At 45.9% G+C, this 256582-nt stretch overlaps 1 protein-coding gene across 1 annotated transcript; it reads right to left on the bottom strand.

Annotated features, from left to right (window-relative positions):
* Positions 1 to 68295: 68295 nt before the first annotated feature.
* Positions 68296 to 233631, bottom strand: TEKTL1 (tektin like 1). The gene is made up of 8 exons (XM_069634786.1): positions 232438 to 233631; positions 181971 to 182602; positions 181217 to 181321; positions 148202 to 148418; positions 114177 to 114343; positions 88823 to 88918; positions 79489 to 79602; positions 68296 to 68630 (listed from the first exon to the last, which is right to left on the bottom strand). Exons 2-8 carry the CDS (start codon positions 182562 to 182564, stop codon positions 68430 to 68432), a joined length of 1494 nt encoding a protein of 497 aa, XP_069490887.1. The 5' UTR covers positions 182565 to 182602; positions 232438 to 233631; the 3' UTR covers positions 68296 to 68429.
* Positions 233632 to 256582: the final 22951 nt, after the last annotated feature.

The following is a 256582-nucleotide window of genomic DNA, read 5'->3' as shown; positions in this document are numbered from 1 at the left end:
CTATGAAGATCGGGGGGGGGGTTAAAGGACCCTTAACTCAAAAGGAAAGAGAAAAGAGACGGCAGATGCAATTGTGTCTGTATTGTGGAACTGCAGGATATTTTCTACGGGATTGCCCTATAGAACCACCCAAGAAAGTAGTAGGAGTTGCTGACAAAAGTCAAATAGAGCCTGATTCGGGAAACGACCACGCCCGACAAGCGTAGAGGTCCGCTTGCCGAGCTTAAAGAAGGACACTCAGACCTCCCACCTAATTATACCAATGGTCCTAATTGATCCAAGGCAGCCATCACATATGCACGTAGTAAGGGCATACATTGATAGCGGGGCCGTAGGAAACTACATGGACCACGAATTGGCCTCAAGGATGAATCTACCCCTTTGCAAAAAGACCGCTTCAGATGTCATCACCACAGTCGATGGAACTGAAATTGCCTCTGGGCCTGTAACTCATTACACTACTGAGCTGACACTATTGGGTCAAGATGGGCATCGAGAAACTATTGTGTTTGATTTAATCAAGGCCCCGCAATTCCAAATAATTCTAGGAATGCCATGGTTGGAAACAAATAATCCTTGTATTGATTGGTGAGAGAGGAGAGTGACCTTCCCAGATTGTGCACACACCTGTTACCCGGAAAAAACCTTCTACAAAAGCCTGGCCACCGTTACTAATCCAGTTGTGCAGTTACCTCAGGAATATCAAGAATTTCAGGATGTTTTTCAAAAAGAACAGGCAAATACCTTACCACCTCACAGATCATACGATTGTCAAATTGACCTAGTACCCGGTGCACAACCTCCATGCAGTAGAATCTACGCCCTTATGGAACCTGAAAATCTTCACCTACGACAATACTTGGACCAATACCTTGCTAATGGATTTATTCATCCATCCAAATCTCCTGCATCCTCAGCTCTATTCTTCGTGCCTAAAAAGGAAGGTGACCTTAGAACGTGCATAGACAACCACGCATTTAATCAGATTACGGTAAAAAAAACGATACCCATTGCCTCTGATCCCCGAATTACTAGACCAAGTAAAGGATGCTTGTATCTACACTAAGTTAGACCTCCGAGGGGCATATCATCTGATACGTGTAAAGAAAGGCGATGAATGGAAGACTGCCTTTCGCACCAAGTACGGGTTATTCGAATACCAGGTGATGCCCTTCAGGTTGTGCAATGCACCAGCAGCCTTCCAGTATTTTATGAACGATGTCCTTCGTGAACTAATTGATGTCTGTGTTGTCGTGTACATAGACGATATTCTAGTGTACTCCTCCTCAGAATCAGACCATGTGAAGCACGTTTGTGCAGTCCTAGAGAAACTACGCCAGCACAAGTTATACACAAAATTGGAGAAATGTGTTTTTTATTCTACAGAAGTTGAATTCTTGGGATTTAACCTGACTCCAAAAGGAGTTTGAATGGACTCTCGAAAGGTGGGTGCAATCCTCAAGTGGCCATCACCCAGTTCTGTTAAAGGGGTACAAAGCATGCTTGGATTTGCTAATTTCTATCGCAGATTTATTCCTGAATTCTCACATATTGTACACCCAATCACAGCACTTTTGCGAAAAAACAAACGTTTTTTGTGGACTGAAGAGGCTGAAAGAGCCTTCCACGAGCTAAAATCGAAATTCACGTCTGCACCTGTCTTAAAGCACCCACGCCCTGAGCTTCCATACATAGTTGAAACCGATGCATCCAGTTTAGCCATGGGAGCTGTCCTGTCCCAGAAGGATCCCGAAACCGGTCAACTTCATCCAGTAGCATTCTGGTCAAGAAAGTTCTCAGCACCCGAATTAAACTATGCAGTTACTGATAAGGAGTTATTAGCCATCAAGTCCGCCTTCAAGGCTTGGCAGCATTGTCTTCTCGGTGCCAGGCATACCATCACTGTAATCACTGATCACAGGAATCTGCAGTATTTGAAAACAGCCAAGGCCCAATCATCGCGTCATCTTTGGTGGGCATTATTCTTTGCCGAATTCGATTTTGTGATCACTTATCGACCAGGTTGTAAAAACGGCAAGGCAGATGCCCTATCCCGAATAGGGATGGGAGAAGTATATTCAAACCCGGAACCGGTGCCTATAATTTCAGAACAAATAATTCTTGGCATAACTACTCTACAGACTCTAGAAGACATTCATTTAAAAATCCAACAACTTTTCGATCCAGCAGCCCTGCAGGACTGGGTAAAGAAAGGTCAAGATTATTCAGTCATCAATGACCTGCCTTACTATCAAGGACGTCTATTTCTACCAAACAAGGAACTACAAGAACTAGTCATCTCCAATTATCATGACGCCCTTATGGAAGGACACCCAGGTATCGCAAAAACTGAAGCTAAAATTAAAAGACAATTCTGGTGGCCCACCTGGCGAAAGGACATAAAGTAATTTGTGATGTGTTGTGATATCTGCACCCAAAACAAAAGTCAGAAGAAAAAAACAGCTGGCCTTTTACAAACTTTGGATATTCCACCTACACCATGGCACACCTTGTATTTAGACTTCATTACAGATCTACCTCCGTGTAATGGATTTAACACCATTCTAGTTATTGTGGATCTTTTTTCCAAAATGGCCCTCTTTATTCCTTTAAAAGGATTACCTTCCGCTTCGATTTTGGCCAAGGAATTTCTCGAAAACATTGTTCGAATCCATGGATTTCCTTCCGTATTGGTCTCTGACCGAGGTAGTCAATTCATTTCGCAATTTTGGAAGAAATGCTGTCAATTGGCGCAAATCGACATAAGGCTATCAACCAGTCACCACCCCCAAACTGATGGTCAGACAGAGAGGACCAACCAGACTCTTGAACAATACCTACGTTGTATGCTACACCAAACTGAAAGCAATTGGAAAGATATTTTATGGATTTCCAAATACACATACAATAACTCCGTACATTCAGGAACCGGACAAAGCCCCTTTTATACCATATATGGACATCATTCTCGAACCTCAGAACTCGATTCGCCTCAACACTTAGAAATGCCTGCAGTGACTCATCTGCACTCTACTATTGCACAAGCCTTTAAGGAAGCAATAGAACACTTGAAACAAGCAAAGGAGAAATATAAGAAAAATGCTGATCGACATAGAAGTGAAACTCCACAATACCAGATTGGAGATCAAGTTTGGCTGGCTACAAAACACATACCTCTAAAGGGAACTCGAACTTTCAATCCTAGATATTTGGGACCTTACACCATTAAGGCCATTGTCAACCCGGTGGCCAACAAATTGGAATTACCCTCTAATTTGCGGATTCATCCTGTCTTTCATGTTTCACTTCTAAAATCAGTTCAACCTGGGACAAGGTTAACCAAACCACCTGACCCCATCCTAATAGATGGAGAACCTGAATTCGAGGTAAAGAATATCCTGGACTCTAAGATGGTTAAATCAAGACTTTTTTATTTAATCGACTGGAAGGGTTACGGACCAGAAGAAAGGTCATGGGAACCTAGTGACCACGTTCATGCACCTCGGTTGGTGAAGAAATTCCATCGGAACTTCCCAGACAAACCAGGACCAAGGGGAAGAGCAATTTTAGGAGGGGCCTTGGGGGTGAGTGCTGCCATGATGCCTACCCCCAGGCATCCGGATCTAGCCCATCAGCCCCGGGAGCAGGCATCCAGGTATTTAATAAAACCCCAGCAGCCCCGGCTGGGGGCTGTCTGGGTTCAGTCCTGGTCGCCTTAGGCGCCAGGCTCATAATAGAAATCGGTCCTGGCGCCACAGGCGACAGGCTCATAGACTTTACTTACCTCATGCAGACCATGCTGTAAATGAATCCAAGCCAACGTGAGGCCTGGATGGGACTATTTTACTACAGGGACTATTTTTTACTCGGGTGTGGTTCTAGGGACTTCTTACCTGGAACTACTTTGGAGGCTATTTAAACCACGCCCGAACAGCAGCACATGCTTCGTGTTATTCTGCATCCAGCAGCGTAACGCTCTCCGTGCCTGCAGTCAGCATCCAATCTTCAGCCACGCCCGTCTCGAATCCAGAGCTCCTAGCAATAGAAGAAAGAAGAAGGAAAGGTTAGAAAACAGATATTATTTCAATCCTTACCTGAATTCCGGATCCATCACGTCTTCGAACTTGAAAAGGACATTATTCTACACGCGTCGCATTGCCAGCAGCAGCGCCGCGCCATACTGACCAGTCCTCACAGCATTTTTCGATCCGGCGCAGCCTCCATCATTTTCTCCGCCGAATTCCACCATCCTGGGGACAAAAGAAACATAAGGTGAGCCAAGAAAGCCAACAAATACAACCTCTCCACCATAGATTTACCTGATTAACAACCGGAGGCATTATTCTGTAACAAACTGCAACTTCTAGCCGCACTTGAAAGGAGAGAGAAACCAGCAATTTAAACACACGCATCTTTTGCCAGACAGTGTTGGGTAATACAGACTCTTACCTGAACACCATCAGCTGCCGCAAGACAATCTTGCCTTGGATCCAGCTGCAACACAAAAAAGGAATGCACAAGAGTGAACATCGGACATATTGAACTCTTTGAACTTTGTACTTACGGGTTCTCGCCTGGAACCTCGGAGTCAATACTCATCCGGAACTCTTCCAACACCCTCAAACCAGTGAAGTAACTGGTATCTACGCGCCCCTTCATTCCACGCAGGATGGAGAGCTCATCATTTACAAACATAAGGTGAGCTTACTGAAAGTGAATATCGGTGGTGATTAGTGGGGAGAACAGTGGGGTGCCATTACTAAAATCCACGAGTGGCTAAATCCCTTTCTCCACTTGCAGGAGAATATTTCTACGGGTCAAGCAGACGAGATTAGGCCGTCCAGTCCAGTCTGTCATCCCTGCACTATGCTTAACGTTGAAGGAGGTTGCAGCTGTCCGGGTCCGATCGACGTCCCTGTGGGAGCCAGGTGAGCGTAACACCAGGTCTATCGTTTGTCAAAGAAACAAGCTGGGGGTAGATCTCTATATTCGGCTGGGGCCTCCGTCTGGAACAGCCTCTCTGCCAATCTAAAACTAGAGGAGAACCATCTCTGTTTCCGGAAGAACCGCAAGAACTTCCTCTTTGCTTCTGCCTTCGCTCCCCGTCTGCCCTACTGATCTGCTCTCTCTTGGCAAATTGCGATACCGTTATTAGCTACTTCCCCATTCCCATTGAGCCCTATGGGGGCTCAAATGGGAATGGGGAATGGTTCTCAGAATGGGGAATTACCGGGTCCTCCAAGGTTGGAATGACCCGGTAAGTACCCATTCTTAGAACCCGGACCCGGTATGCGGTAAGGGGTTAGCCATGGTGCTAATAGCTCCATGGCTACCTCCTACCTCGTAATGAGGCCCATTTTATTTTGCTGAGGTCCAGACAGAAAGTGTGTCACTCATCAAACTCTATGTGCTCGAATAATGCAGGGAATGCTCACATCCCGAACAAATGTAAACAAACAACCTCCATTTTGTCTTACTTTGCTCTCCAAACCACCACACCACTTCAATGTGGCGCAGCACCAAGCACTTCTTAGCCACCACGCTTGAACGTGCTCTGCCGCTGTTGTTCATGTGAACACGTAGTTCCTCTAAAACCAAGACCACCTCTTGCTTGATTGCACACGCTTAAGACAGGCCACCAACCTTTTGCAGACAATCATTTGTTATTTATATAGTGCTTTTGTCAAAGTGCTGTAAAAAGAACATATTTACATACAATTATCACCAACCCGAAGTTGGTACTCATTTATCAATCTTGAAAGGATGTGGTGGCCTTGCCGGGATTTGAACTTGCGACTTGCATATCACACACCGATCAGTGAATGCTTAAACCAATGAGTTCTCTTACCAGCTGTATGAATGGCTTCTGACTTATTTCTTATCAACCCTGGCATCAAAAGTGTGAAGGAGTCTCAAAGGATCTATGTGAATACTTAAAATATAAAAATAAAAATATCAATTTCTTTTTCACACATCACTGCAATTATATGCATGGTGAGACCCCCTCAGCCTGCCCCCCATACTGCCACTTATATTTGTCATTATCCTATCCCACCCACCCATATATAATTGCGGTGACATGCGCAGTGACAACTTGAACATTTTCGTCCCCAGAATTTTCAGCTGCGCAGTATTGGGGTGATACTGTCCCCAAATACAATCCATATCACAGGGGGTTCCTCATTCACTGTGGGATACGGCTGTACGTTGGGTGATAGGGAGGGGGGCATGTCCTGCACTGCAGGTTAGGGTATAAATGAATGGTGCACTATGGGTGATTATGAGACATAAATTGTGCTGTGGGTTATGGTGAGCCTGGGGTATGGCAGGACACATAGTGCACAATGGTTATAGCGGGCCAGGCACAGCAGGCTGTGGTAGACCGGTTCCTGCACTGGAGATTAGCAGATTGGCGCCTTGAAGCGGTTCCCAAGCCACTCTGAAGGGTGGACTGGGAACCAAAAGATGCCCTGGAAATGTTTTTGAAAATGGCCCCATTTTAGGCAGTGTGAGCAAGCTCAACCCCTCCTCCTACGAGAGAGCATTAGGAAATAAAATAGGTAACCACACAACAAAGGCCCATGATATAGAGGGCTACAGGGAAATCTCCAGTGTTCCCTGTTGGTCAGTCCATCCTGGCCGCTCAATGCCTAAAACCTCCCAGATGACCACCGGACAAAAACCTTTACTGTCAAACGACAAAAAGCAGGAAACTCCAGCTTCCCTGTTATTGCAGCCTATTATTGGAATGCCACGCCTCTGGAGATTTTTGTGCGTTGAACTTTCCGTCCTGCGTCTCTGTGCAGGGGCACGTGGTTGGTGCAGGTGCTTCGACCTAGTTGCTTCACCGGTCCGTGTGCCCTTATGTCGGGTCCAGACCGGCTGTGACTCTGACTCTGCTTGCTGTTTTCCAGGTGAGTTATAATGTCTTTTCCGTCTTTATTCTGTCTCTTTCTTTCCCTCCATTTTCTCTGCCTTCTCGGCGTATTGCTCCATTATGCTGTTCCCTAACAATGTCTCTTTTTGTTTTCACACGGATGGTTGCGATCTCGGAGTTGCTGCACCGATGACTAAGACCACAGTATGATATTGTTCTGTGGAGCGCTGCGCTGTTTATTGGTGTGAATTGCTAACCTTTGTTTTCTTCCCTTCTTTGTACAGGTTGCGGTGATTTTCCGGAGTGGTGAGCGATCAAAGCACTGCTTGCCCAGGTAAGTGCTTTGTTAATGCTGACACTGTTCCTTCTCCCTTGCAGGTTGCAGTGAAACCCGGAGATGGGTGAGGCAAGAGAAGCTCAGGATGCTGCTAGGACTCGCCGCTTGCCCAGGTAAGAATTGTTATTAATGCTGTCCTTGTTTCTTTACCTTTGCAGGTTGCGGCAAACTCCAAAGATGAGTGAGGTAAGCGAAGCGCAGGGTGGATTCAAGACCGGTTACTTCACAGGTAAGTGTTCTTTCTCACTAATGTTGTTCTTGTTCTTCCAGGTTATGAATGGAATCCAGATCTAGGGCTTCAGGATCGGCCCGCCGGAGAAGCACATGAGCAGGAGCTGGACACGGTGAGCGTTACGCTGCAGGAGTGCAGAATAACGTGAAGCGTGTTCTGCTGTTTGGGTGTGGTTTAAATAGCCCAGGTGAAGTAGTTCCAGACTAAGTAGTTCCAGGCCCAGCCACACCCAAAACACTAGACCGCATGACTTGGTTCTAAAGAACTGAGCTGTGTAATAGGCCTCCATGTTGGATTAAGGTCCAAAACTCGTATTGCTTTATTCCTGATAATGAGCCTGGCGCCAAAGGCGCCAGGCATGACTCCATTTATGTTTCCGATGGAGTTTTAAGGCCCTTAGGGCCAGTGTGAAGGGCTTTAGCCCCACTGCTGCCAGGGGGCTGTTATACCTGAGGGGCATGGATCGTGACACCGTCTTCGTAAGCATAAGCACCCAGATGCCTAAGGGTTTGGTGCGCTATATAAATGTAAAAACTAAATAAATAAATAAATAGCCTAACAGGCCTTAGCTATAAAAGCACAGCAACATAAACACACCCTTTCCGGGCACACAGCACAGATTTAGAGTAAGGTAACACACTGCAAAATACTCCAATGATTTAACAGCACCGGCAGTCATTGATAATTGCAGGAACAGCTACTTCATGATGGGCGACTTGCCCCCCACTATGGAGGAGTCAGTAGGCAGGCCCATTGAAACCACCTGTGGAATCCCCGTGCTGCAGGTGGCAACTGAGGGAGCACCCCTGGGCATGCCTGTGTTGTGAGGGAAACCCAGTTTCCCTTTGTGTTCAATACTTCAGCCAGCGCATGAGCAGTGCACAGCCGCCTGCGGAATACAGGTGGAACGAACAGTGCATCTGCACCACTAGAGGCAGTGGTCTGTGGGCCCCCAGATCCTGAAAGGCTGAACATACCAGAGAGTGCCAGTACAGACAGTCTACAACTGCTGTCAGGCAATGCCCGCCCTAAGAGCAGGTGACAAAGGAAATGTTTAAGTGGACGGATATCGCCAATTTCCTTCTTGGGATGCCCTTATCTGCCTTTGGATGGCTCTTGGTGAGAAGGAGAGGTAGGGTCGATCCCTTTTGGTAGCAGCAGTAGTCCCAACTGGGAGTCACTGGATCTCTAAGGAGAGGACCAAAGATGCAGAGGGAAAAGACACACCAGGAGAAAAAGAACTCTCTGCTGCTGTCAAGCTGGAGCCAGGCCCACCAGGAGGTCCCTTGTCTGGTGTGGAACCGAAAGGGTGACACAACTGAGCTGTGAGTATTATCCGGACGAGGTAGTGTGGCAACTCCAGATGCCCAGAGGACCAGGAGGATGACAAGCACCAGGAAACAATGGAAGTGTAAGGCACACAGAGGGTAAGCATGGGGGAAATGAAGAGGGAGGAACTTGCGGAATACAGAGGGAACAGAGCATCATGCAGCTTAAACATCAACTGATGCGTTGTGGTGCAAATGGTAGGTGTGTCGTGCTGAGAAAAAGCAAGCTGCCAGAAGACTCAGAAGTCCCACCACTATATTGGGTAAGGACTACAGTGGACAATCCAGAAACCGGTGCAGCTGATCTCTCTCTGGATTTTGCTGCCAGGATCTGATTACCTTTTCTTTCTCCCAGAAAGCCAATGCCCCCACACAGATCACCTGGTCAGAATGGGCTCAGGGGGACGTGTGGAGGGGTCTGAGACCAGACATTTCACGTTAGATGACTGATGGGAAATGGTGTGCTTTAAATGTACATTGAACTATATGGACAGCCATGTCTTTGAGTGGACAGCAAATGTGTTTCAGTCAACAATGACTAAACAGAGCTGGAACTTTGCTCAGCTCAGAACCCTGAAACCCCTCTGACACACCAAGTCCCCTCAGACCCCATCTTGGGCCGGTGTTCACTTGTTTGTCAGCTCAAATGGTACCCTCATGTTGCAAACCATTCTTCCTGTCGCCCAATCTTCTCCTATACTTAACACTGAGTTGTTTTTCAGACTTCCTGGCACCTTGAAGAGGAGGAGGAAGCCGCCTCCTGTGACCTTGTGCTGTCTTGGAGGTGCACCTGGCATGTGTGGATGTTTTTAATACATTCAATAAATGTATTATTATTTTTTATTATTATTGAATATAGCTGAAATTACATCAACTTTTTCAATGTATACATAGTAAGGATTTCATAAGCATTAAAACAAGAAAAAGTAATACATATTCACAGTAGAAAAGACATTCATATAGATTCACGGGTTGACAAAATATATATATTTTTTCACGATAGGATAAAATGATTACAAACAAATTTATCATTGTGAAGATAAACAATATGACACAATTTTCATTCCAAGTTCAAAGCCTTTAAAAAATTAATGGTGGCAATTCTTATGCTCATGCATTCAGTTGCTGCTAAGGCGGCCCATCTATTTCTAGGGTCAATTTGTTCAAAATACGCAAAATGATTAACAAAATGAGAACTTCTCAAGCTCGTGAGGGCTGGACAATCCAATATTATGTGTTGAAGACTTTCGACAATCGCTGTATTTTTACAAGACCTACACCAATTGATGTCCGAGGGGATTTGCTTTCTTCTTATTTTAACCTCACGAGTGGGCCAAAATTTGAACCGCAACCGTAGGATAGCAGTTCTAATAGCAGCAGATGGAGCCAAACGTAGGTAGGAAGCAGTATCTCTATAACTTTTAGGTCCAAATATTGCAGAGTCAAAATCTTTGTAAGTTAAGCATTGAGCTCTAGTGTCAATCCAGTCCATCATATAAACTTTCTTATTTGCTTGCTCCGGGTTAAACGCGAGAAGATCAAGTGATATATCAGCATTCACCATAATTGTTAGAATATTTGTGGAGCAGTATTTTGGAAATACTTCTGATGAGTTAAGTAAATAACTAGAAATGGAAGATGATGTAGAGTTATCACGTGTAGATAGCAAGCATTTACGAAATAAGGCACATAATCGCCAATTGTGTAAGGCAATTAATGAAATTAAACCCAATTTATAGGGCATCAACACACCAGGAATACACTGTGGTAGATGTAGAGTAGCACGCCAGAACTTGGCTTCTAATAAATTGAGGAAGCCTGGGGGAATGATTTGCGTTTCAAGACCATAAAGGATAGTTGCTACAACATTCTGGTTCCAATATGTAATGGCGGCTTTGATCGAAAATGTGCCATATTTGGAAACAATCAATCGTGTTTGACTGATCGCCATAGTTAGCTTCTGTTTGATTTTATTCAGATGCGAATGTAATGTAAGGCAACCATCAAAAATAAGGCCCAAATAAACATAATTTGGAACCATCTTTATGGGGATTCCCTCAATTTGCCATTCTAGCAAGTGCTTGCGTAAACCTTTAGGAACAGACGTGACAATCTGTGTTTTACCAGTATTTACTACCAATTCATTTTCTTTAAAGTAGCAACAAAGTGCTGATAGAAGATTGCGTAAGCCACTAGGTGTTTTTGATACTAAGACAAGATCATCCGCGTACCACAAAGCACTAATTTTCACACCATTCAGTTTGGGCGCGTCAGCCATTATTTTGCTAAAGATCCAGCGTACATCATTAATAGAAAAATTAAACAAGGCTGACGCTAAAATACACCCCTGTTTCAGCCCTCTGAACGTGAGAACTGGGGATGATAAAAGGCCCTCTGCATTTAATCTTATGAAGACCTTAGTTTTTGAATGGAGAGCAAAAATGTTGTCAATAAGAGTGGAAGGACACTCCGCCTTGATTAACTTATCTATGAGTTTTGGTCTTGAAACCGAATCAAAGGCAGAGTGAAGATACACAAACGCAAAATATCTGGGTTGTCTCTTATTCTGTGCTTGTTGTTTTATGGCATTTAAAGCAATTAAATTGACGCCAGTGCCCAAACCAGCCACAAAACCAGTTTGTGCCGGATCACGTTGACTTGCTGTAGATGACCAGACATTGAAGTCTCTGAGCACCAACCTAGAGAAAATGTTTCCTGGAGCGTCCAATAACACTATTGGACGATAACTTTTAGCACCCATACGGTCACCTTTTTTATAGATCGGAATAATCACAGATGAACGCCATGATTCTGGAATATTTTTAGTTTGCAAAATGTGGTGAAAAGCATTGTTCAAGATTAATGCCCATTCTTTTATTTTTGTTTGAACATCAAATTCGTGAGCCCGTCAAGGCCTGCCGCTCTTGACGAGGATGATGTTTTAATAAAATCTTGAATGATGGATTGTGTACAATGCAAGTCCCAACATTTCACAGAGCTGCTGTTATAATTGTAACAGCTCATCTTAGAATCATCATATAGTGTTGAAAAATGAGTAACCCACACAGATTCAGATACTCCATTAAGTTGCGAGTGAACTTGAGGTGCTGTGTTACATTTGTTCAGCAGCTCCCAGACCAAGGCAGAATTTTTATTACGACAAGCTGCTAAAATAAATTCACTATCTAATTGATATAATGCAGCTTTTCTTGACCGTACCCAATTTCGATATCTCGAACTAGCAATATTGACAGCTTTTATCTGGACATTTATGGGTAGTTTCCGAAGATTTCTAATCTCTCTTCTATAAGCTTTTTTTCTCTCACAGAGAGCTAGATCAAACCCATGAACATGTCTCTTAAATGGCTTGTTGTGAACGGGATAAAGATTCGCAAAGGTGCTTAAAACATCTATGTAAGAATCAGCCTTGTGTAACCGCTGACTGCATAGAATGGCATCATTCAGTGCTAGTAATGTATTAATAGACCACTTGAATCGGTTTTTGCCATTACTGACTGATAAAGTCTGTTTATAACAAAGTGCAGTTTTTGGCCGATTTTCAATTTCGGCCGACCAAAATAGCGCTAGGAGATGGTGATCACTAGCTGTCTGTTTTACACAACAAATTTGCTGGTATTCATAAAGATGCTGTTAGACATGAAGATATAATCAATTGTGGATTTTGAAATGCCTCTCTCCCAGGTGTTCATTGGAGGGATGTCACCTGTAATCGCACCATTTGCCATTTTTAAGTCAAGATCTTCCATGAAAGACATCCATCTCGCTCCCTCACGATTCTTACTCCTTATATTCGACTCAAAGCAAGAAAAGTTCAAATCCCCCATTACTAAAATTCCAGAAATATTGCCTTGAGCAGAAATAAGTTCAAAGAGAAGCGAGAGAGCAGCATAAAAGCTATCATCGATGATGCCCACCGGATTTCGATAGAGGTTAATGAGTGCGTATATCTGAGAATTAAAGGAGATCTTAACCAATTGCATAAATTTGTTTGGTGCTTGCCAGGGAGAGATTTTAAAACTCTTGCTCGCTTTCACCGCAACTATCAGACCAGCAGTAGGTCTACCTTTACCACCATTTTCTGCTGGAAGAAGTATAAGCTCATGATCATCCCATATGGGAGGATTTACTAGCCACATTTCTTGTAAGGCCACTATATCATATGTATTCAACTGATTATTTAGTGTCCAATGCAGGTGAGAAGAGCCTCGAGTATTCCAACTAGCAAGTGAAATTTCAATAGGGGGAGTACTTGTTCGTGGTTATGAGCGAGAGTTAGCAGAAAACAAGGAGTCTGGAAATGATTCTTTGGTACAAAACTGCAGGCACACAAGGGTTCAGGAGTGGTACCTACAATTGATTCATTGACATCAAACTTCTTAGATTGATGACGTGCTGGATCTTGTGCTAATAGAAAACCAAGATTGAATAAGTCCATTCTAGCGTTCCATAAATTCCAGACTTTATCCATAGTCTAACAATGGAAAGATTCTTGTCACAAAGAAACTCAATTTGATCCAAATCAGTGGAAGATATGGCATCCAATCCCTCTATGTCCCCAAAGATATTAAGGACACTAGCACGACATAGGTCGTACTTTGGAAAGGGCCCATCTCGACACTTCAAAATTAAAGTGTGGAACAGATTGAATTTCTTTGACAATGCAGCACTGGTGTCATTTGTATGAGGCTTGGTGCCAACATTACGAGATTCCGAATTCTTCCTGATGTTTTGTTTTGCAAGATCTTGATTGCGACGACTATTACAAAGAGGTGGTTTGGGATTCGTACAGGTGTCAGTTTGAGTTTTAAGAGATGGAGCTTCATTTTCAGTGTTGGTATAGGAGTTATATATATGAGAAGGCTGGTCAATAACATTTGAAGCTTCAGGCAATACCTCTGAAATTCTATTCAGTAGATAAGAGTCTACGGCTGCTCTTAATGAACTTAATCGATCATCAACGCCTGGTGTAGAAACGACAGAAGGAGGTAACTTGACAGCACCTGTAGAGATTACACCACAATGTGCGGTCAATGTCGTTTGTACAGCAGGAGAGGGTTGTCTTATTCGCACATTATCAGGCTTGAATGTTAACAGATGTACCAGCTCATTCAAAGGGTCATAATTAAATGAGGAATTAGGAGCCTCCTTTGGAGCAACTTGGGGAGGTGGAAGGTTGCACGACAAAACTTTATTTAAAGGAGGCTCACTGGCCGTAGCGGCCATATCATTATTTGTGATTTCATCGCAAATGTCTATAGAAGCAACAAGCAGAAGTTTTTATGGTACTTGAAGGGGGATTCATTTGGGATTGTTTTTTGTAGCACCCAGATCTTTATTATTCCTTTGTGTGGCCTTAGTTGACACAGATTTTGTTTTTCTATTGTTTATAGATGTACGACCAGTTTTTTGTGGATTTTGTTTGGAGCAACCACGCAAATTGAAATTAGCAACAGATTGATCAGCACTCTTCACAGGAGAGTCAACACTGATCCGGGACTCATTATTTTTTGTGGCCAGAGCATCTTCCACACATTCGATCGGACGAATGATTTTGGAAAAATGCTGGTAACACTGGATAGATAGTGAGAGGGACTTTGTTTAACGCTTCTAGTTTCAAGAGACGTTGCATGACGGATGCACCAGAATGTTCATTCAAGCCCTGATGAGGTGACCAATGAGATTCAAGGAAAGATACTCTTTGCTCCAGGTTTTCTAAGGAGAGGCTTTTAATGCATTTAAGCGAGTGATCGCTCATACAGTCACTTATATGATCTAACTTAATAGTTTGAGTGGCTATTTTCTGGTCCAAAGATTCAAAAAGCTTAAATAGACTTACTATGGTGGTATTGATGGCCCCCAAGGTGATTTCTAATAGGGTAGGATTAGCTGAGGATGGAAGAGCTTGTTTTTTCTTGTCAGTGGTTAGACAACGACGGGGTGTAGGTTGTAAAAAGGACACCTCATCATCCTGTCTTGTTGAATCCATGGAGCATGGTTGTTCATAGTCAGTCATGATTGAAGCTCTTGAACTTTCTAAGTCCCTACACTCGGGGGGAATAGGACGAGGAGATGATAGAGACTTGTTTAGGCTAACATGACCCACATCTTCAATAAGTACTGAGGCCACCGAGACATTCATAATAGGCATATCTCGCGCTGATTTAGGGCTATCATTTGATATCTCTTCAATCTCATGAGTGGATTCTTCTAAAACTGTAGCAAATGTTTGGACAGGTTAAGTGATTTTAATGGGAGAATGAGGTACGGTTAATAAAGTTTGATCTGAAATGGTGGTGCTCAAGGAGGGAATATGAAGCTCATTGCTAGAAGTAAAGTGTTTTGGTGGACGCAGAACACTTGGAGGACCCTTAGGCAAAGGCAAATCGGTAGCAGCACTCGCAAGAGATGCCAAATCGATCGGATCAGTCATCGCTCTACCACTTGACGTTTTCTCATAAAATTTACGAATATCATGTTGAATAGGAGTTTTAATAATTGGTGTTAAAATGATATTTTTCTTAGAAATACGAGTACGGCTTTTAGACTTATCCTGTATTTTGGAAATATTCTGGTTCATAGGAGTTTGTGGGAGACGATCACCATCCGATAGATTTGGCAATGTGCATGGAGGGATAACCATAGGATCTCTAGTAATATCCGATGGCATACCTGTTTTCAAGGAGAACATGGAATGGTTCGCAAAAAATTATTAACAATACGTGCAGCTTTCTCCTTTAAGAAATATACAAAACAACGCACTAAATTATTTGAAAGCGATAAAAGGTGAAATAGTTTCAAGCAAACAAAGTCTCTTGGCTGAATATCTAGATTAACGGTTGCAGCAAGATTTGGCAGTACGTGAAGCGGTGTGGGTAAATCACTACCATCCGCCTAACAGCCGCACAACAGCCAGTGGGCTTGACTCCACCGGGCTTCACGCCTCAAGGGTGCCTGCAGGCGAGTTAAATGCAGTTCCTGACACGTGATGTGTCACGTGAGCGCTAGCGGGCTCCGCCTCCTCCTGAAGGCGAGCGTGCGCGTAAACCCAGCAAGAGTCCCCAGTGACTCGCAGTGCTGGAAGGTGAAAAATAAAGCAGATGGGCAAACGTTCGAAATTGGACATACTCCTGGAAGGCTATGTCATCATAAAATATTGTGTAACTCCGTTACTCATGTTCAGATTTACATCATTTTAGTTAGTTGCACTGTTTTTTCCACTAGCTATCCAGTCATGTACTTTGTGTTGAATATGTATAGTTACCGTCTCCTTACCCCGGACATGTTACATCCTCCCTAAACGCTCCCTGCACTTGACCTTGGTATGTTTTCTAACCCTTGCAAAGCAGAGCATGTCCTGGTTTGCCATGCCTATCTTTCCCCTTCCATAGGAGACTCTTGCTGCGTTATCCTGTGCTTTCCAGACCCGCTACCATGGAGCCTGTTCCTGCATCCAGTTGTGCTCTGGGCTATATCTTGCCTTGCCGTTGGGTGTTTTGGGAATGTGTCCTCTTCTATCCTGCACCCAGGCTTGATTGCTGTTCTGGGGGCTCAGCCGGGGTAGCTGCATCCCCTGCTGAGCCGGAGACCATCTCAGACTGTGAGAGAGATGTTCCGCTCCAAAGGCCGAGAACCAGAGAGGAGCGAGGGAGAAGCTCTGTGACACTGATGCTACTGCTGCCTGTGCTGTGAACTGGAGCCCTCCAGTGCTGGAAACTGCGAGGAGAAGAAAGGTTGCTGAGGCTGTCCTTCACAGCACCTTACCAGCTGCAGTGTCCGAAGACCAGAGAAGAAAGACAGTCTCCTGATCACTGGGGGCCTAGTAAGCTCCTCCCCTGCTCTGCAGGAAGGACACGTGATAGAGGTCTGTTCATGCCTTCCCTGCACCACCCGGGCTAACTCCTGGCTAAAACTGCATTGAGTTCCTTAGTCCTTGACAGTATCCCCCACTAACTACTGTTCATAGAACCCCATGTGTCTCTAAAAGACAGTGCAAATAACTGCATAATGTACTCTATTTCATTTGTCAGTTTCAGTTTCAATTGCCTCTGTATACAGAATATCCTCTGTTTATTATGAACTATCTGCATGCAGAAAGGGAGAGAGAGAGAGAGAGAGAGAGAGAGAGAGCAAAAGAGAGAGAGAGAGAGAGAGAGAGAGAGAGAGAGAGCCTTTAGTAGTGTGACGTAATGGAAAGCTGGAATGCTGACTTGCGTTGCTATGTGGTCAGCATTCCAGTCGACATTCTTGACGGTTGGAAGGAGGCTGAGTGGTGGTGCAGCCACAGGCTCTGTATCAGGAATAAATTACCTGCACCACACCTCACCTCCACCATGACTTCACTGGCAACGCGGGTTGTGACGGCAAGGTACAGACCCCGTTACACCCACATGTGTGAAGGTTAGCACACCGAGATGGCAGGGTCAACTTTGCTGTTCTTCTGCCTCCTGGTGACGCCGGCGGCAAGAAGAGGAAGCACTCCGTCCCACTTGTGAATAACCACGGGCGTCCGCCGCCCATAATTCAGGCCACATCAAGCCCCCAGCATCAGAGGGCTGGGAGGCTCTGGTGCCGACGACACTATGCTAGAGGAAAGGACCTAGCGGCATCGACGCACCGGGTGGCCATTTTTGGTTGCCTAGAAATGTCCAGGATAGTATTGCTACGGTGGTTGCACAGCAGTAATAAGCAAAGTGAAGCTGGCAGTGTAGCCGAGGAGCATTGCAGGAGAAAATTAAGCATAAGGTTACTGGAATCCTTATGTAACCAGCGTTGGAGTTTGCCAGACTGGAAGTGGCAAGTGAAGGTACTGTGCAAAGGGAATCCACAGTAAGGTATTGTTTTTGTGTAATCAGCATTGCAGTTTGCCAGATTAGAAGTGGCAAGTAAAGGTAGTGTGCAAAAGGAATCCACAGTAAGGTATTGTGTCACCCATGTGGATATGGTGACACATCATTCTGATACCCAATAAGCTGTATTGTGAGGGGGCAGAAGAAGTGAAGGGGCATAAACGCCAGCTATTCAGGAAGACATGCAGTGCACTTTTGTGCAAGTTGCACACGCATAGTGACTGGAGCGACCCCACCCAATCATGCAGCACAGCAATGCTAGGCCTCTCCCAGCATTTCTTATGTCCTCGGGCGAACCTCCAGTTTTGTGGGATCTATGTGTGGATGCATTCAAAGTGTACATGAGAGCGGCTGGAGGAGTGAGGTACAGTGAGGACGAAAAGGAGGTGGCATTATTGAACTGCCTTGAGACTGAAGGACTTAGAGTGTTCAGGCATCTTCCAGGTGAAGAAGTGTACATCCCAGGCGGTGGAGAGGGGGAGAGAGTAGTGAGTGCATATTAAACAGCTCTCAAGAAATTAGAAGGATGATTTGGGAAGAGACCCAACGTGGTACTTGAACAATACCATTTTTTCTCCAGGGCACAAGGGGTTGGGGAATGTATCGATGTCTATGTTACGGCTCTACGTACTCTGATGGCCACATGCAAGTTTTTACAGGTGTACAGGAGGAATACATCAGAGACCAGATCATGATGAAGACGATCAATTCCAAGGTCAGAGAAAGGTTATGGATAGACAAAGGCCCAGCTGCAGTGTTGCCACCATCCAGGAAGGGCAGCAGCGATGTCAGGAAAAAGTCTGAGAGGTTAGAGGGGCAGTCTAAGGATGAAAGAGGCATGCAAAAAGTGTAGTTGGTCGAGTCATCCTATGGGGCAAAGGAGTGCCCGCATGGGCGGTGGAATGTAGGCGTTGTAAAACTAAAGGGCATTATGCCAAGATGTGCAGGTTGAATGGTGAGGATGGTGGGGTCCAAGGGAGACAAAATGTCAGGATGATTGAGGCTGACAGTGTTGCAGGGAGCGCTGGGATTCTTGACAGCAGTCTGATGAGGGAAGGGGTGATACTGCACGTCGAGGGAGGGTCAAGAGGGGGCCATGGGACACGTTGACTGTGAATTGTGTGCGACTGAAAATGTTGGCAGACTCAGGTTCCCCTTATACTATGATCTCTCCAGAAGGATACAGAGAGAACTTTGGGAAGGAGGTGTCTGCTCTCAAATCCCAAGACATTAATCCCAGTGCATATGGTCAGGTGCCGATAAAAGTATTGGGGTATGAATGGGCTCGAATCGAATTCAAGGGATGCAGCATGGAAGGAAAATTGTATGTGGCACATAAAGGTCTGAGCGTTTTGGCGTGGGATCAGCAAGCAGCCCTTGACATAGAGATACGTCCTGGAAAGAGTGTGCCCATACTGAGTGTGGAGGAAGAGTCTGGGGACGACATGTCTGCACACATTTATGAAACAAGTACCCTACAGTGTTTGCAGAGCGACTAGGTATGTTGCAGGGATTCTCACACAAGATTGTCCTCAAAAGGGGAGCGATGCCCAAGGTAAACAAGGTCAGAATTGTTCCTGTGTTGGCCAGTGAAGGGTAGAAGTTGGAATTGGAAAAATTGAAGGAGGCAGGGATAATGAGGAAAGTGAGCTTTCTGAGTGGTTGTCTCCTGGGGCGTTGGCGTGGAAACAGGACGGAGGGTTAAGGATGTCTATGGACCTTAGGGAGCTGAACTCCGACATTTGGGTTGATCGCCATCCTCTCCCCAATATCAATGAATTATTGTTGACAATGGGACATGCAGAGTGGTTTTCCACCTTTGATCTCTCATCAGCGTATCTCCAGATTAATCTGCATGAGGAGTTGCAGCCTTTGACCTCGTTTGTGACACCTTTTGGTGCATACAGGTTTTGTCGTATGCCATTTGGTTTGGCATCTGCATCTGCAGTTTTCCAGCCTTTGATGCAGGAATTGTTTGGGGGTGTGCCGGGAGTGAGATACTTTCAGGATGATATTTTAGTGTGGGGTAAAATCAAAAGGGAACATGACGAGAGGGTACAACGGGTCATGCAGATTTTATGGTGGAGTGGTTTGACGTTTAAGTCCTCGAAGGGAAAGGTGGGGGTGCCCAGCGTGACGTTTATAGGGCACACCCTTGATGCTAGCGTCATAAAACCTAGCGAAGGGTTGGTTAGAGTAATGAGGGACGCCCCTTCCCCAGTGAATAAGGACCAACTCAGGTCGTTCTTGGGCAAGGCAGAGTATTACGTCAAGTTCGTACCTTTGTATGCAGAGAAGACTGTATGCATGAGTGCTGTATTGACGAAGAATGCTAGGTTTGAGTGGTCTCAGGAGTGCTAGGTGGAATTTGTACAATTGAAAGAGGACATGTATAGGGCGCCATCTTTGAGTTCGTTTGACCCAAAGAATAAAACAGTGCTCATGGTGGATGCTAGTGAGGTCGGTCTAGGGGCAGTTTTCAGGCAGTGGCAAGATGGGGTGTGCTGGCCAATTGCATGTGTGTCTAGGGCCCTTAGGGATGCTGAGAGGCAGTATGCAGTTATTGAGAGGGAGGCGTTTGCTGCTTCTTGGGTTTCAAAGCATTTTAGGACATTTATGCGGGGAATTCCGTATGTCATGAGGATAGACCACAAACCACTTGTATATGTACTCACCACCAAGGGTGTGGGATCAGTGTCCCCTACGATTGCGATGTGGATGGTGGATTTGCAGGAATTCAATTTCAGGGTGGCAGATTGTTTATCGTGACTGCTGGTGGTGGCACCAGAGGTGCAGGGGGAGTGTGATGTGAGCACACCGGTGGAGTGTGTGCTTTGTGCTTCCCGCTGTGGATAAGAACGAGTGGAAAAAGGAATCATTCAAGGTTTCAGAATTAGAATGGATCAGAGATGGTCTGCCAGTTGGCTGGGAGGCGGTCAATGGCAGGGAGGAAGGAAGGGGGTACATGCATATTTTGAGTGAACTGGCAGAGTGAACGTGGGGTGTCGAGAGAAGGGATAGGCTTGTGTCTCCTGTGGGTTTGAGAGCAAGGCTTGTCAAGCTGGCATACAAGGGGCATTTGGCTAGGTCCCTAATGAAAAGGAGGTTGCAGAAGTCCTATTGGTGGCCGGGTATGGATGATGAGGTGGAGGTGGTGGTGAAGAAGTGTGTGGCATGTGCCAGGAATGATAAGAGCAGAGTTGTGCACCCGCAAACAGTGTACCCAGTTGATGTTCCCAATGATGTAGGGTCTAAGGTGGCGTTAGACATCACGGCTTCCCATGGAGTGCCTCGAAGGTGGTTTGAAATTTGTGGTGGTTTTGGTCGACCATACATTGAGGTGGGTCAAGGCTGCTGCTTTCGAAACGGTAACCACAGATAATGTCATTGGTTTTCTCAAAAGAGCATTTGACAGGGAAGCTGTGCCCACGAGTATGGTCACCGACAATGGGGTGCAATTTGTGTCCCATCGTATGCAGGAGTTTTTGAGACACAATGGCATCAGGCATCATAGGACTGCTTTATATCATCTGTGTGCCAACGGTTTGGTGGAAAGGATGAATGGATTTGTGAAGGAGGCCATTCAATTGGCCATCGCCAACGGTATGTGTTGGCAGGTGGTTTCAGAGGCTTTGACTGCGTATAGGAGGACACCTTCAACGTTTACTGGCAAATCACCATTTGAGCTCGTGAGGGGTAGGAAAGTCGGGTCAAGGTTGAGAATGGCTGCTCTTGGTGAGGGAGTTATCATGGAAGTGAACATTTCAGAGGTGTTGGAAAGGGTGCATATACACCAGGATCGCCTGAGGGCACAGCAGAGTGAGAGGAAACCCATTGAAGTCGAGGTTGGGGATCGTGTATTAGTAAAGAAACCTTAGGTATGTCCCAAAGGGGAGGAGTACATTCATGTCTACCCAAGTTGTAGTGAGGGTGGGGACAGGGTATGTGGTTCTGGATGATGGATCAAGGTGGAACAAGAGAAGAATAGTTGTGTTGAGGGGTGCTACAGTGGTGCCATCAGTTCAGAGTGGCTCTGCTTTGAAACTTCATTTAAGCATTTTTTTCTGTGGGACAGTGAGTGGGTTGGTCCGCTGGAGAGTTGGAACCGGGGTGCAGTGAAGTGCCCACTGGTGACGGTCGTGGGGATGGTGTGAGTGTGGCGTCTGAGGAGTGTGTTCTTCGTGCACCGGGTGGTAGTGATGGTCGGTGCCCAGTGAGGGTTCAGGTACCTCCAGTTAGGATGGAAGATTATGTTTGGAAGGGTGGGTGTGAGTTGTGTGTGTGTGTGTGTGAGCTCACGCAATTGCAGTGTGTTCTCAAGGTACATTGCATGGTATATTGTTTTTATGCATTTTGTTTGTTTTCATTTTGTGGGTGTTTCCACAGTATTTTACATGTGATGTGTTTTCATGATTCTGTGGCGTTTCCTGCCACCAGGAAGCATTTCTAGTTCTATTCAACTTTTCACAAACGGTTGCGCTTATTTTGGTCCAGTTGTTGTGTTCCTTCTCCTTCGGTTATTGGCCATTCTTTGGTATGTTGCTAAGGGGGGCAGGGGGAGTGTCGTAATGGAAAGCTGGAATGCTGGCTTGCGATGCTGCGCAGTCAGCATTCCAGTTGACATTCCTGACGGTTGGAAGTGGCGGTGTGGCCATGGGGTCTGTATCAGGAATAAAGGATTTACCTGCAGCGCACCTCGCCTCCACCATTACGTCATAGTTTATCAGAATGCGTAATAAGACAAGACAGAGAGCTATCCTTTCAGAATAAACATGTTTTCATGAATTCAAAGCCTAAAAATGTAGATGAAGAGAGCGTGATGGACAAAATATAAGATAATAGACATGGAACGAGCAGAGAAAGAGGGAGACAAGACCGGGAATGGGGGTCTGAGGGAAAGTGAAGAGCACAAGAAAAAGGGGGGAAACAAGTGAAAGAAATACTAAGGGCTAAAATCGATGGCAAAAGAGAAACCGTCGCATTACCGCAACACACAACTATGGTTTGGGCGGTGGGGTGGAGGAAAAACAACCCGCAAAATTCTGGAGGTAATTCTGCCACCTTACTGCCAAAACGTGCCAATTTCGGCAGAATTACCATCAGCAGTGATTCCAACAAAATCCCCATGGAGTCCCTTAGACTCCACAAGTGGGGACTAACACCACCATACCACCACTTGTAATCCGGCGGTAATTCCACCTGACCAAGCGGCGGTACTGGTAAACGAGGCCCTAAGACCCCCTGCTTCTTTTGCCACCCAGTACATGTACGCAGCAGCAGCACATAGTCACGTGTGTTATTTGCACATACACCGCCTTTACCCAGGCGTCCTCCTCTGTGTGCGGCAGCACTCTGTGAAGACAGGCCTGAGCATTATACCAATTGCAAGCCCTGGACAGTACCAGAGATCAAACCATCAGTGACAAGTGACATTACTTTGCATTCTGGTACCTGTAGTCTTCTAGGAGGGGGAAAATAAAACTATAATCATACTCTTATTGCTTACCTTAGGCATTTATAAATTTGTCAGACTAATTTATAATGTATTTTTGTACTTTTCAAGTAATCGCTGCAAAAGAGTATTATGTTTACTTTTTAAAGCTATTCATTAACTCAAGTGTGTATCAGATAGAGCTGGGACGATAGAACAGGGTTCTAATCCTGGTTTCACCTGCAAAGCCTGTGATCCTGGCAAATAGTTCCATGTTACTGTGCATAAATACGGCATCATTGAGATTCCAGGCTTTATTTTGTGGCAGTGTTGGGAGGCAGAACGCCAGGTACGGGTTTTGTGTTGCCGGACGCACAACATCAGGTATGGGTCTTGTGTTGTCGGGGTGCAGAGGCAGGACAGCAGGTACGCATACATGGCAAAAGGCCTGGTTCCATGCCGGAGATGCTTATCCAGTAATATATTTCCCTTGCATTCTGGGACCTCTAGAACTAGATTCACAATGCATAATGTGAAATCCAAGACTACAGGTCCCAGAATGCAAAGAAATGCAATGGACTGGAAGAGCATTTCCGAAATGGAGTGGGGCATATTGTAAGGTATGGTTCATTTGCTGGCTTGGCTCATGTTTGGCTCTCCTGGTTTGGCTCTACTAAACATGAATTCTATGGCTTCTCCACCTTGCAGCATTATTGAGCATAGCCAACGTGAGTGTATTCTTACACTGACAATACTGGCATATATTGTAGGCACAGGCATCATGAAATGTGTTGGACATTTCTCCTGTGTACTCTTGGTGACCTGGAGTCTGTTGGAATTTTTTCATGTACCCTTATGAACCAATTGTATGTCAATTATATTGCTTTTTACCCATTTCTTCTACAAGAGTATGCTGAAAAATGCACTGTTTTCCCATTGTTTTGAAAAAAGGTGTTGGAGGGATAACAACCCCCTTGCCCACTCTCTGAAAGCCCTTGGTTAGACTGTGCTCCCTTGCTATGCTCAGTCGCTCATGCATATTACTGCCAAATATGTAGGCCCCTCCTAATAAAAAAAAACAAGCATTGGCAAAGCCATCAGTTTTGGATTTTGTTTAGCTAGGGGATAGGCATTTTGCTACGCATTGCTGTAAAAGTGCTACCTGGATTAAGATCACAACAGCTGGAAAATGGAGTGACTACATGAGCATACCTTTTAGGAAAATTGAATCCGGTTGTTTTTGCAGTGTGCTTTCCCCCACTGTCTTCCGTCCACACAGCTCCGGTGTTCCCCTGTGGTGTGCTGCTTGCTTGTTGACTCCTGTGGGCCTCCTTCTGTGTGAACCCTCCCCCTCTGGGGCTTCCTTGGGTGTGTGGCTGTGAGCTGTGCTTCTCTTCCTCCCTCGCTCTCCTTTCTTGCCCCCTTGCACCCTCTACGGTGCTCTCAATCTCTCCCATCTTCTCTGCTGCTCTATCTCCTATCCTATCCCTCTCACTAAGTCTGGAAGGAGAACGTTCAAGGGAGATATCCTGGCCTCCAACCCAGGCCTTCCCATCACTGATACCCACATCAGTGCTTCCTCTAGACAGACTCTAACCAACATCCTCTTTGTCGCTCCCCCTCAAGACCTCTGGACCCCTCATATGGTCTCTCTTCTCTCTCCTTTCTCCTCCTCTCCCATTAATGGTGGCACCCGGTGAGAGGTCCTCGTGGCCCGCTTCCAATCCTCCAAGACCATCATAAATGTCTATCTAAACGGTACTGTATTGGTCCAGGGCTCTCAGTCCAATCTCCTCCTTCTTGATAGGCGTCTCCCGCATATCTTCAATGTCCTCCCTTCTCCTGCCACTCCGTCTAACACCAATCTGGCCCCTCTGCCACCTCTTTCCTCCTCCACCACCTCTCTGGCACCCACCTCCTCCCCCGCTCTGTCACCTCTGTCTACTGCCTCTACCCACTCTCTGGCCCTTCTACTGCCTCCAGTGGGTGTACCTCACTCCTACACCCCACCCCAGAAGTCTTTCAAATGTGGCAACCTACTCTGCATAGCTACTCTCAACTCTTGCTCTGCTGTCAAACACTCCTCAGCCATCTGCCACCTCCTCGAAGATCTTGACCTGGATATCCTCGGTCTCACTGAGACATGGTTCACTGCCAGCTCTGTCACAAGTTTTGACTCTCTCTTCCCTGAGGGCTACAAGATCCTCTGCAAGCCCAGAACCAACCAGCTCAGAGGTGGAGTAGCTCTGATCTTTCCAGAATGGGTCCCTGCTTCTGTCATTCTTACGCAGGCCGACTCCTCCTTTGAATGCCTAGTCTTCAGGCTCTCTATCTCTCCTGGCCTCTCTCTGACGATGGCCACCATCTGCAGGCCATCTGGACAGGCCACTCTCTTCCTCACAGAATGGGCTGACCTCTTTTCTTCCCTCCTTGCCTCAACCTCTCAATTTCTCCTCCTCTGAGAAATTAACATCCACCTGGATGCTTCTAATACTTCCTCTGGGCTTTTCTGCAACCTATGCGACTCCCTCTCCCTTTACATTCTACTCTCTGGCAGGACACACTGTGCTGGACACACCTTGGATGTTCTCATCACCTCAGACCTCCCTCTCGATAACCCCATCACCACTCCTCTCTCTTGGATTGACTACATTCTGCTCTCCTCTCACCTGAACCTTCTTGCCCCTCAAGCAAAGTCTACCCCAGCACTGCCACCTTCCTTCATGGTCATTCGGCCCATGAAGCGAATGTCTGTGCATGCCTTTGCCTCTACTTCCTCAGCTCCTCCTACTCCTGCGACTGACTCACACTCTGACACAGCCCTCTCTAACCACAATCTTTCAATCTCCAACACTATTGCCCCTGTCATCAGAATCTGTCTGAAGCCTACCTCCAAGTGCAACTCTTGGTACGATTCCGACCTCGCCGTCCTGATACATAAGTGCAAGCTTGCCTGCTGCCTGCTCCAAAGGCAATACAGACTCTCTGTCCTCTCCAAGAAGAGGGTCTATATCCAAGCCTGCACCACTGCCAAACTCGTTAGAATCTGCAAGAGGCTGGCCAATCCTACTGCAGTCTTCACCTTTTCTATTCCATCCCAGGCCCTCCGTATGGCTCTGGCCTCTCATTTTACCACTAAAACTCAGAACATCCTGTCCTCGCTTTCCTCTTCCGCCCCCTCTACCTTTCTCAGGTTCCCTTTGGCCTCCTCTACTCTTCCTTTTTCCTCCTTCGCCCATGTCTCTAGACAAGTCCGAACTATGAAAGCGTCATCCCAACAGGTGCTCCCCTGCTCCTCCAGAACCATCAAGGACCACAATGACACCCTCGCTCCTGCCTTGGGCGATTTCTGCAATCATTCTTCCACCACTGGATCATTCCCCTCTCCCCTCAAGTACCCCCTTGTGCACTCCCTGCTAAAAAAGCCTTCACGGTTCACTCTTGCCCAGTTGGCAGAGATGGTACATGGGGTGGCGATGCTCCTGCCACTGCCATAACAGGATTGGCTCCAGCCTGGGGGAGGCGGCCACAGTACTCTGACTAACTCCTGTCCAGGATAGGAGAGCGTGGTGCAGCCTCTGCTGCCGTGACAGGATAGTTACCTGACTCCCGCCTGGGGAGATGGGACGCAGCATGGCTTCCACAGCAGTTATGGCATAAGCTCCCACTTGGGGGAGAGGAGGAAGTGGCACGGCCTCTGTCGCTACCTTGTTCAGCCCATACCTCCTGCCTGGGGGAGAGGAGGAGTGTTGGCGCGACCTATGCCACTGCCTGGTTCAACGCATAGCTCCTGCCTGGGGAGGAGGAGGAGGAGAAGGGGCGAGACCTCCAACAGAGCCTTGGTAGTCGCACAACTCCTGCCTGGAGGAGAAGTGGCACAGCCTCCGCCACTGCCTCTGCAAGCAACCTGCTCCTGCTTTGGGTGAGGAGGTAGTGGGGTGGCTCCCACTGCTGCCTCATCAAATATCCAACTCCTTCCTGGGGGAGAAAGAGTTCTGGGCAGGGGTCCACACTGGGCCCACTACATTGTTACACCCCTGACTGGGGAAGAGAGTAGGTGGCGCGGCCCACACCATTGCCATGCCAGTTCCCAGTAACTCCTGCCAGGGGGAGAGAATGCGGGCACTTACCCAGCAACACCATATCCCAGTAGACCCCTGATCGCAGCTCTTGCCGCAGAGAGTGCTTGTGCGGTCAGGGAGAAGCCACCCGAGGGAAACCCCAACAGCTCGAAGATACATCATGATCTCAGGTTCAGGGGAAACAGAGGCACGGACGACATCCTAAGGGCCATGTTCACCATGCCAGGGCCAAACACTGGCCAAACACCACCCCTCGATCTGATAGGGGCTTCACAGTTTCATAAAAACACAGTCCCCAATGTTTGCCAATGAGGGTACTCTGCGTCGCTAAGCCTGGACCTGGGCCCACTGGCTTGAGAGACTCTAAATGTTTTTCGAGGCAGCGGAGGTGAAGGATGATCAGAAGAAGAAGACTTGCTGCTGTTTGATGTGGGGAGGGACGTCCACAAGCTTTATAAAAGCCTGCCCCCGGGGATGGGTGCTATCAGGATGCTGGGAGAGCGCTCATGGAGTATTTCATCTGAATGGTGAATACTGACTATGAAAGATTTCAACTTCGGCAGGAGGCCCAGGGGCTGGAAGAGAGCAGGGTGTTTCACCCGGCACCGGGAACGCTGGCAGCCACATGTGCTTTCATTGATGAGGAGGGTGAGCTCCTGGGCCTGGTGATACAGTGGTGTCGTTTGAGCAAACATTCTAAAAGAGCCTGGGATCCTGCTGGTGAAGATCTCAGATCTGGGAAGGGCTCATGAGCTTGAGGAAGCATGGTCTGCGCACATGGAGGGGGCCATGAAGGGGATGCAAGGGTTGCAAATTGAGCCGGTGTAGGCGATACGCACACAGAGCAGGAGAAGATCCGAGGGGAAGAAAGAGGAAGTCAGCGCGTCACAAAGGTCGGCGAAGAACGAAGGGCCCCGTCGTCAGTGTGACCAGTGCCGAGGGATGTTGCTGCTCCCAGGCGGATGTCCAGCCTTGGAAAGGCACTGTGGGAGGTGCCACCGCATGGACACTTCCCTGTATGATACAGGACCCCGTGGCCGGTAGTAGAGGAGGCATGGTCGCAAGGCCAGTGGGGAAAGAAGAACAACAGCGCTTCCGTGAAGATAGCAGCGCTCACCGAAGAAGTAGCAAGAGAGGAATGTGAGGAAAGGTATAAGGATCACCAGGGTTTCACTGATATAAATCCTTGGGACTATGACACAGAAGATGTCTTCTTCCTAGGAGAATGGGTCAAGACCAGCCCGAGGCAGGCCGGGAGATGGCCAGAAGAGCTGCTGGAAAAAGGAGAGCGAGAGGATCACGGTGAAAGCGAAGGGGGCGAGCGAGCGATGACGGCTAGCCGGTCGCGTACTAGAATGCTAACATGCCTGTTGGGGCACATTTACAGTTTTGTTGTTGTTGGTTGTTTCCTTTGGTTTGAGATGTTGCATACATGCCAACACTCCCGATTTAGGCCGGAGACTCTTGTGGCCCAAATGCATTCCTATGGCAAAATGTATGTCTCCCGATTTCCCTGACGAAATCTCCCTCGCAGGTGTTTCGGAATGTAGGCATTTATGATGTAATTTAAGCACCTTCTGGGCTTTTGCAGTGTCACATGTGAGACACACGTGGAAGACACCACGTGATGCCTCCAATAAAAGGGGCCTACAGCTTTCCGTCCCGCTGTAAATCCAGTACCAATTGGTGTGGGCGAAGATTGTATCTCGCGTTTGACTGTGTGGATGATCCTAGGCTCCAGAGGTCACGCAGCCCATAAAATACAAGTATGCTTTTAAGTGGATAATTCCCACCCAGGCTCACACGCACACTTGTGTGACGCCTCGCTTCTCGCACTGATGGCTTGGCCTTTGCGAACAAGCAGTAGTCTTCCTGCTGTGTGAGTCTTCAACGTAAACAAGTGACATGGCGTGCGTCCCTCACGCAGTACGCAAAGACTGCTGACGCCAGAGCCAGGATGCTGCCGCTGGCAACGTTTGCACTGGGCCCCTAATAGCTCCCAGAGATTACGAAACCATTGTTTATAATCTGGTGTTCATAAAATGGAGCTGCCTGAGGTGGGCAATCTTAGCCTGGATTTACCAGAAGAAATTAAATTAAATGATTTGGAAATCACCAGTCCTTCAAAACCGAGTTTACAGAGCTGGAAGGGATTGGATGCCACTGAGGAACTACAGACAGGGGCGGGTATATGTAAGAGAGGTTTCGCTAACACATCAAGAAGGCAGATAGGAAGTAACCCCAACAAAGTCAATTTAAACAAATAGCGCAAACTGCTAGTCTTCTGGAAGCTTCCATGTGCTATACTTAATTCGCTGCAGCCCGAGCTGCACGCTCACAGGGAAGCCTGACACACAGTCACATTGCAGGATGGCTGCCGTGCGTCGTCTCTAGGTACTTTCTGTGAGCCGGGCCCATACAATCCTCCTGCATCTACGAGGACTCTGCACACATAGGCTATGTTAGGCCTAGGCAAAGGGCAAAGGACAAAGAACATGGGACAACGTCTCACTTCATTCACGTGCCTTTATCATCTAACTGCCTCTTCCTCCCTGAGGCTCCTCCTCATCCTCCTCTTGCATCAGTGCCTCTTTAACCGTATAGGGGTGGCGCTTCCCTCACAACACATCCCCCTCACATATCTCCTTACATCCAAGTCACGCTTCTTCAATGAGTCTACATGGCCTTTTGACGATCCGTCAAGGCAGCCCTTCTGGGTCCACCTCTTCAGGCCGCTCTGCTGGTGTGTTGCTATTAGCCGTGCCTTCTCCTTTGTTTCCTTCGGGCTCCCTTGATCCTTGGTCTTGGCCATTCACCTCTGCAGGATCTCGTCTGGCACAGGATGTTTGAAGAATGACACTTTCCTGGTGACCACCCTGTAGGCATTAGCGGCTGTCACCATTGTCCACGTCGGTCACTCTAAGGGGCGTGCTGTCGTACCTTGTTTTCCACTGTATCCATTGTTTCACAAGTAGTTCTTCTCCCTCCTCAAACTCTTTGGGTCTCGCTTTCTGGGCACAGTCGGTTCTTTCTTTGGCTGATTCTTTTACTCTTACGTCTCTCACTCTCACCTCATCTTCTAGGATATTTCGGTCTCCTGGCTGCCACTGAGTTCCTTGACTGCCTTGGGGAAGGTGCGTCTTGGCTTGGTATGCCCTCATAAGGTCACACAATGGTACCCCTGTTACTGAGTGTGGTGTATTCCTGTAGTGCCGTAACATTCGGCACAGAGCTTGCTGGATTGGCATGCCCTCCATATTCGCTTTCTGAATGGTCCTTTTTATGGACAACATGAATATTTCCGCCATGCCGTTCGCTTGTGGCCATAGTGGTGTTACCTTGTGGTGCGTGAATCCCATGTGCTTCGCAAAACGGTGAAAGTCCTGGCCGCTGAATGGCAGACCATTGTTGGTCTTCACTGTGGCATGTGGCAGGAATGCCCCACTTGCTGAAGAATTTGTCTATAAGCATGACTACCTGGGTGAATGCCACGGATGGTGTGTACTTGACGATGGGAGACCTGGAGAACTCGCCCACCATCACCAGAAGAGGATCCCCTGACTCTAATGGCCCATAGAAGTCCATTGTGACCCCTTTCATACCTTCTCAGGTAGGTGCGGTGGTTGCAACGGGAGAGGTGGCTCACTTCCAGCTGTGCACTGGCATGGTAGGCAGCTCCTGACTACTTCCCCCACCATGGCATCCATGAGCGGGACCCATGCTGTTTGTCGCAGCAGTTCCTTGGTTGCTTCCACTCCCCGGTGTCCTTCATGTGTCTGCTTCACCAGCCCACTCTGTAGGGATGATGGAATAACAATGCGGGAGCCCCTCAACAGAACTCCTTGTTCTGACACTGAGTTTTGTGCTGATCTTTGCCATCGTTCAAGTTTCTGTCTGTTGACTCCCTCCTGGCGGTGTATCATTCTCTTGCAGTCCCTCCATTTGGTGGAGGACAGGATCTCCTTGGCCCACCTGGTGGAGGGGTCATCTTGCGTTACTCTGGCCAGATCCTGGACAGTGAGAGCGGGTGGCAAGGCCTGTTCTGTGACATAGCATAGGTTTTCTGCATCCACTTCCCCAGGTGGCATGAGATGTAGTCTGCAGGGTTGTTGTCTGTGTGTAATGTCGTAGTCATATTCTTGTAGGCGGATGCCCCACCTTTCTATCCTAGGTGGCATCTTTGTCCATGGGTTGCTGAAAAATGATAGGAGTGCCTGATGGTTTGTTATAAGGGTGAACCTCTTCCCTATCATGAAGCGGTGGAAGTATTCGCAGGTCCACACTGCTGCCAAGCTTTCCTTCTCCTCCTGTGAGTATGCGCTCCCTGTGGGGGACAAGGACTTGCTTGCGTACGCCACCATGACGCTTGCAGAGGCATCCAGCCACTCTTATTGCACCAGGATGTCACCTAGACTGACTGGGCTGGCGTCGACCACCAGTTCTGCGATCCATTGGGGATTGCAGTAGGTGAGATGGGTAGCATTTGGTAGTTTGGATTTTATGGTGTCAAATGCCTTCTGACATTCATGGGACCGAGGTGAACGGTTTGTCTTTCCGCAGTAGGAATCTGAGTGGTTCGGTGTTAACAGCATATTGCTGTAGGTATTGGGCACAGTAGCCAGCCCTCCCCAGGAGTGACCTAACTTCACCCACGTGAGTGGGTATCTGTAGTTTAATGATTGCGCACACCTTCTCCGGGTCAGGCTGCATCCCTTTTTCTGAGAAAATGTGGCCATAGAACCTGAGTCTGTCCTTGCTGATGTTTCATTTCTCATAGTTCATTGTGAGTTCTGCCTCTTTCAGGATGTTGAATACATCTATGAGGGCTTGGTCATGCTCTTCCTGGGAGGTACCGTATATGAGAATGCCATCAGGATAGTTAAAGGCCGAAATGACTGGGAGCAGCAGATGTCTAATGGTCTCCTGGAAGATCTCTGCAGCGGAGGAGTTTCCAAAGTTCAAACGCTTGTAGCAGAATAAGCCATCATGGGTGGCGAACGTGGTGATTTCTCTGGAGTCAGGGTGTAGTTCCAGGTGATTGTACCCCTGGTTGAGGTCCAGCTTGGAGAATTGTGTTGCACAATTTAGCTGCATGATCATGTCCTCTATCTTTGGATCCAGATGCCGTTCCCTCTCAATGGCGGTGTTTGCCATTCTCATGTCGATGCATAGTCGAAGTCCATCTTTAGGCACCACTGCCAGTGGTGAGATCAATGGCGTGGGACCCATTGCGGCCTCTATGATATCGTACTCCAAGAGCTTTGTAGCTCTCGTGAGATGGCTTCCTGCAGGTGCAACCCCACCCTTCTAGGGTGTTATGGGACTGGCTTTCTGTTGTTGTTGATGTGTAGGCTGATAACATTGCCATTCAGCTTTCCCAGGCCCTTGAAAAGTTCAGGGAACATGGTCCTGATCATCTCTTTATAAACTTGGGCCCCCATCATGTGGCATAGGGCTTAGTTTCTATTTCTGTTCCTATCCCCTCTGCATACCACAACGTCATTATCTTGAAAATTAATGTCTATGAGGCCAGGTTCCTTCGCAGTGCGGTAGCTCAGCAGGCATTTCCCGTTGACTGGGCTTCTGAGCACATGAATGATGGGGTTGCTTGCTTTTGTAAGTGTTTTTCTAAATTGCCCCAGCGATGGTAGTGGCGTGCTGGCTCCCCAGTGGAATATTCTTTCTCTTGACGGTACCAGATCCCGTCTCTTCCCAGATAGTAGGAACTCCTGTTCCCCCAAGATGTTGACGGTGGCTCCCGTGTCAATTAGGAACAGGTGGGTGACTGTGTCTATGTCCGCCATTACTTTCGGTGCTTCGCTGCCATCTTGCTCTCTGTGTACTAGGTTCACAACCTCGTCGAGCACTTCTGGGTCCTGGCTATATGCAAATTCATCCCAGTTTGCTTACGGATCGCCCGGGTAGCAGTAGTGGTCCGTCTAGTAATCTAGTTGTGGCAGCTGATTAACACCCAGGGGTTACTCATAGTCTAGGCCCTGGTCAATCGCTCTCACCATTGGCCTTGGCTGCTGTGGGTAGAACTGTGGCTGTCTCCACTGTGTGGTTGTCGAGTTTGGCCTGTGTGGCTGTCTTCAGTTGCTTTGAGTTTCCAGATTCTGTCGGGCTGGCGGGAACGGTCTCCTTTCTCGGCACAACGGCAGGGAAATGGTCTTCTCTTCCGCACCTGGAGCATCATTGGCTCATCGCTGGGTATTACCACACGTGAGGAAAAATCTGGCCACATTGGTAGCAAAGCCTCTGTGGGCACAGCCCTGGTCTCGTCTGTGTGTATCCTTCTCCTGTCGGTCCCCTAGGCAGGGCATGGTAGTTGAGTGCCCCTCTCCTTGCATCCCTACTGCTGGTGAGGGCTGCTACCGAATCGCCTCTGTCAGTCATTTTCTTGGGCATCTCCATGGCAGATGTTTGGATCTCCACCCTCTCATGGACTCTTGCGTTCTCAATGACTTTGTCGATCGTCAAAGGCTTCTTCAGGAGCTGTTTACGCAGTACGAATGACATGCACCCTTCAATAACACAGAGTCTAACCGCTTTGTCATCTGAAAAAGCTGAGAATTTGCAGTGGACCAGCTTTTGGCACAGATATGTGATGAATTCCTCCGCTGTCTCATGGGACGCCGTTGGCACTAGTTGAACACATACCGTTCAAACTCCCTGTTCGGCTGTATGACTGGTTTCTTGTCCAGAGCAGCCACCAGGGCATCATAGGTGGTTCTGTCTCCTGCCGAGATGGTATTGATGATGCCATTGATTTCTGTCTCTGCCAGATTTGTGAAGGTGTCCTTGAGCCGGGTGACTTTTCTTCCCCTGCGGCCGTGATGAATCCCGTGAAATCTTCAACCCATGCGGTCCATCTGGGCCCTCTGTCCAGCTGGGGTTGGAGGTTGAATGGCATGGCTTCCTAAAAAAAGCCACGTTGCTGGCAGTATGCTGAGCTACACCCTGTTCACCTGCTGGATCTGACATGGTGGTCAGTGAGTTGGGCACTGGTGCCTGGTAGTGTTGTTTGTTTTATGGGGTTGTGCCTTCCCCCCTTTCTGGTATCCTAGATGAACTGCATCTGTGTGGTTAATGGTGTGGGAGCGGGTGCTTATTTAAATTATTTTTCTGTGTGTGTTAACCATGCTGTACGTGGGGCTATGCACACTGTCTGTTGTCCACTGGGCCTTATGGCGTCAAGCGGTGGGGGCTGGGTCGTCTCATCTTGGTGGTGTTCTCAGTCGGTGTCCTGGTCCTTGCATGTTTTATTCTGCTTGTCTGCAGCGGTGTTTCCTGGTCCTCGCCATGTAATATTTCATTTTTTTCTTTTTTTTGTGGAGCGGGTGAGCTGGACGACGTGTGAGTGCCTAGGGGGGCCACTTCTCAAGTTTGGGGTGGGCAGAGGACGACACAGCTCCTGTGCCGATATGGGTGAGCTAACCACTCATGTGCAGGTGCCGACTCACCGGCTGCAGGTTTGCTGTGGCACGGTATGCGCTGCACAAGGACACTAGCCTCCCTGGCGGCGGCAAAGATGGGCAGACTCTCAGAACGCTGGCCACTCCGGCGACAAGGACAGGCAGACAGCCTGAAAGGACGCCAGGACCTCGGAGGTGGAGCCTCCACGTGGCTTGCAGCAGGACGGCTGCTAGGGCACACTGGGCAGGATGGTGGTTCGTTTGATCCTTGTCGCCAGTTGTTAGGCCTAGGCGAAGGACAAAGAACACGGGACAATGTCTCACTTCATTCGCGTTCCTTTATTATCTAACTGCCTCTTCCTCCCTGAGGCTCCTCCTCTTCCTCCCCATGCATCAGCCCCTCTTTAACCCTGACAAGCGTGACGCTTCTCTCACAACATGTTACTCCTTGGTTTGGGTTAAAGAAGGAGAACATTGCTCTTTATCTGCAGAGGATTCCTGTGACATTCAGGGAAACCATTGCATCGATGGGTGAACGAGTTGTACTGGTAAATTCAGATTAGTCAGATACTCTTGGGGGACAACCTTATGGATATGTCCTTTTTGCCAATGGCCACGAGTCATAACCACCCCCTTCTCTGTAGGAGAAAAGCTTGCCATTCAAAGTAGATGACCCCTGCCCCCTTTCATTCCTCTCATTCATCAGTTCCTTTTTTATCATGTATTTGTAATCTCTTCCTTTCTTTTATTCTCTTCCGGACTATCATTGCTGCTATAAGCGGGGTGGGGGGATCATGGGCCTCATTACAACCCGGGCGTTAAGGGGTTAACGGCGCCGTAAAAGGTATCGGCGCCGTTAAACCCTTAATGCCTGATTACGAGGTCCTTTTGCGGGTTGCACTTTAACGCCTGCTTTTAGCAGGCGTTAAAAAACCAACCCGCAAAGGGACCTAGGAGATCATTACGGCACCGTAATTTACGGTGCCGTAATTAGCGCCTTCCACATTCCCATTGAGCCCTATGGGCCAAAAATGGGAATGGGGAAGGGGCCATGGTGAATGGGGAATTACCGCCCTGCCAACCTTGGAATGGGGCGGTAATTCTGCCATTCACTATGGCGGACCCCGGCATGGACCATGGTGCTAATAGCACCATGGTTGAGGCCCCATATATCGGATTACTGTACCCGTCGCTGCTTTCAATTCCTTTAAAGGATACACTCCTATCTCTTCCATAGCAACACTCTTTGCTTCAGGCAAGATAAGGGGGGCTGAGGGCTCAACACCTTCCTCATTATGCTCATTAAGCATCCACTCCTCAGGTGGCGGGTCTTCTCTTTCCTCTTGATACATTTTCCAAAGCTCTAAAATCGCTAATCTTTTCTCCGATTTCTTCCCTGGGTACGCAACATGCAAGTATATGGTCATATGTTGCAATACCGCTCTTGACAATGATCCCCCTTGTGGCCACAGCATGAACATTTGATCTGCTGTGCCCTTTATCCATTCTGCACTGTACTGTTTGAGCTTAGGCATATGTTTTGGCGCTGTCTTGCATAAGGGCATGAGAGGAGTATCCCCCATAATAACAAGTATCAATTGACTGTCGATCCTTACCAGACTTTTAAATAAACATTTGCCCTTGCTTAAATCGACACTTTTCAACATTTTTTAAAACAACAAATATGAGCAAGCACCATCAATCGCTGCTCAAACCTCTTGTTTCAATGGCCTATCTATTCTTTTGATTGGGGCCAATCATTTTACTACACTTTGGGCCTCATTACGACCCAGGCGCTAATGGGTTAACGGCGCCGTAAAAGGCTGCAGCGCCGTTAACCTATTAGCGCCTAATTACGAGGTCCCTTTGCGGGACCTGACCTTAATGGCTGGTGTAGACAAGCCATTGAAGTAGGGACCCGCAAAGGGACCTTGGTGCTAATTACGGTGCCACAATTTGCAGCACTGTACTTAGCGCCTTCCCCATTCCCATAGAGCCCAATGGGGCAAAAATGGGAATGGGGAAGGGCCATGGAGGAAGGGGGAATTACCGCCCGCCAACCTTGTAATGGGGTGGTAATTCCCCCTTTCTCCATGGCGGAGTCGGTAACTTACCGGCATGGACCATGGTGCTAATAGCATCATGGTCTTCCGCCAGGGTCGTAATGAGGCCCTTTATCTTTACTCACTGTTACTTTTTTAAGTCTTCACAATTTCTATCGCTCCTCGATACGTTATTCAACAACATTTATAGTAGCCAGACATTTACACTTTCTAAAACACTGTGATCACCTCTTCACTCCCCTTTACTTGTTACCATATACAGGGGTTACCTTTACGCAGTCCTGACTGCATGTTTTATATTTCACCCTACTCCAATGGAGTTTGAAATGTCTCCTTCTAATTCCCTTGAATTAGGAATTCTAGGCAGTTTCTCTTTATGTTTACAATATTTCCCTGTTACTCAAAGTTATCACAATCCTGTCTCTTTATTTGCCATTGCCCTTAGTCTACTCACCATTCGTTAATCGACTCGAGGCCTTCAGTATCGATTCCTCCTCCAATCTGACCACTTTGCCTTCCATCCACAGTGCACCCGTGGAAACCGAGCAGGGATTTCTTCAAAGGGGGACCTGCCCACCGTCTCAGTTCTCCTTGCAAGGTCATTGCTATTCGGCGGCTATCCAGAGGAAACTCTGTGATCTTCCAGCTAATGGCGGAGGATGCCCAAGCATCCAAAAATCTGGAGCTGAACTAGTTTGGATCTTTTGAACCATCCGCACTGCTACCACGTGAGCTAAAGGCCCTTTAGGAACGTGCATATAATGGATGGGATCACACAGATTAACTCAGAGTCCAAATAATCGAAGCAACTCAGGAAGATGACAAAGTACTGTTTTATTAACAATTATCTGAAACAGGGAGTTACAACGAACATCAATGGACGTACGCTCGATTTCTCTCAGCAATCTTTTCATAAAACAGAGGTTAAATATCAAAAATATGCCATAGGTGACATCATACTACGTGGCAAATGATGAAAAACCTACTAAAGGTCGGGATTGGCTTAAGGGGAACATCTAAGTATATTATCTGTGAGAACTAGGAGTGTCATTGGCTGCACACTGTCAGGTGGACAATATATGCCTATCTCTAAAACATGTCATCTTCAGAAACATTAGATACACGGTTTCTCATTGGTTTTCAAACGCTAGTGCACACAGAACACAGACTGCAGCTCACTCTGCTGCCTCACTCTGATTTTCAAACTATAAGGTCCTTCATTATAAGGACTACTACAATTGGTTGACACGCTTGTGCCATTCTGGAACATTCGTTTCACTTAGCAGCATGTAAGCCCAGACGCAGGTGTAAGGAGATGGGGCATGACACTACCTCCCCACCCAATTAGCCCAGCATCTCTCATCGCCCATGTCTTCTGCCATGAAAATTGTCTTTGAACTTGGCCTCGCAAAAGTATCCTTGTCTTCAGAATACACGGGAGTGAGGGAACTCGCTATCGTGTTATAGGACTCCAAGTTCGAACTCTATATTCATCCTTGGCTCACGTGTCAGGAGACCACAATTTGGTCCATTTTGCAGGTTTTAAATGTCTTAAATGAATTAAACTTGGCACACTTGGTATTCTTTCTTTGCACCCACCTTACCAAGGGATGATTCACCCTTCCAACATTCGCTCCTTTCCAGAATAGATAGCTGACCTTGGCTGCTTCAGTTTTGATTTCAGGCCAGACAACTTCGCCATGCAGCTCCACTATTCAGCGTATTCCTGCTGCAACATAGTTTTCCCTTCCTTCCTCATGGGTCCTGGCTTACAAAATGTATGATACTGATGTCCAGCTTCTATACAATGGCGGCTCTGTCGGCATTCTATTCACTACATATAGCCAGCTTCCATGATGACTTAGTTTATTTGCATTTCAGCGTCTGTACAATTATTGAATGGTTGATTCTCTGCAGCACTTTTTGTACTTGTAATCTTCTTTTTCGTATTTAAAAGTTCACTTGATTCTTTACTTCTCCATTAGTTTCTGTAGGATCCATACATCCTCTTCAGCCAGTAGTGTGGGACGTCGTATGTCTCTTGTGACGTCACAAGCTTCTTTTCTTCACTCCTTCTCATATTCCTTCGGGGAGTTCCTCCCTTAGGTTATCATCCCTTCGGGCATACATTCGGTACAGTTGTCTCAATGAGTATCTTCTTTCGAACACACGCTGTGGTATTGGCACAACTGCTGGTGTCAAACACGGCACGATCTCAGGTCTCTAGCATATGGGAGGAAGGGGGGCAGGGTTTCCTGCAGAGGCATGCAGCTGCGCCATTACAGAATCCAGGTGGGTTTCCTGTGCTGCATGACCCCTGGTCTGTAACAATACATAACAGCCGCCGAGCATTTGTTAGGCGATGGATGGATGGACTGTCTAAGCTCAAGATAACCTTCAGCAGCTGGAAAATCTGAAATACATGGCTTGTGCTGCTGTAGGGATTGAAGGTAAAAATATCTATAAGTGTTTTGTTCAATGCCACTTGCAAGCCTATTCCTTGAAACTTGGCTCATAGGCCTTAAATAGGTTCCGTATGGTTACATTCCTTTTTGGTGTTGCATTGGATCGAACAGGACAGCAACCATAGTGTGCCCTCCCTCCCCCTCGGCATTGGCAAGAAAGCAGAGAGGCAATCTGAAATGGTTTCAACAAGCCTGAAATCAAGTCCTGGGCCCCAAGAGCACCCACGGGTTGTAGAGTTCTACTTTATTGTGCTCCATACAGCAACATTTACACAGAAATAATGCAGTGCGGTGTAAAGCTGGATCGCCTCATTGGTCAGAAAAGGATACCCCAATATAGAAAAGATCAAACAATAGAAAACAAATGCAGTCAAGAACAAGCTGCAGCAACTGACTAGGGGTTTGCAGGTACCTGGGGTTGCTGGACTAACATGTGAGTCAATTCTCTTGATCCTTTGCAAGCCACGGGAAAGGGAGAGCAGAATCCATTATTATCAGAATGAACGGCTTGAAACGAGGATGATTGAGGTGGCGTAGAGGCGGACCGAAGCAGAAAACCACTTATCATCACGTAAGCACACATGGTCACAACAATGAAAGAAAACAGTGTAGACACTGGACAAATGAAGTCAAACCCAAACGGCAAAAACCGATGCCCAGGAGGACCACTCCAGAAGGAACAACATCTGTATGAGTGGATGAGAGAGGGGGCTGAGAAGTTGGATGGAAGATTTTGTGAAGCTGTGAACCTGAAAGGTTCTGGTCGTCCCTCAGTTCTCCCAATATTATGGAAAAGTGAGGGAGAATATACACTGAGCTCTGGGCAGGCCAGGAGAGTGAGCGTGCACAGACTGATTACAGTTACAGTTCTTGAATTGCAAAGCATGGGATATGTTTCTAGGGTGAGTAGAAAAAGTGTGAGAGGTGAGGTGACAATGTCAGTCTTGTTGATGGTTATGGACTTCTCTGATCTAGGGCACCCCTCAGATTTGTATTACAGTGCTTACCTATGTGTCACAAAGAGGAGGGGGCACGTCTCATGGCCACCAGAGTGTGTTTTACATCTACCTGTACCAACTAGCCTGAGGGCACCTAAACAGCGTTCATCACATCTGCGAGCAAAGCAGAAGGCGCTCTTTCTCTTGACCCTCTCACCAGGGCCTGAGACCAATGGAACTCAGTTTTGTTGAGTCATGGATGGCGTGAGTCATGATTTCTCAAGCTTTATCAGGAATACCAAGAATCAAGGAAAACCAGATTCATAAAATCTTGCTGGGTGCTTTGGGTCTGTAACGCTGCTGATGCACCTGTGAGCCAGTAGTCAAGGTGCAGATAAACATGGTGACCCCCCCTCTGCAGGGATGGGTGCTGTTGGGGCAGGTACTTTGTGAAGGTTCTGGCCACTGTCTTCAGCCAGAACATAAGAACCTTCAACTGGGAGTATCTGTCTCTAACATGGGACCTCCACAATCTCATATGTTTGCCATCTACAAGGATGTGAAAATATTCATCTTGCAGCTCTTCGGACAATAGAAACCCTCCTTTCTGCAGAAGCGGTTCAGTGCCCTGTAAATTAACCATCCTAAAGGGTTGCTTTTGCAGGACATATCTGAGATCCAGTATCTACCTCAATTTTCTTTTTATTTACACCAAAAAAACCAGTTAGTCCACTCCCTGGGTTCTTTGGAATGATGACCTTTTGATGACACCCTTGCTTAAAAGGCCTTTGACTTCTATGTTGTTAGCACAGGCAATGCTTTGACACATGTACTGGGGGATTTGTTGTAAGATTGGCAATGAACTATAGCATGTGACCGTGTTCCAGAATAGAGAGGATGCATTTGTTAGACACAGTGGCAGCATGTTATCATTGGAATGTGGCAGCGCAACCTCCCCCCAGGGTGGCAAATGGCAAGATGGGGTGGGGCACCTAGAGACAGACCTGCTTGGTTTTGTGCAACTCAGAGGTGGTTGCTGCCTTTGCTTGGTCAAGGAATGGTGGTCCAGCCCCTTGAGGCAGCCTAATTGCGCTGATATCCATGAGAGTGGTAGGGATGGAATGTTTGCCTAGAAGCCGTGGTGCCCCTTCCCTTGGAACCTCAAAAAGGCTGAAGCGGACTCCTATGTTGAAGGGTGCCCAGGGACTGTTCTGTCTCTCAGTCTGTTGTTAATGCCCTATACGTCCTTGCTTTTCCTACTGGAGCAGTCCTCACATTCAAAAAGCACATCAGGTCTGAACAAGGTTGTGGCCTGAGGGACGCAACCTTTATTAATTTGCTTAAAGCCAGTTTACAATATGTCCCATGCTATATATTTAGCATGGTTCAACGTCACCTTCTCTTCATTCAGAATACGCTACACCTCCTGTTTGTCACCCGGCAAAAAAATCAAACAGTTGGGAGAGCCTCTTTCCCTTTTCCATTTCACATGGGAAGCAGATCGCTGGGGAGCCTGCTAGCTCTACGGAAGTTGCCCCTGTGCCGAGATCCAGTTCCCCCCCCAAGGGATCCAATTTTCTCCCTTCACTGTGCAGAGAGATGGCATATTGCTCAGAATGATTGAAGGAGCAGTGTTTGGCTGCAGTATGGATGATCAACTCTTGGCCTGGCTGACATGTAAGCTACTTTGTGCATTCTTAAGGAGTTTAAAGTTCTTTTCCGCCGGCCCTTTAAACAGCGCCATAGTGAAAGAAGACCTTCTCATCAGAAGCAGGTCTTCCTAGATGTGCTCCAGGATATGGATGGTCATAACAGCCTTCACGTGTTTGCCGGATGTGATACAGCATATGGGTGGCCATACTAGTCTTCCTGGGTTTCACCACAGGGTCAGAAAGGAAGCAGTGTTTTCCTGTTGTGTGTGACACTTAAGCAAGAGTGATTTGAAGCCCTGTTCATCACAGAGAGAGCCGTCCCAATTCTTGCCCCGGCATAGAATCCTTTATTGGGCGCTCAGCTGGCTCCTCCTTTGTGGATGTCATAACACTCCCGTTCATCTTCCATCTCCTTCGGGGTATGAGAGTTCACCTTTGACCGTGAGTGGACACACCGCAGGCTTCCTGGCTGGACTTCATACATGGTCCCTCATTAGAGACCTGTGACCGTGTCATTTCAGGGTGCATCGGCTGCGCTGGTGTAATACATGGAGGATCTGGTCGTGGGGATGGAGCAGATGGCTCACCAAATGATCGTTGTGCTTGTGGGCGCTGCCTGAGACGTCAGGGGAGAAAAACTGTTGCCGAACTATGCTGCCAGTGTCCGCAGCAATTGTACGATTTACAAGGATTATGAATGCACCTGAGACTGTGAACCCAGCTGAAGTTGAGATTGGGGTTGCAACTTGTCCTTCTCGTTGAGGTGAAACCTCGAAAACTCTTGTAGGATTTCATTTCAGTGTTCTACGATCTTGTAAGGAGAACCTCCAGAGTTTTCAGCAGGGATTCATGTCATAAGGACCACATTCCAATCCTTCCTTAGGCCTTTTCTCCAGAGAAAGCTAATTTTATTATCAATGGTGATCTCATCCATAGAGCCACTGTCATTGCTGCAGTCAACTATGCTGTCATTGACAGAGGCATTGCGGTTGTCGTCACTGACGATAGCACTTACGGGGTAGTAGGCTACAATCTTTTTGTAAGCATTGAAGTAATTGGGGCTTTCATTGCCAAAGCCTCTTTTGGTGGGTGCTTCGACAACACCTGTCTTCTCTTGGCGTTGTGAGTTAATGGTCACATAATGGTTGAGGAGTGGGCTTTATGGGAGATAACTGTGGATTGAGTTTTAGATTTATGAGCCCCGTGTGTGAACAATGTCTTCACAGCTCAGTGGTCCACTTGACAAAACATGGTCAACGTCAACAACTTATTTATTGACATATTACTCAGTGAAGGCAATGACTTTAATGATGGACGATTTAATGACAATGGCCTCATTGGTGGGGAGGACTTCGACCAGTGTCCTGAAAAGAAGGGAGGTTCGATAAGAGCAGCAATATGGGCCAGGGCTTTTACACTCTATCCTTTCCTCATCGTTCTCTCTAGGAGCCTCTTCATCTTAATGAAAGCCGAGATGGATTTGGCTTCTGAGCCCAAATATGCACCACCATTCAGGCAACAGATAAGGTCCTGTGGGTATCTCTCTGCCACATATTTAGCCGGTGTCCCTAATATGGTGAGGGTGGATGCAGTAGATACATTCTACATGGCTGTCTTACATGTAATCGTTCCTCAGACCATGCGTCTGACCGAACATAAAAAGGCCGATTTTGGGTTTCCCATGATCGTCAGGTTCAGATATGGCAAGGGACAAAGATAGGCTTCAACTGGGTCACTGCCCATTGGGCTACCAAAGAAGTCAAGGAACCCTGACAGGATCCCTGACCAGGCTTTCTGACCTCCTGTAAGACACTGGCCCTGGGAGTAAACAGCCCAGAAAGTCTTATCTGCAGCCTTCAAAAATAGAACAAAAGCTTCTGAAGCTGTGAAATGGATGGTACATTCTTGCATGAGTTAGGACAGTGTCCAAAAGATTCATTTCACAGGGTGTAAAGTAAGGAATCTGAAGATAGCCCCTGTGGGCAGAACTAAGGCCTACCCACCTAATTGGTTCCAGCAAAAGAGGCCCAAAATGAGTTGGATGGGCTATACATAGTGCAGAATTTTTCTTTTAACTACTGTGTTAAATCTAAACTGAGGATTCCCCCAGGGGCGGACTGGCAAGGGGGGGAGGGGGAATTGCCCCCTAGACTGGCTGGGCTCTTGCCCCATGGGCCAGAGCTCCAAAATGTAAAACAAAAAATTGAAAAAGACGAAATCCTTCAGAATCTAGCCTGCCACGACGGAACAAGTGCTGCAAAGCCTACTCAGGGGCTAGTCCTTTCGTCTTGATTTCAGCAATGCTGTAGATGTGTCAGGGTGGCCCCCACTTATTGATCCTCTCAGTGAGTGAGAGAGAGAGAGGAGTGTAGACTGCAGGGGCTTGTTCATACCACCCAGTGGCAATGTATGCATTTAAATATATTATGTGACCCTGAATCGTAATGTTGGCACCACTGCTCGCCATACACCATTGGTCTGTTACAATCCATAGCAGCTTATCACATGCTTACTTGCCAAGGAAGTTAGGGTGCATATGTCAGAGTTTGCCCTCGATTTGATTCTGTACGTATGCTTCCTCTATGTTCTGGTGAATTTCTTGATCATCAGTACGTTCATACAAAGAGTTTGATAGCATCCTGAATAGCACACACAGATGTTACTTATATAGTGGTTATGGAAATGGCTCTTGTACTGTTTGTGTCATGGGTACCAGGCATGTAGTCGGGGCAAGCTGGGTGGAGGCTTGGCAGGCCTGGAATAGGCACACAAAAAACCTGTAGCAGATACCTTCTTTTAATTCCTTCCTGGTGTTTGTAGTAACATCCTGGTTACCACTTCCTGTTGCCAAACAGGAAGTGCATGAAAGTCCATGAGCTCTCTAGTGTTCGGGTGTGGCTGGCTATATAAGCCACACCCAAGATTCTTCCAGTGCTTTGTGTTGCTTTCTGTAAACTGCATCAGCAACACACTCACCATGCTCCTGCTTACCTGCTCTGAATCATCCTGCTTCTGCTTACCTGCTCTAGATCATCCTGATTCTGCTTACCTGCTATCGATCATCCTGCTTCTGCTTACCTGCTCCGGATCAACCTGCTTCTGCTTACCGGCTCCGGATCATCCTGCTTGTGCTTACCTGCTCCGGATCAACCTCCGTGCTTTCTCCACGCCGCAGCTTTCCCCGGACACTAGGTGAAACTTACACCGGCACCTGTAAGCACAAAGAAGAACTTTCATTAGTGCGCTCGCTCCAGTAACGCTGCGCATATTCACCGAATCTTCATGCTACACTGGAATCCAGGTTCGTAGTCCGAGCGCCCAAATTCCTGCAAAAGAAAGGAGAGACATTACTTACTGCGCTCGTTCCAGTAACGCTGTGCATACTTACCGAAATTCCTGCAAAAGAAAGGAGAGACATTACTTACTGCGCTCACTCCAGTAACTCTGTGCATACTTACTGGACCTCCGAGGCTCTCCAGTAGCGCTGAACCCAGACTCGTGGCGCAAGCACTCCATAATACACTCCTGCAAGGGAAAGGAGAGACATTACTGGGTGCGCTCCAACCTAAAATGCTGCGCATACCTACCGGCGGTTCTGAGTTCTACACGCAGCGCTACTCACCAAAGATAACTTTGGCAAAATAAAGACAATTCGGACAATACTGGACTCTCAAAATCCACCGCGCAACGTTCGCCTTGTGGAAAGGAGTTTCTTGATAGTGAAGAAACTACCACATTGAACACTCTGCCTCGCTGTGAAGGCATATAACAGCGTGTGGCATCAGAACTCGGCAAACAGACATTGGCATCATCCTTACAAGTGTAGGGCTGTGAATCTCCCATAGAATCGCGCCCCTGTGAATGCAAGATGGAGTGCACACTCCACTAAAAACCAAGGAAAGCCCTTAGGGGACATCAGAGCACATAGTAGAGAGAAGGGAAGGGGCCCAGGGGAATTAGGTGAACCCAGGGCTCTGGGTGAAACAGGGGAAGTGAGAACTCAGGGTCAAAGGAGGCTCATCAATCGCTCCTGGAGAGACACTGGTGAGTGTGACAGAACATGAAGCCGTCCTCAACAACTCTGCCCGAGCAATGGAAACCTCTGAGGTAGACCAGCTTTCCCTATTGTTAGGTGAACTACGCGCCGAGGTGCATGCAGCCTGCTCAGAGACTAACGCCTTAAGGCGCGAACTGGTAGTCAACAGGGACAAAACAGAAGACTCGGCAAGACAGCTCTTATAGACCCAAGCCGGTCTAGCACCCCTACCAGGTGGAGCCCCTCAGGGGCAGTCTACCATGGCACCTGTAGTCACACCCGTTCAGGTATTGCTTCCAGGCAAAATCCCTTTAGCACCCCAGAATGTTTCTCGGGGAATCCCAAGAAATTTGGAGCGTTCATGAATCAATGCCGCCTACTGTTCATATGCAAACCGGACTCTTTTCTGAAAGACCAGGCTAAAGTAGCCTTCGCCCTCTCCTATTTAGGAGGACACGCGGTGGACTGGCATGTCCCGTTAGTGCTTAGGGACGACCCCTTGTTGAGAAATTACCCAGGTTTTCAATGTGAACTGGAAAAACTATTTGCCCATTGGACTCGTGGTCAGGCCTGGGATGATGAGCTGCTCTCTCTGCGACAGGGTGGTCAGGATCTTATTTCGTATGTCGTCAAATTCAATCGTCTAATAGCTGAATCAGGTTGGCCAGAGGAGGAACGGATAACATTATTTTATCGAGGACTGAGAGGAGAATTAAAAGATGTCTTGCCACAAGTAGTTAATCCTCCTGACGATTGTAGTGAATACATCGATATGACTATGCAACTAGACCACCGGTTACAGGATCGCAAGGCCGACCAAACCAGATCAGAACACAGACCAGTGTGTGTCAGACCGAAAGAAGCTTCCAATCGACAAGCCTCCGAAACACGCTCAGAATCCATGCAATTGGGTGTCCTCAGAGGACCACTCACCAAAGCAGAGAGAGAACGGAGGCGTCAGGAAAAACTTTGTTTATATTGCGCCCAATCTCGTCACTTCCTCCGGAACTGCATGGTTAAACCCCCACGGAAGACAATGGGGGTCCTGGATAACACAAGGGAAGACACAGAAGTGGAAAACTCCAACGCACGGCAGATGTAGAGGTCGGTCTGTCGAGCCAAGAATGGAGCACTCAGATCTCACATTTCAGTATTCCTATGGTTCTGGTAGGTCCTTCACAACCCACCCGAATGCATGCCCTCTACGCTTTCATAGACAGTGAAGCTGTTGGGAACTTCTTGGATGTAAACACCGCAAAGACCTTGGGATTGGCATTCCACCGTAAGGACAACATTGGAAATGTGACAGCTGTGGATGGCACACAACTCCTTTCGGGACCAGTAACACAGTGTACTTCCACTCTCACCTTAATCTGCCAAGATAGTCATAGGGAAGGTATTGGATTCGAACTTTTTGCAGCACCCCAATTCCAGCTGATTCTTGGGATACCATGGCTAGAGACGCACAACCCAGGGATAGATTGGCGAGCGAGAACCTTGCGCTTTCCCACGGAATGCGTCTCTTGCTATGACAACAAAGGGACCCAGAGAAGCCCATTGTTAGCTTCACAGGAAAAGATAGCAGGTTTAGGTTTGGTGGGGACCTTACCAGCAGAATACCAGGAGTTCCAGGACGTGTTCGCGAAGGAGCAAGCTAATACGTTACCACCACATCGAGTTTATGACTGCCAGATCGATCTGCTACCAGGGGCACAAGTACCATGCAGCCGCATTTATGTGTTAACCGAGGAAGAAAACACTCATCTACGGATTTACTTAGACCAATACCTGGCCAACGGTTTCATTAGACCATCTAAGTCACCAGCCGCCTCCCCACTTTTCTTCGTACCTAAGAAAGAGGGGGATTTAATAATGTGTATCGATTATTGGGCCCTAAATCAAGTCACCATAAAGAACAAGTACCCATTGCCTCTGATACCAGTACTCATAGACCGGGTGAGACAAGCAAAGATTTTCACAAAACTAGACTTACGTGGCACATATCACCTGGTATGCATGAAGAAAGGGGACGAGTGGAAGACTGCGTTCCTTACCCGCTATGGTCTGTACGAATGCCGGGTCATGCCCTTTGGGCTTTGCAATGCCCGGCTGCGTTTCAGCATTTTATGAACGATGTGTTACGGGAACTCCTCGCTGTCTGCGCTGTCGTCTACATAAATGACATTCTGATTTAATCCACCACTCCCCAAGAACACGTAAATCATGTGCGAGCAGTACTCCACAAACTGCGTGAAAACCAACTGTATGCAAAACTTGAAAAATGTTCCTTCCATGTCACCAAGTGGAGTTTCTGGGATATGTACTGACACCGCAGGGAATCAAGATCGAAAATAGAAATGTGGAGGCAATCCTCACTTGGTCCTCACCCACGTCTGTAAAGGGAGTACAGAGCTTCTTAGGTTTTGCGAATTTCTATCGACGCTTCATACCAGGATTCTCACATTTAGTACACCCAATTACGTTCCTGCTGCATAAACACCAAAAATTCGAATGGACACCAGCGGTGGAAGAAGCCTTTCCGAGCCCTCAAGGAAAAATTCACCTCAGCCCCAATACTACAACACCCGCAGCCCGATTTACCGTACATCGTGGAAACGGACGCTTCAAGCATTGCCATGGGGGCTGTATTGTCCCAACAGAATCCCAAAACCGGATGCCTTCATCCCATTGCCTTTTGGTTGAGAAAATTTCCCCCAGCAGAATTGAACTATGCGATTTCTGAGAAAGAACTCCTAGCAATCAAGAGTGCACTGTGCGAATGGCGACATTACTTATTTGGAGCAAAACACACCATCACAATAATAACAGATCATCAGAACTTGCAATACTTATGTTCGGCGAAAGCTCAGTCTCCAAGACCGCTCCGTTGGGCCCTATCCTTAATGGAATATGACTTTGTGATCACCTACCGCCCCAGAGTTAAGAACGGGAAAGCGGATGTGTTATCCCGCATTGGCACAGGAGAGGAAGTCTATAATGCCCCTAACCCAGTGGAGATCATATCTAGCCATAAAATTATCAGCTTCCGCATTGGCCCATCTCTGTTAAACACACTACAGGAAGCAATAAAAAAAGGTATGTCTGAAAGAGACCTACTGGCTTGGGACAAGAAGGGAGAACAGGTCACCATTCAAGACAAACTACCATATTACCAAAGACGTCTCTACTTTCCAACTAAGGCTCTGCAACAAGCAATTATGTCTGACTACCATGGCTCGCTGTTGGAAGCCCATCCAGGTATAGCTAAAAGCATTAAGAAAGTAAGCAAATCATATTGGTGGCCAACTTGGCGAGAGAATATTGCTACCTACATAGGCACCTGTGAGGTGTGTGCACAATACAAGACATCCAGGCAAAAACCAGCCGGCCTGCTTCAGCCAATCACCATTCCACCAGCGCCCTGGCACACAGTATCAATGGACTTTGACACTGACTTACCTCCCAGCTCAGGTTATAATACCATCCTCGTAGTAGTGGACCTCTTCTCTAAAATGGCCCATTTCATAGCTCTGAAAGGTATTCCTTTAGCTCTGACTCCGGCGCAGGTTTTTCTAGACCAAATTGTCAAGTTACACGGATTCCCACCGTAATAGTCTCTGACAGAGGCAGCCAATTTGTATCTCGTTTTTTGGAAGAAATGTTGTGCCCTGGAAAGAGTAGGAATCCGTCTGTCCTCTAGTCACCATCCTCAAACAGACGGTCAAACCGAGCGCACAAACCAGACCATGGAACAGTATTTCGCTGTCTATTGCACCAAACAAGTCAAAGCTGGACAGAAACACTATGGATGGCAGAATATACCTACAACAATTCAACACACACATCAACCCAAGCAACACCTTTTTTTACTATATATGGTTGAAACCCCAGAACATCTGTCTACAACCCGCCAGAAAACATTGAGATGCCCCCGGTAAAGAATCTGCATGCCAGCATCATTAAAGCAGCCAGGGAGGCCAGCAAGAACCTACAGCAAGCCAAAGAAACACAAAAAAGACACGCTGATCACCATCGACGAAAAGCCCCAGATTATCAAGTGGGAGACTCAAGTCTGGCTGGCATCTAGACACATTGCTTTAAAAAGTCCCAAAATATTTCAGCCTAGATACATCGGCCCATATACGATTGAGACAGTGATTAATCCAGCATCCATGAGACTGGCGTTACCTCAACATATGCGTATACATCCCGTATTTCATGTGTCACTATTTAAACTAGTACACCCAGGAACCCGATCCTCCACACCTCCCGTGTCCATGCAAGTTGGTAAAGAAGCACCAGAATATGAGGTAAAGAACATATTAGATTCCAAACTAGTATGAAATACCCTGTATTACTTGATTGACTGGAAGGGGTATGGACCACAGGAAAGATCATGGCAACCCAGCACACACGTGCATGCCCCCCGATTGGTGTGAAGATTCCATCGGGACAATCCTGATAAGCCAAAACCCACACTCACACCATTGGGAGGGGTCTTGAGAGGGAAGACTGTCATGGGTACCAGGCATGTAGTCGGGGCAAGCTGGGTGGAGGCTTGGCAGGCCTGGCATAGGCACACAAAAAACCCATAGCAGATACCTTCTTTTAATTCCTTCCTGGTGTTTGTAGTAACTTCCTGGCTACCACTTTCTGTTGCCAAACAGGAAGTGCATGAAAGTCCATGAGCTCTCTAGTGTTCGGGTGTGGCTGGCTATGTAAGCCACACCCAAGATTCTTCCAGTGCTCCGTGTTGCTTTCTGTAAGCTGTATCAGCAACACACTCACCGTGCTCCTGCTTACCTGCTTGGGATCATCCTGCTTCTGCTTACCTTCTCGGGATCATCCTGCTTCTGCTTACCTGGTCCGGATCAACCTGCTTCTGCTTACCTGCTCCGGATCATCCTGCTTCTGCTTACCTGCTCCGGATCAACCTCTGTGCTTTCTCCATGCCGCAGCTTTCTCCGGACACGAGGTGAAACCTACACCGGCACCTGTAAGCACAAAGAAGAACTTTCATTAGTGCGCTCGCTCCAGTAACGCTACGCATACTCACCAAATCTTCCCGCTACGCTGGAATCCAGGTTCGTAGTCCGAGCACCCAAATTCCTGCAAAAGAAAGGAGAGACATTACTTACTGCGCTCGCTCCAGTAACGCAAAAGAAAGGAGAAACATTACTTACTGCGCTCACTACAGTAACCCTGTGCATCTTTACCGAAGCCTCTGTGCATACTTACCAGACCTCTGAGGTTCTCCAGTAGCGCTGAACCCAGACTTGTGGCGCAAGCACTCCATAATCCACTCCTGCTAGGGAAAGGAGAGACATTACTAGGTGCGCTCGAACCTGTAACACTGTGCATACCTACCAGCGGTTCAGTAGCGCTGAACCCAGACTTGTGGCGCAAGCACTCCATAATCCACTCCTGCTAGGGAAAGGAGAGACATTACTAGGTGCGCTCGAACCTGTAACACTGTGCATACCTACCAGCGGTTCTGAATTCTACACGCAGCGCTACTCAACCAAGATAACTTTGGCAAAATAAAGACAATTCCGACAATACCGGACTCTCAAAATCCAATGCGCGACGTTCACCTTGTGGAAAGGATTTTCTTGCTAGTGAAGAAACTAGCACACTGAACACTCTGCCTCGCTGTGAAGGCATATAACAGCGTGTGGCATCAGAACTCGGCAAATAGACATTGGCATCATCCCTACGAGTGTAGGGCTGTGAATCTCTCATCGAATCGCGACCCTGCGAATGCAGGATGGAGTGCACACCCCACTAAAAACCAAGGTAAGCCCTTAGGGGACATCACAGCACATAGTAGAGAGAAGGGAAGGGGGCCAGGGGAATCAGGTGAACCCAGGTCTGAGTGTGCATCTTATATTTGACAGGTGTTCCTCTGGGTGAAACAGGGAAGTGAGAACTCGGGGTCAAAGGAGGCTCATCCATCGCTACTGCAGAGACACAGGTGAGTCTGACAGTTTGTGTCACTTACATTTGGACACAGCTGAAAGACACATAAAGATGAAATATTCAGGTATTAACTATTAGAAGACTACAAACTAAGGGGTCATTCAGAGTTGGGCAGATTTTCCAATACCACTAAAGAAAGTTACCGGCTCTGCCGATCATATTTCTGAAAATCCACCCTTCTCAAGATTTGCCACCAGCAGAGGTGGTATTCTTAGGATACCTCCAGTGCTATTTCAGAAATACCACCTCAATGGCTGTAATGTAAAAAGGTTTTTTAACATTAGCTTTCTGCCATTTTCAGCATCAATGTGAAGGAAGAATTGGATTATGTACAATAGTGGCCCATATCACCACTGTTAATTTTTTGTATGCACAAAAGGGTGAATTCTGGGCCCATTATGGATTATATGGGTATGGCGGTGAGAGGAGGCAATCAGAGATGCCCACCTTTTTACCCCTCAACAAGGCCCTTTGTAAACCTTGTTTCACTCTATTAAAGGGAAGCACCCGTGCTTCGGTTTTGTACAGTAAAAAGTAAGATTTTAAAAAATGTGGGTCCAGTTTGGCTTTTTTACCTCTACCTTAAAGGTTGTGTTAAAAATAGGTTCATTTACTGCAAAGGTCAACATAAGATACCACTGCAGGTATTCCAATCGAATACCACTGATGGTATTTGAGTAAACACTGAGTTGGGAGGACAGTAAAATCAAAGTATTTGCCAAATATCGAAAGGTTTACTGTTACCTCCCAACTCTGAATGACCCCCTCAGTATGTGATTGTTTTTCCTTGTCTTGTCCAGAATACCCTTCTCTTATGGGATCAAGAAAAAACACACATGCAAATCAACGCCACATTCAGATATTTAGATACAGAGTCACACTTTCACCTATACATTACACTGTCCCAAATACACTCAGAAACATTACCCCAGTTACAGAAACTGAAACACACACTTCACATTAATATAATAGGACGCTCTAGCTCCCTCTCCATCACCAGGCCCAAGGCATATTCCCCTTTCAGTGCTCTCTGCTTCCGTGAGTTGAAATATGCAGCCGACTTTCCAAGAAAGTACAACTTGGGAGCAACTTGGGAGCACAAAAAAAGCCACTTCCCATTGCCATCTTTCGCTCTGCATTGTCCTTCTGCAAACCCTATAGGCACAGTTACCAGCCAAACCACAACCCCGACTTCTTATTGTGAAGTGCAGAGGGAGACTGGCAAAGCATGGTACTGTCCATCTGTAAACCAGGGCAATGGATGGTGGTGAAGGGCAAGGAACAGGCTTGGTGTGATGGGCAATTAAAGGGCACAATTTGTGACGGAGCAATTTGGTCAAGGGAAGGAAGTGTGTGCAAGGTAAGGGAAGGGGAATGAGTTAATATTTAAAGGATGGAGCAAAAGGAGAGCGGAGGTATGAAAGTTAATTGTAAGAAACGGGGCCATTGAGAATGTGGTGCAAGGGAAGGAAGCTGGAGGATAATGGGCAAGGAAAACAGGGTAAATGAGATGAAGGTACACGTCTGGAATAGGAGGTCAGCAGGCTGACTGTTGCTAAAATCTATGTCTGACCTGATTGTGGGACTGGCTTTGCCCACTTTCTTTTTTTTGACTAAGTGATGCATATTTGCTTTATAAACATATATTTCAATTGCTACTTCTCTCATGTCTTCAGGTTGCTCTATCATGTGCTTTGAAAGGACACACAATTGCATGGACTAAGACTATAAATATACTATGTTTTCATTATAATTGCAACCATAGTCTGTTTCTCCGATGTATTTGCCTCAGGATACAGATGATTAACAGGATTCCTCCTTGTAAATACATTGGTGCTTTAAAAACCAAATGCATTAAACAGTATACTAGTTTAGCCCTTGAATAACAACTTTGCAGAAAGCATTTTTTTAGTTTCTAACATTAAAGATGGAATAAAAGAAGAGGAAGTCTCCCCTGCTTTCTGAATTTGAAACTATGGAACCAGGAAGACGGGGATCAAATCCCCACTTTCCACACTTCATACATTACGTGATCCTGAGCAAATCACTTTTCATCACTGTGCCTTATTTTCCTTAACTATATTCAGTGAAAACCACACTCATATGGGTTTATACTCTATAAATAATAATATTTTTAAAACTCTATGTTACCGGGTAAGTTTGCTCTGAAATCTTATTGGCCCAATCGATCATTCATATATTTTTGAGCATACATCGATCGATCGTAAAAATATTTCCAATGCATCTTACCTTAGTTATTCTCACATTTACACATGCGAAACTGACGGGTCGGGTACCGCAATCTTGTGCTAAATTTAGCCATTGATTTATTGCATTCAAGTGCCCTTGCGGCAGTAATTCAGATCACCCTCCCCTCAAGCTGAAATCACTAGACGCTTACTCCTCTTTTCACAGCACCAATGCACGTCTCTTGTCAACATCCTCTGTGCTCAATCTATTGACATGTCTCCATAGAAATGTCAAGACGCCTCTTTACTTGATAAGTATAAACAAACCCTTTCTGATCAGATAACATTGGAGTTTCTTCTTCCTTTGTGTCAATCTATTTAATTGCGAGCCTTCCTGACTTATTTTTGCTCTGTGCAGCTAGCGACCAAGCACAACGAACCAAGAACAGGTACTTATACTACGTAAAGCAAATTTACTCTGTAATCACTTTCTATTTCAGCATTTTTTATATTATGCGCAAATGTCTTTACCAAACCATATTCAAATTCTATATTTACATGGCTTCTTTTTTACATTTGCCAATGCAAAGTTTGTGCCTATTATTCTTGTCTTTCCACTATGGGTTTTTGTAAAATGGCTGTTTCTTCTCTTATTTTTCTTTTACATTGCATTTTAAGGTAAAACCTCATTTCATTACATTATACAAACAAACACTTATTTTATTTTTCTCTCTGTTGATTTTATACTTCTTCAATATTCAGGAATTCTGGCAACAATTTAGGCCTATCTGTAGGAGCCTGAATATTCAGAAGAGGAAATGGTTGAAAGAGAAAGAAGCCGAACTTATGGGGAATCATATGAAAGTCGTGACGATCAATCACTGGAGACTGATCCCAGTCACATGGAAGACGTTTCCACCCGGTATACCTGCTATCATTGTGTGGTTTTGAAGGAACCCATGGTGGCAACAGTAAAGACAGACACAAATGATCACAGTTCAAGGCTGTTTATTAAACTGTATGAAGGTTGGAAAAACACCTAATCTAAACCTAAATCTAAGATGGGAACAAGCTTCGACCATCAAATGAAAATAAGGCAATCCTTGTGGCATCTTAATAAATGGCCTATACTAAAAAAAAATCTATTGCCAAATCCTTACAACTAAATGTAGAAAGAGAGTGGGATAGGGTTTTCAAAAGAAAGAAGTGTTCACAAATAATATGTCAGGATATGATTGCCAGGGGTCTTCCTTCCCCACGTTTTAAGCAAGGGATAATGTGGGACTCCAGAGCACAGCACTCACTCGAGCTTTCCCAGCATGAGCCGACAGTTCTGTTTCAGTGTCTACAGAACCTCGATGGCCAAGTCTCTTTTCTCAGGAAAGTCTCTTGCCTTCGAGGGTCGGAAAATAACAAACAAAATAAGTACTGTTCCAAATGTACGTTGGGTGATGGTTTCAACCCTAGGTCTCCCCTCTTCCGGGGTCTGATCCACCACGAATAGTATTCACCAAAACAAATAAACTGTTCCTTTCTCAGTGGACTTTGGGTGATGACTTTTGCCCCGGGATCCCCCTCTTCCGGGCGCATATCCCTCTCGTACTTTAGCCTCCTTCTGCCGGGTTCGCTATGGCTTTTCTTCTTGTTCACAAATCTTAATGTCTTGTTAAACAGTTTTCTGCAGACAACCCTCGGCCGGGTTCACGTTTTTCAACACACTGTTTCTTGGGACTCCAGACTTTGCCCCTCCTTAGTGGCATCGCTCCGCCGTGTTCACTCTTGCCACTTCACAATTCCCTTTTACTTTCAATGATTGCAGGATTCACTTCCCTTGCTTTCTGTACAGTTCTTTGGTCAAAGACTTTCGACTGTATGGGGATTTTGCTCAACCTCTGTATGACACTATCTTGGCGCTCTCCTACGGCCTTCTGGTATCAATAGTTTCCATTAACCTGGGGTCAACCAGAGTTTCTCGAGTCAGCATCCACGTGGTGCCGGACCCCTCTGCAGCTGGTCTTCCCCTTACAATTCACAGTTCTTTGCACTCTTCTCAATCTGCCACTTTGCCGGTTTCATTCAACACAGTTCCGTTTCTTATCGGTTTTCCCTTCAACTCACCGGCTGTGATGAATCGCTTGGCTTTCCTTGCCTCTGGAGTGAAGTCCAGTACCACGGTAGCAGGAGTCTCCCTCGGTCCTGCTTATCAGCGTAGGCGCGATCTGTGTATCGTTGACATCTGCTGCAACACACTGGATTTATTGTCTACAGGCTTACATTCTCCTACAAGAAGGTTTGCGGGTGTGGGTCAGAAAGGGCAAGGTCGCTTCTCTCCTTGTCACCCTCTCAATGATTCTCGCCGCCTTTCTCCTTCTCTTGAACTGCCGAGGTAGATTAACTTTCTCGTCGTGCGGTCTGCTTGCTCGTAATGTGCTTTCGTGCTCCACCTTTTATCCCTGTAGGGAAGGGAAAGGGCCGGCAGGTGTGTGTGATTCTGGTCGATTGCCTGCCTTAGCCTGAGCCTTGTATTGGGACATGTCAGGTAAACGGCTCTAGTGTTAGTCCATTGTCTTTCGTGTTGTGCGAAAGTGTTTGTGTAGGAAAAGGGGGGGCAGGGTATTTGAATGTCCTACGTGGTAGGATGGGGAAAAGGTATTGCAAGAAGGGGGATACCACGTGTCACCCGTCAGTGTCCACTCCTACTCATCAACAACGACCCCCCATCCAGGTGATCCTCCCTCACTGGTCCACCCCCAGGACCTGGATACAATAGCGATGGCCGGGTCCTGGCCACCTGGATGACAGATCCCCTGGGACTTGCTAGGGAGACACCTCAAGGTTTCTCACAGGTTATGCCAACTTCGGTGGAGAACTGCTGTTGTAGAGAACACTCTGGCTGCTTGGCCTACATAGCTGAAGAAGACACATATGTGTTACCCAACAGCATGACTTCAGGGCAGCCTGCCCTACAGGATCAGTGTTGCAAATAATGATGGTCCTTATGCACAAACTTCAAGCAACAGTTTGCTCTTGTAATCGAGGTAATCCGTATCTTTCCTCTTCATACGTTGTATGTATGACCACCGAGACCACTAACATTTTATGTTGTTCTTCATCATTATAACTTTGACGGATCACTGCCGAAATAATTTTTTGGTATTTGAAAAAATCTCAAACCAAAGCATTCAACATTATATTTAACGACCAAACAATTACATATCTTTCACTTTAAATTTAAAAACGATATTTCCCTATGTACCATACTGTTTTTGCTGGAATGGGCGTTCACATTTCGAGTTCATCCCTGCTTGAAAACAAAAGTACACTTTTCTCGAATAGGTACTGTTTTTAAGCATAACAATGCCTTATATTCGAGAATACAGTGCAAGCAAAATAAATGCAATTATTGGATTTATTCAAGTAAACTATTTGTGTGTCTCTTACACAGATGGTACAGGCTTGTGGCCTATTGAGCGTTTACATGTTTTCCAAAAGAATATGACGTTAATAAGAACATGGTTCTTGAACTGTGGATTTCCAGTGTAATCAAGATTGAAAGCAGAGCCAAGGAGGTCTTGGAGGACGTGAGGGGCAATTGATTCCACGTCTGCAGCATGCACTTCTCGGCCGATATGTACAAACCATCAACGTTCACTACAAAGCATTGCGCCGACTCCTTCGCAAATTACTTCCCAATGCAGTTCCAACTGAATTCTTGCACATGCGGACCCAGGTGAGTAGTGAACGTTGAAATATTTAGGTATGTTCTTATGAACGCAATTGGTTTGTATACATATGTCATCTAAATTATCACATAATCGATTGAAATAATGTGTCAAAATGTAACATGATGAAAGGTTGGGGGTTTTTGGGGAATATTTGTATCAATATTTTATTACACAATTTTCCATTGTAACACAATGTGCAGTCATTTTTAAATGCTTCACTTCAGATTACTTTGTGTATCCCTACTTTAGGGGTACAAAAACAGTTCAGGGCAATGTGAGCCTTTCTAAAATCCTTAATAGCTTTGTGTGAAAATTAGTTATTTTGGTAAATGTGTTACCATGTCTGTCTGTACGTAGAACACACTAATGAAAGAACAGACCGTTACCATGGAGGAAACAACAGACATGTGAAATAGCCAAACTGTGAGACCAACAGACATGCACATGAACTTATTTTAGAGTGTATGAAATGGTCTACATTTTAATACTAATGTACATTTTCTATTGAACACTGTTATGAATATATATATTGAAAAAAGGAGAATCAACTTCGACAACTATACCGGGATCAACCTCACTCCCCTTTCAAGTACATTTTTGTATACTGATCATTCAGATGCAACTGCACAATACATTTATAAGGTCAAGTTCAACTTTAAATATATTGATCATTGTTATTTATAATATTAGCTATTGATGTAAACTGACATGTAGAATCCTATCACAATTTCAACTATCTTTGTCATTACATTTTCTTGCTATATTTCTCTTACATCACTATTACAACAACAATTATTTTGATACAGGGGATTAAAGACCTTCTACAACAATCTATTCTTCTATTGCAAATGGTCAGGAGGATGAGGTATGAGATGTGAAAATGTATTGAATGATATTATTAATTGTTGATTCATACTATTTTGCTTAAAATGAATAAGAAAAGTGATAACTTATTTAGAATGTATAATAATTTTGACAAATAGCAAAGCATTCAGTCAACAACATTGTTGTGTCAATCACCCACACACATGAAACAATGACAGTAATCCATCACAAAAACATAGATTGTAAATGAATTGCATGGAATCTTTCACTCTCTGAATTGTCTATATCTATGTTAATAAACTGTTGCCGCCTACCTAAGGCTCGATAGGTACAAAAAAAAAAGAATAACTGGGTGGATGGACCTCTAATCACCTTAACTCAAAGTAGGCCCACCACTTAAGAAGCGAGTACCCATTTGTCTGTAAAGCAAGTTTATTGTACAAATGGCCAGGGGGGGGAGGGGGGCTAGATGACGCTGTAGAGTCAAACTAACCTGAGTCTCCTTGAACCACACAAGTTGACACATTACATACATTTTTGCAACAGTTAAAACACTACCACATATTTTATTACAGGTCATCATCCCACACATGATTGTTCAAAAAAGAAATCCAATCTTCTCCAATTCCCACATTTTCATTGGAGACATTTATTTAACTACCATCATCCGCTCATATTCGTAACATTCCCCTTTCCTGGCATCTTCCATGGTAGGTCATGGCATCATTACATAGTTACATGTTCAAATACAAACATAATTCATTACAAGTTCCAGCTGGCCTGGGACCTTCTAACCCCGGATGTGATGCACATGTTTTGCAAGAACACTTCAAACAAGATGAAGAGGGGGAGAATAAACAAGTTCCCTTTGAACTGGTGATAACTATCTCACCCGCCCAGACTCGGTGGCATCCTTGTTTCACTCTAATCTAAATGACTACCAATTCAACATGCATTGCCTCCAGACAAAATAATCAAAACCCATAAAATATTGGTCAACTCTTCCCTTAGGTGTCCCTTCACCCCAGGTCTATTGCTTGGTCAAAAGCAGATGGCCGGACAACACTGAACAATGAGTAACACACTCCCATGTACTTAAGAAGATTGCATCCCCTTTCTGCAATAGTATCAAGTCGATAAAACCCTGGGCCTGCCCGGAACTGACCATTTGATATTATTTCAGCTGCTCATTGCCTTCCTCAGCCTCAACCAACAAAACCTGTTTTTCCAGTCACACAAAGTTCACCTCGCAAACCCTGGCTGCAGGGCCTGGTAAAAAACTGTAAAAAAGCACATGGCATACACATTTGTACTTTCCCCATATACCCCCAAACTTTCCTAAACGTATGTCCCTTAAAACCCCCATGTATGTATGTCGGTGCATGCATGTTTAAAACTACCTCGTCCTCTTTACAGTGGATTCTTCATTGCAAATCTCCTTTTTCATATGCGCATTATAAAGCTCCGTGTTGCCCAGTTCCTAGGTGCTATGTGGCTATGTGTTGCTAGGTCTTGAAAAAATATGGGGCTACGCTAATGTCGGGACTGTCGGACACGAGGCAGCTCGCCTATTGGTTGTAGCCCCTCAGATTCTATCCGGAGCTACAACCAAAACACCGGGGTTATAGCCCCCTCATCCTTCCTAGCGGCGCCTCTGAGGCACACCAAACCTATATTGCAGTTATATTTCATCAGCGGTTTTGACATTTATCTTCGTGCAAATTCTAAAATGTATCAACTTAAACACAACACTAAATACATGCTAAATTGCCACATCACCCCCAACTTCGCCATTACCCCAGTCACCAATATGGCGCACGCAATGTGAACCCTTCTTTCTCAGTGGGACCTTTATCTACCAACCCAACATCGCGCAACACACTTTTTGCGGAAATAATGTATTCACTTTTTTTTTGCAGGATGATCTCACAGCAAGTCTCTGTGACATTTTGGAACTCACCAGGTAGAATTTCAAATACTTTAAAAACGTTACATCTACACAGTGTTTCACTTTATCTTATTAAAAATGTAAATTTTATAAAAGGTTTCACTAAAATGTTTCTTCCAACAATTTACCATCTCTCTTTTCAATGTATAACTGATGTTGCAAAGTCTACAATCATAAATACTAATATTCTCAAGATGTACTTTTTGAGATAAAAGATTTAAACATTAAATTGTTCAACTTTTAAACTATTTTTGTTGAATTTGTTATGTACAAGGAGTCTACTACTGAAGAGGTTGAGATTGAAGAGACACATGGAGCCGAGATATACATATGATATTGTAAAAGATCAGTTATCATCCATTTCTCTTTCATGTGATTTTTATTATGTGATAATGGTTTTTCATACAAAAATTAGGTTCTATTTGTAATTGTACATATGTATCTTGAAATGGAAGAGTACATTGTTTGGTTTCTACATTTTCAAAATGCTCTTTCTCAGCTGGGGGATAAAATCAGCAAATCAAGATTGACTGTATGAAGGAAGACTAGGAAAACAAGGGTAAATAACAAAAAGGATTTTGGCTTTTTAAAGGTTTTGTTTTAGAATTTGTTTAATTGATATTACATTTTGAGCATGAAATTCATATATTCTGTAAGCGGCCTATAAATTAAGCATGTTTTTTGTAATTGATTAGAGACCTAGGAAGAAGTGGAACAGAAAGACTCAAAGCACACGACAAACTTATGATGTCACTTGACAAGCCAGTGTCACTTGGGAGCAACTACATGTTGAGGCTCAGCATGCTCGTCTTAAGATTCAGAGTTGGGATGCAGATGTCCAGTGGCCAGAATTTGAACTGAATGTCACCAGTAACCCATTGAAAGTAACCATGGATCACTGTTACAGCACACGTCCCCCATAAGAGACACGCAACACAGAAGATGTTTCAGAATTACATGCAGACACTCTCACACAGTCCATACCCTTTAAAAAATGTCAAAGAAAGACACAATGGTCCCTGTTTCCCCAATACATGCTGCAAATCCAGAAATATCACAGATTGAAATAACAGAAGCATCTTCGGAATTGATCGACAAATGTGTTCATGATCTCGACTTCACTCTTTCTAGTGTGGAGGACTTGTCTACCACCATCAAATCACATACCACTGTACTGCAGAACAATTGGCTATTAAGGGAGCCAAAATACCTTGTATTCGATTGCTGCCTGCTATAGATTATCAAAATGATTAAATACAATCATGCTTTATGTAGGAGGATTCATGGGCAGTCATTGGTGAAGTTTACTTGTGTAGTCAAAGGCACTACCGTGAAAGTAGGTAGCTATGTCCACCAACATGACACATTTTCATCGTCCGCTCAACCTATCCTTGGAAAAGTGCCTGCTGGAAATGTACTTTGCTCATCTGCTTTGTTTTGTAGTGGATCAACGTTCAGTAAAATTTCAAGTTTCTGTAGGTCTTTGGGACTTTGTTCCTTGCTAAAACCCCATTTTACAAATATCAGAGACATTTCTTGTTCCCTGCTATTAGCCAACCCTGGAATTTCAAAAAGATATCAATGGACAATGCTCTCGCGGTCAAAAGGCTCAGGGTTGCTGGTGATGGAGAGTATGACAGTCGTGGTTTTCTGATAAATACTGCACTTACCACTTCTAAGACATGGAAAGCAGAAAACTAGTGAGTTCAGTCGTTGTGCAAGTGTCTGAATGTACATCTTCTGTTGCCATGGAGAAATGTTTCATTAAGTCCATTGAACGTCTGCAATCAAGAGGAATGAAAATAGAACTGATAGCCACTGACAGGCACATCGGAAAAGCAGAGCCCATGTGAGTGCAGTTCCCACACATAAAGCATCAGTTTGGTATATGGCATGTCGCAAATCAATATCGAAAAGCTGGTAAAAACAAAAGGGTACAAAAAACATTTTAAATTGGTCACAGTCTCTCAGCAACCATCCTTGGTGGAGCTCCAAAACTTGTGATGGATCTGTAGATATTCTTCTTGAAAAGTGGCATTCAATGCTTTACCATTGTTTCAATCATGCACACTGGGGGAAAAACCAAACATTTTCACAAATGTGTTCATGGATCTTTGAGTAAGGAGCAGGAACGTAAGAAAAAGTGGTTGGTGCCACGCTCCCGTACTCACACAGCACTCGAGAAGATTGTGTGTGACAAAATGTTTTCAAGAGACATGAAGGGACTGACAGAATTCTGCCACACTGGAGATTTGGAGGTGTTCAATAATATGTGCCTAAAGAACAGGCCTAAAAGGTTGCATTTTGACATAGACGATATGGAGGCCAGAACAAGATTAGCTGTACTTGCACACAATGAGAACATTGGTAAGGATACAAGCCAAAACTGCAGGAACTTTCGGGATGCTTTGTTAAAACATGGCATTTATAAAAAAAAGAAGCAAACAGTGGGTGGCAAAGCCAATATTTCAGCAGATGGATTTGGAATATGTTACAGATCTGACATTGACTGTGCTGACCATGCATAAGCACAGAATGGCACCAGATTAGGTTCCTAGGGCCTAGTCTAAGCCACAGAACATTGCCAAAGTGGTTTGTCCTCCAAAACTTGTACTTGTTGAAAGGTTTACTTCAAGATTTAAATGATGTGTTGCAGTCTTTACAATTTTATCCAAAGCAAGTTTCAATTGTTTGTCTAATATTTGGAAACTGTATTGGTCACACAATAAAATGTAATTGTTGAAGAATTTGTTTTTATTTAATTATTGTTTGTGATGTAATCTTAGTAGATATGCATTGATAGTTCTATTTTACTTGTCCTTTTATTTAATTTTTTCCCGCAATATCATTGATTGATATTATAACAATACACAAGAATGTGATTATTTTAATTATGTGCCTTTATTGAAAAATCATGGAAAAGTCTTTTATGATTAACATTCTATATACATGTTTTTTTAATTTTAAGAAAATGTATAAAAGGTGATGGTAAAAGGTTCATTATGAGAAATAGAACATCGATAGAAAGGAATGCATTGACAAAATTGAATCTTTACAGTAAAACAAATGCCAGATGTAATATTAAATTTGCTACAATATATCTTGCACACAGAACATGGATTGACAGGAAAAGAACGATTAGTTGTGTGGTTGCTAGTAATCAAGCATTCTGACAGGGCTGAAGTTGAGGGGACACAAGTGTGGACGGAGAAGCCCCACTGTTTACAAGAGTCTCTCGCTTTTTTCAGAGGGCATCTTCACATGCTACTTTCTGGTGAAACAACATTCAATTGGTATATTAATGAGTCCACCCACTTTTCCTTTCGGAACTTGAGCATTGGATTATGGTCTGGCCGTGCACAACGCCAAGTAAATAGGCTAACAATGTATGGACTTGAACATGCAACAAAGAGGCATTTAATTGTAAAGTTTGAAGACCGTTAATTCTCATTGCATTAAGATGAGTCATTAAGACGAGTCTTAATTGAAGCATATGTTATTTATGCAAGTATCCATCACCTTATTAGAATATGAAAGGGGTCGGACCAGTTTCACAGGGAGTTGCACTGGCTTGCAAGGCAGGCATAGATCATTTGCAACGGTCTTTTGACCTACTTTTCATGATTTATACCTCTGTCTAATTGTTTTTGTAATTGTATAATGTTTTTGTACACATCACCCTGTGGTGTTCTTCCACTGCACCACATGCTTGATGCCCCCTCATCCTCCGCTTCCTTACAAATAATGTTCATAACTCTATTAGCCTTTTGTGCCATCCCTTTACTCTTTACTCAATTCCCTTTCCGTACCTGGCACGCAACCCCTTTCCTTTGCCCACATTGCTCATTGACTAATTGCATGTAACACACCCCTTTCCATTCCCCTGGTTCACAGGTGCATAGCAGATCACATGTATTTGCCATTCATCCTCTGCAAGACACGACAAGAGGTTGTGCTTGGGTACTTGATGGTAATTGTAACTATGGAGTCTGCACATGGACAACACAGTGAAAGAGACTGAGTGGACCTGGCATTTGTTGTGCTGACATGTTGCCCTTTTTTGTAAAAAGGTTTGCTGCATATTTCAGTTCATGGAGGCAAAGGGAACTGCGAGGGGTGTCATCCTGGGCTATGGTGATGGAGAGGGAGTAGAGTGACCTATAATATGTATTTGTGTTTTCAAGTAAGCAGAGGCGCTTTCCTTCAAAACACTTAGGCCCTCATTAGGACCCTGGCGCTAAGTGTTTAATGGCGCCGTAAAAGGCTGTGGCACCGTTAAACACTTAGCGCCTTACTACGAGGTCCCTTTGAAGGACCCGACCTGAACGGCTGGTCTATACCAGCCGTTAAAGTAGGGACCTGCAAAGGAACCTTGGTGCTAAGTACGGTACCGCAATTTGCAGTACCGTACTTAGCGCCTTCCCCGGTCCCATTGAGCCCTATGGGGCAAAAATGGGAATGGGGAAGGGCCAATGTTCCTTGGGGAATTACCGCCCCGCCAACCTTGGAATGGGGTGGTAATTCCCCATTGAACATTGGCGGACTTGTTATGATACCGGCACCAACCATTGTGCTAATAGCGCCATGGTTTAGCGCCAGTATCGTAATGAGGGCCTTAAAGTTTTAAAAAAGGGCCATGGAAATGGTTGAAAAGGATGGCATCTCAGATGCCCACATTCTCACTGCCTTTCACAGGAAATGCTTTAAAGGACCATTATTGACTACTATGTGCATAAAATATGGCCAGTAATGGTATTATTCTACTTATAAGCTGCATGTGTTGAAGCGGGTTGAGGCCGTTAAAATGGATGTAAATATTTTGTTTTGTGGAATTGTTGGAATATTTCATTAGTTTCACTGCACAGCTTGCAATTGCAAATAGAAAATAAAATCGTTTATTTTTGTGGCATTTGTTCCCAAAAGCAAAACCTTTCTTTGGCAGGCAGAGAATACACAATAAAGCAACTCTTTATTATTTGAATCATCCAAACTAACAATTTGAAGAACACAATGGGCCTCATTACGACCCAGGCGGTAAGTTACCGCCTGGGCCGTGACTTTACCACCATGGCGTAAACTACGTTTACGCCATGGTGGTTGGCGGACTTACCGCCCCATTCCGAGGTCGGCGGGGCGGTAAGTCCCCAATCCCCATTTACCCTTCCCCATTCCCATTTTTGCCCCATAGGGCATAATGGGAGTGGGGAAGGCGTTAATTACGCCACCGTAAATTACGGTGGCGTAATTAACTCCATGGTCCCTTAGCGCCATGGATTTTAACACCTGCTAAAAGCAGGTGTTAAAAGCGCCATGGCGCTAAGGGACCTCGTAGTTGGCGGTAAGGGGTCGGCGCAGCTAACGCTGGCGTTAACCCCTTACCGCCAGGGTCGTAATGAGGCCCAATGTGTTGAATATCCACAAAGAAGAATTGATAAGATTCACTATAATGAAACTAAACATATGAAAGTTAAGTTTCTATTACTGAGATCTGTCATTCGAGACGGTTGCTCATCTTTACATAGAAACAATGGAAAATCAGCAAATAAAGTTAGCATAGTTTTACATAATGTTTATGCAACTAAAGTTGGCGTGTGTGCTGTATGCTTGATGATTAACGATGTGCCAGATCAACGTTCAATTTGACGCAAAGACTAGACGTTGCATGTGTACATTTTACTGTAAATAGTTAATTAACATATTTATGTACTGTGTATATTATTTTTGAAAATGGGTACCGTAATATATTTTTGCACTCCCAAATTTACAAAGCCATGTCCTGGGGATATGCGTTTGTCATGGATAAAATCTTCCCATGGACGTGTTGTTCAACCTGAATTGGACAATAACCATAAACAACACATCTGTAATATTAATGTTCTGGACAATCATCAGGCACCATTTTGTCCATATGCGGTGGCAGTAATACGGAGCACCATGCCTGTTTTCATGATATGAATACATGCAGATCGAAAAGTGTTGCATTTCAAAGTGAAACAAGTCCTTTCTCCCCACTAATGGAACAACATGTGCGTCGAACAAACATCGTAGATGGAACTAAGCGTGTTCGAGTTAACCACACAGAACTTTGACTACACAATGCAAATACAGGGATTAATCTATCGATCAAGGCAATCAGCATTATTTGATGGACGTTGACAGTTATAGAGAAAATGTGACGCATACAATGCTTTCTAGCTATCAATTCTATTGGCCAAAGTTCTCAATGTTTACATGGATGTAGTCTTCTATTTTGCGCCTTATGTTAAAAATGTAACTCAAAATATGTTATGTTATCCTTTTTATGAAAAGAAAGAGAACATGCTGTGTGTGGATGTGTGTGTTGATCTTCCTGGTTTTGCGTTAGGTAACGTTATGACGTAGGTGGTGCTAGGGTACGTTTGGCTATGCTGTCCACGAATGTCATAAGAGGAAGTGGAGCATATCGTTTTGACTAGTGATGTCAGCTTGAGGGGCGGGTGATCTGAATTACTGACGTGTGGACACTTGAACTTAGGGTGATGGATCAAAAGCTAAGTTTAGCACAAGATGGTGATACCAGACACGTCAGGTTCGCATGTGTAAATTTGAGAAAAACGAAGGTAAGATGCATTGGAATTTTTTTTAATGATTGATCGATGTATGCTCAAAAATACATGCCCGATCGATTGGGCCAATACAATTTCTGACTGAACCTTCCCTTTAAGCATACTGGTGAGGATGCAGGAAGACGGGTATGGGTCTTTTTCAATGCCAGGCCATGTTTGTCTCTGAGAACAAACCCGACTCCCAGTTCAGAAATGTCTCTGCTCTATAAATGAATTCTCTTGCTTCACCATCTCTTTACATTGTTCTACAACTAAATAAGGGATGCAATGGGATGGGAGGAGATGTAGCCTGTTGTCAAATTACAAACTGTAACACATTGAAAACTGGACTCAGATCCCAGCTTTCCCATTTCACCAATTATATTACACTGGTGAAATAGTGTTTGGTAAGTGGGAGAGATTTTCAGAAGTCCAAGGGCCTCATTACGACCCAGGCGTTAAGGGGTTAACGACGCCGTAAAAGGTTGCGGCGCCGTTAACCCTTTAACGCCTTAGGACGAGGTCCCTTTGCGGCTCCCGACCTTAACGACTGGTCTGTACCAGCCGTTAAGGTAGGGACCCGCAAAGGGACCTTGAAGGTAATTACGGTACCACAATTTGCGGTACCGTAATTACCGCCTTCCCCATTCCCATTGAGCGCTATGGGGCAAAAATGGGAGTGGGGAAGGGCCAATGGTAAATGGGGAATCACCGCCCCGCCAACCTTGGAATGGGGTAGTAATTCCCCATTTCACCATGGCGGATTCGGTAAGTTACCGGCATTAACCATTTCGCTAATAGCGCCATTGGTTAACGCCAGGGTCGTAATCAGGCCCCTCTCTTAAGAAAATACAAACATAACTTAAAAATATGTTGCATGAAAGGAAAGGAATGTCAATAATGTCTTATATACATACTTGAGGAAGTGTGGAAGGGGGAGAGGTTGGTATTGAGTTTACTTGTTCTGGAAGTTGGGGCCGCTGTACTGTGTGCTTGGGCCATTGCACTATGGGCCAGAAAAGTAAACCTGCCCCCAGGCTAAATGTTGCCAGTCCTCCCCAAAGCGTGTACATTCATAAAAGATCAAACACTGGAGGACATCATGTTCCCTTTTAACCTTTACCCTTCTTCCGTTTTCCTCCCATTTCAAGTTAATTTCAGTCGTATGTCTTCTTCTTGCCTATCCTGTTCCCTTTACAATTCTGTGAAGTGACCTAAAAGTGGCAAAGGCACTATACAAAAAACTAACATGGCATGACAAAGTGACTACATTAACCCTTTCGGTGCTCCCTGATTAAAATCACCTGACATACGCTGGATGCTACTTTGGTTTAATACTTTATTCATGGTTAAATTCTAGGGTTAGTGTAATATCTGGTTTGCGAAAGATCTTCTCCTGGTAAGTTCATTCCTCTGGTGGGTTCCCTGGCCATCCTGGAGTCCCCTAGGCTGATCATTAATCTGGGATCAGCTGCTTGCCCTCATCCATGGTCCAACGGTGAGGGGCGCGGCGGCGGCGGAGGCGCAGCGTATTTGAATCTGCTCGGAAGGCCATGTTCTTGTCCCGGAGGTTGTCTTCCAAGTGCAGTCGGGTGACGTGGAGAAGGCTGATGTCATCACTGGCCGTCTTCATGGCATCCTTCAGCACCCTGCAGCCCTACAGTGCGGGAGAGAGAGATTGTCAGACACTTACAACCCCGTAACAGTTCACAGAAGCTACGTTTTATGCTAGATCTCATCCGATCCCATTGCTTTATATGTGCCGAAATATTTGCAAGATCGTTCATGTGTAATGAACTAACCCGTTCATTTCTCTGCAGCCTTCACTAGCTCCAGAATCACAGCTTTCTTTAGAGAACCTTGAATACAATTATTCGTTCAGAAAGTCCCTTTTTACCGGTTCACTTCAAAATCACTAATTCACACCTTCCGCCCTTAACTAATTCCATGGATTTATGGTCATTGACTCCTCTGATAAAAGGCACTCTGGGCCTGATTCACATAGCGCTTTCCTATGGGATTGTGCCATTATAAAACACTGAGTGAATCAGGCACTATATAGGGCCTCATTAAGAGTTTGGCGCTATGATCTCCAGTAATTACCGCATGCAGTAGTGCAAAGGACACACATGCCTCAGACTCATGCAAACTCTTCAGTTACTCCCCATCTTGGAATCCCTTAGGTCTCCATGGATTGGTTATTACGGCATGTGGTACTTACCGCATGCGGTAATGCTTTTGGGGGGAGTAAAGCTTTTGGGGGAAGTAGCCGGTCCGATAGCACAGCGAGTTGAGCGCTCGCTTTGACATCTGTGCAGAGCCTGCTGACTCAAGTTCTAATCCCGGCCGTGGGTAATAATAAGCAGCGCTCACATACCTGAGGGTTCATAGCGCTATATAAATGCTAAATTATTATTATTTATTTTATATTATTAATGGAAGCAATAATCCTTTTACCACCACTTTCCTACTGCTCCGCCAAACTCTTATTCAGAATCCTATATTTAGTGTGTGGTTCATAAAATGCATGCAGGAAGTACTTGTCGGGCAAGGCCAGGTGATACATAATGAGACATAGGACTCACAAAATAGGTGAAATTCGAAAGACAAAGGACCCCTCACCAAGGTCTATTGCATAAACCTATTGTTTCCCACTGTCTGGGCCACCGCGCCAATGCAATATACTATGTAAGGAAAACAAACCTAATTATTTCCAACCATTCTGACAGTGTCGCACAATAACTAATTTATAAGTCCAACCATATCAAATACAAAATTTAGAATACATTAGGCCTCATTACACGGAAGGCGGTAATGGTTAACGGCCACCGTTAATGGTAACGGTGACCGTTAACCATTACCGCCTTACTACGAGGTCCCTTAGCGGGTTGGTGCTTTAACGCCTGCTTTTTGCAGGCGTTAAAAACCAACCCGCTAAGGGACCTCGGAGCTAATTACGGCACCGCAAAATTGCGGTGCCGTAATTAGCGCCTTCCCCATTCCCATAGAGCCCTATGGGGCAGAAATGGGAATGGGGAAGGGCAATGGCGGAAGGGGGATTTACCGCCCCACCAACCCTGGAATGGGGCGGTAAATCCCCTTTCCGCCAAGGCGGTGCCGGTAATTTACCGGCATGAGCCATGGCGCTAATAGCGCCCTGGATCACCGCCTTCCGTGTAATGAGGCCCATTGATGGGTCAATCTATAAGAACACAACAAATGAATTTTTAATGATTGTTTATGTTAAATGTTGTTGTTTTTTTTCCAATTCTAAATGTGTAATATATGTTTTTTGTATTTCACATTTATATGTGTTGTGTAATTGTTTGTCATAACCTGGTTTTAGGTTTGCGAGGGCTGTGCATTTCAACACAGGAACCTTGTAATGAAATCATGTATATTCTAAATAAAATATGTACATTTTGTATTTAATATGGTTGGACTTATAAATTAGTTATTGTGCGACACTGTCAGAATTGTTAGAAATAATTAGGTATGTTTTCCTTGCAGGTGGGTCTGCTCGTAAGGTTAAAATCCCATGAAGACAATAAGCTTTTGATCAAAAAAGGACTCGGGGCAAAGACATAATAGTGCAAAGCATTTAAGGTTCATTTATTCTGTTTCTGTATGGGCCTCCTTGGTTGCGCACTCCAGTCATCTTCAGTTCTGATAGTATTATTGACGCGCGATATTACCAAAGAGGTACAGCGATATTAAAATTCTAGGTTCTAATGGAGCTTCAATGATGTGATTGAGAGTCGATTAGACCTGGCGATTTAAAAGTCGTCCCTGACAAACCAGGCAAAGTGACCAACAGATAAGAGTCACCTCGGGGTTCCAAATCCAACCAAAAAACTAATTGGAGCTCAATTTGAAAAAAATGAATTACTTGCGGTGGGGACCCATTGTGTTTACACTTTAGCGGAAGCGTGTCCACGCCACCAAATTTTGTTAATTTGCAGTTCGCAGTGCAAATGTAAAGGGCAAAATTCTGCGTACAAGCATGTGCGCAGCCTTTTGTCATCCACATATGTACTCCGCAGTGCAAAGTGAGTAAATGCAAGCAGCGCTCACAATTGCAATTATTCGCTCTCTGACATGCTTGCATGTCGGACTGCATTTAATTATAATTGTAAACACTGTACACAGTTAAAAATAAACGCTATCTGACATGCCAGCAGGTCGGGCAGCATTCAATTGTAATTGTAAATGCTGCCTGCCATGCGAGCATGGCAGGCAATGTTTACAAAAGATCCCTATGGGGAATGCCTGCTTTATGCTGGAAAATAAAGCTGGAGGATGCATAGGGATCGCCAGTATGAAAATCCATACCGGAGCAAATGCTGGAGAATTTGTATGGCGCAGAGGAAGTGGCAGAAAGTTCCTCAGTGGGAGGTTGACAATCTGGGGGAATCTGGCCCCCAATTAGATATACGAATTCTGGGCACCCGCTGAAAATTTAACCAGAGGGTATTGTTGTGGCCTCTAGGGACGACAGGACGGTTAGGTGTGTCTTAAATGTTTTTATTAATAAGACAAACTGGTGGGCATAACTTGTACTTGAGTAGGGTAGGGGAGTTACTCACATTTCCAGTCTGGGCCTTCCAGTTGCTTCACTGGAGGCAAGGTGTGCTCATGGATGGCACACTGTGAGCTTCCAGGGCCCCCAGGTGGCCTCCTGTGGCCTTGGACTTATGCCCTGGAAGCTGGCACTCAGAGGATTCTTTGTACCTCCTTTATAACGGCTCCTTAATAGGAGCAGCGCTGTGAGCCGACCTCTTGGTCTGGCGCTCTGCCAGGATCTGGCGGCAATGCTCTCCGACGTTTTCTTGGGAGCACGGGCTCGCGAGATCCTGTTGCATCGAGATCTCGCGAGATCGCGCTCCCGCGATCACGTGATGTCCCCACACACCTCCTTTGCTGGGAAAAGGATAGGATGTCATTCCATGACAAAGTCTGCAAACTTGCTGGGTTTCCTTTTCTCTCTCTGAGGTCTGCCTTGATCCGGAAACGGGGCAGCGCTGTGGGACTCCCTGAGTGGAGTTGGGGAGTGTACACTTGAGAACTCGTCGCCGTAGGGTGACTCCAAGGCATCTCTTCCTGACTGGTGAGGGTTTTCGGATGGCTCTTGTTGGTCTGGGTCTTCTCCGGTTTCCCAGTGTGGCTGCTCAACGGATTCTTTTCTGCGGTACATGGCCACCGTTTCTAGATTCCATTTCCTTCCGTCTCTGGTGCAGATGTGGTTTGACCCTTTCTCAATGACTTCTATGGGACTGCTTTATCTGGAGCCGGTGGAAGTGTCTTTGTGAGGGAGACGTATCTTTACCAGGTCGCCTTTGCTGACTGCTGTCTGGCGAGCAGCTCGACGCATGTCCCCTTGGGCCTTCATGGCTTCTTTGTTACGCTGCATGCGGAAAACCACATCTTCCATGTCCACATCTTCGTCAGCCCTCACTTGATGGAGCCGAGGTGGTACCAGTGTGGATGCTGCCCTTCTCGCCCTTAGCAGATGGAAAGGTGAAATGCTGGTGATGGCGTTGGGGGTGATGCGGTGGGCTGTGACAGCCTCTTTGACTGTCTTGTACGGGCTTAGGCCTGAGGCATTCACTAGTTGCAGCACCCCTTTGATGAAGCGGTTCGCCCGCTCGACCAGGCCATTGGCCTGTGGGTGGTAGAGACTTGCTCTCCGCTGCCGAATGTTGTTGAGGTTGAGGAACTTCTCCATCTCTCGAGAGACCAACTGGACTCCATTGTCCATCACAATTTCCTCGGGGAGGTCTTTGCGCTGGAATATGGTGGTGAGTGCTTCAATGACTGTGCTTGTGGTGATGTCCGAGGTGAAGTCGACTTCGACCCATTTGGAGAAATAGTCGACCGTGAATATCCCATATTTATGTTCTTTGGGGACTTCGGTGGGCAGCATAGGGGCTTGTCTCACAGCCAGACGCTTGTCACTGTTGGTGCACTCATGGCACCTTTCGACCATTTGTCATATGTCCTGATCCATGCCTGGCCACCAATAGGCGTCGCGTATCCTGCGTCGGGTCATGTTGCATCCCAGATGGCCTGATTGTGCTCTGCACAGGATCACTTTGCGAATACCGCTGGGCGGGATCACTTGGTCGCCTCTCAGAATGTGACCATTCATGGTGGTGATTTCATCATTCACCTTCCAGTATGGACGTAGGCCTTCAGGGATTGCTCTTTCGTCAGGCCACCCTTCGCAGGCCAGGCTGCTACACGCCTTACACGCCTTACAGCATCGTCCTGCTCGAACTCTTCCTGCCAATGGCGCTCACTTAGGTCCATGTACTCGCCGTTCCTCAAATTACCTATGGAGGCTACGACACATTCATCTTCCAAGAACGTGGTCCCAGGGGCGTTTTGGTTGAGGAGCCTGGATATGCAGTCCACTTGCGCATTTCTCCAACCAGCAATGTGGGCTATCTCGTATGTGTACTCTTGCAGTTTTGCAGCGATCCTGGCCAGTCTCGGGGTGGCAGTCTTGGTTCCACCCGGGCTCAACATGTGGATGAGGGGTTTGTGGTCGGTGACCAGTCTAAATTTCGTGCCCCAAACATAAGATCTGAAGTAAACGACGGCCCAGGCACATGCCAACATTTCTTTCTCAACGGTGGAGTAATTCTTCTCTGCTGATGATAGGGCTTTTGACGCAAACGCCACAATGTTTTCAGTGTCGCCCTTCTTCTGGGTCAGGGTGGCCCCTAGCCCGTACGCGGTGGCATCAGTTGTGATACAGGTGTCCCATTCAGGGTTGAACTGTTTCAGGCATGGTGCGTGCAGAATTCTCCTTTTGATTTCGTGAAAGCTTCATTTTGTTCTGGCCCCAATGAGTAGGCTGCCCCCTTCTTCAGAAGCTCCCTCATGGGGGACGTAGTTTCGGAGAACCTTGGGACGAATTTTGCATAGTACTCGGCTAGGCCCAGGAACGAGCATAGTTCTTCTCTGGACATCGGGGCTGGGGCGTCTGTAATGGCCTCCATCAGATTCTTCTTGGGGCTCACCCCTTTGCTTGAGATGCAGTACCCAAGGTATTCTACCTTGCTCACTCCAAAAACGCATTTCTCGTGGGCAAGATGGACGCCTGCCTCTTGAAGCTTGCTCAGGACTGCCCTGAGCGCTTTGTCATGGGTTTTGTTGTCCTTGGCATACACAAGGATGTCGTCCTGAAAGAATGAAACATTTGTTAGTCCTTTAAGTAGAGAATTCATCATCCTCTGGAATGGGGACGCTGCCAAAGACAACCCAAAAAGCATGCGGGTATATTGAAAGGTGCTGAACGGAGTGATGAACGCTGTCAGGGGGCGTGAAGACTTGTGTAGAGGAATCTGGTGATAGGCGTCACGCATGTCCTGCTTCGAAAAGATTGCCGCCTCTTTCATCATGAGGACAATTTCACTGATGCTGGGGAGCGGAAAGCTATCGGTGACCACCTCTAGATTCAGGCTTCTCAAGTCGATCCATATTCTGAGGTCGTTGCTGGATTTCTTTTTAACTAGAACCACTGGACTCAACTATTCAGAGGATTCCACAGTCTCTATGGTTCCTTCTTCGACCATTTTCCAGAGGTGGGCCTCTAATGCAGGTCTCGCCGTGGCAGGTACTGCTCTAACTTTGTGTTTCACAGGGACCGCGTTGGGTTTCAAACAAATCTTGTGGACAAAGTCTCTCACTTTCCCCAGGTTCCCAGAAAACAGGCTAGGAAACATCTCCTTGAAATTTTGCGCTGCTCCCGAGGAGACCATGAGTACCTGTTCCGGAGTGCTGGGATCCAGTTTAATGCTGAGTCTGTGTTGATCGTCCCATCCAAGCACGGCTGGACCTTTGGGCGAGAAGTGCACTTTGGTGGTAGTAGACCTCCCTTTGAAATCAATCCGGGCTCGGATGTAGCCCAGCAGGTTGACAGTTGCACCTCCGAAGACCCTCGGTTTTTGCCTTGTCGTTCTGATTTCTACTTGTGCTTGGCCCATCATCTCCTTATACGTGTCGATGGGGAGGATGGTGAGGTCTGATCCCAAATCTGCCATGGCACGTGTTTACATTCCGTCCACTTTAATGTTGCAGTGGGTCTTTTCTCTCCTGGCTTGGAGGGCGTTGACCATGATGACCATGGGTCTGTCCTGTAGCTTGTCATCATCGCTTGAGGCGTGGTCGCCATCGACGTGGGAAACGGTTTTCTCCCGCCACGTACATGCCGGAGCCACATGACCAATGCGTCCGCACTTGGAGCACTCCTTATTCCTGGCGGGACAGTCACGATCATTCACCATGTGCTTGGTACTGGCACATCTATAACATTTCGGCAGATCCTTTTGTCTGGTGCCTTTGTCTCTGGGGCTGTCACAGGATTGCTTGTCTCTGCGCCCTATAAGTTCTGGTGTGGGCAGGTGGCTTCCCGCCTCTTTGCGCCTGCTGGAGGTTTCTTCCTCTGCCCTGGCAATTTGAATGGCCGTGTCGAGGGTCACATCTTTTTCTTGGATGAACTTGTCCTGCACTTTCCTGGAGTTAGTGTGAACGACCAGCATGTCGCAGATAACTTGTTCTGCGTTTTCACCGAACGCGCAAAGAGAAGCCAGCTCCCTCATCCTGGTGATATAGTTGTCCACGGGTTCGCTCCCTTCCTGTTTACGGGTGTAGAACCTCAGTCTGTGTAGCACCACGTTCTCCTTATTGGTGAACCTCTTCATAATGCGACGGATCACCTCCTTGTAGACGTCGTCATCGACTACTGGTATGGCTGTTAGGCTGGCAAAAATGCGCTGACCTTCAACCCCCATTGCGTTCAGCAGCATCGCCTTCTTCCTGGCGGGGGCATATCCTGTGCCGCCCACAGCCTCCAGATCCGTGGTGAAAAGGGGCTCCCATTGCATCCACGGAATTGCCGGGGTTCCAGGTCAAGGGAGAAATGCAGGGGGCGGTGTGGCGCCTTGCATGGTGGGCCCGTGGGTCTTTTGGTATCCTCGTCGCCAATTATGTTGTGGCCTCTAGCGACGACAGGACGCTTAAGTGGGTCTTAAATGTCTTTATTAATAAGACAAACTGGTGGGCATAACTTGTACTGTAGTAGGGCAGGGGAGTTACTCACAGTTCCAGTCTGGGCCTTCCAGTTGCTTCACTGGAGGCAAGGTGTGCTCATGGATGGCACGCTGTGAGCTTCTAGGGCCCCCAGGTGGCCTCCTGTGGCCTTGGACGTATGGCTTGGAAGCTGGCACTCAGAGAGTTCTTTGTGCCTCCTTTATAACGGCTCCTTAATAGGAACAGCGCTGTGAGCCGACCTCTTGGTCTGGCGCTCTGCCAGGATCTGGCAGCAACGCTCTCCGACGTTTTCTTGGGAGCACAGGCTCATGGGATCCCATTGCATCGAGATCTCTCGAAATCGCGCTCCCGCGATCACGTGACGTCCCCACGGGTGTCCATCTGTGCAGAGAGAAGTAGCCAATACAAATTGGACAAACTAAGAGTGGGCCGGCCATTGGCATCGAAGGTCTGGTGTGTAACACACTGAACATTTAAATGGATGTGGGGCATCGGAGGGAGCCAGTGAGAGGTCTGCAGCACGGGCAGACAGGCGCTCTGCATTGCTAGCCCAGCTGAAGTCAGGTCTCGGCAGCTGCCTCAGTAAGAGGCTTGGGAGGCCCAAGTAAGCTCCACTTGCTAAATCAATCTAGAGCGATCCGAATGATCCATCTACGCTCAAAGGCCATGTAAAGCGAAGACTTTCCCAAGACATTTCAGATAAGAGAAATCACTCTCCACTGTTATTGGGCGCACGATCCAGTGTCAAATTATGATCAATAATGTTTGCAGGTATTTTCAATGGAGTACTTAAAAAAAAGGTAATCAACAAGTTCCAAGAGCCATAATAAAGAGTGTCACAGGCTCGGTTTAGGACCCAAACTAAACACCCCACTTTTAGAGGGATTGAACTTAGGCTTGTTGATGCCCGTCCAAGCAACGCCAGCACTCTATGAGTTGGACGAGAAATCAGACCAGAGTAGCGTCGGCATAATCATTCAACAGTAAAAGATATAATGAGCAGGTGGAAAAAAGAGGGGGGACCGTGCACTGCGCTGATGGGCCAAGCATGTGGCAAGAAGGAGGGCTGACGTTAAAGGGTTCACTTGAGGCAAACTCCAAAGTCTGGCCCGAGTTCTATTAGACTCAGTCGATTGATCAGAATTGTGCAGTTGGCGGCACTGAAGGCCATGCAAAGGTCTAACAGGTTCTGGGTAGAGGTCATGCCCTGATCCCTTCTGCTGAGATTGCCCCACACTGACCCAATGACTGATTTAGTCCTCTTTCCAGGCCTAAGGCCTACTTGAAAAGGATAGAGCAGTCAGTGTTCTTCAACACATGTTACCTTGGCTCATCCTCAACTTCTCCAGAAGCTTGGCCAGAAGTCGGTCTATCATTGCTCAGATTATCCTGCTGATTGATCCTGATGATCGTTACATTGACTCATACCCACCTTCTCTGGGAGCTTGGCCAGAAGTCGGTCTATCATTGCACAGATCATCCTGCTGCTTGATCCTGATGTAATGAGTCAACGTAATGACTCATACCCAAATTCTGTAGGAGTTTGGCCAGAAGTTGGTCTATCATTGCGCAGATTATCCTGCTGCTTGATCCTGATGATCATTACTTTGGCTCATACCCAACTTCTCTAGGAGCTTGGCCAGAAGTCGGTCTATCATTGTGCAGATGATCCCGCTGCTTGTTCCTGATGATCGTTACATTGACTCATACCCAACTTCTCTGGGAGCTTGGCCAGAAGTCAGTCTATCATTGCGCAGATTATCCTGCTGCTTGATCCTGATGATCGTTACATTGACTCAGACCCAACTTCTCTGGGAGCTTGGCCAGAAGTCGGTCTATCATTGCGCAGATTATCCTGCTGCTTGATCCAGATGATCGTTACATTGACTCATACCCAACTTCTCTGGGAGCTTGGCCAGAAGTCGGTCTATCATTGCGCAGATTATCCTGCTGCTTGATCCTGATGATCGTTACTTTGGCTCATACCCAACTTCTCTAGGAGCTTGGCCAGAGGTCGGTCTATCATTGTGCAGATGATCCCGCTGCTTGATCCTGATGACCAATGCTTTCTCAGGGGTGTCTGGAACCAAAGCTGTAAATATGAGATAATAGCAGCGAACAAGTCAAGGGAACACGTCAGAGAACTGCATCTGCCCATTTTCTTCAGAGGATGGACGACACCCCCACCCCGGTGAGTTTTCAAAGAATAAAAAAAAAACAATAGTTTGCTGACGCCACTTGGGGTAAATGGTACAGCAGCTGGAATTCAAACCCAAGTGTCGCAGCTGGGAGGGCCACAAGACCACACTACTCTCTCATGATGAAGCCATGCAATGTCTCATAGTGACATTCTGCTAGACAGGACATGTTTTGTTACAGATGCATAGTCATAAAAGTCGCGCACCTTTTATACTTCAACAGCAACGTTATGGGGAAATCTGTTCTCTTGGCAAGTGCGTATTTGTCCTGTGCACTTTCTTCAGTTTGGAAAGAAAACATGAATGAAATGTGCATATTTCACTTTAGGATATGTTGCCTTGCTGTGACGTCACTTCCCATTGTGTACATCAGTATCCCCAAACATTGTTTTTTAATACTCGAGTCCTGGGATGTAAGTTGTATAATGTAAGGGATTCAAGGGTTGTTCTCCACCCCCACAGGACCCTAAAACGTCTTTCTACAGTTTTTTTGTAAGAACCTTCCTGGATCCCAAATAAATCTGTTTCCATGGGAGCTTTGACAGGTCCAGGGTGCGTTTTCTTTTAAAACTATTTCCAACCCACGCTACAAATCGGTGAGGTGGAGATGGTTTGAAAAATCCTGGTTGAATATTTTTCAGTCCGTCCCCCAAAAAGTCTGAATGCTTAAGCAAGTGCATACATATCACCCAACCTTGATTTGATTCAAGTTAGACCCAAAAAGGTTCACCCAGGACTGCAAAAGGGGTTTGATCCCGGTTCTGTATCATAATTGAGATTCTATAATATTATCAAGCCTCTGAGAAATGTTCAGTTTTCTCAGATCTTGTGTTGTTTCCATGATATCATTGAGGTTCTGTGGTATTGTTGCGGTGGGATGTATACTAATTGACATTTTCACAATTTACCTCAGGAGAAGTGACCTCAGGAGAACTGACCTAATTTAAAAGGTCAATTAGGACATGTATACGGTGGGGAAACCCCCCGCAACCACCCATCCAATCCAAAACGGCCCACAACCCCCCACCCAATCCCTTTATATTATGTATAATCCAAAAGCAACCCAATACATATATAAAATAACTAAAATAATATAAAGGTCAATTGTGCAAAAGGTCAATTAGGACCACTATAATTAGGTAAATTAGGACAAAATGTCAATTGTAAAAGATACATTTGGGTAATACTGTTGCGATGCAATGGCATCATGTAGCTTTTGTGCCCTTGTCAAGTTTTTGTTGCTCCCAATCAGTCCTTTACCTTTGTTAGCGTGATGGTTTCAGGAAGCTGAGATCCGGGGTGACGCTGGTGTATTTGAACCTGTGGACGCTCTAAACGTTGTGTAACCAGCATGTCTCCACTTGCCTCCGGACCCTGAAACATGCATGCGATCCAGAAAGGGTTAAGAAGTGCTGACATTTCATGTAACAAAGTCCTCATTCGCGCATCACCATTCATAATCATCACGTTGATGGAAGTGGTGGTGACATCTCAGAACAATAACAATGGTGGAAACCTCTGCAAGAGCCACATGCACATATTTGGAAAATGCAACACCTTGGTTCCAGGTTGTTATGCATAGTTAAGGGACATAAAACCCTAAAGAAAACATATTTCTGTAAAAATCAGGCATCTCTTATGCAAAGACTAACAAGGTCATACTAAAAACAGGCATCTCTTTTGCATATCCTCACCAGGTCATATTAAAAAACAGGCGTCTCGTATGCATATCCTAACAAGGTCATAGTAAAAACAGGAGGCATCTATGCATATCCTAACTAGGTCATACTAAAAAAACAGGCATCTCGTATGCATATCCTAACAAGGTCATACAAAAAAACAGGCATCTCTTATGCATATCCTGACAAGGTCATACTAAAACAAATAGGCATCTATGCATATCCTAACCAGGTCATATTAAAAAACGGGCATCTCTTATGCATATCCTAACAAGGTCATACTAAAAGAAATAGGCATCTATGCATATCCTAACCAGGTCATACTAAAAAACAGGCATCTCGTATGCATATCCTAACAAGATCATACTAAAAAATGGGCATCTCTTATGGATATCCTTACAGGGTCATACTAAAATAAAGAAAACAGGCATCTATGCCTATCCTAACCAAGTCAGACTAAAAATCAGGCATCTCGTATTCATATCCTAACAAGGTCATGCTAAATAAAACAGGCATCTCTTATGCATATCCTAACATGGTAATGCTAAAAAACAGGCATCTCGTATGCATATCCTAACAAAGTCATAATAAAAAAAACGGGCATCTCTTATGCATATCCTAACAAGGCCATACTAAAAAAAATAGGCATCTATGCATATCCTAACAAGGTCAAACTAAAAGAAATAGGCATCTATGCATATCATAACCAGGTCAAACTAAAAACAGGCATCTCGTATGCAAAGACTAACAAGATCATACTAAAAACAGGCATCTCTTTTGCATATCATAACCAGGTCATATTAAAAAACAGGCATCTCTTATGCATATCCTAACAAGGTCAAACTAAAAAACTGGCATCTCTTATGCATATCTTAACAAGGTCATGCTAAAAAACAGGTATCTCCTATGCATATCTTAACCAGGTCATATTAAAAAACAGGCATATCTTATGCATAGCCTAACAATGTCATACTAAAAAACGGGCATCTCTCATGCATATCCTAACAAGGTCATACTAAAAAAAACAGGCATCTCTTATGCATATCCTAACCAGGTTATACTAAAAACAAGCATTTCGTATGCATATAATAACCAGGTCATACTAAAAAACAGGCATCTTGTATGCATACCGTAACCAGGTCAGACTAAAAAAACAGGCATCTCGTATGCATATCCTAACCAGGCCATACAAAAAACATGTATCTCTTGTGCATATCCTAACAAGGTCATACTAAAAAAAACAGGCATCTCGTATGCATATCCTAACCAGATCATACTAAAAAAAACAGGCATCTCGTATGCATATCCTAACCAGGTCATACTAAAAAACAGGCATCTCTTATGCATATCCCAACCAGTTCATACTAAACAAAACAAGCATCTCTTATGCATATCATAACCAGGTCATACTAAAAAACAGGCATCTCATATGCATATCCTAATAAGGTCATACTAAAAAACGTGCATCTCTTAAGCATATTCTAACCAGATCATACCAAAAAACAGCCATCTCTTATGCATAACCTAACAAGGTCATACTAAAAAAAACAGGCATCTCTTATGCATATCCTAACAGGGTCATACTAAAAAAAAGGTATCTCTTATGCATAGCCTAACCAGGTCATACTAAAAAAATAGGTATCTCTTAGGCATATCCTAACAAGGTCATACTAAAAAAACAGTCATCCCTTATGCATAGCCTAACCAAGGCATACTAAAAAAACAGGCTTCTTTTATGCATATCCTAACAAGGTCATACTAAAAAAAAACAGGCATCTCTTATGCATATCCTAACAATGTCATACTAAAAAAACAGGTATCTCTTATGCATATCCTAACCAGGTCATACTAAAACAACAGGCATCTCTTATGCATTTCCTAACAAGGTCATACTAAAAAAACAGGTATCTGTTATGCATATCCTAACAAGGGCATTCTAAAAATAACAGGCATCTCTTATGCATATCCTAACCAGGTTATACTAAAAACAAGCATTTCGTATGCATATAATAACCAGGTCATACTAAAAAACAGGCATCTTGTATGCATACCGTAACCAGGTCAGACTAAAAAAAGAGGCATCTCGTATGCATATCCTAACCAGGCCATACAAAAAACATGCATCTCTTATACATATCCTAACAAGGTCATACTAAAAAAACAGGCATCTCGTATGCATATCCTAACCAGGTCATACTTAAAATAACAAGCATCTCGTATGCATATCCTAACCAGGTCATACTAAAAAACAGGCATCTCTTATGCATATCCCAACCAGTTCATACTAAACAAAACAAGCATCTCTCATGCATATCATAACCAGGTCATACTAAAAAACAGGCATCTCGTATGCATATCCTAATAAGGTCATACTAAAAAACGTGCATCTCTTAAGCATATTCTAACCAGATCATACCAAAAAACAGCCATCTCTTATGCATAACCTAACAAGGTCATACTAAAAAAAACAGGCATCTCTTATGCATATCCTAACAGGGTCATACTAAAAAAAAAGGTATCTCTTATGCGTAGCCTAACCAGGTCATACTAAAAAACAGGCATCTCTTATGCATATCCTAACAAGGTCATACTAAAAAAATAGGTATCTCTTATGCATATCCTAACAAGGTCATACTAAAAAAACAGCCATCCCTTATGCATAGCCTAACCAAGACATACTAAAAAAACAGGCTTCTTGTATGCATATCCTAACAAGGTCATACTAAAAAAAAACAGGCATCTCTTATGCATATCCTAACAAGGTCATACTAAAAAAACAGGTATCTCTTATGCATATCCTAACCAGGTAATACTAAAACAACAGGCATCTCTTATGCATTTCCTAACAAGGTCATACTAAAAAAACAGGTATCTGTTATGCATACCCTAACCAGGTCATACTAAAACAACAGGCATCTCTTATGCATTTCCTAACAAGGTCATACTAAAAAAACAGGTATCTGTTATGCATATCCTAACAAGGGCATTCTAAAAATAACAGGCATCTCTTATGCATATCCTAACCAGGTTATACTAAAAACAAGCATTTCGTATGCATATAATAACCAGGTCATACTAAAAAACAGGCATCTTGTATGCATACCGTAACCAGGTCAGACTAAAAAAACAGGCATCTCGTATGCATATCCTAACCAGGTCATACTAAATAAAACAGGTATCTCTTATGCATATACTAACAACGTCATACTAAAGAAACAGGCCTCTCCTATGCATATCCTAACACGTGCATATTAAAAAACAGGCATCTCCTATGCACTTCTTAACCAGGTCATTAAAAAAAAAAACATGCATCTCGTATGCATAGCCTAAGAATGTCATACTAAAAAACGGGCATCTCTCATGCATATCCTAACAAGGTCATACAAAAAAAACAGGCATCTCTTATGCATATCTTAACCAGGTCATGCAAAAAAGCAGGCATCTATGCATATCCTAACCAGGTCATGCTAAAAAACAGGCATCTTGTATCCATATCCGAACCAGGTCATACTAAAAAACGGGCATCTCTTATGCATATCCTAACAAGGTCATACTAAAAAAAATAGGCATCTATGCATATCCTAACAGGGTCATACTAAAAAAAAGGTATCTCTTATGCATAGCCTAACCAGGTCATACTAAAAAAATAGGTATCTCTTAGGCATATCCTAACAAGGTCATACTAAAAAAACAGTCATCCCTTATGCATAGCCTAACCAAGGCATACTAAAAAAACAGGCTTCTTGTATGCATATCCTAACAAGGTCATACTAAAAAAAAAACAGGCATCTCTTATGCATATCCTAACAATGTCATACTAAAAAAACAGGTATCTCTTATGCATATCCTAACCAGGTCATACTAAAACAACAGGCATCTCTTATGCATTTCCTAACAAGGTCATACTAAAAAAACAGGTATCTGTTATGCATATCCTAACAAGGGCATTCTAAAAATAACAGGCATCTCTTATGCATATCCTAACCAGGTTATACTAAAAACAAGCATTTCGTATGCATATAATAACCAGGTCATACTAAAAAACAGGCATCTTGTATGCATACCGTAACCAGGTCAGACTAAAAAAAGAGGCATCTCGTATGCATATCCTAACCAGGCCATACAAAAAACATGCATCTCTTATACATATCCTAACAAGGTCATACTAAAAAAACAGGCATCTCGTATGCATATCCTAACCAGGTCATACTCAAAATAACAGGCATCTCGTATGCATATCCTAACCAGGTCATACTAAAAAACAGGCATCTCTTATGCATATCCCAACCAGTTCATACTAAACAAAACAAGCATCTCTCATGCATATCATAACCAGGTCATACTAAAAAACAGGCATCTCGTATGCATATCCTAATAAGGTCATACTAAAAAACGTGCATCTCTTAAGCATATTCTAACCAGATCATACCAAAAAACAGCCATCTCTTATGCATAACCTAACAAGGTCATACTAAAAAAAACAGGCATCTCTTATGCATATCCTAACAGGGTCATACTAAAAAAAAAGGTATCTCTTATGCGTAGCCTAACCAGGTCATACTAAAAAACAGGCATCTCTTATGCATATCCTAACAAGGTCATACTAAAAAAATAGGTATCTCTTATGCATATCCTAACAAGGTCATACTAAAAAAACAGCCATCCCTTATGCATAGCCTAACCAAGACATACTAAAAAAACAGGCTTCTTGTATGCATATCCTAACAAGGTCATACTAAAAGAAAACAGGCATCTCTTATGCATATCCTAACAAGGTCATACTAAAAAAACAGGTATCTCTTATGCATATCCTAACCAGGTCATACTAAAACAACAGGCATCTCTTATGCATTTCCTAACAAGGTCATACTAAAAAAACAGGTATCTGTTATGCATACCCTAACCAGGTCATACTAAAACAACAGGCATCTCTTATGCATTTCCTAACAAGGTCATACTAAAAAAACAGGTATCTGTTATGCATATCCTAACAAGGGCATTCTAAAAATAACAGGCATCTCTTATGCATATCCTAACCAGGTTATACTAAAAACAAGCATTTCGTATGCATATAATAACCAGGTCATACTAAAAAACAGGCATCTTGTATGCATACCGTAACCAGGTCAGACTAAAAAAACAGGCATCTCGTATGCATATCCTAACCAGGTCATACTAAATAAAACAGGTATCTCTTATGCATATACTAACAACGTCATACTAAAGAAACAGGCCTCTCCTATGCATATCCTAACACGTGCATATTAAAAAACAGGCATCTCCTATGCACTTCTTAACCAGGTCATTAAAAAAAAAACATGCATCTCGTATGCATAGCCTAAGAATGTCATACTAAAAAACGGGCATCTCTCATGCATATCCTAACAAGGTCATACAAAAAAAAACAGGCATCTCTTATGCATATCTTAACCAGGTCATGCAAAAAAGCAGGCATCTATGCATATCCTAACCAGGTCATGCTAAAAAACAGGCATCTTGTATCCATATCCGAACCAGGTCATACTAAAAAACGGGCATCTCTTATGCATATCCTAACAAGGTCATACTAAAAAGAATAGGCATCTATGCATATCCTAACAAGGTCATACTAAAAGAAATAGGCATCTATGCATATCAGAACCAGGTCATACTAAAAACAGGCATCTCGTATGCATATCCTAACAAGGTCATGCTAAATAAAACAGGCAGCTCTTATGCAAAGACTAACAAGATCATACTAAAAACAGGCATCTCTTTTGTATATCATAACCAGGTCATATTAAAAAATAGGCATCTCGTATGCATGTCCTAACAAGGTGATACTAAATAAAACAGGCATCTCTTATGCATATCCTAACAAGGTCATACCAAAAAACTGGCATCTCTTATGCATATCCTAACAGGGTCATACTAAAGAAAAGGTATCTCTTATGTATAGCCTAACCAGGTCATACTAAAAAAACAGGCATCTCTTATGCATTTCCTAACAGGGTCATACTAAAAAACAGGCATCTCTTATGCATATCCTAACAAGGTCATACTAATAAAACAGTCATCTCTTATGCATACCCTAACCAAAACATACTAAAAAAACCAGGCTTCTTGTATGCATATCCTAACAAGGTCATACTAAAATAACAGGTATCTGTTATGTATATCCTAACAAGGGCATTCTAAAAATAACAGGCATCTCTTATGCATATCCTGACCAAGTCATACTAAAAAAAAACAGGCCTCTCGTATGCATATCCTAACGAGGTCATACTAAACATTAGGCATCTCATATGCATATCCTAGTCAGGTCATACTAAAAAACAGGCACCTCTTATGCATATTCTAAACAGATCATACTAAAAGACAGGCATCTCTTATGCTTATCCTAACCAGGTCATACTAAATAAAACAGGTATCTCTTATGCATATACTAACAAGGTCATACTAAAGAAACAGGCCTCTCCTATGCATATCCTAACACGTGCATATTAAAAAACAGGCATCTCCTATGCATATCTTAACCAGGTCTTGCAAAAAAAATGCATCTCGTATGCATAGCCTAACAATGTCATACTAAAAAACGGGCATCTCTCATGCATATCCTAACAAGGTCATACTAAAAAAAAACATGCATCTCGTATGCATAGCCTAACAATGTCATACTAAAAAACGGGCATCTCTCATGCATATCCTAACAAGGTCATACTAAAAAAAACATGCATCTCGTATGCATAGCCTAACAATGTCATACTAAAAAACGGGCATCTCTCATGCATATCCTAACAAGGTCATACTAAAAAAAAAACAGGCATCTTATATGCATATCATAACCAGGTAATACTAAAAAACAGGCATCTCTTAAGCATATCCTAACCAGGCTATACTAAAAAATGTGTATCTCTTATGCATATCCTAACAAGGTCATACTAAAAAAAAACAGGCATCTCGTATGCATATCCCAACCAGGTCATACTAAAAAACAGGCATCTCGAATGTGTATCCTAACCAAGTCATACTAAGAAAACAGGCATCTTGTATGCATATCCTAACAAGGTCATACTAAAAAAATGTGCATCTCTTATGCATATTCTAACCAGATCATACCAAAAAACAGGCATCTCTTATGCATATCCTAACAAGGTCATACTAAAGAAACAGGTATCTCTTATGAATATCCTAACAAGGAAGGTCATACAAAAAAACAGGCATCTCTTATGCATATCCCAACCAGGCCATACTAAAAACCAGCATCTCTTATGCATTTTCTAACCAGGTAATACTAGAGAGTCAAAGTGCAAGTCGTCAATAACAAGCATTTATGCATACGTTAAAGAAAAAGTGTTACCGGGAATTGAGGTATTTTTGAGGCTCCTACGTTGCTCTGTGGATGTGGGGTAGATGGTAGATAGACATGCACCACCAGATAGGGGTGCCACTGAGACCTCAGGAGGCAATGAAGTCTCATAACAAGTCAAATGGGCAGGTTCTGAGTGGGAGATTGCTAAAGCAGGTCAGAGTGTAGGCTTCCAGTACACATTCCGTTTAAGATGTAGGGTCTTCAGCTGGGACTCAGTGGCCAACACCATTCCCTAGGGAAATTTGGATTTGAATATCCCACTGTTAATCAGAGCTAATTGATATTCTCATCCATAGAGCATTATACAGTAGGGCTAGTGGGAGGGCTCGAGTTGGTTGATTCTGCTCTTTGGTGGCAGTGGGGGACTAGTGGAAGGACTCAGTGTGGTTGATATTGGCTCATTGAGCTGTGCTAAATGTCAGCAATGCATTAGTCGAATGAGCTGGGCTTGTTCATACTAGTCTGTGGACTTTGGGTTTCTGGCAGTAGTGCTACTGTGGAATAAGTTCAGGTTTGTTGATCCTGGTCTGTAAGTGCTTTGGTTGGTGGCAGTAGTGGGACTGTGGAATAAGCTCAGGTTAGTTGATCCTGGTCTGTAAGTGCTTTGGTTGGTGGCAGCAGTGGGATTGTGGAATAAGCTCAAATTAGTAGATCCTGGTCTGTAAGTGTTTTGTTTGGTGGCAGCAGTGGGATTGTGGAATAAGCTCAGGTTAGTAGATCCTGGTCTGTAAGTGCTTCGGTTGGTGGCAGAAGTGGGACTGTGGAATAAGCTCAGGTTAGTTGATACTGGTCTGTAACTGCTTTGGTTGGTGGCAGCAGTGGGATTGTGGAATAAGCTCAGGTTAGTAGATCCTCGCCTGTAAGTGCTTTGGTTGGTGGCAGCAATGGGACTGTGGAATAAGCTCAGGTTAGTTGATCCTGGTCTGTAAGTGCTTTGGGTGTTGGAAGCAGATGCATCTTGATGGACAATGGGTAGATTGATGTTGTTCTGTGGATATTTTGTTCATATCTGTGGGAGTTAGGATGGTTGACACTGGTTAGTAGTGGTCTGGTTTGTGCCAGTGGTGGGAACTTCAAGAGTTGGCTCATACTATTATGTAGGAAATTGCTGGGTAATTACTAAAATGTAAGAGACGTTTGGTTTGGGTTTATGTATGGGTAGTGCTCTAGTTGCTGGTGGCGATGAGGTCATGGATCGACTTGTGATCGTTTGCGATGGTCTGTGGATCTCTGGTTGGTAGCAGGGAAAGCATTGTTGGTTGATATTGGTCTGTAAAGGTCAAGGTGGTGGCAGCCTGGGGATAGGGAGGGGTCAGGTTGGTTTATAAAGGTCTGTAGAACACTAGCAGGATCAGGGGGAGGAAGTGGCTTGGTTGGTGCTGACCTGCAGCGTTGTGGCTGGTGGCAGCAATGGCCTTCTGCCCGGGAATCTGTTTGGTGTCGGGGTCAAGAGCTCTGTTTGGTGTTAGAGAGGAGGTAATCTGTAATACTGAGGTTATTTGATACTCGATCGTAGTGCTCTAGCTGATGAAAGGTAGGCTTCGCACATTCCACCCCTACATACCAAAGCGAGTCCATAGGTTCTCTCCATCTCATCATAGAGGCGCTGGCAACGGTGGATGGATGTCCTCAGATCACCTTTTGTCAAATGCATCAGGCCCTGAAAATAGAAAAAGAAAACGACCTAGGTAAAGAGGCATAAGTGAGGGTGCAGTAACGAGTGGGGCAAACGGAGGGGCCAGCGATGCCAGGCATCACGAATACAAAGGCCAATGCACCTGGCTCCCTCCATGCCGTCTTTCCAGAGAGAGCTTTAAACGTTTAATTTCCCAAATAGATTGGTTTTGTTCCAGTCTTTAATTATGGCCAACAGGACTGTGGGGGAGGGGCTCAGCTGTGAGTTTATGGTGTGAACTTTCTTTTCCCTGCCGTCCTGCGCCCCGACGCCCTTGGGTCGGATCTACGCACTATAACACGTATCAATAAATAAATGCTAATTAAGGGGTACTCGTAATTAGCATGAATGGAGGGGGGACGTCCGCTGTGAGAATAAGAATGGCGGGATTGAGGATTGGGGTAACAAAGGAGGGAATGAGGACTGGCAGGGCAGTGAGGGCAATGTAAGAGAAGCCAGGAGCAGGTGTAATGGATGACAGCCCCACTCACAAAATAAGGGCACAGAGGGTCTCTGAACTTGGCTATACCATTGGGGCCTAGTTTCAGGGGTTTCCCCCACAGTGAGTGGGACATCATGCTCTCTTGCCTTCCGAGGGCGAGGACGGGTGGGTTTGGCAAGCTTACCAGAACACTGAGGTGGGTTGTGGCCAGGAAGCTAAAATAAAGCATCTAGACTCCCTCAGACACCCAGTCCCAACCTTTAAATTAGCCCTAATACCTTTTTGGTAAACTACAACCTCTTTTGTCTGCCTCGTGTTGATCCAGCTCTGCTTCGTGACACGTCACAACTATCCCTGAACTGGAGGAGTCCAGAAGAGCAGGGAACACAGACATTCCTTGGGATAGCAGCGAACGAGCTAAGTGGGAAGTGTATGCTGCAGGCTCCATTTGAGAAGTCTGGGGTCAAGGAAATGGTGGGTGGCACAGACCACGACAATCCAACGGTTAGCAGGCGAGGAAGCGCAGGAGCAAGAGAAGCCAGCGTTACGTGAGGCCGGGGAAATGTAAGAAAATTGAGTTTGAGAAACAGGAGAGCTTGGAGGGTGGCAGGAGAAATGGTAGAGTTGGGGTGGGTGAGAAATTGGGAGAGCTGAGAAGGGTAGGCAACATGAGAAAGCTGAAAAGGATGCGAGAGATGGGGGAGCTGGAGAGTGTGGTAGAACTGGGAGTCCTAGAGAGGGTGGGAGAAGGAGGAGAGGTGGATCGTTGGGGGAAGTGGGAGAGGGGAGGAGAATTAAATCCCCAAGAGAGTAGACTTGGTCTAAGTAAATTGGATTATTTGTTGACTCTCCTTCCAAGCTAGCGCTGATCACAGGCACTTGCCAAAAGTGCTTTTAAAGTGCACCATTAGCCATTAACCGTCTTTAAAATTCCCTGTCATCTTATAAATCCTGTGGCAAAGTCACATTGGACACCTCTTCTTCTGGCCTTAGAGGATATCTGAAGACCGGGGATGCCTGGCCGCTAAGCGCAAACTAGAGGTTATACATGCCAACATTCAGAGCCACCTGGGAGGGAGATTTTCACAGGGAAATCGGGAGAACTACATCTCCCCATAGGAATGCATTGGGGCTAACTTAATTTTAGGCGGGAGAATGTGAAAAATAGCTATATTTTTCACTGAAAAATCGGGAGTCTCCCGCCTAAATCGGGAGGGTTGGCATGTATGAAGGTGGTAAACAGGAATTCTGCAGCGCCCCTTATCCTGTTCTAGTTAGCCTTGTGTAAGGTTTAATAAAGTAGATACAGTTCACACCCTCCATCAAAGACATGGTCCCTTCATAGAAAGTGAATCATATCACGGCACCAGTCTGATTTCCACTTCATTGGCTTGTTATTTGCAACCATTCCTTCATAAAGACAGATGTTTGTGAGCTGCCCCTGCTGCTGATAAAAGCGTTCCTGTTTCCACTCACAGGCAGGGCCGCTCCCACTGCTTGTGCTCGTGATTCCGGAATGATCAAACTCCCCTTGCTCCCGAATCCCTTCAGTACTGTGCAGAGCCCCTGAGGAGATGCACCCTGATGTTGCAGAGCCACAACGCTGCAATCCACTTCCGCCTGACTCCAAGATGGCCGACAGTTAAGTCTCATTAAGCCCAACTGCCCACAGGAAACCAATGAGAGACACTCTGTATTCTTTGGGTTGTCTAGAAAATAGATCCAGCAGCGTGTACGTGCAGCTTGCTCTGATTTATTGCTAAATGCAGTGCCTTACATTTCAGAGGGCTGTATGATCAGAAATAATATCCAGGCCTTGAAACAGCACAAGCAAACATCTGAAACACGATTTTTTGGAAAAAGATTGACACCCAAAACGTTTGAAAAGCAAAACTATGTGCATTGTAATTTCGTGCGCGATGTGATTGTAGCAGAACTTCCTGCATTAAGCAATAGTTCAGGGGAAACTTCGTGCTGTACCCCAGCAACATTATGGCTGGTCAACCCAATGGACCCAGAGCACCCCATTGGCATAGGCAGGCTGCGGGATTCAGCATATGACCAACTTTGCCACAGCTGGAGCCACGCAGAGCAAGACATCAGTACACCCGTCGCTCTTTTTACAACCCCCAATAAGCTGGTAAGACTGATTAGAAACACTCAGAGAGCATAGCTCTCAAATCACACGCTTTTGGCGGGTGTCACCCGCCTTCTAAACAGCTGACTCACCCGCCAAGCCTCCTACACACCCATTCATTTCTATGGGCCTCTCACCCGCCAAAAATAAAATCGGGTGTTTTCACCCACCTTTGCAACATAAATGGTTGAGAGCTATGCAGAGAGATAAAAGTGAAAAGGGGAAATAACCAGTCAGGCTCAGCTAAAAGAGAAACACCCTGGGATGAGCCATCAAAACCTTCACTAAACAATCAAGGCAATCAGGAGAGAGAACTATAAAAGAGCTCAGAATCCACACACACACACTCACTCACTCACTCTACCTGAGAACCTGGAGCAAGGAAGAGGCGACACTGACGCGGGAGTTGTTGCTTGGAACACCCAGACCACAGCGGCCTCCATCTGTGGCTGCAAGTGGTTTCGCGCAGGGTCAAATAATCTGTTTTATTGGCCCCTGAGGGTGACCTGAACACAAAGTGTGAATCTCTGGCTACTGTAAGGATTTGAAGTGAGATCAAAGGCCAGGAGGGAGACCCGTGGCTGGAGGGTGATAATATCATTACAAGACAAAGACCTTAAGCAGCAGGGAGGAAATGCTTACTAGTAGGAGTTTGCTAAAGGATTGACTGTGCCCAGAGAGGTGACACCAGCTAGAGTGTGAGACTATTTAGGACTGATTATTACGCTAAGCAGGTTATACAAACGACTTCATGGTAGGAGATTGTTAAGAGGAAAGTAGGGCATCAGGGTCAAGAAACAAGCTGGGTGAGATAACCCAGAGACTGTGAGTTGGACCAAAGCAGAGGCGTTGCTGGGGGGGAGGGCACTGTACCCCTGGGTCTTTTGGTTGTAGCCCTTGATAGAAGCTCAGGGGCTACAACCAAAAGGCTAGCTAGCCCCGAATCCTGACAGTCCCAACATAAGCGTAGCCCCGGATCTTTTCCAGACCTTGCAACACCCCTGGACCCAAGAAGCATGCTGGGCGATGTATCCATGAGACTGTATGATAGTTTCAGCAACTCTCTGAAGATCAGTATTCGTGTGTACAGTATATTGATAGACTGTGCATTAACCCCCTGGACACCTTTGCCCTAATATACTTTATTATTGCTCGTGTGGATCCCCCAGGCTCTATAGAAGCTCTTTCCGCCCATCCTGACGAAGTTACTGAAGGTTGTAACTCCATACATGACTCGCATATTTTGCAACTCCTTCGACACTCCTAATAAATGCCTAATAATATGACCGCCCAGAGTGCTGCAACATTATACTCTTGTCTTGATTCTGACCTAGCTTCAGGAAGCAATGGAGAGCTTTACAAGTCATAAGGGGAAGAACACAGCGAGAGAAGCTGTATTAGCATAATTGACCTAAAAACATTTGACCTAAAACATTTGATCGAATTCTTTTGACCTTTTTTTCAGTCAAATGTAATCAAAAATATATATAGGGGTGGGTAAGGGTATATATTAGGTTGAGGGGAAGTTTGGTGGGGGTGTTGCAGGGGGTCTCCCCTCGCATTTTAGACCAAATAAAAAAATTCAGATAAATTTGATCAAATGTGATTAGGACAAATGTTTTAGGTCAAATAGACACAAACCAGAGGAGCAGATCACAAGGGATCAATAAAAGCAAGCGGGGAGCTAACAACGGGGGAGGGGGAGGCTGGGCGATTTGCCAGCTGTGGATCAACAAGCAACCAGAAAAAGAATATTGTGTAATGTGTTGTCATTTGTTACAGACACCAATTATTGAAACATTTGTTCTCAGGTGGGCGGCACCTGGGGGTTATTTAGAGATGTGGGACATGCACATGTAGGCAGCTCCAGGCTGCACTGATATGCCAGGGGGCGTGAGGAGATTTGACCAGCACACAGAACACCAGGGCACAATTTCTCAGTGGCGGTCAGATCTCTAGGGGTGTATGGGGCTTCCTAGCACCTCTTCTCCGGAAACTCCCTGGCTAAGATTATTTCCCTTGGTGTGCGTGCCAACCCAGCAAGACTCTGTACTGTGGCTACCGGCTTGCCTGTCTTTTCCTGTTTGCTTTGTGTCTTTACACCCTACCAGTCTGTGGGCCCAGGTCCGCAAGGCTTTCCACTTCACTAGCCCATGTGCCCCGGCTACATCCCAGCTCTGGCTCCAGCCGTCTACCCCTCAGATTTAGGATCTACTTGAAGAACCACTGCAGAAGCTGCAATTGCCCCATCCCTCCTCACTCAGTGTCATGAGTCCCACTGGGTAAGACCCTTCGCAGTGGACCGACAGAACAATAACCGGGCTCAGCCTCCTCCTCGACATCTTCGGAGTCCGTGGCTGAGAAAGCTAAGACCTTAGATAGGAGAGGTGAAAGCGTGCATCGCTTGTGCCTGACACTCCCTGTGGTTTCCCCATGTTAAATCCTGGCAGAGGCCCTCAATTGCTATTATTAAGACTTGGAAACCCAAACCTAACTGGTTGTTCTGCAATTCCTTGTTATTCCTTTGCCGGAAGAATTCCTGAAAGGACAAGCTCAGGCCTATGGAAACGGTCTGTTGAAGAAGTGCATCAAATGGGACTTAGTTGGAGGTCTGTGACCATAGGAGATTTGGGTTTGGGTAATATGGGTTTTTAAAGACATCTTTTGAAGTACTACTCTCCGTGATATCCTCTGAGGATATCCCTGGTCTCTGCTCTGAACTACCATCATTGCGAACACCGTCTCTAGGAAGCGCTACCACTGTGGTCTTGGAAGAGAGTTGTGGCACGCCCCTTGCGCTTGTGCACCAACCCCTGTAGATGGTGCAGAACTCCCATAATGGCCTAAGCTCTTCTGGAAGCTTGGGAAGTGCAGGGAGAAGTACCAAACTGTTTATATTCACAAAGAGTTGACGAAATGGGCCTACAAACACAGACTTCAGCAAGGGTTCTGCAGACTTGGATTACGAAAGGCAAGTTCAAGCATGCTTTCAAGAAACCTTTCAAAGCCTGCAATTTAAACGTGTTTGACAGTTCATTGAATGTTCTTTTTTTGGGGGGGGTCCCCCTCCCAATCCCCCCATCCTGTACCTATTGTTACCTATACCCAACCCCCCAACCACTTATCTGCCCTAGAACACCCCCTCCCCAAATAATTTAATGAACTGTGAAACACGTTTAAACTGCAGGCATTGAAATACCTGACAATGAAAGAACGTCGTACCACCACCTTAACATAGAGTGTCAAAAAAGTTAAGCATGTCTATAAACTCCAAATGCTCTCTTCAACCCACAAATTGCTCTCTTCCCTTGCCCTGAAAGATGCATACTGTCTGAGCACAACCCTTGACCCGTAACACATGTCTAACCTTCAGCTCCCTGACACACACTTCCAGCCTTGGACCTGCTTAGCTTGCCCAATACTGTTTTCTCTACTGGACCTCTGCCCACTTACCCCACCTTCCTCCTTTTCTCTGCCTCCAAAGGCCTCCTCTTTCATCTCTCCCCTATTCTTTGACAACCTTCTCCTCTCCAAATTATGCTCTGTCTTCCAATTCAGTCCTTTCCCCGTTCCTCCATCCGGATCGTGCCCTTCTCTGAGTCTGTGTTTTCTATCCTCCTCCTTCCTTCTCTCTGCTGGCCTTGACATTGTCCAGCACTTTATTTATCTTTGCCTTCCTCCAACTACACCCTTAGCCTTCTTGCTTCCTTCTTTCTCCTTGCTTTCTCCAGGTATCTCCTTAATGTTCACCTGTCGCCAAACTCCCTCACACTGGACTGGCACTTGCTTACTTTAATATCCGAGATTTGCCTCCAAACGTGACCCCCGAAGGCTCAATTGGGGACAACTGGATTTGTTCACTAGCATTGACTCAGGATTAGAAGGCAGACAGATGTCCGACCATCGACCAATGTGTCACTACTGCTATCTGAACTACATTCTGCCGGCCAACAGCTTTGCCTACCAAGACCTAATGGGGGCACCATCTGGGAATCAGGCATCCATGTCATGGCAGCTACCTAATTACAGCATGGTTCCATCGGCGGGCATGTGAGTCACTTGTTCTCACTAAACTTGCTGCTCACAGTTGTTTGCGGTTCCCAGTGGGTATTTGTGTTAAGCTGTTGTCAATAATGTAGATTAATCTTTAATTGTTCATTGGAATACTTGGGATAAAGCAGAGGACTCTAATCATGATATTGTCCCACTAGCAGTGTGGGATTTTAAGCAATGTAGAAATCTCTACAAATACCAATTCCTCCATTTTCCTTACTAATGAGAATAATGTGAGAGGTCCACTTGGCCTTGCCCACCTTACTGAAGGTTCATCCATCAGAAGCAGCACTTTGAATCCCCACAAATGACAATACTCTGTTTTTGAAAAATGCAGGCCTTCCAGCCGCTCGTGAATCTAAGCACCTCGTTTTATCTTTCCAAGCTTTAATGGGAAGTAGCTCTTTGTCATGAGCCGCCCATCCTTCCCATGTGAGGGAGCAGTAACATCCTTGCCCCTGGACTGCTGAGGACTGAATGCACAACTGGTGACAAGTAGGTTTAGGAGGCTCAAAGTGGGGGCGTCAGCCAGTGTCATACGCTGCATCCATGAATGATCCACACAACTGCACACGTGATGTAGTCAAGTGCAAAGGCATGGATTAATAACTGTCTCAGAGACAATGGAGGTCATTTTCTATGAACTAATTTGGCGACCGTGAGCCGTTATGTTAGCACTGCATTGCAAATTGCTCCCCGCCGCCAGACTTTTGTGATTCGCAAAGCGTAGTGCAAAAGTGCAGGGCAAAAGGCGGTGTACATGTGCACACCGCATTTTATTTACGTTACGTGCTCATTGAACCCGAGCTCCCATGAAAGATTGACATTTTTAAAAGACTATATTACCGAGAAAGGCGAGAGATAATTTTTTAATCACCATGTAGATAAGGGAATACACTCAGATTTCTGTGCTACACAAGTAGAATCTTCATTAGAGGACATGGTGCTTGCTGGCAGGGCTGGACTGGCCTCTAGGTAATGCGGAGTACCCTGGGCCTCTTTTGTGTAGTATTTCCAAATTCTCGCATAGGAAAAGGGTTGTGATTGCTGAAAATGTGTAATATGGGGCCACTTTTGGTTCTCAGTCCAGCCCTGCTTGCTGGCTAGCATTGGAGGCTGCCAGGATTTACTAGACTCCGGCAAGAGTTTCAGACTGCTTTGGGGTATTTTTAACAATGTGAAAACAAAGGCAAAAGTGACTGCATCCATTATGTATGGTCTGGAGGTCTGTTCACTGTCGGGCGACATCAACTTTGCACGTTTAGAGGGGAAACTTTGGGACAAAGCACTGTCATACCTAATTGTGTGCCAATTACAATTTTAAGGTACGTATTGGGGTTGATCTGCCTCTATGCTGTTTATTTACAGAGGGTGCTATCTCTTCTGAGAAATATCATAACCTCTTTTAAAAACACACTGTACCATGATCTTCAGCGGCGGACAGAGGATCTCAATTCTGGTATTATGAAAGTTTTTTTAGGAAAAGTGTGGAAGCATTTGGAGTCCCCGGATCTATTTTCTTTTTAACTATGCCGATGACTTCCAACTTGTCTTGGAGATCAGAGGGGATTACAAGAAAGACCAAGCAGTTCTAGACTCAGTGTACCAGACTATTAAGTGCTGGATGTCAACCAGCTGGCTCTGTCTAAATGCGTCCAAAACCAAGCTCATGTTGTTCAGTTCTCGGCACAATAGAGACAACCTAGATCAAGTATATGCCAGCTTTGAGATCGATGGCGTCAAGATTATGGTTGTTCATAAAGTTAAGACCTTGGGCACTTACTTGGAAGACAGTCTGGCTAGTGAGGCCCATGTAGCTGCCATCACTAAAAGCACTAACTACCATCTGAGAGTACTACGGCAAGTGGCTCCACTGGTCTCCGTTGAGAACCGCACTAAACTTGTCAGAGCAGTTATCCTCCCCGGGTAGACTACTGTAACACCCTGATGGGAGGTGCCAGTAGAGCCGATATTCAAGGACTACAAAAGATACAGAATGCTGCTATTTGTGTTATCTTTCAGATGAAACCCTTTGAGCCTACCTCCGCGGCACGTAAAACACTGCACTGGTTGCCTGTTGCAACACGGATTCAGTTCAAACTGTTGTCTATCTGCCACAAATGTGTTTTCGGCAGTGCTCCAGACTATCTCAAGGACAGGGTAAGTACCTATCAACCCACTAGAAATTTGCGATCATCTAACGACTGTCTCTTAAAAGTTCACCACGTCAGGCGATCCCGTGGCCTTGGCCGTGCCTTTCACATCCAGGGCGTTTGCGCCTGGAACTCTCTACCTGTACATCTGCGAAAAATGGAGAACTATCGGACTTTTAGAAAGCAGCTAAAAACCGCTCTCTTTCATCTTAAAGAATAATTAGTCTTGGCTTCTTCTTCGGGTTCTCTCCCATCTGCTTGCGCCTGGATGCCTTCGGGCTTTGGCGCGGTACAAATGCAATAACATAACATAACATAACAAAGATACTGCACGGTAAAATAAGAAATGCAGCGTTCTTCCAACTTACTTGGAGTTATTTCCTGAGGCACGATACAGGAATATTTTCCTAAAATTTAGATTCAATCTCATTGTGATCAGAGTAATAGATTATATTGGGAAGAATGTGGAAGAGAACACCCGCAGATTCTGTGCTACGAAGCATGAACTAGAGACCCTTTATCACATTATGATAAATGTCCCGAGCTGCTAACTATCAGATTGGCAACGTACACAAGATTTGTCTATGAAAATACTTGGTTCCACACAGATTTTTCATACATATAGAGTGGCCATTAGATTCTGGGGATAGTACCTTCTTCATGTGAGGCTAACTCACAATGAACCTGGGCTCTACCTTGACACTTCTGGATTAGCATGAGGCCAGATGCCATTGTCCATGAGAGGTTGGGGTGATCCTCTAGAGCGGCTGTGAGGCAGCCACCCATCATGCCATTAATATAACCTCTTTTGTTCATCATTATTTTATCTTTTTGTTTATTTTTAGGTCTTGTGACTGAAAATGTATTATTTTTAGTCTCTCAACATGATCATATGCACCTGATGAAGAGTCACAAAAATGCAAAGCAAATTTCTTCGTCACGAGTGGGCAATTACGCCAAGCCCCAGAACAGAAGGCAAAAAGCAGCAAAGAATGGCAACGAGGGCCGGCAGTCATAAACATAAGCGGGTAAGAAGCTAAAAACATCACTCGCCCTTGTAGAATGGGATAGGTGAATCCGACAGTGGTCTGAACATAAAGTAACAGACAACCACAGAAGAGATAGCCACCGTTTAATACAAAAGAAAATACAAAAACACCTGAAGGCCTAACATGCACAAGATAGTAAGGTCATCCAACACATAGACTGGGAAGGCAACTTCAAACTGAAATTCCAGTAAACCAAGAGATCCGACTACACCTTGAATTAATCAGGTTCTGCAAAGTCATCCACAGTGCTGAGTCAGATCGCCCTGAGGAAAGCCCAGCATGACGAGAAGGCGCAGAAACATGTCAGAGTGAGGTTCTGCAGCAAAGAAGGAAAACTAAAGCGTGCTATTTGATTATCAAACTGATCTAAAGGCCTTGGAAATATGGATTGTTAGGTGCAGAAACCAGTGCTAGAATTAGGGTGAGCCAGCAGAATGTTAAAAAAGCAAAATTGTGTTGAATAGAAGATTTTATGTATTTGCACATTAAACATATATATGTTGAGCTAGAGTCGTGTATTAGGATTGTAGCATGGGAGAGGAGGTAGCATGTTTCGATTTTTTCATATTTGTGTAGTCTGTGACTAGAAAAAAGGTTGTGCTATTGCAAGACATCAAATGAATTCATAGGTATGAAGGCTGTCACCTGAAGGTTACACTTTGAATTAATAAATAACCATCTGTTTGGAACAGGATTTCCGTTTGAGATTTGTGGATCATTTTCTAAACCTGGAGGAAAATTGCAGCACATGTAATTGAGTTGGGAGAACCCAGGAACAATGTTCTTCCAGGAGCCAAACCACACCACATTCTATATTGTCAGCAAGTGGGAGAAAAGGTTTATGGTTCGAAAAACAGAGGTTACTGTTTTTCAGGTATAACTGGTGAACATTTGGGCCACTGTTTCAACATTAAGATGGAGTCTTTTCTGGAATGTTCTATAGAATAAAGCATCCAAGAGGGCTGACAGTGCCAGGTTTTCAAATAATGGGGCAAACGAAAGTAGCACAGAGAATGCGTTTGTTTCATTTGCGCTGCTTTCAGAAATGCTCAGGTCACTTCATTCACAAAGATGCGCCGGCCAGTAGTCTCCTTGCGTTCAGTAGCGTCGGACGCGCGGTACCGACACTAACGTATGGCAAGCCCCCCGCAAACACGTGGTTGCTGGGAGTGGATTTCAGCTAGACGGGCCGTCAAAGGGTCTGTCTCAGCGAATTGCCCAGAAAAAAATAATAATCATTTCCATCCCCATCTGAGGGATGGAAGCGCAAGTTAGACAGCCTTGGTTGATCCCGCGAGTGTCCGAAAGGATCCTGTAGTGATTTGCACCTCTCACTGTGCCTGTTCTTAACAGACGAAGGGGGATGACCCTCGTATGGGCACTTTGAACTGCATCCTTATTTGTGCAAAGGGGAAAAAAGGGGGAAAGGGGGCATCTGGAGGAGCACATCTAAGATTGAAAACTGAATTGCGACTTTTTTGGTGCATATGAAGCTAGCATATTCTCCTCAGTGGTGTGGCGCCAAAACAATTGTCAGAATCTGCCCCATATTACCCTCCAAAATGGTGAGCATTAAAATAGCCTTAGCTTGGCAAGTCCAAAAAGGATAGTGCATTGCAAAGTGAACAGGGGATAGCACAGGGGCAATGCGCTGGTCGCAGCAAGATCATGCAGAGCAACAGGGGTTCGAATCCCCGGTCCGCACTTAGAAACTGAACTCAGGTATGGTATTAGGCGTGTTATAAAAATACAAAATAAAATAAAGGTTTTGAGTTAGGACGTGTTATAAAAATACAAAATAAAATAAAGGTTTTGAGTTAGGACGTCTTCAAAAAGGATTCAAAAATGAAACTGTGTGACAAAACATGCTGCTTCCAAGGGACCCAAATCAGCAGAGAAGATGTCCTTTTTCAGGAATATTTTATAGAAAACGAAGCTCACAGGAAGTCCTTGGAACATGAAGAACATTTTAAAAAACATTCCTCGGCACGTGGCAAATACCAGAGGCTGTCAAAGAAGACTACGCATAGACCTTAAAACTTCCAGGACATCTCAAGGTGGCAGCTTCAACCCCTCTTACCTGTTCCAACACAGCTGGTCAGATAGCACAGCGGGTTGAGCGCTCACATTGACATTTGCAGGTTCAAATCACGGCAGGGCCAATCTCAGCCTTCCATCCTTCTGAGATCGATAAATGAGCACCACACACCGTGGGTAACAATAAGCAGTGCTCAGATACCTGAGGTTTCCAAGCGCTATATAAATGCTAAATTATTATTATTGACATTAGATAAGTGCTATTGGGGCAGGGTGGGGGCATATCATAGCACGCAGCCAGAGCCATCATAATGTGTGCAGAAGGCCTGCGAGTCCAGCGTTGCTAGCAGCTTTTGCGGGGTGACACTGGCCTTGCTTCTGATAGCTGGTAGGGGTGGTTAGGACATGTGTAGCACAGTACTTTTTCTGTGCATGTAATCTCAGCTTCCTAGGCCCACCACACTATGTACTAACCTTCACATGGCACATGTCTGATATTCCCAGGGAAGATCTGACCTGCATATGGTGTAGTTGTGCAGGCCTTTTGTAACCCTTTGTTATATTGCGCTGCGGATATCACTAATACTGCAGATCCAGCAGCCACCTCCATAATAATAATAGTGATGTATCTCTTATATAGCGCTAGACCACGCATAGGTCTCAGAGCGCTCAAATAACAGAAGAAATGATTATCCCGCAGGTGGTACTCATTTTATCAACCTCGGACGGATGAAAAGGCTGAGTTGCCCCTGGCGGGATTCGAACCTGCCACAGCAGGCTGCACACAGATATCAGGGTCCTGTGCTATCTGACCGGCAAGCCTTCTCCCATTTCCTTCTCCAGGTTGTGCATCCAGACATGGATTTCCCTCCACTTCCGCATCTCGCGCTGTTCTGTACCAATGCAGAAGTGGAAGGATGTCCACGCTGGCGGCAGTCACGGCACACCTCTTTCTTGAACCATCACAAAAGTGAAGTGTGAGTGATGGATGCACAGCAATAAGGCATGCTTCCTACGAATGGTTCAAAGGGAAGGCATTGGGGTCTTTGTGTACTGCACAGTACAGGGATCGGGACATCCGAACCCCGTTACAGTTTAGGAACCTCTGATGAACATCACAGTGGGAATAGATTTTTGATATTGGGTGAGAGTTCAGACTGAGCACCAAGCGAGTGTCTGGACGAGTCCACTGATAGGAGGATGGACAACAGGTGCAGAACTGTTGCGTGCTCATGAGTGGGTGATTTCTCCTTGTATTTCTCTCCCTGGCCGAAGTCTTTTTTCTATTTCCATCACGCGCTGGGAACGGGGGATACGTGGAAGATGAGATGGTGATTCTCTCATGAGATTCTAGTGCCTACATGGGACTCCCCAAGTTTAACAGTCAGAAACCTGGGTAACCTATTTTATGTCACGTGATATGTCCCTATGTCTTATGAGTGCTTTATGCTTCGCTTGGGATAAAAATAACATGTATTTACTAAACTCTATTTACTGTGACTTTTCAGGTGTTGATGATTGTTCTACTGGCTTCATCGAGAGCAAATGAATAGAAATTGTTTGATATTTGGAGGGCTATGTCGTTGTCAATAGTACATGTGATATTTGGGTGTGTCGTTGTGCTTCCAAATGTGCAGACCCACCCTCTTAAATTAACAGATGATTCCGACCTTGATGGCAGTCCCCAGACAAACAGTTTGTTTGTAACTGAGGGTGACACTTTATTACATTTATACCGCGTTCAATGGACCCGTAGGCATGATGACGCAACATAACAATCACAAACAATATATAACATGAAACAGAATCAACAGGGCAAACTACATGATATACAAAAATAGCACAATAGCCAAAAAACAAAAAAGGAGTCTAACTCGCCACTAAATAGGTTACCAAGGAAGGATCCATAAAGGACATAACAGGACACCCTGTTAAGTCACCCACCACCCATCCCTTGCTACCCGTGCGGTTAAAACTATTGAAACGTTGTGACGGAATGCCATCTCTGAGGGTGAAACAGCCCGCCCTTTTGCAATTATTTGCAATAGAATGTTGCAGGTATTTCTGTTTCTGAATGTGAGATCTGCTAATACGACTCAGGTCCATAATGCACTCATGTATCTTGCTGCGGCCCTCTCCTGACATCCCCAGCAGCTGCCCTGCAGAGGCAGAAAGGCAGGCTCAAAGGTCACATGTGCATTCATGAAACCCAAAGTTCTGCGGCTTTCAAGCCTTATAGATGCCTTAAAGATGTGCAGTGGCAGTTGCTAAAATGCAAATAATAGCCATATCTGGTTTTGACACAGGTGCTGCTGAGAGCACACAGTTATACAGCCAAAAGCATTTGATATAATTTTATTATCAATTTAGTGGACATTGGCTAATTCCGGACAGGGTCTGGTGTGTATTGTGCTATCTGGGCTGGGTGTACAAACAACCTTGTTGGGCCCAGCCCCCATCAGTGGAACCTCTGGGAACCAGTGCTTCAAAATGCCTTGTCACATAAATGGCCACCTCGCACAGGGGTGCTGCTAACGGGTGTACTTTTCATTCAGTTCACAGAAGGGTCTCGTCGTCTTGAATTTGCTAGGACTCCCAAACTTCCTGTCCACCTCCCCACATCTCGCAGACAGGGCACTGGCTATAACCTCAGATGGCAAAGGGCACTTGTTACAGTAGCCAGGGTTGGACCCCTAAGAACAGGCTTGCTGTGGACCAATCCACTGGGGCATTTTGCCTGTACAAGTTGGAGGGGAGTTCCCTTTATAGCCGATTCATCTTTGGACTCTACTTGAAGAAGAATTCAGTGGAACCTAATTGGGCATACTGTCTACACCAGTGTCCTCTGCGGGGGAAGGCCAGGCACTCCAAGGAAGAAGAGGAAAGCTCCTCTCCCTAAACTTCCCAAGGGATTATCAGCTGGCTGCTGGACAAGGCCTAATGCATTGAAGATACTAGTACCTTGGACCCTGCTCACTGGAGGGGACAGAACCTTGCAAGTGTTCTCCACAGACCTTCCTGGTTCAGAAGGAGAAAAGAGAAAGGATTCACCTTCTCCCTGAGACCATGGACTGGGTCCATCAATAAACAAAGAACCAAGGAAGCAACCCTTGGCTCTCCCTGCATCTCCGAACCACATCACTGCCGGTTTGGGCACCTTCGACACCATCCAAGCTGCTGCCAAAGGAGGGCCAGAGTCATCTTCGATTTGAACACACGACCTCCCCACGCATCTCAGAGTTCTGCTGGATGCTGAGGTTCTGCTGTCTCTGCATCCATGGACTCCAAGAATTCTAGCATCCCCAACTTGGCACCCGCTGTCTGGTTACCAGCCTTTTTGAGCTCCAAGCTGTGACTGCTGCAGTAACACACCTCTGTGTTGCCCGCTCACTACTCGAGGCCTCCGAGTCTTCCAGCACCACCTGCTGTTTTCCAGTGTTTTCAACCGTAAGCCGTTGCTACCTCCCGTAAGCCGTTGCTACCTCCTGTAAGCCGTTGCTACCTCCCGTAAGCCGTTGCTACTTCCGAACAACACTGAATCATTGGAAGCCTCCTCGGGCAACCCTCTGATTGACCCCAGCTCGACGTCAGAAGGTCCCAGACTGCCGGCTTCATGCAGTTGAGTCCCAAGAACAAGAACGGATGGCATTTGAAGTGATTCTACGCCCCTGGTCTGTCGTAAAGGGCCCTAATGACTTCCAAGTCCCCTTCTCTGTCATTTGTAAGACATATTCAATAACTTTGACATTTTGCTGCGTATGTCTTTGCCGAGTATCCCTAAACACAAACCCAGAGTGCCCCCTTTATCCTAAAGTCTGCTTTCTCTGTGTTTTCCTTTACAGCAGTGGGCCAGTGGTGTTTTTATTAGTTGTGTGCATTTGTTAAATGTAGTTAAAGATTCTATTTTTTATTGCACCTTCATCAGACATTCTTTTATTTTGATATCACTATATATTGTTCTTGGGATTGCTTCTGCACCAGCTCACACTCCTCCTGAAGAGAATAGCCTGCCCTCAGCCCATATTACCAAGACAGGTGAAGGGTGCACACCTGTCGGGCCGTGCCTGTTTCACCTTCATGATTGCGAACCCTACGGGTTTAGTAGTAGTGTGGGGCTGAGCAGGTGCTTTAGTCACTACTCATCCTGTACTCCTGCGGAGCAGTGGTCATTTCATCAAAGGGTAGTCGCGGACTCTTAAAGGCACATTTTCGTGCTGTTAATGCTCGCAAAATGTGTAGCAATAAAGAAATCTCTGGTGGGAATGTTGAACATGTTTTTTAAATGTGTCCAAGGTCTTGTCAGCTCTTTCGCGGATAATAAAACGACCCTTAAAATAGCATACAATCTTAGGAGTAATAGCGTAATGTCGGTATCACCAAAACCTCCACTAGCCAATCACCACCAGCACCTCACCCCGCACGCCCAATGGGCCTTGGCGCTTACACTTCGGTCCTGCTTTCTGTTGAGTGCTTTTTGTAACGTCCTCTGAATAACCTTGTCTTTTAATTTCAGAAAAGGGGAATTATTGAAACCTCTACGATATATTCCCAAATATCCACCTCAAGGGTAATTGACACGCGGTCCTGTAAGTAAAGTAGCCTTGTACAGCGCACATCTGCCATTTTTGTTGGCCTTGCTGCACATGGCTCTGTGAGAAAAGAGGGAGGAAGTTGTTAGTGGGAGAGGTACTTGTGTAACCCATGGTGTTGATGGGGGCAAGTCCCCAGGTACTGTGTACTGATCTGCTTTTAGGGGTTTGGCAGATATACTTGGGGGTATGTTAAACGAAAGGGTGTCAGGGTCCAATGGGGAAAATACATCAGGAGACTGACTAGAGTCAGGCATAGAGTGGGAGGATGTTTCACTCACAGGACAGTTTATGTGTAATAGGAGCGAGGCGGAGTGTGAATGACAATTGGTAATACAGTCTGCTTCCTTAACTGCAGTGTATTGAGGGTGGAACCTTCCCATGCCAAGATTGTGAACACTCTTCTAGAAACTGATTGGAGGAAAGGCAGTGTGAGCTAGTTTTGAGTTTTAAGGAAGATTCTAAACTGCCTTTCATCCGGGATCTAGTCACAAGTGGTTGCAGTAATCACAGCTCCTGAAGGAACATTGTATAGAAGAAAACCGGAACAGTTTTGGCCAGGAGATACCAGTTGCGAAAAGCAGCAATGTAAGCTAAGTGAACGTTTATAGAAAATTAAGTGATTTGATAAGACTGTAAATTTAGCTCTCGAAAGGAAGAGTAGGAAAACGTTAGCACATTATATTTGTTCCCCTTTAGAGTTCTAAAGAAATCTAGTTGAGCAATTGCATATGTATTGGATGCCGTAAGGCGTTACATGGAAAGCGTTTGAGGAGTTCCTTGCAGTGCGCTCGAAGGCGTTGATAACTCCGTCATCTGGAAGCACGCAATCGCAGGTTAGGAGAGAACCTCTTGCGGGCACGTGTGTGCTTCATGGAGGAGACTCTTAGCTCGGTGGTGCCTCCCAGGCAACCAGAAGGCATCGGGGTTGCTCTTGGTGACTTCAACTCTGAGGAATTAGATTAGTAATAAGCAAGGGCAGGGCATTTACCACAAAAACGGAGAAATTACATTAGTAGTAAGTGCAGTGACTTCAAAACGGAGAAATTACATTTGTATTAAGCGCGGGCAATGCAGTGGCATTCCAACCTGGAGAACAGCATCTTATGAAGACACCAACAAGCAAATCTTCTTGCTAGTAGCACGGTGAATACTTTAGAGAATATTTAAGCAGCAGTCTGCAGGAGGCAGAATTAAGAGTTAACTTTTGGGCACTCCATGCTACTGTGGAAGAGTAGTATTCACCACTTTGCCTTCAAGTCTGTCTTCAGAGAAGACAACCAGGTACAATTAGAGCAAGGGTCAGCAGACGCTTCTTCGAAGAAGATCAAATAGTTATGTATTATTATTATTTTTACATTTGTAAATCGCCTGAGCGTGGGGGAATCAGGGGTGCACTAAAGGGGTCCTATGTTGTGTTGTAGTTCCTGGTAATTAACAACACTGAAGACTGTAGTAGCAGCAGAGGCAGAGCAAAGCCCTAGAATCAGAGGGCTGGAATCAGAAGATCTGGAAGTTTATTATTTTGTTCCATTTCCCTTTTCCCCCAGGGCTGTTCATCCTGCAGTGTATTTATTTATTTATTTATTCGCATTTGTTTAGCGCACATGCAGCCCAGGGGGCATCGTGGCGCTTGTTACAGATATGATTTGTTGTACATACATTGAAGTCATTAATTAGTTGCAGGAGAAGATTGCAGCTATGAGAAATGGCTAGATGTGCATACATTGAAATCGTTACTTAGTTGCAAGAGAACGAGAAATAGCTTACTTAGTTGCAAGAGAATGAGAAATAGCTACAGGAGAGGAAGAGAGGAGAGGGGATAGATGAGGAGAGCGTAGCGAACTAGAAGAAGAGGAATTAGTTAAACAAGGTGGTTTTCAGCTGTTTTCGGAAGGCAATGAGAGAAGTTTCTGCTCTGAGCGTGCTAGGTAGAGCATTCCATAGCTTAGGGGCAATGTAAGGGAAGCTTATTTCCCCTGCTCTAGCTCGTTTGATGCGTGGGACCCTGAGCTGGTTGGAGTGGCATTGCCTAGTTGGTCTGGAGGAGCGAGATCTGACTAGGGTGTCAGACAGGTATGAGGGTGCAGATAGGTTGATACATTTGTGCGCAGTGGTAAGTATTTTAAATGTAATGCGATCTTTGACAGGTAGCCAGTGTGCTGCCTTTCTGGCTTGTGCAATGTGGTCCCTTTTTGGTATATTGAGAGCTGCTCTTAGAGCATTATTTTGTGTTGTTTGGAGTTTAATGAGATTGGAATTGGAGGTGCCAGCCAGTAACGCATTACAATAATCTAGTTTGGCTCCAATGGTGGCTCTGGCGATAGAGAGGCAATTATCTTTGGTTAGGAAAGGTTTGATGGCATTGATGAGCTTAGTGCTCAAAGCGGAGGCAGAAACAATGGAGTTGACTTGTTTGTCCATGGAGAGTGAGGCGTCAATGTGTACTCCTAGTGTTTTTACAGAAGGTAGAACTGGGATGATGCAATTGTCTATGGAGAAGTTGGAGTAGAGTGGGTCGAGGTTAGTGAGGGTGGATTTTTGACCAAGGATGAGAATTTCGGTCTTGTCTCCGTTAAGACATAAGCCGTTTGTGGCCATCCAAGCTTGGATGGTGGCGTATATGTTCTGGAGGGTGGCTGCGTCCTGATGGTAGAGTCCTGTGAGCGGGAGGAGTACTTGGGTATCGTCGGCGTAATTGGTGTATGTGATCCCAAGTGCATCCAGTTTATCAAAGAGAGGTTTGGTAAACACGTTATAGAGGATAGGCGCCGTGCATGAGCCCTGCAGGACTCCATGCTTGATGGTAGTAGGCTCTGCATTAGCTATATTGGAGAACACTTTCATTACTCTTCCTTCGAGGAAGGAGGTGATCCGTTTGTGGCTTGTATGGAGAAATGTGCGGCCTGGGTGAGATGGTTCGTGAGGATGGCATGATCAACTAGATCAAATGCCGCCGAGAGGTCTAGGAGGAGCAGAAGGGCCAATTTCCCTTTGTCTAGTATTAGGGTAATTTGGTTCTTCAGATCTAGTAGGGCGGTTTCAGTGCCATGACCTTTGCGAAATCCGGACTGCCTTTTACCTAGGACAAAGTTATTTTCCAGGTAGGACTGTATCTGCATGTGTGCCGCTTTATCTAAGATTTTCAGAAGAAATGGGACCGTTGTGATGGGTCGGTAATTGTTAGGTTGGGCAGGATCCAGGGTTGGTTTCTTTAAGAGCGGCCGCACCCAAGCCTCTTTAAGGCTGTCAGGGACTATGCCCGTCTTGAATGAGGCGTTGATGAATGCTGTGATGATCGGTGTGAGGGGTGCTGCGCATTCTTTAATGATGTTAGGGGGGCATATATCGCCTTTGCATTGAGATGGTTTAAGCTGTTTAAGGATTTGGAGAACATCTGCTTCGCTGATTGGAGAAAAATTCAATTTGGAGGCATGCTGGTCGTTAGCGGTATTGGCGACAGGGGTCTGTTGGGGTGCAGAGCCTTGAAGTGTTCTGCTATTTTATTTTGAAGAAGGTCTATTTCATTTAACATCGCTGTTTGGATGCTATTGCACCAGGCTTCATCCTTAACAATCTCATCTGTACAGATTGGGGGGATAGTGAGCTCTTTAAAGATGGTGAAAAGCTCTTTTGAGTGGGAGTTGGCTTCCAGAATACGTTTATTGTATGTTTCAGACTTAGCCTGAAATATAGCACTTTTGTACTTTTTAGAAATATGCAGAAAGTCTATTTTGGTGGCATCACAGGGATTGGCCTGCCATGTTTTGAGGGCTTGGCGCTTGCCCTGGCGTAGGTTTAATAGGTCCTCTGTGAACCATGAGTTGGAATGAAACGATTTTTTTTCTTTTTTGCTTTCAAGAGGAGCTGCGGTGTTGATGGCATGAGTGAGTGTATCTTTGAAGATCTCTGCTAGAATGTTGGGGTTAGAGGAGAAGGGAGGTGCTAGGCACGGGTTGTTGAGAAAGGGACGTATATTGTCTGCTGTAAGTTTTTTGGCACTTCTGGCCATCTTAGCTGGTGCAGGTATGAGTGGTTTGGAGTATGAGGATATGGGGATGTAGAATTGGAGGCAGTTGTGGTCGGACCATGGGAGGGCTGTGTTGGAGTTGATGGTGGAGCCACAGTTGTGATCTGCCACCCAGTCTAGGATACAGCCTTTATTGTGGGTCGGGGCAGTAACTATCTGTGTGAATCCTAGGTCTGTGAGATTTCTAGCGAGTGAGGTGGCTGCTTTGTCAAGTTTATCATTGTATCCAAGGTTTAGGTCTCCTAGGAGCAGAGTTTTAGAGGTTTGTTTGATGTTTTTTCCAAGGAGGTGGTTGACTTTGTTTGTGAAGTTATTGACAGGGCCTGGAGGTCTATATATGACATGAATGTTTACTGTTTCTTTAGGAGAGAGGGTGTGTTTGGCCGACAGGAAGTCAGTAGTGTCTTCCCCGATGGTGGGAGTCTGCCTTAGGGCTAGGGAATCTTTAAAAATGAGTGTGACCCCTCCTCCTGTTTTAGCTGATCGGTCCTGTCTTACGATTGAGTATCCTGGCGGTACAGCTAGGCTGATAGTAGGGCCAGATGCAGAATGCAACCAAGTTTCTGTTAAGGCTAACATATCTAAGTCTTGGCTGGTAATAATATCATTGACTTCTAGTGCGTGGGCGTTGAGTGAACGAACATTTAATAGAGCACATTTCAGGTGTTGGAGCTTTATTGATTGTGGCGGCTTGAGGTCGGTGGTTGGAATGAGCTTTTTGGTAGTGTGAGTGTGTTTATTAGTCATGTGAGGTCTAGGAGGAGCAAGAGTTGGAGCCTTGTTAAGGTGCTTATGGGTAATGGTGTTTGGCGGGCGGAGGGTCTTAGCATGGGTGCGCAAGCCTAGACGTGAGTTCCTAGGTGTTACCTGCATAGGTGTGGTGGGGAATGCTAAGGGGAATGTACGTGTTCTGAGTCTGTGCTGCCTAAGTATGAATTCTGGCATTTTGGGGGGAGTAGCGTGTGTGGTGGAGTGTCTGAGTTCCATGCTATGGCTGTTGAGTTGCCCTATGGGCATGAGGTAGGCAATACTGCTAGTAAGTACGTTGTGGACTATACCTAAGAGGATGTATGGTGTGTGAGTGGTGTACATATTGGGATAGGACTGAGAGAGCTGGGATGCCATATAGGTTAGACAACACAGTGGCACAGAGGACTCTACCAACCAAAAGGCACAACACAGTAGTTCAGTGGTCTCTAGCGACCATAAGGCACAACACAGTAGTTCAGTGGTCTCTAGCGACCATAAGGCACAGCACCGTAGTTCAGTGGTCTCTAGCGACCATAAGGCACAACACCGTAGTTCAATGGTCTCTAGCGACCATAAGGCACAACACAGAAGTTCAGTGGTCTCTAGCGACCATAAGGCACAACACAGTAGTTCAGTGGTCTCTAGCGACCATAAGGCACAACACCGTATTTCAATGGTCTCTAGCGACCATGCGGCACAACACAGAAGTTCAGTGGTCTCTAGCGACCATAAGGCACAACACCGTAGTTCAGTGGTCTCTAGCGACCATAAGGCACAACACAGTAGTTCAGTGGTCTCTAGCGACCATAGGGCACAACACAGAAGTTCAGTGGTCTCTAGCGACCATACGGCACAACACAGAAGTTCAGTGGTCTCTAGCGACCATAAGGCACAACACAGTAGTTCAGTGGTCTCTAGCGACCATAAGGCACAACACCGTAGTTCAATGGTCTCTAGCGACCATAAGGCACAACACAGAAGTTCAGTGGTCTCTAGCGACCATAAGGCACAACACAGTAGTTCAGTGGTCTCTAGCGACCATAAGGCACAACACCATAGTTCAATGGTCTCTAGCGACCATAAGGCACAACACAGAAGTTCAGTGGTCTCTAGCGACCATACGGCACAACACAGAAGTTCAGTGGTCTCTAGCGACCATACGGCACAACACAGTTGTATAGTATTTTCTGGTGACCTAGGGTCGACTATTGCAATAGGGCCAGGGAACAGTACTTTGAAAACGCATACATTGTGGGACACCTAGAATTGAGTATTGCAGTTGGGCCATGGGAACAGCTGTATATACTGAGAGTGATGGTTAGATGCATACATGAAGACTAGACAGATGGTGTGTGTCTATCAACATTGAGGCTAGTAGGAAGCATTAAACAGGCCGTGTGCACAATAGCAGGCAATGTAGCGACCCTATGGGGAATTGTTTGACTGTAGAAGAGTAGTTTATGTCTGTGTTGAAAAAGAGTCTCCCTGTATCGGCAGGTGACCGCCTCTGCGGTGTGGGTCAGCGCCGGCGTGTGCAGGCTGAATCATGCAGCGACTTTCCCCATAATAGCTATGGTGCATGCAGCGGGTACCGATTATGGGCGATCGGCGATACCGACCATTGCGCATATTGGATAAATGCAAGGGAGACGGTGCGTTCTAGCATCGAGATAGGCTTACCGAAATGGGTCCAAGGTCCGTGGCCCAGGCCCAGGACGCCTCCGGACAGGCTCCAGACAGGCAGCCTTGGTGTGTGGCCTTCGTGGGTGTGCCGGCTTGACGCCTGCCGGCGATTGGATTGGCTGAAATGCGGGAGGGGAGCCAATCAGGCCGGGTTCACACTGAGGTGGGCTGTGTGACCTGGAGATTGCGGGCGGGCGGCCATCTTGGAGTAGGTGGTAGCCTCGAGGAGGCTAATGGCGGGCAATAGACAAGAATAGCCTCAGTGCAGTATCCTCGGCACGGAGCTGCACGGAGCACTGATCAAGCGATTTTGCTGGATTTATGGCAAATAATGCAGACTTCGAATCTGCTCGTCGCGCTGGATGCGAAAAGTGGAGAATGGCGGTCCTGCCATGTATAACTGCCCTGGCCTCACCTGGCGTGGGGGCAGCACTGCTCCTGCAGTGATGGGGGTCCTGCGCCCACCGGAATCCGGACGAACTGCTGGTCAGGATCATACTCAGGTTTGACACTTATCTGAAGGGGTTAGTGGGGCTCTCATCTTCAACCTCCACAGCTGGGACCTCATAAAGGGAGTGTGCAAGGTTTGAGAGATGAAAAGTGTGTTGGATAATGTAACTCATTGGTGTGGGGGATTGAAATAGGACTAAAGACGAGAGCTGAGTAATAACTTAATAAAGTTCATGTGATATCATCTAGGCCGGTGGTGACCATGTGTGGGAGATGTTGTAGTGTACTGTGGTAGGAGATTTTATCGGGGAATCAGGTTTTTGACGACATAAGGGGAGTAGATGAATGTGGGTATGAGGACTGTGAGAAGAGAAAAGAATAAAAGTTGGGTGCCCTCTGGGAATGGGGTAATATGCACCTGCTGGTGGAGTGAATACGTGGTTGTAATCTGTTTGCAGTTAAATGCAGGCATGCTTCCTAATGTGGTGACCCTTGTGGTGGGTGCTAGGTATTTAGAGATTTAAACTTTACAGTTCTAGCCCCTTGCTCCAAAGCCTGACCAGTGGCACTGCAGGAGTACTGCCAGCATCCAGACTGACTCCACCTCACTTACCCACTACTGGACTGGATGCCGTATGGTGCATTGCATGTCATTCTCTGTGTAGTTTTTGGGGTCATTTTGTGCATGAGTGCTGAATACCTTGGAGTGTTGTTGCAAGGGCGTGTGTATGTATTCCTGAGTTTTGTATTTGTGCACTGCTGGCGAGTCCCTGTCTGTGCCTTAAGATTTACTGCCATCACTATTAGGGTCTCATTTGACAGATGTATCGATTTCCTGCTGGATACACTATTTATGAGATAACACTACTTACCCCACCATCCAGGTTTCCTCTCTGGAATCCACTACCACGAACCACCAGGGCAAACACGGCCAGCGCACTGAGCTCCGAAAACACCCCAAGTAAAGGGGTCACCGACCGACAACCGCAGACACTCAGTCCTAAAAATATGCTCACTCTCCACTCTAGATCAACAAACAATAGACCGCAGCTATACCCCTCGATCAATTCGGCCTAGCTGCACACATAACTACATTTACTCATAGAACAACACATCAACAGCCTGGTAAAACGAAGCTCTACTCCACGAAAAAGAAAATCGGCATAGCAGCACACATAATCTCTAACACATGCCCCACAGCAGCTAGAAGGCGGACTTGGAGACCATCCTCCTTGCTGCGCACATTGCACGAATCTCTCACATCCCTCGCACCACACTTAACAGTAGAATGCAGCCAACCCATGCAAACCTCTGTGGCTGCCCACATACCAAGTGCACCCAAGCACTATATAATGCACTAATCTCTCAACTGATACGGACCGCGGTCCCCGAGGGCGTTCAACCCACAGCGTTTTGAGATCATTCCAATGGTACATAAGGCGCTTTACAAATGCACTATAACATAACAAACAAACAAACTTGTATGTTTTTCCCATAGATGTGAGTGTCGCATAAGTGGCAGGATGCTTGTGGGCTAGAAGTATAGGGCTGCTTTTTTGTGTTGCAGGTGTGTGTATTTATATGTGTTTGTATGTGTGTGCATGATAAAATATGCATCTGTGTGCGGGTGGTGAAAGGTCATTGTGTGTGTGCTTGTGTGTGCGTGCATATGGGTGACTATACGTGGGTGTGGGTGTATATGCATCTCTGTATGTGTGTGTGTAAGGGTGTCCATACCTGTATGTGGTTGTGTGTCTACATGTGTTTTTGTATGTGTGTGTGTGTGTGTGTGTGTGTGTGTGTGTGTGTGTGTGTGTGTTTATTTTGGAATTGCTTGTGTATGTGTGTTGCTGCGAGTCGTTATCCATACCGCCAGTTCTTGAGTCTCCTTCATCTTCTTCTTCAGTGTTACATTGATACAATGGTCAATCTCTCTTTGAAGTCGCACCACTTCAGCCACCACCTCCTTGATTTCGCGCCGCAGCTTCTTGGATCGTTGAGTCGCACACCTTGCAGCTTCCAAGGCTGCTTTGCAGTCTGAATAAGATGCAAAAAAGACAAGAATACAAATGTCCACCAATTAGACACTTACAAACCTTGAAAGACCTGCACAAACAAACAAGGAAATAAGGAGTGATTTTCCCCGTAATGCTCTGGTTATCACTAAGTGCCCTCTCAGTACCTTACACACGGTTATCGTGTCTGGGGTCTTCCTAAACAAAGAGAGCTCTTGTACATTCCTCCTAATATTTCATGCTGGGTCACCATGTCAGAGGGGTGCTGTCCTAATTTCCATGAGTCCATATGTGTCACTCTCCGTAGCTCTAGCACTCCCATTGGTCAATCATGGCCAGAGGGTTCTAACTGATAAGAATCCAAGTGTGTTCCCCCAGTAGCTTCAGTAAATTAATCAAGGACAGCATGTCCAGGAGGGACCCAGCTCACTTAAGAGCCCATGGGTTCCCTACTCGTATCTCCTGTAAATACCCCAGTTCATGATGACCTGCAGGGTCTTTTTTTTTTTTATCTTTATTTAAATGTTCAAACCATTAATAAGATCAACACATATTGGTGAGAGTCATAGAAATAACAGTATCCATAACATTTTCTTTACCAAAATACAATTATCAGTAAACTATAACTTTCAATACAAAGCCCCCTCACATATCAAGTAAACCATTACAACACAAACAACACTTCCACACAAACACAGTCAAGATCAAAACACGACACATTAACCCCCCACCAATTCCCATATTTCACCAAGTATATTAATTATATACCCTATTCAAACAAATCATTAAAAGAATCCCAATTATCACAGTATTCAGTCTGTCGATGAAGTCGACATGCCCGAGACTTCTCATACCTCGAAAGTGTGTGCATGTCCACCATCCAACTATCAGTGTGTGGTTTCTTACGCAATTTCCACACTCTCATAATATGTTTTATTGCCATTAATAATGCCCTATCTATCCAATCAGAAGCACCACAGATTTCCAGACCTCTGCTTTCATTTGAGAGAAAATTTGCAGACATGAAAGTACGAGGAAACGACTTACCAATCACTAGATCTACTCGATCAATTACCTCTTTCCAAAAAGTCAGTACCCTATCACATTCCCATAACATATGCAGATAAATCCCTTTTGATTGAGAGCACCCCCAACACAAATCCGATTCAATCAATCCCCGCTCCATCATCTTCACAGGTGTCCAATAAATATGCCTCAAAATACGCTGATGAATATATCATAAAATTCAAATCCATTTTAGCTCTCACCGTTACCCTCCACGCATTATCCCATTCAGCTTCAGATATATCCCTACCCAGTTCAATAACCCATTTATTCCACAATTTCTCCCAAGAATCCTGCATACACACCTGTACAGGCATAAGTTTAGTAAATGTAGAGACTACATTCAGAGCAGCATCATACAATATGCATTCTTGGGGTTTATCACTTAACGGTTCACTCAACATTTGATGCCTCTCTATCATCAAGCGTTCTAATGATCTACACCTCTCCATTTCCCCATTGTCCAAACCAATATGATCCATTAAAACTCCAAATGAAACCATCTCACCATCTTTCCACACATCCCCAATCTTCAAAATACCCTTATTAACCCAGCTCCTCCAGTGCAATCTGTAAACCAGGATTCGACCATAGAGAAGCAGAATTGTAAAAAAATAAGGTTTGTCCACACCCTTGAATCAACGAAACCAGAGCAGACTCTGTAGCAGTTAAAGCCTCTATCTTAACCCCAGATTTTGGTAGTTTACCATAAGAATATAAACAGTCCACTGGAAACTGACTCAATCTTTCCCTCTCCATCCGAAGCCAAAAAGGATCAAAGCCCTCATCTTTCCTAAAATAATAAGAAGCCTTTTTCTAAAGAAACCCTTTGTAATAATTTTCTAGCATTGGGTAACCAAAACCCCCCTCTTTAACACTACGTATTAATATACATCGCGGGATTCTTGGCTTCTTGCCCACTCCCCATAAAAAGTCCATTAAAAAAAAATCAATACGTTTCAATGCCTGCTTTGTGAACTTCAAGGGAAGGAATTGAATGTAATACAAAACCATCGGAAGCAATACCATTTTGACAGCATTCATTTTAGCCCAGAGAGTTAAAGTCAACCTGTCCCACCTATGTATGTCTCTTTTTAAGATTCCTTTCAATTCATCTATATTAAAATCCACAGTCCTTCGAATATCTCGCACTAAATACACAGCCAAATACTTCACTGAGATATCTGCCCACTGACAATCCCAATCTAATAGCCTCCTACTTAGTGGATTCATTTTCACCAGAAAGACCGTTTTTCCCCAATTCACTTTATAACCCGATAGCCGTCCCACTTCCTGCATCATCTCCCGAAGTAGAGTACCATCTTCAGCTAGATTTGTCAAGACCACTGTTAGATCATCAGCATATGCCAACACTTTTATTTCACTGTCTTTCAATTTCCACCCACAAATCTTCCCTTCCTGTCTAATATATGCCAGTAATGGTTCAAGGGCCAGATTAAACAGAAAAGGGGAAAGCGGACAACCTTGTCTGGTTTCCCTGAATAGCTTGAAAGAGCCAGACAGAACCTCATTTACCTATATTTTAGCTGAAATATCATATTGTAAAGTGCCAATCACATTCAAAATTTGCGGACCAAACCCCATTTTGATTAAAGTATAATTTAAAAAGGACCAACTAACACAATCAAATGCTTTCTCAGCATAAAAAAAAACAAGTAAAACTTCATCCACTTCAGCATCCGACAAACCAATTGTATTCAACAAAGTCCACATATTATCATAACCATACCTTCTGTCCATAAAACCAACTTGTGAATAATCTACCAAATCCCCCATGTATTTCTGCAACCTAATAGCCCTAATATTTGTAAAAATCTTCATATCTACATTTAAAAGAGATATAGGCCGATAATTACCACATTTGGTGGAGTCTTTCTCCTGCTTAGGAATGACTGTAATGACTGCTTCTCTCATTGACGGACACAACCTCCCATCAGAAAGAAATTGGTTATACAGATTACACAATATTGGGATCAAAGCTGTACCAAATGTTTTATAAAACTCAACCAGTAACCCATCTCACCCAGGGGATTTGCCCACATTGAGTTGATGAATAGCCTCCTTCACTTCAATTTCACAAATCCGAGCGTCCAAACATTCCCTCCCTTCATCAGACAAACAAGGTAGTTAATTTTGTTTTAAAAAAGCATTCAACATCACCTCATCATTCTGCGAACCCTCAAAATACAAGGAAGCATAAAAGTATTTAAAACACTCACAAATATCTTCACTTTTAACCTTCACACTCCCTGCATCATCTAAAATCCTATGAATAAACAACTTCTCAGATAGACATTTTAGCTTGTTAGCCAACAACCGTCTACTTTTATCCCCTTCCTCCCAATACTTTTGTTTCATAAAATACATACCTCTCTCAATGTGCTCATCTAAAACCTCCTTCAATGTACTCATAGTATCTTCCATTTTCAACCTATCCCGTTAACTACTGGACATTACATACTTGTGTTGTAAAATTTTAAGTTCCGACTCAAGATCTTTAACCCTTTTTTCACCTTCTTTCCTTTTTCTGGAAGTCCAATTGATTAATTCCCCTCGTATGGTTGTTTTAAAAGGATCCCAAACAATTAGACTATCTGTAGAATTCATATTTTCTTCAAATAAGGTCTCTATAGACACATTTATCATTTCACAAACCTTTTCATCTTTTAGAATTAATGTCTTTAGCCTCCATTTGTTTCTACACAAGCTATCTATTTTCCTATCAGTAGACATTTTCACTAATGAGTCTTCTAACCTATCCATAATTGTCTTTCCAAGTGACTTCATGATGTAAGCACTTGCCCCTAAACTATTCAAACAGTGTTTCTTTAACTGCTGTGGAATTCTTTGTACTTCAACCCTGAGCAGAAAATCCTCCCGGGACACCAATGGCTCTTGTGCTCATTAAAGGTGTTAAGTACTTAAGAGTAACAAGACTCAAGAACAGCTGAGAATGGATCTGTAATCTCCCTTGGCAACCATTTCCTCCCTGTCTTTGAATCTCCACCGCCCTCCTTCAACTGTGATCCGTTTTCCTCTTTGTGCTCTAAAGCCAACGTGTTTTACATGTGAAGCATTAAAAGTTACAAAAAGGAAATTACATATCTAGATCACTGTGACAGAAGATCATCTAGTGAGGGCAGAAGAGCCTGAACTTGTTTTATTTTTAGCAATATAATGATGCAGGTAATTCTGTTTCTGAAAGGGAGGCTTGCTAATCATACCCATCTTTCCTAATGCTCCATGCCAAAAAAATTGTGCCCCTATGTGCCTTTTCTGGGACAGTCTCCTGACATCCGCCAACCAAATGCTTCTCTTTTGAACCCCCTGAGGAAACTCAACACCTTCCTCCAGGAGACATGAACCCTCTATTGGGGGTTGGGGTGGGCTGAGGAACAGGTGCATCAAAGACAGTCCTAACATGACAATGGCCACCTCATGCCCAGGGGTTGATTAGTTGAGCCATTTTGAAGTAGGCCGACAGAGGAATGGGTGGAGTTAGAGTAGCCAGAGGAGAGGTTTAGTCCAGAGAGGGGTTTCACCATCTTGGATTTTTCTGAGGCTCCCCAAACTTCCTGCCCCCTCACCACTGTCTGCAGACCATACAACATGCCTATAACATCAAAAGGCAAATGACATTTGTCGCAGCATCCTGGATTTGACTCCTGACAATAGGCCGGCTTTGGACCAACCCACTGTAGCATACAAGGCCTTTTACAACTGAGGTACTGGAACCCAGGGCCCTGCCATTATAGGTGACAGAGCACCTACAAGTGCCATTAAGAAATCTTCCTGGTTGTGGAAGGACACAAGAAATGACTCCCCTTCCCTTGTGCGCCCCCTCTTACTTTAAGTTACGTTCACTCCCTCACAGCTCAGGCTGCGTGTGCTCCTGTGCAATTCAAGGCTGCGTGCGCTCCCCCTTACTTTAGGTTGTGTGCATGCCCTTTCAATTTAGGCTGCATGTGTCCTGCGCAACTCTCGGCCACGTGCGCTCCCTCTTACTTTAGGTTGTATTCACCCACTCCCTCCCTTTGGCACTGCCCTCCCCCCGCATTCCCTACAGACCTTTCCCTGGCCTCTTCCTTGCATCCTCACCCTGATCTCTTTGTGTTCTGCTTCTCGATGTTTTGTCCTCCACGGTTGTTGGATTTATTGCACTGCCTGCATTCCTGCTCTTTTCATCCTTACTTCTTGGTTCCTTTGGTGATTGCTTTGTTCCTTGTCGTTTTTGCCTGCATTCCTGCTGTTTTCATCCTTACTTCTAGGTCCCTTTGGTGATTGTTCTGTTCCTTGACGTTTAGGTCTCGCCAGGTTTGTTTGCTTGCATTGTACTGCCTGCATTCCTTTGGTGATTGTTCTGTTCCTTGTCGTTTTGTTTTCCCCAGGGTTGTTTGCTTGCATTGTACTGCCTGCATTCCTTTTGTGATTGTTCTGTTCCTTGTTGTTTTGTTTGCCCTAGGGTTGCTTGCTTACATTGTACTGCCTGCATGCCTGCTGTTTTCATCCTTACTTCTAGGTTCTTTTGGTGATTGTTCTGTTCCTGTCGTTTTTGTTTCTCCAGGATTGTTTGCTTACATTGTACTTCCTGCATTCCTGTGTGTTCATTCCTTACTTCTAGGTTCCTCTGGTGACTACATTTGTCTATGCATTGCATCTGATTTCCCTGTCCGTGTTCTGTCCTCATGTGCCCACCTCCATCTGTTTCCCCGCCCTAGTGTAAAAACTGATAATTGGGGATGCCCGATTTGTTATCATAACAGACTCATTACACCACATTATAGCATCATTGGACTCATTGTAATGGATCCATCATTCCATCATTGCATCCTGTTTAGCTCTGATTAGTACATGCAGAAATAGTAACATTACACTATCCACATTATTAGACTGTCACATATATGTAGCCATTAGCCATTTGCTTATAGAATGACACACTGTCGTATTTGAAGTGCTGTGTAGAGCCATTTAGAATGACACATTGTTATACTTGTAGCGACATGTAGAGACATGTCTTTATGTATGCATGTAGAGACACCACGCATTGTGAGTGTGCACTTAGAAATATGCATTGAGCTTTAAGTATAGTGCTTGGTATGAATGAAAGCTTATAGGCACTACATTCGAGAATAGAGAACGCATGAAGCCATTCCATTGAATGAGACAGAGAAGCGCCATGGTGTGCAGAGATTGTTTTGAATTACACTAAGCACAAGTATTCGTAAACAGTTGCTTGGCAGGCAGACAGATAGACCCATGTCCGAATTGGGAAGGCAAAGGAGCCTTATCAGCATGGTTTGTGTGCCACACAGACAGACAAGGTGGGGGCTGCACCACATGGAGAATGGGAGAGTGTGCTTTTGAGAGGAGAGATGGCCTGTTCTCTGGAGGAAAGAGGGATTTTGTGAAGCCAACAGTAGTGAATGGAGAAATAGGAGGAATAGATGGTGCATTGCACACAGACAGAAGGCCATGAGATAGAGATATGCTTGAAATGTCACATTGACAAAGAACACGACAAGAACACAAAGTGAAAGAACATGCAAACACAGACTTTCAGGCATTGCTCGTATTTAGGAATGCTGACAGAGAAAGAGACATTCTTAGCTTAGAGAACGAAGTAACCATAGAGATTTGTATATGTCATGGAATAGTACAACCAGAGGTGAAGAGAGAGGAGTTTTTCGATGTTGATGGAGTTCGATGAGAGAGAGGCGTTTTGGTGTGACAGTCATGCAGCCTTGGCAGACAAGCTTGCGAGAGTTCGAGAGCTTGGCAGAGGCAGTTCGAGTGACCAGATCTTGAGAGGCAGACACCGACTGGCTGGTTGCAGAGTTGATCATAGAGGAGAGACTTGACAAAGACAGAGCTGGAGAGGGGAGAGATGCACATGCAAATGGGAAGTATGGTTTATGGCCTAAACTGATTAGAACAGACACTCACACAGGGATAGTTGGGGGTAATCAGACAGCGATTGTCTAAGAGGATGAGTGTGAAGCATGGTGTGGAATGGAGAGGAATGGTGGATGCTGGCACTTGCCATATGTATATTGCATTAGACACTGATAGATCCAGCTACTCACAGGCTTGCATTAGAAGCCTGTAAGGCTTATAGTTATCACATTGCATGGTAGATTTGCACCAAAAGTATAAAAGGTGCAAATTAGATATTTGCATAGTTTCAGTACTGTGTGCATCTTGCATTGTTATGTATGCATAAATGTATTCTATTGTTATAATTGCATTGATTCATGTGTTTCCTTTGTGTCTTATGTTATTGTGTCTATAGGAGTATGTTAGGAGTCATCTAGAAGTGACACAGTGCACAAAGGCCCTGAGATACAAATGTAGGGGGGTATAGTGGTCCACAACCTCCTAGGAGAGTGGCAAGGGTTGTCTCGGGTTGGCTAGAGTTGTCTAAGACCGGTGCATGATTGCCCAAGGGGGGCAAGACCGTGATAGGATTTGTTTTAGGACTAACAAAATGGCGCCCGTAACACAGGACTTCACTAATGCTGACTGATAACATGGATTGCAGCTAGCTTGTTGGTCCACTTATCGGTTTTGCAGCAGTCGAAGTTTTAACATCGTGTGTAGCTGTGTATTGTTTTGTGTTAGTTCGTGGGAATAGATATTTTCATGTTTTATGTTTTGTCTGTCTTGGGGATGTTATGAATTAGAGCATGCTTCGTCCACAATTTTGTTCACCGTAGGAAGGGGAACGCAATTGTCTGACTGACTTTTTGAATCAGGAATTTGGAATTTTGGAATTGATCCAGGGCAGTATTTCATGACTGGCATTTTTTAAGGGGAATGAATGTACATTTATTTAGCCAAGCTAGAGAAACAGTTTTTTCTTGAAGACGCTTGTGGTATTTTGTTTCTTTGGAAATCCGTGGAGACTGACACTTTTTGGAGAAATCTAACCTTTGTTTTAGATTCCTATTGGTTAAAATTTGTGTGCACATTTTTGGCAAGCTATAGACTGTATCTGCATGTTTAGAGAAGTCTTGGAACTTGTTATTTGAAACTCACTTGAGTGTCGTGAGGTTTGTAATTAAAACTGCAGAATGAGCTAATTTTTTAATGATTTGAAAGCAATAAGAAATTGGCTTCGAAATATGCTTGAGGCCTGGGATGTATCATCGGCTCCAACCATATTGACAGTGAATAGTGAAATAGCTATGACAGAGATGGGTCCATATATTGGTGACTTGCAAGCAGTAATATATTGTCTCAGAAATGTAATTAAAGACTGGGAAGATGTCCCAGCAGCAGCCGTGAAATTAGACCCATTGAAAACAGCAGTGATGGGCGGGAACAGAGTTCCTAGAGAAATCAATATTGTTCATGGGGAGAAAGAGTTACCTCAGAATAATACCAGAGATAGTGCATTTTTGACAGACATGAAGAGGGTGCATAGAAGGATTGCCTATGAAGATTTGAGGCATTGTGAAACTGTATTATTGGAGACACCTTTGCATGAAAAGAGTTATGTGCATGAAGGCACTTATGTGAAAATCTTTGATTTGAATAGAAATTACATTGTGATGACATTGTTTGCAGGAGTGATAAGACCAATATTTTGCCTACATTACCAAGTGAAATTTATTTTTTTGTCTAATGACATTGAAACTTGGATAGCATTGAAGGAGAACGTAGATAAAGGGAATTGTGCTAAAATTGGATGTTTTGAGATAAAGGATGCCTGGAAATTTTTTGAGTTTGAATGAGTGCACGGAGAGCAGGATTATTATCATTTTGCAGAAAGATCACGCGGGACTAGCAGACTGTTTATTTGAGAAGGAATGTTGTTTGAATCAGAATTTTATGACACACGGCAGTGTTTGTTTGAATGAAATTGATTTGTTTTTTCAACATGGAGTAATTCAACTTCGTGAATACTTAATGATGAAAAAAGGAGAATGTGTGGTTAGAAGACATGGAAATACAGGACATGGAGTGCAATTTAATGACATGAATGCAGTGGTGCAGCATTTGAATGTGAAATTCTTGAATGTGAAATTTTTGGAATACGTGAAATTGGCTGTTTTGTTTTGTTTTGAAAAAGATAGGAACGGAGAAATGCATTAAGCAGCATGATGAGACAGGCATAGTTAGACAGATGCACTGATAGACAGATGGCACTAGTACTGATACATTGGGAGAAACTAGCATTGATGTCTTTTGAGAGACATGGGGAGTTTAGAACTAGCTATGTGCACTGCAACGCACAAAGAGAAAGGCTGTTTTGTTTTTGGCTTTGAAAACATCTGAATCTGATTGAAGACTGATACTTGCACTTTTGTTTTCTTTGCATGAAATCTGGAGAAGACACCTTGACCAGACTGAGATCGCATTTATGACAGACCAGATTGCACCGCATGAATTGACCAGACCATGATTGGCAGCAGCATGATGACTGAAAGCAGCATGACAAGAATGATACTGACCAGACCAGATTGATCAGACCTTGATGACCGTCTGTTCGAGATCCATGATGGCTGACACCTTATGACCTTGCATGGCTGTTTTGAAACAGCACCGAAAAGAGACTGGCTTTTGTCACCTTGTAACGTGACACCAACTGACTTTTGCTATGCTTTGCAGCAGCATTTTTGAGGAATGCCAGCTGACCGATTTGAGGCCTTAGGATGTGGCTTTGTCTAATGGGTGCGCTCTGAGAATGTACCCAGAAAACCTGCTTGCTACAAGACCTCGTGGCATGACAACTATTGCCATGGAAAGCGAAGATCGTGACTGACTGTACAGAGAGAAGACACCTTGCCGCATTCTGTGCCGAGAGAGAAAGAGCAGTGAAAGATTGTTCAGCAAAGAAAGGAGAAATTCATTTTGTGAGCTGTGTTGTAATCTGCAACGAGAAGAGAATCCATTTGGAATGCCTTACCTTACGAACCAGAACTAGACATAAGTTTGGGCCTGAGGAGAAACAGTGAAATGCGGGAATAAGCAGGAAGATGCGCTCTGAAAGCATTTGAATTCCTGTCTACGTTTGAACAGCCGTGAAGCTTTGTCTCTTGAGTGAAAGAGATAGAGCATTGATCCATGGTGCTTTGAAATTTGCACTTGCATTCAACGTTGGCTGGTCCCCCATTTGAAGAGCATGGCAACAGCATGACCTGGCAAGAGAGGAGAGAATTTGAAAGCTGGAGTTTGGCCTATGCCAAGGGCCACTGTGCATGGAATTGCCACTGGAGAGTTGCCATCTACATTGTTTTGCACTCGCCTTTGTTCCCACTTTTCCATGTTGGGAATGAGAGGCCTAGGGAAAAGGGAGCGTATGAGCTGTATCATCAAATTGAAAGTTCTGACACGTGGTTTTCCCGGTGCTATCTTTGAAAAAGTGAATGACATATGTTGATCACCCCATGGGGACAAGTGGGGAGCATATGGTACCAACACACTTGATGCTTGGTCCTGCCTTTTTGGAGCTCTGTGAAAAATCTCATTAGCTTGCTGTCATTTATTCAGCAGGCCAGCCTGAACTGGCTTGAACTCTTTTCTGCTACTGAACATTGAAAACCTTTGCTGTACACATATATATGCTTGTTGTGACATCATTGTGACACATTTGTAACACGATTTGTGAACACTTGCTTTGTTGACACATGCTTTGTTGACATTCCTTGGCTGAAACCGTTGCATTAGAACTGAATTTTTACTGAATTGGAAGTGTGCGCAGATGTTAGGGCACACATACCTCATGTGAGAACCTGGGAATAACTTGGACTGGAATATAAATGAATTGGCCTATATGACCAATATACTGGATGTATACACTGATATGTATGCATTGATCTGTAATGAAATGATTTGGCCTGTTTGGCCACTGACATCTGAAATGAGGCTTGACACATTGCTAAAACTGAAAACACCTGGTATCCACCGTACACATGCATTGATCTATGCATTGCATTTTTTGTTTTCTGCTTGTAGACACTTTTGCTATGATTTGCTATGAGAAATTTGGATTTGACTATTCTGAATTCTGACATAGTTGCAGTTATGCATTTGATGTTTAGCTTGCCACTGATAGAGTGAAATGCTTGCATTTTAAAAGGTTTTTTGCATGAAACAATACGCTTTTTCCCTTTGCTTGGTTCTAGCATGCCACATTGCTATGTTATGTTTGACATATAGTTAGAATGATTATGTAATGTTAATAGGAGAGATTGTAAAAACTGATAACTGGGGATGCCTGATTTGTTATCATTACAGAATTATTACACCACATTATAGCATCATTAGACTCATTGTAATAGATCCATCATTCCATCATTGCATCCTGTTTAGTTCTGATTAGTACATGCAGAAATAGTAACATTACACTATCCACATTATTAGACTGCCACATATATGCAGCCATTAGCCATTTGCTTATAGAATGACACACGGTCGTATTTGAAGTGCCATGTAGAGCCATTTAGAATGACACATTGTTATACTTGTAGCGACATGTAGAGACATGTATTATGTATGGACACCACGCTTTGTGAGTGTGCACTTAGAAATATGCATTGAGCTTTAAGTATAGTGCTTGGTATGAATGAAAGCTTATAGGCACTACATTCGAGAATAGAGAAAGCATGAAGCCATTCCACTGAATGAGACAGAGAAGCGCCACAGTGTGCGAAGATTGTTTTGAATTACACTGAGTACAAGTATTCGTAAACAGTTGCTTGGCAGGCAGACAGATCGACCCTTGTCCGAGTAGGGATGGCGAAGGAGCGTTATCAGCATGGCTTGTGTGCTGCGCAGACAGAAATGGTGGGGGCTGTGTCACATGGAGATGGGAGAGTGTGCTTTTGAGAGGAGAGATGGCCTGTTCTCTGGAGGAAAGAGGGATTTTGTGAAGCCAATAGTAGTGAATGGAGAAATAGGAGGAATAGATGGTGCATTGCACACAGACAGAAGGCCATGAGATAGAGATATGCTTTGAAATGTCACATTGACAAAGAACACGACAAGCACACGAAGTGAAAGAACATGCAAACACAGACTTTCAGGCATTGCTCGTGTTTAGGAATGCTGACAGAGAAAGAGACATTCTTAGCTTAGAGAACGAAGTAACCATAGGGATTTGTATATGTCATGGAATAGTATGACCAGAGGTGAAGAGAGGAGTTTTTAGATGTTGATGGAGTTCGATGAGAGAGAGGCGTTTTGGTGTGACAGTAATGCAGCCTTGGCAGACCAGCTTGGGAGAGTTCGAGAGCTTGGCAGAGGCAGTTCGAGTGACCAGATCTTGAGAGGCAGACACTGACTGGCTGGTTGCAGAGTTGTGCATAGAGGAGAGACTTGACAAAGATAGAGCTGGAGAGGGGAGAGTTGCACATGCAAATGGTAAGTATGGTTTATGGCCTAAACTGATTGATTAGAACAGACACTCACACAGAGATAGTTGGGGTAATCAGACAGGGATTGTCTAAGAGAGTGAGTGTGAAGCATGGTGTGGAATGGAGAGGAATGCTGGATGCTGGCACTTGCCATATGTACATTGCAATAGACACTGATAGATCCAGCTATTCACAGGCTTGCATTAGAAGCCTGTAAGGCTTATAGCTATCACATTGCATGGTAGATTTGCACCAAAAGTATAAAAGGTGCAAATTAGATATTTGCATAGTTTCAGTAGTGTTTGCATCTTACATTGTTATGTATGCATAAATGTATTCTATTGTTATAATTGAATCAATTCATTTGTTTTCTTTGTGTCTTATGTTATTGTGTCTATAGGAGTATGTTAGGAGTAATCTAGAAGTAACACAGTGCACAAAGGCCCTGAGATACGAAAGTAGGGGGGCATAGTGGTCCACACCCTCCTAGGAGATTGGCTCGGGTTGTCTCGGGTTGGCTAGAGTTGTCTAAGACCGGTGCATGGTTGCCCAAGGGGGGCAAGACCGTGATAGGATTTGTTTTAGGACTAACACTGGTGTTTTACACCCCCTCCCTGCCTGCTTCCCAGCACCATCCCCCTCCCTGCTTGTGCCCCCCTCTTCTCTTCCCCGCTCTTCCTCTCTGCACCCACCATGGTAAACTCAGTCTCAACCAATGTTCTCTAACTGCTTTTCTAACGACTATCCTATCCCTCTCACTAAGTCTGGCAGGAAAAAGCTCAAAAGGGACATCCTGGTCGCCAAGCCAGGCCTCCCTATCGCTGATACCTACACCAGTGCTTCCTCCAGACAGACCCTTACCAACATCCTCTTTGTCGTTCCCTCTCCAGGCATAAGGACCATCCATATGGTCTCTGTTCTCTGTCCTTTTTCTTCTTCACCCATTAATGGTGGCACCCGGTGGGAGGCCCTGCTGGCCCCCTTCCACCTCTCCAGGGTCATCATTAATGTTTACCTAAATGGCACCCTCTTTGTCCAAAGCCCTTAGGCCAACCTCCTCCTTTTTTGATAGATGCTTCCTGTGCCTTATCAACATCCTTTCATCTCCTGCTGTTCCTTCCTTCCCCTCTTTGCCTCCTATGCTGCTTCCTTCCTCTGCCACCTCTACAGCTGCCTCTGCTGCTTCTCCAGCCACCATGTTTCCTTCTTCTTCTTCCTCTGCCACCCCTTTGGCACCCACCTCCTCCTCCCTGGCTACCTTGCCTTCACCTCCTTCCTCCTTTGCCCATCCTCGGGCCCCTGCAACACTTCCGCAGGGCGAACAATCGGACCTGTACCCCTCCATGGAAGTCCTTCAAAGGGGGCAACCTGCTCCACATTTCTTCTCCTAACTTTCGCTCAGCTGTCAAACATTCCTCTGACATCTGTCGTCTCCTGGAAGAACTTGATCTGGATCTCCTCGGTCTGATCAGGACTTGGTTCACGGCCAGCTCTGACACAAGCTTTGACACTCCCCTTCCTGATGGCTACAAGATCCTCTCTGCACCCAGAACCAACCATCCCAATGGGGGTGTAGCCTTGATCTTCCCGGAATGGATCCCTTCTTCTATCATTTCTATGCAGGACTACTCCTCTTTTGAATGCCTGGTCTCCAAGCTATCTATCTCTCCTGGCCTTTCTCTCACTATGGCCCCTATCTACAGTCCACCTGGCCAGGTCTTCCCCTTCCTCTCTGATTGGGCTGAACTCTCCTCCTATCTCCTCGCCTCTACCTCTCAACTTCTCCTCAGAGACCTTAACATCCACCTGGATGCTACCTGGCCTTTTTCAGAACTCTTTCGCAACCTCTGCGACTCTCTCTATTCTACCCTCTGGCCCGACTCACTCTGCAGGGCACACTCTGGATGTTCTGATCTCCTCAGACCTCCCACTCTCCAACTCTCTCACCACTCCTCTTTCATGGAGTGATAACTTTCTCCTTTTCTCCCACCTCTCACTCTCTACCCCCAGGCCAAGTCAACTCCAGCACTGCCCCCTACTTTCTCAGTCATCCGACCCATGAAACGTGTGTCAGCTGAGGCTTTCGCCGCTACCTTCTCTCCTCCTTCTGCATCTTTGGCTGACTCACAACCTGACACATCCCTATCTAACCTTCATCTTGCTATCTCTAACACTCTTGATGTACTTGCCCCTGTCATGAGGATCCGCTTGAAGCCCAAATCCAAGTGCAACTCTTGGTATGACTCTGACTGTGTCACCCTCAAACGCAAGTGCAGGGTAGCTGAGAGGAAGTGGAGGGCATCAGGTGAACCCTCTGACAAACTGGCCTGCCGCCTGCTCCAAAGGTAATACAGACTCTCCTTGCCAAGAAGAGAACTCACATCCAAGCAGGGGTCTCTGCGGCATCTAACAATTCGGCCGTACTCTTAAAAATATGCAAAGAGCTTGCCACTCCTGCTGCAGTCTCTACCTCTCCTGTTCTCTCCCAGGCCCTCTGTACGACCGTGGCTTCTCATTTCCTCACTAAAACTCAGGACATCCTGTCCCCCCTCCATTCCTCTTCCATCTCCTCCTCCTCCATTCCTCGCCCGCCTGTGGCCGTCTCTCCTCCTCCCTTCTCTTCCTTTCCCTTGTTCATCCCTGACAAGGTTTCTAGACAAGTCCGATCTATGAAAGCCTGATCAGGGAGGAACAGGTTCTTCCCTGCTCATCCAGAACCCTGAAGGCCCACATCAACACCCTTTCTCCAGCCTTGGCCGATTCCTGCAATCACTCCTTTGCCACTGGAACCTGCCCTTCCCCCTTTAAGCACTTTTTTGTGCAGCCCCTGCTAAAGAAGCCCTCTGCTGATCCTTCCTCTCTGGCAAACTGTCGCCCGATCTCCATCATGCCTTTCCTGGGCAAACTCTTGGAAAAGCTGCCCATCTCCCAGCTTAATCTGCACACTGAATCTGTTGGTTGTCTCCGCGACCACCAGTCTGGCTTCAGAGCTGCCAGAAGCATGGAAACTGCTCTCCTGACCACCTGTGAAGATCTGCTCTCTAACCTTGATTTTAATCTTCCTTCTGTCCTCATTCTCCTCGATCTTTCTTCTACCTTTGATACGGTCAACCATGCCATACTGCTCAAACACCTCCGTGATAACCTGGGTCTCGCTGATCAGGCCCTGGCCTGGCTGACCTCCTTTCTCAATGACGGCCCTCCCAAGTCCAACTGGGGTCTTCCCTCTCTTCTATCTCTCTCTCCACTTGTGATGTTCCGCAGTTGGACTCTCTCCCTGGCTATTCAACCAATAACTGGCACCTCTTGCCAACCGCATCGCTTCCTTCTGCTACAACTTTCAGTGTTATGCTGATGACACCAAGCTCTCCTTCAGGCTCCCCTCAGCCGCTCTTCTCCTTCTCTCATTCCCTCCTTCTCTCATTCCAGACTGTCTGACCACTATTCAGAAATGGTGTGTCGCCAACGATCTCTGCCTTAATGCCAGTAAGACTGAGATTGTCCTCATCGGAACACCTGCTCCCTACTTTCCTCTGTCTCTCTGGCCGCCCACTTTGGGCCCTCTTCCTGCTCCTGCCTTTGAGGCTAAGAACATTGGGGTCATCTTCGACTCCACCCTCTCCTTCTTTCCTCACATCTCTGATGTCTCTAAGAAGTCAAACTATCAGCTGCATCTCAGAGGTATTCTTCCTTTCCTCAATTTCCCACAGAAGCTCACTGTCTCCCGAGCTCTGGTGCTTTCTAGGCTGGACTACTGCAACAGCCTCTTTCTAAATCTTCCTGCCTCTACTCTCCGACCTCTACAAGTTATCCAGAACAGGACTGCAAGACTTGTCCTCAGCCTCAAGCCCAGGGATAGTATCTCTACAGCTCTATAATCTCTTCATTGGCTGCCAGTGGAGCGAAGGATCACGTTCAAGACCCTCTGTATCATCCACAAGGCTTTCTGGGGCCTGGGACTGCTTTACCTACAACTTTCTCCTCCTAAACACCTGCCTTCTCGAGCTCTCTGCTCATCCACTTCCAACTCTCTGAGGGTCAGTCACTTTTCCAACAGAGAGTTAGGGGCAGATCTATCTCCTCGGCTGGGGCCTCCCTCTGGAACAGCCTCCCTGCCTCCCTCAAATTTGAGCAGAACCACCTCCGGCTCCGGAAGCAACTCAAGACCTTCCTCTTCACTTCTGCTTTCTCTTCCTCTCCCCTGCTGATGTCCCGACTGCTCCACACACTGGTCACCTGGATACCCTCTGTCCTTGGGCCCAGGCTCCTGCATGTCCAGTGGCACTTTGCACTGCCTCCCGGCTCCCCTAGCACTTGTGGTCTGTATCTCCAACCCCACAGTCCCTTCTCTCTGCACTTATGAGCCACCCATTGACTGCGCTTTTTGAGTTACCTGCACTGAGCCACACAACGGCTGCATTTTTGAATTACCTGCAATTCAACGCCCCGCCCTCCCCACCCCCACGGCACTTCTTCCCTTCCACGTCCCTGCATTGCACAATCTGAATGACACAAGGCCTAGTAAGATCGTTGTTCTGGCCTCCCTCTGTTTCCCCCTCGTCTTGTCACGCCTAGAAACACTTGTGTACAGGCGCGTTATAAATGCCATACCATATCATACATTTTGAGTGACTAGAACTGGAAAAGCTGACACCCAAAATATGGGAAAAATGCTTAAAAACCGATTAGTAAAAATGAATGTTGTAAATATTACTCAAGCAGTCTTCATAAATACGTGCGAGTTTAATCACTATTTTACAGTTGACCTTAAATTTGGTCAGATGGACTTTTCCCGAGTAATTATATAGCTACACGACCAATGGCAGTGTGTGCATAAACTGCAGTGCCCACACTAATTTGGGTATTTCGCCCGCATTGATTTTCTACATCCGAACAGCCGTCAGCAGAGTGTTTGTTATGCACGTCGGCGTCGGACGTGACGTCACACGTTTTTCACGGTCCAAATGTATAAAACAGTAGCATTTAGAAAATGGCGCTTGCTTACTGGTAGAACGCCGGGTTTGCCCATTTGGGTTGTGGGTCCTAATCCACCCTCTTTAATGGTGAGTATTGCCCCTATGCAATCTGCTGGTAATGGAACTATTTAATTAATACTACATTGGTGATATTTTCAACACTCATTTTTACTTTTCTGCCATACGGTTTTCAAGCATTTTTCCCATATTGTGGGTGCCATTCAAAAGGCATGACTGGGTTTATTGCATTGCTTTACTTTTTTACTGCCGTCCTTCATAATGTGTGCACTTCTCTTCAGTTAAAAATTTATGAAGGGCAAGGCATTCATCGGATCTTAACCCAGAATGCCCCAATTACAGCTAATTCAGACCTTGGCCTTTGCAGACAAACCCATCACATATCAGACTACCCTTGTTTGAGCTGTTCTTCAGTGGAAGGCTTGATCACTATTCACATGACGTTTAGCACCTGAGTGACAGCCCATACTGTAGGTATGTGCAACTCAGTGAGCACTGCGTGGTTATGTGTGGCTCAGCGACAGCCCCTACAGTGGCTGAGTGGCATGCGGCTCAGTGACAAACACTGCACTGGGTGAGCTTTGTGTGGCTCAATCGGAGATCCACACAGCAACGAGCTATTGACCCTCCTAGAAAAGAGCGTTCGCAAAGTGTTGCTAGCAGAATCCTAGGTTCACCAACAGATTAGGTGGAAAATAAATGTGACGTCCTCTATCATCAGAATCCAGACAGACCGGTTTGGTCCCTTTCAGTAGCCTCTGAAGAAAAGGATGACCCTTTGCCAAAGCTAGCTGGGATAGTCCTCAAAGGGAGACAAAACCAAAATGGGGGGAAAAATGAAAAACTATGCTGCAAACCCTAGCTGGTTCCAGTGACCCCCAAGTGCCCAGCTAATACCCCTACATCCAAGCACCGCACTGATACATCTGGGAGTCCAGCAGGTTCTTAGACTTCTGGCTGCCCTGCTTATCCGACACCTGGGCACGACTTTTCAGGGAATTATGTTCACGGTTGTCATGGTTGGGGTTGTGTTAGGATTTTAGTTGCTCTGGTCCCTCTACTGAAAACAAGTCATTATGTTTTACTTTGCAGTAGTCTCTACATATAGTCTTGCATGGTTCGACATTGCTGGAAGCTATGTATCTCCTGCTTCTAGCCTAGGAGAGCCTGGTTAGCTTCAAATAGACAGTTACTAGGAGCTAAGTTTGGCCAACTGGTGCTTTAAAACATGAATATGTGCCATTAACTTTGAGTATCTGAGAATGTTAATAAAGAAGAATTGGAACACATCTAATACATATTTGAACATAATGGATCGTACATACTGGGGAAAAAGTTAAAGTAGCATCTCCTGGTAGCTCCTGGTTCCAGTGCGGTAGCTCCTGCCTACAAGGACCCAGGAGATGGTTTTAGCTCCAGCTCATCAAATCCTTGCTTGGAACCGCGATTGGATCATCCCACGTTCCAGTATATAAGCTGTGCAGAAAACCTTATGGAAATATTATCATACATTTGTCATCAATTGTCAAGCCCTGGGGACCCCTCCCTTAACTCCTCCTCACCTGTAATCCTCAATGGAGCTCTCCTGTGCTTCGGAGTCCGTCTTGCTCTGCGGGGTTCCTTGGTCTTCTTTTCCTTCTTCTGATGAAGGTAAGGTCGAGCTCCCTCTCCTGATGAAGGTAAGGTCGAGCTCCCTCAGAGGCCACCTTGACTGGTCTAAAAAGCCTCAGCCCAGGGGACCCCCGAGGAGCAAGCTCCCAAAAACAATCAGGGAAAAAGCCTGCTTGGCGTAAAAAAAAAAATCCTGAATAGAGTGTACGCTGGAATTGTCTGTCTTCCTTGGTAGAATAGGTAACAGTCTAGGACTAAGATGAGAGTTCTTAGAACTTGATTCCAACTGAAACAATGTAAGGAGTCTGTACTTCCAGCAGGAAATGCAGAAAGACTCTGGGATGTACTTCACCAATAAACAATAAGGAAGTGCCACAGGAAACAGGTCTCCCTAAAACTGCCGGTTAAGTGTCTGGGGAGCAAAGGAAAAATATGCAGACGAAAAGGATAGAACAGAACAGAAACAATAGAAGTCAGAAAGGCTAGTAATATCCAGATTCTGTAAAAAGGAGAAAGCAGAATCAGAGAGGAAGGCAAGAGCCAGAACGGCATACGGTGAAGTTTCAGTAGCCGGAATGAGATCCGACAGAAAAGTAAACAAGGCGCTAACACCCGATCGCGAATGCAGCACAGATAAAGATGTAATAAATAAAGGCGGATCAAGAGGAAAGACAAGACAGGTTCAATGGGGTGATAAACAGCAGGAAAGTGTACCGTACGCCTAAGAAGAGGTATGGCACAAACCGAAAGTACAGACTATGAACCGCAGACGGCGGTGAAAGCAAACTGCTTGGTAGCTCGAAGTAAAATTAAACAGAAAAAATGTAAGGATATACAGAAGGCGGGACAGAACCGCTTATGAGGAAAGAACGAAAAGTGAAAAAAGAAAAGTAAACAACCACAGAGCGTTACCTGAAGACGGAAGACCAACCCGGAAGTGCGAGGACAGAAGGAGACGTGAAAGGAAGGCACGGAATGACTGAGACTGAAGAGAATGCTAGAACACTGTGAAAACAGGAACTGGCAGCGAGGTCCAGGAGACGGATACAACGCATCAGAGAGAGGCAATGTTCCTAGCATTATAGTGTCGGCAGCCATTTTGCAGAAAGATTAGCCCATCACAATGGAACTATAGGAAACCATGTTAAGAGTACTTCCATTGTTGCCAACACTTCCAGGGGCGATGCATGACGGTATGCCCCCTTCTATACGTTTCTCCTCTGGGTTTTCCTAGATACAACCTATGAAAACGTTGTACCAGTCTGGGAGTGTGTACATGAGATCTTGGTTCCCAGTTCCTCTCTGAACTGGGATATCCCTTCCAGTGAACCAAGTATTGCAGGACACCTCTTCTATATCTGGAATCCACCAGTCTGGCAACTTTGTATTCTTCAGGTTCAGGAGGCAAAGAGGAGGTGGTAGACCGGATGGTTCTCCCAAAGGGATCATTAACATGAATCTTGAGCAATGAGGTATGGAACACAGGATGTAGTCTCCTTAACTTGCTAGGAAGCTGTAATTTTTAGGCAACTGGGTTGATCTTTGACAGAATCCAGAATGGACCGATATATCTGGGAGATAACTTTCCCAGATGAGTCCATAGTGGTAGGTATCTGGTGGACAACCAAACACGCGTACCAGGCTTCCATTCCGGGTTTGGACCCCTTTTCAGGTCAGCATACCTCTTGTAGACCTTACGGATCTCTTCCAAGGATTTTAAGGCATCTTTGTGGATTTGGTTGAGACCAGATAATAGTCCGTCTACAGCTGGTGCCTTAGAGGCAGATTGCCCTAATCCAGGTATATGATGGGGATCATACCCATAAGTGCATCTGAAAGGGCTCATGTTTATGGCCGTGTGATGGGTATTATTATAGGCAAACTCTGCCATTGGTATTAAATCTACCCAGTTATCCTGCTCCATGTTGCAAAAACAGTGGATGTATTGCTCAAGATTGGCATTCAGACGTTCTGTCTGACCATTAGATTGATGGTGGTCCCCTGAGGAGAAAGCTCTTTGGATTCCCAATTGTTCACACAATGCCGACCAGAATTTGGAGGTGAACTGTGTTCCCCGATCAGTCACAATGGTCTGAGGTATACCATGTAATCTAACAATGTCCTTGAGAAACAGTGCTGCGGTCGTAGATACTGAGGGTACCTCTGGTAAAGCAGAAAAGTGGGCCATCTTGGTGTATGAGTCTACAGTCACCAATATGGCAGTCGTCTTATTGGAGGAAGGAAGATCGACTACGAAATCCATGGATATATGTTCCCATGGTCTAGAGGGCAACTCGCCCTGCTGAAGCAGTCCTGAAGGCCTCTGTCTAGAAACTTTGTTGGTAGCACAAACAGGGCTGGATTTAACATACGCCTGTACATCTTGGCATATAGAAGGCCACCAGAAGCTTCTTGAGATTAGTTCCATCGTAGCCTTCTGCCCCTTGTGTCCAGCCAAAGGCAAGTCATGACAGAATTGCAGGGCTCGCGTCTGTAAAGTATTTAAAGGTAAATAAAGGGCAGTTTTGTAAAACGTGCTTAGAAAACCCACAGTACATCCAGAGGTTTAGTTCTCGTTGTCTCTTCCGTTCCTCAGACGTCAAATGCCCTCTTGTTGCACCAATCTGCATGGGTTCCCAGTGCAGGCTCTTTCCCTGGATGCTGGCTGTAGGTTAAACAAGGGGAAATTACCCCGGCTCTTCTTCTTCTCGTGACGTCCCTCCATCAGCCTGTATTCGATCTGTAGTGCTAATGTCACGAGTTCTTGAAATGTATTAGGACGAGCAATCTGAGCCAGCTCATCCTTAATCTCTTTCTGAAGTCCTCTGCGAAATATTGTTTGATGAGCTGAATCTGGCCATCCAGCGCTCTGGGAGAGTTTTTGGAATTGCGTTACATAGGTCTGTACGTCCTGAGTTCCTTGTTTAATGTCGAGTATGGCTTCATAAGTGGAAAACTGGACTTCCGGATGATCAAACATGACCTTAAAGTTCTGGATAAACTGGTCATAGTCATTAACGGATGAGTCCGAATTGGTAACAAAAGGAGTGGCCCAGGCCAACGCACTCCCAACCAAGTTAGATATCAAGAAACCAACTCGGGATCGACCAGTCTCAAAAGTCTTGCGTCTGACTGAAAAGTAGATGGAGCAGGCCTCCAAAAACTCCTTCATCTGCTTGGGGTTTCCATCGAACTTGCTGAAAGAAAAAGGCATACGGGGAAGATCTCCTCTGCCTTCGTCTCGAGCAGCAACCTGTTGTCGAAGGGCTAGGTTCTTTGCATGTAAAGTCTGGACTTCCACTCTCAACCGTTGAGTGGCATTACATAGTTCTTGGTATTGTTCCAGCGAGGCCATTTGAATCCTTTGGCATTGTATACTGTCAAGCCTTGGGGACCCCTCCCTTGACTCCTCCTCAACTGTATCCTCAATGGAGCTCTCCTGTACTTCGGAGTCCTTCTTGTGTCTTGCTCTGTGGGTTCCTTGGTCTTCTTTTCCTTCTTCTAATGAAGGTTAGGGCGAGCTCCCTCAGAGGCCACCTTGACTGGCCTAAAAAGCCCCAGCCCAGGGGACCCCGGAGGAGCAAGCTCCCAAAAACAATCAGGGAAAAAGCCTGCTTGGCGTAAAAAAGAAAAACCCTGAATAGAGTGTACACTGGAATTGTCTGTCTTCCTTGGTAGAATAGGTAACAGTCCAGGACTAAGATGAGAGTTCTTAGAACTTGATTCCAACTGGAACAATGTAAGGAGTCTGTACTTCACCAGGAAATGTAGAAAGACTCTAGGATGTACTTCACCAATAAACAATAAGGAAGTGCCACAGGAAACAGGTCTCCCTAAAACTGCCAGTTAACAGTCTGGGGAGCAAAGGGAAAATATGCAGACGAAAAGGATAGAACAGAACAGAAACAATAGAAGTCAGAAAGGCTAGTAATATTCAGATTCCGTAAAAAGCAGAAAGCAGAATCAGAGAGGAAGACAAGAGCCAGAACGGCGTACGGTGAAGTTTCACTATCCGGAATGAGATTTGACAGAAAAGTAAAGAAGGCGCTTACACCCGATCGCGAATGCAGCACAGATAAAGATGTCATAAATAAAGGCTGAAAAAAGAGGAGAGATAAGGCAGGTTCAATGGGGAGATAAACAGCAGGAAAGGGTACCGTACGCGTAAGAAGAGGTACGGCACAAACCAAAAGTAAAGCCTACGAACCGCAGAGGGCGGTGAAAGCAAACTGCTAGGTAGCTCGAAGTAAAGTTAAACAGAAAAAATTTAATGATATACAGAACGTGGGACAGAACCGCTAATAAGGAAAGAATGAAAAGTGAAAAAAGAAAAGTAAACAACCACGGAGCGTTACCTGAAGACTGAAGACCAACCCGGAAGTGCGGGGACAGGAGACGAGAAAGGAAGGCACGGAATGACTGAGACTGAAGAGAATACTAGAAAACTGTGAAAACAGGAACTGGCAGCGAGGTCCAGGAGATGGATACAACGCATCGGAGAGAGGCAATGTTCCTAGCATTATAGTGTCAGCGGCCATATTGCAGAAAGACTAGACCGTCATAATGGAACCATAGGAAACCATGTTAAGAGTACTTCCATTGTTGCCAACACTTCCAGGGGCGATGCATGACATCAATGGGGATCAATGTAGCCTACTCTGACACTTTCAAGTTGAATGGCGCCAAGACTGCCTCACTTCTGTCCCCTTTAATGGGTTGTGGCAACCAATCATCTCTCATAGAAATATACTATGAAAGACCTTGACCTTAAAAATTAGAATGAATGAATCCATCGACCTTCACCGATTCAGCTGTGTTAATCAAATGGGGCGTTTTGGGAACCACATAGGTAAAACTTGGTGTCTAGATGTGGGGTAACCCTCGTTTCTTGACTTCACGATAATGGGGTTACTGTTACCTGCTTCTGCTCATATTGCACCACCTCGTCATTTGATGGAGCTGCTAGAACTGGGGAGCCTCATGTTTGAATACGTTTTAGAGACGTGCCACTGATGCGCTCTTCGAGGTCCAGCAAGAGCACTATTGATCAATGCCTTTTGATTGACTTATCAATAAGGCTGTCTTTCTCTGTAACTATGTTGTATCAGAACAAAGTCGTGCTGATCTCAACCGAGTGTGTCCTCCACCGTTTCATTGTGATGCCTAGTATTGATGCTCTCGCTGAGCACCCCGAAAGCCAGCCCTATGGGCCTTATCTCAACCATGGTTGCACGGGTGGTGTGCCCAAGCAGCAATCATTTGTTTTCTGCTGTGTTTTAAAGACATGGAACATGTGTTCTTTGCAGACCTCCTTGGAATGGCTGCCCACAGCCTGACGAGCCTTTCTGAACCTTGGAGCCACATGGAAATCTCTCTACCAGCCACTTCACCGCAGCCAACATGCGAAAAGGAAATAGCGGAGCTTTGATGTATAAGCCACGTGGAGACCACACCGTTAACAGGTAAGACGGGAAACAAAATCAAAGGGCAGCAAAGTCAAAATAGGGGTGAATGAGGGGCAGAAGAACAGGCTACTATTGGACTCAAGTAGAATGAAGATAAATAGTGTCGGGGACCCAGGCAAGCCCATTCGCCTCTAAAGAGAAGATGACTCTCTGCAAAACTTGCATTGCTCTGACTGAAGACTGTGGAATACAGACAGCGCCATTTCCCTGTGAAAACACTAGGTTGATCCTTGTGACCTCATGTGAAGGCACACAAGTCTCAGAATACGATGGGCGGTGCCCTCGTACGGGAGTGTAGCAATCATCCAGCTTTTAGTTATGGCACCTGTGTGGCGCTTTCACACGCTCACAGGGAGACGAACATAGTGATTGAGGAGAGCCCAAAGAGGCAACAGACCTGCCGGTGTCGTATAAAAATGCCAGTATTTACGTATACAAGTATGCCAGTGGGGGTAACCTGACCAGGGTCAGAATGGGGCATACAATTATCTCGGGCACCAATGAAAAAGTGGTCCACCATTGAAAAAGGCAATTCAGTCCTTTTGTGGCAGACTGGCAGACTGAATAGTACCTTAGGTGGGGGTTGGTGGGTTGATCAAATGTAATGCAGATTGTGCAATTTAAACAATATTTATTCAGCAACAATGGTCAAAACTACTAGCCTTATAGTGAAGAAACTGATCAAACTGGCCCACATTGGCCAAGAAAGTGGCCTACTTTGACCCACAAAACTGGCTCACACTAGCATTTTACATTTTTGGTTAGGGCATTGCCCTGTTGCCCTATATCCAGTCAGAGCCTGGCGATAACTCGAGCACCACCAGCATAAAACAGCCAGTATTTTCAGCACCAGTATTGCCGGTCACGAATATACCAGCAAATCCCCCCATGGAGTCCTATGTACCGGAAGTGTCCACTGCCTCTAATATCCCGGTTACACCGGGATATCAGGCAGAGGAAAAGGTAGGTACGCTTGCTGGTATCCTGCTGGATTTTCTGACAGGATACCAGCAAACTTATAATGAGGCCCAGTGTCCCATATGTTACTTTCTGAATGCCTTTGAGGCATCTCGCAGCCCTTGGAGCCCATGAGAATTTAGGCCACTTATCGGCCTTACTGTTGTTTTGCCTGGAGACAGGCTTGGCAGGACCTCCTTGCTACTGCGCTACCCTTGGCCTTGAGATGAGCATTCTTGCCACTTGATGGTAACACCTAGCATATGGTGTAATTATTTGCTGTTTTACCTCAGTAGCTTGTAATACCTGGCATATGATGTGAGTACCATGCATAGAATGAGGGACGCAGTCTATTATGTTGGGACATGGCCATTTGATAGAATACCTGGCACATGATGCGCGCACAGGGCATTTCATGGCATTACCTGACATATGATGTTGGGACCTAGCATTTGATAGCAATACCTGGAATATGGCACAAGTACTTGGGCATTCCATGGCACTATCTGTCATACAACATGAGAACCTAGCATTGGAAAGCAGTTTGTACAATATGAGTATTGGGCATTTTGCGGTAAAGGTGCAAATGCAGCGCTCTCAAGGGAGACCAGTTATTAGCCGCGGGTATGAGGGGGCATCCCTAGAGCGGGGCAACACAATTGACAGCTGCACAAGTCACTTGTGTTCCATGTGTCAGGTCTAGAAGGCAGGGAGGCAGCGGTAGGCTGAATTGGATTAATTAAGCTCCAGTGGGGTGGTAGAGTTCAGGGTTTTTTCAAGTTTAATTGTAAATTTCCCAACAGACATTATAGGGAAATGGGGTTATCCCATTCCAAAATGGTGAAGCTTCAACTCGTGAATGATTGGAGGAAGGGCAGCTGTGACACAATTTGGAACCTTCTCCAAGGTTCTAAGCTGCCTTTCATCAGCAGATCTGATCAAGAGAGGTCACGGCAACGAGCGCTCCAGTTTCATAAGGAAAAAACCTTGAGAGAAGAACAATATGCTAAGTGTCACTGTAAATTTACAAAGTCAGCGCTATGTAAAAAGTTTATGGATGTAAGCCATATAGTCTTCAAGAATAGTTCTTAAGTGAAAAGTAATCCGTTGTTTGTAGATTCCACAGACTGTGTACAGTGTATTTATTCTAGTAACGTTATAATACAAGCACCTGAAGCTGTCAAGCGTGAAGCAAGCGAGGCGAGTCAATTCGTTTTGTTCATTAGAAACTCTGGTCATGTCAGAGAAGTTAGCGTGAGCGGCCTGGGTTAGAGTAAAGGACCCAGCGGCATGCGTGCACCATGGAGAAGTGTCACGTTTCCAAGGGGAGCATCACCCATTGCCATGAAACCTCCCAACGCGGCCTGGTAAAGGCAGCAGTAACGTAGCGGCACAGAATGGAGAGAGAGAGCTTGGCAGAGGCAGTGTGGGTGCAGAACGTCGTCAGCGCTGTGATAAATATTATATTTCCAAGTTGTTTTCGGGAGCGACAAGGAGAATCGGGCCACACATCAGAAAGCGAGTGTCTGAAGCAAGGGAGCTGCAGATAATCCCCGCGCTTAGGAAAAGTACTGAAACTTGAGCACAGCGTGGAGATCAGCAAATAGGGATATTTGCTGGACATTTTATGGGAAGAAAGTGAAACAAGAAAAGCAGAAAGAGTAAAGACAAAGAGCAATGTAAAAGGAAAAGTCAAGAGACACTAGAGTTCTATGTAAATACATTCAAGACCTCTGACAACAAAAGAGAGCAGTGCAAATCAGCAAACAATTTATCTAGAGACTTATTAACATGAGGAGACACAAGTCCTTTGAGAATGATTTTGTGGAGTATTATGGTCAGCCGGAAAAGGGAGTAAGGAAGGCAATCAGGTAATTCAAGAAGGGGAGTAGGAGTACAAGGGTTTAGTGGGGATTCAAAAAAGAACAGCAGTAGATCTAACCTGTAGTGTGTTTAATTGTAGGTCCCGCCTGAAAGATTACAGCCGTAAGAACTAAGAAATCAAGAGCCCGAGTGAAGAAGCAGTGTTTGCAGCGGAGATCGGGCCTTTTGTTTTGTTATCCAATTCCCCTTTACCCCCTGAGCTGTCAAGTCAGAAGTGTGTATTAATAGTCTCTGACGAGACGGTTGGGGAGGGGTTAGTTGCCCATCTACAATTCCTGCAGGACAGGTGAGCTGGGACCTCACACTGTGTGCGCAAGTGCGGCTGAGGAGTTTGCGGGATAAAGTAGGGGTGGGGGCACCCAGGGGGAAGCTGGGGAAATAGAGACCCTGGGGCTGAGGGCAGCACAAGTAGTACAGTATAACATGACCCATACCACAGTCACCCTGACATAAAGGCAGCAGGTAAGTAAGCCTTTGATTTTCACACTGACGGACCCTGTATTTCAGGCAGACATTGATTTCTCGAGCACTCAGCCGCAGCAGCGCGCTAGTGAAATGTTGCACATCATCCGCTCCCAGGGGACTGGAGTCACTGACAGATGATTGCAGCCAATACTTTCGAGGTCAGCAAGCCCGGTTCTCGGGCACTCACTGGGAAAGGAATGTCTTTAATGAAAAAATACTGGATAAAAGGAAGGAATTTTATGCTGGGGTTCAAGGTTTCAAATCTCCCTGTGGCAGATGGGCCTTGGGAGAGGGCTGTGGGGTGAGGGGATAAGCTGGGTAGGGACCAATCAGGTGGAGAGTATTGGTGTTGCAACAGTGTTTAGGTCCTTGCCGGTGTCAGCAAGGCCCCTCATTGGTTAGATGTAGTGTGAAGGTCTCTTCATTGCCAAACCCAGGTTGCATTGTGTTTCTGATGAGAACTGACCACTGGCAGAAGAGTAAAGTTCTGGTGGTCAGTACAATTATGTCATGAAATGCTTGTCATTGTGGGGCATTGTGGGAAGGTTTGTGACGTCACGTAGGGCGGCCATGGGAAGAGGTGGTCAAGAGGGTTTGCTACAATCATGCTTGATTAACGTATGTCTAGCTATAGGGGACTGACATATACAATAAGGTTTGTAGGATAATACAACAGTGTTGCTAACTTTGTTTTATGCTAGTAGTGGTTTAACTATATAAAAAGTTTAGCCGCGGTGGGCGGCACCGACAGCTCCCTTCTCAAAGACCTGTTCCACTGTGCTGATTGAATTGTGCTCTCCCAGCTGCGTCTGGGCCTGCAATAAAACTGTTACTTCTTGCTTGGCGTACGCTCCTTTTTGAAATACTTTGGCACTGTTGGCACAACCTGCCTTGGAGAAACCCCTGATACATTTTCATGGCACTATCTGGCCTATAACACCTAGCATTGGATAGCAGAACCTGCAATGCGAGTACTTGGGCATTTCTTGGCACTATCTGGTATATAATATGAAAACCTAGTATTGGATAGCAGAACCTGCAATACGAGTACTTGGGCATTTTTGGCACTATCTGGCATATAACATGAGAACCTAGCAATGAGTACAGCATGAGTACTTGGACATTTCATGACGTTATCTGGCATATATATTTATACACGAAGGAGAACAGGTACACAAAATTTAGTCTAGAAAATCGCTCATCTGTCTAACAGAGGATGTTTAGTGATGACCTATAGCCATTGGTCCTGAAAAAATGGACTTGATGTACAACAAACTTTCATAAATTTGACCATTTTAATTATCATACTCAAAATCAATAAAACACTACTAAAAAAACATTTTTTACATTTTGTTTCAGGACCAATGGTTATAGGTCATCACTAAACATCCTCTGTTAGACAGATGAGCGATTTTCTGACTACATTTTGTGTACCTGGTCTCCTTCGTGTATAAATATTTATGGTTAGCCCCGGACCGTGTAGTTAGGTTTTCAGTGGGGATGTTGCTTACATTACGTACAGTAAATAGTTACCTAGCATATAACATGAGAACCTGGCCATTTGATTTCAAAACCTGAAAAAACAGAAGCCAGTTTCATTGGCAGCGCTTTTGTAGTTGCTGTCACCACTCTGGGCATGTGTTACAGGGATGCAATTTCCATATGGTGGACTAGTACACACAAAGTGCATTGACCGAGGGTTATCCACCAGAGTGCTGCATATCACCACCATTTTGCATGCTCCCCCTAGCTATTAGGTGACTCCTAAGAAAAGAAATGTCAATTGCTTTTCTAAATCGCGCTTCATGCCAGAGTCCAGCCTCTAGCAAAACAAGAGGTGATGGCTGGAAGGCTTATAATTAATCTTAACCTCTGGCATTGCTACTGGCAACACTCCAGATCATCGTTCTTTGTCTGCCAAGCCATTACAAAAGGGGAAAGACCATATGCAAATTAGGCTTGGTCCCACCCCAAAAGTGGCTCTCCATCCCGAATTGCTTGGTCCCATCCCTTCTGCACTAGTCAACAAGTATCCCCAAACATGTTTCAGTTTTGTTGGGCCTCCTCAGTGAGGAATAGTTTGGGTCTCTAGGCCCAGCAGGCATGGGACCCTTGTCTGGCATACCCATCTCACTCGGAGTGACTACAGCAAAACAAAAGAGGTAATGGCTGGAAGGTTTAGAATTAAACTTAAACTCTAGCATTGTTCTGGGCAACCCTCCAGACCATTGTTCTTAACCCTCCAAGCCATTACAGAAGGGGAAAGACCATATGCAAATCAGGCTTGGTCCCACCCCAAAAGGGGCAGTTCTATTCCAGCAAATGTTGAGCTATTTCCTTGTTACCCATCCTTATGATTCATCCCTTCTGCAGGAGACCACAAGCATCCCCAAACATATGTTGGCCTTGTTGGGGAGAGTGCTCCTTCACAGCGGTCAGATTTCATTATGACAGGGGAGGGTTAGCCTGGATGGCTTCCAGTTTCCAAAGTGAGAGGGGGGAGTTCACCTTCACAGCAGACAGATTCCAATATGAGAGGGGATATAATTCACCTGCATGGGCTCCAGATTCCATTATGAGAGGGGGAAGGTAAGCCTGGATGGCTTTTACAGATTCCATAGTGGGGGGGGGGGGGGGGGGTGGGGGAAGAGTTCACCTTCATGGTGGACAGATTCCATTATGAGAGGGGAGAAATCCTCTGCATGGGCTCCAGATTTCATTCTGAGAGGTAAGGGTTAGCCTGGATGGCTTCCAGTGCCCATTGTGAGAGGGGAGAGTTCACCTTTACGCCGGACAGATTCCAGTATGAGAGTGGACAGCTCACCCACATGGGCACCAGATTCCATTATGAGAGTGGGAGTTTGCCCACATGGCAGCCAGATTCTCCGTTGAATGGCGAGATTAAAACTGACCTACAGCAGATTCCAAGGTTAGAGTGTATTTGACTTGTATGTGCTTGATCCTAGTTCGATATGGGAGGGTTGGTCTGCATGGCGGCCAGAGTCTAGTTAGTGAGCAGAGGCTAAGGATGCCTTGCCCCAGGATCAGAATGTACTTGACTCATGTGAGGCCAATTCCAGTGCGGGAGGAGAATGTTCATCAGCATGTCCCCAAATTCCATTATGAGAGGGGAGAGTTCACTGGCATGGTTGCTAGATTTCAGAACGAGAGGGGAGAGGTCACCCACATGGGCACCAGATTCCATTATGATCAGCGGGGACATTCATCCGCAAAATGGCCTTATTCTAATTTAGGGAGAATGAAGGCCAGATTCTAGTTTGAAAAGAGTGAGTTGACCTGCCTGGTGGCCAGATTCTAATTTGAAACGGGTAAGATGACCTGACTGGTGGCCAGATTCTAATTTGAAACGGGTAAGATGACCTGACTGGAGGCCAGATTCTAGTTTGAGGGTGAGATTGAAGCTGCATTGCTCCAAGTTCCAGGGCTCAAGTGTGTATGTTACCAGATTCTAGTTTGGGAGGAGCCAGTTGACATGCATGGTGGCCAGGTTCTATTTGGAGAAGGGAAGAGTTGACCTGCCAGTTTGTAGTTTGAGAGGTGGAAATTCACCTGGATGGTGTCCAGATTCTAGTTTGAGGGTTGGAGTAAAGCTGCAAATCCACCAGGTTCCAGGGTCAGAGTTCATTTGACTAGTATATTGCAAGATTTTAGTTTTAGTGGGGCGAGTTGACCTGCATGGCATCAATGTTCTAGTTTGAGATTAGTGAGTTGACCTGCATGAGGCCAGAATCTATTTCGAGGGGCAAATTGACCTGCATGGTGGCCAGATTCTAGTTTGAGAGGGGTGAGTTGACCTGCCAGGAGAGCTGGTTGTAGCTTGAGAGGGGTCATTTGACCTGTCTGGAGGCCAGGTTGTAGTTTGAGAGGGGTGAGTTGACCTGCATGAGGCCAGAAACTAGTTTGAAGGGCGAATTGACCTGCATGATGGCCAGCTTCTAGTTTGAGAGGGGTGAGTTGACCTGTTTTGGAGACTAGTTTGTAGTTTGAGAGGGGTGTGTTGGCCTGCCAGGAAAAAATTGTTGTAATTTGAGAGGGGTGAGTTGACCTGCCTGGAGGCCACGTTTTAGTTTGAGATGGGTGAGTTGACCTGCATGATGTCCAGATTCTAGTTTGAGAGGGGTGAGTTGACCTGCTTCAGGGAGTTGACCTGCGTGATGTCCAGATTCTAGTTTGAGAGGGGTGAGTTGACCTGCCTGAGGGAGTTGACCTGCATGATGTCCAGATTCTAGTATGAGAGGGGTGAGTTGACCTGCCACGGGCCAAGATTCGAGTTTGAGAGGGGTGAGTTGACCTGTCAGGAGGCCAGGTTGTAGTTTGAGGGGGTGCGTTGACCTGCATGATGGCCAGATTCTAGTTTGAGATGGGGTGAGTTGACCTGCATGATGGCCAGGTTGTAGTTTGAGAGGGTTGAGTTAACCTGCATGGTGGCCAGATTCTAGTTTGAAATGGGACATTTCATGGTGTTATCTGGCATATATATTTATACATGAAGGAGAACAGGTACACAAAATTTAGTCTAGAAAATCACTCATCTGTCTAACAGAGGATGTTTAGTGATGCCCTTTAACCATTGGTCCTGAAAAAATGGACTTGATGTACAACAAACTTTCATAAATGTGACCATTTTAATTATCATACTCAAAATCAATAAAACACTACTAAAAAAACTTTTTTTCCATTTTTTTTCAGGACCAATGGTTATAGGTCATCACTAAACATCCTCTGTTAGACAGATGAGCGATTTTCTACACTAAATTTTGTGTACCTGTTCTCATTCGTGTATAAATATTTATGGTTAGCCCCGGACCGTGGAGTTAGGTTTTCAGTGGGGATGTTACTTACCTTATGTACAGGAGGCCAGGTTGTAGTTTGAGATGGATGAGTTGGCCTACCTCTGTCCAAGAGTCTAGTTTGAGAGGGGTGAGCTGACCTACCTCTGGCCAAGATTCAAGTTTGAGAGGGGTGAGTTGACCTGTTTTGGAGGCTAGTTTGTAGTTTGAGACGGGTGAGTTGACCTGCCAGGAAAACGTGTTGTAGTTTGAGAGGGGTGAGTTGACCTGCTTGATGTCCAGATTCTAGTTTGAGACGGGTGAGTTGACCTGCCTTAGGAAGTTGACCTGCATGATAGCCAGATTCTAGTTTGAGAGGGGTGAGTTCACCTGCCTCAGGGCAAGATTCTAGTTTGAGATCGGGTGAGTTGACCTGCATGATGGCCAGGTTGTAGTGTGAGAGGGTTGAGTTGACCTGCATGGTGGCCAGATTCTAGTTTGAAATGGGCGAGTTGACCTGTCAGGAGGCCAGTTTGTAGTTTGAGAGGGGTGAGTTGACCTGTCAGGAGGCCTGTTGTAGTTTGAGATGGATGAGTTGACCTACCTCTGGCCAAGATTCTAGTTTGAGAGGGGTGAGCTGACCTACCTCTGGCCAAGATTCTAGTTTGAGAGGGGTGAGTTGACTTGTTTTGGAGGCTAGTTTGTAGTTTGAGAGGGGTGAGTAGACCTGGCAGGAAAACATGTTGTAGTTTGGGAGGGGTGAGTTGACCTGCTTGATGTCCAGATTCTAGTTTGAGACGGGTGAGTTAACCTGCATGATGGCCAGATTCTAGTTTGAGTAAAGCTGCAACTGGCGCGTATGGGGCCTGATTCTAGTTTGAGAGGAGAGGGGAGATTTCATCCACATGATCCCAGTTTCCAGTTTGAGGGGCTATTTCAGTTATATGCCACTATGATTTCAGTTTGAGAGGGAAGAGGTCCCCTGAAAAAGCCCCGGATTTAATTTGAGAGTAGACTGCCAGATTCCAATTTGAGAGGCGATTTTTAATTTTCACCTGGATCTCCAGATTGCGATTTGGGAGCTAACATTTCATCTGTCTCAAAGTTTGAGAGGGGAGAAACTACCCGTATAACCGCCACATTTTTTGTGAGGGGAGGCTGAACTCATATACTCCAGATTGTAGCGTAAGAGGGGATTTTACTCCAATGTCTCCAGTTTAGGAAGGGGGAATTCCCTCCACATTGCTCCAGATTCCGAATAAAGGGCTCACCTGGTGTGAAGCAGCCGAGGGGGTCGGCCTTGGGGGTGGCATTCTTTTCCCCTCCCCAGCGGATCGGGCCCTTTTTAGGGGCCATGGGGTTGCTGCTGAGGAGGGCTTCAGTCTCGTTATCCCGCAGCACAGTGCTCAGGCAGTGGGTAACCAGGTCCAGCACCCGGGTCCGCTCCTGGGTGCATTCTGATAGGCTGCGGCGGCAGGACGCCAGTTCCTGTGGGAGACAGCAGAAGTCCAGGGTCATCATGAGGGACAGCAGCATCCGGAGGTTACCACTAGAGACTGGGACAGGGAGAGCAATCCGACAGAGAGGAACAGCAGAACCCTGAAGTCATCAGGAGAGACACAGAGTCCAAGACAGCAGTTTGACAGGGAGATTCTGCTGCATACTGAAGTCACCAGGAGAGAGACAGAAAACCAAACACAAGTGTCTGACAGGGAAATTCTGCTGCATACTAAAATCACCAGGAGAGAGACGGGGAGGCGAAGACAGCTGTCTGACAGGGAGATTCCACTGTATCCTGAAGCCATAAGGACAGACAGAGATAAAGACAACAATCTGACAGGAAGATTCTGCTGCAAACCCATCAGGAGAGAGACAGGGAGGCAAAGACAGCAGTCTGACAGGGAGATTCCACTGTATCCTGAAGCCATAAGGACAGACAGAGATAAAGACAACAATCTGACAGGAAGATTCTGCTGCAAACCCATCAGGAGAGAGACAGGGAGGCAAAGACAGCAGTCTGACAGGGAGATTCCACTGTATCCTGAAGCCATAAGGAGAGACAGAGATAAAGACAGCAATCTGACAGGAAGATTCTGCTGCATACTAAACCCATCAGGAGGGAGGCAAAGATAGCAGTCTGACAGGGAGATTCCACTGTATCCTGAAGCCATAAGGAGAGACAGAGATAAAGACAGCAATCTGACAGGAAGATTCTGCTGCATTATAAACCCATCAGGAGAAAGAAAGACAGGGAGGCAAAGACAGCAATCTGACAGGGAGAATCCGCTGTATCCTGAAGCCATCCGGAGAGACAGAGAGCCACAACCAGCAGTCAGACTGGGATAGTCTGCTGCGTCCTGTGGTCCTCCATGAGAAAGACAGAGAGACAAAGACAGGCAGGGACATTCAGCTGCATACTGAAGTCATCAGGGAGTCAAAGATTGCAGTCTGACAGGGAGATTCAGTGGCATACTAACGTCACCAGGAGAGAGACAGTGAAAGAGAGCAGTCAGACATGGGGATTCCACTGCAGCCTGGGGTAATCACTACAGTGACAGAGAGCTGAAGACAGCATTCTGACAGGGTGATTCCACTGTATCCTGGAGTCATCTGGAGTGACAGAGAGCCACAACCAGCAGTAAGACAGGGACATTCTGCTGTATGATGCTTAGGGTCAAGGGCACACTTCTGACTTAATGTTGCTCTACACTGGTAACATGAGCGCATTAATGAGTATAAGTAGCACTGGCGCAGAATGCCATCCGTTACGGTGTTATGCTGACAGACCTTAACACTGCACCGAAACTCCACCCTAGTAGTTCAACAAGCCGCGTCCTGTCCGTAGAGTGGCGTATTGTGGCCCCACCTGGCATATCCAGCATTGGTGGAAATAGACTTTCTTTTACTGGGGGATCCCACCTAGCACAGGAAGGGCGGAGTGCAGCGGGGGAGTATTTGGGGGGTGTAGGGTAGGTATCTTAATCGCCCCCATAAACATTTGACTCTCAGGCCCTCACAAGATGAACCATGAGCACCTGGAAAATAGCCCAATTTCTTATAACGTTGTCCGCAAAGTACAAATGTGCACACCTTTTAAACCCCCAAGATAGGACTCCTGCTCAAAATCTCAAGTGGTCTTGTGGCGCAGTGTCTCGCCACTGAGTCCACCGACCACGGTTCAAATCCTGCACTGGGGCATTTTAAAATAAATGTGGAGGGCACATGGATTCTAAAATAAATGTGGAGTGCACATGGATTCTAAAATAAATGTGGAGTGCACATGGATTCTGAAATAAGTGTGGAGTGCACACGGATTCTAAAATAAATGTGGAGGGCACACGGATTCTAAAATAAATGTGGAGGGCACATGGATTCTAAAATAAATGTGGAGTGCACACGGATACTGAAATAAATGTGGAGTGCACATGGATTCTAAAATACATGTGCCAAATGAATGTGGAGTGCACACGGATTCTAAAATAAATGTGGAGTGCACTGGGATTCTAAAATAAATGTAGAGTGCGCATGAATTTCCTAGTATTGGGGAGCAGATCCGGGGAGACGTTTTTTGACAGACCCAGGAAGATCCGGCCCAATGATAGCACTGGTATCCAGACTTTGGTCTCTGGAAGGAAAAACGAGCAGGGAGAAGATAAGAGAATTGGAAAAAGGGAAATTGGTGCTGCAAATAAAAGGCAGGGATGCATCGGGGAAGAGTGTTTTGTGACTGCATGGGTGCATGTCAGTCCTGATAGGTGGACCATAGATCTGAAATGCAGGAAGAGGATGTGTCCGAATGAGTTGTGAAAATGGGACTGAGGTGCCAAGTCACACTTGGAGAGAGTGAAGTTAGTACCTAATGTAATGTTTAGATGCAAGAGGCGGGTCTCAAGGGTGTGCTCGGGCAATCCTGGAAGTTTGGAGGTTTAACTGCTTTGTTATACTTTTAAATGTGACCATAGGTGTTGGGGCAGACCACTCTAATGGGCCTTTAGCATTCAATCTGCATACTCCGGCTATCTAGAGACGCATGCTAGCAGTGACGGATATGTTTATGCAGGTTGAAAAACATGTTGGACTTTTTATTAGTAAACTCTGAAGCCAATTGGGATATTTGATAAAGCTACTGTTAACAAGTAAGAATACAACTTTGAAACATTTGGAAAAGTATGGATAGGTGATATGAAATTTGCAAGGTTCACTTCAATGTGGTACCACAAAGTGAATAGTCATTCCATACAGCCGCTGAGGACCCTCCTAGAATTGGGTTGCCATAGAGAAGGCTAGAGTTTGTGTTATGTATGGGATGGGTATTGCTGTTCTGCCATACTGGCAATGGACGAGCGAGGATCCCCGCAGATTAAAGATACTCTAGCTGAGCGCTGGTAGGGTTACCCACCCACCCAGATACCTTAATGACGTGTCCGCTATATGCAACACCCCAACTCAGCTACATATGCAACAGACAGCCAACACCATCTTGCCCATGCGTCGAATGCTAACAGGTGGGCTCATTTAAACATTTCTGTGGCTATCATCTTAGTTTGGGGGAGTAATTGACAAGCACACAACTGTTCCATCACAGTTTTACCAACATCAAATTGAATTCCACAGGAAATTCTCGCTCATGCTTTCTGACATCACCTGGGCTACACCATGTCTTTACTACTCAATGCTTGAACGCAGGAAAGTAGAATGTCCTAACCCGCAGTCAACGTTGGTAATCACTGCTTAATCAGGACTGACTGCGTAAAGTCGATCGTTAAGAGAAGGAAGAAAACAATGAGGTTACCTCTGTCAAAGGACTACAATGACTGGCAAGTGGGAAAGATGCAGTAAGGAGGTCCGCAAACTGCTACTACCAGAGGCAGCCTTTTTGAGAGGCATGCTCCCTGCTGACCAGGCAGGTGGGAGACACAGACAGAGCGAGGGAGGCAAAATGTCAACCATACTTCACAAACGAGAGAAAGAGAGTGAGAGAGAGTGAGAGTGAGTGAGAGTGAGAGAGTGAGAGAGAGTGAGAGTGAGTGAGAGTGAGTGAGAGAGAGTGAGAGTGAGAGAGAGTGAGAGAGAGTGAGAGAGAGTGAGAGAGAGTGAGAGAGAGTGAGAGAGAGTGAGAGTGAGAGAGAGTGAGAGAGAGTGAGAGTGAGAGAGAGTGAGAGAGAGTGAGAGTGAGAGTGAGAGTGAGAGAGAGTGAGAGAGAGTGAGAGAGAGTGAGAGAGAGTGAGAGAGTGAGAGAGAGTGAGAGTGAGTGAGAGAGAGTGAGAGTGAGAGTGAGAGTGAGAGTGAGAGTGAGAGAGTGAGAGAGAGAGTGAGAGTGTGAGAGTGTGAGAGAGTGAGAGTGTGAGAGTGTGAGAGTGTGAGAGTGTGAGAGTGTGAGAGTGTGAGAGTGTGAGAGTGTGAGAGTGTGAGAGAGTGTGAGAGAGAGTGAGAGAGAGTGAGAGTGAGAGTGAGAGAGAGTGAGAGAGAGTGAGAGTGAGAGTGAGAGTGAGAGTGAGAGTGAGAGTGAGAGTGTGTGAGAGTGTGTGAGAGTGTGTGAGATTGTGAGAGTGTGTGAGTGAGAGAAAGAGAGAGAAAGAGAGAGAAAGAGAGAGAAAGAGAGAGAAAGAGAGAGAGAGAAAAAGAAAAAACAAACACGCACCAGAACCAGTCTGGGAGAGCATGCTGTATACTATATGACAAGTTACCGGGATTCATAATGCACACTGCTGCCATTCGCATGGCCTGGGTTTGGTTATTGGGGAGAGAGTTAAAACGCAAGACATCTTTGCTGCTTTGCTGCTTTGTTGATACGTGCAGTTTGGAAGTACCTAGGCACTGTTTGTGGGTATGTTCCTTAGTGGTCATAGAGGCAATGTCAGTGCAGTAATGCCCAAGGGAGCATGTCAGAGCTAGGTTGTAAAAGGCAATGTGCAGTCATATAGAGTGCTCAGTGTACCATATAGTTACTACGATTACTAATTTAAGGATTCATTGCAATCAGAATTTGCATCTATATTCTTACCGCAGGTAGGGTATGCACTAGAACCAGGTCTTGCATGTAGAGAGGCTCAGGCCGTTCGATTGTCTTATCTTAGTTTAAATTGGCTCGCATGCGGCCTGGTGTGCAGGTCACCTCGTGCAGATGGTTAGAAAGTACAGCAATGCAGGGAACAGTCAGAGATTGGTCCGTCCTGCCGTACTTCCCGCACTGATAGGCACAGACAGTGACCTTCTCTGCAGGTCTTGCTGCAGGGGCCGGCTTGCGTCTTCCGGCCATCCAATTGGGCAGAAGATAGTACTACGTTGCAGATTGCTAGGCAACCTGTAAAGGGGAACCACACGAATTGAGGCTAGTTGAAACACGAACAGCGCAGCCATTTTAGTGATGCAAAATGAGAAAATAGTATTTCGGTCCGCTTATGCCAGCCGCTTCCTGAGGCACTTGGCAGTATTTGCAGAATAGCTGCAGTCAAGGACGCCATTGTCGGGTTGAAGGCAGAAATAGTAGCAAGTAAAAGCAAAGTCAGTGTCAGGTCTGATGGTCTGGTAGTAGGTGGTCAGGCTGGAATGGGTTTGGTTTTAGGGAATGTTTCTTGGTTCTGAGTTAAGGAGGGAATGTAAACCTGGTTTTTAATCAGATCTAAATGATATGGTGTTAAAATGCCTTTTTGGTTTATTGTTCCTAACTACCGTTCATTCAGAGTGAGGGTTTCCCAAGCCAACATGGAGGAGGTGGTGCTAATCCCTGATTGGTGGCATCATGAACTTCAGACCTCTCTCAGAATTCTAAACTGCCTTTCATTGTTCACCTTCATGAGGGAAGGTCCTGTCTAAGTTAAGTTCCTGATTCAAGGCCCTCTGTGAGAGGTGCAGGTGTGGACAACTTTGAATTGTTTAATTTCAACAGTCCAGATCTACGTGGGACAAGCTCAGTCGGTTATTTGGTGGGAGCGCTGCGTATTTTCAAGCAAAAGAAGAGTTAATTCAACTTGAAGGCTCGGTATACTTTAGGTGTTTAGCTAGTTAGGTATTTAGGTTCATTTTGAGAGACTAAGGAACAATCCTGCTTTAACTCTTCAGTCTGCAATATTTATTGTAAAACAGTTTTTCTTGAGACTGTAAAAGTCAGTGAAAACTTCCTGCTGTTTAAGGTGATTTCAAAGCAGTGTAATTTGCCAGCGTTTTCACTGTAGTTAATCTGTTTTCAGAAACTGAGATGTTTCGATTCCGTTTCCTCAAGGAATTGGCATCTCTATTAGGCAAGCGATCATTGCGCAGCTACATTAGATTAGTGAATGCTGCTGCATCCTTACTGCGTATATCACGCATGTGCGAAGGAGTGCTGTTTCTAAAACTCATTGATTGCACCTGTACGAAGGAGTTCTATTTCTGAATTGCATAGATTGCGCATGTGTTAAGTAATAGTGCCGGAGAAATATATTTTCCGTGTCATGCTGTTTCAGATCGAAGCGGGCGAGCTTTGGAAAGTCAAAAGAAAATAAAATCCTTGCTTGCCGAGTCATTTGTTTAAAGGAGTGTAGGGGAGCAATGGCCACGAGGCCCTCCTCACCTACAGCTTCCTCCCCAGGTGAGGACCATGACTCGGTGGGCGCCCCCTCATGCCACCCGGGCCCAGGTGGAGGAGGATTCACCCGCCGACGACATTGCCCACACGTACCCTGCCCGTGCATTTACCAAAAATTAAGTTAGGCCTAGACGCCATCTTGCATAGCAAACATGGTGTGAGTTCAGCACACTGTAACGAGGCCCCCACCTTTGGAGGGCCTTTCATGCATCTCTGCCGCCTCAGCAGCCCTGGCAGATCCGCTGCGAGCGCGTTCCCATGAGAAAGTCGGAGATGAGCTAAACCCGAGATGCCAACACGGCAACATTATATTAGTAACAATGTGATATTGCACCCCGTATGACCCGGACCGCAAGGCCGGGGTAACGGGGAAAAAGCTGAAGCATCACTATCTGAAGAAGGTAGAAAATAATTCAAGTATTGGTATTAATGAACTACCTCTGTTTAAAATGTGAATAAACCATAAAAATGTAACGTTATATGATATCCCTCCAGGTCTGGACTAATGCTGCTATAACCACGGAGAAAGATGTTGACCAAACGTGTAACCTCTATTTGTAAAAGTGTTTTTCAATAGTATGTAGAAACTTGAACTCATATATGTTTTGAATCACCCAAAGCGGCGAGCATCAATCTCTGTAGGCCATAACCTAGATATCCCTCGTATAACGTCTAATGTACATACAATACGCACACAATGTAGTGAATATAATGTTAGGTAATGAAAAGGTACTGGAACCGACTGTATTAAAGAAATGTGTAACGAAATTGAAATATATATGTGTGTCTAAATAACGTCAAAATAAGGCAGAACCGTATAGAACTTCTGCATTCACTGATCAGCAACGCACGAGGAAAATACCTTTGTGGATATATGCAAGGCCATTCCCTCTCCCACCCCACCAAGCCTGCCAGATAAAAAAGCTAAGACTTGTGCCGCGCTCCCTCACCTCCCCCAACCAAGCTGGCGTTACTTCAGAGAGTCAGAGGCCCCGGCGCCGCAACCAAGGCCACAGCCCGCCACCTGTGTTATTTACAGCACGGTAATAAACCCACGGTTGAACCCACTGATCTACCAGCACCCTCTCATAAATCCCACGAACCCCCCAAGAATCCTGACCCCGCGCAAGGACGACCCCCATCATTGGGACAAGACACAGAGACCCATCTATATAATAACTTCTAACGCAGCCGACAGACATGTATCATTCGGCCCAGGCCCCAGAGCCCCGTCCCGCGACCTAAAATACCGGTCAATAGGACACAGGTAAATCTCACCCCAACCGACAACCACCAGACCTCTCACGAGGTGCATTCCTCATGTGTTGTGTTTATTTTATAAGATAAGCTGCTGAAGCGATTTATTAATGAACTTAAATGTCGTTTTCTGAATAACTACAGTGTGCATGGCCTAGGGCAAATGAGACAGGAAAGGTATTCGTCATTGTCACAGGCTGCCCCAGCACATCAACACTGCGCAGATGACCTCAAGCCGGCCTGCCAGGCCCAACCCAACCCACGAGGCTGACCAGTGACGTCGTCACGCCAAGACCAACCCCGCTGCAGCAACACCTATAGTTAGTCGACGCCACCCAATCCTAATTAACTTGTGCCCCCTATAGTGTTTAGGTGTTGATGACGTTTTTTGTATTAGAAATACGCCTGTCTTTGCTATTGTCGGACAGAGCGCTCTCGTAGGTTGCAGAGTTCTTTGCATGCCTTATTTTTGGATAAACTCCCACTTACGCTCACCCGCACTCTGTCTTGGCCTTATTCCCACTACGGGAGAGTCCCTTATTGTCTCTCATTGCGGGGAGGATCGTGCTGAATTGGGGGCGCTTCCTTTCAGTGGTGACCCCGACGTGATATCTCCAAACTATTTTTCCTAACTCCTTCTTAACGACCCCCTTGTGGCACGAGAATCTCCGGTCGAGAAGGGATACGCACGGTGAGCCGTCTCCGGGAGGCCGCCCGCCAACGGCGACCGGCACAATAAGAAGTGCGCACTCAATGAGAAAGGGTACGGGATCCCGATTGGAAAAAAATCCCCTTTGAGTGCCGCTCGCCGGAGCCAGGGGCCGACCGTTGAGTTACCGGTGACGCCGCCTGGACGGACCCAGTTTCGGAGAGTATCGGTTCAAGACGGGCACGTGAGTACCGAGTGCGAGTGATCGTCAAGGGGAGAAGAAGGGGAATTGGGAATAAAAGAACGGGGACAGGTAGAGGAGAAGAATATCGGGGGTCTACTAAAGACGGGTCTTGAAACTTTCTTTATTCTTTCTTTGCATATGGCCATTAGGAGTAAGAAATAAGTGACGTGGTAGAAGTGACGGAAACCTAGCTCCGAAAGGGGGTGGAAGGCGGCGCCGCATAGTGCTATCTAGACTAGTACTGGGAATATATGAAGAAGTGAGAAATAAGTTATTGGTGTCTAGCAAAAGGAGACACCGGGAATATTTTTAGTGATTGTGCTCTCTCTCTATTTCTTTTTTTCCATTTCCACGGGGTAGGGGGTGAAAATGAGAAGGGTATAAAGTAGTTAGAACATCTTAAAAAGTGGGGACTCAGTAGTGGCACGTACAGACGTGAACACAGTAACCTTAGCAGGGAAGCAGGGACAGCTGGCCAGGGAGGAAAGGGAGGAAAAAGACAAAAGTGTGAGTGGAAAGTATTGTGAAGGGTGCGCGCACCGTACGAGTGTTGGAGACGAACGGGTGGCCGCGAGGTGGTGCCAGAGAGTGTGGCCATAACCATTACTTGATCAATTGCAAGTGAGATTACATAAGAGTGCCTGGGAATGGGAAGGAGATGAGATATGGTGAGTGAGAAGAGATTTGCACAGTGAATAACAGTGGGTGATAATTTTGAGAGGTCCGCTCTTGTCTGTGCCATAAAGGAATACATACGCATATCTACACCTAATCAAAAGTAACGAAGGCGAACGCGGTAGCGCTAGCGATTTAGAGGATGGGGGCTGAAACTCCCTTGTCACACATTTGTAAGAGCTTGCCGGGATATGCTGAACGCATAAATAAATATCATGATCAATGGTTAACAGAATTGAAAGGGGAGGGGTTGCCCCAGATTTGGCCAGAAGGAGGGTCTTTTGACAAAAGCGTTCTTGATATGGTATGTACATGTATTCGCCTCAAGTATAAGGGGAAACAATGGCAGAATAGGAAGGAGATATTAGATCTTTGGAGATTGTTTGAGGAAGTACCCCCACCCAAAGCTCCAGCCCCAAATATTGATTTACCTTCCACCACAGATAATCCACTAATGATCCCGCGAGAGGAAAAGGAACAGCTAAGTACAGAACAACCGGCGGAAGTGGTTATGTTGTACCCAATATTACCTAAACCAGCCCCTGCAGCAGGATATAGCGACCCGATTTATGTGCCTCCCCCTTCGACCAGCACGCCACAAAGACCAACTGCACCCCCGCCCTACGAAAACACCAGAGAGCGCGCCCAGGGAGGCACACAGAGGGTGGATATAGAGAAGTTAACGAGTGACTTAGAGTCGAGGCTTACAGTGGCAAGAGATGAACTCTCAAGAATAAAAGACATATGTGAACGCACAGCATGCGCCCCCACACAATCTGGACGCACGTCTAGAGCGTCGAGCGAAAATAGACACATTGAGGAGGGATGGAAAAAGGGGGAAATACTGTTCAGAATTGAGGAAGAACCGACCAGAATAATAGAAGTGGGGACAGCAGAAGGAAGTATTGGTGACGTCTCACGAGAGAGAGGGATCAGAGAGGATTTGTTATGTGATGTCAGAGGAGGGGGGGATGAGAGTGATAGATTAAGCATGGCAGTAGGAGGAGAAGGCGAGGAGCTAGATGGTGCATGTTCACTGGGGACTATAGAAGATGAATGGATGGGACGACTAAGAAATAGGGTGGGGAAGATGGCGTCATTGGAGTCAGCAGTGACTAAGGAAAAGGAAGCTGCAACGGCAAAAGGGAAATTACAACTCCCATTACTCCACAGGGGGGGCGGGAGGCCAAACTATATACCGTGGGCTCAGATGGACAAGGCTAATTTAATGAAATTACTACCACAGCTGTCAGGAGGGGCAAGCAAGTGGATATATGCATTTGAGAAACATACCGCTGGTATACCGCTGGCAGTAGGCGATGTGAAGAGCCTACTAGTGTCCGCAGTAGGGGATCAGGCAGACAGAGTATGGGCTAAAGCGGGTTTTCCAGCTGTAACTTTAGAGTGTGATCGCCATGATGGGGCGTCGTTTAACACCGTGCGAGCGAGGGTGTGGGACGCACTGCGGGAAACCTTCCCAGATACCCCTGATTTGCAGTCAGTAATGCAATGTACCATGAATGACGGGGAGGACGCTATGGATTACATTCTCCGGGTGCAGGAGATGTGGAGAGCGGAAACGGGTACGCCCTGGCACCAATCCACATCTCTATTTTATTTCATCATTAAGAGAGGGCTCCCAAAGGAAGTGCAAAAGGCACTAGATAAAATAGCAGGCGTTGAGGCAAAAGGCTGGCCGGAGATCCAAAGCATAATCGTACACCATTGTAAACGGATCAAAGAAAGAGAGAGGGAAGTAGCACAGAAAAGGTTGGCGGACGAGGCGAAGTTGGTGCAATCAAAATTGGTGAAGGTCGCAGCCGCGGTAGCGGGACTCCCACTCATACGGGAGGGAGAGGAAGGAGAGGAGGGGCAAATAGCAATACAAGGAAGAATAGCAGCGAATTGGGCAGGACAAGGGCAACGACAGTGGACAGAGCAGGAGCAGAACGGAGGTCCAACGTGGCAAGAGTGGGCCCCAAGAGGAGGAAGAGGTGGGTACAGGGGTCGAAGAGGAGGACAAGGGTATGGAGGAATGGGAGGAAATGGGTGGCAGGGTCCCAGAGGTCCACAGGGGAGCTGTTGGAATTGTGGGAGATGGGGGCATTACTCAAGAGAATGCAGGAGCAGACAAAACAACGGTTTCCAAGAGATAGAACAGTATGGACACCCCCATCCAGGAAGCCCCTACGGCCTCCCCATGGGACAATACCAGCAACCAGACAATGTAGTACAAAGGAGTAACGCACAACTACACGGACATCAGTACCGAACACAAACCAACCCACAGAATAATGACAATGTGCACTACACGCCTGGTAACACTTTCGCCACAGTAGCTAATGGGGCACCCGCCCCCGCACCTTACAGTGGAGTGTCAGTAGTTTCGGGGAACATTTTCGATCAAGGGGGGGCAATGAGACACCCCGCATAGGACAGCCCACAGAGAGCACTTGCGTGTCCAGTACTGTCTACGACCCACAATGCATCAGAGGAACCATTGATAGGAGCGCAGATAGGAGACAAGCAATTCATATTCATGGTGGATTCGGGAGCGGAGAAATCATGCATTAGAGAGGGCCGGTTCCCGTTATCTAATAGAACGTTAGAGACGCAGGGGTTCTCTGGGGCTGTAATTGAAGTTCCTTACACAGAGGTATTGGATGTGACAGTAGGGGGTAAAACAGTGAAAGCACCCTTACTATACTATGAAAACTCTCCCATCAACTTACTGGGGAGAGATCTCTTGAGCAAACTAAATATGACAATATCATTCACAGGGAGCGGCATCGTATGTTCAACGCCAGGCATATGCCCCCTCCGTATATTAGCAGTAATACACGGCCATACAATCATGAAAGAGATCAGAGGGGTACCAAGAAATGAGGAGATGTTTGTTGAAGGTATGAGAACATTGGCTCTCATAGTACCAGAACTAAAAAGGGTGGAGTGGAGGATCCCAGCAGAATTCCTTTTTCGTCCCATAGCAAGCCCTGACACTGCTCTTGGGGCAGTACTATCGTTGGATTTGCATGCAATACATGTATCAACAAACAGAATATGTGTGATTGGTATTGACATGGAAGGATGTGAGTGGAGGACAGTATTGTGTACAAATGCAAATATCCCGCTGAGAGAGCTCTCGGACGAGGAGCTATTTTCTGACGCTGAGGGAGATGGTGAAATAGTGATGGAACTGGCAATGCCCTGCGACATTGTAGTTACAGCCAGACAAACTAAGGTTGAACTAATGGCGGTAGTAGGAGCACCGCACACATTTTTTGATGAAGACATGAGTTCAGTACCCACTAACTTATGGACTAATGGCCCCCACGATGTAGGGTTGCTGCATGAAGTTCAGCCTGTGGTGATAAAATTAAAACAGGGAGCAATACTACCCCGGGTGAAACAATATCCACTGTCGCGAGAAGCAGAAGAAGGGATCAGAGAGACAATAGAAGCACTGCTAGCACAGGGTATAATAGTGCCCTCAAACTCCCCATGCAACACGTGCATTTACCCAATCAAAAAAGCGAAGGGGGGTTCATGGAGGATGATACAAGATTTACGCCCACTGAACGATGTGGTAATGAAGGAGTTCCCTTTAGTCCCGAACCCGGCGACAATACTGTGCAACATTCCAAAAGTAGCATCACACTTCACAGTAATTGACTTAAAAAATGCATTTTTTTCGATCCCCTTAGCAGAAGAGAGCAGGTACTTGACAGCATTTACATTAGGAGGAAGGAGGTTCGAACACTGCAGACTACCACAAGGATATTGCGAGAGCCCAAGCATATTTAACAGGGTACTACATGAAGATCTGGGGAATTTGCCTGTAGAAAGCACAGTGATTCAGTACGTTGATGATTTATTGGTTTGTGCACAGGCTGAGGAAGAGTGCAGACAGGACTCGATAACACTTTTGACATTATTGGCCAATAAAGGGTACAAGGTGGACAAGGGGAAGTTACAATACTGTCTGACAGAGGTCCTATACTTGGGTCAGCTGATATCAAAGGATGGCAAGCGAATTATACCAGACAGGGCACAGGCGATTAGAACAATTGGGGAGCCCAAAACAGTAAAAGAGATGCAGAAATTTCTGGGTATGTGTAACTATTGCCGAGCATGGATATTGGACTATGCGGCGTACACAAGGCCCTTGTTACAGGCACTGAAAGAGGCACAACAAGAACACAAACACATAGAATGGACAGAGGAGATGAACACAGCATTTAACTCACTAAAAGAGCTGATATCAAGCGCTCCAGTACTAGCAAATCCAGATTATGGGCGCGAATTCTTTTTATTTTCACACTGCAAAGGAACACTGATGACAGCGGTACTGACACAGAAAACATCTTTAGGGCACAAACCACTTGCTTACTATAGCGGCACCCTAGACGCAGTAATGCAAGGTCATTTCGCGTGCGAGCAATCCCTAGCTGCAGCCGCGTTCGCAATTGAAAAAAGTGCCACGATAGTGATGGGCTGCCCGGTGACACTGTTTGTGGAACACTCACTTTTTGCAATATTAGAGCGAACAAAGAGCACATTGACAACACAACGCGCCACAGCATATGAGATAATACTGTCCAGCGCTAACATCCATATAGTAAGATGTAAAACAGTGAACCCAGCCACATTCATCACAGAGGCATGCACCGTAGAGGACATGCAAAACCACAACTGCGCCACGTACACAGGTGACGAAAGTAAGGATCCAGTGATTTTTGAAAATGCCCTGACCGAGGGTGAGGTGTATTTTGTGGACGGGTCAGCATCAATAGAGATGGAGACAGGAGAAAAGCATGTGGGTATGGCAGTGGTACGATTAGAGGAAGATGAATATGAGATACTAGTACAACACCGCCTCCCATCACACTATTCAGCGCAAGCAGCAGAACTAATAGCGCTAATAGAAGCATTGCATGCCGCCAAGGGGTGCGCAGTGACCATATATACAGACTCAGCATACATGACAACAACAGTTCATGGCGGGTTGGCCCGGTGGGGGCGGAGAGGGTTTCGGCGAGCAGACGGAACGCCAGTCCAGCATGCAGAATTATTGAAAGAACTGATTGAAGCCCTGCAAGACCCCACGGCAGTGGCCATCGTAAAATGTCAAGCTCATACCACAAATACAGATTTTATATCTTTGGGGAACGCGGCAGCAGACGCTGCTGCCAAAGCAGCTTCATATTTACAAAAAGGTGAAATAGGGGAGTACATGTTGCACCACACAGCAAGCCAAGAGGTCCCCACAGGATATAACATGATGTCCACACAGGAGATAATAGAGCTGCAAGAGGGAGCTAGTGCAGAGGAAAAATTGCTGTGGACTAAGAGAGGATGCAGCAAATCACCAACTGATTTATTGTGGCGACAAGAGAGTTCAGGAAAAGTGGTAATGCCAATTACGCTGCTAGAAATAGCATTTCAACAACTACACTTTCCCGCACACAACACAAAGAAACACATAATGGCAGAGATACAAGAAGATTGGTTTGCACCTTGCCTCCAGGAACACGTCACAAGGTTAGCTCTAGAATGCACGACATGTCAAATTTACAACTCAGGTATGACATTGCGTACACTAAGGGGTACGATACCAAAACCAAGTGGCCCATTCAGAGAGCTCCACATTGATTATGTAGACATGGGAGAAAGGTGTAACGGGGCTCGATACATGATTGTGGTTGTATGTCCATTTTCGAGGTGGGTGGAGGCAGGCCCATGTGCCCGCCCTGACGCGAAGGGCGCCGCGAAGTTCCTAGTGCGAGAAGTGTTTCCGCGCTGGGGAATTTGCGACGTTATTCGCTCAGATAACGGGACGCATTTTGTTAATGAATTATTTAAAGAAGTGACTACATTATTGGGAATAAAGCACAAATTATGTTCGATTTATCATCCTCAAAGTAATGGCGTCGTGGAAAAGATAAATGGCCTGTTAAAAAGCAGATTATCAAAACTTTGTTTTTCCCTTAAAAAGACTTGGATGTACTGCCTGCCTTTGGCCTTGTTTGAACTACGAAACCAGCCAAGTAAGGACCACCATTTGTCCCCGCACGAGATCGTCACGGGAAGAAGAATGCACACAGCGCATTCGCCTCTCCGTGAGCGTTCTGATGCACACAGAAGCGCAGCTATATTGGGGGAGGAGTTCACAGAATACCTGCGAAAACTGACACGGGCAGCGCGCGTAATTGCAAAGCAACTAGCCCCCCCCTCGACAAGAGAGGAGGGGAACGCGACTGAACCAAACAGGCTGCCTGAAAAACCACTACAGCTAATGCCTGGTGACCTTATATATGTCAGAAGTTTTGTGCGGAGGTGGAATGCACCACGTTTCCATGGCCCCTATGAGGTCGTGTTTTGCACGCCCACAGCAGTAAAGGTGAAGGGCCTGCGATATTGGGTGCATTTGACAGACGTACGTAAAGCTTACAGCGCTGCGGAGAGTGAGGTACAGGACGAGGCACAGGCAACAGCGGACGATGAAGTTGTGCGGAATGAATGATTGGAATTTTGTGTGCATTATGAGATGAACAGTGAACACAATTAGCGCGCAACAAATGTCCTGGACTAAAACATGTACATATGTATATGCAAATTTTCTTTTTATTACAATTTTTGAAAGTTTTGCGTGGGGTTCTTTTTTCCTCTCCTGTGCTCTTTAAGATGTTTTTTTTTATTATTGTTGTTTTTAAACTGTCATGTTTTTTATTATTTATATATATATATAAAGTAAGGTACGAATAATGATGATTGAAAGGCTACCTTGTCTGTCAACACACCCCCTCCCTCACCCAACCCTATATTTTATCACCGAAACGTTACAACGTGGAAATGTTTACATGTTTGTATTTAATAAACTCTTGTGTCTCAAACAGGATTTATCATGGCATCGAATGGGCAGCCTGCAACTAATAGATATGTTAGATTTAGAGAAATGTTAGTGGCTAAGTTAACATATTCATTTGAATGTGGTTTATCAATGTGTGCTATCGTGTTCTTCATCTCAATGTTTTGTCTAGTATTACACTGGGTTATAGCGTTCATCTCTACCGAGATGAACGAGGGGGGAGGGGGGAACAACACCACCCTTGCCCCTGGAACGAAAACAATTCCGACTGTAGGTATCAAAGAAGGTGATTTTTTGATCTGGGATGGATCACACTTTGTGTGGGGATACTATACTACACCACCCACTGCTGTCCTGTTACAATCAAGAACCAAAAATGTAAATAATGACACAATGTCCCAACCTGGAACATACAACAACCGCACGATCCCTCCCGCCCCAACTTCAAACAACGATCTCTTGTTTATTAAGGAGGATGGAAAAGTGATTATGATGACAGAACACAAGTCCCTATATGAAGAATTAGAAAAGGGGGGTGGGAAGGAGGAAGGGGGGCCTGGTTCTTCACCTACTATAACGAAAAGGTACAGAAGAAGGGAGAAAAGTAGACGGAGAAGAGAGACTGGTGGACAGGGGTATGATGAGTATTATGGGCTAGGGTTAGACAAAATGGAAGACCCACGACACCCTCACCAAGCAAATAAATGGTATGCAGATATGAGCACAACAGCCAAACAGACAACCAATGAGAGCTGCTATGTCTGCTCGCTTATCCCCCATGCATCAGGCACACCTAAAGTATTGTTGCCACGAGAATTGCCCATTGTGGATGCCCAATGTCTCCTTCATCTCACGCTGTGTAGAATAAAGAACACTTTTCAAGCACACGATGTCTCTTTCAGAATGCTACAGAACAACAAAACGTGCTATTCGCAAGCGTCTGGAGTGATCTGTCTTAAAGAACCTTTCTTTGCAATACAAGGGACACTGTTTTCCGAAAACAAATGGAAAGACGAAGAAGTGCTGTGCAAGGCAGAAGCACTGAAAGGTGTCCAACCGGACAAGTTGCGGTGGATGGAAAGAACGTGCTTGCCAATATGGAAAGAACACATCCCTAAACTAACATGGGTAACAGCGATGGAGAAACCCTTCAAGCTACAAAGTGAAATACAAAACGAACTATGTTTCAAAGGAGAAGGAAAAATGGCAATGGGAACGAACAAGAACTGTAACAAAACTCTCACCATCCCAGATATGAAAAGAGGAACAGCAGCACTAATGGACACATACTGGGTATGCGGAAACAAGGCGTACCTGCACCTTCCCCAATCATGGAGTGGTAGCTGCTCAATGGCCACCTTGCATTCAACACTAATGGTGATTCCAGAAAGCCACATTGACAGAAGTAACATGATGAAAGGAGGCTTGAACCAGGATGTAGCTTCTCCAACTACACAAGCGCACCTTTATGTCCTGTCCTCCGGAGGGAAAGGAGAAGAGCTCTCAAGGAACAAGCGAGCCTCGAACTACATATCGCAAGCATCATCTGATTTATTGGCACAGATCCCAGACAGGTATCGCCTGTTCAGCTCCGTGGAAACATTCTTTGCCTCTCTGGTATCAAGTGTCCAAGCACGAGCAAATGCAAAATGGCTCCAGATCACACGGTGGGAACTGATCCAGTTGGCCAATGACACTGAAGAAGGGTTCAACATAATAAAGGTGGAACTACGAGCTCTGCGACTAATGACCATGCAGAACAGGTATGTTCTAGACCTGTTAACAGCAATCGATGGAGGTGTTTGCCGAAAAATAGGAAGTGCGTGCTGCACGTTCGTACCTTCTGAAGACGCAGAAAATGGGTCCCTGTCCCACGTTATTGAAGCAGTACATAACCTGGGCGAGAAGATGAAAATGGAAGGTGGAGCTGAGGATAGCTCGTGGTTCGACAATATCTTCTCTTGGGTTCCCTCATGGCTTGGAGTGACAATGAAGTTCCTGATACCAATAGTGGTGATCATCCTTGTGATGTTCTGCCTGTGCCAGGTGGGCCTCCGATGTTGTGCTAACGCAGTTCCTAACGGTGCAATGATGATGGTGACAATGGGCAACTCCGGTGGTACAATTAAAGCAACACAAGAAGTACATGTGCAGACAGGAGCAGATAACACCCCCAGGTACCAGTTAGTGCCTATGTGCCGTGATAAGTACATAGTAGATAAACTATGGCACACCACTATCAAAGAACCACGAGACGTAGAACTGGAATGGTATGAGGAGGTCTGGGTAGATCTGGAAGAAACTGGCGACTGTATATATTTAACATGTACACCAGACGAGTATGCTAGGAGAGGTGAGAGTTTAAGGGGGGTGTGCAGAGCATGGATGCCTATAAAAGGAACCCCTGCATGGGATGACGCAGTGATAGAGGAACAAGAATGTAGAAGATTGGAAGAGCTAAAGAATTCGTTACTTTAAGTAACGAAAGGGGGGAAATGTAGGGGAGCAATGGCCACGAGGCCCTCCTCACCTACAGCTTCCTCCCCAGGTGAGGACCATGACTCGGTGGGCGCCCCCTCATGCCACCCGGGCCCAGGTGGAGGAGGATTCACCCGCCGACGACATTGCCCACACGTACCCTGCCCGTGCATTTACCAAAAATTAAGTTAGGCCTAGACGCCATCTTGCATAGCAAACATGGTGTGAGTTCAGCACACTGTAACGAGGCCCCCACCTTTGGAGGGCCTTTCATGCATCTCTGCCGCCTCAGCAGCCCTGGCAGATCCGCTGCGAGCGCGTTCCCATGAGAAAGTCGGAGATGAGCTAAACCCGAGATGCCAACACGGCAACATTATATTAGTAACAATGTGATATTGCACCCCGTATGACCCGGACCGCAAGGCCGGGGTAACGGGGAAAAAGCTGAAGCATCACTATCTGAAGAAGGTAGAAAATAATTCAAGTATTGGTATTAATGAACTACCTCTGTTTAAAATGTGAATAAACCATAAAAATGTAACGTTATATGATATCCCTCCAGGTCTGGACTAATGCTGCTATAACCACGGAGAAAGATGTTGACCAAACGTGTAACCTCTATTTGTAAAAGTGTTTTTCAATAGTATGTAGAAACTTGAACTCATATATGTTTTGAATCACCCAAAGCGGCGAGCATCAATCTCTGTAGGCCATAACCTAGATATCCCTCGTATAACGTCTAATGTACATACAATACGCACACAATGTAGTGAATATAATGTTAGGTAATGAAAAGGTACTGGAACCGACTGTATTAAAGAAATGTGTAACGAAATTGAAATATATATGTGTGTCTAAATAACGTCAAAATAAGGCAGAACCGTATAGAACTTCTGCATTCACTGATCAGCAACGCACGAGGAAAATACCTTTGTGGATATATGCAAGGCCATTCCCTCTCCCACCCCACCAAGCCTGCCAGATAAAAAAGCTAAGACTTGTGCCGCGCTCCCTCACCTCCCCCAACCAAGCTGGCGTTACTTCAGAGAGTCAGAGGCCCCGGCGCCGCAACCAAGGCCACAGCCCGCCACCTGTGTTATTTACAGCACGGTAATAAACCCACGGTTGAACCCACTGATCTACCAGCACCCTCTCATAAATCCCACGAACCCCCCAAGAATCCTGACCCCGCGCAAGGACGACCCCCATCATTGGGACAAGACACAGAGACCCATCTATATAATAACTTCTAACGCAGCCGACAGACATGTATCATTCGGCCCAGGCCCCAGAGCCCCGTCCCGCGACCTAAAATACCGGTCAATAGGACACAGGTAAATCTCACCCCAACCGACAACCACCAGACCTCTCACGAGGTGCATTCCTCATGTGTTGTGTTTATTTTATAAGATAAGCTGCTGAAGCGATTTATTAATGAACTTAAATGTCGTTTTCTGAATAACTACAGTGTGCATGGCCTAGGGCAAATGAGACAGGAAAGGTATTCGTCATTGTCACAGGCTGCCCCAGCACATCAACACCGCGCAGATGACCTCAAGCCGGCCTGCCAGGCCCAACCCAACCCACGAGGCTGACCAGTGACGTCGTCACGCCAAGACCAACCCCGCTGCAGCAACACCTATAGTTAGTCGACGCCACCCAATCCTAATTAACTTGTGCCCCCTATAGTGTTTAGGTGTTGATGACGTTTTTTGTATTAGAAATACGCCTGTCTTTGCTATTGTCGGACAGAGCGCTCTCGTAGGTTGCAGAGTTCTTTGCATGCCTTATTTTTGGATAAACTCCCACTTACGCTCACCCGCACTCTGTCTTGGCCTTATTCCCACTACGGGAGAGTCCCTTATTGTCTCTCATTGCGGGGAGGATCGTGCTGAATTGGGGGCGCTTCCTTTCAGGAGAGTCAAAGGAGCACATATGAGCACCTGAACATTCCAAGTTACGGAACCGTGCGCATGCGTGCAGAAGGATCCGGCAAGGATAAGTGCAGCGAGCCTGCGTGTATAAACGCTCTGTATGTTTTAGTGAAACAGCACGTAGGCATACCGCTGTTTGTTCTGAGGAAGAACTTTGGCAAGGTTAAACATAAGAATCACTAGTGTTGTGGATCAAAGGAGTAACTGCAAATCATTCCTGTTTTTATTCCTGTTGAACACGACTTTCTTGAAAATGCTATTTGCAAGTTGGGATCCTTGACAGTGAAATAACCTTGCTCCCAAAGAGGTTAATTACTTTCCTCAATTCATTAAACAAAGTACATTTATTGGGTTAAACAAGGAATCTGAACTTTCTAACCTCCAAGTCATTAAAGGAGGTTGGACAGGTATGGGTCTTGTATTGGTGTCTGTTACTAAAGAAGTACAGTGATTGGAGTGTCAAGATCTTAACTAACCTTAATGTTTTCCTCTACAGATTGCAGCCACCAAAAGTAGGCGTCTGTCGTTTTTTTTTTTATCCATCTCCCCTTTTCCCTTGGGAGTGTTAGTTCTCCAACTGGGTATCAAGTCAGTTATTGATCCAACGTTCTTGAGGGATCTGTGGGGCTCAGTATCTTCTGCAGACTCAGAAGCCAGGACCTGATAGATGAAAGGCCAAAAATAGTCTGCCTGAGTTTCTGGGTCTCACGGATTTCATCATGGAACGGTTAGGGGAAGTAATTCAGGAACTGAGGCAGGAATTAAGGGTCACTCATCTGGAAAATTCAAAATTACATAAGCTGGGGATTCTGGGGAACTTTAGATCCTTCTATTAGTGATGAGCCTCCTGAGTTAGGAGCTGTTGGAGGTAGGGAGAGACAACCTCCAGTTCTGGAGAGAGTGGATGGTAGGGATGAAGGAGGTGTGGGAAGACACATTTTGAGTCAGGTTGTTCCAGTTCCATTGGCTCCTCCTGAACGCTTTAGTGGGGAGGTTGAGAAATTCCTGGCTTTTGTTCCTCAGTGTGAGTTGCACTTTTTGTGTCGTCCAGAGAGTTTCTCCATTGTTTTTGGTGCCCAAGAAGGAGGGGAAATGTAGGGCTTGTATTTACTATCGGTCCTTAAATAAAGTCACGGTGAAGAACCGTTATCCTTTGCCATTAATTCTGGGAAATGTTGAATCAGGTTCAAGGAGCAACAATTTTGACTAAATTAGATATGAGGGGGGCTTACCATTTGGTTCGGGTTAGGGAGATGCACAAGTGGAAAACTGCTTTCAAAACCCGGTTCGGTTTATTTGAATATCAAGTAATGCCATTTGGATTATGCAATGCCCCGGCTGCCTTTCAATGTTGTATCAATGATGTTTTAAGAGAATTTTTAGATCTTTTTGTTGTAGTTTACATTGATGACATCTTAATTTTTTCACATCGTTCAGAGCAGCATCAACAACATGTCAGGCAAGTTTTAAAGAAATTACAAGATCACCATCTTTTTGCAGGTCTAGAAAAGAGTCAATTTCATACTGAGGTGGTGGAATTCTTGGGATTTGTAATTTCCCCTCAAGGTCTGGAAATTGATCAAAAGAAGGTCAGAGTGGTGAAGGATTGGCCGACTCCCACTAAGATGAAGGAGGTTCAAAGTTTCCTGGGTTTCACTAATTTTTACAGGAGGTTTATTAAGGATTTCTCTTTGATTATTCCTACCATCACTAGGCTTCTGAAGAAAGGAGTACCTTTTCTCTGGAACCAGGAGGCAGAAGAGGCTTTTAATAACTTAAAGAACAGGTTTACTTTGGTTCCAATCCTTTTACATCCAGATCCGGCACAACCTTTCTTTGTAGAAGCAGACGCTCCCAACTTTGCGGTGGGAGCTATTCTATCTTAAAGACATAAGGAAACTGGTCCGCTTCATCTGATAGCATACTTTTCAAAGAAGTTCTCTGCTGAGGAAAGTAATTATACAATCATGGACAAAGAATTGTTAGCGATCAAGGCAGCTTTCCAGGAGTGGCATCATTATTTGATGGGTGCCCAATATCCTGTTACTGTACTTACTGATCATCGGAATCTACTCTTCCTTAAGTCAGCTAAGACTCTCACTCCTAGACAATTACGATGGTCATTATTTTTTGCGGATTTTGATTTTGTGGTTATGTGCAGGGCTTGAAAGTTGAATCGGAAAGGTGATGCTTTATCAAGACAATTTCCTGCTTGTGAGAAAGAGTTGGAGTTACATCCAGAAGCAGTAATTTCTGAAGAACATTTCGTTTCGGCAAATTTTGTTGAAAAGGAAGATTTACAAGAGTCGATTAAGTTGGCTCTTAACCCTCAGCAGATGAAGGAGTGGGCACGTTTGAACGTTAAGAGAACCATTCAGAATGGGTTACCATACTTTGAGGATAAGTTGTATCTCCCAAGTGAGGATCTTAGGAAAATGATTCTACAAGATTGCCACGATTCAGTCCTGGCAGGATATCTGGGTTTCCATAAGACTTTGGATCTAGTCCTGCAACAGATTTGGTGGGAAAGTGTTAAGAAGGATGTCTTGAACTATGTAAAGACTTGCGAAGTCTGTGCCATATCTAAAAGTGAGACTGGGAGGCCTGCTGGGCTGCTTGAACCATTGCCTGTTCCCCCTCGGCCATGGCATACAATCACTATAGATTTTATTGTAGATATGCAAAAAGATAGGGGGTTTTCCACAATTTTGGTTGTAGTTGATTGCTTTTAGAAAGAAAGTCATTTCATTCTCATGAAGGGGGGGAGTTACAGCTTCAAAGTTAGCTCAGAAGTTCATCCAGGAGATTGTATGATTGCATGGGGTGCCTAATCAGGTTGTTTCAGATAGAGGGCCACACTTCGTGTTGAGGTTTTGGAGAGAATTTTGTAAGAAACTGGGTTTGAGAGCGAAGTTAACATCAGGTTATCATCTAGAGGCCAATGGTCAAGTGGAAAGAATTAATCAGGAACTAGAAACATATTTACAATTTTTTGTGGAAGGAGAGGTGAAGTGGGTTGATCTGCTGTGGACAGCGGAGATTGCATATAATAAGAATTCCACTTCCATGTCTCCTTTTTTTTGTGGAAGGGGTTACAATTCATGTTTCTTATGTGAGGATGTGGGAGTAAATGAGACATGTCCAACAGTGGGGGATATATTCGAAGTAATCCACAGGGGTTTGTCTAAAGCAAGAGAAATGTTACAGAAGAGTAAAGCTGATTATAAGAGGTTTTCAGATTTTAAAAGAAGGAAGGGTCCTAGTTATTCAAAAGGAAATCTAGTATGGTTATCAGTTAGAAATATCAGATTGAAAGGAAAAAAATAATTTTATCCAAGATTTGTGGGTCTGTTTTAGATTGAAGAAGTGATGGGACCAGTTTCAGTAAAACTCAAGTTGACTCCAAACTTAAAGTGTATTTGCAGCATAGCTGCAGTCAAGGATTCTGTTGTTGAGTTGAAGGTAGAAATAGTAGCAAATAGAAGTGAAGTCAGTAGGGGGAGTCCGCTCCACCCGTAGTCTCTGTCGATGCTCCTGATAATGATGCTTCTTCAGCAGCAAGGTAGAGGTAACGGGCGCCAGCCCTTACACCGTATGGATCCTTGCGATCCAAGGCAGATGATTCAAAGAAGGCAGGGTTTTTGCAACCTTTACCCACTCCAGAGGAACTCTGGGCATGTCGGTCTATGGATTTTGTTACAGAACTGCCCACGGATGGGAATTTTTACACACTTTTGGTGTTTGCAGACTATTTGACTAAACAAACGCATTTCATTCCCTGTGAAGGGATTCCAAGTGCTGGGACGCTGGCAGAGTTGATCTTACAACATGTGGTGAGGTTGCATGGTTTATCAAAGGGCCATAGTATCTGATCTAGGATCTTAGTTTACAACCCGGATTTGGTGTGCCTTCTGCAAGATGCTCGGAATCTCCTGTGCTTTATCCACAAGGTACAATCCCCAGGCATAAAGACAGACCGAGAGAGTTAATCAAATGATTGAGCAATACTTGAGGTGTTTTATGGCAGATGGCAAGTCATCTTGGGTCCAGGCCTTGTGGCTGGCGGAATTCTATTATAACAATACTAAGCATGATTCATTAAGAATGTCCCCACATTTCTCTTTGCATGGGCATGACTATAAGATGCTACCCGAGGAGTTTCCAGTTAACAATAAAATTCCTGCAGTTACGGAGCGTACACAGGAGCTTCTGGACATCAGAAAGTGGGCACTCCAAAATCTAGAAAGAGCAAAGGTGGCATATAAGAAGCATGCAAACCGGATGGGACGGGAGAGCCCTAAATATGCGGTGGGGGATCGTGTTTGGTTGTTCAATCAACACATCAAGCTGTTTGGTTCTCGTACATTTCTACCTCGATTTATTGATCCCTCTGCTATTGTGAAATGTATTTCTGAGACCGCAGTTCAATTATGGCTTCCCTCTCATATGAGGATACATCCTGTTTATCATGTTTCTTTGGTTAAACCCGCAGCTCCTGGTGTAGTTGCACAGAAGTCTCCTGGGGTGATGCGGAATGGTCAGGAAGAATTTGAAGTGCGCCGAATTTTGGACTCCAAGTGGCGTTACAGGAAGATCTGGTATTTGATTTCTTGGATAGGTTATGGTCCAGAGGATGACTCTTGGGAACCTTTGGAGGCAGTTCACGCTCCACGCTTGCTTAAGGATTTTCATCATGCTCATCTGGGTCCTGGAAGGGGAGCTGGGGAAGGGGTAATGTGTGGAAATGGGGATTGGGGGTGTGTTATGAGGTTGCTGGAACAGGGAAACTGAAGACATTCACTTCCCATGAGCATCCTGGGTGATTGGTGTGTGCACAAGGCTGTTCCCTATAAAGCTCCTCCCCGGCCTGTGTTGCTTGTTGGTGATCTTGGCATCTACAGGCATGGGCTGGAGGAGAGCAGGAAGGAGTTCTGGAGGATTTGAAGGGAGAAAGAGACCGAAGCGGTGAGATGCTGTGAACGATGAGTGGCGAGAGACATCTCAGCACACCCTCCCTCGCAGCATGAGAGGTAAGCGTTCCTGAGACCGCAGGTCTGCCCACTTTCATACCCAGGATTTGTTATTGCCTGGGGAGGTGCCATCCGGCCCCCTTAGGCCTCAGTTAAGTGCCTCATTGGGGTTTTCATCAGAGCATTTGAACGAGGTGAGGGGAAGGAGACGAAGGGAGAGGCGCATGAAAGCTGTTGGTAAAGAACATTACTAGAGCACACGAACGCTATTGTGGGAAGCTGTGCAGAAAGTGTATGAACGCTACTGAAAGCACGTTGTGCGAGAACATATGTCTTTAGGGCACGCTTTGTTTGTTTTGTCGCTGCTTGCTCAGACACGCATATGTGGAGGCATCCACGCAGCATGCTGTGTTCTCAGTGGAGTATTGAACTGTGGAAATAACGCCTTTGAGAAACTCATTGAGGAGCTCATGGGGTCACGTGTTCAGGACGTGTTTAAGGGCTAAATGACATGCTGATGTTTTTGTTTTCTGTTTGGGCTACTGCTCGTCCAGAATTCTCCTGGAAGCTATGTGCCTATGTTAGTCGCTTACAAACTAGGGTATGAATTGTTGAATGTACGAGTACTATGAAAGCATATTCTTAACTAAGAAGGAGTGTGCTCTGCTGAATAGGAGAGTGTCCAGTAGTAGAAAAACCCAGGGAATAAGAGGGTTAATACTGTTTTCTTATGGTCAATGTTGTATCTGTTTTCCCTTTCAACCCCCACCACCCATCCATTACACAAACCCTAACCCTCTATCCAGTTATACTAACACCCCCTTCCCTGTCCACAACTCCCTAACCCTCTTCCTCCCCCCATTGGCTGCCTCGAGGTTACCTGTTAGCAAGAACCAGGAGCCCGTTCCAAACAAGGTAGGAGGGATCAACTACATTTGGCTTCCATGGTCAGGAAGGAGTTGTGAGATACTCCAGGGGTGTGACAACACTGAACTTTGTGAAGACATGAGAAATGTGCGGAAAACATATGGATTGCTGGAACATCTTCATATTCCTCCACGACCTTGGCATACTCTATCTTTGGATTTTATTGTTGATCTTCCCAAGGATTAAGGCTGTTCGACTGTTTTAGTGGTAGTCTATGTCCTCACCAAGGAGGGGCATTTTATTCCTATTAAAGGTGAAGTGACGGCTCAAATCTTGCACATTGTTCAGACAGGGGTGTGCAGTTTCTCTCAAAGTATTAGCATTTTTTTTGTAAGGAGCTGAGGGTTGAAGTTTGGCTGACCTCAGGATACCATCCAGAAACTAATGGGTAGGTGGAAAGCGTGAATCAAGAATTGGAGAAATACTTAAGGTGTTACCTGCAGGCCGGAGATGGTTGGGTGGATTTGATTTGGCTGGCTGAATTTGCATACAACAATCCAGATACGGATTCAACTTATATGTCTCCATTCTTCTGTAGTAGATGGTTTCATCCATGTTTCATCCATGTTTTCTGAGGGAAGAGGTCAGGAGGGAGTCTGAGAGTCCAGCGGTGGAGGAAATATTGGGGGCTATGAGGTCAAACCTTGCCAGAGCAGTTGAAAGTTTATATGAGAGTAAAGAAAACTACAAGCAATTTGCTGATAGGAAGCGTAAGCCCTGTCCAGAGTATAAAATGGGAGATTGGTATGGTTATCTACGAAAGATCTGAGAATCAAAGGAAGAAACAAATTTAGTCCCCAGTTTGTTGCCCCTTTTGAGGTTGAGACAGTGATTAATCCGGCAGTGGTTATGTTGAAGTTACCCTTTAGCATGAAGGTGCATCCAACGTTTCATGTGAGTTTAGTAAAGCCGTTGCAAGAAGGAACTAGACTGGGTCCCATTCCTCCTCCAGTTCAGTTCAGGTTAAGAATAATTCTGAGGAATATGAGGTGACCGCTATTTTGGACTCTAGGAAACTGAGAGGAAGGCTTCAATAGTTAATTGACTGGAAGGGTTTTGGTCTAGGAGAACGTTCTCGGGAGTCTGCAGTGGATGTCCATGCTCCGCTATTGGTTGCTAGATTTCACAGGAGATTTCCAAGTAAGCGTGGCCCTGGGACAGGGCCGTGGAGAGGGGGGACTGTCAAGCCCAGAGGCAGAAGGTTATAAGTCTTACCTGTGTATGTGTGGGTCTTTTTATTATTATTTCTCAGTATTTTTCTGACATTGGTTTAGGCCTTAACTCTTGTTCTCCAAGTAGGGAAGCTTCCTCAAGCCAAGATGGAGGAAGATAACCAGCATGCTCATTGGCTACAGTGATAACAAAGACCCTTTGACCAACATTCTAAACTGTGTTTCGTTAGTTTTACCCATGTGGCATATTTTCTGAGCTCCCTTCAATTTAGGCACTAGAAACCCCAGCAGCAGGTTTTGGCTGTATGTACTTCCTGGAAGAATGATAGGAGTGAATCGGGAGTCAGGAGAGCAGTGAAGGAGAAAGCAACTTCTGCAACAAAAGGCAGCAGCTAAATTCTTATTTGATCTTGCTATCTTATTTGAGACATTCACATGATTGAAATCAGCAGGAGTTAAATTTTACCAGGGCTGTGTACTCGTCTGTGTCTAAGAGAAGCAGATGTTTAAATATAACTGTTAAAATATAACTGTTTCCCGACAGTATAAGAGAGAGCAAATGCTGTGACACTGACTAGCAAGGCGATAATACCATCTGCAGGACGTCCTCTGTTGTTGCAAGCTATCAGTAAAAAAATGCCACTTTGTTTTCTAACTTTTGACAATAACATTTTTCAAGATGCGAGATTAGTGCAGTATTAGGAATACAACCAGAACATAATATTAGTAAATAGTTACTCTTATTAATTCTAGAAAACAAAAGCAGAGTTATGCAGATGCATATGTGAGCAACAGAGGCTTAAACTACTCTTGAAGGCTGATGGAAGCAAAGAAACCAACGTTTGGAAACCTTACATTATAGGAGTGATCTAGACAACTGTTAAGAAACATTTTTAACAAGAAGTTATAACCAAGATTCCTCTGGATATAGTAGAGGGCAATTCAGGTAAAGTTAGTAAGCCACCAAGCAATGAAGTAAGGTACTTAGGATGTATAAGCTAACCAGCCATTCTTTCTCATCCCATGCATATATCCTCCTAAGTAAAGGACTGGAATCTGAACTGTTTGTTACTTTATCCACTTCCCCTTTCCCTTGGGGGTGTTCCGGGCGTAGCCGTTTATAAAGGTTGAGAGCGTAACATCTTGGAGGGACTGTGGGGTTCAGCAGCTCCTGAGGACATCTTGTGAAAACAGAACTGTCGGCTTCACACTCTTCTCCCACCCTCTTACAGAGTGGTCCACCACAAACCATTGTATTGCACTCTGGGGCCTGTTGTCCCTGGTCCGGAAATGAGATCACTTTTATACTGCACTTTGCAGAATAGTCATCTGCCAGCCTGCTCTCCCCTCCCAACCCTGAGAGATCAACCCGCCAACCACTGCACCCAGGGAACTACATTAAAGTCCTCAGGTGCCAGGTGGATGCAGTCATTTGCAAAGGGCACACTACAATGCTAGTACCCTGCTCTGCCCTCCTACAATATAAGCTCACGCACCATCGCTGTGACGCCTGCGGGATGTGGTCCTGCAGAGCACCGTAAACACTCGGGAAATTATAGTGTTCAGGAAGCCCTTCAAGCGTTCCCGGGTGAATCCGTGCCACTGTGGGCGCCATGCATGCTTCAGCTCTTAAATGTCATTGAACCAAATTAGTTTGGTGTTGATGTGGGGTTTTGGGCATGAGCGCCTTGGTTCACATCAATCAAACCAGATTCCCTGATTGTGATAGTTTGTAAAGCCTGCGCATTTTACTGTACAGAATGCTGCCCAATAGTGTTCACATTACACGGCCCCACCCCTGCTGCTGTAATCCCGCCTCTCAGAGCACTTCCATGTATATCCTCACATGTTCGGGATCCCATCATGGTCCTCTTTTGAAAATGCCTGGCCGCTCCAAGATAATTAAATGGGGACTTTATCCAATTGCCAAACTTCACAACGGGACGCGGGAAGTGGAGAGGAAAAGGGTTTCCAAAAGCAGGGCTCCTTCACCCTGCTCCGCTATTGTCTGCCGCCTGCCAGCAGCCAAGCAGATGGTGACAGTTTCCAGGCAAATTATGCTAAATAATGTTAAAAGGCTGCGGCGCCGTTAACCCATTAGCGCCTTACTACGAGGTCCCTTTGTGGGACCCGACCTGAACGGCTGGTCTAGACCAGCCATTAAAGTAGGGACCCGCAAACGGACCTTGGTGCTAAGTACGGTACCGCAATTTGCGGTACCGTACTTAGCGCCTTCCCCATTCCCATAGAGCCCTATGGGGCAGAAATGGGAATGGGGAAGGGCCAATGTTCAATGGGGAATTACTGCCCCGCCAACCTTGGAATGGGGTGGTAATTCCCCATTGAACATTGGCAGACTCGTTACGATACCGGCACCAACCATGGTGCTAACATGGTTTAGCGCCAGTATCGTAATGAGGGCCAACATGTATCGGGTGCTTGGAGTACCTGGCCATATGAAGATAAAAAGGCATATGGAAAAATTCCTGGCAGTATGATTGATTGATTTAAAGTTCTTAAAGCGCGAACGGTCGCCCAAAGGCATCTTGGCACTAGGCTAAGTATCTGTTTAATAGTGGCACTATGATGGCACTACTTGGCAAATGGTTTGAGTTATGGCATATGAAGGCAACATTATGTGGGGAATACGATGGCAAAACCTTAACTATGATGTCAATAAGTGCAATCTACCAATATGACTCCCTGGCACATGATGGCAAAAAGAGCAATCTTCCTTGACTAATTCTTCTCCTGCGTACCCCTCTCTGCCTGCTCCCTTCTCCACTTACTGCCCACACAGAAAAACCTTTCATTGCAAAATATAAAACCGTCCCCCTTGTTAATGCTGGTCAGGAGTTCTTCCTTCCTGTACCTGGACTGGGGCTGTGCTGTGACTGATCTCCAGGCATGGCGGGGAAGAATGATGGGCCTTTGTGCCACTTCTGTGCTTCAGAAGTCTCCTGGCTAAAATTGTCACACCTCCTTTTCTATTCATGGCAAATTGTAAAATTGGTCTCTCTGCAGGGCTATCGGTTTTGTAACAAATTGCTGTCCCTTTCTGCTAAAACTCATCTCCCTGGTAAAGTGTGATGTTTTTATTTCCTGATGTTTACTTTAATGAAGACCACACAGAGAAGCATTTTCCTCAATCCCTCACTTTAGGCATATTAACATTGTTCTCACCCAAGCAGAAACTGGCAAGTGTGTGGTTGACATGAAGGCTTTTTTCATCTCGCCAAGTCTGAATACAGCAATTTAAGGATAAGTGGCAGGTGCTGGCAGGTCAACCTGCAAGCTTGGTGCCCCCTCCTGTAAACATGATATGATAGGTTATTTATAATGCGCTTAATACCCAGAGGTTTCTAAGCGCAGACCCGGGGATTGAACCTTTGTCGCTGCGTGTCGTCTTGCTTCCAAGGCGAGCACGTTGCCCCTGAGCTATCCTCCCGAGACAACATCTCGCAGATAAATTGGATTTACCCAGGTGATGTGAATCTTAATCAGAAAAAAAGCTGTCCACACAAATGAATTTTTAATGCATCGAAGCTGAAGAGTTGCTCCTTCCCATACTCTCTTTGAACTCCTCACTCGCCATCTCCCCATTTATTCTGTTTTCATTGTCAGGAGCCCAACCACAAATGGAAAATGTTCACTCATTATTACTGAGTAAAACTGCTATGTGATGCTCCTTCCTTTTTTGTCAAGGGGTGAAAGTTTGTGTGCCATCACTTCCCATGATGTCGCTTGGGGGTGGGGTCAAATGACATCACTTCCTGTGATGTCATCAGAGGTAAAGGGTCATGTGATGTCACCTCCGCTACCCCTGGCATTTTGATGAAATGACATCTCTGTTGATGTGGTGATATTTTGGGGGGGGGGGAAAGCGTTATGTAGAATCTTGCACACACCCACTCCCAGCCCCAGCTAGACAGACTTCAATCAGATCAGAATTCCGAGACAACTGCAGCAAAGTACCAGTGACAAAAAAACGTATTCAGAAAAACGACAATGGTCATTTAAATTGCCATGATTTTGTTGGGAATAAAATGGACAAAAAAATCCCATTCTCTCTTCACTTTAAGGATTTGATGTAGTCTTAAAACCTGTGTTAAAACTCAAAATTAATTTATTTTGGCTATGTAAGGAAGGCATGGTATCAACTGTAAGACAGACACAAGTGATCACAGGTCAAGGGTGTTTATTGAACTTTAACAAGGGTGTGATAAACGCCTATCTAATAGTAAATCTACAGATGGTGCAAGCTATGACCATAATAATAAATAAATAAAAGGGCCTATACTAAAAAAAAAACGATTCTTACCTCTAAATACAAATAGTGTGGGTTAGTGTTTATGAAAAAGAAAGAAATGTTCACAAAATGATATGTCAGGATGTTCAGGCCGTTGGCCTCCCTTCGCCACATTTACAGCATGGGCCAAGGCAGTTCACTCGAACATAGCACACTCTCAGGCTTCTTCAGCACGAGGATACAGTTACATTACCAGCATCAGGGCCTTCCTGTGTCCAAGTCTCTTTACATATCAAATTCTCTTGATTCAGAGACTCTTTACATATCAAAGTCTCTTGATCCCACCCAATCACTGTCAACAGCCCTTACTCTATTACTTATGGCCACTGACCTATTTGATAGCAGCTTGTTTGTCTCTCCCCTCCCCCTTTTACCCTCCCCCTTTAGCCCTCCCCCTTTTCCCCTCCCTCTCCCCTTCCATCTCCTCCTCCCTCTCCAGCACTTTCTGTAATGTCATCTGCCATAGTATGATAGTCGCTTGTTTTGTTCTTCTCCTTCTCTCTTTACTCCAACCCTCCTGACCCCCTTCCTCTTTTTAAATTCTGGCACTACCTCAATTGTCGTCAGGCACAGTAATGTAGCCACTTGTCTGTCCCATCCCACCCCCCACCCCCTCCTCATCATTGTCTATAGCACTTACACTTTCTGAAATGTCGTCAGGCTGATTATGAGTTATTTTTCACATTCTGAATGTATCAACAACTTGTAAGAATGTCTGTATCTTCCCATGTTCCCATGAAACACATTGTGTATAGGCGCTATATAAATAAACAATCAATCAATCAACCAATCAGAAAGAACAAAGTCACACAATGGCAAAGAATGAGAGGACCTGTCATGCATCTCTTTTTCAGCGGGCGGTGCTCCATGCACCACGTGACCAAAAAGAATGGCATGTCCACCATGATAGGTTGGAAATCTCCAGAGCCTTTGACGCGCAAGTCATACAATGTTATACGTTCAGCAATATTTTAGAACGGGTAAAAACACTTATTATGACACTAACATGGCTCACCCCCAGGCAGCTCCTGCTGTGCAGACCAGTGTCATGCACCGAGCTGCAGCGCCACCAGATCCCAAGGCTGCAACTCCAGACATTAGAGCCACCCTGAGAGCTGAGCGCAACAAGCTTGCCTCTCCTGCCTGCAAGACTGAACTCCCTTACTTCTTCCTGTGAAGCTCCCCTTTGACCGCTGATTCTGAGACTCACCTCTCACTGCTGCCTCTGAGACTCACCTGTAGCTGTTCCTGGGCCAGCAACAGTTCTGCCTCCAGTTTGTTCTTCAGGGTAAGAAGCTGGGCCCTCTCTGAGCTCATAAGGCAGTCCGCTTTATCTGCCAACTGAAGAAGATAGGGAACAGTTAGTAAGGCACTGAAAAAATCACCTGAGGAGCGATGAAAAGTGATGGGTGTACCACAACATCTCAAACTTAGCCAGAAAGCACCGGAGCGCAACACGCCCCCACCACCCCTCTCCATCGTACACTACTCCTGTGTGTGGCATTGCCTCCTCACATCCGACACGCGGATCGTAAGCCCCTCAGTAAAATATCCATTACTCACCCTTGGATCTCCCTGAATGGAGCATCATGGGGCCTTAAGCACTCCAGTATTATGAACCTTCTCCCCAGGAAGGCCCTGCTTGTAATTGTCCTTCCTCTCCTCTCACACATTGGTCGGAACAATTGTCCTTCTTGACTCACCTCATGACATCCAGGCCAGAAGGCTCTAGGATTGTACTTCCTACATTGTCTTCCCAACGTTGGCTCAAAAGTCTGAGTCCCCCTTACCTTTTTCCATCACTCCACCTCTTCCCCTTCTATCTACGAGGTTGTCAATCTATCCCTTCCTCAATTCCTCATGCTAGGGCCATTTTGGATTCTCCTCACAAAATCAAACATTGGGTGAGGAAGCAGAGTGTGACGTACCCTTCCCTTCTTCTCATACGCGCTTGGAAGCCCCTACGTTCCAAGCTGCATCTCGTCCTTACCTTCTCACACTTTGGCCGGAAGCTGCGGATGGTCAAACTCTGCTTGCTGACCAACATGTCCTTGCGGATGTTGGCGTGGGTATGGTCCAGCTCCTCTTTGGCCTTCAAGAGCCTTGTCAGTTCGTCGTTGGTCTGAATGAAGGCTTCACGCAGGTGGGCCACCACCTCCCGTGTTTCCTTGGCATAATCCTGCATCAGGCTGTTGTTCTGCATGAGGATGAAGTCGCGGAAGAACGGCAGAGGCAGCTTGGTTAGCCAGGGTGGACCTCGGAGGCGCTTGCTCCATTCTTTACTGCGCGACAGGGGTTCCTCCTCTGGAGCGCTCTTCTCTGGGATTTTCTCGGCGATGAAATCACAAACGTCTGGCAGTGCCTTCCTCTCTGAAGGCAGTGAAGCGGGCGCTTCCTTTATAGGGCACGGCAGATCTTCTGTGATGCCCTTCTTGGGACGGGACGCATGCCATGGTGCCGACTTCGTTCTTCCGGATTTATGGCTCAGCTCGCGGGCCATCCGTACGATGTCCATGGTGGCCTCTCGCCAGCAGTCCGGGCCTACCAGACCGGGTCCGGGGCATGGTGGGACTGGTCGAACCATGGTAAATCCTCTGAACGGCCCTCAGGCAGGAGGGTTTGCTGTATGGAAACATAATGGAATGAGAGATGAAAAGGGTGCTGAGAGAGAAAATGGGGTGCAGAGAACCGAATGGTCCAACATATACAGGAAAAGGCAGGACACAAGGGTGAAAGAAAGGTAAATAAAAGTGGTATGGAACACAAGAGTAATATAAAAGTAGACGTAATGAAGGGCATGAGAGCGGTAAATGTTGTACAGACAAACGAAAGGTACATTTAGCTACACTGAAAAAGATGAGGTTCAGAGAAATGCAAAGAGTGTATAACAAACTACAACCAGCACTCCTTATGCAAGCGCATCATTGGGGCAATGGGCCTCATTACGAGTTTGGTGTTAAATCGGGTATCCGGTAATATTATCCCCTACCAATAATATCACCATATATATGGTCATGGGGTAAGGCCATAGGCGATATTATTAGTGGGGATAATTTCTGAGGTAAATGGTACTGTGGGTTGCGGGGGTGTCCCCCCACTCACTTTAAAAAAAAATATGGGGGTTGCGGGGGTGTCCCCCGCAGGTTCCATGGGTAAATATCGCCGCAGAAATATGGCAATATTGTATGGCGATATTTTTGGGGGGATATTAACACATGGAATCTTAAATCGTCAGTAAATCCACCAATTTACTGCCACAATTGTTTACCATTACCACCACTTGGTCCCAGAGCATTACCACAGAATTACAAGTGTGGTATGGAGGTGTAAATCACCATTTTTGCATGCAGCCCACAGGACTCCAAGGGCATATTTGGCAGATTTACTGAGAGCAGTAATACCACGGGCTATATCCACCGATTGTGGGAGGAAAAGTGGAGGATTCACCTGCAGATTTTTGCTAGAGATGAATCCTCCACTTTACCTCCAAACTCTGAATTCGGTGGTGCGGTAAAAGTAGCGTTTATTCCGTTACTGCCAAAGAAAGTGGCGGTTACGTATTTACTGCAATTCTTTTACTGCACCGCCAAACTAGTAATGAAGCCCAATGTGCGATCCTGAATATAATAGCCACCATTTTGGAACTGTGATCTTTTTAAGTGCCTTTGACAAAGTACACATGGTCATCAAGCATAGCAATCTAGACACATCATTTTTCTAATAATCCCTCCTTTTTGTTCAATGCTTGGACTGTGAGTCTTCTGATTGACATATGCGTGTTAATTTCCTCTTACTAGAAAGGTTTGAAATGTAGGGATCTTATTTCTGCCTTCCAGGGAGCTGGAGGTGAAAGGTTCAGATTTAGGTCTGCCTCTGGCAGCGAGGGACTTTCATCAAAAAAGGTTAACCCCTTAAGTGCCAAAGACGCGATTGCTCATCCTAGGTGCATGAAGAATCCCATTAGGATCATTTTTCCTGGCAGTTATGCCCAGAGAGGCTTCGAAAGGGTCAACCTCCAAAATCTTGTTTTTAAAACTGACTTAGCCAATTGCGTCACAAGTGTTTGCATGACTTTAGACAAGACTAGGTTGTATCGTTTTTTGGGTGAATTAACTTGCCCCCTCTAACTCACAATTGGACATTAGTTTCCAATCTTGTTTTTTTAATGAGGACATAATTGGGCCTAGGAATTGCCCGTGGACCATCTACCAGAGCCAGAAAAAAGATTAAGTGAGTTTGACTGTAGAAAGAGGGAAACTCCTTTGGTGGCTAAATCCGATTTTTTTAATTTGCATGTAAGCATCTGTACTGAACGGAGGATAGCACTGGGGCAATACACTGGACTGGTCTTGGAAGCAAGACCATGCAGAGCAACACAGGTTCGAATCCCAGATCCGCGCTTAGAAATCAAACTCAGGTACAGTATTAGGAGCATTATAAAAAAACGATTAAATAAATAATGGCTTTTTTCCATGATTAAAGCCAGCTCATGTTTCTGGAGTAGGTTCTTCTGCCACAGAAACTGGTGGCTCACATGAGAAACAGGCCAGGCCCTTGACCGGAGTCAAGAAGGTACTGCCATGCGCAGCTGGACTCCATATTCTCTCAATGGTACACCCTGCAAGGCATAAAAACACACAGGTAAGGGACGGAGACACCAGAGAAGGATGAATACAAATCGGGCTTCAGATCAGCGGAAGTCAATTTTTAAAAGCGGCAGAGGAGGGCCTGCAACGGTAATAAGTAAACGAAGTTGGCAAACAAGGACGGCGAGACTCAGCGCAAGGACCTGAATTATAAAGAGTGGTGTAAAGAGCACTGCGGGTGAGTGTGGGTGTGGGGACTTGCCAAGTCCACCACCATTAAGACAGAACCAAGTTGTTTTTACAGACACACTGCGCGCACACACAAGATAAATTGCAGTCGGTGTATGTTTATTTCCCAAGAAGGTAGCCTGACACGTGTTTCGAGCACTTGCTCTTCTACTGAGGCTATAGGTTAGTGTACATGCAGGATAGGCCAGTACATAGAATTACAGAGTAATGTATTATACATGGAAACAACCCAAGCAATAAAGCAAAAAGAGAGTGGCAAGTTCACCATAGAATTGCACATCAGCCATATGAGATCAAAAGCAATCATATCGAGTACAAAGAAGTAATCAAGGACATGAGAAGATAATTCGATTACCAAATAGAGTATGCCAGTGCATGTAGGAAAACAAAAAATTATTCAGAAAATGGCAATTAAAATGGCACACAGAAGAAAGAATGAGGAGAAAAAAACAAGAATAACACAAATGTTAGCATGTTTCATCTAGGTTGGCCATCCAGTTAGTTGATGAATTTGCAAAAGGTTAAAATAATTTACCTGAGTAGTGGGAAGTCTTTAATAATATCACTAAAAGACAGGAAAATTGTGGGGAAGAACTAGCGTGTGAAATCTAATGACACGGTTGAGGGCATGGTAATTTGAGAAACCAAGAGAAATTGAACTTACCAATAGATGTAGTAAGCAACAAAGAATAGAAGAATTGTGGCTCCACTGCAAAAATAGTCATAACATACACCATGTTAATGGTGAATTGAATAATTACACAGAGTTAACAAAATTGAAAAGGCACAAGCCTTCATACCTTGATATGCAGTTGCAAGGACAATTGAAAGCGTAATCGCGTGAGACTGCAAATACAGCGGTGAGTGGAGGTACACACGGAACAGGTCGCAGACGGGGGGAGAGAAAGCAGACAGAACAGCATGATTAGTAATTGAGCGAAGGTGCGCGTCTGGGCACAGAGTGGATGTGTGCGAAGCCCCTCCGTCAGGTTAGCTGGTCTTACCAGCGTCTCGGCTGTAACAGTGAACAGGAGCCAGGAGTTCGCGGCTTCTGCAGAGTAATTAAGCACGTAGTCCGACTGCCGACAAGCGGCGCGGGTGGCGAGACAAGGACGCCCACTGCTCCTAGCCATAGGGATCCGCTGACGACAATTCCATGGAATATATCAGGACCCAGGGACAAGTAGCCACTGTGCCAGTTACTGCAGATTCTGCTCGGAAGTGACAGAAGAAGCCAATAAGTAATAGGGATCCTGTGAGGAACAAGGGCTGGAGGCGCAGGAAAGTAACAAGTTGTGTCTTCCAAAATGTGGATGGTGCGTACTGAAAGAAGACTACAGTTCCCAGCAGCCTGTGGGAGTCTAGTCCAGTTACGGGCGCGTGATCATGTGCGCTCTGTCAGCTGCAAGGAATTCGAGCAGCATAAAAGAGCCACAGGCTGGGATCAGGTGTGGCTTATTGTTTATGGGTGCGGTTGGTGCTGGAAGTCGGACGGCAGTGCGTGGCAGGAACTAATGGACGGCGAAGCGCCGTCGGCAGTAAGGACAAGCTGACTGGGAACTTGCAGACGCCCGCGTTCCCCGGAGTGGCGAGCAGCTCGGCTACTGACATCGGCATGCTACTTTCACTCCGAGAAGTCCTGCGGGGCTCTCAGAGTTCAGATAAGTGATCTCTACATTGCGGGAGAGGGCCTACGGGCATTCCATATGTATCCTGGAGGGAGTAGGGTGTCTGTAATAATAACACTACAGCAAAAGTCTGGGTCTTATGAGATATTAGGAAACTACAGACCTGTTATGTTGGCAGTAATGCTATAACGAGTGCTGCTAACTCGTGGCCGGCAGTATTAATATAACGAGTGCTGCTAACTCGTATTACTAGGACTACCTGGTTTGGTTTCTATGTGAATCAGCTGGCGTCTCCTTTTCTTTCATGAATGCGTTTACAGAAAAAGGGGAGCTTATGTGTTTTATGTTGCTTACAAGCTTGCCCAAGGGGCCATGTGTATTGTGTTTCATATATGGGAGATTCCCCATTGTCCTGTGTTCATTCCGCTTGCTATGACATGTGTTTGTTATGCTACATTGTGCTGCTTATGTTTCATGTGCACACGTATTAAGGTGTGTTGATGTACAGTTAAGTTCTGCTCAAGTAGGAGACAGTAGGCAGGTATCAGATAGGGAGGGTTTTTAACTTCCCCTCTGCCTATCCAACATAGGAGATTCCCTTACCCTCTTTCAGGTCTACCTAACTTCCCCCACCCCATCCACAACCTCTCCCTAACTCCTCTTCCCCCCATTTGCTGCCACGTGGTGTCCTGTGTAACTAAGTCAGGCACCTGTGCCAACCACGGTGTGAGGGTCGAATACATTCAGCTTCTGTGGTTCGGGCGAGAGTGTCGATTTATCTCCTCCATTATTGTGTGTTTTTGACATAATAAGCCACCCCCATATTGGGATACTTACAACCACCCAAGCCAAATGGAGTCGACTCCTCTGCCTTTGGCCGATGTGCTAAAGGCCCTACAAGATATTCAGGTAGAGTTAGCACATGCCCGCCAAGAGTCGGATCAATTGAAAGCACAAGTACAGAGTTTGGTGGCTCAGCAAACACCCCTGGAAGGGCCCAGTGGGTCAACTCAAAGGGCAAGAGAAGCGTCTACAAGTCAAAATGCGACCGTAATTGTGCAACCTCCCAGCAGTGTACCTTTGGCAGCCCCTGAGCATTTTTCAGGGGATCCTCGCAAGTATATGATGTTCCTTACCCAATGTAGACTGCATTTTCTATGCAAACCAACAGCCTTTGAAACCATACAGGCCAGAACTGCGTTTGTGATATCATATTTAACAGGGGATGCAGCGGCCTGGGCAATGCCACTGGTTCAAAAGGATGACCCTCTGTTATATAATTGGGATGGGTTTTTGGCAGAATTTGGTAGGTTGTTTGATCGTCGGGAGGTGTCTTTGGCACAAGATAAGGAATTGTTGGGGTTGAAACAAGGTAGCAGGGATCTGGTGACTTATGTAACCCAATTTAATAGGTTGGTGATTGAGACAGAATGGCCAGTAGCTAAGCAAATGGTATTATTTTATCAAGGTTTGAGAGAAGAACTTAAGGATGCCATTGCTTAAGTAGAACCGCAACCTGGGACATGTATAGCCATGATAGACTTAGCATTAAGATTGGATCACAGAATTAATCAACGGAAGGGGGACAAGAAAAGACCGGAAACGGTACCCTTTGTGAGATTGGATAGGAGTAGAGGAGGAAGAGGGAGTGCGGTGGAACCCATGCAGATTGGTAGCATTAGGGGACCTCTATCAGCGGCAGAGCAGGAGCAGCGTAAAGATAACAATTTGTGTTTGTACTGTGAGCAGCCAGGTCATTTCAGACGTACATGTCTGAATACTCCTCAGAGAGGGGTGGGAAGTGAAAAGAGCAAGAAGGAAACGGGAAAAGAGATGGGCCGGCTGTAGGGGGAACACCGGTGACAGGCCCGAGTGAGTTAAGGTTCCCCAGATGGTTAGCAAACACGGTTGGAAATAAAACCTCTGACTTGTATATATTGGTAACGTGTTTTGCTTTGTCGAAGCAAGGAGGTATTGGCAATGGTTGATTTCGGAGCATCGGGCAATTTTGTAGACATTTCCTTGGCTGCACAGTTAGGGTTGCCATTACAGGAGAAGGAAAGGGTGGAAGGAGTGCAGTCAGTGGATGGATCGCCGTTGGTGTCAGGACCCATTCGGCAGCAAAAAGAGAAATTGGAGATGGTGTGTATGTCAGGTCATAGAGAAGAGATTACGTTTGATTTGATCGCAGCACCTCAGTTTGGTTTAATCTTGGGAATGCCCTGGTTTGTAAAGCATAATCCACGGATTGACTGGGAGAAGCAAATGGGGTGGTTTGAGGAACAGAAGTGTCAGGAGCACATGTTATCAGCAGTAGGACCCGCATCCTGGTTGGTTCAAAGAAAACTCACTGATCAAGTGGTGGGAGCAGTTGGATTAGGCATCCCTGACCAATATGGGAGTTTGCAAAGGTGTTTGATAAAGGAGGAGCAGAATGGTTGCCTCCTCATCGTCCCTACGATTGTGTCATTGAACTGGAGGAGGGAGCAAAATTGCCTTGCAGTAGGATCTATGCTTTCACAGAAACGGAAAATAAATATCTCAGGGAATATCTAGATGAGATGCTGGCCAAAGGGTTTATTCGACACTCTACGTCCCCGGTCCCCTCGCCAGTATTCTTTGTCCCTAAGAAAGAAGGCACTTTACGAACGTGCATTGATTATCGCGCACTAAATAGGGTTACTGTAAAAAATAGGTTTCCCTTGCCATTGATTTCGGTCCTGTTGGATCAGGTGCGGTCTGCTCAGATTTACACTAAGTTTGATTCAAGAGGGGCCTATCATTTGATCAGAGTGAAAGAGGGGGATGAGTGGAAAATGGCTTTCCGGACTAAGTTTGGATTTTTTGAGTACCTGGTGATGCCGTTTGGTTTATGTAATGCCCCACGGCTTTTCAGTTCTTTATGCAAGAGGTGTTGCGAGATTTTATTGACATTTTCGTTATCGTCTATATTGATTATATTTTGATATATTCAGATTCTCCAGAACAGCATGTAAAACATGTACGGGCAGTGTGGAACCGTTTTCCAATTTTACACAGAATTGGTATTCTTGTAAAGTGTGCATTCCATGTAAAACAGGTGGAGTTTTTAGGGTTTATCCTGACTCCCACAGGTGTGGTAATGGATTCCAAGAAGGTGCAGGCAGTAACAGACTGGCTGTCTCCACAGTTTATCAAAGACATCCAATCCTTTTTAGGATTCGCCAATTTCTATCGGCACTTTATCAGTAATTTTTCTAAAATAGTCACGCCCATCACACAATTGCTTAAGAAGGCTGTGAATTTTGTGGGGAGTTTGGAGGCAGAGAGGGTGTTTAAAGAATTGAAAGTGGCCTTTACTACGGCCCCCGTGTTAAGACATCCAAACACAGAAAAACCTTTTCAGGTGGAAACTGATGCCAGTAGTGTTGCCATAGGAGCCATATTATCACAGAAGGATGAGGAAGGGGTATGCCATCCAGTGGCTTTTTTCTCAAGGAAATTAACAGGGTGTGAGCAGAATTATTCAGTAACTGACAAGGAATTGTTGGCCATTCGGTCAGCATTCTTAGAATGGAGACATTACCTACTGGGGGCTAGGCATCAGGTGGTGGTGGTAACGGATCATAAAAACTTACAATACTTCAAGACCGCTCAGACCTTGAGTCAAAGACAGCTGCGATGGTCCCAGTATTTTAATGAATTTGATTTTGTGGTGACATTCAGACCCGGGAGTAGGAACGGAAAAGCAGATGCATTATCCCGGCAACAAAATACGGACAATACAGTAGGAGAAGTAAAGACCATAATTCTCCCGGAAAAAGTTGTTGGGGCAGTTACTAAAAAATTAACTGACCAAATAAAGAAATTATGTCTCTCCCGGCAATTGCGACAATGGAGAGACAGTCATCAGGCACGTACTGTGCGGGAAGGGTTGCCTTACCACCAAGGTTATTTGTACCTGCCCACACGCAGGTTGCAGGAGAAGGCTTTATTTTGGTGCCATAATTCTCCATTGGCAGGACATGCAGGTCAGAGAAAGATGCAAAGTATGTTGGAGAAATATTTTTGGTGGCCTACATTGAGACAGGATGTGGAGAAGTATGTGTTACAATGTGAAAATTGTGTACATAATAAGGCAGATCATGGTAAAAAGAGAGGTTATTTACAGCCATAGCCGACACCAGAAAGAGTATGGACTCATATTTCAATGGATTTTATTACTGATCTGCCTCCTGACAACCAGTTTGACACCATTCGGGTGGTAGTGGATTTTTTGTCCAAACAGGCTCATTTTGTTCCATGCGTTGGTATTCCTGGGGCCGGCAAGTAAGCAGAGTTGTTTTTACAACATGTTGTTAGACTGCATGGTTTACCAAAGTGTATTGTTTCAGATAGAGGCTCAAAATGTACATCCAGATTTTGGCGTGCTTTCTGTCGGATGCTGGGAATCAACTGTGCTTTGTCCACTAGTTATCACCCCCAGACTGATGGACAGACTGAAAGGGTGAATCAGACTTTGGAACAATATTTGAGAGGTTAACTGGGAGATGGCAGGGACTCCTGGGTGCAGGCACTGTGGTTGGCGGAATTTACTTACAATAATACCTTTCACAGTTCATTGGGGATGGCACCTAATGAATGTTTGTACGGATATGAACAAAACATGATACCTGAGCAACTACCGGAGATTGAAACAATGCCAGTAGTACAAGACCATAAACAGTTGCTTCTTGAAGTCAGGCAGAGGGCACGCACAAATTTGGAAAAAGCCAAGAAAGCATATAAGAAACAAGCAGATAAGCACAGGCAAGAGAGGCCGCGTTACAAAATGGGGGATTGGGTTTGGTTATCCACCAGAAACTTATCATTGGTGGGATCCCGTAAATTTATGCCCAGATTTATTGGTCCCTATGATGTTATTAAGTGTGTATCGGATAATGCAGTGAAGTTGAGGTTGCCAAAGACTTTGCCGGTACATCCGGTATTTCATGTATCTCTGCTTAAACCTGCCGCTCCTGGAATGAAGACTAAACAACCTCTGCCTATGATGAAAGAAGGACACATGGAGTATGAGGTGAAACGCATTTTGGACGCTAAGAAGAAAAAAACAACAGTTATGGTATTTGATTCAGTGGGTAGGCTATGGACCGGAGGATTGCTCATGGGAGCCGGCAGAAGCACTGCATGCCTCCCGGTTAGTGAAACTTTTTCATCTAAGACATCCGCAAAAACCTGGTCCTAGGAAGAGGCCTGGGAGAGGAGGTAATGTGAGGAATAAGGGCTGGAGGCGCAGGAAAGTAACAAGTTGTGTCTCCCGAAATGTGGATGGTGCGTACTGAGAGAAGACTACAGTTCCCAGCAGCCTGTGGGAGTCTGTAGTCCAGTTACGGGCGTGTGATCACGTGCGCTCTGTCAGCTGCAAGGAATTCGGCCAGCATAAAAGAGCCACGGACTGGGATCAGGTGTGGCTTATTTTTTATGGGTGCGGTTGATGCTGGAAGTCGGACGGCAGTGCGCGGCAGGAACTAACAGACGGCAAAGTGCCGTCTGCAAGTCCCGCGGGGCTCTCAGAGTTCAGATAAGTGATCTCTACATTGCAGGGAGGGCCTACGGGCATTCCATATGTATCCTGGAGGGTGTAGGATGTCTGTAATAATAACACTACGGCAAAAGTCTGGGTTTTATGAGATATTAGGAAACTACAGACCTGTTATGTCGGCAGTAATGCTATAACGAGTGCTGCTAACTCGTGGCCGGCAGTATTAATATAACGAGTGCTGCTAACTCGTATTACTAGGATTACCTGGTTTGGTTTCTATGTGAATCAGCTGGCGTCTCCTTTTCTTTCATGAATGTGTTTACAGAAAAAGGGGAGCTTATGTGTTTTATGTTGCTTACAAGCTTGCCCAAGGGGCCATGTGTATTGTGTTTCATATATGGGGGATTCCCCATTGTCCTGTGTTCATTCCGCTTGCTATGACATGTGTTTGTTATGCTACATTGTGCTGCTTATGTTTCATGTGCACATGTATTGAGGTGTGTTGATGTACAGTCTAGTTCTGCTCAAGTAGGAGACAGTAGGCAGGTATCAGATAGGGAGGGTTTTTTCCCTGGTGCTTCCCCTCTCCCTATCCAACATAGGAGATTCCCTTACCCTCTTTCCGGTCTCCCTAACTTCCCCCACCCCATCCACAACCTCTCCCTAACTCCTCTTCCCCCATTGGCTGCCAAGTGATGTCCTGTGTAACTAAGTCAGGCACCTGTGCCAAACACGGTGGGAGGGTCGAATACATTCTGCTTCTGTGGTTCGGGGGAAGAGTGTCAATTTCTCTCCTCCATTACTCTTTGTTTTTGTGGTACGCAGGGACTTTAATCCTGCACCAGCGACGACTCAGACAGATGGCAAGAAAAGGAATATGTATATCCCAGGGGGTGACCCTCCAGGAAGAAGCAACAGCAGTGGCAGAGAAGACACAAGAAGAAGGAGGAACCTGGCCAAGGGGGACCCATCAAGAGAAGATAGCAATATAGCAAATAACAGTTTCACAATGAAAGCAATGGATGGGTGCAACCCTGGACAGGAGTAGTGATGTCCTATTTCTAGAGTTCGGGGAACTAGCAATTTCATAGTTAGGGCCAACCCAGGGCTGGGTCAGGGAGTGGGACATCATAGAATGGGATATTTTGACAATCACACACACAACTGTACAAAACTAGACCTAGTGTTGGGAAGATATTTGCTATAGTGCCTAAATCGCAGACTGGTCTCACATTCCGGGTTCACCCTCTAACTAAGGTGTGGTATCCTGGGAAAATGTATTCTCATTGTTTAAACAATGTTTTTACAATGAACAGTGAATGTGTGTCCATATCAACAACATGCAGCAGTCCTACCAGTTGTGCAAGCTTTGTATGTGTCTTGCACACCATTAGCTTTTATCATCTCAAAACATCTGAGACACTTTAATGCTGCAGCCACTTTGAAATGGTTCATCATGCACTTCCAATCGAAATAGCGCAATCATCTAGATAGGCACAAGCAAAGGTCGGACATGGAGTTAGGATGCGGTACATTCATTATTGGAAAGTGGCAGGAGCTGTTCGAGGCCAAACACTAGAACCTCTAATTGAAATAGCCTTTCAGGTGTTAAAAGTCAGTCTTTTGCTTGGCTTTTATAAGGTCCAATGCAGAAATAAATGTTGCCTCCCCCAGGGTCTCCACCAATTTATCAATTTGGTGCATGGGGTATGCATCGAACATGAGTATTTCATTTAATCTTCTAAAGGCGACGCAAAACCACAAGCTGTTGTCAGGCTGTGGTACCAGAACAATTGGAGAGACCACTCACCGAAGGATCTATCAATTACTCCTAGGTCCAGCATTTTCTTCAGTTCTTCTTTGACTATTTTCTTCCTGTCCTCAGGTGGTCGGTAGGGTTTTAGTGCGATCACTCTTCCGGGAGGTATCTGAGTCTTGTGCACCAGCCCTTGTGCCCTTCCTGGCTTTGAGGGAAGACATCCAAATATTTCCCCAGCAATTCTGCCAGTGCCTTGTCGCTGCGCATCGGGAGGCCTGGAGGAATGGTGAACCCATGGAATTGAGTTGGTAAGGGAGTCTTTCCTAGTATTGTTCTCTGATATATCCGGGAGCTGTGGGTTACTATTTTGTCACCAGACTTTCAGCTTATTAATATGATAGAGTTGAGATGGTTTTCTTCCATCTGCCTGCCGTACTTTGTAGATGAGGTGAGATACAGCCTCTGTGATGACGTATGGCCCATGCCACCAAGCCATTAACTTCTTCTGAATGGTGGGCAGTAACACCATAACTATCCCCCCTTCTTGAGAGTTACACAGCTTGTCTTCTCTATTGTACATTTTCTGATGGCTGGCCTAGGCTATTTGAAAATGGCCTTTTACCAGGCTTTGTAGCATCTCCATGTTGTCCGCTGTGTTTTGTACCATGCAGTGGTCGATGGTGTGCGACTCCTAGGTCCTTTCCACTCCTCTTTCATAATATCTCTGGGGTTTCAGCCATACAACAACTCAAGAGGAGAGAATCCCATTCACGATTGGTGCATCTTTCTCATGGCAAATAGAGCCCAGAAAATCAAATTGTCCCAGTTCTTCCCATCATCTGTGACCAACCTTTGCAGGATGCACTTCAGAGTCTGGTTAAACCTCTCTACCAGCCCGTTGGTCTGAGGATGGTACACCAACTTTCTCAGGGTCTTTATTTTCATGAGGTCTTTCATTACACCCATCAGCTTTGACTTGAAGCTGTTGCCTTGATCAGTGAGTATTTCTGCCATGAAGTCGACTCGGGTGAAGAATGGAATGTGCATCTTGAGGATATAGCATAGTCCACGATAAGTAAAACGTACTTGTTCCCTGCCATGGAGGGCTCCAGGTACCCACAATGTTCATGCCAATTCTGAGGAAAGGGATTCCTACGATGGGTAATGGTAGGAGGGGGGGCCTTGGGTATGTCATCCAGCAATGTCTTCTGGCAGAGGGGGAAGGCTGCACAGAACACTACAAACGCACCAGTCCAGTAAAATCTGCTGAGGATGTTTTTCTGTGTTTTCTCTAGGCCTAAGTGTCAAGCTGTCATGTTGAAGTGGGCTAGCTCCATCACTGTCTACTGGAACTGTTTTGAGACCAAGAGCTGGTAACAATTGGTACCTGCCCCCTTTTGGGTTCACATCCACTAGGTACAGTGGTCCCTTTCTGTCAATGAAATAGGTCGGGTCTTCAGAGTTTGGCTCTCAGTTTCAGAGAGGGTTACGAGCCTGTTCCAGAAGACAATCTTTCCTCTGTGCTTCTGCAAACTCCACTAAATGCAGGGCCTGGTCTCCATAGGGGTTGTGAGTCTCTCTGGGCTTTGTTCATCTCTCTAACATGGCATCTGCTCACTCAGTATCGACAAGATCTTCTACTTCTTCAATCACTGGGACTTACATCTTTTCTCACACCAATTGGGCAATAGACTGGCTGGGTTTTATGACATGGGTGGGATTTCCCAAGTTAAAGAGGACTGCCTTTACCTCCCCTTTGTTGTCCCGATCAATTAGTCCAGTTCCCACATCGAAGAAGTGTTTATGGGCCAACTTTGATTTGGACACAATCCGCCCACATGTCCCTTCGGGTACTTACACGTTCCGACTAGTTTTGACTGGAGCCTTAATCGGGATTGAACTATCACTTCCTCATCTCCATACAGGACACATCCTGTGGACCCTCTGTGTTGCTCTGGTCGGGTCTTAAGCAGACTTAGTCAGTTGCACCATCAACATCTTCCTTGGCTGTGAGTGACCTCTATATGGGGCTCTGAATGATCGCACAGTGGCACTGTGTCCCAGGTGGCCTCAAGATTACACCAACTCACATAGAAGGTTCAAGGGTTTTCTTATTAATGTTTCTGCAATTAGTCTGTCAGGAGATGCATTGGGAACCCTGGGTAGTCTTTTGGGCTGCTATGCTGCTATAAAGGGACAGTAAAGTGCATAAAGAAAAAAGAAAACCAAGAAACCAAGGAAAAAGAGTAACCAAGAAAAAAGAATAGACAAGTTAAATGAAAACAATGGAACAGGAAGAAAAGGCAGGCCATGATGGTGAACAAGAACGGATGATAACCATGTACTGGACAAACAATGAGAAATCCCACTAGGGTTGTACACAGGTTGGACTTGGAACTACCCACCAAAATCAGGGAATCTTAATGTCTCTGTGTAGTTTAATCTTATAGGTGCCACACCATGCAAGCATATGGATGGGGGAGCGGGCAGGAGAGGCTTCTGTATCTGGATCCTACGGCTCAAATAAGGAGTGTACCTACACAAGACAAGCCTATGTGGGCCCAGACAAAGCATATAGGGGATGCCTTATGTGGGAACAGAAATCCTCACAATGTTACATGGACTGCACTGTGGACTAGAGGTAGGACGAGACAAAGGAAAAGGCAGAGATTGCCTCCTAGTGTACAGGAGACAGTTTCAGTACACAGGAATACACAGAGGCATGGATGAGGACACCATAGAACACTTACCAGACACTAAGAGCCCTAAAGGGAAACAAGAATTCAGAATAGGCAAGCAGCAACTAGGAATGGGGTAAACTGTAGCATAGAACTAGTACAAGGTAACCAAGGTGTAACAATATATTTCGAAACTACCCTTAACATGGGGAGTTCATCCCCCCACCCTTGAAAGTGCCACACAATTTATCATTTGTCTGATTCAGTCTAGCCATGTCTATGACCCACATTATGAGTTTAGTGGTCTGGAATAAAGGTGCCGGTAGCAACGTACCGGCACTCTTTCCAGACCGCCAAACTATAAGTATGCCAGTAGGGGCACTGAACTACTCACGGCATGTTTTTCAACAACAGTGCTGGTGCTTCAGTGTCCCCACTCCCATCGAGTCCTATTGGACTCCATTGGAATGGAGATTTACCGTACCGCTGCGCTTGTGATATCCCGGTAGCACTGGAATGTCAGGCAGCAGTAATGGTGTTACGGGGTTGACGGTAACCCACCGGCTACCAGTGGGTTTTACCAGCAACCTCGTAATGAGACCATATGACTCATATAGATCCACATAGATCCCTCCCCCTGTGCCACCAATAAGCCAAGAACCATGCCAGGGTACAGAAAGAATATATATTTATTAAATAATACGTTCAATTAATACTTGCGGACACGTCACTTTCTCTGTGGCACAAAACAAAGCTTCAATACAAAGATTCACTTTGTTTCGTTTAGCAAAGCACTTCTCTACCCAACACCGGAAACTCAGACATTCAGTCACATTCTTCAGCTGCTCCTCCTTTGAATGCCTGGTCTCCTGGCCTCCCTCTGACTGTGGCCACCATCTACAGGCCACCTGGCCAGGTAGACCTCCTCCTCTCAGAGTAGGCTGACCTCTCATCTTCTCTCCTCACATCTACCTCTCAACTTCTCCTCTTCAGAGACCTCAACATCCATCTGGATGCTTCTGATTCCACGTTGGGGCTCGTCTGCAACCTCTGCAACACTCTCTCTCTCTCCCCATTCTACCCTCTGGTCCGAAACACTCTGCTGGACACACCTTGGATGTTCTCATCACCTCAGACATTCCCCTCTCTAACCCTCTCACCATTCCTCTCTCTTGGACTGACCACTTTCTGCTCTCCTCTCACCTGAAGCTCTCTGTCCACCAGGTGAAGCCGACCCCCGCACTGCCACCTACCTTCTCAGTCATCCGCCCCATGAAGCCTGTGCTAGTGGAGGCCTTTGCCGCTACTTTCTCTGCTCCTCCTAAACCTGCAGGTGACGACACAGACTCTGACACAACACTCTCTAACCTGCATCTTTCTATCTCCAACACTTGGGATGTCTGTGTCCCTGTCATGAGAATCTATCTGAAGCCTACCTCCAAGTGCAACTCTTGGCATGACTCTGATCTTGCCATCGTGAAACGCAAGTGTAGGGTGGTTGAGAGGAAGTTGAGGGCATCAGGGGCATCCTCTGACAAACTAGCCTGCTGCCTGCTCCAAAGGCAATACAGACTCTCTGTCCTGTCCAAGAAGAGAGCCCACATCCAAGCCCACGTCTCTGCGGCTTCTAACAACACGGCTGAACTCTTTCAAATCTGCAAAGAGCTGGCCATTCCTTCTGCAGTCTCCACCTCTCCTGTTACCTTCCATACCTTCTGTATGGCTCTGGCTTCTCACATCACCACTAAAAACTCAGGACATCCTGTCCTCTCTCTCCTCTTCCTCTACCTCTCTTGGCCCCCTTCTGGCCACCGCTCCCTCTTCTTTCTCTCTGACCACACCGATGATGGTTCTAGACAAGTCCGATCTATGAAAGTGTCGTCCAAGCAGGTGCTCCTCTGCTCTTCCAGAACTATCAAGGACCACATTGACACCCTTGCTCCAGCCTTGGCCGATTTCTGAAATATCTCTTTTGCCACTGGAACTTTCCCCTCTTCACTCAAGCACTCCCTTGTGCACCACCTCTTTAAAATGCCATGTGCCAATCCTTCCTGTCCAGCAAACAACCGCCCGATCTCTATCACTCCTTTCCTGGGCAAACTCATGGAAATGCTGGCCATCTCCCAGCTTACTCTCCACACTGAATCTGTTGGTTGCCTCCATGACCATCAGTCTAGCTTCAGAGTAGCCAGAGGTACGAAAACTGCTCTCCTGAACACATGTGAAGATCTGCTCACTAATCTTGAATCTAGCCTTCCTTCTGTTCTCATCCTGCTTGATCTTTCCCCTGCCTTTGACATAGTCAATCATGCCATCCTGATCAATCATCTCAGTGAGAACCTGGGCATCACGGATCAGGACCTGGCTTGTTTGACCTCCTTCCTCTGGGACTGACCCTCTCAGTTCCAACTTGGGTCCTTTCTCTAAACCACCTCTCTCTCTCTACATGTTGTGTTCCCCAGGGCTCTAACCTCTTACCCTAGCACTTTAATGTCTACTTGGCCCTTTTGACCCACCTTATCTCTACCTTCTCATCTAACTTTCAGCGTTATGTGGATGACACTCTGCTCTCCTTCAGGCTCCCCTCAGCCTCTTCTCCTCTCTCGCTCATTCCTGACTGTCCATCCGCGATTCAGGTGTGGTACACTTCCAATGATCTCTACCTTAATGCCAGTAAGACTGAGATCCTTCTCATTGGGACCCCTGCTCCCACTTTCCCTTTCTCACTCTGGCTCCACTCCTCGGGTGCTCTTCCTTCGTCTTCCTCTGAGGCTAAAATCCTTGGTGTGATCTTTGACTCCACTCTATCCTTCTCTCCTCACATCACAGACCTTGCCAAGAAGGCCCAGTGCCTGCTGCACCTCCTCAGAGATAGGATTCCTTTTCTCACTTTCCCCCAGAAGCTCACTGTCTCCAGAGACCTGGTTCTCTCTAGGCTGGACTACAACAGACTCTTCCTCAATCTGCCTTCCTCTACTCTCCGCCCTCTGCAACTAATCCAGAACAGGACTGCAAGACTTTTCCTTGGCCTCAGGCCCAGGGGCTGTATCTCTCCAGCCCTGAAATCCCTCCACTGGCTTCCGGTGGCTGCAGGGATCAGGTTCAAGGCCCTCTGCATCGTCAACAAGGCTTTCTGGGGCTAAGGCCTGCACTACATCCAACTCTCTCTTCCTAAACACCTTCAATCTCGAGCCCTTCGCTCAGCCACCTTCAACTCTCTTAGGGTCAGATGCTTCTTCAGGCAGAGAGTGGGGTATAGATCCTTCTCCTCTGCAGGTGCCTCCCTCTGGAATGGCCTCCCTGCCCCTCTCAAACTTGAGCTGAACCCCCTGAAGTTCCGGAAGCAGCTCAAGACTGTCCTTTTCATCTCTGCTTTCTCTCTGTCTCTCCCTTGCTGACTGACCTGTCTGCTGCACTGACTGGTTGCCTGGCTACCATCAGAGACTCATTGGTACCAGGCTCCCCCACGACCAGTAGCGCTGGCACTGCCTCCAACCCTACTGCGCACTTAGGGGCTGTTTCTGGAACCCTACAGTCCCCTGCCTCCTGGCACTTACCCAGGGCCGTGCTGCCATGACTGCGCTTACTCAGAGCAATGCTGTCGTGATTGCACTGTCCCCTCCCCAGCAATTCCCCTCTCCTCCCTGCACTTTTGCGTATTGCACTTGCATGATTTGAATGACACAGGGCCTAGTAAGATCGCTTGTTCTGTCTGCCCTCTGTCTTCTCTCCCTTGTCGCACCTAGAAACACTTGTGTAGTGGCACATTATAAATAACTTATCATAAAGGTGAGGTCTGAGGAAGGGTAACAGGAATTTTGTTTTTAGACAAGGACACCCCTTCCCTTTGGAGAATTCTGGGGTTGACAAGGAGAATAGGTGTACCCTATTACATTAACAGACTATGGTTTTTATTCATAATGGGAGTGAGTTTGTTAATTTTGCATGTTAACCTATTCACCCAGTGTTCTTTGGCTAAAGAGGAGTTAATTGAATTATTATTTATCAAAATATACCATGGGTCTACTTCCATACCCCTACCCATTAACTAAGGGGAAGGCATCAAATCAAACAAATCCCCACACTTGGTTCTGATGGACAAACTACTTACACATTGGATTTCTGGGTTTGGTGCTCAGGAAAGACCTTAGCATTTTAAGACCCTCTCTTGGGAAAGCACAGGCATCTGGTCAGGCACTTGAGTCATGGATAGCCACCAGCATTCATCCTCTATTTTGCTCTCCTTGCAAAGATTGCAGCCTTTTTAGTCTTTCCCAATTGCTTTCTCCTGGGCAATGTTAAGTCTGCAGCATTGTTTCAATAGTTGCACCCAGAGGATGTTCAGGCAGCTATATCCTCTGTCTTGTGCATTCACTTTTTAACCTCCAAACCACACCTCTGAAATAGTAAAATGAGGCGGGGGTAGATTATTAGCCCTACATTTTTATTGGACACCAACGCTCCTCACCACCCCCCAAGGCTCATCTTCTTTCTGTCGATAGGCTCCCTGAGTTATGCAGTTGAAATGATGGGAGGGATGAATCCACCCACTAGAGTTTTCTTTTCACCTCAAAAGCCACTGCATGGCAAAAGTGTGTATCTTACAAATAAACATAATATATACATATTTGGATTCCCCTAATCATGCCGCACTTAATGAGATGATTCCCATGTTTGCAGGAGGTTGCACGTTCAAACAGAGGTTTGTTGCGGTGTATACAAAAACTACAATAGTTATGAGCATGACATGTTCTACCCAGATATCTACTTCATTATGTGATCACATCCCGAATCTCTGCTTTGTGACATTTTCTGGGAGTTAAGAACACATTTTAGATTGCAATTCTTGTCCCCATGGTTGGATTTTGATAAGGGTTACTTCAATAAATAGGCCCGTTGAGCAGCTTTTCAGTGATACTTGAACCATTATGGTGCGACCTATGATAATTGAGAAAATGAACAAACTATGATTGTGTTACCTTAAGAGCTTCAAGTCGAAATCGACTTTCAGAAAAGTAAAGAAAGTCTCAACTTGGCAGTCTGGAGATCAAGGAATAACCAATGCAGCATGTGAGAATTACCCTGCCTACCGCAGCACCTGCTTCCCGGTATTAGAACCCCGAGAGAACTTGTGCGACCGGCAGGGAAACCCTCTGGGGAAGAAAACCCTGACGATTCAGACTTCGGAGGATTGATCACGGAGTGAAGAGGGCGTATTCAATGATGATGCGGGAAGGCTTCTTCTGATGGCAAAAAACAACAAGGTAAGATGATCGTGGGAGAGGAGAGCAGTAAGTAAATAAGAAGATAGAGAAATCCCTGACCTCTTAGATGGCTAATCCTCGAATACCTGAAGCGATCCCTGAGAGCGGGGGGTTCGAAGAGAGCTGAAGGGCAGGAGACCTAGGAAGTAATCAAGAGGTGAAAATGTGCACAATGGAGCGGGAATAGTAGACGGAAGGGCGAAAACCGTTTATTACGTCGGTAAATAATTACCCGGAAAGAATCCCAGAGAATGGATTAGAGCTGAACTTCAGAACGGGATGGAGGAAAGGGTCCCGAATTAGACCAGACCGAAGTAGCTGGGGATAAATTCTGAAATAGAGGCAAGGTAGAATTAGTACAGAGGATGTAGGAAAGCGGAGGTAGAAAATGAGAAATCCTAGGAGCAAACTCACAGAGCGTCTGCCAAGACAGTAGCAACGCGAAGTGCAGTCAAACTTCGTGCCGTATATGGAGTCACGTGAGTGACTCGCCGCGTTCTCGGCGAACGTGAAGAGGCTAACGTTGTGTACAACGCGGAATGTTCTGTGGTCCGCCATCTTGGAAGTCCCGAACCGGGTTACCCCGCACAATCGCTTACGGGACCATAGTGACCAGCGTGATGCGTGTGTAACAGTATGCCCCCTTTTTCTGGGGGGCGATCCTGGCTTCCACGGGTGTAACCGAAAAAAACGTTGAACCAGGCGGGGTGCGTGGACACCCGAGGCTGGCTCCCAGGTTCTTTCCGCCGGAGAGTAACCCTTCCAGTCCACCAAGAACTGTAATTTGCCCCAGCGATAACGGGAGTCACAAATACTAGCGACTTCAAGTTCATGGCCGGTATCAGTAGACACCGGAGGTGGAGGGGTCTTGTTTATTCGATTGAACCGGTCTGGAATCGCTAGCTTGATCTGAGATAAATGAAAAACCGGATGTATCCGAGACCACGACACAGGGAGGACTAATTTCACTGCCACTCTCCCTACCAAGGAGTCAATCTTGAAAGGCCCAAAGAATTTCAGAGAAAGCTTGGAAGGAACCAAATGCCGGGGAAGAAAGTGGGATGACAACCAAACCGAGTCACCCGGCTTCAACAAAGGAGAGTCTTGACGATGAGGATCAGCAATCCTCTTGGTCCGATCTTGCACGGTCTTTAGCGATATCTTGGCAAGTCTATGTCCGTCCTGGATACCAGATATTAGACTATCCACACCAGGACAACATGAGGAGGGTAAAGCGATTGTTGGTACAAAGGAAGGATGGAAGCCGCAGGAACCGTGGAAGGGACTAGTGCGAATGGCAGAGTGTCTAGCGTTGTTATATGCAAATTCTGCAGAAGGCAGCAATTCTACCCAATTGTCCTGAGCAGCAGACACAAAACACCTCAAGTACCCCTCCAAAGTCTGATTAAGACATTCTGTCTGTCCGCTTGTCTGGGGATGGTAACCGGAACTAAGAGCCTGTTTGATTCCCAGAGACTGACAGACCTTCTCCCAAAAAACAGAAGTGTATTGAGGACCTCGGTGAGAGACCACTGCATCAGGCAGGCCGTGTCGAGAAAATATTTCTGAGAGAAAGATCCTAGCCATTACTTCTGCTCCTGGTAACTTGGCTAAGGGTATAAAGTGAGCCAATTTCGTTAGGTAATCTATAGTTACCATTATAGCGGTCTTATTATGAGAATTAGGAAGGTCCACAATAAAGTCCGTAGGGATTACCTGCCACGGTTTGTCAGGAATAGGCATCCGGGATAGCAATCCCATAGGAGGTACTCTTGGGGTCTTGGATTAAGAGCAAACGGTACATGCCGCTACATAATCTTGAACATCAGTGCGAACTCCTGGCCACCAGAAATGACGTTGCACTAATTCCAGGGTTCCTTGAAAACCACGATGTCCGGCTGCTCGGGAGTCATGGCACATCTGTAATACTTTCTGTTGCAGAATAGCCGTAGGCACTAAAACTTGTGTGTCGTGAAAATAATATGGCTTTGCCTCGGTGTGATGGTGAGTGGAGGCAATGCTCTCACAAAGGGCTTGATTGTGAGAAGATTCAGACCTCAATTCCTGTAAAAAATCTGAGACAACAGCGATAAACTTCGCTTTAGGGAATAAGGGTTCGGGAAGAAATTGAGAGATGGGCGAGTCTTTTCGGGAGAGGGCATCCGCTCTAAAGTTTTGTTTTCCTGGAAGAAATGTAAATTCAATCTGATATGGGAGAAAGAAATAGGCCCAGCGAGCTTGCCGACTGTTGGTCGTTGGAGCATTCTGCAAGACTTTGAGGTTCTGGTGGTCTGTGCACATTTCTACGGGAAAGGGTGAACCCAGTAACAAGTGTCTCCATTCCTCAAAGGCCTTCTTGATAGCCAGCAATTCCTTTTCAAGCACCGAGTAGTTTTGTTCAGAAGGGTTAAAAGTTTTAGAAGATATGCCACAGGTCTCTCATCCCCTTGGTCGGTGCGTTGCAGCAGGACCGCCCCTAACGCATGATTGGATGCATCAGTTTCTATAAAGAATTGTTTACTTTGGTCCGGGGTGACCAAAACAGAAGCAGAGGTAAATAAAGACTTTAGAGTCTGGAAGGCCCGATTAGTTGACTCGTCCCAGAGGTATTGGGTCTCTTTCTTCAAAAGACAGGTGATCGGTTGGACAATTTCAGAAAAACAAGGGATGAATTTTCTATAAAAATTGGTGAATCCCAAAAATCTCTGTATCTCTTTGACATTAGAGGGAATGGGCCATTCGACGATGGCGGAGATTTTTCTTGGATCCATAGATATGCCTTGTGCTGTCATGACGAATCCTAAGTAAGTAACTTGATTACAATGGAATTCACATTTAGAAGCTTTACAGTATAGATGGTTGTACTGTAAGCGTTCTAGTACTAGATTTACGTGTTTAACGTGTTCTTCTTGATTGGATGAGTAAACAAGGATATCATCTAAGTAGATGATTACAAAATGGAACAAAACGTCTGTAAAAAGATGATCCATAAAACGTTGAAACACAGCAGGTGCATTTACCAACCCGAATGGCATTACGTGGTATTCATAATGACCGAATGGTGTCCGGAAAGCTGTTTTCCATTCATCTCTGGGGGCTATACGGATAAGATGATACGCCCCACGGAGATCCAATTTCGTGTAGAACGAAGCCCCACGGACGGCTTCGAGGATGTCAGGAATAAGCGGCATTGGGTACTTGTTTGCCACAGTGATCTGATTTATCCCTCGATAACCAATGCATGGTCTAAGTTCATTTGAGACTTTTTTTGGGATGAAGAAGAGAGAGGCCCCAGCCGGGGAAGTAGATTACTTAATTAGCCCATTTCGTAGATTTGCCTGAAGATATTCTTGGAGGACTTTTTTTTCCTTCTGGGAAAGAACATACATTCTCCAAAAGGGGATGGGTTGGTCAGGAAGTAGGTCAATATGACAGTCATTTCTTCTATGAGGTGGTAGAGTAGGGAACTCGGGATTGGAAAAGACAGATTGATGCATCCTATGGCAATCTGGAATAACCTCTAAATGACTGATGGAGGACACCAGAAGCGGTTCAGAACTGGTAGTCGGGATATGAATCCCTACAGATTCCTCAGATAAACAATGACGTACACAGTATTCCGAGCCAAGAAAAAGGGTGCCGGCTGTCCAGTTTATATAAGGGTTATGCTCTCTTAGCCAGGGAAGACCTAGTATGATTGGGTAGTGAGCCGCTTTGATAATGTCAAACGTCAGGCATTCTTTGTGGGAAGCAATCTGGCAAATCACGGGTTCGGTTTGTTCCCGGATAGGTCCTGAGCTTAATGGATTTCCATCAACCCCATGGATCAGGGTAATAAGAGCCTTGGGTCTGCAAGTAATTCCACGTTCTGTGGCCCATTGTTTGTCTATGAAATTACCTGCGGCCCCGCAATCTATTAAGGCTGGTATACCTTTTAGGGTCTGTTTGGGAAAGGTTATGGTTAAAGCCACCACTACCATGTTTTGAGAAGTTTCTGTAGTATCACCGTTCAAAACAAGCCTCTTTGGGGAATCAGTATTAAGAACCTCTACCGTTGTTCCCCCCGCTGTAGGGTTTTGGAGTTTCCCGATCTCTTAACTGGAGTACGGCGAGGAGGAACTAGGAGGCAATCCCGTAATTTATGAGATGAAGCTCCGCAGTACATACATAACCCTAACCTTTTTCTTCTTTCTTTCTCAGCATTAGATAAAAGTCCTCTAACGGATCCAATTTGCATGGGCTCGTCTGCAGGGACAGATTTACTGACAGTGCCGTGGACTTCGGTAAGAGAACGAATTCCTTTTACCTTTCTTCTTTCATTAGATCTTTCGTGTAATCGGTACTCAATCTGCATGGTGAGAGTGATCATATCAGCTAAATTGGCAGGACGAGGAACCTTAGCTATCTCGTCTTTAAGGTCATCTGATAGACCCCGCCTAAATAGTGTGAGTAATCCGTCATCTGGCCACCCAGTTTCAGAGGATAACTGTTTGAATTGTGTGATGTAGGTTAACAAGTTCCTACTACCTTGTTTGAGATCTAATAGCTTCTCTTGCGTGGAGACAGACATTTCTTGTCGGCTAAACATTGATTTCAGACTATTTGTAAAGGCAGCGTAGGAGTCTAGGATTATGTTATTCGATGTGACCAAGGGGGTTGCCCAGGCCAAAGCAGACCCAGAAAGATGGGAAATCAAATACCCAACCTTATCCTTCTCTGTGGGGAAAAAGCGGGATTTAAAAGTGAATTGTACTGTGCAACTATCCAGGAATTCTTTGAGTTTATGTGGATCCCCATCAAATGTACCCGTATTCAAGGTTGATGGAGGTGAATCCGAAGATGCTCGGGAAACCTGTTGTCTCAACTGTGCATTATCTTGTTTGAGGGATTGCATTCCTAATGACATCGCCTGCATGGCGGCCATTAGCTGTTGCATCTGCTGGTCCGTTGATACCAGTCTGCCAGATCCTTTCTTAGAAACTCAATTCTTTTTTGGGCGTCGCTATCTGTTACCTTAAGAGCTTCAAGTCGAAATCGACTTTCAGAAAAGTAAAGAAAGTCTCACCTTGGCAGTCTGGAGATCAAGGATGCAGCATGTGAGAATTACCCCGCCTACCGCAGCACCTGCTTCCCGGTATTAGAACCCCGAGAGAAAGTGTGCGACCGGCAGGGAAACCCTCTGGGAAGAAAACCCTGACGATTCAGACTTCGGAGTATTGATCACGGAGTGAAGAGGGCGTATTCAATGATGATGCGGGAAGGCTTCTTCTGATGGCAAAAAACAACAAGGTAACATGATAGCGGGAGAGGAGAGCGGTAAGTAAATAAGAAGATGGAGAAATCCCTGACCTCTTAGATGGCTAATCCTCGAATACCTGAAGCGATCCCTTAGAGCGGGGGGTTCGAAGAGAGCGCGAAGGGCAGGAGACCTAGGAAGTAATCAAGAGGTGAAAATGTGCACAATGGAGCGGGAATAGTAGACGGAAGGGCGAACATCGTTCATTACATCGGTAAATAATTACCCGGAAAGAACTCCAGAGAATGGACTAGAGCTCAACTTCAGAACGGGACAGAGGAAAGGGTCCCGAATTAGACCAGACCGAAGTGGCTGGGGAGAAATTCTGAAATAGAGGCAAGGTAGAATTAGTACACAGGATGTAGGAAAGCGGAGGTAGAAAATGAGAAATCCTAGGAGCAAACTCACGGAGCGTCTGCCAAGACAGTAGCGACGCGAAGTGCAGTCAAACTTCGTGCCGTATATGGAGTCACGTGAGTGACTCGCCGCATTCTCAGCGAACGTGAAGAGACTGTAACGTTGTGTACAACGCGGAATGTTCTGTGGTCCGCCATCTTGGAAGTCCCGAACCGGGTTACCCCGCACAATCGGTTACGGAACCATAGTGACCAGCGTGATGCGTGTGTAACAGATTGTCCATTTAAACTAATGTGAATCTTCAAACATATATGCAGATCCTGAATTGCATTTCACAGTTAAGTTTCATTTCACCTCAGAGCATCTGCTGCATTATCTGCTGCTCCATTGTTGGCTTGGGTCTTCAGTTAACCCATCAGCCTTTCTTCTCTCAGGGCTAATGGTCATCCTGTTGCTTATCTCAGAGAACAGGTCCCAGTAACATTCCTTCATGGTCACTGCTTGAGTGTTATAGAAACTGAGCCCTTAATAGAAAATAGAAATGTAAAGTCATGCCTCTAGAAATAGACACTTATGTATGTGAAGGTTACATTTCCTTGGGCACATGAGACCTTCTGTTTATTTTTAATATAATTGTGTCTTGCCACCACTTGTTCATTTTCTCATCATGATATACTCATTTTGACAAGGGGAATTTTAACACCATATGTTCATTATTTCAGCTACAAAACACACCCTTTTCCATGATCGCAGTTTCTGTGATTTCAAATGCCATGCTTTCCATGTAGAGTAAGCCTTTAATTGTTCTAGGCTTTATCAATCGCATGCAAGGCCCAATCAGTAAGTGGGTTTCTCTTTATTTGAAACAGCCTTATGATATGTGGCAAATGAAAATGGAATACTGCCTTTTCAGTTTACCATTCATCTCAGCATGTTTTCAATGCCCTGCAATGTTTAGGGCCAAAGTGGCTAAATTCAGTTTCCTTCTTTTTGGGCAAAATATATCCCACAAAGGCAAGGAACTAGGCACACGGTAACTGAGGCAAGGAACAAGCACGAGGTAACATGGACAAAGTACTGGAACAAGGTTACAGAGGCAAAGCACTGGTACAAGGTAACTGAATCTAGGTAGCAAAAGCATGCTGTAAAACTGGACTGGAAATATACAACCTATGGAAGGCAAGGCTGTGGAATACAGGGCAAGAACTATTGAAAAGGGTACAAACAGGAGCAAGGCAAACAGAGCCTGACTATGTGAGGTAAAGCTGGAGCCTAAATAGACGTTGACACATATTGCCTTTCATTGATTTTATTTGCTTACACTGCGCCGGAAACCTGCAGGTATGTATGTTGGGTGTATGTTTATTTGCTTACACATAAACTCCAGAACAATATTTTGGGACTCAGTCAATTGTCCAAGTCAAGAATGGACTGTGTGAAAGGCAGACATGGTGACAGAATGGGTAGGCAGAGAAGTGCCAGATGCCTGTCCTTCTGTAAACTGGAACCCTTTTGTAGAAAATGATCTAAGGACATGAGCAGGTCATTGGCTCATGTCCTTAGATCATTGTAAGGGTTTTAAGGGGTGGGATACTGCCGTGCTTACATGTCAGCTGTAAATAGCATGTGCTAGTGTGACGTCCAATTGGCACCTGAGACATGGTTTCTACTGGATCAATTAGCAACAATATGTTTTAATAAATGAATTCAAACGAAAAATAAAATCGCCCCATACTTTTCTAGATAGGAATTCAGGCGATGTACAAAGACCCATGAGCGAGCCCCCGGGTCCAGTGGAACCCATTTGGAAATAGTCAACTGGAATTTAAAGAAGGCCACTTTGCCTTCAGTTGAAAAGCCTGAGCCAGCAAAGGCTGAATAGAGCAATGAAGAGGCTATTTCAAATGGCTTCTACTGGATCCAGTTGCTTACATACATTTTGTGTGTCCTATTCAAATGGCAGCAAATAGATGTCCCGCCTTTTTATGCACCATAATAAAAGAAGTTTCAAGGGGGTGAGGAGTTTTTAGTGTCGGGACAGCCGGTCCTCTGCGCACCTCCTGTTGATGTTTGTAGTTTCGCTTGCCGCCTGGCACATGGTTTGTCTGGGGACCAACTCCTAGGTTCCCGGTTGATTTGTGGCAGCCATTTCCGGACAGCTTGCATCCGGAACGAAGCGCCGATCCCGGCAACAGACAGGGTTCACAAGCCTCCACCTGGCACCCTACCTGGGCCACCAGTCGCCAGCTCTACCACGAGTCTGCTGCCACATGACCTCTGCCTTGATAAAGACTTCGGTTGAAACGCGCGTCGGCTTTTTGCTTCACCATTTTGGCACCAAATGCTTTTGGCTATGTTGTTTTTAAAACACAAATAAACTACCATGCACATGACCCAAGGACTGGACTATTACTAGTAGACTGTCACAATTTAATTGGACTATACAATCCAGCCAGCGCCCACAACTAACAAGGGTTTGTCACCCCACTAACCATAATAAAAGAATGCTGTGTAATATTTAACATTCACACCTGGTTCATTAAACACAAAGCCCACATATGGTTACATCCTTAAACGTGTTTGCACGCTAAAACACTTTGCTGTTGGCATACTTAATAGACATTTTCTTTACATGCACCTGCAAAATGCATTTTCATTCTACCAACGCATACTTTGTGAACATATTTGAAGATTGTTGCTGTTTTAATAAATGTTTCTGGCTTGCAGTCTTTACGTTTTAATCTTAAGCAATAAACCCCGACCCAGGGGTCATTACTGCGTGAGGGAATACATAGTTACAGGCCTTTTTGCATGGCCGCCATGGAAAGTGAAATGGAACTACGTATAGTCCCTTCACCTTTTCCACAGCGGCCATTGATTTATGAGTAAACTTTTTTTTTAAAGATGGCCACCAGGTAACGGGAGAAGGGACTACTTGTAGTCCCTTCTCCCTTTCCATGGCGTCCACTCGCGAAAGGAACACTGAGGGACACGGCTGCGACTGGTGCTTTGTTGGGCTGGTAATCAATAAATCAGATCGTTTGAAACAATCTGATTGTCCCTTGCCGGGTGCTAATATAAAAAAGAGCATATGGAGTAAAAGGCAGACAACCCATAGTTTGTCATGTTGCTAATAAGAGCTGCATTTAGACAATGGGCGCAGAGATTTTGTTTTCCTTCAAGGGGGTGGTAGGGTGCCAAATATTGGTTTGCTCAGGGTGCTGTCTGTGCAAAGACCGTCCCTGGTACACACTAAATTGGGTCCAGTGTGGAACAAGAACAGAATTGTGGAAGCGCCCAGGTAGTGTAGGGGGCAGGTGTGCAGGACTTGGAACGTCGATGTTCTTATGTATATAGTTCTCGTACCTTTAGAGTGCTGTGAAGTGGGACTAGTGGAAAATGTGTTGTCCAGGCAGGTTCCTGTCTGTCCAAGGGGCGAGATGATATCGCAGCACTACCTTAATTTCACTAATTAAGTACTTATCTGAGGGCCCAATTCAAAGGTATGTGTAAAATTAGAAAAGTGTTGTTCCATACTGGACCAACACTTTTTATAGAAGCACCATATTCTGTGAAATAAAGAATGTGGTGTTCTGACATCAAAGCCTCAACTCTTGCATGGCCCTGTTTGATGGCCTGAAAAAGTCCCTAGTGACCGTCAGTAATAGCATTCCCCTTGCAGAGCTCTAATTTCTTTTTTTTAAGTTAAAATGCAGCTCTTTTCAGCTGCTGCACCAGCTACTGCACACGTCTTTCCTGTATAAGCTAGCATTTCCTGGGTGACATAACCACTTTTCTGATTTACCGAAGGCTCGATGACACTTTTGTAAATGAGTAAACTGGCCCACTTTTCAGAAATGCTCGCAGTGACACTGGTGCCCCCCACAATGATAGATATTAGCAGCCTTTGCAGCTGGACATCATGCACCCCAGGTGGTGGCACTGGGAGCCGGAGAGGAGAATTGGGCTTTCCACGCTGCCTTTGCCCAGCACTCAGAATCAGGCCCCGTTACTGGCTGGGCTCTGACTTTCTTCACAAGCGGATGGGGAAAATGTTGACATCATGCTGTTTATCGATGGGACTGCAGTGTCTCTTGTGTAGTTCCACCCGATGGTTTTGAGATGAAAGGGGTCCCTTCTAGGCGACCATGGAGGAACATGTTGTTTGGGCTCAGAGTCTCGGGGTAATCTGAAAACCAGCCCAGAAACAATCCTATTGAATGACTCTCAGAGAAGAGTGTCGCTTCCTGAGTTTGTGAAGCATCATGACAGTAGACACGTCTAGCTTCACTGATGTGTGATGGCCTCCGTGGGGCCTCTGGATGCGCCACGCAGCACAAAAAAAACTAAGACTACAAGTCTAAGAATGCGAAGGAAAAACCAGGAATGGATAAGCACCTACAGATTGGAATGGATCATGTTGGGAACTCTGTGACAATGCGTGGCTTGAAACATGCACGTGCTGCTTTGTTTATAGCTATTCAAGGAGTAAACTCAGACAGCACACCTCTGAGGAGTGTTTTAATTACAGGTGTGGTATGGGCTTGTCTGCTATACTGTGATCGACAGAGGATTGCATGAAGATTTCCGTTGAAGGAATGAGAGGGAACAGCACCCTGACAGTGAGGGCGGCCTGGTGGGGGCATCCAAACAAAGTGGGCCCACATGAGGGATTAAAAATATATCCAGAGACACGTGGTGTGCTGTGCAAAGGCCTATACCAATAAAAAGATAACCGCTTGTCGCCTCACAGACCTAGAGGGACAATCAGGAGAAGAACCAGAGAGCTGCAACAGAGGCAAACGCTGAGACAAATGGCAGATAAGGACATACCGGCGATGGTTTCCGCATGCCCGTCGGGGACATTCCTAATGGCACATGGGGATGTGCTACCATGGCATCTGCTCACAGCATTCGACCTCACAGATGTCAGGTTTGGGTCTGTTATTAGGTTTGTTTAAATGGTCAAATCGAATATAACCTATATTCTTTTGTAGGTGTTTAATGGTTTGGGCCTTAACTGTTCTTCTTTCAGAGTGAAAGTTTACCAATCCAACATGAAGGTGAAGGGCAGAACTCTGATTGGTGCACATAGTCACTTGATGAATCTGTTGCCATTCTTAACTGCCTTTCATTGTCCAGTGAAGTCCCGAAAGGTCCTGTTTGTTTTAGTTCCAGTGTTTAGGCCCTAGTTATTAAAAAGTTAACTCTAAGCATCAGAAAAGAAGATTATCTGATTGACTGCTGTGTGGTACAAGACAACCAGTACATTTTGTGAAGGAAGAGTTACTTTAGAGAAAGTAAGCTGTATCTGTTTCTATAAATCTTAAGAATGTCATTGGTTTAGGTATTTAGTTAGGATTACCAATGCAAGTCGACTCTGGTTAAGAAGATATCCATTGAATGACATTTGAGAAGAAGGAGCATGTACAGTTTAAGTTGTTGTCTCTATGCCGTTTTGAAAAACTGAAGCAACACGCTTTTTCTGTCAAGTTTACTATGTTGAGCTATTAACAAGACAAGTCAGGAGGGCATAATCAACTGACAGGAACTTGCTCCAATGTGCTGCTCTGACAAACACTGTAATTGTTTTGAGGAATTTATTCTGTGTTTCACGGGAGTCTGTGAACTGCGCAAGTTCCGAATTTAAGCCATTACTTGACTGACTTAAAGTGGCACATAATGCTAGTGTGCATGTGCGTAGGCAATCTTCATTAGTGAAAAGCTTTTTCCTGTTTTAATAGTAGTGCGCAAGTTTATAAATCAGTACCATTGCAAGCCTGACCTGGAGAGGGACATTTCACTAGTGTGCATGTGTGAAGGCTGAAAACTTAGTGTTCATTATTTTTCAGAGAGAGAGTGTGCATGTAAATTAGGTGTTCCGCAAATTCGGTCAGGCAGATATTAAGACATCCTGCTGGCGCGCATGTGCAAGGGTATATAATCTGAGTGTCTTAGGTTATTTTCATTACGGCAACATCAATACACAACGTGCTTGCGCAGAATTTAAAAAAGGTGTCTCAAATTTGACTTTCTTCACTGGAGAAGCTCATCCTTCATGTTCAGAGTAATCTCAAGTGAAAAAACACAGCATGATGGGACACTCAATGTTTGAGATCTTTTAGGAAAGCATTTTGGCAATATGCATTAACTTCATTGTTCAGAAACAGAAAGTACCTTTTCAGTTTCAGTGCTTCTTGTTTCTTGGATAAGACCAGTGAAAGAGTTTACTAGACAGGAGTTTTAAATTCGAAATTTAAAAGACTTCAAGTCCATTGCCACTCTATAATCCATTTAAAGATAAGAAGAGGAATTCAATTCAATTGAGTCAAGATTACAATTCTACATAGTTAATAGAGTTTATTAAGTAAGCAGAATAATCAAGTCCTCTAAGCTCTTCGCAGAGGAAAGACAGTTATGGAAACTAACATGGGAGAGGTGGGGAGGTGAGGTGCAGGCAATTGATGGTAATCTGTTCTCTGTTTACTTTTCTACAGATTGGTGCCTGCTTCAAGAACAGAATCTGTGTCATTTTTTATTTTATCCACTTCCCCTTTCCCCTGAAGAAGTAGAAACTTCAGCTGTTTTTCAGAACCAGTTGTTGATCACACTTTTTTGGGAGACTGTGGGGTTCAGCAGCTACCGAGGACAAGGATCATTCAGGACCAGACAACAGACACCAGCAATCTGCGACCACGATGGATTAGCTGAGTCAAGGACTTCAAAGTTCACATAGGAGCCATGGGCCTCCTTGATGGTGAGAGGAAAAAGAACATTTGGCAGTTGGCACAGCGGTACATGACATAGTATATAAACTGGTGGATGAGGAGAAGGTTACTTTTCAGGAACTACCAGAGGCATTATCAACATATTTTGTACCCCACACCAATGTAGATTATGAAAGACACGTCTTTCATACCACTACACAGGACAAAGGAGAGACACTTGACAATTTTGTCATTCGGCTTTGAATACACATAAAACACTGTGCATTCCATAGATATTCTAATGAGGAAGCATTGAGGTCCCAAGTACTAACAGGGTGCAAGTCCCTAGAGTTCAGGAAAAAGCTTTTGCAGAAACAAAGATCGTTGGACAAGATTCTGGCGATGGTGCGGACAGAATCGGACATAGCGCAGCAAGTGCTCAACATGAACAAGGTAAACATTACACAGGAGGCAAGAGAATAGGATACCATCAAGAAACTAACACCTCTCATGGGAACAGTACTAAACGAGCGGACAAGACATGTTTCCGATGTGGGTATGAGTTCCCTCAAGTGGGTACATTTGCAAGAGATAAAAGCACACCCATATTTTACAACTTCCTTGTGTGTCCCAAATGTTTCTCCTGGTCTGGGATCAAAACTATATGAATGAAAACAGCAGGCTCACCTGCTGTTCAATGGAACACTCTGCCACTCATAGGGACAACCCCTAAAGTGTATTAACACAAATGATACTCAGTCATCCACTTTGGTAATTGTGCTCAAAATGTTTTTGTGTCTATTTATGATGTCCACAATCAAATTTTGAATTAACAATTTCATTCAAAAAACCATGTTTTGTGTTTTTGTTGGATGAGCCATATGTTTTAACATGTTTAGCCTACAAGTGTATATCACATTACTGCCACTACATGTACAAGCTTTGATCCAACATGGATCCTCTTCAGATGACATAACGGTCCACTCATCTTCCCTCTTCTATTGCATGTATCGCGTCCCGTGTCATGAGGGTACCTGACCAGCTTTACGTCAGTAGTGTGGAGGAGACAACCATTTCAGGGTGGTTTGCAGAAGCGCACCCATGACGGCACCACACAACACTTCGCAGAGAGGTGGGAGGCGCTTTGTGAAACATAGGTCAGACGACTACAGATCGAGCCGTCACCATAGGAAACACTGGAAACCTAGGATGGGTTGGGAGGTGGCAGTAAATACCAGTCGAAGAGAAGCTATCGATCCCCTGCCCAGGAAAGCTCACATCGGACAAGAAGAAGTGTAAGATACATTGAGGTCAGATCGCAATCAGAAAGTGACTCATCTTCTTCCTCGCCAGATGATCAGAGGAAAAGAGGGTATGTTGGCATTGGGAAATTATGTCACCAAGGAACACAGCCCCATACTCGTGCTGCAGGTCAACAACACACCGACGGAATTCCTGATTGGCACAGGTGCGACCGATTGAGTGAAGAAGTGTACTGCAACCTGCTTCTACAGTGGACATTTATCTGTATAGGTCAAACACCCCATTACCCAGCAAAGGAATGTTCTCAGCAGTGTGTACATACAAATCATACTCAGCATGAATTCAATTTCATATGCTCAATACTGAGACAAACAGTTGGTGCTGTGATGAATCTGGTGATGTCATCACTCGTTTACCGGGGAAAGTCTCTACCCATGGGGTCAAGGAAAGGCAGAAGCCACCCGACTGACCCTGGAGGTGGCTATTTGAGGGAGGACCACATGGGGTAAACAACCCTCAAGTCAATTGAGTAGATTCATGGGATAAGACATGGTGTTCCCCTTTTTCCTTACGGTATAACAACACTCCTTTACCTTCCCAATTATGCATGGCATATTGTAATGTGGAAATAGAACATCCAGTTAAGAGTGAAAATACAATTTATACATATCCCAATCTGAATGACAATACTGAGATGAGGAAGAGGGCTAGAGCAGTGAAGATTACAAGAGCCGGAAAACCAATGCCACGCTCTATGTGTTGGAAATGTTTCACAGGTGCTGGGACATTAAAAAAGCCTGCACCTGAAAGCAGTGGAGCGTCTCCATTCTCCCGAGGTCGAGCAGGCAGCCAGAGGAGAGGAAGCTGCATAGTGTGGCAGGAAGGCTGTGAGAGACAATGGGCCTCATTACGACGAGCTAAACAGCATCCTGAGCTAGCTGGGACTTCAAATGTTTGTTCCCACGAGGCAGTCTGATTCAATTAAAAGTTCAAAGGGGTTGCCTTTCCTGAGAACTCTTAACACCCCAGGGACCCACACCAGGAGGCAGGATATCACATGGCCCTGTTGATTGGGAGGGAGGGACAATAGACCCTTTGAATTGAATGGGGTATGTTAATTTTGGGTGTGGACTGTAAACAGAGCTATGCCTGGAAGAAGAGACATGTGATCCCTGACTCACCCAGTTCCTAGGGGCGGGCCAGACACTTTTTGTGAATTGAATTGAAGGCAAATATATGTTTTATAAAAACACTGATAGCTAATTGTAACCAGATGACAGGAATGTACAATTTGGAGATCCTTAAAATGGAATATGTACCTACAATTTGAGTCTAAACTCAATTTCGTACGATGTTCTGGGACCGAACCCCACAATTTATTCATGTTGCAGACACTGGGTTTAAGCTAGAGACATGGAAATTTACTGGAATATGTGTAGAAAGGTGGTGTACATTTGTGCCATTTTTGGTAAACGTCCGATATTGGTAAACCAACTAAAAACGGAAATAAGTTGTCATTTTTTAATGCAAGCTCTTAGGAAGATCAGAGTTGAACAAGAATGTACCTTAAGTCATCTGCAATCTGTACATGTAATGTGAACCACGTGTGTATCTGGGAAATGTGTTTAGTTATGAAAATGATTTTCTAAGGTAAAAGCAAAGGGGAGTGTTCATTCTGTATGCCATAAAGATGACTCACTCTGACTCACTGCTCCCTTCTCAAATCAGGTCAAAGAGAAATCCTTGACCTATCAAATCGTGAGTGGGTTGGGCAAAGAAAGTTAGCATCCACACCCATTTTCAAAAGACATAAAAAGAGCCACTGGAAGCCAGACAGGGACATTCACTTTCCACTTTCTTGCGGGACATTTTGCTGGGAGACTCCAGACTTCAAATCCATCAATCTCCAGAGACCAGAACTTTGAATCCAGACTCCAGAACTTGTAGCAGAGAGGCCTGAATCCACAAGCTGAATCCTTTTTCAGCAGGCCTCAAAATCATTGCAAACTATTCAACAGCCGGGCGAGCTGTTTGAATTCTTTGCCAAGAACTTTTCCCAGAACTGGTAGCAGAAACACCCAGAAAGCAGAGCAGTATCCAGAACCGCAGACCGGACCCAGACCAGATCGCTGTGAGCAGAACCAGAGATCCCGACCAGAACTAGAGATCTGGAACCAGAGAACCAGTACCAGAAACTGCCCAGAAGTCCAGTCCAACCTGACCCAATCTGTGACGAAGTCGCATTCCTGTCCAAAATATAGTGTGAGTACTCAGCCAGAACTGTGCAAAACCAATCTCTTAGTTTAAAATAATCTAATTCAAACTATTTTAACCTATTGAGAACTGCATCAAAGAAATCGTGTCCCTCCTGTTGATTCAAAGCTGCAAAACTGTAATCTGTCATTCTGAGCTTTACTTTTATTTTGAGAATCTACCTTCACAAAATCGTCCGTATCTCTTGAACCGTTTGTGATAGAACCGTTTGTATTTTAAAGCTGAGATTCTAAGCTTTCCAACAAGCTCTACACCGACTTGCTACTCCTTATAATTCCTTCATAATTGCGCTCGACGCACACAACTAAATTGCCGCGATTTGACATTTTGTTTCATTTCAGCCACATGTAAAAATATTTGTCTTTTGCTTCCATTAAGGAATTCCGTTTTCAAACTGGTAACCAGCCCTGAATCATTGATAGGGCTGGCCTGAACTGATTTAAAGTATCTCTCACTCACCCTGAACCTCTGGAGGGAATTAAAATCATTTTTAGCATATTTTTCCCTTCTTTGCATACCACATTTAAAGTACTTTGCCTGTGTTTTAAATCATCCTTGTGATCTAAGCTTGCTAGGGGGGAACTGAATTCGGATTGTACTGTGATTGTATTCCTGAAGACTGTGTGTGTTACTTCCATCTCTTTACATTGCATGGGGGGGGGGGTGAATTGTCAGAGAAAAGTAATCATTTTATCTTTTGCTGAAGTCATATCAAATTATTTCTGTGTTGCATTCTGTTGCACCTTGCATTTCCTTGAACCATATAAAGCATTCTCTGCTATCTTAGTCCTCTGTTCTTATTCATAAGTAACCAAGAACTGTGCCACTGTAGGATTACCTATTGCTGATTACTGCTCATATTCACAAGTGTGTTATCAATTAATTTATAAAAGTGTGATATATATATATATATTGTTTAATTATTCAATACATCTTTTAAATTTCAAAACAAACCTACTTCTTGGCTCAGTGAGGTCAGGGGAATTCAAAGAGAGGGGCGTTATATAAGAGTTTATCATCCAGAGTATAACTGTCATAAAAATATGTAAATAAGGGCTTCCCTTGAGCAATCCCAGACAAGGCACTGACCTAGTGGGAATGCTTGATTGGAGTCATTAACACAATTTGCTTATAGATTAACATGTTATGCATTTGAAGAGAGTTGCCCTGTTATATGAAGGGTTTGCTTAGTAATGTTATGACAGAAAGAGATGCTTTTAGAATGACATGTTATGACACACATATATGCTTTGTAGAGACACATTTAGAGATATGTTTGGTATGTATGTATGTTGCGTCACTTAGAATGAGTTTGCATTATAGTGCTTGAGTTTGCGTAAACGCTAGGAAGCATTTAACACGAGGCCTATGAAAGCCATTTCTCATGGAGACACAGAAGCGCCACTCTGTGCGAAGATTGTTTTGAATTAACACTGAAAGAAGGAATTTGTAAACATTTGCTTGGCAGACGATAACATGAACCCTTGTCCGAGAAGGAAGCTTATCAGCTTGGACTCTGAGCTTCACGGAGACAACACGAGGGTGGGGGCTGCTCTATGAGCACGATGGAGAGATGGACGGAGTGCTTTTGCACGAGATGGAGACTGGACAGAGAGAGCATTTCGTGATGCCAACAGTGGAGTAATGCAGAAATATAGGTAATAGATGGTGTTTTTCGCACCAGACACAGATGGCCATGAAAGAAGATATGATGTTCAAATGTCACGCTGACAGCACACGCAGTGACAGGACACGAGAACAGGAATATGCAAGCAGACTGGCAGGCATTGTTAAATGCTGGCACGAAGGGAGAGGCATTCTTAGGCTTATAGAATGTATGTAACCATAGAGATATGTGCGTCAGAGGAGAGTATAACCAAGAGTGAGACGGAGAGAGTTGTAGAGAGATCGAGAGCTGTGAAGAAGTTGGTTGCTGGTTGGAGATGGTGCAAGCTTGGTGCAGCAGACCCTGATGAGGCAGAGAGAGAGCTTGGCTCTGATGAGATCGGGAGCTTGGCAGTTGGCAGTTACCAGAATTGAGGCCTGCCACTGACTGGCTGATTGCAGAGTCGTGCAGAGATGGCAAAGACAGAGCTGGAAAAACATGCAAATGGGAAGTATGGGTTTGACCTAGACTGACTGATTGATCAGCACAAACACTCACATAAGGGGAGAAGGGGAAACCAGACAGGGATTGTTTAGATAGTGAGTGTGAAGCATGATGTGGATTTAAGAGAGGTTTGATTCTGTCTAAAGAAGAGGATTGTTGGATGTTTGACGCTTGCACGATAGGCTTGTATTTTAGACTGCATTAGAAACACATGTATTAGAAACCTGTAAGGCTCATAAATATTGCATGATAGATTTGCTTTGCACCAGAAGTATAAAAGGTGCAAATTAGACATAGCATTAGGATTGCCTGCATTATTATGCTTAGCTGTGTGATCATAAATAAATGTATCCCATTGTTATAAATTGAATCGATTATTTGTGTTTTCTTTGTGTTGTGTCTTATGTTATTTTTTAGTGTGTTATCAGTAGTAATCTAGGAGTAACACAGTGCACATAGGGCCTGAGATACGAATGCAGCACGGGGGGTATAGTGATCCATAACCCCCTAGGAGGTTGTCAAAGATTGTCTGAGACCGGAGTGAGCTTGCCCGGGGGGGGGGGGGGGGGGGCAAGACGACGGTTAGGGATTTTGTTTTTTTAGACTAACATATTGAGTTTAGTGTGTGAGGGTCACTATAGGATTTTGGACAGAGAACTGGGGATATTGCTAATTTCATCTATGTCAGGATTTAGCCATCCTGACATAGATGATCCTAAGTTTTGTTGAGGCTGGGAAACCCCTCCAGAGATAGATGGAATTTCCCCGTACCTTTCTTTTCTTTTTTTGTGAGAATACAAGAATGTACCCAACAACAAAATTGCCACTGTGTCCAAGTCTTACTCTTGATCCCTTACAGTGCATACTGAGATTTAAGACTGCTATAGACATGGGGCTGGTGCACATCCTATACCACATTATAGCACACAAGTACATTGCTCAAGATGGCAACATGAAGAAGGCCTTCCCAATGCTATTTAAAGATCTGTATAAGCTACGAAAAAACTGCAAAGTACGTCGGCACATAGATGAGTGGCACAACACTACTAAGGAATACTACTCAACATTCAAAAACAATTGGAGTAAGAAGATCAAAACATCATCGAGCCAGCAACAGGACCCACCCCAGGGGTCTCCCCAATAGTGTCTGTTACAAAATAATCAGTGGACGGGTCCATTAGTCTATGTGTGAACATGCGATGGCCCAAAGAAGCCATCCCAACGGGGAAATACACCAAGCACTCCGAATAACGGACATGATTCAATTATTAAATAGGGTGACTGTATTCTTAGGATTGAACCTCAAAAAAGGTTGCCATCAGTTGGAACTTGCCCCTGAATCCCGTTACATCACCACGTTTGTAACTTACATGGGGTTGTACAGATAAAAACATCTCAGTTTTGGAATATCGTCTGGAGAGGAAATATTCCAGGAGGAGATCCATCAAGTAATCAAACATGTGCCAAATTGTCTAAATTACAGTGATGGGATTTTGGAATTTGGCAAATCCATGAGTGAGCATGATGACACTTTACATCACGTTTGCAAAGCTTGGGAAGCAGCAAGACTAACCCTAAATAAAGACAAATGTGAGTTCCGAAAACGAACACTCAAATTTTTTGGCCAAATATTTTCTGAACACGGTATGAGACCGTACCCTGATGAAGTGGCTGCATTGAATGACACCCCAAGACCAAGCACGATATCAGACCTTTGATCGTTCCTAGGTTTGGCTGCGATATTGCTTGTGGTAACTAGAAAACTATACCACAGTGAGTGCGCTGTGGCATGAAATTAACAAGGGACAAGCAGGATTTCAAGGGGAAGCAGAAATGTCAAACAAGCTTTGAAACCATCAGAATGAACATCATGTCAGCTGCAGAGATTGCATATTTCAGCTCTGACAGAGAAATAGAAGTGACTGTGGATGCCAGTCCCGTAGGTGTGGGTGCCATCCTGACCCAATATGACAAAACAAAGACTCACACCAAACTGATTGTTTCATATGCCAGCTGCAGTTTTTCTGTCACCGAACAAGCATACTCCCAGGCGGAGAAGGAGAGCGTGGCCATGGTATGGTCATGCAAACATTTACACTTTTTCTCTATGGGAGGCATTTACCATTGTCAATGACCACAAGGCACCCCTCACAATATGCAGTAACCCAAAAGCGAGGACACCCCTGAGAATAGCGAGATGGGAGCTCTGTCTTCAAGATTACAAGTTTACGATTCAACACAGGCCAGGAAAAGACCACAATCCAGCAGACTACTTGTCTCTCCACCCACTTAATGTGCAAGACTGGAACATTCCATCGCAAATGTATATATAAACTACGTGGTACATCAAATGAAGCTGTTTCCAAGCGGGTGGGCGATGCTTCAACAGGATTCAGGGACGGATCTGGCATTAGAGATCATCAGGAGATCTATCAGAATGGGAAAAATGAGATAAGCAAAGGAAATGGCGAGAGACCAGGACACGCAGGAAGATGTGAAAAGCTTGACACTGGTATAAGATAAACTTACTGTCAGTGAGAATCACATAATCATGAAAGGGTGATAAATAATGCTGCCAATGTCTATATGCCAGCAGGTAATTGAGTTGGCCCATGAAGGGCATTGGGGAGTGATGTTCACGAAAAGGCTACTGAGACAAAAGATGTGGTTTCCAAAGCTGGACAGCAGAGTAGACGAGTCACTAAAGAGATGCACCAAATGCTGTATGGTGGCCTCAGGCCCCAAGCCCTAGCCCTGCCTGCTGCAAATGTCACCGCTGCCTGAAGTGGTATGGGAAGAGCTGGCAATTGGCTTTTTGGGCCTATATGAGGCAGCGCTTACGTATTGGTTGAAGTAGATGAATACTCGAGATTCATGGAAGTCCAACTGGTAAATTCTAAAGCAGCAACATGCATCATACCAGTGTTGGACTGCATACTGACGGTGTATGCCATCCCAAAAGTTATCAAATCGGACAACGGCCTGCCTTTCACAATCTGGGATTTTGTGAATTTTTCTCAATATATGGGGTTCAAGCACCTGGAAATGACACCCCTCTGGCCCCAGGCCAATGGAATCACTGAACAATTCATGGGAAATGTCAAGAGGGCATTGCAAACAGCCCATGTCACAGACCGACCATTTGAGCAGGTCTTGTACCAGCTCCTGCAGGATTAACACCAGTCTTCACAGCACTACAGGGATTTGTCTGGCGTATCTGATGTTTGAGCGAAGTATCAGAACTAGACTATCTTAAGATCTGGAACTAGCAGAGAAGGGTGAGCATGACCGTCAGATCTGGTAATAGGATGCTGAAGAATAACTGAAGATGAAAATGGCTGCAGACGGCATGCCACGAAGAAGCATGAACACTTGAGAGATGGCCGGCCCATCAGGACAAAAAGAAAACCAGTAAGACTGATATAAGAGATGGGGTAGCAGGAACTTGATATTTAAGAAAGGGGGATATGTCATGTTGACAATCAGCTTTGTTATAATACAGGCAGGATTCAGGTTGGGCGGTGGGAACAGGCATGTGGCATGTGCGAACGGAAAGTCCTCAGTCAGAAAATAATGTTTAAGATAAGACACACCCTGCATTTGTCTCAGGTCTGAGTGAGGTGGACTGGTGAGGCTGGGGGTGCACATTCCTGGGGCATGTGTGCATTATTTAATTAATGACAGTGCAGGGATAGTGTTGAAGTACTATAATAACATTCGTTTTTAGTTTGGGCTATTAGGTGGCGCTGAAAGCGCTACCTTAAAAGCCGAAACTATTGTCATTAACATAAGAGCTTCAAAATATGCGCTTTGAATGAAGTTCTGTAATTCTTTTCCGATGGAGATGGCATTTGAGGAGGCATACAGAATTGTAATCTCTCCCATTCCCTGCCCCTAGCCAATGCAATCCCTGTGGCTAATCCATGCCCATCTCGGAACTCTTTGATTTTGTGTGAGCTTTTCCATGGAGGCAGCTATCTTGGATGACTGTCTTTAAGGAAGCTCTCTGGAAACAAGCCGGCCATCTTTGAATCGGAAAGATACCATGCATTCTCATGTGTATAATCTTTTTTTTGAAATGGCTAAAGTTAAAATAGCTACATAGACATTACAAAACTATCAAAAAATTAATAAAATAATGAGACAAAAAGATTTATTAAAAAAAAACTAAAAAGGTATTAAGCGAATGTTGTGTTTGCGCACATTTGTTTTTACATTAGTCATTAAAGATGTGCGTGTTTATATCCTACATACGTATTCAATCCCTGCCGGTGGGGATAACCAACTTTGTCCCGGCTCCATTTTCCCATTTCAGTTCGACGATGCAAGCTGACTGCAAAATGGCAGTATTTCAGCAAGTGCTGGTGTGATGCCTACAACCGGTGTGTTGAGGTACTCACCCTATCCTCACTCACTACTTTCCCGTGTCTAAAAATCAAGTGCATACTTATTGGTGGTCGATCCTGAGCTTTATTCTTACCGCCTCCAATTTGTGTGTCTTATTGTTAATAATTATTCGACCCATTTGGTCAGATAATGGTTAAAAAGATAAAATTCTAACAGCTAGGTATTCTTTCTACAGTTTGTGCTAAAAAGGATGCTGTATCTTTATCGAGCCCTCTTATCAATTCATAGTGGGTATCGGGGTTTGGGTCATCACCCCCAAACTTCTTATATTCGTCAACCGGTTTCAGCGGTTCTGTTAACTGGCCGCTTTCTTCTGGACAAATAATGCCATCACTGCATTATATATATTGAAAACACAATTTCTTCCAGATTCTCCATGTAGTGGGTTCTTGGAGGGTCTCTCCGAGTTGCCAACGGGCGTGGTGGGTTCTCCTTTCCAGGCCCTATAGGGTAGAAAATGGAAAAGGGGGGGCGTCATCAATCTATGGGTCATACTGATTTATTTTGCACTTTCAGGGAGTTGGGTGTCATTCATGTGTAGTGGTTCTCTCTCAGCTGTCTTCACATGTGACTCTCCAAGAGCTCATATAGCACAAGGTTCATTATCATTTCTGGATCCTCCTCTCATGGATCCTTTCGCTTTTTTATTCAATTCAATCAAGTGCTTCTCTCTTGAATAGTATCTGTGGGTTAATTAACTTGGTGTTACTAACATAGCTCCAGTGTATGTGCCGTGTGTTATCAACTGTGGCTGGTGAGTATAAGGAAGTTATCCATTACCTGCAGCTTGCGAGCACCCTTGTATTATCTGTAATTGTGATCTTCCTCTATTGCTTGAGCCTGTCGCCTGGTGCGTTCTAATCTTCTTGGCGGTTAGGTTTGTAATATTCCTACAAAAGACAACCCAGCTAATCATTCCTCAAGCGTCTTACATCGGGTGCGTATATAGAGGGACTCATGTTGTTTGTAACTTAGCCTAAAATACATTATATTTAAATGCTGGCACCCGTGGTCTAAACATGTTCGCGGGTTGGATATTCACTAGTATATTCCACTTTAACTCCACCCCCATCATTTATGGTCAATGCTGTTGGGCCGCGAGTATTGAAGCTACGCTGTTTAGCTTACCTTATTCTTGATGGCATTCCGCACTTCGTAGTATGTCCATTTCAGTCGCAGATGCCATCTTGATTTCGGCCATATTTACATGTGTCTGATCATGTGACCCTATCCACGTTCAACTAACATACACATTCGGCTGAACTTAATGTTTTTGAACAAAATGTTCCCAGTCTGTTTTGTGCGTTAATATATTAAGATTCACCGCTCTGCTAATGTTAATTAGCCATAGTTGCAGCTCAAACATAAAAGCTACATTAAGACTACAAATCCTCCTAAAGGTTCATGGGAGTAGTAGTTTTACGTTCTGTTTGGAAGGGATTTTCGAACTGCTTGTTATATAGCAGTTGCATGTTGACTAAACCCTTAGACAGGTGGAGTGCTGCCTGTAGATTTGAGTGTGCCGTTTGGACTACAATTACTGCTGGTGGATCATGGGAATGGTAGTTTCCTACATTATTTTCTTCCGTAGTTATAATAATTTCTACTTGTGCCACAGTTCCGTGTTAATCAATTCTTTGGTGAGGACAGGTATAGTGTGAGGACCACAAACCATATGTCTGTGGAGTGCCTAATGTTATCCATCCTGAATTTCACGCCGTTTTGAGCTATTCTAGGTTGGTATTGTCGATGAAGGTGGTGCTTCTGCTCAATGATCTATGGAGGTCAGCGGTTTGCCCCCGGGGAGCCTCATGTTGGTTACGCATTGTCTCATACTCCTACCGAGATTCTAATACTTAAGATCTGAGGAGCTTACTGGATGGGGGGGTTGTCATGTAATTTTTGCCCAGAGGTGCCCCCATGTTGGTTACGTATGGTTTCATATTGTTACCAAGATTGCAGCCTCATTCTTGAAGCTTCTGATAGTTGAAAGTTCAGGGTCTTATTGGACAGCTAATGCTTGCCAGCAAATGTCCTCATTAAGGCCATTCCTATGGCTCTGGAGTCTAAAAATCCACATTTGTTCTCTTTTCAGTAGAAGAGCAGCTATGAAACCATACGTAACCAACATGGGGCACCTCTGGGGTAAAAAATTACATGAGGCCCCCCCCCTGTCCAGTAAGCTCTTGAGATCTTAAGTTTGCTCTCTTTGTGTTGAGGCGGTGGCGAGAACTGCGAAAGCCAACTGTAGTAATACCTTTCCTGGGGGCAGAAATAAATATTGCTTCTTCCAGTATTTGCAGCCAGGTGTAGAAGAGACCTTGTCATTCTATGGGAGGGTGGGAAAGTGCTAAGAGTCACCCCAACCCAGAGGAGGCTCTCTTCTTTTAGAAGCCACAAAGCAACAAACCAGTCGAATACAAGGTTAAGATAGCAAGCGAGTGATTCACGCTTTCTAGCGGCAACAATTTGTTAAATGTTAAGCAGACACTATCCATATTCCTCGCATTGAGCACCCATAACCAAACCTGGTATCGGGCTTTGTGATAAGATAGCCTTGTAATGTGTGGAATGTAGAAGGGTCCAAAAGTCCCTCATCATTGGCTAAGATTCCTGTTTCTGGACCAACCGTGTCTGTTGACTCTCCAAGGAATGGAGTCCTAACCGAGATATTAAGTGACTTTTTAGTTTGGTTTATTAGGTGGCGCTGAAAGTCCTACCTTTAAGCCACAACTATTGTCATTTGGAATACAGATGGGGAGCAATGACGTATGAGAAGGGACACATAGTCTATAGGTGTTGTTTAGAGTACAGATAGGAAAACATGCCACATAAGGGACACAAAGTTTTTTGTTGTTTATTTGCCCACCCATTCACTGGGCATGCTAATCCCCATCACCATTCCTACCCAGTTCCTACCCCTCCACGCCCAAAACACCTCCTCGTGGGAAGTCTTTGAGCTCGCTTTAATCCAGCCTTAACATCAAACGTGGTGCTCGATGTACCTGCCAGTGTTTTTTCAAAGCGGCCATGTGAGAGTTAATGGCTTAATTTGGAGGTGTAAATCCGCTATTGGTGTAATAAAACCAGGTCTGCTTCAGCCACTCCATATATAAGCACTGCGTGTCCTTCTCTGGAGTCTTGTTACAAACATAGCCAAACGCCAATAGTTTTGGCTTGTTTTATTAGTTTGGGCTATAAGCCGACACTATTGCTTTAGAGTGCAGATAGGGAGGAATGGCACATGAGGAGGGACACGCAACCTGTAGGTGTTGTTTGGTTATTTACCCACCCATTTACTGCTCATGGCCATGCCAATTCCTATGGCCATCCCCAGCTAGTTCCTGGCCCTCCCAGCCCAAAACACCTCCTCATGGGAACTCTTTGAGCTTGCTTTAATCAAGCCTTACCATCAAATGTTGCACTCCAAGTGCCTGCCAGTGCTTTTTCATGCAGCCTTCCGAGAGATAATGGCTAAATGGGAGTTGTAAACCTGCTACTGGTGGAATAAAAAGGCCTAAACCATGTCTGCCTTCATCCACTCGATTTATAATAAACACTCTAGTGTCTTTCACTGAAGTCCTGTTAAAGACAAGCATTGGCAAAGCCAACAGTTTTGGCTTGTGTATAAGTATCAGACATTTCTGTTAGATGCCTAGGTACTCGCACCATTTTTCACCTGCTACCATCAATGGCCAGTTAATACCACTGCAGCTGTGCCTGGTAACTACCCTTTCCCATGCCTACACAAAAGCCAACACTGTTGGCATTGCCAATGCCTGTTTATATAGCGCTTCATGTCGGATTTTGCCTACTTTTGGGCACTTTGTTAATAAACTGCCTTAGCCAATATGTTGCTAATGTAGTAACTTTGGGACGTTAAAGAGATAACTGCGGGTGTTGTGTCCATGAGCTTTAAGGTAATACTTCACAGTTTTTCAAAAATCTTTGGCCCCGTTAGCAGCACGGAAATGGAAAGCTTCACACAGTACAGAAGGCTTCATGCAGCACAGAAGGATTCATGCAGCACGGAAGGATTTATGCAGCACGGAAGGCTTCATGCACACAGAAGGATTCATGCAGCACAGAAGGATTCATGCAGCACGGAAAGCTGCATGCAGCACAGAAAGATTCATGCAGCATGGAAAGCTTCACACAGTACAGATGGCTTCATGCAGCACGAGCGCTTAATGAAGCATGGAAAGCTTCATGCAGCACGGAAGGATTCATGCAGCGCAGAAGGATTTATGCAGCACGGAAGGCATCATGCACACAGAACGCTTCATGCAGCACGGAAGGATTCATGCAGCACGAAAAGCTTCATGCAGCACAGAAAGCTTCACACAGTACAGAAGGCTTCATGCAGCACAAGCGCTTAATGAAGCTTGGAAAGCTTCATGTAGCACAAAAGGCTTCATGCATGTTTGTTTGTTTATTTGATAATGCGCACCAAGCCCTTGGGCAGCTGGGCGCAACAGTACAAGAATTCTCGAAACTTAGTTACAGTGCCTATCACAATTTAGTCCATACATGTAGTTACAGTGTGAAATACATAAAAAATATAAAAAATACATGAAACAGTACAGTCATTTGGTACAAAAGTGGATAACGTGAGTGAGGTGGAATAGATATTGCTAATCCTAGAACATGGAAGGGGGTAAGCCATATCGGATAACTGTCAGTCTGACAGGACGTAGGTTTACCCAAGCCTATAGTTGCAGCTCTGAATAGGAGAATAAGTGATTCAAAATTGTGCTGTCAGGGTCTTTGACTAGGGTTGTCAGATGTGGTCAGGTGATGTGGTTAAAGGTTGTTGTAGCAAATCCATTTGAGGGCATTAGTTCTGAATCTAGTGTACAGTAAGGGGCGTCTGAGGTCAATAGGGAGTGTTTCCAAGCTTGAGCTGCTTTAACTGGGAAGCTGGTTCCTCCCGCCGTAGTGAGTTTAAATCTGAGGATGTCGGGCAAGAAGGTACTCGCAGAGCTCAGAGGTCGGGAGGTAAGTTTCCTGGTGATTTTTTACGATAGGTAGGGGGGTGCTAGAGTGTTGAGGCATTTAGAGGTGAGAGATATAGTTTTAAGGAGCATTGTGTCATTTATTTTTAGCCAATGGGCCTCTTTCCTGTATTTAGAGATGTGCTCTCTATGAGGGATGTTCAGAGCTGCTCTTAGAGCGTTATTTTGCAGTCTTTAGAGTTTGTCAGTGACATACTTGTTAGCTCCTGAGTACAGGGCGTTGCAGTAGTCTAGTCTCGACATAATAAGAGCATTGGCCAGGGTGATGCAACTAGCATTGGATAGGAATGGTCTGGCAGCTCGGATTAATTTACCGGTGTAGGCGGTAGTGGAGGAAAGGGAACTTGCTTTTTTAGGCTAATAGAGGAGTCCAGGTAGAATCCTAGAGTTTTGACCTCAGGCATAACCTTAATGATATTGTTGAGATGTTGAAAGATATATAGTTTGGGGTTCGTTTTTTTAGGTTGGAGTCAGATCCGAGGAGTAGGGTCTCCGTTTTTTCGTCATTCAGGCAGAGGCTGTGGGTTGCCATCCATGCCTGAATGAGGGTGTATATTTTATTCACCAAGGCCAGGTCTTCTTCATAGTTGCCCGAAAGGGGTATGAGGATCTGGGTGTCATCTGCGTAATTAGTGTAGGTGACACCCAGCCTATCCAACTTGTCAAATAGTGGCTTGGTGAAGATATTGTACATGGTGGGTGATACACAGGATCCCTGTGGGACTCCACTTGTTATTTGGATAGGATCAGCGCAAGAGGAGGTAGAGAAGACTCAAATAGTTTGGTTGGCTAAGAAGGATTGGACCCAAGCTATGGCTTCTCCTGTGAAATTGGCAGCGAGACTTAGGTGGCTACATAGAACTGTATGGTCCACCAAGTCAAAAGCTGCTGATAAGTCCAGCAGTAGTAGCAGGGCGGTTTTGCCATTGTCTTTTAGTTCCTCAATGTTACTCTTTAGGTCTAGCAGGGCTGTTTCAGTGCCATGGAGAGGGCGGAATCCTGATTATCGTGAGTCTAGCAGATGATTTGTTTCTAAGTAGTCCTGAATTTGTAAATAGGCTACTCTGTCAATAATTTTGAGAAGGAAGGGTACAGTGGTGATAGGTCTATAGTTAGTGGGTATTTAGGGGGTCAAGGGTTTGTTTTTTCAGTAGAGGAAGGACCCAAGATTCTTTCAAGTTGGTGGGTACAGTGTTTGATTTAAAGGAGGAGTTGAAACGTTTTGGGATGAAGGGGGCTAGGTCTCCAGCCGCATCCTTTATTATTTGCGCAGGGCAACTGTCACCCTTGCAGTTGGAGGGCCTCAGGGAGAGAATGACCTTTTCAGTATCGATGATTGAAATTGATTTGAAACTAAATGGTGTAATAGTATTATGCTCCGTGGACAGTGGTAGTGGCTGGACAACGATGGGCAGAGAGTCTTTTTTTTAGTTATTTTGAGCTGGAGGGAGGAGGTTGTATTTGATAAGGCGTTCTGCATATTGGTACACCATATCTTGTCCTTTGGGACAGTGTCAGCTGGTTGTATGGGGATTCCATTTCGCAGAGGATGGAGAAGAGTTCTTTCGTGTAAGATTGGGCCTTTGTGATTCTGTCATCAAATAAATTATTTTTTGTGTTGATGATTTCTTTCTTACAATGTTTAGAAAGTTGGGCTAATTTGGCTTTGTTATTGTCGGTAGGCGAGTTGCGCCAGATAGTCTGTAACTTTCTTTTCTGTTTTCTAAGTTCATTAAGTTGGGGGGTGAACCAAGCATTTAAATGCGCTTCCCGTTTACTTTTGCGCAGTTTAGTAGGGGCAATGATGTCTAGTGGATTCATGCAGCACAGAAGGATTTATGCAGCTAGGAAAGCTTCATGCAGCACGGAAGGCTTCATGCAGCACGGAAGGCTTCATGCAGCATGGGAGGCTCCATGCAGCACGGAAGGAGTTATGCAGCATGGAAGGATATTTATGCAGCCCGGAAGGATTCATGCAGCACGGAAGGATTTGTGCAGCACAGAAAGCTTCCTGCAGCACGGAAGGATTCATGCAGCACAGAAAGCTTCATGCAGCATGGAAAGCTTCACACAGTACAGAAGGCTTCATGCAGCATCGAAAGCTTAACTTAATGCACCACGGAAAGCTTCATACAGCACAGAACGCTTAATGCAGCATGAGCGCCTAATGCAGCAGGAAAGCTTCATGCAGCATGGAAAACGTCACGCAGCACAGAATACTTAATGCAGCACAGAAGGCTTCATGCATCACGGATTGCTTAATGCAGCACGGAAAGCTTAATGCAGCACAGAAAGCTTAATGCAGCACGGAAGGCTTCATGCAGCTCAGAAGGCTTCATGAAGCACGGAAAGCTTCATGCAACACGAAAGGCTTCATGCAGCACGGAAAGCTTCATACAGCACGAAAGCGTCACGCAGTGCAGAATACTTAATGCAGCACAGATGGCTTCATGCATCATGGATTGCTTAATGCAGCACGGAAAGCTTCATACAGCACAGAACGCTTAATGCAGCACGAGCGCTTAATGCAGCATGGAAAGCGTCATGCAGCACGGAAGGCTTTGCGCAGTACAGAAGGCTTCATGCAGCACGTATAGCATTGCCACCACTAAACCGTATAGATATAGTGCAGCTCAGGGGGGGGCAGACCCAGAGACCCCCCAAAGCACGCAAACACTAATACACCCTCGGCGCTACAGCCAGTGCGCACTAACCTCAGGCCGAATGACTAAGCAGCGAACATCAAGCTATGAAACACTTGTGTACAGGCGCGTTATAAATACCATATCATATCGTGGAGGCATGTGACATTCGCAAAGCGCCCAGCTGCGCTTAGGATCACCTTGAAGTGCTGAGGGAGAGGTCTGCTGCTATGTTCCGATTGGCAGTTACATCTGCCCCTCCCATAGCCATCTACAACAGTGGTATTCAAGCTTTTTCATTGTGAGCCCCCCCTTGAGTACAACTATTGTTTCTGTGCCCCCCACCGAAGGCTTGGTCACCAAAGAGGGCCCAAAGGATGGGGGGGGGGGCTCTATACAATATAAGCAGATGTTCTACTGCTTATATTTCCTATAGAAATCAGTCACATTGATCCATTTTTGTATTAAAAACAGTCATCGTAATACCTTTTTAAAGAGGCTGCCCCCTCCCCATCCTTGGGGGCCAGCCCCCAGTTTGAAGGCCACTTATCTACAGAGAGGCCGCTCTTCGAGTAGTCTGTGGCCTGGATGAAAAGCACCACCATAGACGGCAATACACATGTGGGTGGGGGTTCTGAACTCGATCTACATTACACTGGGAGCCCCCCACACACGTGCTGTTACAGGGGCTGGGCGCTTACCTGTCAGATCGCAGCTGTCTCGGCCACTCCACAAGGCACGCGTGTCTGCAGCACTTCTCTGTCTGGTCACTCTCTGGCCTCTGTGCTCTGTGCCTGCCTCTTTATCCGTGGATCTGTCTCTAGGGGCTTCTGGCAGCTGTCCCTCGGCCTCTGCTTGTCTCTCTTTCTTTCTATGCCTTCCACGGGTCTACACTTCTACTGTGTGCTGTCTTGACGTGTCTCTCATCCTGCTTACCGGTCTCTGGTGCTCGCCAGGTTCCCTGTGTTGCCTTACACTGTGTTTTACCAGAACCCACGGACCCCCGGACGCACTTGCGTGGCTATCTCTGCCCCCCTCCCCCTTGGCGCCCCTATCTGTCCCTTTCTGGGCGCACTCTTTCTCTGACCATGCCCTAGCCAACTGTCTCTACTTACTATCGTCCCGGTCTGCCTATAATGCCCCTGTACTGCTTGGTCTGTGTTTCAGCGCAGTCTCTTTATCTTGGCCTAGTCTCTCCCGTGTAGCTCCTGGAGGACTCGGCTCCTCCGCAGCGCTGTCTGTGTCTCTCTGTCTGTCTGGCTGCCTGGGAGGGGTGGGGGGGGGGCGGAGGGGGGAGCTTCGGGAGGGGGGGTGATTCTCTGCCTGTAGCTACTTTGTATCAATCCGTGTGACTGTCCTTCCCGTCACAGGATGTTGAAGTCTCTTCTTCCAACTTGTTCCGTCTCCTGCTTGTTCTGTATATGCCTCCCCTGGCTGTCACTCGCACATCTTGGCCACCCCTATTGTCGCGGGGTCTCTTGGCATCGTTCCAGGTATGTCTCCACCGTTTCTGTTGTGCCCCCCGCAGTCTGCGCCGTCACCATGCAAGATGCACGTCTCTCCTCTCACCTGTCTCTGTTATAGACAGGCTGTCTCTGAAAGTCCCAGTCAGTCTCGACTTCCTTGCCGTCTCCGAGCCCTGCTCTGAGCACTAATCTGAGACTGCCCCGGGAGGCGACAGTCTGCTCCCCTGCCCCGTCTCTCTCCCGTAGTAGGGGGGGGGAGGAGGGGTCTCGATACTCCTGGAGTTCCCGTGTCTCTGGCAGTCACCGGCTGTATTAACCCCGCTCTTTAGTCTTTAGCAGTCTGCGACTGTCTCTGGCCCCTGTCTGTGGCAGTCTCGCGCTTCCACAGCCCTGTGTCCTGTCTGTCTTCGCTCCCCTCTCTGTCACAGTCTCCTGCCCCCCTCGCCCCCTCCCCGTCCCCAGTCTTGTTCTCATCTCTGCAGGTTCCATGGCGACAGTCGCTATGGCAACCGTTGCCGGATACAAACATTTCAGTCGTACTGACCAGACAATGGCCATCTTCGAAGATTCCAATTGGCTTAAGGGAGGTCACATGGCGTCAGAAAGGCAGACGGCGTGCGGGTGCCAAAGAGGGACGTTTCTGCGCCCCAGTGTGTCTCACAGGGGCACCTACCTACCCACCCTGCGTGTGCGCGACACACTGAGGCAGAGGCCCTCTATACTGCATGCTAGACTCTGTGCATCGCCTGGACACTCTGCATGTGTCTCAAAGTGTGTGCAGCGTTTCACAGCACTATCCTCTGTTGTGTGGTTGCGTGCGTGCAGTAGGTACGAGTAACATGGCATAAGCAGGGCCGTTTCTAGTGCAGTTGGGGCCAAGGGCGAAACACTAGGAATGCGCCCGCCCCCCCCCCCCCCAGCGCCACTCCCAAACTACACCGTTAAGTAACTCCTGTCCAAAGTCAATAAATCACTGCTAAACAAAGGAAATCAGTTTCGTTACATCATGATTCAAGAAAGTTGCAGTAACTCCTCAGACCAAGCAGAGTACACAAACAGTATATACCACTTTTAAAGTTTTGTGCCAATTTTTAGTCTATGTCAAGGGCACTCTCCTTGACTTTGCTGCTGTGAACGCATTTATTGCTGCTGCATAATCAATGTTTTCCACAAGTTCTCTCATATTGGGTAATGTTTCACCCAAACTGGACATTCTGGTGTACATTCATCTTCTTTTGTAGAATACGCTGTTAGGGATTTATTGCTCTGAGAGGCCTCCCTGGGGATTCCCTTCTTTCACCAGTAGTTTCCCCTGGGGGCTCTATTTCTTCTTCCTCGCATGGGCCTTCCACCGCAATCTCCTGTGTCTCCGGCTCTTCAGGATATAGGCCTCATCACAACTTCTGCGGTAACCATTAAATCCGGCGGTAGCGCTATTACCGCTGGATTTAAGGGTCCGCCGAATCAGGGCTTTGGCGGATTTCGCCCCAGCTCTGAGCTGGGGGGAAATCCGCTGAAAATTCACGCTATTACCGCTGGCGGGAAATCCGCCGGCGGTATTAGCGCGAAGATTCCCCATTGAGCCCAATGGGGAATGGGGCATTCCCGAATGGGCTCAGTGGGGAATGGGGACTTACATTACCGCCGAACTTGTGATCCGGCGCTATTAGCGCCGGGGAGTTCGGCGGTAGGGCTAATACCGCCCGCGCTAATAGCGTTACCGCCCAAGTCATGATGAGGACCATAGTCTCTTAAATAATGAGGCGTTTCGGGTGATGTCTCCTGGTTCTCCAGTCGCCGTGATCATGGGTCCTTTGATGGCTGTGATGACCCGGTCCTCTGGGCTGTATCGTGTGTCTGTCTTCTTACGTTGAGTTTGTCGGACTAGGACGGTTTGGCCTACTTCTAGTTGGTGTTCCTTCGCTCTCCTCCTTTTGTCGGCCCACTGTTTGGCTTTTCTTTTCTTTGTCTCGTTCTCTGATGGTCACGTCTTCGTCTGGTGTGTAATCTTCCCATCGGGGAATGCATGTTCGGGGTTGGTATCTCACCATGAATTCAGCCGGTGGCTTTCCCGTTGCGTCATGCTGAGTGTTTCGGTAGCTTCTGAGCATACTGCAGATGGCTTGCGTGTGGGGAGTCTGCTCTGCTGCCGTTTTCTGTCTGGTCAGTTTGATGGTGGCCAATAATCGTTCCACCATCCTGTTGGCTTGGGGCCAGAGTGGTGTGATCTTCTGGTGGTGGAAGCCTAGGTGGTCCGCAAACTTCGCGAATTCTCGTCCTTGGAACGAGGATCCGTTATCCGTCTTGTCGATGTTTGGGATACCCCACTCTCTGAATAGTTCATCTACGATGGGTGCTGTTTCCGTGAATGAAGTCGAGAGTATGTGCTTGACGAATGGGAACCTTGAGTATTTGTCTATTATTACTAGCAGGTACTCCCCCCTCTTCCAGGGGTCCGTAGAAGTCCATCGCAACTTTTTGCAAGGGCCTTGTTGGAAGTGTGGTTAGTTGGAGGGGGTTCAGGGTTGGTCCCTTTGCTGCAAGTTGGCAGGGTCTGCAGTGCATCAGCATGTCTTCAGCTATCACGTCCATGTAAGGGAACAGACATCGTTTCTGAGAATTTGTTTCGTGTTGTCAATTCCCCTGTGGCCCTCGTGGGCTAGTGTTACCAGGGTCTTCCTTAGGTCCCTCGGGGCTACTAATCTTTTCCCGCGCAGTAGTATTCCTTGATCTGTGGCTATTAGTTCTTCGTGCACCTTAGCTAGCCGATCGAGCTCCTTCTTGTCTGCTTACCCCCCACCGTTGCCTCTTTTCTGGCGCTCTCTCCATTTGTTGGAGCGGGTGAGAGAGACGTCTGCTCTGATCGTTGGGTCAGCTTGGCTCCTTTCCTCAAATGTCGCAGATGAGATCGTTTGCGGCATGGCGTTTGAGGACAGGTAGGAGATGTAGTCATCAGTCTCATGAGCCAGGGTATTGTCCTTGTTCATCGTGGGGTGTCTGGATAGGTAGTCCGCCGGGGTTGGCGTCTCCCCCGGGTTTGTGGATGATCACGTAGTCATACTCTTGTAGTCTTATTCCTCAGTGCTCTATGCGGGGTGGCATCTTGGTTTTGGGGTTTCCAAATATTGAGAAGAGTGCCTGATGGTCTGTTACGAGGGTGAACTTCCGGCCGATGATAAAGTGGTGATATTTGTCGCTGGCCCATACTGCAGCTAGGCCTTCCCTCTCCGCTTGTGAGTAAGCCCTTTCTGTGTGCGATAGGGCATGGCCGGCGTATGCCACGACTGCATGGTGGCCGTTGTCTGTGGCGTCGGTCTGGGTGAGGATTGCCCCGAGTCCTACTGGACTGGCATCAACTGTATTGATGGTGTGGCACTCTGGATGAAAGTATGCCAGCTGACGGTTGTTGGTGAGGCTTTCTTTTATGGTCGTGAACGCTGCTTGGCAGGGTACGTCCAAGATAAAAGGTTGGTCCTTCTTCAGGAGGGTGCAGAGTGGGTCGGTGATTGTGGCATAGTTTGAGAGGTAGCGTGCACAGTAGCCCGCCATGCCTAAGAAGGAGCGCAGTTCCGCCGCTGTCGTGGAGGCTTGGAGGTCGGTAATGGCCTTTATCTTATCCGGATCGGCTGTTATTCCTTTGTTGGAAAATATATGACCGAAGAATTTGAGGCTGGTCTTGTTGATGTCACATTTGAGTTCATTTAGCGTCAGTCCGGCTTCTTGGAGGATCTTACAGATAGCTACTAGAGCGTTGTCGTGCTGTTCTTGATCCTTTCCAAAGATCAGAATGTCGTCACTGTAATTTAGTGCATTCATTTCAGATCCTATCAAGCGTCTGATTGTCTCCTGAAAAATCTCTGCAGCAGATGATATACCAAAATGTAGTCTCTTGTATCTAAATAGTCTGTCTTGGGTTGCAAAGGTGGTGATGGGTCTTGAGTCTGGATCGAGGACGAGCTGGTGGTAGCCCTGATTGAGATCTGGTTTCGAGAAGTATCTCGCCTGATTTAGCCTGATCAGCATGTCTTCCAGGCTCGGACGGGGTGCCTCTCCCTCTGGATGGCGGTGTTTGGTATGCACATATCGACACATATGCGTAGGCGCCCGTTGTCTTTGGGTACTATCACTTTTGGGGATACCCAAGGTGTTGGTCCTTCTGCTTTCTCTATGATGTCATTAAGGAGGAGGAGCTGGATCTCCTTTGACACTTGTTCCTGAAGGTGGAAGCCCACCTTGTGGGGGTGCTGTGGTAACAGCGTGATGTTGTGGTTGATGTGTAATTTGATGGGTCCGTTTTTGAGCATTCCCACTCCCTCAAATAGTTTGGGGAACTGGTCTTTGAGGTCTCCTTTCACAAGGGGTCGGCCTGTTATTGCCATGATGGTTTCACATCTCGACGGGTGTCCCCCTATTATTTCCGATTGGTCATGGTGTAGGTCAATCAGTGCTAGGGCCGTTCGGCAGCGACCTATAGCCGGACTCTTTATGACATGTATCGTGGAAGTCACCGTGAGGTCGCAATGCCGTAGGTCACATTGAAATTGCTCTCTGGATGTCATGGGTAGGGCCGCTCCCCATTGGAAAATGTGTGTCCTGGATTCTCGTAGGGGATATGAGAGGGCGATATCGCGGTATAGGTCTTCATTCATGACGTTTACCGTCGCTCCCGTGTCAATGACAAATTTGTTTCTGGTGTTCCCCATTTGAATTGTTACTCTGGGAGCTGAGTGTCTTCCACGTCAACACTAAGGATGCAGACGTATTCCCTGTCGGAGCCATGTTGTAAGTATTGAGTGTGTTCGCTTGATATCTTGGTGGGGAGTTGGTGTACGGGTCTATGTCTTGTTCATGGGGAGGCAGGGGATCCCTCATGTAAGTCGTTCCTTGTTCCGGTATTTGCATTGGGTCTCGTTGGTGGGTGTCATATAGTTCATGATCCTTTCTGTCTGGTTCGATCTGGAGTTCTTCGAGGGCCCTTACAGTGTTTGGGCGTTGATAGGTGTTCATGGAGAATGTTGCATTTCTGTCCGCAGGGCATTTTTGTTCCGTGTGCGTCTCTATTGTGCGGTTGGCAGACCGTTGGCGTGTTCAACTCCCTTTGAGGAGTTGTTCCTTGCACATCACTTGAAAGTGGTTTTCCATGCCGCATCTCAGGCAGCGTTGGCAGATGGCAGGGCACGGACCTCTGTGTGGGTACTCGAACCCACATCGGTAGTATTGGCGGTCACCCTGTGTTCGTTGAGGCGGGTATCTTGGGTTTTTTCTGTTTTGTGTGGGTGGGTATCGGGCATAGGGGTTCACGGCTGCGATGATATCGCCCTTCTTAGGATTTTCAATAGCTGCGGCCTGGATATCCACTCTTTCGTAAACTGGCCAAGTCCAGTACTTCTTTTAGGGACAGGGGTTTTTTTAGGAGGTGTTTCCTGAACATCGAGGATAGGCACCCTTCAATTATGCGTAACCTGATGGCTTCATCATCGTTAAAGTTGGCGAAGTCACACATCGTTATCTTTCTTTGAAGGCGGATGACAAATTCTCCTATCGATTCATGGGGAAGTTGACCACATTGATTGAAAGTGTACCTCTCATAGTCACGATTGGGTGAGATGACAATTTTCTCATTAGTGGCTTTTAGGAGTTTCGCATACGTGGTGCGGTCCTGTAGGGGAATCGTGCGTATGATGTTTTAAATGTCTCTCCCTGCCACGTTGGCGAAGATGCTGAGTATGTTGGGTGGTTCTTGTGTGCTAATGGCACCTATGAAGTCCTTGAATTCTTCTACCTACTCTTCCTATCGCTGACCCTGGTCGTGATGTGGATTCAGTGTGAATAGCGTGGGTCGTCTCATTAAGCTGGCGTGAGAGGAGGGTGCTCCTGGTATTGGTGGTTGGGCATTGACGGCCGCCGCATCCGGAGCCGACAAGATGGTGTCGCTGTGTGTAGTGGAGTTGCTCAGGTGTCATGTGGGTACCAGTCTTGACTGTTCTCTGAGGCACTGTGGTTACTTGTTTCGTGTGCCAGTATGTGTCCTTTCCTTCTGGGTAATTTCTACCTGCTGGTTTGGTAGAGTAGAGCCAGCCGTGTGATTTTCCTTGGCTTGGTGTTGTGTACATGTACTGCTGCTGGGTCCTAGGGTTTGGCCTGTATTTGACTGACACGCTTGTGCTAGTAGTTGTTAGTCTTTACCCCCTCTTTTTTTCACTGAGTGGGAGGCGCAGGGTTAATGCTGCTGAGTTATGTGTTTCGGGTTTCTGTAATTTGATGTCACTTTGTGGGGAGACGCGGGGTTTCCCTTGATTGTGGCTCCTTTCACTCCGCTTCGGGTTTCTGTGATTTAATGTCACTTGTGGGGAGACGCTGGGTTTCCCTTGATTTATACGTTTTGGGTTTCTGTAATTAATGTCACTTTGTGGGGAGACGCGGGAATTTCCCTTGATTGTGGCTCCTTTCACTCCCAGCCCCCTTCAGAGCTCCTTACTTGAAGTGCCGCGACTGCAGCAGTCCGTTGATTTCCTTCGTCCTCTGTGCGTGGGCAGGATGGAGCAGCCGGGCCTGTAGCGCAGTCACGAGCGTCGCAGACACAGTCTTCTTCTCTCCTTCTCTCCTTCCTGGCGGCTCCGCAGTGGCTGGTTCTCCCTTCCAGGGGCACGCGGGCCGCACAATCGATGTCAGGCGCACAGGCCCGCAAGGTAGTCCAGGTCGCTGTTCTGTTGTAGGGCACACAGGCCTCTACACAACCGCAGGGCACACAGGCCCCTCCTGAACTGCTGGGTGCACGGGTCCTCCGGCAGGGCACACAGGCCTCTGCTCAATGTCAGGGCACACGGGCCCACCTGAACTGCTGGGCACATGGGCCTCTGCTCAATCTCAGGGCACACAGGCCCACCTGAACTGCTGTGCACACGGGCCCTCCGGCAGAGCACACAGGCCACTGCTCAATCTCAGGGCACACAGGCCTGTCTGAACTGCTAGGCTCACGGCCCTGCACTGCCGCCGTCACACGCATGTTTGTGTCGGCCTCGTAGTGTTAGGGGTTTCTCTCACCACTCATCAACGTCCGTGCCTTACATGAAGACACGGAGCCACCACTCGTGTCAACCTTCCCTTTATTCCTCATACATCATAACTGCCTGCTTCCCCTTTGTCCCCTCCCCTCCCCTTCCGCCCTCTTCCCGCTTCCCCATGTCTCTCTGTTCTTAAAGGGGCTGTGCTCCTATTAATCACGTACAACATACGCCAAAGTCAAAACTAGTGCATTTAAGGGCAAACCATATTTGTAAACAATTTCCAGTGTGTTAGGGTGACCAGATAAAAAAAAAAACAGGGACAGGCCATAGAAATAGAGGTAGGACTAAAGTAAATACAACTTTAGTCCTTTTTCTATGTTGCTGGCCTGTTGCGGGAGACGGCAAAGGGATGTGCTCAACGGCAAACTACTCTCATTGGAGGAGAGCACCGAACAAAGGGAAGGGGGAGGAAATGGGGTTGTGAAAAGCATGTCACACCTCCATTAACGCAGGAAGAGTTGCGCCGGGACCTGATTACGGGTAGCCACCCACTGTTGGAAACCCCGGACAGGGTTTACGAAATCAAAAATCTCCCGGGACCCCAGGACGGCGATTTCCCCCGGACTGTCCTGGGAAAACCGGGACGCCTGGTCACCCTACTGTGAGTGCACGGACAAGTCATAAAATCCAAGAAACATATCTTAGGATGGTGAATGGTTTTGCAGTGTAAACGTTTTTGCAGTGTTGGATATAGAGCATAACATCTTTCCACCCTCTTCTGATGACATTTCATGAACTTTAAATTATAACTGAAGGAGGAAATTGCTTTCGACACTTCCCTTCTAACAGATCATAAGAGGGAACTGCTTACTGCTCACCCCCTGATTTGCGGAAAGTGGTAAGAGGGACTGCCGAGCAATTTACTTTTTTTGATACCAGCGCCAGTTACGGGAGTCTTTTACGTGCCCGCCATCAGCTTGATTTAAACCCCCTTTATTGCCAGCGCCCGGCTGCTGTGGCTTAGGCCGATTGTTCATGCTTGCTTTGCCTCGAATGGGTTAGGGTGTTGGCGATCGTGGGGTGGGGACTATTTTAGGCAGGTTTTATAGAATGGATCCCTATGGCTCAGCTCCACACCGAAATACTGTCCCAGTCTCAATGACAAACACAGTGCAGCCCAAGATGCCGGTGCCAGGCAGAGAATGTGAATGGGGGAATCCAAGGGGTCCAGCGGGAGCGAGGCCAGGGCCGAGTTCTAATTACAAATAACTCCCACGCTTTAGATCTTGGCCTCACTCGCTGGTAAACACTGTCCTGTTTAGAGCAGAGGCAAAAACCCTAACTCACCCCTGAAAGAGCAACAGACGACGGAAAGTCCCGTAGGTGGAACGAAAAATGAATTATGTTTTGTTTGATAGCAGGTCACTGTGGATGTTAAAATGCCTTGCCTTTCCTTGCTTCACAGCACCCAAATACAATGAACAGAGAATGCCAAACGCTATATACACAGTTTAAAAAAATATCGGGCTGTACCTACCTCCTTTCTGGGAAGTTCTGCACACAAACGAATCGGGATGCAATGCAGTCTTCTTTCTTCATGCAGGGTCCAGGAACCCAGGAACGCTCAAAGCAGCCGTCTTTATTCTACCCTGGTGTTATATTCCTACACAATTGCAAAGGCGGGCAGCCACCAGAAAAGGTGCCCTTTTATGCCCCCACCCCACGTGGCACGAAAGTTCTCATAACCTGGGCATTTGTCCATTAGCTATGCCATATGTATCACCCATTACTCATTCTTGCAAGCCCCTTTTCTTTCGCCTCCAGTAAAGTGCTGAATGAGACATTTTCCTTTGGTTTGGCATAACAAGGCTGCAGGTTTATTTTCACATATATTTAACCACAGCAAACAGATATTGAAAATATTTCAAAAGATGTGGCGACTGCCCCTCGTCCTGCTTCCCCCTTTTTATCCATGTCCATCGCAGGACCAACTCCCCCAAGACCTTCAAATCTGAGAACCGCCTGCCCCTGCAGGTATTTGCGGACTGGGGGGAGTGCAGTTTGTTGGGGGAAGCTGAGCCCCAATTGCTATCGCCAGACACCCCCGCCGTTTAGGCTCCCAGGAGGCGCTGTCCAGAATGGGCAAAGCCCCTTCCGGCTTAGCAATGGCTCATTCAGAGTCTTTCTCTTATCCTTGGTCGCCACAACACCGCCACGCCATAGGTGGGTTACCGCCCACCGTGGCTCCATCCTTTCCTCGCTTATAGCTCCAGTAGCTTTGTACACACATTCCAGAAAAACAATTCCATTCCAAGCGGCGACAAATGCACTCCGTCTCTCAAGTAACATTCCGTGTTTTTGAGGTTGATCAATCCATGTCTGATGTGCTGAAAGCCCCTTCCTTTGCAATATTTAGCCATTGCACAATTCAACTTCCTCCTTGAATTCTCCACGGCTGCATGACTCTCAGCGCCCCTTCCATTCTGGTCTTGAAATGATTTCTGACCACACGGTTTCGGTCTCCCCCATTTCCGCCGATAGCTCCTGCAAAGAAGACATAATTTCCCTCATCAGGATCCCCCTCCCTAAACTAGCCAGGTCATTGCCACCTAGGTGTACCACCAACACATCAGGCCTCCGCTGCTTACTCCGGAGTCTACGTATGTGCCCCCGTAGCTGTGCCCACTTCATACCTGGCACTCCATGCCATTGCACCAGGTATTCCCCGGCGGTCAACTCTTGTTTGGCTCTCCAGCTTGCCCCGGCCCTTGGCACAAATGAATGGCCCACCACCCAGACGGACCGTCCCCTTCCTTTCGTTGATGCTACTGAGGGGAGATAGGGAGGGGGAACCTTTAATCTTAAATTCTTTCAGGCCTGATATATCTTTTAAAACAACCAGACTTCCAACCCCCAATCTGCTTGATTGCCTCTGCTCCCAAACCCATCCCTGCCGCTGACGTGGCTACCCCTATCCTGAAGGAATGCGTCCTGTAGAGCCCCATTGAGAACCCTGCTTTCTCCAGTGCCATGTCCATCACTCTTTAAATTGAAAAAGGCTTAGTGCTGACCCATCACCATGTACTAGAAAAGGCTCCCCGTCTTCCGTGTGAATCCTCAACTTCAAATACGTGCTTACGCAGCCCACTTGACAAACCAGGCTGTTCAGGGTGCCCCTAGCATGATAGTCCTGCCCTTCCCCGCTTGATCAGTCTTGGATTTCCTCAGAAATATGTACACCTGCTCACCTTTTACCCCTACATCACACCTCCTCAGGAAACTCAAACCTTTACCCTTCTTGTTGACAGGAACCAATTCGCTTACCATTAGAGCCCCAAAGAATGCTAGCGAAAAGGCTGCTGCAAACAATGCTTTTTCATACTCATCCCTACACACCCATGCCAGGCTCCTGATCCTTTCGTGTAATTTTCCCACATCTATGGGCCGCCTCTCATCCGGCTTGGTTTGCACCTGCTTGGCCCAACTCCTCATCGCCATGACAATGTAATGTTCCTTTGTGGGGTCGGGCCTGCCCCCCAATTAGTAGAAATGTGCAATAGCTGCCAGGTGATAAACAACCCAAGTTCTGGACCTTCCTTGTTGCCAACACCATCCCACAAAGGCCCGCACAGGCCTTTCCTTTTCAATCTCAGGCAAGATGGTGTTTTGAAAGGCCAAGAATCTGTCCCAGCACCCTCTATACCTTCGCAATGTGCCAGTGCAGCGTTGATCAGTGTGCTCAGATCTCCCCAACCAAGCCCCACCATTGTGTCTGGAAGGGTGTCGTGCTCGCCTCTGGGTGATTTTCCCAAAATTTTCCCCATTGTAAATGAGAAAGAGAATCAGCAGCCACATGTTTAACCCCGGGGATTTGCCATGCCCTGACCTCTGCATTCAGCTGCAGCAAGCACCTTGTGAGCTCCCCGAGTAGCCCCAGTGCCCTGCCATTCCTGCTTGTCCCCTGGTTGATAATCTGAACTACCGCCAAGTTGTCAGAGCAGTCCATCACCTTTTTGTCCTGCAGCTGCTTTGGCCAGAGCTTGAATGCCACCACTATCGGGAACTCTAACACCGTAATGTCCCTGGTGATCCCCTCCGCCTGCCATCGTGCCGGCCATGCTTGTCCGCACCATCTCCTTCCCAAGATGGCACCGAACCCGAGAGCCCCTGAGGAGTCAGTAACCAGCTTCCGGCTACTCCCATGCCCCAAGTTTTCTCTCCACAACAACACCCCATTAAAACTGTCCAAAAATGCATCCCACATTTTAAGGTCCTCTTGGACCTCAGTCCCCAGGCGCACATGTTGCCCAGCATCCTGCAAGCCCACAGTTTTTAGCTCAACACTTCTAGCAAACACTTTTCCTGCTGGAATCACTTTGCCTGCAAAATTTAGATTGCCCGCTAGGGACTGAAGCTCCTTCAGCGTGGCTTTTTCCTTGCCCAACATTGTTGCAATTACTTCTTTCAATTTCACCACTTTGTCTTTTGGCAGCCTGCATTCCCCAGGCCACCGAGTGACCGGACCCACTGTCTTTCCCTTGGCAAGTGGGACCCCAAATCCCTTCATCAGCCCCTGAAATACCCCCATGAGTTCCTCACAGTCCTGCGTTCCTTTCCTCCCAATAAAAAGGAAATCATCGAGATAGTGGAATATCCCCCCGACCTTGGACCTTTGCCTTACTGAAAATTCAAGGAATCAGCTGAACTTTTCAAAATAAGCACATGAAATTGCACACCCCATCGGTAAACATTTGTCATAAAAGTATTCCTGCAGAACCTTGAACCCTAGCAAATGATAGCTGTCCTTATGTATTGGTAGTAAGCGAAAAGCAGATTCTATGTCGGCCTTCCCCATGAGTGCCCCCCCCCTAAGGCTCTTACCAATTCCACTGCATCCTCAAATGAGGAAATGAAGCCTGCATTGCTCATCTGAAATGCCATCATTAACTGACTCTCCCTCCGGAAAAGACAGGTGCTGGATCAATCTGTATTGCCCCACTTCTCTTTTGGGTACCAGGCCCAGTGGAGACACTACCAAGTTTTCCAGTGGCGGTGAGGCGAATGGGCCAGCCATCCTCCACAATTGTATTTCCTTCTCCACCTTTAGTGCCAAAACATCAGGCATTGCCAAAGCAGACTTCAAATTGCAAGCCTCCCTTGGCCCAATGTACCAACTGAAAGGAATCTTAAAACTCCACCTGAAACCTTCCCACAACATCTTTGTATTACCCTTATCACGATATGCATTCTGAAATGGAATCATGGTCTGTAAACATATTGGCGTTGGTAGTTGTGTTTTAATCATGCTTGCTTTTGTCTTTGGTTTTTGAGCTGCCCTTTCTCTCTCTGCTTGAAGAGCTGTGCCCCCCTTGAGCTCGAGCCCTTTGAGTGCTTGAACCTGCATGCATTTCCATAGTTGCACTTCCCCTCTGCAAACAACCAACATTCTGGTAACTCCCCCTGGTAGCTGGAACGGTTATTCCAGGAGGAGTTCCGGCGAAATGACCCCCTCCCCCTGGAGTAGATCCCCCTGCCCCTGCCCTGTGCTGGTCTTTCACTTGGAACATTCTCGCCCACTGCCCTGGCTGGTACCATCTTCTCTATGTACCCGCCCACATCCACTTCATCCCAGGTCATTGCTGGCCATACCTGCATTTTAAGCCTAAAACCCCTGTCATAATTGATCCATGCATCGCCCCCATGCTTCTGATACTGTTCATGAATATATTGCTCGTATGCAACCATAGCCATCCCGTCCTGTGGGAATTTCTCCAACATGATGGTGGCATACACCCGAAATGCCCTCAACCAATTATGAATAGTGAGCTCAACCTTAGGCCTCTCTCTCCTTTTCCTTTTCTCTTTCCGTTGGCTCACTGAACCCCTGTGCCACGGGTTCCATCCCCACCAACTCCAAAATATCCAGAAACTCTTTCCTCCATACCTGCTCCTTGTATGCCAGAGGGATGTGCCAAGCTAGCAAGTTTATCACCACTCTGGCCGGTGCAAATCCTGGCATGGGCCTCCCATATATTGTGGCATTGCTAGCCGACTCCTGCCCCTGAATTGTGCTGGGAGCACCCCCTGCCACTCTTATCCGGCCATCCAACACCCCCAGCATCCTGACATTATTCATCCCTGCCCCGCTAGGAACCTGTGAAGTGGCCTGTGTCCCCCACCATGGCGTCCCCCCGAGCTGAGGTGCAAATGAGGCAGTTGCCCCTTGTGTCCCCTGACCCGTTCCACCAATCTGCCCAGGGTTCACCCCCCAAAATGGGCCGACTCTCAACCAGCCCCCTTTGCTCTAAGACCATACTTTCCCCTTGCTGGTGAATCGCTTTGGCTCCCGACCCACTTGGTTAAAAGCATTATTATTGTTACAATGCATTTGACCATTCGCCCCTGATCCCCATGCTTTCATGCATTCCATGAACATTCCTTTAACCATCTCCAAGGTGGTAGGACCCTCCGCTGCTACCGCCGGTTTGGCTACAGGTAAGCCGTGAGGACCTGCCGTCTTCCTTGGAGCCTCAGCAGGCAAAGGCGCCGGTATGGCTGCAACCTCCTGCGCCCTCCCCTTCCCCTTGGGGGTGGGTTTCTGCTTTCGTGCTGCTGCCGCCTGCTGCTGGCTGTCCTTGGCCTTCTTTGTCATCACCCTCTTTCTTTTGCCGATTGGTTCTTCCTCCTCTGGCAGCTCCTCAATGTCATGCTTGTCCCCTTCCTGTGAATGAATCTCCACCCACGCCTCCTCAACCAGCGTTGGTGGAAACAAGAGAGGTGATCCCAGCCCCTGGCTACGACTGGCTACTTCTGCCCCCATTTGTTGCGCCATCTGCTGCCTCCAGCTAGTGCCATATTTATCTCCTGCCATCCGAACCATTGCCAAGAAGGCATCCAGGTCATCTCTTTGTTGCTCCTCTTGCCCCTTCAGCCTCCCTTGGGTATCCATCTGCAGCTCCGATAAAGATCAGCTCACGACCTGACAATTGCTCGCCGTCAACCAGTTAATCAATGCTAGGGCCTGTTTTGCGCCGCTCCTTGGTCCCCGTAGCCCTGCGTCCTTGAAAAACCTCCGTACTTTTTCTTGCAGTACTTACAGAGCCCGCTTCACTCTGCCCGTGTAAGCCTGCGCCCGTCGTATCTCGCTCCTCCCGAGACCTCTCAATGTTCATGGGCCTCAGCCAATTCACCTTGTACCAACAGGAGCTGCGTTACTCTCTGGGACCGTGGGTGAAGAGCTTTTACTCTTCCGGGACCGCAAAAGCAGTGCTTCCTTCTTCCGGGACCACGCTGCCTCAGCAATCAGCTGACTGCGCGTCCCTCCTCCTTCTGGCACTTTCTCCTTCTTGATCACGGGAGCCGCTGGATGAGGACCACTCCTCACCGGTGCAGCTTCCCCTTCAACGCCCGACTGTCCTCCACGATCCTCCGCTCCGGAGCCAGCTGGGGTTTTCAGTGCCCTTCCGCGCAACCGTCGCCTGAGGGCCACTTCTTCGCTGTCCGCCAATACGTCCTCCGGATGCCGCAGGCAACCGTTCCCCCGATTGGGACTCCACTCTCCTGGCACAGCAGTAAGTAGCAGAGAACCGATGAACTACTCACAAAAACGAAATCCTCTCCTGGTTGGCGGGCGCCCGCCGCTTATGTAGCCCAAGCTCCTCCCATTTCTTTTGTTGCCCTTCGCAGGCTTTGGCAGCGATTTGGTGCTCTTTTCCCCTCTTGCCGCCCTCTCCCCTGCCACCTTGGCGGGGGAGGGACGAGAGAGCAGAAGGAGGAAGGCCCCTGCCCCGGTTATCGGGGTGCCTCCTCCATTTCCCTTTGGGTCTCCATTCGTCACCTTCAGAGCCTTCGACTTCTGTAATGTCACATAGTACTTAAGTCGCAAGTATTACTTGACTGCCAGTCAGAAGAGGCGGCAGAAGCAGCACCTGCTACGGCTACTGTGCTGCGGCTACTCTCCCAAAGGCAATCACGCCCCACAAACTGGGTCATTTCACCCTCCAGGGACCGAGCAATTACGACCCACGGGGCAATTGCACCCTGGACAGCCGCCTGCTTCGCCTGGGCATAAGCTCTACAGTGCATCACACATTTACAATGTGTGTGTGTCATTCTCTCGCTTACTATTAACTTTTTGGCCACCACACTGTTGTATGGTGGGGCCAGAGGCACCCAGCCCGTGAAATAAAGGCACCAGCCATCTTTATGGGTAGCGGGAGTGTCTGCCCGAACAGCGGGAAGCCCTCCTCTTTTATTGAGGCAGTGACGCGGCCATCATCTGACATGGTGCCGGCATGCACCGTAACATCCCCTTCAACCTCTTAACATGAACATTCATAGCAGCAAACATTACAGAACAAAATGACTCTATATACTTGCGGATCCCCAGTGCTCACTCCAGCACAGTGTATCCCTGATGCGACAAAACCAGCTGCACCGGCGGGTGAGAGACGACTCTTCCTCGAGTCGTGGTAATCATGGTCTCTTGATGCACCGTGAACCTTCATGGAACTGGGTTGTGGGGTAAACACAACTTGTATGTAGGGTTCTTTGCTCTGGCCAGTACCTGATCCCGACTGCCAGAGGTTGTACCACCAACCACAGCTTATTGACTCCCTGGCATTTGATTGCTCGCCCCGGCTCTGTACTGTGGCTGACTCTACCATGTTTGACTGTCGGAATTCGTGTTCTGGGATGGTCGACTTGACCTTTCGTCCAAAAAGCACTTCAGCCGTGGTGGAGTGCAGCCTGGTGCGGTGGGCAAGCAGAAATTCCATGAGCAGGCTCCAGCGCCTGTCCCCTTTCCAGGGCGATGCAGAAGGCCTTGTTGAGGGTTCACATGAACCTCTCAACATCACCGTTGGCACAGGGCCAGCACAGCGTGATCCTGCGATGATCAATCCCATAAGATGTAAGGAATCTGGCAAGCTCTTCACTTTAGAAGGGAGACCTGTTGTCTGACCTCACAGAGTCGGGGGAATCCGAAAATTGCGAATGTCTTTCAGCACTGGGATAATGGATCTTGCTGCAGTGTAGTCAACAAATTGGGCCACAGGAAATCGCGAGAACTCGTCCAATATTACCAGGAAGTGCTGAGAGTGGAGGACGGTACCAAAATCCATGCTCCGGGCTCTCCACAGGGTAGCAGTTTGTGTTGGAGAAGCAATGGGTGGGCCCTTGGCCAGCGGTCTCGCTGCTTGGCACCATGTACATGTGGTGATGGTGTCTTCCACCTTCCTCCGTTTCCGGGAACCATACCTTTTCGCGCAGGCGTGCAACCATCTTAGTCACCCCTTGATGGCCAGCATGTGCCAGTTCTATCACTTCCCACTGGAGAGATGTGGGTATCACCAGCTGTGTTCCGCACAGCAGAACATGTTCAGGAGCCAGTGTGAGCTCACTCCTCACTTTCAACAGACCACACAGAAATGCTTGGGCTTCTGGCGTGCGATTCTGCATTATGCTCAGGAATTTTTTCCATCACCCTGACCTCAGTTGCTCCATCATTTCCTGAATGCCTGAATCTTGGCGGGTTGTTTCAGCAATGTCTGCGACCGACATAGATCTTGGGACTGCTGCTTCTCTTACCATTTCTACTGTGACCTCTGTGTCATCTACAGCTACCTCGTTCTCGATGGCTGGCCTCCTCGGGTGGCGTGACAAATAGTCCGCCGGATTGTTTGCTCCTACACTGAAAATCAATGTCACATCATACTCCTGTAACTGAAGGAACCAACACTCGAGTCAGATCAGCGGTCTGGATGTGGAACCTCTCAGGATGGGCACCAGAGACTTGTGATCAGTGACCACTGTGACAGGGTGCCTGTAAACGTGGAAGTGCTTGCATCCCCCACACCACCGCCAACACCTCCCTCTCGATCTGCGAGTACCTGTGTTGAGTTGGAGTGAGCACCTTGCAACCGGCTTCCTTTCGCCGAACTCGGACACCCACAGCAGCACTGCTCCCAGTCCCACTAGGCTCGCATCAACCATCACCTCCGATTCTTTGACAGGGTCGAAGTATGCCATCATGGTGTTGGCGGTGAGAGCCTCTTTGGTGGCGTCAAACGCCTCCTGCTCAACCATGCCCCAATGCAAGTCCTGGTCTTTTTTTTATTCGGATGCATAGGGGCTCTGTGAGGGTGGCGAGGTTTGGGATAAACCTCCCATAAAAATGTACCATTCCAGGTAACTGTGCAATTCCAGAGGTAATGTTGGAGCTGGAGCCGCTTTAATGTTCTCCACCTTCTTGTGGTAAGGCGACAGTCCCGCATCATGGAAGACAAACGCAAAGAAGTCCACCTTGGATTACATGAATTTACACTTTCTCTGGTTCAGGGTCAGCCCTTGTTGGGATAGTCTTTCCAACACTGCCATGAGTCTGGCCATGGACTCCTTGGGAGATCTCAAATATACGAGCATGTCATCGCTCACATTGAGCCCTGCCAGTACACCCCTGACAGTGTGCTGAAATACTTTAGCTGCCGACAACAGCAAGAAGCTCAGTAACCCATACCTAAACAAACCAATGTGGGACGAGAATGTTGTGTTGGCACTGGGGTCCACGTTCAAGGGAATCTGGTGATAGCTAGCTTTGAGGTCCAGTGTCAATAGCAGTTGGGCTCCTCGTAGATCGGCCAAGATATCCAATGTGGGCGTAGGATAACTTTTTATTCTGATTGGGTAACCTCATATCGACGCAGATGCGTACCTCCGGGCATTTTGGCTTTGCCACCACAACGATGGGAGATACCCAGGGTGTGAGCCCCTCGACCTGTACAATTACACATGTACCTTCCAGCTTAAGGATCTTCTCCACCTTTTGTCACAGATGAAGTGGCATACACCTGTAACGCAGCGCAACTGGCTGAATGGTAGGGTCGACCTGCAGCCAGACTTCATGTCCCTTTAGGCAACCTATGCCTTCAAACAGGCCAGGAAACCGTTTCAGCAGACATCTGATGTCCTGGCAGTATATTTGGAAAGCAAAATATACAAGCACCAGGTCTTTTGCCGTAGCGCAGATGAGTAAAGTTTCCTTAGTTATGAGCATTACATTGAACATTGCGCCAATCCTGGCATCTTCGTGGCATACTGTAGTGGTGAAGGCCCCTTCCAGTGGCAGAGGCGATGCCCCGCCATATGTGAAGATGTGTATTCTGGGACTTTGCAGCTTTGGTGTAGGGCTGAGCTTTCTGAATTCCGCTGCAGGCATTACATTGACCAAGGCCCCAGTCTCTACCAGGATTGACATTTTCGCATTCAGGATGGTGACCGAACAGCGGGTTTTTCTAAAACATTTCTGTGTGGTACGTTAATTCTCTTGGAAGAATGCATGGGTTTGGTCCGCTAACTGATGCTTGTCTGGCTTGGTGAATACAAATGCCCCATCTTCAGTTCTTAACATTAAATGTTAAGCAGATACCGTGTAAAAACAATGGCTTGTTAAGTGAGACATCACTTATACATTTCCCAACTTGCACGGCTGTCAGCACAAACAATGAGGGGCACAGGGTGTGTGACTCCGGAGCATCTCACATGCCGCGTTTGGAATATGCATGCGTCTCTCTTTTGCAGTATCCAGCCCTATCTGTAGATATAATTCGCTATAGATGTTTCTTTATTAGGGCTGGGCATGCCCACACCAAGACCCAGCCCTTCCTCATCTAAAATTCTTCAGAAACAAGAAGCAAAAGAGCCCTTGTGCCCCATTTGAGTGGCTGATGTTGCAGCCATTTTATGCTCGCATCCAAAAACGTAAGCTGTCCAAATTAGCATGTATGGTTCATGGTTACAAACATTTTAATGTTAGGGTGAGTATTGTGAACCGTGATGTGAGCACCAAGCCATGCATCAGTTATGAATTTAGAGAGTCACACATACAATCCTTTTATAAAAGTCTTCTTTATCAAATGTGTAGATCTCTGATCACTGTTATAGTTCTGAAATGCTCTGTGATTTAAGGCAAAGCATACAGGAATCCTCATTGGTGCTACTTGTCCCCTTTCCCACTCTCAGAGAGGTATTTTGAAAGAGTACAATAAGAGTGTACCAGACTGTCCATCTTTAGAATGATAACCTTCTATCAGAAAATAATTCATATGGTTAGTCTAGTATTTCCCCTTGCAAAATACAAGTGAGTTGGAACGCCTGCAACACAAGGCCAGGTCAGTGAGCCCTGAGAACCCGACGGGCTGTTCATACCGCAGTGTGCCAGTATGATCAGTTTGAAACTGCATTTAGGCAAGGCCTTCCCCTAAGAGAAGGTGACGGAAAAAACATTTACTTGGGCAGCAACAGCTGTGTTTCCACATTAGAATTCTTCTGTAAAGTACTTGAATTACACTGTAACGAACCCAGCTTCATTTAAATAGCAATTATTTATTCATATTGGGGAGGGGTTTTGTCACTCAACAGAGGTGTCATTTGAGAGCGACGTGTGCCATTGGGAGGGTGGGGGGAGCATTCTGATGTTTCGCCATGGGCACCAAGTTGGCTAGAAACTGCCCTGCTGGCACACACCGTAACACCCACCCACTCAGAATTGCCAGTATCGCTGAGGGTATTAGAACTCATCCATGCTGGTAGGACAAGGCAGCTTGGGCCATGCTGAGCAGCGGTAACACTTCTCTCCTCTATATCACCTCCCTTCCTGGGAATAAAGGTGCAGTGCTCGGGGTCGCACTGGGCCATCTATGAAACAGGCATTGGCAATGCAAACAGTTCAGGCTTTTGTGTTTGCATGGGAAAGCCATTTCCTAGGCACTACCGTAGGATGGTAGCTGCTGCAAAATGTCAAGTCCCTTGGTATAAAATAGCCGCGCTTGGCAAATACCGGATACCTATAGCTGAGCGAAAACTGGTGGCTTTGCCAATGCTCGTTTTAGCAGGACTTTAGTGAAGACACACACAGTGCTTATAAATCAAGTGGCTGAAGGCAGACATGTTTAATACATTTGTATTACACCAGTAGCGCATTCACAGCTACAGTGGAGTAATTCAATCTCAGACTGCTTAAATAAATAAATAAAATAAACACTGGCAAGCACGTCAGCGCACACTTTGAAGTTAAGGTTTGATAAAGCTAGCTCAAAGTGATCCCTGGAGAATGTGTTTTGGGCAGAAAGTGGGTGAGTATGGCCGATGGGTGGGTAAGTAACCAAACAACACCTACAAGCGTTGGATCCCTCTTCATATGCCATTTCTCACTAGCTGTACTCTAATTAAATAGTTTCAGCTAATAGGTGGCGCTTCAGCAAAACTAAATATGGCCCACAGTCGCAACTGGCAATTCTTTTTGGTGTCACTAAAGTAGCACAGCACTGAAGGGGGAGTTATTGGGTAAAAACGTGTTGCAAAGTATGCATTTTAAATAATATTTTTTCTGGGGCACTAGACAAAACTAGGATTGCCGCCTTTGATGGAGCAAAAACCCGATGTGAAGCCCCAGCCACAGTTTTAGATGTCACCTCCCCTCCCCCTTTTTATTGATTTGAAAACTGTAGTACAATAGCAAGGTGAGAGAAACCACTCACGCTTGCAATTTTTCTAAAACACCTATATTGTTTATAAAAAAAAATTCAATCTGCGTTATTAAAATATAAGAACAATCATTATGTTAGACTGAAAATGACATTGTACTACATTATATACCGTATGTTTTTTTTTAACCATAGAGCAATGAAAAGTTGAGATGGTTCAGACAAAATTGGATCCAGTGACCGTCAAGGCAAGCTGTTCAGGTTTTAGCAAGACGTGCATTAACCCGCTTGCCCAACTCAGATAAAAAGATGATACGGATCATTTCATTTCAGAAAATTGTATTTGTTTTAAAGGACAGCTGTAAAAAGATTGGTAAGAGCTTTATTTTAAGGTTTGAACTTCAGTGAACCCTTGGAATAGCTCAGTGGGTTATGAACCTGTAGGAGACATCTAGCTACAGGTTTCACATTAATCACTGCAGCAGGAACATTAACCCACCAAGCCAACATTCAAAAAGGAGGTTACAGGGAGAAAAGGTTAGAGTGATTATTTAACCATTTTTAAAAAGCGCTCATGAATAACAGAATATGGTCTGTTGTAATTGTCAAGTAACATTGCCATCGTTGCCCAACCAAATCAATCTTGTAGGTACAAGAACGTTTTAAAGATGGTTTAGGAAAATCTACCCATACGCTGGCTCTTCTGCGTCCCTGCCAACAGTTTAGAGGCAAAGGCCAATCATATCAACCTGCCAGATATTTTCAACTGATTTGCAGTTGCGCTTGTTAAGCGTATCATACAGCAGTATTGTACACTTTGTTCTGCGTCACACAAAAGTGAAGCTCAATTTTCCCAATGGAAATGAAGATCTACAAGCAGAAGGCTTGAAGGGCTGAAGGCCATGAAGGTGTAACTCTGACACAAAGTTCCTTATTTCTGTAGGTCTAGAGAGGGGACTGCATTCCAACTGCTTTAACTAGGGAGACGCGGTCCCATAGCACGTCTGACACCTCTCATCCAGACTTAGTTGTTCATTCAACAGCAGTTTGCATTTCTGGGTCTTGTGGTTTAGCTTTCCACAACTGTTTGCTTTTAAGCCAATGCCAATTTGCATCTGTTTTGTGGCACAAACACTGACCACTAGTCAGCCTCTTTCCCACCAGTACAACCCCACTCTATATGGTGGTGGTGGTGGTGAAGCAGAGCTGACTAGTCCCTCACTCCATGTCAATCAAGTGCGAGTGGTGTATCCTGTGCTGAGTGTTTCTCTGCATTCTGGTACTTGTAGTTTTGCTTGTCCTTTATCATTGCAGAGCTGTAAGGGACAGAATGCTTAAAAAAAAAAAAAGGAGGCAGGCCTGGATGCAGTGGTCGAAGTGTACGAAAAGAAGTAGTGGAACTATGTTAAAGAAGTAGTGGAACAATGTTCCCTGCTGGCCTGCCCCCGCTCCCCACAAACCCCATCCCACGCGGAATCCACCCCCATTCCGGGATCTAACCTTTCCTCCATTCACCCCCACCACTGTGTAAAGGCTGAAAGAAACGGTGAAAGAAAATGCATTTTAAATCACCTTTATTCATTGCCCCCCCCTAGAGCATGCAGCTTTACACACACTCCCCTTTCTTACCACCCCCCATTCACACCTCTTAAAGGGCATGCTAAAGATAAAAGCCCCCGCCACCCTGCCTAACCATTACAGTGGTTTTGCGGCAGCTGCAGCAGCGGCTGAAGGGACAGACGCCATTGCTGGGGCAGGTCTATCAGCTTTTCCTCGCCCCCGAGGAAATTTTCTTTGACCTCTCTGACTGGCCTGTCCTCTTCCTCTTCCAATTGAGGAATAATAACGAAAAGGACGACCCCTCCAGGAAGATGAGCCTGTGTAGGGGCGTTGCTGAGGTTGCCTTATAGCGGCACTGAGTGATTTAGCTGCCGCTTTGGAGGTCTGCAGCTTCTCCAAACTTTCATCCGTTTTGCTGCCAAACAACCTCAAGCCGTCAAATGGCATATTAAGAAGCCTGGATTGCATATCCAGCGCAAAACCAGACTTCCTTAGCCACGCAAAACTACGTAGCATCGTGCTAGTTGCTATGGACCTACTGATACTGTCAGCTGTGTCCAAACCTGATTGAAGCCATTCTCCCGAAGCCTCCTTTCCATCCCTTATTATGGCTAGAAAGCAATCATGTTCTTCACCTTCTGGGATGTGTTCAGCTGCCGCTGACATGCAATCCCACAGGGTATATGTAAACCTTGCCAGGGTACAAGTTACAATGGTGGATTTTAAAGCCATACTCCCGGATGTAAAAATCTTCCTAGACCATGCATCAACCTTTTTATCGTCCCTATCCGGAGGGATTGTGGGGTATGCAGCATTTCTAGTGGAGGTAATTGCTTGAACTACCAGACATTCTGGAGATGAGCGTTTGCTTAGGTATTCTGGATCAGAATTACAGGGTCTATATTTTGACAAACTGTTTATTAACTGCTGGAATGGCTTCAGGATGTTCCCATGCAGAATTAACTCTCCTTTGCAAGGCAATATGAAATGGAAGAATGGGGTCTTGCTGAGGTGTTCTTGATAGAATATCAGTCATATCATCATCCTGATGGACTGGTGAATTTCTACCCCATCCCATAAACTCAGTGACTCTATTCTTTAGTTTTCTATAGCTCACATCAGCATGCTCTGATGGGTCTGGTTTATCAAATTCGTACTCTGGAGAGGTATCCAGACCACTTGCTGTTGTAGGCATTCCTGTAAATCTTGTATTTTAGATTGAGGGTCAATTAATTCCTCCGGAACAGGCCTTGTGCCAAATTTAACACAAGCAGAGGTCATTTGTTCATCTGCTGATGATGATTCTCCCTCGTAAATAGAAGACATGGTCTT

Source organism: Ambystoma mexicanum, chromosome 13, assembly GCF_040938575.1.
Source record: "Ambystoma mexicanum isolate Mex_15411 chromosome 13, UKY_AmexF1_1, whole genome shotgun sequence".
Lineage (NCBI taxonomy): Eukaryota > Metazoa > Chordata > Amphibia > Caudata > Ambystomatidae > Ambystoma > Ambystoma mexicanum.
This window is presented reverse-complemented; position numbering and strand designations above follow the sequence as displayed.

Bases quoted from the DNA above. Each gene is read 5' to 3' on its own strand.
- TEKTL1 (XM_069634786.1), bottom strand. From the start codon at position 182,564: ATGGTTCGACCAGTCCCACCATGCCCCGGACCCGGTCTGGTAGGCCCG. The intron at 181,322-181,970 runs GTAAGGACGAGA...TATCTTCTTCAG, and splicing joins TCCGGCCAAAGTGTGAGAAG to TTGGCAGATAAAGCGGACTG. The intron at 88,919-114,176 runs GTATGGATAACG...TTCTATTTTCAG, and splicing joins AGGAGACTCAAGAACTGGCG to GGCCTGATGCATTTGACAAA.